Here is a 282,849-nt window from a genome sequence, read left to right as displayed (position 1 = left end):
GGGACACGGGCAGGCCTCTACCGGGTGGGGATACCGGCTGCGTGAGAAGGGTCAGGGGGACACGGGCAGGCCTATACCGGGTGGGGATACCGGCTGTGTGAGGAGGGTCAGGGGGACACGGGCAGGCCTATACCGGGTGGGGATACCGGCTGTGAGAGGAGGGTCAGGGGGACAAGGGCAGGCCTCTACCGGGTGGGGATACCGGCTGCGTGAGGAGGGTCAGGGGGACACGGGCAGGCCTATACCGGGTGGGGATACCGGCTGCGTGAGGAGGGTCAGGGGGACACGGGCAGGCCTATACCGGACGGGGATACCGGCTGTGAGAGGAGGGTCAGGGGGACAAGGGCAGGCCTCTACCGGGTGGGGATACCGGCTGCGTGAGGAGGGTCAGGGGGACACGGGCAGGCCTATACCGGGTGGGGATACCGGCTGTGTGAGGAGGGTCAGGGGGACACGGGCAGGCCTATACCGGGTGGGGATACCGGCTGCGTGAGGAGGGTCAGGGGGACACAGGGGCAGGCCTATATCGGACGGGGATACCGGCTGCGTGAGGAGGGTCAGGGGGACACGGGCAGGCCTATACCGGGTGGGGATACCGGCTGTGTGAGGAGGGTCAGGGGGACACAGGGGCAGGCCTATATCGGGTGGGGATACTGGCTGCGTGAGGAGGGTCAGGGGAACACGGGCAGGCCTATATCGGGAGGGGGGGATACCGGCTGTGTGAGGAGGGTCAGGGGGACACGGACAGGCCTATATCGGGGAGGGGGGGGGATACTGGCTGTGTGAGGAGGGTCAGGGGGACACGGGCAGGCCTATATCGGTGGGGGGGGGGGGATACTGGCTGTGTGAGGAAGGTCAGGGGGACACAGGGGCAGGCCTATACCAGACGGGGATACCGGCTGTGTGAGGAGGGTCAGGGGGACACAGGGGCAGGCCTATACCGGACAGGGATACCGGCTGTGAGAGGAGGGTCAGGGGGACACGGGCAGGCCTATATCGGGGGGGGGGATACTGGCTATGTGAGGAGGGTCAGGGGGACACGGGCAGGCCTATATCGGGGGGGGGGGGGATACTGGCTGTGTGAGGAGGGTCAGGGGGACACAGGGGCAGGCCTATACCAGACGGGGATACCGGCTGTGTGAGGAGGGTCAGGGGGACACAGGGGCAGGCCTATACCAGACGGGGATACTGGCTGTGTGAGGAGGGTCAGGGGGACACGGGCAGGCCTATATCGGGGGGGGGGGGATACTGGCTGTGTGAGGAGGGTCAGGGGGACACAGGGGCAGGCCTATACCGGACGGGGATACCGGCTGTGAGAGGAGGGTCAGGGGGACACGGGCAGGCCTATATCGGGGGGGGGGATACTGGCTGTGTGAGGAGGGTCAGGGGGACACAGGGGCAGGCCTATACCGGACGGGGATATCGGCTGTGAGAGGAGGGTCAGGGGGACACGGGCAGGCCTATATCGGGGGGGGGGATACTGGCTGTGTGAGGAGGGTCAGGGGGACACAGGGGCAGGCCTATACCGGACGGGGATACCGGCTGTGTGAAGAGGATCAGGGGGACACGGGCAGGCCTATATCGGCGGGGGGGGGGGGGATACTGGCTGTGTGAGGAGGGTCAGGGGGATACAGGGGCAGGCCTATACCGGACGGGGATACCGGCTGTGTGAGGAGGGTCAGGGGGACACAGGGGCAGGCCTATACCGGACGGGGATACCGGCTGTAAGAGGAGGGTCAGGGGGACACGGGCAGGCCTATATCGGGGGGGGGGGGTGGGGATACCGGCTGTGAGAGGAGGGTCAGGGGGACACGGGCAGGCCTATACCGGGTGGGGATACCGGCTGTGTGAGGAGGGTCAGGGGGACACGGGCAGGCCTATATCGGGGGGGGGGGGGGGGATACCGGCTGTGTGAGGAGGGTCAGGGGGACACGGGCAGGCCTATACCGGGTGGGGATACCGGCTGCGTGAGAAGAGTCAGGGGGACACCGGCAGGCCTATACCGGACGGGGATACCGGCTGCGTGAGGAGGGTCAGGGGGACACGGGCAGGCCTATACCGGACGGGGATACCGGCTGCGTGAGGAGGGTCAGGGGGACACGGGCAGGCCTATACCGGGTGGGGATACCGGCTGCGTGAGGAGGGTCAGGGGGACACAGGGGCAGGCCTATACCGGGTGGGGATACCGGCTGCGTGAGGAGGGTCAGGGGGACACAGGGGCAGGCCTATACCGGGTGGGGATACCGGCTGTGTGAGGAGGGTTAGGGGGACACAGGGGCAGGCCTATACCGGGTGGGGATACCGGCTGCATGAGGAGGGTCAGGGGGACACGGGCAGGCCTATACCAGGTGGGGATACCGGTTGTGAGAGGAGGGTCAGGGGGACACGGGCAGGCCTATACCGGGTGGGGATACCGGCTGTGTGAGGAGGGTCAGGGGGACACAGGGGCAGGCCTATACCAGGTGGGGATACCGGCTGCATGAGGAGGGTCAGGGGGACACGGGCAGGCCTATACCAGGTGGGGATACCGGTTGTGAGAGGAGGGTCAGGGGGACACGGGCAGGCCTATACCGGGTGGGGATACCGGCTGTGTGAGGAGGGTCAGGGGGACACAGGGGCAGGCCTATATCGGACGGGGATACCGGCTGCGTGAGGAGGGTCAGGGGGACACGGGCAGGCCTATATCGGGTGGGGATACCGGCTGTGAGAGGAGGGTCAGGGGGACACGGGCAGGCCTCTACCGGGTGGGGATACCGGCTGCGTGAGAAGAGTCAGGGGGACACGGGCAGGCCTATACCGGGTGGGGATACCGGCTGCGTGAGGAGGGTCAGGGGGAAACAGGGGCAGGCCTATACCGGGTGGGGATACCGGCTGCGTGAGGAGGGTCAGGGGGAAACAGGGGCAGGCCTATACCGGGTGGGGATACCGGCTGCGTGAGGAGGGTCAGGGAGACACAGGGGCAGGCCTATACCGGGTGGGGATACCGGCTGTGTGAGGAGGGTCAGGGGGACACGGGCAGGCCTCTACCGGGTGGGGATACCGGCTGCGTGAGGAGGGTCAGGGGGACACGGGCAGGCCTATACCGGGTGGGGATACCGGCTGCGTGAGAAGGGTCAGGGGGACACGGGCAGGCCTATACCGGGTGGGGATACCGGCTGTGTGAGGAGGGTCAGGGGGACACGGGCAGGCCTATACCGGGTGGGGATACCGGCTGTGAGAGGAGGGTCAGGGGGACAAGGGCAGGCCTCTACCGGGTGGGGATACCGGCTGCGTGAGGAGGGTCAGGGGGACACGGGCAGGCCTATACCGGGTGGGGATACCGGCTGCGTGAGGAGGGTCAGGGGGACACGGGCAGGCCTATACCGGACGGGGATACCGGCTGTGAGAGGAGGGTCAGGGGGACAAGGGCAGGCCTCTACCGGGTGGGGATACCGGCTGCGTGAGGAGGGTCAGGGGGACACGGGCAGACCTATACCGGGTGGGGATACCGGCTGCGTGAGGAGGGTCAGGGGGACACGGGCAGGCCTATACCGGGTGGGGATACCGGCTGTGTGAGGAGGGTCAGGGGGACACGAGCAGGCCTATACCGGGTGGGGATACCGGCTGCGTGAGGAGGGTCAGGGGGACACAGGGGCAGGCCTATATCGGACGGGGATACCGGCTGCGTGAGGAGGGTCAGGGGGACACGGGCAGGCCTATACCGGGTGGGGATACCGGCTGTGTGAGGAGGGTCAGGGGGACACAGGGGCAGGCCTATATCGGGTGGGGATACTGGCTGCGTGAGGAGGGTCAGGGGAACACGGGCAGGCCTATATCGGGAGGGGGGGATACCGGCTGTGTGAGGAGGGTCAGGGGGACACGGACAGGCCTATATCGGGGAGGGGGGGGGATACTGGCTGTGTGAGGAGGGTCAGGGGGACACGGGCAGGCCTATATCGGGGGGGGGGGGATACTGGCTGTGTGAGGAAGGTCAGGGGGACACAGGGGCAGGCCGATACCAGACGGGGATACCGGCTGTGTGAGGAGGGTCAGGGGGACACAGGGGCAGGCCTATACCGGACAGGGATACCGGCTGTGAGAGGAGGGTCAGGGGGACACGGGCAGGCCTATATCGGGGGGGGGGGATACTGGCTATGTGAGGAGGGTCAGGGGGACACGGGCAGGCCTATATCGGGGGGGGGGATACTGGCTGTGTGAGGAGGGTCAGGGGGACACAGGGGCAGGCCTATACCAGACGGGGATACCGGCTGTGTGAGGAGGGTCAGGGGGACACAGGGGCAGGCCTATACCGGACGGGGATACCGGCTGTGAGAGGAGGGTCAGGGGGACACAGGGGCAGGCCTATACCAGACGGGGATACTGGCTGTGTGAGGAGGGTCAGGGGGACACAGGGGCAGGCCTATACCGGACGGGGATACCGGCTGTGAGAGGAGGGTCAGGGGGACACGGGCAGGCCTATATCGGGGGGGGGGATACTGGCTGTGTGAGGAGGGTCAGGGGGACACAGGGGCAGGCCTATACCGGACGGGGATATCGGCTGTGAGAGGAGGGTCAGGGGGACACGGGCAGGCCTATATCGGGGGGGGGGATACTGGCTGTGTGAGGAGGGTCAGGGGGACACAGGGGCAGGCCTATACCGGACGGGGATACCGGCTGTGTGAAGAGGATCAGGGGGACACGGGCAGGCCTATATCGGGGGGGGGGGGGGATACTGGCTGTGTGAGGAGGGTCAGGGGGATACAGGGGCAGGCCTATACCGGACGGGGATACCGGCTGTGTGAGGAGGGTCAGGGGGACACAGGGGCAGGCCTATACCGGACGGGGATACCGGCTGTAAGAGGAGGGTCAGGGGGACACGGGCAGGCCTATATCGGGGGGGGGGTGGGGATACCGGCTGTGAGAGGAGGGTCAGGGGGACACGGGCAGGCCTATACCGGGTGGGGATACCGGCTGTGTGAGGAGGGTCAGGGGGACACGGGCAGGCCTATACCGGGTGGGGATACCGGCTGCGTGAGGAGGGTCAGGGGGACACGGGCAGGCCTATACCGGGTGGGGATACCGGCTGCGTGAGGAGGGTCAGGGGGACACAGGGGCAGGCCTATACCGGGTGGGGATACCGGCTGTGTGAGGAGGGTTAGGGGGACACAGGGGCAGGCCTATACCGGATGGGGATACCGGCTGCGTGAGGAGGGTCAGGGGGACACGGGCAGGCCTATACCGGGTGGGGATACCGGCTGTGTGAGGAGGGTCAGGGGGACACAGGGGCAGGCCTATACCGGATGGGGATACCGGCTGCGTGAGGAGGGTCAGGGGGACACGGGCAGGCCTATACCGGGTGGGGATACCGGCTGTGTGAGGAGGGTCAGGGGGACACAGGGGCAGGCCTATACCAGGTGGGGATACCGGCTGTGTGAGGAGGGTCAGGGGGACACAGGGGCAGGCCTATACCAGGTGGGGATACCGGCTGCATGAGGAGGGTCAGGGGGACACGGGCAGGCCTATACCAGGTGGGGATACCGGTTGTGAGAGGAGGGTCAGGGGGACACGGGCAGGCCTATACCGGGTGGGGATACCGGCTGTGTGAGGAGGGTCAGGGGGACACAGGGGCAGGCCTATATCGGACGGGGATACCGGCTGCGTGAGGAGGGTCAGGGGGACACGGGCAGGCCTATATCGGGTGGGGATACCGGCTGTGAGAGGAGGGTCAGGGGGACACGGGCAGGCCTCTACCGGGTGGGGATACCGGCTGCGTGAGAAGAGTCAGGGGGACACGGGCAGGCCTATACCGGGTGGGGATACCGGCTGCGTCAGGAGGGTCAGGGGGAAACAGGGGCAGGCCTATACCGGGTGGGGATACCGGCTGCGTGAGGAGGGTCAGGGGGAAACAGGGGCAGGCCTATACCGGGTGGGGATACCGGCTGCGTGAGGAGGGTCAGGGAGACACAGGGGCAGGCCTATACCGGGTGGGGATACCGGCTGTGTGAGGAGGCTCAGGGGGACACGGGCAGGCCTCTACCGGGTGGGGATACCGGCTGCGTGAGGAGGGTCAGGGGGACACGGGCAGGCCTATACCGGGTGGGGATACCGGCTGCGTGAGAAGGGTCAGGGGGACACGGGCAGGCCTATACCGGGTGGGGATACCGGCTGTGTGAGGAGGGTCAGGGGGACACAGGGGCAGGCCTATACCGGGTGGGGATACCGGCTGCGTGAGGAGGGTCAGGGAGACACAGGGGCAGGCCTATATCGGGTGGGGATACCGGCTGTGAGAGGAGGGTCAGGGGGACAAGGGCAGGCCTCTACCGGGTGGGGATACCGGCTGCGTGAGGAGGGTCAGGGGGACACGGGCAGGCCTATACCGGGTGGGGATACCGGCTGCGTGAGGAGGGTCAGGGGGACACGGGCAGGCCTATACCGGGTGGGGATACCGGCTGTGAGAGGAGGGTCAGGGGGACAAGGGCAGGCCTCTACCGGGTGGGGATACCGGCTGCGTGAGGAGGGTCAGGGGGACACGGGCAGGCCTATACCGGGTGGGGATACCGGCTGCGTGAGGAGGGTCAGGGGGACACGGGCAGGCCTATACAGGACGGGGATACCGGCTGTGAGAGGAGGGTCAGGGGGACAAGGGCAGGCCTCTACCGGGTGGGGATACCGGCTGCGTGAGGAGGGTCAGGGGGACACGGGCAGACCTATACCGGGTGGGGATACCGGCTGCGTGAGGAGGGTCAGGGGGACACGGGCAGGCCTATACCGGGTGGGGATACCGGCTGTGTGAGGAGGGTCAGGGGGACACGGGCAGGCCTATACCGGGTGGGGATACCGGCTGCGTGAGGAGGGTCAGGGGGACACAGGGGCAGGCCTATATCGGACGGGGATACCGGCTGCGTGAGGAGGGTCAGGGGGACACGGGCAGGCCTATACCGGGTGGGGATACCGGCTGTGTGAGGAGGGTCAGGGGGACACAGGGGCAGGCCTATACCGGGTGGGGATACCGGCTGTGTGAGGAGGGTCAGGGGGACACAGGGGCAGGCCTATACCGGGTGGGGATACCGGCTGTGTGAGGAGGGTCAGGGGGACACAGGGGCAGGCCTATACCGGACGGGGATATCGGCTGTGTGAGGAGGGTCAGGGGGACACGGGCAGGCCTATACCGGATGGGGATACCGGCTGCGTGAGGAGGGTCAGGGGGACACAGGGGCAGGCCTCTACCGGGTGGGGATACCGGCTGCGTGAGGAGGGTCAGGGGGACAGAGGGGCAGGCCTATACCGGGTGGGGATACCGGCTGTGTGAGGAGGGTCAGGGGGACACGGGCAGGCCTATACCGGGTGGGGATACCGGCTGTGTGAGGAGGCTCAGGGGGACACGGGCAGGCCTATACCGGATGGGGATACCGGCTGCGTGAGGAGGGTCAGGGGGACAAAGGGGCAGGCCTATACCGGGTGGGGATACCAGCTGCGTGAGGAGGGACAGAGGGACAGGCCTATATCGGGTGGGGATACCGGCTGTGAGAGGAGGGTCAGGGGGACACAGGGGCAGGCCTATATCGGGTGGGGATACCGGCTGTGAGAGGAGGGTCAGGGGGACACGGGCAGGCCTCTACCGGGTGGGGATACCGGCTGCGTGAGGAGGGTCAGGGGGACACGGGCAGGCCTATACAGGACGGGGATACCGGCTGTGAGAGGAGGGTCAGGGGGACACGGGCAGGCCTCTACCGGGTGGGGATACCGGCTGCGTGAGGAGGGTCAGGGGGACACGGGCAGGCCTATACCGGGTGGGGATACCGGCTGTGTGAGGAGGGTCAGGGGGACACGGGCAGGCCTATACCGGGTGGGGATACCGGCTGCGTGAGGAGGGTCAGGGGGACACAGGGGCAGGCCTATACCGGACGGGGATACCGGCTGTATGAGGAGGGTCAGGGGGACACGGGCAGGCCTATACCGGATGGGGATACCGGCTGTGAGAGGAGGGTCAGGGGGACACAGGGGCAGGCCTATACCGGATGGGGATACCGGCTGTGAGAAGAGGGTCAGAGGGAAACAGGGGCAGGCCTATACCAGACGGGGATACCAGCTGCGTGAGGAGGGTCAGGGGGACACAGGGGCAGGCCTATACCGGGTGGGGATACCGGCTGCGTGAGGAGGGTCAGGGGGACACGGGCAGGCCTATACCGGGTGGGGATACCGGCTGCGTGAGGAGGGTCAGGGGGAAACAGGGGCAGGCCTATACCGGACGGGGATACCGGCTGCGTGAGGAGGGTCAGGGGGACACAGGGGCAGGCCTATACCGAACGGGGATACCGGCTGCGTGAGGAGGGTCAGGGGGACACAGGGGCAGGCCTATACCGAACGGGGATACCGGCTGCGTGAGGAGGGTCAGGGGGACACAGGGGCAGGCCTCTACCGGGTGGGGATACCGGCTGCGTGAGTAGGGTCAGGGGGACACGGGCAGGCCTATACCGGACGGGGATACCGGCTGCGTGAGGAGGGTCAGGGGGACAGAGGGGCAGGCCTATACCGGGTGGGGATACCGGCTGTGAGAGGAGGGTTAGAGGGACAGAGGGACAGGCCTATACCGGACGGGGATACCGGCTGCGTGAGGAGGGTCAGAGGGAAACAGGGGCAGGCCTATACCGGGTGGGGATACCGGCTGCGTGAGGAGGGTCAGGGGGACACAGGGGCAGGCCTATATCGGACGGGGATACCGGCTGCGTGAGGAGGGTCAGGGGGACACGGGCAGGCCTATACCGGGTGGGGATACCGGCTGCGTGAGGAGGGTCAGGGGGACACGGGCAGGCCTATACCGGGTGGGGATACTGGCTGTGTGAGGAGGGTCAGGGGGACACAGGGGCAGGCCTATACCGGACGGGGATACCGGCTGTGAGAGGAGGGTCAGGAGGACACAGGGGCAGGCCTCTACCGGACGGGGATACTGGCTGTGTGAGGAGGGTCAGAGGGAAACAGGGGCAGGCCTATACCGGGTGGGGATACCGGCTGTGTGAGGAGGGTCAGGGGGACACGGGCAGGCCTATATCGGGTGGGGATACCGGCTGCGTGAGGAGGGTCGGGGGACACAAGGGCAGGCCTATACCGGATGGGGATACCGGCTGTGTGAGGAGGGTCAGGGGGACACGGGCAGGCCTATACCGGACGGGGATACCGGCTGCGTGAGGAGGCTCAGGGAGACACAGGTGCAGGCCTATATCGGACGGGGATACCGGCTGTGTGAGGAGGGTCAGGGGGACATGGGCAGGCCTATATCGGGGGGGGGGGGGGGGGGGGGAGAGATACTGGCTGTGTGAGGAGGGTCAGGGGGACACAGGGGCAGGCCTATATCGGGTGGGGATACTGGCTGCGTGAGGAGGGTCAGGGGAACACGGGCAGGCCTATATCGGGAGGGGGGGATACCGGCTGTGTGAGGAGGGTCAGGGGGACACGGACAGGCCTATATCGGGGAGGGGGGGGGATACTGGCTGTGTGAGGAGGGTCAGGGGGACACGGGCAGGCCTATATCGGGGGGGGGGGGGGATACTGGCTGTGTGAGGAGGGTCAGGGGGACACAGGGGCAGGCCTATACCAGACGGGGATACCGGCTGTGTGAGGAGGGTCAGGGGGACACAGGGGCAGGCCTATACCGGGTGGGGATACCGGCTGTGTGAGGAGGGTCAGGGGGACACGGGCAGGCCTATATCGGGGGGGGGGATACTGGCTGTGTGAGGAGGGTCAGGGGGACACAGGGGCAGGCCTATACCGGACGGGGATACCGGCTGTGAGAGGAGTGTCAGGGGGACACAGGGGCAGGCCTATACCGGGGGGGGATACCGGCTGTGTGAGGAGGGTCAGGGGGACACAGGGGCAGGCCTATACCGGACGGGGATACCGGCTGTGTGAGGAGGATCAGGGGGACACGGGCAGGCCTATATCGGCGGGGGGGGATACTGGCTGTGTGAGGAGGGTCAGGGGGACACAGGGGCAGGCCTATACCGGACGGGGATATCGGCTGTGAGAGGAGGGTCAGGGGGACACGGGCAGGCCTATATCGGGGGGGGGGATACTGGCTGTGTGAGGAGGGTCAGGGGGACACAGGGGCAGGCCTATACCGGACGGGGATACCGGCTGTGTGAGGAGGATCAGGGGGACACGGGCAGGCCTATATCGGGGGGGGGGGGGGATACTGGCTGTGTGAGGAGGGTCAGGGGGATACAGGGGCAGGCCTATACCGGACGGGGATACCGGCTGTGTGAGGAGGTCAGGGGGACACAGGGGCAGGCCTATACCGGACGGGGATACCGGCTGTAAGAGGAGGGTCAGGGGGACACGGGCAGGCCTATATCGGGGGGGGGGGTGGGGATACCGGCTGTGAGAGGAGGGTCAGGGGGACACGGGCAGGCCTATACCGGGTGGGGATACCGGCTGTGTGAGGAGGGTCAGGGGGACACGGGCAGGCCTATACCGGACGGGGATACCGGCTGCGTGAGGAGGGTCAGGGGGACACAGGGGCAGGCCTATACCGGACGGGGATACCGGCTGCGTGAGGAGGGTCAGGGGGACACGGGCAGGCCTATACCGGGTGGGGATACCGGCTGCGTGAGGAGGGTCAGGGGGACACAGGGGCAGGCCTATACCGAATGGGGATACCGGCTGCGTGAGGAGGGTCAGGGGGACACGGGCAGGCCTATACCGGGTGGGGATACCGGCTGTGAGAGGAGGGTCAGGGGGACACGGGCAGGCCTATACCGGGTGGGGATACCGGCTGTGTGAGGAGGGTCAGGGGGACACAGGGGCAGGCCTATACCAGGTGGGGATACCGGCTGTGTGAGGAGGGTCAGGGGGACACAGGGGCAGGCCTATACCAGGTGGGGATACCGGCTGCATGAGGAGGGTCAGGGGGACACGGGCAGGCCTATACCAGGTGGGGATACCGGTTGTGAGAGGAGGGTCAGGGGGACACGGGCAGGCCTATACCGGGTGGGGATACCGGCTGTGTGAGGAGGGTCAGGGGGACACAGGGGCAGGCCTATACTGGACGGGGATACCGGCTGTGTGAGGAGGGTCAGGGGGACACAGGGGCAGGCCTATACCAGGTGGGGATACCGGTTGTGAGAGGAGGGTCAGGGGGACACGGGCAGGCCTATACCGGATGGGGATACCGGCTGCGTGAGGAGGGTCAGGGGGACACAGGGGCAGGCCTATACCGGACGGGGATACCGGCTGTGTGAGGAGGGTCAGGGGGACACAGGGGCAGGCCTATACCGGGTGGGGATACCGGCTGTGTGAGGAGGGTTAGGGGGACACAGGGGCAGGCCTATATCGGACGGGGATACCGTCTGCGTGAGGAGGGTCAGGGGGACACAGGCAGGCCTATACCAGGTGGGGATACCGGCTGCGTGAGGAGGGTCAGGGGGACACGGGCAGGCCTATACCGGACGGGGATACCGGCTGTGTGAGGAGGGTCAGGGGGACACGGGCAGGCCTATACCGGGTGGGGATACCGGCTGCGTGAGGAGGGTCAGGGGGACACGGGCAGGCCTATACCGGGTGGGGATACCGGCTGCGTGAGGAGGGTCAGGGAGACACAGGGGCAGGCCTATATCGGACGGGGATACCGGCTGCGTGAGGAGGGTTAGGGGGACACAGGGGCAGGCCTATATCGGACGGGGATACCGTCTGCGTGAGGAGGGTCAGGGGGACACGGGCAGGCCTATACCGGACGGGGATACCGGCTGTGTGAGGAGGGTCAGGGGGACACGGGCAGGCCTATACCGGACGGGGATACCGGCTGTGTGAGGAGGGTTAGGGGGACACAAGGGCAGGCCTATACCGGACGGGGATACCGGCTGTGTGAGGAGGGTCAGGGGGACACGGGCAGGCCTATATCGGGGGAGGGGAGGATACCGGCTTGAGAGGAGGGTCAGGGGGACACGGGCAGGCCTATATCGGGGGGGGGGGATACTGGCTGTGTGAGGAGGGTCCGGGGGACACAGGGGCAGGCCTATACCGGACGGGGATACCGGCTGTGTGAGGAGGGTCAGGGGGACACAGGGGCAGGCCTATACCGGACGGGGATACCGGCTGTGAGAGGAGGGTCAGGGGGACACGGGCAGGCCTATATCGGGGGAGGGGGGATACTGGCTGTGTGAGGAGGGTCCAGGGGACACAGGGGCAGGCCTATACCGGGGGGGGGGGGATACCGGCTGTGAGAGGAGGGTCAGGGGGACACGGGCAGGCCTATATCGGGGGGGGGGGATCCTGGCTGTGTGAGGAGGGTCAGGGGGATACAGGGGCAGGCCTATACCGGAGGGGGTACCGGCTGTGAGAGGAGGGTCAGGGGGACACAGGGGCAGGCCTATATCGGGTGGGGATACCAGCTGTGTGAGGAGGGTCAGGGGGACACGGGAAGGCCTATATCGGGGTGGGGAGAATACCTGCATTGCTGAAGACCCAGGTGGAGATGTTGGCACCTGAGCTCATGATGTACTCCACATCCAGACTGGCCTCTAGCCCCGCCTTTCCCGACCCTTGGTGCCCGACCACCTGGTCCACCTGGGAGCGGTGCCCAAAGCTCCTTGCGAAGAGCTGCATGAACTCAGCCAGGTCCGCAGGGTGAAAATACTGCTCTAGGAACTGTGGGGACAAGAAGCGAGGCTGTAATGTTCTGCACTCTGCCTGGACTCCCAGACCTGGATACAGGCCAGAAGCGAGCACAAGCTCTGCAGGGATCCCACAGGCTGTCCCTAAGCCTGCTTCACACAGGCCAGGCACTCTTATGCGACGTGTGTAACCCTGGGTACATGGGAACAGACCAGACACTGTTACGGGGCGGATATAACCACAGACTGAGGTGGAGATGGATGTTGGAGAGGGACACGTTGAGAGTTGCTGGGTTAGGTTCAAAGGGATAGAAAACAAGGGTGATGTCTACTACAGGCCACCTACCCAGGTGGAAGAGGTGGATGAGGCTTTTTTTAAACAACAAACAATCATCCAAAGCCCAAGATTGGGTGGGGATGGAGGAAGTCAGCTATCCAGACATATGTTGGGAAACTAACACAGCAGGGCACAGGCTATCCAACAAGTTCTTGGACTGCATTGGAGACCACTTTTTAATTCACAAGGTTTAGAAAGGTACTTGGGGGGAACCTGTTCTAGATTTGATTTTAACAAATAGGAAGGAGCAGGTTGAGAATTTGAAACTGGAAGGCGGCTTGGGTGAAAGTGATCATGAAATCACAGAGTTCATGATTCTAAGGAATGGTAGAAGGGAGAACAGCAAAATAGAGACAGTGGATTTCAGGAAGGCAGATTTTGGTAAGCTCAGAGAGCTGGTAGGGAAGGTCCCATGGGAAGCAAGACTCAGGGTGTGTCTAGACTACTGAGTTTTGTCGACAAAAGTGGACTTTTGTCGACAAAACTAAACCTGCGTCTACACTACCGCTGAGTTCTGTCGACATAACGTTGACAGAACTCAGCAGTTTTGTCGACGCTGGTAAACCTCATTTTACGAGGCATAACGCCTTCTGTCGACAGAGTTCTGTCGACAGAAGGTGTTATTGCCTGTAGGGTTGCGTCTAGACTACAGGGTTTTGTCAACAAAGCAGCTTGCTTTGTCGACAGAACTGAATGTGTCTAGACGCTCTATGTCGACAGAAGTTTTGTCGACAGTATCTGTCGACAAAACTTCCGTCGACAAAACCCTGTAGTCTAGACGTACCCTCAGAGAAAAAACAACTGAAGAGAGTTGGCAGTTTTTCAAAGGGACATTCTTAAGGGCCCAAAAGCAAGCTATTCTGCTGCATAGGAAAGATAGAAATTATGGCAATAGGCCGCCTTGGCTTAACCAGGAGATCTTGCATGATCTAAACATCACAAAGGAGTAATATAAAATGAGGAAACTAGGATAAATTACAAAGGATGAATATAAGCAAACAACACAGGAATGCAGGGTCAACATTAGGAAGGCAAAGGCACAAAATGATCTTAATCTAGCTAGAGACATACAGGGTAACAAGAAGACATTCTATAAATATATTACAAGCAAAAGGAAGACCAAGGACAGGGTAGGCCCATTTCTCCGTGAAAAGAGAGAAACAATAACAGGAAACTTGGAAATGGCAGAGTTGCTCAATGACTTCTTTCTTTCGGTCTTCACCAAGAAGTCTGAAGAAGGAATGCCTATCACAGAGAATGCTAGTGGGAAGGGGGTAGGTTTAGAAGATAAAATTAAAAAAGTACAAGTTAAAAATTACTTAGAAAAGTTAGATGTCGGCAAGTCACCAGGGCCTGATGAAATGCATCCTAGAATACTCAAGGAGCTGACAGAGGAGGGATCTGAACCTTTAGCTATCATTTTTGGAAAATCATGGAAGTTGGGAGAGATTCCAGAAGACTGGAAAAGGGCAAACAGAGTGCCTATTTGTACAAAGGGAAATAAGAACAACACAGGAATCTACAGACCAGTCAGTTTAACTTCTGTGCCAGGAAAGATAATGGAGCAGGTAATTAAGAAATTCATCTGCAAACACCTGGAAGATAATAAGGTGATAGGGAACAGCCAGCATGGGTTTGTAAAGAACAAATCATGTCAGACCAATCTGATAGCTTTCTTTGATAGGACAACGAGTCTTGTGGATAAGGGAGAAGCGGTGGATGTGGGATACCTAGACTTTAATAAGCAGTGCTCGACAAATAGTGTAATATACTCGCCCATGGTGAGTAGATTACACCCTGGAAGAGCCGGCGCAGAGCAATCTGCGCATGAGCAGAGCACAGAACCGCGCGGCTGGCGAGTGGGTCTTGCCGCCGTTCGGCGAGCCCTGTTAATAAGGCATTTGATATGGTCTCATAAGATCTTCTTATCAACATACTGGGCACATACAACTTAGATGGGGCTACTATAAGGTGGATGCATAACTGGCTGGATAACCCTTCTCAGAGAGTAGTTATCAACAGTTCACAATCCTGCTGGAAGGGCATAACAAGTGGGGTTCTGCAGGGGTCTGTTCTAGGACCAGTTCTATTCAATATCTCCATCAACAATTTAGATATTGGCATAGTGAGTACACTTATTAAGTCTGCAGATGATACCAAGCTGGGAGGGGTTGCGACTAATCTGGAGGATAGGGTCATAATTCAAAATGATCTGGACAAACTGGAGAAATGGTCTGAGGTAAATAGAATGAAGTTTAAAAAAGATAAATGCAAAGTGCTCCACTTAGGAAGGAACAATCCGTTTCCCACACACAGAATTGGAAGCGACTGTCTAGGAAGGAGTCCTGCAGAAAGGGATCTAGGGGTTATAGTGGACCACAAGCTGAATATGAGTCAGCAGTGTGACGCTGTTGCAAAAGAAGCAAACATGGTTCTGGGATGCATTAATAGGTATGTTGTAAGCAAGTTGTCACGTTACTGGAATTTGAGGGAAGCAGCCAGATCATGGCTGCACCCATAGATGGGGGTGCTGGCCCCAACAATGGTATAAAAGGGGGCCATGTGGGGTACTGAATGGGAGCTTATTGTTTGCTGATCCTGTGTACGCTATTTATGTGAGTGTATAATGTCTGTGTGTGTAGGTAAGAATCTGTAATCTGTGTGAAAGCTGAATATTTCTCTGAATGTGGTTGAGCATTGCTACGGACAGGCTGATTAGCGAGGCCCTGTGGGACAATGGCACTCGATGAGCCAAGGACACACCTAAAGCATGAGGGCGGACACCTAAGAGCTGCCAGCAGAGAGAGGCTGAGGGCCAGGTGACCGGCTTCAGCCAAGAGGAGGCCAGGAAGGGGGTCTAAAGAGGCCATGTGGTCGATGCCATTTTGTTCTCAGCTCAGCACTTCATCCCAGAGGCAGCACTGCAGGGATCGAAGAGCCCGGAAGACCTGTGAACCCATCCTGATCCTAGGATGTGCAACAAGAACTTTTAAACCAGCAGCTGTAACATCTCTGCTAGAGCCTGCATCGAGAACTGGGATATTCGATGCATGTAACGTACTATTCCTTTAACAACCTCACTCTCATGCTTTTCTTTCTTGTGATAATAAATCTTTAGTTGTTAGATGCTAAAGGATTGGCCCAGCGTGATTTGTGGGTAAGGTCCAAAGGGTAAATTGACCAGGGATCTGTGGCTGGTTTCTTGGAACCAGACAGAACATGTTCGGGGTAGGTGGGATTGGGTGCTAGGACCCCCCACCTGTGTATGAGGCCCGGGGCCATCTGAGGCACGGATATTGCTGGGGTGTCGGAGAAGTTTCCGCTCGGGAGGCTTCAGGCAGGCTGCTGGAGCACTCTGTGAGACTGGTTTGTGGCCTGTTTGGAGAGGTCACCAGTCTGGGGGCTGTAAGGAGACCCGGAGTTGAGCAATTCGCCCTGAGCGGACGCCCTCAGCTGTGCCCAGACATGGCCCGGTCTGCCACACAAGTCACGAGAAGTCATTCTTCTGCTCTACTCTGCGCTGGTTAGGCCTCAATTGGAGTATTGTGTCCAGTTCTGGGCACCGCATTTCAAGACAGATGTGGAGAAATTGGAGAGGGTCCAGAGAAGAGCAATGAGAATGATGAACGGTCTAGAGAACATGAGCTAGGGGGGAAGGCTGAAAAAATTGGGCTTGTTTAGTTTGGAAAAGAGAAGACCGGGAGGGGACATGATAGCGGTTTTCAAGTATTTAAAAGGGTGTCACAGGGAGAACGGGGGAAATTTGTTCTCCTTGGCCTCTGGGGACAGGACAAGAAGCAATGGGCTTAAATTGCAGCAAGGAAGGTTTAGGTTGGACATTAGGAAAAACTTCCTGCCTGTCAGGGCGGTGAAACACTGGAATAAATTGCCTAGGGAGGTTGTGGAATCCCCATCTGTGGAAATATTGAAGAGCAGGTCAGACAGACATCTATCAGGGATGATCTACACAGTGTGTGGACCTGCCATGCAGACAGGGAGCTGGACTTGATGAACTTTCGAGGTGCCTTCCAGTCCTAGTATTCAATGATGGTCTATGATTCTATACCTGAGCACAGGCCGGGTGCTGTTACGGGGGCTGTTACCACAGGTACCGGGGCACAGGCAGGGCGCTGTTACAGGGGTGTAACCACAGGTACCGGGGCAAGGCAGGGCGCTGTTACAGGGGTGTAACCACAGGTACTGGGGCACAGACCAGGTGCTGTTACAGGGGTGTAACCACGGATACCGGGGCACAGGCCGGGTGCTGTTACGGGGGGTGTTACCGCGGGTACCGAGGCACAGGCCTGGCGCTGTTACAGGGGTGTAACCACAGGTACCGGGGCACAGGCCTGGCGCTGTTACGGGGGGTGTTACCACGGGTACCGGGGCACAGACCAGGTGCTGTTACAGGGGTGTAACCATGGGTAATTGGGCACAGGCCAGGTGCTGTTACGGGGGGTGCTACCGCAGGTACAGAGGCACAGGCCGGGTGCTGTTACGGGGGGTGTTACCTCGGGTACAGAGGCACAGGCCGGGTGCTGTTACAGGGGGGTGTTACGCAGCTACCTGGGCACAGGCCTGGCGCTGTTACGGGGGGGTGTTACGCAGCTACCTGGGCTGCTACGGGGGGGTGTTACCGCGGGTACCGAGGCACAGGCCGGGTGCTGTTACGGGGGGTGTTACCGCGGGTACCGGGGCACAGACCAGGTGCTGTTACAGGGGTGTAACCACAGGTACTGGGGCACAGGCCGGGTGCTGTTACGGGGGGGTGTTACGCAGCTACCTGGGCACAGGCCTGGCGCTGTTACGGGGGGTGTTACCGCGGGTACAGAGGCACAGGCCTGGCGCTGTTACGGGGGGTGTTACCGCGGGTACAGAGGCACGGGCCGGGTGCTGTTACGGGGGGTGTTACCAGGGGTACAGAGGCACAGGCCTGGCGCTGTTACGGGGGGTGTTACCGCGGGTACAGAGGCACAGGCCGGGTGCTGTTACGGGGGGTGTTACCAGGGGTACAGAGGCACAGGCCAGGTGCTGTTACGGGGGGTGTTACCGCGGGTACAGAGGCACAGGCCGGGTGCTGTTACGGGGGGTGTTACCAGGGGTACAGAGGCACACGACTGGTGCTGTTACGGGGGGTGTTACCAGGGGTACAGAGGCACAGGCCTGGCGCTGTTACGGGGGGTGTTACCGCGGGTACAGAGGCACAGACCAGGTGCTGTTAAGGGGGGTGTTACGCAGCTACCTGGGCACAGGCCGGGTGCTGTTACGGGGGGTGTTACCAGGGGTACAGAGGCACAGGCCGGGTGCTGTTACGGGGGGTGTTACCGCGGGTACCGAGGCACAGGCCGGGTGCTGTTATAGGGGGTGTTACCGCGGGTACAGAGGCACAGGCCTGGCGCTGTTACGAGGGGTGTTACCGCGGGTACCTGGGCACAGGCCGGGTGCTGGTACGGGGGGTGTTACCAGGGGTACCTAGGCACAGGCCTGGCGCTGTTATGGGGGGTGTTACCGCAGGTACAGAGGCACAGGCCTGGCGCTGTTACGGGGGGGTGTTACCGCGGGTACAGAGGCACAGGCCTGGCGCTGTCACGGGGGGGTGTTACCGCGGGTACAGAGGCACAGGCCAGGTGCTGTTACGGGGGGTGTTACGCAGCTATCTGGGCACAGGCCAGGTGCTGTTACGGGGGGTTTTACCGCGGATACAGAGGCACAGGCTGGGTGCTGTTACGGGGGGTGTTACGCAGCTACCTGGGCACAGGCCAGGTGCTGTTACGGGGGGTGTTACCGCAGGTACAGAGGCACAGGCCGGGTGCTGTTACGGGGGGTGTTACCGCGGGTACAGAGGCACACGCCTGGTGCTGTTACGGGGGGCGTTACCAGGGGTACAGAGGCACAGGCCTGGCGCTGTTACGGGGGGTGTTACCGCGGGTACAGAGGCACAGGCCAGGTGCTGTTACGGGGGGTGTTACGCAGCTACCTGGGCACAGGCCGGGTGCTGTTACGGGGGGTGTTACCAGGGGTACAGAGGCACAGGCCGGGTGCTGTTACAGGGGGTGTTACCGCGGGTACAGAGGCACAGGCCTGGAGCTGTTACGGGGGGTGTTACCGCGGGTACCTGGGCACAGGCCGGGTGCTGGTACGGGGGGTGTTACCAGGGGTACCTGGGCACAGGCCTGGCGCAGTTATGGGGGGTGTTACCGCAGGTACAGAGGCACAGGCCTGGCGCTGTTACGGGGGGTGTTACCAGGGGTACCTGGGAACAGGCCGGGTGCTGTTACGGGGGGGTGTTACCGCGGGTACAGAGGCACAGGCCAGGTGCTGTTACGGGGGGTGTTACGCAGCTACCTGGGCACAGGCCGGGTGCTGTTACGGGGGGTGTTACCGCGGATACAGAGGCACAGGCTGGGTGCTGTTACGGGGGGTGTTACGCAGCTACCTGGGCACAGGCCTGGCGCTGTTACGGGGGGTGTTACCGCAGGTACAGAGGCACAGGCTGGGTGCTGTTACGGGGGGGTGTTACGCAGCTACCTGGGCACAGGCCGGGTGCTGTTATGGGGGGTGTTACCGCGGGTACAGAGGCACAGGCCGGGTGCTGTTACGGGGGGTGTTACTGCGGGTACAGAGGCACAGGCTGGGTGCTGTTACGGGGGGTGTTACCGCGGGTACAGAGGCACAGGCCGGGTGCTGTTACTGGGGGTGTTACCGCGGGTACAGAGGCACAGGCAGGGTGCTGTTACGGGGGGGTGTTACGCAGCTACCTGGGCACAGGCCTGGCGCTGTTACGGGGGGTGTTACCGCGGGTACAGAGGCACAGGCCGGGTGCTCTTACGGGGGGGTGTTACCGCGGGTACAGAGGCACAGGCCGGGTGCTGTTACTGGGGGTGTTACCGCGGGTACAGAGGCACAGGCCGGGTGCTGTTACGGGGGGGTGTTACGCAGCTACCTGGGCACAGGCCGGGTGCTTTTACGGGGGGTGTTACGCAGCTACCTGGGCACAGGCCTGGCGCTGTTACGGGGGGTGTTACCGCGGGTACAGAGGCACAGGCCTGGCGCTCTTACGGGGGGTGTTACCGCGGGTACAGAGGCACAGGCCTGGCACTCTTACGGGGGGTGTTACCGCGGGTACAGAGGCACAGGCCGGGTGCTGTTACGGGGGGTGTTACGCAGCTACCTGGGCACAGGCCGGGTGCTGTTACGGAGGGTGTTACCGCGGTTACAGAGGCACAGGCCGGGTGCTGTTATGGAGGGTGTTACCGCGGGTACAGAGGCACAGGCCGGGTGCTGTTACGGGGGGTGTTACCACGGGTACAGAGGCACAGGCCAGGTGCTGTTATGGAGGAGGGGGGGGTGTTACGCAGCTACCTGGGCACAGGCCGGGTGCTGTTACGGGGGGTGTTACCGCGGGTACAGAGGCACAGGCCAGGTGCTGTTACGGGGGGTGTTACCGCGGGTAAAGAGGCACAGGCCTGGCGCTCTTACGGGGGGTGTTACCGCGGGTACAGAGGCACAGGCCAGGTGCTGTTACGGGGGGTGTTACGCAGCTACCTGGGCACAGGCCGGGTGCTGTTACGGGGGGTGTTACCGCGGGTACAGAGGCACAGGCCGGGTGCTGTTACGGGGGGTGTTACCGCGGGTACAGAGGCACAGGCCTGGCGCTGTTACGGGGGGTGTTACCGCGGGTACAGAGGCACAGGCCGGGTGCTGTTACGGGGAGGGGGGGTTTTACGCAGCTACCTGGGCACAGGCCGGGTGCTGTTACGGGGGGTGTTACCGCGGGTACAGAGGCACAGGCCGGGTGCTGTTACGGGGGGTGTTACCGCGGGTACAGAGGCACAGGCCTGGCGCTCTTACGGGGGGTGTTACGCAGCTACCTGGGCACAGGCCTGGTGCTGTTACGGGGGGTGTTACCGCGGGTACAGAGGCACAGGCCGGGTGCTCTTACGGGGGGTGTTACCGCGGGTACAGAGGTACAGGCCTGGCGCTCTTACGGGGGGTGTTACCGCGGGTACAGAGGCACAGGCCTGGCGCTCTTACGGGGGGTGTTACCACGGGTACAGAGGCACAGGCCGGGTGCTGTTACGGGGGGTGTTACCGCGGGTACAGAGGCACAGGCCGGGTGCTCTTACGGGGGGTGTTACCGCGGGTACAGAGGCACAGGCCTGGCGCTGTTACGGGGGGTGTTACCGCGGGTACAGAGGCACAGGCCGGGTGCTGTTATGGGGGGTGTTACCGTGGGTACAGAGGCACAGGCCTGGCGCTCTTACGGGGGGTGTTACGCAGCTACCTGGGCACAGGCCGGGTGCTCTTACGGGGGGTGTTACCACGGGTACAGAGGCACAGGCCTGGCGCTCTTACGGGGGGTGTTACGCAGCTACCTGGGCACAGGCCTGGCTGTTATTGGGCGATGCTCCAACGTCCCGCTCCGTCAGGTTGTATCTCTGGCGAATGACAGAAGGCGTGACGCCGAGATGGAACGCTGCCCTCCCGTGCTGGTGCCGTGCTGCCATGTCCTGCTTCCCCAAGGGGGTGTTCACCACCATACTCTGCGCAGGGAACCGATGCAGCCCCCCCACTGGTGCCAAGGAGAAAGCAAAGGGTGCAGGGTTAGCGCCTATCGCTGGCGGGGGGAGGGTTCTAGCTCCTCCTCCTTTGTGGTCTCCATAGGAGCAGCGAAAGCTCGTGCAGCATGGGCCAGGCACTGCAGGACGGGCAATGCCTCTGTGCTGCAGACACAAGGCGCTTGGTTACGAGAGGCCACAAGCACATCTCCTCGCCGCCCCTGCATTGCTCCTGGGGAGCGTCCTGCTCCACATGCTCCCGTGTGTTCGCGTATGTGCTGAGCGGCTGCTGCTCCTCAACCCACCGCCCTCCCGGCTGCATGGAAGCGGCAGGTAACACCACCCCATCCCTTGCAGGGGCTAGGCCCCCGGCCAGTTCCCACCACATGGCCGGAGCAGAGACCCTGGGACCGGCTGGGGACAGCGGGGCCCACGCTTGGCAGCATGAGGGCCAAGGCTTCTCCCAGGCCCTGCCTGGGCACGAAGAGGGTGCAGCGGCTGAAACCGGCAGGAGCTAGCTGGGAGCAGTGGGGGACATGCAGCCCTCCCCCCCGGCCCAGGGCAGCTCATACCAAAGTCGATATGCTCGGCCAGCTCCTCGGGGAGGCTGTAGGGGACCGGGGAGCGCACAGCACTACGCTGGCCGCTCACATAGCGATGGAACTGGGCTCCTGGCAGGAGGCGCTCAGCCATGCTGCAAGAGAAAATCAACGCACCTCATCAGCCTGGACCAGAGGGGGAGCAGCTCCCTTCTCATCCCTGGGAACTCAGGCCTAGCATGGCCTCGCTCACTCCCTGGACACAAACTGGCCCCCTGAATGGCCAGGTCCTCTTAATTCTCTAGCCTGGGGCCTGTCATGCTGCTCTGCTATCAGGACAGCCCCCTCCCCCTCTGGCCCGCCAGCACTTGCACTCACTTCCCCCAGCCCCAGCCTTGTCTCCTGGAAATGTGCATCTGTCCCGCTCCGCACAAGCTCCTGGAAGGCCTGTCATTTCCCAGAATGAGCTATGCACAGCCCTGCTACTCCACAGGGAGCATCCCACACACTCCCTCAAGCACAAGGGGAGCAGAACAAGAGGTGCATTCACCACAGAAAGGTAGGCCCCGAGTTCTTGTGCAGAAAAGTCAGGACTTTACAAAACGAAAACAAAGGAGCAAAGTGCAAGGAAACTACGAACTTCACAGGCAAAGTGAACTCAAAGCAAAGGTTCTGTCTCAGCACAGCCTGGGCCTCCTCCCCTTAGCAGCTGATGTCATGAGCAGAGATGGAGGACTAGAGACGGGCATTGGAGGCCACCATCTCGCAGCCCTGGTTCACACACCAAAGTTACAAAGATCCGGAGGGGGAACCGGGTTAGTCTGTAACTGAAAGAACTTAAAAAACAGCAAACAGCCTAACAAAAATGTAGATGGTATCATGAGTTTTTGTGGGCACAACCCACTTCTCCAGATAAATGGAGCTAAGGGGTCCAAGGTACAAATAGCAGAGAAAGGGGATGGGGAGGGATAGAGAAGGGAAAAAATGGAGACAAAATATTGTTAATTAGTGTCTATGCTACATGAGACTAACCGAGTGGGCTCTAAGTACCCGGTGAAGCTTGATTGGTGCCTGGCATCCAACCCCGAGGATTCGCCCTGAGCAGATGCCCTCAGCTGTGCCCAGACTCGGCCCGGTCTGTCACACCGGGCCAGGCTCCACAGGATAGCCCTGGAGTTCTTCTGGCCAGGAATGCACTGGGTCTCTGCAGGGGTCTTGTGTCTTCCCCTGGAGGGCCTGGTCTGCCTGCGCAGCCAGGTCTGGACCTTCTGCCTCCAGGCCCTGCAGAGACTCCTCTATGGTGCAGGTAGTCTGGCATGGAGCACTTTGGTGCTCACCTTCCTCCACCCCCTCCGACACGACCAGCAGCTCTTATTCATCCACCCGAGGGGTCTTCCGTAAGACCTCTCAGAGTTGCCGGAATTCTACCAGGAACTCCTCCAGGCCTGGAAGCTGTTCTCAGCGACCAGGTCTGTTGTGACCACCGAGGGAGGAGATCTCCTCACGGAGCCCCTGCTCCACAATCCAGCCTTGTGCGTGCAGGTGGCGGAGTCTCCCTCGGTGCGCCGGCAGCTGATCCTGGCAGAGACCTCCAAGGTCAGAGACATCTTGGACTACGATGGGGGGACTGGGTGGATCCCTGAGCGCTCGCTCAGCGCATGGGGCTCTCCACTCCCTGAACCTCTCTGCGCCTACTCCAGGAGGTGAAGGTGGCTTTGTCTCAGCCCGCTCTCGACTTCCTGCAGCAATCCCTGCGAGGGGGGACGCCCCACCCCGCCCCCACTGAAAGCCCTCAGGCCCTTTCTCTTGGGCCCCTGTTCCATGGGCTCCCTCGCCCCGGCTTCCCCCGCCCTGGACCAGCAGCCAGCTGCAGGATCTGCAGCTAGTCTGTTTCCAAACCATGCCCAGAAACCACCTGTACACACTTGTGCTCCACACATTACACTTCCTCACCCTCGTGTCCCTCCCCAACACCAAGTGGTGGGACTCCTTAAGACCTGTTGAGGGTGGGGGACCCCGAAGGGCCAGCATGTATTCCACCCTAATCCCATGGCCCATCAGGGACATCAGTTGGTGGCTCCTTCACGGAGCCGTGAGCACAGGCGTGTACCTGGCGCAGTTCACCCCCTCCCTGACGCCTGCCCCTTCTGCGGCGGAAGGGAAAACCTGGCAGACGAATATCCGGAATGCGCCAGGGAGCCTGGCGTCAGCTTTCATGCGGCGTTTCAAAGCAGTGCCGTGTGTAGCCCAGGATCAGCTGGGAATCCCGTTGACCCCGGGCTCTGAGCAGCGCTGCCACATTGAAACGCTGCAGGGAGCCTGGCGTCAGGTTTCATGCGGCGTTTCAAAGCAGTGCCATGTGGAGCCCGGGATCAGCTGGGAATCCCAGGCTCCACTCAGCACTTTCACCTTTGAAGTGTAACAAACACCTTAGGTCATTAATAAAGATATTGAACAAAACTGGTCCTAGAACCGAACCTTGGGGCACGCTGCTAGAAACCGACCGCCATCCTGACATCGAGCCGTTGATCACTACCCGCTGGGCCCGGCCTTCTAGCCAGCTTTCTATCCATCTTACCGTCCATTTATCCAATCCACAATCCCTTAACTTGCTGGGAAGAATATTGTGGGAGACCATATCAAAAGCCTTGCTGAAGTCCAGGTATATCACATTCACTGACTTTCCCACGTCCACAGAGCCAGTTACCTCAGCATAGAAGTTGATCAGATTGGTCAGGTAATTGGTCAGGAAACATGCTGCTTTCTAAACCTTCCCCCTCTTACTGACTCTTTTCTCTCTCCCAGCCAGATGCTGTAGCATCTTTTGCCCTTTGTAAAAGGATCTTGCAAGGGAAAGTTCTCTGCTTTTCTCGCTCTCAGCCACCCTCCCTGCACTCTCTACACTGGCATCGCTAAGAAAAAGGTCTCTAGATCTCTTGCTGGCTTTTTCTGTATTTTCCCTCAGCCATTTAAGTTGCTCACTAACAAAAGAAGAGTCTGTCTCCATCTTGCTGTTTTTCTGCCGTGCACTGTCTTTCCTCCTGACTTATATTTCCCTGTTTTATTTAATTAGCCTTTTGCTTTTTTAAATTTTTCAATTTTTAAATTCTTTGCTTTTTTCAAACTTTTTCTTTAAACTCCTTTCCCCTTACTCAGACTAACCAATTTTTCTTTTCTTCCATAACCTTGCTCCTTACTCAACCTAACCAATTTATTTTGAATTTTTTTACTTTTCATTCTTTTTAACTCTTAAAGGCTGTGTCTAGACTGGCAAATTTTTCCGCAAAATCATCTGCTTTTGCGGAAAAACTTGCCAGCTGTCTACACTGGCCGCTTGAATTTCCGGAAAAGCACTGACGATCTCATGTAAGATCGTCAGTGCTGTCCGGAAATACTATGCTGCTCCTGTTCGGGCAAAAGTCTTTTTCCGAGAGACTTTTGCGCAAAAGGGCCAGTGTAGACAGCACAGTACTGTTTTCCGCAAAAAAGCCCCGATCACGAAAATGGCGATCGGGGCTTTTTTGCAGAAAACTGCGTCTAGATTGGCCACGGACGCTTTTCCGCAAAAAGTGCTTTTGCGGAAAAGCATCCTGCCAATCTAGACGTGCTTTTCCGAAAATGCTTTTAACTGAGGGGAGGGGGACAGGGCAGGAGAAGAAAGGGGAAGGCACCAAGGACAGGGTGGAGGAGAGACACGTGCCAGGGGGCCAAGTGGAGACAATGAGGAAAAGGGCAGGAGGAGTGAGGGGAGATGTCAGTGGGGGTGGGAGGGTGGAGGGGACAGGATGATGCTGGGAGAGGAGAGGGGAGGGGTATTGGGGGCAAGAGAAGGGGAGGGGGAGGGAGGAGGGCTGGGAAAAGGGTTGAAAGGAAAGGCGGGGATGGAGCAAGTCAAGTGTGAAGGCACGGAAGGGCCTGAGGGGAACTGGGGCAGAGGGTGGTAAGGGGGTGGGCATCAGAAAAAAGAGGGTAAGGGGGGCAGGGGCAGTGAGGGAAGGGGGAGGCACCAGGAAGAGGGAAGGGGAAGGGGCAGGTGCCAGGGGATTCTGGGGGTGAAGCAGAAGGGCAGACACATGGAGGGGAGGGACCAGAAACAGAGGACGCAGGGCAGGTGTGTAGTGGGTGGTGTTAGGAGAGGGGATGAGGAGGGTAGCTCACATGATCAGAGTGGGGCTACTGGAGGAGTGGGCACAGGGAGGAGAGAAGGGCTGGTGGAGGGAGGCAGGTCTCAGGAGGGCTGAGGGCAGTGAGAAGGGCAGGAGACAGGACAGCAGAGGAGGGTGAGGGGTTGGGGGCAGCAGGCACCAGGGGAGCTGATGGAGCAAGGGGAGGAGACAGGGCAGCAGAGGGAAAAGGTAGAGGGTTATACGATATTTATTAATAACGTGGGTGCCACAGTGACACATCCAAACAAGCCACATGAACTCAGTACTGGTGCACAACACAAAATTCATTCTACTCATGGGAGGAAACTCTTAGAAGGAACACTTCCCCCAGCCCTTCCCCACCCAAGTTAATGTGACACAAATTGGGTTAATGCAATTGCAGGATAGTTGCTTGAGCGGGGTTTGGTGGGGACCAAACTCATCCCTATTGGCAGGAGGATGGTGGGAAAAGTTCTTAGAGGGGGTCACATGACACCTTTTATTTCTTATCATGTGTTCATCTTGACCACGAGTGTTACCTCCAGAGGCATGGCTAGTGGGGGTCGGGGTGTGGCTAGTGGGGGTCGGGGTGTGGCTAGTGGGGGTCAGGTGGTGTGGCAATGTGTCCCTAATTTTGGTTAAGAAAATATGGTCACCATAACATTACCAGAAATGGGAACAGGGGCCAGATGTAAACCCTAAAAAGGGCATGAAAATTAGTCAAAAACTACATAGTGATGAATGCTATTGAGGTATTTACCACATACGCTTCATGATTTTATAGGTCTCTATCATATGATACGGTCTTGCATGATATTCTTAACAATAAACTAGGCAGATACAACTTAGATGGGGCTACCATAAGATGGGTGCATAACTGGCTAGATAACCATTCTCAGACAGTAGTTATCAACGGTTCACAATCCTGCGGGAAAGCCATAACAAGCGGGGTTCTAAAAGGGTCTGTTTTGGGTCCGGTTCTGTTCAATATCTTCATCAACGATTTAGATATTGGCATAGACAGTACGCTTATTAAGTTTGCAGATGATACAAGGTTGAGAGGGGTTGCAACTGCTCTGGAGGATACAATCATAATTCAAACTGACCTGGACAAACTGGAGAAATGATCTGAGGTAAACAGGATGAAGTTTATTAAAGACAAATGCAAAGTGCTCCACTTAGGAAAGAACAATCCATTTTACATACACAGAATGGGAAGCGACTGTCTGTCTAGGAAGGAGTCCGGCAGAAAGGGATCTAGAGATCATAGTAGACCACAAGCTAAGTATGTGTCAACAGTGTGACGCTATTCCAAAAAAAGCAACCATGATTCTGGGATGCATTAACAGGTGTGTTGTGAGACACAATAAATCATTCTTCTACTCTGCACTGGTTAGGCCTCAGTTGGGCTGTGACTAGACTACGTCCCTCTTTCAAAAGAGGGATGTAAATTAGACAGATCAAAATTGCAAATGAAGCCGGGATTTGAATTTCCAGTGCTTCATTTGCACAATGGCGGACGCCTGTTCTTTCAAAAATGGGTATTTCGAAAGTGAAACCGCCATCTAGATGCAGTTCTTTCGAAAAAAAAAAAAACCTTTTTTGAAAGATCCTGTAAATCTCCTTTTTTTTAAAAAACGTGCAGCCGCCATTATGCAAATGAAGCGTGGGAAATTCAAATCCTGGCTTCATTTTCAATTTCAATCTGTCTAATTTACATCCCTCTTTTAATAGAGGGGTGTAGTTTAGACATGTCCTTGGAGTATTGTGTCCAGTTCTGGGCACCATATTTCAAGAAGGATGTGGAGAAATTGGAGAAGCTCCAGAGAAGAACAACAAGAATGATTAAAAGTCTAGATAACATGAGCTAGGAGGGAAGACTGAAATAATTGGGCTTGTTTAGTTTGGAAAGGAAAAGACTGAGGGGGGACATGATAGCCGTTTTCAGGTATCTAAAAGGGTGTCACAAGGAGGAGGAAGAAAACTTGTTCATCTTGGCCTCTGGGGATAGAACAGGAAGCAATGGGCTTAAACTGCAGCAAGGAATGTTTAGGTTGGCCACTAGGAAAAAGTTCCTAACTGTCATAGTGGGTAAACACTGGAATAAATTGCCTAGGGAGGTTGTGGAATCCCCATCTCTGGAGATATTGAAGAGCAGGTTAGATAAATGTCTATCAGGGATGGTCTAGGCAGTATTTGGTCCTGCCATGAGGGCAGGGGACTGGACTCGATGACCTCTCGAGGTTTCTTCCAGTCCTAGTAGTCTATGATTCTCCATTGGCATGTGCCTTTGCACAAGAGATGTGCTTTTGCGCAAGAGCATCCATGCCAGTGTAGACATTCTCTAGCACAAGAAAGTGCTGATGGCCATTTTAGCCATCAGGCTTTCTTGCGCAAGAAATTCATGTTGCCTGTCTACACTGGCCTCTTGCGCAAGAACAGTTGCGCAAAAGGGCTTATTCCTGAGCGGGAGCATCATAGTTCTTGCACAAGAAGCCCTGATTTCACACATTAGAACGTCAGTGTTCTTGTGCAAGAACTCCCCGCCAGTGTAGACAGGCAGCACGTTTTTGCGCAAAAGCAGCTGCTTTGGCGCAAGATTGCGCCAATGTAGACAAAGCCTTACTGTTGTCTCTTCCATTCCTTGCCATCTGTAACTCATTCCTTGCCTTGGCTTTCCTGATTTTTGTTCCCATGTAACCTTTCAAGGTGACATGAGCCCCCTCCCTTCTATTTTCTGTGTGTATCCTTTTTAGTTTTTGATAGCTAAAAAGCTTCTTGTGCAGCCACATGGACCTCCTGTTGCTCTTCTAATCTTTCCTCTGTGTTGGAATATCTTGACATTAAGCCCTAGTATTACTTCTTTTAAGAATTGCCAGCCTCCTTGGCTCCTTTTCTTACTAACTGGTCTTACTATTGGACTTTGCCGACTCTTTCCTTGAGTCGGCTGAAATCCACCTTTTGAAATCTAGGCTCCTAGTTTTGCTGTTCTCATGTGCAATTCTATAGGATCTTGATTTCTATCAGATCACTTCTGCCCAAGTTCCTCATCTTCACAACTAGAAATCCTATGGCACCTTAGGGACTAATAAATGTATTAGGTCATGAGCTTTTTAGGGGAAAATCCACTTCATCAGATAAGTTGGAGTGGGTATTACAGAATTTGGGGTATATATAACAGTGAAAGAAGTTACCTGACAATTGTAGGATCAGTGTTAATGAGCAGGGCTTGCTGAGCCGCGGCGAGCCCTGCTCGCCAGCCACGCTGGCCGGTGTTCTGCGCATGTGAAGATCGTTCTGTGCATGCGCAGATCACCCGAACCCAGCTCTTCCGGGATGTAATCTACTCGCCACGGGCAAGTAGATTACATAGATTGTCAAGCCCTGTTAATGAAGATAATTAAGTTAGGCTGGATGTGTATCATTCATTTAATATTTACATTTCCAAAGCATATTCTAAGGCAGGGAAATTGCCTTTGTTGTGTGTTAACCAGTTAAGATCTTTATTCGAGACTAAGATGATAGTATCGAACTTGTAAATGAACTCCAATAAGCAGATAGAAAACTGAATTGTACCCACGAAGGCTCATGATACCATCTATGTGTTTTGTTAGTCTTTAAGGCACTGCTAAACTATTTGTTGCTTTTTAAGTTTTTCCTTAAGAAATTTCATTCTTGCAATTAGGCTCTGCATCATCTTCTTGCCCTGCTTACATGTTTTCTTTTTTTTTTTTTCCCCACAGGAAACAAATGTCTTCAAAATATTCCCAGATAGCGTCTCTCTTGTGGCCAGAAGCCACAGCTATTTTTCTAAGGCAAAAGCGAGGGGGAATACAGAAAGCTGTGTGTATGCTGAATAATGTCTTCCTTTTTTATTTCTAGTCCACTCCAGTGTTGCTGTCTATGCTGCCTCTGCCCTTTCCTGTATATTGTCTCTCTGTCTTGAGATAATGTCTTAACGAACTCCTCTGTCGTGCTTGCCCCAGGACCAACATCATATAAGCACAGAACAGAAACAATCCGATCCAGCCTGTGTCCATCTTTGCACATGTCACTTTAGTCTGCTGAGAAACAGAAATGGAAAGCCCAGAACATTCAGGAAGCAAGAGCTGGGTGTTGGGCTGGATGTCAGCCAGTCATTAATGTCATGGGACTGTAAGCGTAGCTGTAGCATGTCTGTGATGAGATTCAATTGTGACATTTTTAAATAAGAAATTTAGTATTTTATTGATGATTTTTTAAAAAATAAAAAAAATCCAATTGTTTTAAATCTTTGATTTTTATCCACCCTGTTCCATATACATGTTAAGAACTTGAAGGCTCTGGGTGTCCCTAAACTTCTGACTGTCAGAAAAGGAGACTGGACAACAGAGAATGGATCACTTGATAAGCTTCCCTGTTCTGTTGATTCTTCAGAAGTGTCTGGTATTTTTGGCTGCTGTCGCAGGACAGGATGCTCAGCTAGGCAGACCATGATCTGATTTGGACACGTTCAAAATATCATGTAGAATCACAGAATCCTAGGGGCTGCAGAGACATCAGGAGTCATCAAGTCCAGCCCCCTGCCCAAAGGAGAACCAACCTCAACTAAATCACCCCAGCCAGGGCTTTGTCAAGCCAGGTCTTAAAAACTTCTAGGGATGGAGATTCCATCCCCCCACAAACTCCCCCCTCCCCAGGGAACCCATCTCCATGCTTACCCACTATCCTAGGGAAAGAGTTTTTCCTAATATCCTACCTAGACCTCCCCCACACTGCCCCTTGAGACCATTGCTCCTCGTTCTGTCATCTGTCACCACTGAAGTAAAGGCTGCTTTCAAATCCCCCCTCACTCTTCGCGTCTGCAGACTAAACAAGCCCAACTGCCTCAGCCTCTCCTCTTAGGTCATATGCTCCAGCCCCCTCATCATTTTGGTTGCCCTCCGCTGGACCCTCTCCAATGCGCCCACATCCTTTCTGTAGTGGGGGGGCCAAGAACTGGACACAGTACTCCAGATGTGGCCTCATCAGAGCCAAATAAAGGGGAATAAGGACATCTCTGGATCTGCTGGCAATGCCCCTCCTAATGCAACCTAATATGCCATTAGCCTTCTTGGCTACAAGGGCACACTGTTGACTCATATCTAGCTTCTCATCCAATGTAACCCCCAGGTCCTTTTCTGCAGAGCTGCTGCTTAGCCAGTCGGTCCCCAGCATGTAACAGTGCTTTCCTACCATAATTTCTGTTACAATGCAATCCAACACCCCAACTATTACACTGCCCTACAGAGTATCCTACTCCAAATGCACATGAGCCCAAGGCACAAAGTTCTAGATTTTCCCTATGCCAGGCAATAATATATAATTGTGGCCCCAGTGCCCCTGCACCTCAGACATTCTTTGCAGTTCACCTTGGCAACGGAAGCTGTAGGTTCTGCTAACACTGCATTGCCATTGACAAATATATCAGACAACTCGGGAACTAAACCAGAAGAGACATGAACATGCCAGAATTATTTTACTGCTGTATCACTTACTTTTCTGTTACTGAGCATCCAGTTTTTCAAGCAATGATCATTTGTCTAATGCAGGCTGCAAACTGCCCAACCAACAGCAGACAGAAAGGGAACTATTAGATGCCATGACTGGCAGCCTGAGGATGGCTGGAGTAACGTGCACAAAGTCCAGGGGTAGCAAACTGTGCCGATATGGGAAAAATTGTGGATTATGTATCAGGAGCGAATAGTAGAAGCCATAGGATGACTGGAAAGTACTAACACACACTGGAAAGAGAAGCCAAGTCACTAACAAAAGCACTATACAACTGTGCTGTTAAGAACTACCTGACAAAGTATAGGACATGATTTGGAACAATAAACCACACCACAGTTACAGATACACAGACATCAGACCAGTTAAATCTACTCAGACAACCCTTACACTATGTACTTTGATGAAACAACATTGCAGATTGCACCGACCTATGAAATCCCAACCCCCGGTGACACGCAACGGACCAAACAACATGTTCACCCGCAGTATTTTAGGGCTGTGAGTGATCATGAGGCAGACCCATAGGATACAGCAGTGGTGGCCTGTGAGATTCAGGAGATCAGACTGGAAGATTTGGTGGTCTCTTCTGGTCTTAATGTCTGTGACACTCAAGACCTATTGGCACTTTCTGGTCAACATTAAGGATGTAAAGGACTAGTCTATTCAATAAACAAATGCTTATTGGATAGTCAGCAGAATTGTCGACTAGTTGCTCCCCATCCCACCAAGTTAGCAAGGGAGAAGAATAGGGGGGTACTTAAAAGCGGCAGCGCTGCTTGGATCCCGGGCTCAGTGTGGCACTGCTGCTTTGAAATGCCAGACCTCAGGCTCCATGCAGCATTTCAAAGCAGCAGCGCCGTGTGGAGCCCAGGATCAGCTGGGGACTGACCCTGGCTTCACGAGGTATGCCAGCTTTGAAACGTACAAGTGGGGGCTCTTGCGCATTTCAAAACATAAGCGCACGCGTGAAGCCTGGGGTCAGCGGGACTTCCCGCCGGCCCTGGGCTCCACGCTGCATTCCCACTTTGAAAAGCACAAAGAACTCCCGCTGGGGCTCTTGTACATTTCAAAGGCAGAACGCAGAAGTGCTTATCGACTAGTCAATGGAAATTCCTTCGACTACTCAACTAGCAAATTAACCGTTACTGAACATCCCTAGTTAACACAGGAATGAGGAAGCAATTCCCCGATCAGCCACAGAGATAGCCCGAAGCCATGCAGCCCCAAGCAGTAGGGCAGGCGCCAGCCAGAACACATGGGACCGTCTCCAGGGCTTATTCCTGCTGCGACTCAGACCACAGAGGCCTGGCTTCTCCATATATCCAGGCAGTGCCAGCAGAGCTTCTGTGGCCAGCCCAGCCCTGCCCCCACCCAGGGACTTACCAAGCTGGCATCACGCACTCTAGGAAGTCCATGGTGCTAATGGTCTTGCAGCCCTTGATGCCATAGGCCACCAGCCACTTGTGCACAGTGCTGAGCGTGAGGCGAGATGGCTGGACAAGCATGCGTAGCTCCTCCAATGACAGGTACTTGCCTGCAGCACAGGAAAAAGACAGCAGCGGTGCCAGGATGAGTTGGGCGAAGCAGGGCAGCTCTGCTGGTAGAGTCCAGCTCTCCCCATCACACAGAGAAACAGGTCCACATTTAAGCCCTTGGGCTCCCAGCAGCAGCTGGAACACAGCATGTTTCACCCCCATGTTGTCAGGCCCTGTTCTTCTCAGTATCTGAACCCAGAAACAACAGCCCAGGCTGGGCAGAGACACACGGCCCAGGGTAGGGGAAGCAGGGGGCAGCTGCATGAGCAGCCCTGCGGCCCTCTGGAAGAACCCCTCAGGCCCCACTCTCTCGATGGGAGTTACCATACTGAGGTGAATCGAGGTCCGAGACTCTCCCCACCAGCTTCGCCAGCTGCTCCACGTTCTGCTGCCTGAGGGCAAAGATCAACACGAGCTCATCCGAGGGGGCGACCCGTCCCACATGGCTCCATCCCTTAGGGATCCTGAGGGGAAAGAAGATGCTGTGGTGACCTGGCAGGATCCAAACAGCATGAGCACAGATAGCGCCAGGCAGAAACAAACCAGCTCAAGGGGCACCCTATTTACGTTTGCATATGTGTTGTGGGGGACCCCCAAAACTGTTCCTGCTTAGGACCCGGGTGGGTTAGCACTGTGGGGGTGGGGGGATTTGCAGTTACACTGCGAGACCCATGACCCCCACATTCCTTATTCCCCCGCCCGGGAAACTTCTCCCCCCCACTCCCTGAGCCAAGGACCACCCCTCCGCCAACTGGCTATTCTAGGTGAAAAGGGACGGAGTGGGCGGCAGGAGGGGACAAAGAATGTCAGTGGGGTTGGGAAGGCCTTCGGGCGTTCAGTCCCTGCTCACCGGGCAGCACTTACTGGAGACTGTGATCCTCCTCTGGGGCCCATCCCTGCGCTTGGCACCACCAGGCCACAAGACTCACAGAAAACGCCAGCAGGAACCTGCCTCTGCCAGGACAGTGGACGGCATCAGGGCTTGAGGAGGGAAACCCCCAAGACTCTGCAGCTCCTCCCCCACCCCCACACCTGCAAGGGAGACACGCTCACAGACCCCGCAGCCCTTCCCCCCACGCCAAGGGGACCCCCTCCTCTCTGAGACGCCTCACTTCCCCCTCCTCACAGCCCTTCCCCCCCCCCCGCCAAGGAGACCCCTCCTCTCTCAGACGCCTCACTTCCCCCTCCTCACAGCCCTTCCCCCCCCCGCCAAGGGGACCCCCTCCCCTCTGAGACGCCTCACTTCCCCCTCCTCACAGCCCTTCCCCCCCCCGCCAAGGAGACCCCTCCCCTCTGAGACGCCTCACTTCCCCCTCCTCACAGCCCTTCCCCCCCCCCGCCAAGGAGACCCCTCCTCTCTCAGACGCCTCACTTCCCCCTCCTCACAGCCCTTCCCCCCCCCGCCAAGGAGACCCCTCCTCTCTCAGACGCCTCACTTCCCCCTCCTCACAGCCCTTCCCCCCCCCGCCAAGGAGACCCCTCCTCTCTCAGACGCCTCACTTCCCCCTCCTCACAGCCCTTCCCCCCCCGCCAAGGAGACCCCTCCTCTCTGAGACGCCTCACTTCCCCTCCTCACAGCCCTTCCCCCCCCCGCCAAGGAGACCCCTCCCCTCTGAGACGCCTCACTTCCCCTCCTCACAGCCCTTCCCCCCCCCGCCAAGGAGACCCCTCCTCTCTGAGACGCCTCACTTCCCCCTCCTCACAGCCCTTCCCCCCCCCCCGCCAAGGAGACCCCTCCCCTCTGAGACGCCTCACTTCCCCCTCCTCACAGCCCTTCCCCCCCCCGCCAAGGAGACCCCTCCCCTCTGAGACGCCTCCCTTCCCCCTCCCCACAGCCCTTCCCCCCCCCGCCAAGGAGACCCCTCCCCTCTGAGACGCCTCACTTCCCCCTCCTCACAGCCCTTCCCCCCCCCGCCAAGGGGACCCCCTCCCCTCTGAGACGCCTCACTTCCCCCTCCTCACAGCCCTTCCCCCCCCGCCAAGGAGACCCCTCCTCTCTCAGATGCCTCACTTCCCCCTCCTCACAGCCCTTCCCCCTCCCGCCAAGGAGACCCCTCCTCTCTCAGACGCCTCACTTCCCCCTCCTCACAGCCCTTCCCCCCCCCGCCAAGGAGACCCCTCCTCTCTGAGACGCCTCACTTCCCCCTCCTCACAGCCCTTCCCCCCCCCGCCAAGGAGACCCCTCCTCTCTCAGACGCCTCACTTCCCCTCCTCACAGCCCTTTCTCTCCCGCCAAGGAGACCCCTCCCCTCTGAGACGCCTCACTTCCCCCTCCTCACAGCCCTTTCCCCCCCCCGCCAAGGAGACCCCTCCCCTCTGAGACGCCTCACTTCCCCCTCCTCACAGCCCTTCCCCCCCCCCCGCCAAGGAGACCCCTCCTCTCTCAGACGCCTCACTTCCCCCTCCTCACAGCCCTTCCCCCCCCCGCCAAGGAGACCCCTCCTCTCTCAGACGCCTCACTTCCCCCTCCTCACAGCCCTTCCCCCCCCCGCCAAGGAGACCCCTCCTCTCTCAGACGCCTCACTTCCCCCTCCTCACAGCCCTTCCCCCCCCCCGCCAAGGAGACCCCTCCCCTCTGAGACGCCTCACTTCCCCTCCTCACAGCCCTTCCCCCTCCCGCCAAGGATACCCCTCCTCTCTCAGACGCCTCACTTCCCCCTCCTCACAGCCCTTCCCCCCCCGCCAAGGAGACCCCTCCTCTCTGAGACGCCTCACTTCCCCTCCTCACAGCCCTTCCCCCCCCCCGCCAAGGAGACCCCTCCTCTCTGAGACGCCTCACTTCCCCTCCTCACAGCCCTTCCCCCCCCCGCCAAGGAGACCCCTCCTCTCTCAGACGCCTCACTTCCCCTCCTCACAGCCCTTCCCCCCCCCGCCAAGGATACCCCTCCTCTCTCAGACGCCTCACTTCCCCTCCTCACAGCCCTTCCCCCCCCCCGCCAAGGAGACCCCTCCTCTCTCAGACGCCTCACTTCCCCCTCCTCACAGCCCTTCCCCCCCCCGCCAAGGAGACCCCTCCTCTCTGAGACGCCTCACTTCCCCCTCCTTCCTCACAGCCCTTCCCCCCCCCGCCAAGGAGACCCCTCCTCTCTGAGACGCCTCACTTCCCCCTCCTCACAGCCCTTACCCCCCCGCCAAGGAGACCCCTCCTCTCTGAGACGCCTCACTTCCCCTCCTCACAGCCCTTCCCCCCCCCACCAAGGAGACCCCTCCCCTCTGAGACGCCTCACTTCCCCCTCCTCACAGCCCTTCCCCCCCCCCGCCAAGGAGACCCCTCCTCTCTCAGACGCCTCACTTCCCCCTCCTCACAGCCCTTCCCCCCCCCGCCAAGGAGACCCCTCCCCTCTGAGACGCCTCACTTCCCCCTCCTCACAGCCCTTCCCCCCCCCCGCCAAGGAGACCCCTCCCCTCTGAGACGCCTCACTTCCCCTCCTCACAGCCCTTCCCCCCCCCCGCCAAGGAGACCCCTCCCCTCTGAGACGCCTCACTTCCCCCTCCTCACAGCCCTTCCCCCCCCCGCCAAGGAGACCCCTCCTCTCTCAGACGCCTCACTTCCCCTCCTCAAAGCCCTTCCCCCCCCCGCCAAGGAGACCCCTCCCCTCTGAGACGCCTCACTTCCCCCTCCTCACAGCCCTTCCCCCCCCCCCGCCAAGGAGACCCCTCCCCTCTGAGACGCCTCACTTCCCCCTCCTCACAGCCCTTCCCCCCCCGCCAAGGAGACCCCTCCCCTCTGAGACGCCTCACTTCCCCTCCTCACAGCCCTTCCCCCCCCCCGCCAAGGAGACCCCTCCTCTCTCAGACGCCTCACTTCCCCTCCTCACAGCCCTTCCCCCCCCCCGCCAAGGAGACCCCTCCCCTCTGAGACGCCTCACTTCCCCTCCTCACAGCCCTTCCCCCCCCCGCCAAGGAGACCCCTCCTCTCTCAGACGCCTCACTTCCCCCTCCTCACAGCCCTTCCCCCCCCCGCCAAGGAGACCCCTCCTCTCTCAGACGCCTCACTTCCCCCTCCTCACAGCCCTTCCCCCCCCCGCCAAGGAGACCCCTCCCCTCTGAGACGCCTCACTTCCCCCTCCTCACAGCCCTTCCCCCCCCCCGCCAAGGAGACCCCTCCTCTCTGAGACGCCTCACTTCCCCTCCTCACAGCCCTTCCCCCCCCCGCCAAGGAGACCCCTCCCCTCTGAGACGCCTCACTTCCCCCTCCTCACAGCCCTTCCCCCCCCCGCCAAGGAGACCCCTCCTCTCTCAGACGCCTCACTTCCCCCTCCTCACAGCCCTTCCACCCCCCGCCAAGGAGACCCCTCCCCTCTGAGACGCCTCACTTCCCCCTCCTCACAGCCCTTCCCCCCCCCCGCCAAGGAGACCCCTCCCCTCTGAGACGCCTCACTTCCCCTCCTCACAGCCCTTCCCCCCCCGCCAAGGAGACCCCTCCCCTCTGAGACGCCTCACTTCCCCCTCCTCACAGCCCTTCCCCCCCCCGCCAAGGAGACCCCTCCTCTCTCAGACGCCTCACTTCCCCTCCTCACAGCCCTTCCCCCCCCCGCCAAGGAGACCCCTCCCCTCTGAGACGCCTCACTTCCCCCTCCTCACAGCCCTTCCCCCCCCCCGCCAAGGAGACCCCTCCCCTCTGAGACGCCTCACTTCCCCCTCCTCACAGCCCTTCCCCCCCCCGCCAAGGAGACCCCTCCCCTCTGAGACGCCTCACTTCCCCTCCTCACAGCCCTTCCCCCCCCCGCCAAGGAGACCCCTCCTCTCTCAGACGCCTCACTTCCCCTCCTCACAGCCCTTCCCCCCCCCCGCCAAGGAGACCCCTCCTCTCTGAGACGCCTCCCTTCCCCCTCCTCACAGCCCTTCCCCCTCCCGCCAAGGATACCCCTCCTCTCTCAGACGCCTCACTTCCCCCTCCTCACAGCCCTTCCCCCCCCCCGCCAAGGAGACCCCTCCCCTCTGAGACGCCTCACTTCCCCCTCCTCACAGCCCTTCCCCCCCCCCCGCCAAGGAGACCCCTCCCCTCTGAGACGCCTCACTTCCCCTCCTCACAGCCCTTCCCCCCCCCCGCCAAGGAGACCCCTCCTCTCTGAGACGCCTCACTTCCCCCTCCTCACAGCCCTTCCCCCCCCCCGCCAAGGAGACCCCTCCCCTCTGAGACGCCTCACTTCCCCTCCTCACAGCCCTTCCCCCCCCCGCCAAGGAGACCCCTCCCCTCTGAGACGCCTCACTTCCCCCTCCTCACAGCCCTTCCCCCCCCCGCCAAGGAGACCCCTCCTCTCTGAGACGCCTCACTTCCCCCTCCTCACAGCCCTTCCCCCCCCCCGCCAAGGAGACCCCTCCTCTCTCAGACGCCTCACTTCCCCTCCTCACAGCCCTTCCCCCCCCCGCCAAGGAGACCCCTCCCCTCTGAGACGCCTCACTTCCCCTCCTCACAGCCCTTCCCCCCCCCCCGCCAAGGAGACCGCTCCCCTCTGAGACGCCTCACTTCCCCCTCCTCACAGCCCTTCCCCCCCCCCGCCAAGGAGACCCCTCCTCTCTGAGACGCCTCACTTCCCCCTCCTCACAGCCCTTCCCCCCCCCGCCAAGGAGACCCCTCCTCTCTGAGACGCCTCACTTCCCCCTCCTCACAGCCCTTCCCACCCCCGCCAAGGAGACCCCTCCTCTCTCAGACGCCTCACTTCCCCCTCCTCACAGCCCTTCCCCCCCCGCCAAGGAGACCCCTCCTCTCTCAGACGCCTCACTTCCCCCTCCTCACAGCCCTTCCCCCCCCGCCAAGGAGACCCCTCCTCTCTCAGACGCCTCACTTCCCCTCCTCACAGCCCTTCCCCCCCCCGCCAAGGAGACCCCTCCTCTCTCAGACGCCTCACTTCCCCTCCTCACAGCCCTTCCCCCCCCCGCCAAGGAGACCCCTCCTCTCTCAGACGCCTCACTTCCCCCTCCTCACAGCCCTTCCCCCCCCCGCCAAGGAGACCCCTCCCCTCTGAGACGCCTCACTTCCCCTCCTCACAGCCCTTCCCCCCCCCGCCAAGGAGACCCCTCCCCTCTGAGACGCCTCACTTCCCCCTCCTCACAGCCCTTCCCCCCCCCGCCAAGGAGACCCCTCCTCTCTGAGACGCCTCACTTCCCCCTCCTCACAGCCCTTCCCCCCCCCCGCCAAGGACACCCCTCCCCTCTGAGACGCCTCACTTCCCCCTCCTCACAGCCCTTCCCCCCCCCCGCCAAGGAGACCCCTCCCCTCTGAGACGCCTCACTTCCCCCTCCTCACAGCCCTTCCCCCCCCCGCCAAGGAGACCCCTCCTCTCTGAGACGCCTCACTTCCCCTCCTCACAGCCCTTCCCCCCCCCCGCCAAGGAGACCCCTCCTCTCTGAGACGCCTCACTTCCCCCTCCTCACAGCCCTTCCCCCCCCCCCGCCAAGGAGACCCCCTCCTCTCTCAGACGCCTCACTTCCCCTCCTCACAGCCCTTCCCCCCCCCCGCCAAGGAGACCCCTCCCCTCTGAGACGCCTCACTTCCCCCTCCTCACAGCCCTTCCCCCCCCCGCCAAGGAGACCCCTCCTCTCTGAGACGCCTCACTTCCCCCTCCTCACAGCCCTTCCCCCCCCCCGCCAAGGAGACCCCTCCTCTCTGAGACGCCTCACTTCCCCTCCTCACAGCCCTTCCCCCCCCCCGCCAAGGAGACCCCTCCCCTCTGAGACGCCTCACTTCCCCCTCCTCACAGCCCTTCCCCCCCCCGCCAAGGAGACCCCTCCCCTCTGAGACGCCTCACTTCCCCTCCTCACAGCCCTTCCCCCCCCCCGCCAAGGAGACCCCTCCTCTCTCAGACGCCTCACTTCCCCTCCTCACAGCCCTTCCCCCCCCCGCCAAGGAGACCCCTCCTCTCTGAGACGCCTCACTTCCCCCTCCTCACAGCCCTTCCCCCCCCCCCGCCAAGGAGACCCCTCCTCTCTCAGACGCCTCACTTCCCCCTCCTCACAGCCCTTCCCCCTCCCGCCAAGGAGACCCCTCCTCTCTGAGACGCCTCACTTCCCCTCCTCACAGCCCTTCCCCCCCCCCCGCCAAGGAGACCCCTCCCCTCTGAGACGCCTCACTTCCCCCTCCTCACAGCCCTTCCCCCCCCGCCAAGGAGACCCCTCCTCTCTGAGACGCCTCACTTCCCCCTCCTCACAGCCCTTCCCCCCCCGCCAAGGAGACCCCTCCTCTCTGAGACGCCTCACTTCCCCCTCCTCACAGCCCTTCCCCCTACCGCCAAGGAGACCCCTCCCCTCTGAGACGCCTCACTTCCCCTCCTCACAGCCCTTCCCCCCCCCCGCCAAGGAGACCCCTCCTCTCTCAGACGCCTCACTTCCCCCTCCTCACAGCCCTTCCCCCCCCGCCAAGGAGACCCCTCCTCTCTCGAGACGCCTCACTTCCCCTCCTCACAGCCCTTCCCCCCCCCCGCCAAGGAGACCCCTCCTCTCTCAGACGCCTCACTTCCCCCTCCTCACACCCTTCCCCCCCCCGCCAAGGAGACCCCTCCCTCTGAGACGCCTCACTTCCCCTCCTCACAGCCCTTCCCCCCCCCCGCCAAGGAGACCCCTCCTCTCTCAGACGCCTCACTTCCCCCTCCTCACAGCCCTTCCCCCCCCCCGCCAAGGAGACCCCTCCTCTCTGAGACGCCTCACTTCCCCCTCCTCACAGCCCTTCCCCCCCCCGCCAAGGAGACCCCTCCTCTCTGAGACGCCTCACTTCCCCCTCCTCACAGCCCTTCCCCCCCCCCCGCCAAGGAGACCCCTCCTCTCTGAGACGCCTCACTTCCCCTCCTCACAGCCCTTCCCCCCCCCCGCCAAGGAGACCCCTCCTCTCTCAGACGCCTCACTTCCCCCTCCTCACAGCCCTTCCCCCCCCCCGCCAAGGAGACCCCTCCTCTCTGAGACGCCTCACTTCCCCTCCTCACAGCCCTTCCCCCCCCCGCCAAGGAGACCCCTCCTCTCTCAGACGCCTCACTTCCCCCTCCTCACAGCCCTTCCCCCTCCCGCCAAGGAGACCCCTCCTCTCTCAGACGCCTCACTTCCCCTCCTCACAGCCCTTCCCCCCCCCCGCCAAGGAGACCCCTCCTCTCTCAGACGCCTCACTTCCCCTCCTCACAGCCCTTCCCCCCCCCGCCAAGGAGACCCCTCCTCTCTCGAGACGCCTCACTTCCCCCTCCTCACAGCCCTTCCCCCCCCCGCCAAGGAGACCCCTCCTCTCTGAGACGCCTCACTTCCCCCTCCTCACAGCCCTTCCCCCCCCCGCCAAGGAGACCCCTCCTCTCTCAGACGCCTCACTTCCCCCTCCTCACAGCCCTTCCCCCTCCCGCCAAGGAGACCCCTCCTCTCTCAGACGCCTCACTTCCCCTCCTCACAGCCCTTCCCCCTCCCCGCCAAGGCCCCTCCCGCCAAGGAGACCCCTCCTCTCTGAGACGCCTCACTTCCCCCTCCTCACAGCCCTTCTCCCCCCCCGCCAAGGAGACCCCTCCCCTCTGAGACGCCTCACTTCCCCCTCCTCACAGCCCTTCCCCCCCCCGCCAAGGAGACCCCTCCCCTCTGAGACGCCTCACTTCCCCCTCCTCACAGCCCTTCCCCCCCCCGCCAAGGAGACCCCTCCCCTCTGAGACGCCTCACTTCCCCCTCCTCACAGCCCTTCTCCCCCCCCGCCAAGGAGACCCCTCCCCTCTGAGACGCCTCACTTCCCCCTCCTCACAGCCCTTCCCCCTCCCCGCCAAGGAGACCCCTCCGCCTCTGAGACGCCTCACTTCCCCCTCCTCACAGCCCTTCCCCCCCCCGCCAAGGAGACCCCTCCTCTCTCAGACGCCTCACTTCCCCTCCCCCCACAGACTCCGCTCCCAGAGGGAGACCCCTCCCCCACCAGACCCCCCGCTACCGCGCCGTGGCTTCCATCCCGGACTCGGAGTCAACGTGCCCAGTGGGTCACATGACCCGAGAACGCCCAGCGAGGAACCAGGCGCTGGAGTCACATGACAGGAGGCCGCTCGTTCGGCCCCGCCCCTGCCCGGTGGGGGTCGCTGTCGAGTTTGCAGGGGCGGAGCGCAGCGGGCAGGGGGCGGGGTCACGGTCCGGTGAGGGCAGTTCGCCCCTCCCCCCTCCTTCGCCCCTCCCCTCCGCCCGCATCCCCTCCCCCGCCAGCTCCACCCTTCCCCCACCCGCATCCCCTCCCCCACCTCTGCCCCCCCCAACGTCCCACCCATATCCCCTGTCCCCACCTCCACCCATCCCCCGCCAGCTCCACCCTTCCCCCACCCGCATCCCCTCCCCCCACCTCTGCCCCCCCCAACGTCCCACCCATATCCCCCGTCCCCACCTCCACCCATCCCCCGCCAGCTCCATCCTTCCCCCACCCGCATCCCCTCCCCCACCTCTGCCCCCCCCAACGTCCCACCCATATCCCCTGTCCCCACCTCCACCCATCCCCTGCCAGCTCCACCCTTCCCCCACCCGCATCCCCTCCCCCACCTCTGCCCCCCCAACGTCCCACCCATATCCCGTCCCCACCTCCACCCATCCCCTGCCAGCTCCATCCTTCCCCCACCCGCATCCCCTCCCCCCACCTCTGCCCCCCCCAACGTCCCACCCATATCCCGTCCCCACCTCCACCCATCCCCCGCCAGCTCCATCCTTCCCCACCCGCATCCCTCCCCCACCTCTGCCCCCCCAACGTCCCACCCATATCCCGTCCCCAACTCCACCCATCCCCCCGCCAGCTCCATCCTTCCCCCACCCGCATCCCCTCCCCCACCTCTGCCCCCCCCAAGGTCCCACCCATATCCCGTCCCCACCTCCACCCATCCCCTGCCAGCTCCATCCTTCCCCCACCCGCATCCCCTCCCCCACCTCTGCCCCCCCCAACGTCCCACCCATATCCCCTGTCCCCACCTCCACCCATCCCCTGCCAGCTCCATCCTTCCCCCACCCGCATCCCCTCCCCCACCTCTGCCCCCCCAATGTCCCACCCATATCCCGTCCCCACCTCCACCCCATCCCCTGCCAGCTCCATCCTTCCCCACCCGCATCCCCTCCCCCACCTCTGCCCCCCCCAACGTCCCACCCATATCCCGTCCCCACCTCCACCCATCCCCCGCCAGCTCCATCCTTCCCCCACCCGCATCCCCTCCCCCACCTCTGCCCCCCCCCAACGTCCCACGCATATCCCCTGTCCCCACCTCCACCCATCCCCCGCCAGCTCCACCCTTCCCCCACCCGCATCCCTCCCCCACCTCTGCCGCCCCCAACGTCCCACCCATATCCCGTCCCCACCTCCACCCATCCCCCGCCAGCTCCACCCTTCCCCCACCCGCATCCCCTCCCCCACCTCTGCCCCCCCCCAACGTCCCACCCATATCCCGTCCCCACCTCCACCCATCCCCCGCCAGCTCCACCCTTCCCCCACCCGCATCCCCTCCCCCACCTCTGCCCCCCCCAACGTCCACCCGTATCCCGTCCCCACCTCCACCCATCCCCCGCCAGCTCCACCCTTCCCCCACCCGCATCCCCTCCCCCACCTCTGCCCCCCCCAACGTCCCACCCATATCCCGTCCCCACCTCCACCCATCCCCCGCCAGCTCCACCCTTCCCCCACCCGCATCCCCTCCCCCACCTCTGCCCCCCCCCAACGTCCCACCCATATCCCCTGTCCCCACCTCCACCCATCCCCCGCCAGCTCCAACCCTTCCCCCACCCGCATCCCCCCTCCCCCACCTCTGCCCCCTCAACGTCCCACCCATATCCCGTCCCCACCTCCACCCATCCCCCGCCAGCTCCACCCTTCCCCCACCCGCATCCCCTCCCCCACCTCTGCCCCCCCAACGTCCCACCCATATCCCGTCCCCACCTCCACCCATCCCCCGCCAGCTCCACCCTTCCCCCACCCACATCCCCTCCCCCCACCTCTGCCCCTCCCCCAACGTCCCACCCATATCCCCTGTCCCCACCTCCACCCATCCCCCACCAGCTCCACCCTTCCCCCACCCGCATCCCCTCCCCCACCTCTGCCCCCCCAACGTCCCACCCATATCCCCTGTCCCCACCTCCACCCATCCCCCGCCAGCTCCATCCTTCCCCCACCCGCATCCCCTCCCCCCACCTCTGCCCCCCCAACGTCCCACCCATATCCCCCATCCCCAACCTCCACCCATCCCCCGCCAGCTCCATCCTTCCCCCACCCGCATCCCCTCCCCCACCTCTGCCCCTCCCCCAACGTCCCACCCATATCCCTGTCCCCACCTCCACCCATCCCCCGCCAGCTCCACCCTTCCCCCACCCGCATCCCTCCCCCACCTCTGCCCCTTCCCCAACGTCCCACCCATATCCCCTGTCCCCACCTCCACCCATCCCCCGCCAGCTCCACCCTTCCCCCACCCGCATCCCCTCCCCCACCTCTGCTCCCCCCAACGTCCCACCCATATCCCGTCCCCACCTCCACCCATCCCCCGCCAGCTCCACCCTTCCCCCACCCGCATCCTCTCAACCACCTCTGCCCCTCCCCCAACGTCCCACCCATATCCCCTGTCCCCACCTCCACCCATCCCCCGCCAGCTCCACCCTTCCCCCACCCGCATCCTCTCATCCACCTCTGCCCCTCCCCCAACGTCCCACCCATATCCCCTGTCCCCACCTCCACCCATCCCCGCCAGCTCCATCCTTCCCCCACCCGCATCCCCTTCCCCACCTCTGCCCCCTCCCCAACGTCCACCCATATCCCCTGTCCCCACCTCCACCCATCCCCGCCAGCTCCACCCTTCCCCCACCCGCATCCTCTCAACCACCTCTGCCCCTCCCCCAACATCCCACCCATATCCCCTGTCCCCACCTCCACCCATCCCCCGCCAGCTCCATCCTTCCCCCACCCGCATCCCCTCCCCCACCTCTGCCCCTCCCCCAACGTCCCACCCATATCCCGTCCCCACCTCCACCCATCCCCCGCCAGCTCCATCCTTCCCCACCCGCATCCCCTCCCCCACCTCTGCCCCTCCCCCAACGTCCCACCCGTATTCCCGTCCCCACCTCCACCCATCCCCCGCCAGCTCCCATCCTTCCCCCACCCGCATCCCTCCCCCACCTCTGCCCCTCCCCCAACGTCCCACCCATATCCCCTGTCCCCACATCCACCCATCCCCCGCCAGCTCCACCCTTCCCCACCCGCATACCTCTCAACCACCTCTGCCCCTCCCCCAACGTCCCACCCATATCCCCTGTCCCCACCTCCACCCATCCCCCGCCAGCTCCATCCTTCCCCCACCCGCATCCCCTCCCCCACCTCTGCCCCTCCCCCCCAACGTCCCACCCATATCCCCTGTCCCCACCTCCACCCATCCCCCGCCAGCTCCATCCTTCCCCACCCGCATCCCCTCCCCCAACTCTGCCCCTCCCCCAACGTCCCACCCATATCCCCTGTCCCCACCTCCACCCATCCCCCACCAACTCCATCCTTCCCCCACCCGCATCCCCTTCCCCACCTCTGCCCCTCCCCCAACGTCCCACCCATATCCCGTCCCCACCTCCACTCATCCCCTGCCAGCTCCACCCTTCCCCCACCCGCATCCTCTCCCCCACCTCTGCCCCTCCCCCCAACGTCCCACCCATATCCCCTGTCCCCACCTCCACCCATCCCCCACCAACTCCATCCTTCCCCCACCCGCATCCCCTTCCCCACCTCTGCCCCTCCCCCAACGTCCCACCCTTATCCCCTGTCCCCACCTCCACCCATCCCCCGCCAGCTCCACCCTTCCCCCACCCGCATCCTCTCAACCACCTCTGCCCCTCCCCCAACGTCCCACCCATATCCCCTGTCCCCACCTCCACCCCATCCCCCGCCAGCTCCATCCTTCCCCCACCCGCATCCCCTCCCCCACCTCTGCCCCCTCCCCCAACGTCCCACCCATATCCCCTGTCCCCACCTCCACCCATCCCCCGCCAGCTCCACCCTTCCCCCACCCGCATCCTCTCCCCCACCTCTGCCCCTCCCCCAATGTCCCACCCATATCCCCTGTCCCCACCTCCACCCATCCCCCACCAACTCCATCCTTCCCCCACCCGCATCCCCTTCCCCACCTCTGCCCCTCCCCCAACGTCCCACCCATATCCCGTCCCCACCTCCACTCATCCCCTGCCAGCTCCACCCTTCCCCCACCCACATCCTCTCCCCACCTCTGCCCCTCTCCCAACATCCCACCCATATCCCCTGTCCCCACCTCCACCCATCCCCCACCAGCTCCACCCCTCTCCCACCCCGCCCCACCCGCATCCTCTCCCCCCACCTCTGCCCCTCCCCCACCTTCCCACTCGCATCTCCTGCCCCCCCCACCTCCGCCCATACCCCCACCCGCATCCCCTGTCCCCCACCTCTGCCCCTCTTCCTCCCTCCTACCCGTATCCTCTGCCCCTCCTCCACAATACCACGCACAGCCTGTCTAGTGCTTCCTGTAGGGCCAGGAGGAGGGAGAGGTTGCTGGTGGGAGCAATAGGCTCTGATCAGAAGTGCCTGACCCATCATGGGTGGCAAGATAGATGCTTGTGTAACTTAGTGTGAGTCCCTGTCCCATGCAGTGGCACTTGGAGATAAGAACAAGGGAGCACTACAGCCTAAGCTGAGAGCAGGGCCAGATGGAGGCATGGGCAAGCTGGGCAGCTGCCCAGGGTGCCAACCGATGGGGGGTGCCTGATGGCAGCTGTAAGGGGCACACGGCGTCCCTTACAGCTGCCATCAGGCGCCGCGCGCCCGGCTCCCGCAGCACCGACCGGCAGTGCCCTTCCCCCTACGGCCGCGGGGCACTGCATGGCCCGGCGCCCGTGCCAGCAGCGCTCACCAGGCCGGGCTGGGCAGCGCATGCACCTTGCACCCTGGAGGCAGGCCCTGGCTGTGCACCAGCGGCTGTGGCCAGCCCGCGCATGCGCCATACACCCTGGGGGCAGGCCTGCACATACTGGCGGGGGGCGAGCACGCACCCCACAGGTGGGCCAGCGCATGCGCCGTGCGCCTGGGGGTGGCGCCATGTGCCCTGGCCCAGGGCGCCAAAAGGGCTCAGGCCGGCCCTGCTTGAGAGACAGATAGCTTTATACTTCACGGGGCAGAGGCTCCTACACTAAGCCCCACAGTGTGGATGGGGACAGTGCCTTGCTCTGTGGCTAAGCTGGGTGTGGACGTGCCAGGCCCAGCGGGGGGGGACAGGTCGGTGCCTTGACCAGCGTCTAGGCTGGGTGTGGACGTGCCAGGCCCAGCGGGGGGGGACGGGTCAGTGCCTTGACCAGCGTCTAGGCTGGGTGTGGACATGCCAGGCCTGGCAGGTGGGGACGGGTCAGTGCTGGCTCAGCGGCTAGGCTGGGTGTGGACGTGCCAAGCCTGGCAGGTGGGGACGGGTCGGTGCTAGCACAAGGGCTAGGCTGGGTGTGGACGTGCCAAGCCTGGCAGGTGGGGACGGGTCGGTGCTAGCACAGGGGCTAGGCTGGGTGTGGACGTGCCAAGCCTGGCAGGTGGGGACGGGTCGGTGCTAGCACAGGGGCTAGGCTGGGTGTGGACGTGCCAGGCCTGGCGGGGGGGGGAAGGGTCGGTGCTGGCTCAGCGGCTAGGCTGGGTGTGGACGTGCCAGGCCTGGCGGGGGGGGAAGGGTCGGTGCTGGCTCAGCGGCTAGGCTGGGTGTGGACATGCCAGGCCTGGCGGGGGGGATGGGTCGGTGCTGGCTCAGCGGCTAGGCTGGGTGTGGACGTGCCAGGCCCGGCGTGGGGGGGATGGGTACGTGCTGGCTCAGCGGCTAGGCTGGGTGTGGACGTGCCAGGCCCGGCGTGGGGGGGATGGGTCGGTGCTGGCTCAGCGGCTAGGCTGGGTGTGGATGTGCCAGGCCGGCGGGAGGGGGGGGGGATGGGTCGGGGCTGGCTCAGCAGCTAGGCTGGGTGTGGACATGCCAGGCCTGGCAGGTGGGGACGGGTCAGTGCTGGCTCAACGGCTAGGCTGGGTGTGGACGTGCCAGGCCTGGCGGGGGGGGACGGGTCAGTGCTGGCTCAGCGGCTAGGCTGGGTGTGGACGTGCCAAGCCTGGCAGGTGGGGACGGGTCGGTGCTAGCACAGGGGCTACGCTGGGTGTGGACGTGCCAGGCCTGGCGGGGGGGGGAAGGGTCGGTGCTTGGCTCAGCGGCTAGGCTGGGTGTGGACGTGCCAGGCCTGGCGGGGGGGGGGGACGGGTCGGTGCTAGCACAGGGGCTAGGCTGGGTGTGGACGTGCCAGGCCCGGTGGGCTGCGGGTAGAGCCCAGGGAAAAGCAGGGAGGCTGTGTCAGGGCAGTAGGGTGGGGTGTGGTGACCAGGGGTGGGGCCTATTCTTCTGGCCCCCTGCCCCCTGGAGAATAGCCTGGCTGGGCCCCACTGTGGATGCCTGTGGGATGAGGTGGCTGGGGGGAGCAGCACCCAGATAAATATTTACAGAAGTGTTCTAGCAGCAACCCAAACAGCCCGCTCCCAGAGCCGCTGTGGCCTGTGCTGCTCTCCCATGGGGGGAACTGTCCAGCCAGGGCTGTGGGGGAGGGAGAGTCTGGGGAATTCAGGGCCTAAGGCTGGGGGCCTGTGACCCTCAGGTCCTGGCAGGGAGACACGCGGGGCAGAGTGGGGGCTGTGCCCCTCAGGTCCTAGCAGGGAGACGCTAGGGGGGGCGGGGAGCTCTGACCCTCAGGTCCTGGCAGAGACGCTCGGGGCAAGGTGGGGGCTGTGACCCTCACGTCCTGGCAGGGAGACACTTGGGGAGGGCGGGGGTCTGTGACCCTCAGGTCCTGGCAGGGAGACGCTTGAGGCAAGGTGGGGGCTGAGACCCTCAGGTCCTGGCAGGGAAACGCTCAGAGCAGAGTGGAGGCTGTACCCCTGAAGTCCTGGCAGGGAAACACTTGGTGGATGGGGGGCTGTGCCCCTCAGGTCCTGGCAGGGAGACGCTCAGGGCAGAGTGGGGGCTGTGCCCCTCAGGTCCTGGCAGGGAGACGCTTGGGGCAAGGTGGGGGCTGTGCCCCTCAGGTCCTGGCAGGGAGACGCTAGGGGCAGAGTGGGGGCTGTGCCCCTCAGGTCCTGGCAGGGAGACACTTGGGGGATGGGAGGCTGTGACCCTCAGGTCCTGGCAGGGAGACACTTGGGGCAGAGTGGGGGCTGTGCCCCTCAGGTCCTGGCAGGGAGACGCTTGGGGCAAGGTGGAAGCTATGACCCTCATGTCCTGGCAGGGAGACACTTGGAGGATGGGAGGCTGTGCCCCTCAAGTCCTGGCAGGGAGACATTTGGGGCAAGGTGGGGGCTCTGCCCCTCAGGTCCTGGCAGGGAGACGCACGAGGCAGAGTCGGGGGCTGTGTCCCTCAGGTCCTGGCAGGGAGATGCTTGAGGCAAGGTGGGGGCTGAGACCCTCAAGTCCTGGCAGGGAGACACTTGGTGGATGGGGGGCTCTGCCCCTCAGGTCCTGGCAGGGAGACGCACGGGGCAGAGTGGGGGGCTGTGTCCCTCAGGTCCTGGCAGGGAGATGCTTGGGGCAAGGTGGGGGGCTGTGCCCCTCAGGTCCTGGCAGGGAGACGCTCGGGGCAGAGTGGGGGCTGTGACCCTCAGGTCCTGGCAGGGAGACACTTGGAGGACGGGAGGCTGGGCCCCTCAAGTCCTCGCAGGGAGACACTTGGGGCAAGGTGGAAGCTGTGACCCTCAGGTCCTGGCAGGGAGACGCTCAGGGCAGAGTGGGGGCTGTGCCCCTCAGGTCCTGGCAGGGAGACGCTCGGGGCAGAGTGGGGGCTGTGACCCTCAGGTCCTGGCAGGGAGACACTTGGAGGACGGGAGGCTGGGCCCCTCAAGTCCTGGCAGGGAGACATTTGGGGCAAGGTGGGGGATGTGCCCCTTAGGTCCTGGCAGGGAGACGCTTGACACATGGTGGGGGCTGTGATCCTCAGGTCCTGGCAGGGAGACACTTGGAGGATGGGGGGCTGTTCCCCTCAGGTCCTGGCAGGGAGATGCTCGGGGCAGAGTGGGGGGCTGTGTCCCTCAGGTCCTGGCAGGGAGATGCTTGGGGCAAGGTGGGGGCTGTGCCCCTCAGGTCCTGGCAGGGAGACGCTCGGGGCAGAGTGGGGGCTGTGCCCCTCAGGTCCTGGCAGGGAGACACTTGGAGGACGGGAGGCTGTGACCCTCAGGTCCTGGCAGGGAGACGCTCAGAGGAGAGTGGAGGCTGTGCCCCTCAGGTCCTGGCAGGGAGACGCTTGGGGCAAGGTGGGGGCTGTGCCCCTCAGGTCCTGGCAGGGAGACGCTCGGGGCAGAGTGGGGGCTGTGACCGTCAGGTCCTGGCAGGGAGACACTTGGAGGGTGGGGGGCTGTGCCCCTCAGGTCCTGGCAGGGAGACACTTGGAGGACGGGAGGCTGGGCCCCTCAAGTCCTCGCAGGGAGACATTTGGGGCAAGGTGGGGGCTGTGCCCCTCAGGTCCTGGCAGGGAGACGCTTGAGGCAAGTTGGGGGCTGAAACCCTCAAGTCCTGGCAGGGAGACACTTGGAGGATTGGGGGCTGTGCCGCTCAGGTCCTGGCAGGGAGACGCTAGGGGCAGAGTGGGGGCTGTGACCGTCAGGTCCTGGCAGGGAGACACTTGGAGGATGGGGGGCTGTGCCCCTCAGCTCCTGGCAGGGAGACACTTGGAGGACGGGAGGCTGGGCCCCTCAAGTCCTCGCAGGGAGACATTTGGGGCAAGGTGGGGGCTGTGCCCCTCAGATCCTGGCAGGGAGACGCTCGGGGCAGAGTGGGGGGCTGTGTCCCTCAGGTCCTGGCAGGGAGATGCTTGGGGCAAGGTGGGGGCTGTGCCCCTCAGGTCCTGGCAGGGAGATGCTCGGGGCAGAGTGGGGGCTGTGACCCTCAGGTTCTGGCAGGGAGACACTTGGAGGACGGGAGGCTGGGCCCCTCAGGTCCTGGCAGGGAGACGCTTGAGGCAATGTGGGGGCTGAGACCCTCAAGTCCTGGCAGGGAGACACTTGCAGGATGGGGGGCTGTGCCCCTCAGGTCCTGGCAGGGAGACACTTGGGGCAGAGTGGGGGCTGTGTCCCTCAGGTCCTGGCAGGGAGACGCTCGGGGCAGAGTGGGGGGCTGTGTCCCTCAGGTCCTGGCAGGGAGATACTTGGGTCAAGGTGGGGGCTATGCCCCTCAGGTCCTGGCAGGGAGACGCTCGGGGCAGAGTGGGGGGCTGTGTCCCTCAGGTCTTGGCAGGGAGACACTTGGAAGACGGGAGGCTGTGCCCCTCAGGTCCTGGCAGGGAGACACCTGGAGGACGGGAGGCTGTGCCCCTCAGGTCCTGGCAGGGAGACGCTAAGGGCAGAGGGGGGCTATGACCCACAGGTCCTGGCAGGGAGACACTTGGAGGACGGGAGGCTGTGCCCCTCAAGTCCTGGCAGGGAGACATTTGGGGCAAGGTGGGGGCTGTGCCCCTTAGGTCCTGGCAGGGAGACACTTGGAAGACGGGAGGCTGTGCCCCTCAGGTCCTGGCAGGGAGACGCTCAGGGCAGAGGGGGGCTATGACCCACAGGTCCTGGCAGGGAGACACTTGGGGCAAGGTGGGGGCTGTGCCCCTTAGGTCCTGGCAGGGAGACGCTTGAGGCAAGGTGGGGACTGAGACCCTCAAGTCCTGGCAGGGAGACGCTTGAGGCAAGTTGGGGGCTGAGACCCTCAAGTCCTGGCAGGGAGACACTTGGAGGATGGGGGGCTGTGCCCCTCAGGTCCTGGCAGGGATACACTCGGGGCAGAGTGGGGGGCTGTGCCCCTCAGGTCCTGGCAGAGAGATGCTTGAGGCAAGTTGGGGGCTGAGACCCTCAAGTCCTGGCAGAGAGACACTTGCAGGATGGGGGGCTGTGCCCCTCAGGTCCTGGCAGGGAGACACTTGGGGCAGAGTGGGGGCTGTGTCCCTCAGGTCCTGGCAGGGAGATGCTTGGGGCAAGGTGGGGGCTGTGACCCTCAGACGCTCAGGGCAGAGTGGGGGCTGTGACCCTCTGGTCATGGCAGGGAGACACTTGGGGCAGAGTGGGGACTGTGTCCCTCAGGTCCTGGCAGGGAGACGCTTGAGACAAGGTGGGGGCTGAGACCCTCAAGTCCTGGCAGGGAGAAACTTGGTGGATGGGGGGCTGTGCCCCTCAGGTCCTGGCAGGGAGACGCTCGGGGCAGAGTGGGGGCTGTGTCCCTCAGGTCCTGGCAGGGAAATGTTTGGCGCAAGGTGGGGGCTGTGCCCCTCAGGTCCTGGCAGGGAGACGCTCGGGGCAGAGTGGGGGCTGTGCCCCTCAGGTCCTGGCAGGGAGACACTTGGAGGACGGGAGGCTGTGACACTCAGGTCCCGGCAGGGAGACATTTGGGGCAAGGTGGGGGCTGTGCCCCTCAAGTCCTGGCAGGGAGACGCTCGGGGCAGAGTGGGGGCTGTGCCCCTCAGGTCCTGGCAGGGAGACACTTGGAGGACGGGAGGCTGTGACCCTCAGGTCCTGGCAGGGAGACGCTCAGGGCAGAGTGGGGACTGTGCCCCTCAGGTCCTGGCAGGGAGACGCTCGGGGCAGAGTGGGGGCTGTGCCCCTCAGGTCCTGGCAGGGAGACATTTGGGGCAAGGTGGGGGCTGTGCCCCTCAGGTCCTGGCAGGGAGACGCTCGGGGCAGAGTGGGGGCTGTGCCCCTCAGGTCCTGGCAGGGAGGCACTTGGAGGACGGGAGGCTGTGACCCTCAGGTCCTGGCAGGGAGACTCTTGGGGCAGAGTGGGGGCTGTGTCCCTCAGGTCCTGGCAGGGAGACTCTTGGGGCAAGGTGGAAGCTGTGACCCTCAGGTCCTGGCAGGGAGACATTTGGGGCAAGGTGGGGGCTGTGCCCTCAGGTGGTGGCAGGGAGACGCTTGAGGCAAGGTGGGGGCTGAGACCCTCAAGTCCTGGCAGAGAGACACTTGGAGGATTGGGGGCTGTGCCGCTCAGGTCCTGGCAGGGAGACGCTCGGGGCAGAGTGGGGGCTGTGACCGTCAGGTCCTGGCAGGGAGACACTTGGAGGACGGGAGGCTGGGCCCCTCAAGTCCTCGCAGGGAGACATTTGGGGCAAGGTGGGGGCTGTGCCCTCAGGTCCTGGCAGGGAGACACTTGCAGGATGGGGGGCTGTGCCCCTCAGGTCCTGGCAGGGAGATGTTTGGGGCAAGGTGGGGGCTGTGCCCCTCAGGTCCTGGCAGGGAGACGCTCGGGGCAGAGTGGGGGGCTGTGTCCCTCAGGTCCTGGCAGGGAGATGCTTGGGGCAAGGTGCGGGCTGTGCCCCTCAGGTCCTGACAGGGAGACGCTCGGGGCAGAGTGGGGGCTGTGCCCCTCAGGTCCTGGCAGGGAGACACTTGAGGGAAGGTGGGGGCTGAGACCCTGAAGTCCTGGCAGGGAGACACTTGGAGGACGGGAGGCTGTGACCGTCAGGTCCTGGCAGGGAGACACTTGGAGGATGGGGGGCTGTGCCCCTCAGCTCCTGGCAGGGAGACACTTGGAGGACGGGAGGCTGGGCCCCTCAAGTCCTCGCAGGGAGACATTTGGGGCAAGGTGGGGGCTGTGCCCTCAGGTCCTGGCAGGGAGACACTTGCAGGATGGGGGGCTGTGCCCCTCAGGTCCTGGCAGGGAGATGTTTGGGGCAAGGTGGGGGCTGTGCCCCTCAGGTCCTGGCAGGGAGACGCTCGGGGCAGAGTGGGGGGCTGTGTCCCTCAGGTCCTGGCAGGGAGATGCTTGGGGCAAGGTGGGGGCTGTGCCCCTCAGGTCGTGGCACGGAGACGCTTGAGGCAAGGTGGGGGCTGTGTCCCTCAGGTCATGGCAGGGAGACGCTTGAGGGAAGGTGGGGGCTGAGACCCTCAAGTCCTGGCAGGGAGACACTTGGAGGGACGGGAGGCTGTGACCCTCAGGTCCTGGCAGGGAGACGCTCAGAGCAGAGTGGAGGCTGTGCCCCTCAGGTCCTGGCAGGGAGACACTTGGAGGACGGAAGGCTGCGCCCCTCAGGTCCTGGCAGGGAGACGCTTGGGGCAAGGTGGGGGCTGTGCCCCTCAGTTCCTGGCAGGGAGACGCTCGGGGCAGAGTGGGGGCTGTGACCCTCAGGTCCTGGCAGGGAGACATTTGGGGCAACGTGGGGGCTGTGCCCCTCAGGTCGTGGCAGGGAGACGCTTGAGGCAAGGTGGGGGCTGTGTCCCTCAGGTCCTGGCAGGGAGACGCTTGAGGGAAGGTGGGGGCTGAGACCCTCAAGTCCTGGCAGGGAGACACTTGGAGGATTGGGGGCTGTGCCGCTCTGGTCCTGGCAGGGAGACGCTCGGGGCAGAGTGGGGGCTGTGACCGTCAGGTCCTGGCAGGGAGACACTTGGAGGGTGGGGGGCTGTGCCCCTCAGGTCCTGGCAGGGAGACACTTGGAGGACGGGAGGCTGGGCCCCTCAGGTCCTGGCAGGGAGACATTTGGGGCAAGGTGGGGGCTGTGCCCTCAGGTCGTGGCAGGGAGATGCTTGAGGCAAGGTGGGGGCTGAGACCCTCAAGTCCTGGCATGGAGACACTTGGAGCATGGGGGGCTGTGCCCCTCAGGTCCTGGCAGGGAGACGCTCGGGGCAGAGTGGTGGGCTGTGCCCCTCAGGTCCTGGCAGGGAGACGCTCGGGGCAGAGTGGGGGGCTGTGTCCCTCATGTCCTGGCAGGGAGATGCTCGGGGCAGAGTGGTGGCTGTGACCCTCAGGTGCTGGCAGGGAGACACTTGGAGGACGGGAGGCTGGGCCCCTCAGGTCCTGGCAGGGAGACGCTTGAGGCAAGGTGGGGGCTGAGACCCTCAAGTCCTGGCAGGGGGACACTTGGAGGATTGGGGGCTGTGCCCCTCAGGTACTGGCAGGGAGACGCTCGGGGCAGAGTGGGGGCTGTGACGGTCAGGTCCTGGCAGGGAGACACTTGGAGGATGGGGGGGCTGTGCCCCTCAGGTCCTGGCAGGGAGACACTTGGAGGATGGGGGGCTGGGCCCCTCAGGTCCTGGCAGGGAGACGCTTGAGGCAATGTGGGGGCTGAGACCCTCAAGTCCTGGCAGGGAGACACTTGCAGGATGGGGGGCTGTGCCCCTCAGGTCCTGGCAGGGAGACACTTGGGGCAGAGTGGGGGCTGTGTCCCTCAGGTCCTGGCAGGGAGACGCTCGGGGCAGAGTGGGGGGCTGTGTCCCTCAGGTCCTGGCAGGGAGATACTTGGGTCAAGGTGGGGGCTATGCCCCTCAGGTCCTGGCAGGGAGACGCTCGGGGCAGAGTGGGGGGGTGTGTCCCTCAGGTCCTGGCAGGGAGATGCTCGGGGCAGAGTGGGGGGCTGTGTCCCTCAGGTCTTGGCAGGGAGACACTTGGAAGACGGGAGGCTGTGCCCCTCAGGTCCTGGCAGGGAGACGCTAAGGGCAGAGGGGGGCTATGACCCACAGGTCCTGGCAGGGAGACACTTGGAGGACGGGAGGCTGTGCCCCTCAAGTCCTGGCAGGGAGACATTTGGGGCAAGGTGGGGGCTGTGCCCCTTAGGTCCTGGCAGGGAGACACTTGGAAGACGGGAGGCTGTGCCCCTCAGGTCCTGGCAGGGAGACGCTCAGGGCAGAGGGGGGCTATGACCCACAGGTCCTGGCAGGGAGACACTTGGGGCAAGGTGGGGGCTGTGCCCCTTAGGTCCTGGCAGGGAGACGCTTGAGGCAAGGTGGGGACTGAGACCCTCAAGTCCTGGCAGGGAGACGCTTGAGGCAAGTTGGGGGCTGAGACCCTCAAGTCCTGGCAGGGAGACACTTGGAGGATGGGGGGCTGTGCCCCTCAGGTCCTGGCAGGGATACGCTCGGGGCAGAGTGGGGGGCTGTGCCCCTCAGGTCCTGGCAGAGAGACGCTTGAGGCAAGTTGGGGGCTGAGACCCTCAAGTCCTGGCAGAGAGACACTTGCAGGATGGGGGGCTGTGCCCCTCAGGTCCTGGCAGGGAGACACTTGGGGCAGAGTGGGGGCTGTGTCCCTCAGGTCCTGGCAGGGAGATGCTTGGGGCAAGGTGGGGGCTGTGACCCTCAGACGCTCAGGGCAGAGTGGGGGCTGTGACCCTCTGGTCATGGCAGGGAGACACTTGGGGCAGAGTGGGGACTGTGTCCCTCAGGTCCTGGCAGGGAGACGCTTGAGACAAGGTGGGGGCTGAGACCCTCAAGTCCTGGCAGGGAGAAACTTGGTGGATGGGGGGCTGTGCCCCTCAGGTCCTGGCAGGGAGACGCTCGGGGCAGAGTGGGGGCTGTGTCCCTCAGGTCCTGGCAGGGAAATGTTTGGCGCAAGGTGGGGGCTGTGCCCCTCAGGTCCTGGCAGGGAGACGCTCGGGGCAGAGTGGGGGCTGTGCCCCTCAGGTGCTGGCAGGGAGACACTTGGAGGACGGGAGGCTGTGACACTCAGGTCCCGGCAGGGAGACATTTGGGGCAAGGTGGGGGCTGTGCCCCTCAAGTCCTGGCAGGGAGACGCTCGGGGCAGAGTGGGGGCTGTGCCCCTCAGGTCCTGGCAGGGAGACACTTGGAGGACGGGAGGCTGTGACCCTCAGGTCCTGGCAGGGAGACGCTCAGGGCAGAGTGGAGACTGTGCCCCTCAGGTCCTGGCAGGGAGACGCTCGGGGCAGAGTGGGGGCTGTGCCCCTCAGGTCCTGGCAGGGAGACATTTGGGGCAAGGTGGGGGCTGTGCCCCTCAGGTCCTGGCAGGGAGACGCTCGGGGCAGAGTGGGGGCTGTGCCCCTCAGGTCCTGGCAGGGAGGCACTTGGAGGACGGGAGGCTGTGACCCTCAGGTCCTGGCAGGGAGACTCTTGGGGCAGAGTGGGGGCTGTGTCCCTCAGGTCCTGGCAGGGAGACTCTTGGGGCAAGGTGGAAGCTGTGACCCTCAGGTCCTGGCAGGGAGACATTTGGGGCAAGGTGGGGGCTGTGCCCTCAGGTGGTGGCAGGGAGACGCTTGAGGCAAGGTGGGGGCTGAGACCCTCAAGTCCTGGCAGGGAGACACTTGGAGGATTGGGGGCTGTGCCGCTCAGGTCCTGGCAGGGAGACGCTCGGGGCAGAGTGGGGGCTGTGACCGTCAGGTCCTGGCAGGGAGACACTTGGAGGGTCGGGGGCTGTGCCCCTCAGGTCCTGGCAGGGAGACACTTGGAGGACGGGAGGCTGGGCCCCTCAAGTCCTCGCAGGGAGACATTTGGGGCAAGGTGGGGGCTGTGCCCTCAGGTCCTGGCAGGGAGACACTTGCAGGATGGGGGGCTGTGCCCCTCAGGTCCTGGCAGGGAGATGTTTGGGGCAAGGTGGGGGCTGTGCCCCTAAGGTCCTTGCAGGGAGACGCTCGGGGCAGAGTGGGGGGCTGTGTCCCTCAGGTCCTGGCAGGGAGATGCTTGGGGCAAGGTGGGGGCTGTGCCCCTCAGGTCCTGACAGGGAGACGCTCGGGGCAGAGTGGAGGCTGTGCCCCTCAGGTCCTGGCAGGGAGACACTTGAGGGAAGGTGGGGGCTGAGACCCTCAGGTCCTGGCAGGGAGACACTTGCAGGATGGGGGGCTGTGCCCCTCAGGTCCTGGCAGGGAGATGTTTGGGGCAAGGTGGGGGCTGTGCCCCTCAGGTCCTGGCAGGGAGACGCTCGGGGCAGAGTGGGGGGCTGTGTCCCTCAGGTCCTGGCAGGGAGATGCTTGGGGCAAGGTGGGGGCTGTGCCCCTCAGTTCCTGGCAGGGAGACGCTCGGGGCAGAGTGGGGGCTGTGACCCTCAGGTCCTGGCAGGGAGACATTTGGGGCAACGTGGGGGCTGTGCCCCTCAGGTCGTGGCAGGGAGACGCTTGAGGCAAGGTGGGGGCTGTGTCCCTCAGGTCCTGGCAGGGAGACGCTTGAGGGAAGGTGGGGGCTGAGACCCTCAAGTCCTGGCAGGGAGACACTTGGAGGATTGGGGGCTGTGCCGCTCAGGTCCTGGCAGGGAGACGCTCGGGGCAGAGTGGGGGCTGTGACCGTCAGGTCCTGGCAGGGAGACACTTGGAGGGTGGGGGGCTGTGCCCCTCAGGTCCTGGCAGGGAGACACTTGGAGGACGGGAGGCTGGGCCCCTCAGGTCCTGGCAGGGAGACATTTGGGGCAAGGTGGGGGCTGTGCCCTCAGGTCGTGGCAGGGAGATGCTTGAGGCAAGGTGGGGGCTGAGACCCTCAAGTCCTGGCATGGAGACACTTGGAGGATGGGGGGCTGTGCCCCTCAGGTCCTGGCAGGGAGACGCTCGGGGCAGAGTGGTGGGCTGTGCCCCTCAGGTCCTGGCAGGGAGACGCTCGGGGCAGAGTGGGGGGCTGTGTCCCTCATGTCCTGGCAGGGAGATGCTCGGGGCAGAGTGGTGGCTGTGACCCTCAGGTGCTGGCAGGGAGACACTTGGAGGACGGGAGGCTGGGCCCCTCAGGTCCTGGCAGGGAGACGCTTGAGGCAAGGTGGGGGCTGAGACCCTCAAGTCCTGGCAGGGAGACTCTTGGAGGATGGGTGGGCTGTGTCCCTCAGGTTCTGGCAGGGAGACGGTCGGGGCAGAGTGGGGGGCTGAGACCCTCAAGTCCTGGCAGGGAGACACTTGCAGGATGGGGGGCTGTGACCCTCAGGTCTTGGCAGGGAGACATTTGGGGCAACGTGGGGGCTGTGCCCCTCAGGTCGTGGCAGGGAGACGCTTGAGGGAAGGTGGGGGCTGAGACCCTCAAGTCCTGGCAGGGAGACACTTGGAGGATGGGGGGGCTGTGCCCCTCAGGTCCTGGCAGGGAGACGCTCGGGGCAGAGTGGGGGCTGTGCCCCTCAGGTCCTGGCAGGGAGACGCTTGAGGCAAGTTGGGGGCTGAGACCCTCAAGTCCTGGCAGAGAGACACTTGCAGGATGGGGGGCTGTGCCCCTCAGGTCCTGGCAGGGAGACACTTGGGGCAGAGTGGGGGCTGTGTCCCTCAGGTCCTGGCAGGCAGACGCTCGGGGCAGAGTGGGGGCTGTGCCCCTCAGGTCCTGGCAGGGAGACACTTGGAGGACGGGAGGCTGTGACCCTCAGGTCCTGGCAGGGAGACACTTGGGGCAGAGTGGGGGCTGTGTCCCTCAGGTCCTGGCAGGGAGACACTTGGAGCAGAGTGGGGGCTGTGTCCCTCAGGTCCTGGCAGGGAGACGCTTGCGGCAAGGTGGGGGCTGAGACCCTCAAGTCCTGGCAGGGAGACACTTGGTGGATGGGGGGCTGTGCCCCTCAGGTCCTGGCAGGGAGACGCTCGGGGCAGAGTGGGGGCTGTGTCCCTCAGGTCCTGGCAGGGAGACGTTTGGCGCAAGGTGGGGGCTGTGCCCCTCAGGTCCTGGCAGGGAGACGCTCGGGGCAGAGTGGGGGCTGTGCCCCTCAGGTCCTGGCAGGGAGACACTTGGAGGACGGGAGGCTGTGACCCTCAGGTCCTGACAGGGAGACGCTCAGAGCAGAGTGGAGGCTGTGCCCCTCAGGTCCTGGCAGGGAGACACTTGGAGGATGGAAGGCTGCGCCCCTCAGGTCCTGGCAGGGAGACGCTTGGGGCAAGGTGGGGGCTGTGCCCCTCAGTTCCTGGCAGGGAGACGCTCGGGGCAGAGTGGGGGCTGTGACCCTCAGGTCCTGGCAGGGAGACATTTGGGGCAACGTGGGGGCTGTGCCCGTCAGGTCGTGGCAGGGAGATGCTTGGGGCAAGGTGGGGGCTGTGTCCCTCAGGTCCTGGCAGGGAGACGCTTGAGGGAAGGTGGGGGCTGAGACCCTCAAGTCCTGGCAGGGAGACACTTGGAGGATTGGGGGCTGTGACCGTCAGGTCCTGGCAGGGAGACACTTGGAGGGTGGGGGGCTGTGCCCCTCAGGTCCTGGCAGGGAGACACTTGGAGGACGGGAGGCTGGGCCCCTCAAGTCCTCGCAGGGAGACATTTGGGGCAAGGTGGGGGCTGTGCCCCTCAGGTCCTGGCAGGGAGACGCTCGGGGCAGAGTGGGGGGCTGTGTCCCTCATGTCCTGGCAGGGAGATGCTTGGGGCAAGGTGGGGGCTGTGCCCTCAGGTCCTGGCAGGGAGACGCTCGGGGCAGAGTGGGGGGCTGTGTCCCTCAGGTCCTGGCAGGGAGATGTTTGGGGCAAGGTGGGGGCTGTGCCCCTCAGGTCCTGGCAGGGAGACGCTCGGGGCAGAGTGGGGGGCTGTGTCCCTCAGGTCCTGGCAGGGAGATGCTTGGGGCAAGGTGGGGGCTGTGCCCCTCAGGTCCTGGCAGGGAGACGCTCGGGGCAGAGTGGGGGCTGAGACCCTCAAGTCCTGGCAGGGAGACACTTGCAGGATGGGGGGCTGTGCCCCTCAGGTCCTGGCAGGGAGACACTTGGGGCAGAGTGGGGGCTGTGTCCCTCAGGTCCTGGCAGGGAGACGCTCGGGGCAGAGTGGGGGGCAGTGTCCCTCAGGTCCTGGCAGGGAGATACTTGGGTCAAGGTGGGGGCTATGCCCCTCAGGTCCTGGCAGGGCGACGCTCGGGGCAGAGTGTGGGGGTGTGTCCCTCAGGTCCTGGCAGGGAGATGCTCGGGGCAGAGTGGGGGGCTGTGTCCCTCAGGTCCTGGCAGGGAGACACCTGGAGGATGGGAGGCTGTGCCCCTCAGGTCCTGGCAGGGAGACGCTCAGGGCAGAGGGGGGCTGTGACCCACAGGTCCTGGCAGGGAGACACTTGGAGGATGGGGGGCTGTGCCCCTCAGGTCCTGGCAGGGACACGCTCGGGGCAGAGTGGGGGGCTGTGCCCCTCAGGTCCTGGCAGGGAGACGCTTGAGGCAAGTTGGGGGCTGAGACCCTCAAGTCCTGGCAGAGAGACACTTGCAGGATGGGGGGCTCTGCCCCTCAGGTCCTGGCAGGGAGACACTTGGAGGACGGGAGGCTGTGACCCTCAGGTCCTGGCAGGGAGACACTTGGAGGATGGGAGGCTGGGCCCCTCAAGTCCTGGCAGGGAGACATTTGGGGCAAGGTGGGGGCTGTGTCCCTCAGGTCCTGGCAGGGAGATGCTTGGGGCAAGGTGGGGGCTGTGACCCTCAGGACCTGGCAGGCAGACGCTCGGGGCAGAGTGGGGGCTGTGACACTCAGGTCCTGGCAGGGAGACACTTGGGGCAGAGTGGGGGCTGTGTCCCTCAGGTCCTGGCAGGGAGACGCTTTAGGCAAGGTGGGGGCTGAGACCCTCAAGTCCTGGCAGGGAGACACTTGGTGGATGGGGGGCTGTGCCCCTCAGGTCCTGGCAGGGAGGCACTTGGAGGACGGGAGGCTGTGACCCACAGGTCCTGGCAGGGAGACACTTGGGGCAGAGTGGGGGCTGTATCCCTCAGGTCCTCGCAGAGAGACACTTGGGGAAGGTGGAAGCTGTGACCTTCAGGTCCTGGCGGGGAGACGCTCGGGGCAGAGTGGGGGCTGTGACCCTCAGGTCCTGGCAGGGAGACACTTGGAGGACGGGAGGCTGGGCCCCTCAGGTCCTGGCAGGGAGACATTTGGGGCAAGGTGGGGGCTGTGCCCTCAGGTCGTGGCATGGAGACACTTGGAGGATGGGGGGCTGTGCCCCTCAGGTCCTGGCAGGGAGACGCTAGGGGCAGAGTGGGGGGCTTTGCCCCTCAGCTCCTGGCAGGGAGACGCTCGGGGCAGAGTGGGGGGCTGTGTCCCTCATGTCCTGGCAGGGAGATGCTCGGGGCAGAGTGGGGGCTGTGACCCTCAGGTGCTGGCAGGGAGACACTTGGAGGACGGGAGGCTGGGCCCCTCAGGTCCTGGCAGGGAGACGCTTGAGGCAAGGTGGGGGATGAGACCCTCAAGCCCTGGCAGGGAGACTCTTGGAGGATGGGTGGGCTGTGCCCCTCAGGTTCTGGCAGGGAGACGCTCGGGGCAGAGTGGGGGGCTGAGACCCTCAAGTCCTGGCAGGGAGACACTTGCAGGATGGGGGGCTGTGCCCCTCAGGTCCTGGCAGGGAGACACTTGGGGCAGAGTGGGGGCTGTGTCCCTCAGGTCCTGGCAGGGAGACGCTCGGGGCAGAGTGGGGGCTGTGACCCTCAGGTCTTGGCAGGGAGACATTTGGGGCAACGTCGGGGCTGTGCCCCTCAGGTTCTGGCAGGGAGACGCTCGGGGCAGAGTGGGGGGCTGTGTCCCTCAGGTCCTGGCAGGGAGATGCTTGGGGCAAGGTGGGGGCTGTGACCCTCAGGTCCTGGCAGGGAGACACTTGGAGGATAGGAGGCTGGGCCCCTCAGGTCCTGGCAGGGAGACGCTTGAGGCAAGGTGGGGGCTGAGACCCTCAAGTCCTGGCAGGGAGACACTTGGGGGAGGCGGGGGTCTGTGACCCTCAGGTCCTGGCAGGGAGACGCTGGGGGCAGAGTGGGGGCTGTGCCCCTCAGGTCCTGGCAGGGAGACGCTTGGGGCAAGGTGGGGGCTGTGCCCCTCAGGTCCTGGCAGGGAGACGCTCGGGGCAGAGTTGGGGATGTGCCCCTCAGGTCCTGGCAGGGAGACGCTCAGAGCTGAGTGCGGGGGCTGTGTCCCTCAGGTCCTGGCAGGGAGACGCTCGGGGCAGAGTGGGGGGCTGTGTCCCTCAGGTCCTGGCAGGGAGACACTTGGAGGACGGGAGGCTGTGCCCCTCAGATCCTGGCAGGGAGACACTTGGAGGACGGGAGGCTGTGACCCTCAGGTCCTGGCAGGGAGACGCTCAGAGCAGAGTGGAGGCTGTGCCCCTCAGGTCCTGGCAGGGAGACGCTGGGGGCAGAGTGGGGGCTGTGCCCCTCAGGTCCTGGCAGGGAGACGCTTGGGGCAAGGTGAGGGCTGTGCCCCTCAGGTCCTGGCAGGGAGATGCTCGGGGCAGAGTGGGGGTTGTGCCCCTCAGGTCCTGGCAGGGAGACGCTCTGGGCAGAGTGGGGGGGCTGTGTCCCTCAGGTCCTGGCAGGGAGACACTTGGAGGACGGGAGGCTGTGCCCCTCAGGTCCTGGCAGGGAGACACTTGGAGGACGGGAGGCTGTGACCCTCAGGTCCTGGCAGGGAGACACTTGGAGGATGGGAGGCTGGGCCCCTCAAGTCCTGGCAGGGAGACATTTGGGGCAAGGTGGGGGCTGTGCCCCTCAGGTCCTGGCAGGGAGACGCTCGGGGCAGAGTGGGGGCTGTGCCCCTCAGGTCCTGGCAGGGAGACACTTGGAGGACGGGAGGCTGTGACCCTCAGGTCCTGGCAGGGAGACGCTCAGAGCAGAGTGGAGGCTGTGCCCCTCAGGTCCTGGCAGGGAGACACTTGGAGGACGGGAGGCTGTGCCCCTCAGGTCCTGGCAGGGAGACGCTTGGGGCAAGGTGGGGGCTGTGCCCCTCAGGTCCTGGCAGGGAGACGCTCGGGGTAGAGTGGGGGCTGTGCCCCTCAGGTCCTGGCAGGGAGACACTTGGAGGACAGGAGGCTGTGACCCTCAGGTCCTGGCAGGGAGACACTTGGGGCAGAGTGGGGTCTGTGCCCCTCAGGTCCTGGCAGGGAGACGCTTGGGTCAAGGTGGAAGCTGTGACCCTCAGGTCCTGGCAAGGAGACGCTCAGGGCAGAGTGGGGGCTGTGCCCCTCAGGTCCTGGCAGGGAGACATTTGGGGCAATGTGGGGGCTGTGCCCTCAGGTCGTGGCAGGGAGACGCTTGAGGCAAGGTGGGGTTGAGACCCTCAAGTCCTGGCATGGAGACACTTGGAGGATGGGGGGCTGTGCTCCTCAGGTCCTGGCAGGGGGAGGCTCGGGGCAGGGTGGGGGGCTGTGTCCCTCAGGTCCTGGCAGGGAGATGCTTGGGGCAAGGTGGGGGCAGTGCCCCTCAGGTCCTGGCAGGGAGACACTCGGGGCAGAGTGGGGGCTGTGTCCCTCAGGTCCTGGCAGGGAGACGCTCGGGGCAGAGTGGGGGGCGGTGTCCCTCATGTCCTGGCAGGGAGATGCTTGGGGCAAGGTGGGGACTATGCCCCTCAGGTCCTGGCAGGGAGACGCTCGGGGCAGAGTGGGGGGCTGAGACCCTCAAGTCCTGGCAGGGAGACACTTGCAGGATGGGGGGCTGTGCCCCTCAGGTCCTGGCAGGGAGATACTTGGGTCAGAGTGGGGGCTGTGTCCCTCAGGTCCTGGCATGGAGACGCTTGAGGCAAGTTGGGGGCTGAGACCCTCAAGTCCTGGCAGGGAGACACTTGCAGGATGGGGGGATGTGCCCCTCAGGTCCTGGCAGGGAGATGCTTGGGGCAAGGTGGGGGCTGTGCCCCTCTGGTCCTGGCAGGGAGACACTTGGGGCAGAGTGCAGGCTGTGTCCCTCAGGTCCTGGCAGGGAGATTCTTGGGGCAAGGTGGGGGCTGTGACCCTCAGGTCCTGGCAGGCAGACGCTCGGGGCAGAGTGGGGGCTGTGCCCCTCAGGACCTGGCAGGGAGACAATTGGGGCAGAGTGGGGGCTGTGTCCCTCAGGTCCTGGCAGGGAGACGCTTGGGGCAAGGTGGGGGCTGTGTCCCTCAGGTCCTGGCAGGGAGACGCTTGGGGCAGAGTGGGGGCTGTGCCCCTCAGGTCCTGGCAGGGAGACGCTCGGGGCAGAGTGGGGGCTGTGTCCCTCAGGTCCTGGCAGGGAGACGCTCGGGGCAGAGTGGGGGGCGGTGTCCCTCATGTCCTGGCAGGGAGATGCTTGGGACAAGGTGGGGGCTATGCCCCTCAGGTCCTGGCAGGGAGACGCTCGGGGCAGAGTGGGGGGCTGAGACCCTCAAGTCCTGGCAGGGAGACACTTGCAGGATGGGGGGCTGTGCCCCTCAGGTCCTGGCAGGGAGATACTTGGGGCAGAGTGGGGGCTGTGTCCCTCAGGTCCTGGCAGAGAGACGCTTGAGGCAAGTTGGGGGCTGAGACCCTCAAGTCCTGGCAGGGAGACACTTGCAGGATGGGGGGCTGTGCCCCTCAGGTCCTGGCAGGGAGATGCTTGGGGCAAGGTGGGGGCTGTGACCCTCAGGTCCTGGCAGGCGGACGCTCAGGGCAGAGTGGGGGCTGTGCCCCTAAGGTCCTGGCAGGGAGACACTTGGGGCAGAGTGGGGGCTGTGTCCCTCAGGTCCTGGCAGGGAGATGCTTGGGGCAAGGTGGGGGCTGTGCCCCTCAGGTCCTGGCAGGGAGACACTTGGGGCAGAGTGCAGGCTGTGTCCCTCAGGTCCTGGCAGGGAGATTCTTGGGGCAAGGTGGGGGCTGTGACCCTCAGGTCCTGGCTGGCAGACGCTCGGGGCAGAGTGGGGGCTGTGCCCCTCAGGTCCTGGCAGGGAGACAATTGGGGCAGAGTGGGGGCTGTGTCCCTCAGGTCCTGGCAGGGAGATGCTTGGGGCAAGGTGGGGGCTGTGTCCCTCAGGTCCTGGCAGGGAGGCGCTTGGTGCAGAGTGGGGGCTGTGCCCCTCAGGTCCTGGCAGGGAGACGCTCGGGGCAGAGTGGGGGCTGTGTCCCTCAGGTCCTGGCAGAGAGACACTTGGAGGACTGGAGGCTGTGTCCCTCATGTCCTGGCAGGGAGATGCTCGGGGCAAGGTGGGGGCTGTGCCCCTCAGGTCCTGGCAGGAAGACGCTTGGGGCAGAGTGGGGGCTGTGCCCCTCAGGTCCTGGCAGGGAGACACTTGGAGGATGGGAGGCTGTGACCCTCAGGTCCTGGCAGGGAGACACTTGGGGCAGAGTGGGGGCTGTGCCCCTAAGGTCCTGGCAGGGAGACGCTTGGGCCAAGGTGGAAGCTGTGACCCTCAGGTCCTGGCAGGGAGACGCTCAGGGCAGAGTGGGGGCTGTGCCCCTCAGGTCCTGGCAGGGAGACATTTGGGGCAAGGTGGGGGCTGTGACCTCAGGTCGTGGCAGGGAGACGCTTGAGGCAAGGTGGGGGCTGAGACCCTCAAGTCCTGGCATGCAGACACTTGGAGGATGGGGGGCTGTGCTCCTCAGGTCCTGGCAGGGAGACGCTCGGGGCAGGGTGGGGGGCTGTGTCCCTCAGGTCCTGGCAGGGAGATGCTTGGGGCAAGGTGGGGGCAATGCCCCTCAGGTCCTGGCAGGGAGACGCTCGGGGCAGAGTGGGGGCTGTGTCCCTCAGGTCCTGGCAGGGAGACGCTCGGGGCAGATTGGGGGGCGGTGTCCCTCATGTCCTGGCAGGGAGATGCTTGGGGCAAGGTGGGGGCTATGCCCCTCAGGTCCTGGCAGGGAGACGCTCGGGGCAGAGTGGGGGCTGAGACCCTCAAGTCCTGGCAGGGAGACACTTGCAGGATGGGGGGCTGTGCCCCTCAGGTCCTGGCAGGGAGATACTTGGGGCAGAGTGGGGGCTGTGCCCCTCAGGTCCTGGCAGGGAGACGCCTGGGGCAAGGTGGGGGCTGTCTCCCTCAGCTCCTGGCAGGGAGACGCTCGGGGCAGAGTGGGGGCTGTGCCCCTCAGGTCCTGGCAGGGAGGCACTTGGAGGACGGGAGGCTGTGACCCACAGGTCCTGGCAGGGAGACACTTGGGGCAGAGTGGGGGCTGTGTCCCTCAGGTCCTCGCAGTGAGACACTTGGGGAAGGTGGAAGCTGTGACCTTCAGGTCCTGGCGGGGAGACGCTCGGGGCAGAGTGGGGGCTGTGACCCTCAGGTCCTGGCAGGGAGACACTTGGAGGACGGGAGGCTGGGCCCCTCAGGTCCTGGCAGGGAGACATTTGGGGCAAGGTGGGGGCTGTGCCCTCAGGTCGTGGCATGGAGACACTTGGAGGATGGGGGGCTGTGCCCCTCAGGTCCTGGCAGGGAGACGCTCGGGGCAGAGTGGGGGGCTTTGCCCCTCAGGTCCTGGCAGGGAGACGCTCGGGGCAGAGTGGGGGGCTGTGTCCCTCATGTCCTGGCAGGGAGATGCTCGGGGCAGAGTGGGGGCTGTGACCCTCAGGTGCTGGCAGGGAGACACTTGGAGGACGGGAGGCTGGGCCCCTCAGGTCCTGGCAGGGAGACGCTTGAGGCAAGGTGGGGGATGAGACCCTCAAGCCCTGGCAGGGAGACTCTTGGAGGATGGGTGGGCTGTGCCCCTCACGTTCTGGCAGGGAGACGCTCGGGGCAGAGTGGGGGGCTGAGACCCTCAAGTCCTGGCAGGGAGACACTTGCAGGATGGGGGGCTGTGCCCCTCAGGTCCTGGCAGGGAGAAGCTCGGGGCAGAGTGGGGGCTGTGTCCCTCAGGTCCTGGCAGGGAGACACTTGGAGGACGGGAGGCTGTGACCCTCAGGTCCTGGCAGGGAGACTCTCAGAGCAGAGTGGAGGCTGTTCCCCTCAGGTCCTGGCAGGGAGACACTTGGAGGACGGGAGGCTGTGACACTCAGGTCCTGGCAGGGAGACACTTGGGGCAGTGTGGGGGCTGTGCCCCTCAGGTCCTGGCAGGGAGACGCTCGGGGCAGAGTGGGGGCTGTGCCCCTCAGGTCCTGGCAGGGAGGCACTTGGAGGACGGGAGGCTGTGACCCACAGGTCCTGGCAGGGAGACATTTGGGGCAAGGTGGGGGCTGTGCCCTCAGGTCGTGGCAGGGAGATGCTTGAGGCAAGGTGGGGGTGAGACCCTCAAGTCCTGGCATGGAGACACTTGGAGGATGGGGGGCTGTTCCTCTCAGGTCCTGGCAGGGAGACGCTCGGGGCAGAGTGGGGGGCTGTGCCCCTCAGGTCCTGGCAGGGAGACGCTCGGGGCAGAGTGGGGGGCTGTGTCCCTCATGTCCTGGCAGGGAGACGCTCGGGGTAGAGTGGGGGCTGTGACCCTCAGGTCCTGGCAGGGAGACACTTGGAGGACGGGAGGCTGGGCCCCTCAGGTCCTGGCAGGGAGACGCTTGTGGCAAGGTGGGGGCTGAGACCCTCAAGTCCTGGCAGGGAGACTCTTGGAGGATGGGTGGGCTGTGCCCCTCAGGTTCTGGCAGGGAGACGCTCGGGGCAGAGGGGGGGCTGAGACCCTCAAGTCCTGGCAGGGAGACACTTGCAGGATGGGGGGCTGTGCCCCTCAGGTCCTGGCAGGGAGACACTTGGGGCAGAGTGGGGGCTGTGTCCCTCAGGTCCTGGCAGGGAGACGCTCGGGGCAGAGTGGGGGCTGTGACCCTCAGGTCTTGGCAGGGAGACATTTGGGGCAACGTGGGGGCTGTGCCCCTCAGGTCGTGGCAGGGAGACGCTTGGGGGAAGGTGGGGGCTGTGCCCCTCAGGTCCTGGCAGGGAGATGCTCGGGGCAGAGTGGGGGCTGTGATGGTCACGTCCTGGCAGGGAGACACTTGGAGGATGGGGGGGCTGTGCCCCTCAGGTCCTGGCAGGGAGACACTTGGAGGACGGGAGGCTGGGCCCCTCAAGTCCTGGCAGGGAGACATTTGGGGCAAGGTGGGGGCTGTGCCCCTCAGGTCCTGGCAGGGAGACGCTCGGGGCAGAGTGGGGGGCTGTGTCCCTCAGGTCCTGGCAGGGAGATGCTTGGGGCAAGGTGGGGGCTGTGACCCTCAGGTCCTGGCAGGGAGACACTTGGAGGATAGGAGGCTGGGCCCCTCAGGTCCTGGCAGGGAGACGCTTGAGGCAAGGTGGGGGCTGAGACCCTCAAGTCCTGGCAGGGAGACACTTGGGGGAGGCGGGGGTCTGTGACCCTCAGGTCCTGGCAGGGAGACGCTGGGGGCAGAGTGGGGGCTGTGCCCCTCAGGTCCTGGCAGGGAGTCGCTTGGGGCAAGGTGGGGGCTGTGCCCCTCAGGTCCTGGCAGGGAGACGCTCGGGGCAGAGTTGGGGATGTGCCCCTCAGGTCCTGGCAGGGAGACGCTCAGAGCTGAGTGGGGGGCTGTGTCCCTCAGGTCCTGGCAGGGAGACGCTCGGGGCAGAGTTGGGGATGTGCCCCTCAGGTCCTGGCAGGGAGACGCTCAGAGCTGAGTGGGGGGCTGTGTCCCTCAGGTCTTGGCAGGGAGACGCTCGGGGCAGAGTGGGGGGCTGTGTCCCTCAGGTCCTGGCAGGGAGACACTTGGAGGACGGGAGGCTGTGCCCCTCAGGTCCTGGCAGGGAGACACTTGGAGGACGGGAGGCTGTGACCCTCAGGTCCTGGCAGGGAGACGCTCAGAGCAGGGTGGAGGCTGTGCCCCTCAGGTCCTGGCAGGGAGACGCTGGGGGCAGAGTGGGGGCTGTGCCCCTCAGGTCCTGGCAGGGAGACGCTTGGGGCAAGGTGAGGGCTGTGCCCCTCAGGTCCTGGCAGGGAGATGCTCGGGGCAGAGTGGGGGTTGTGCCCCTCAGGTCCTGGCAGGGAGACGCTCTGGGCAGAGTGGGGGGGCTGTGTCCCTCAGGTCCTGGCAGGGAGACACTTGGAGGACGGGAGGCTGTGCCCCTCAGGTCCTGGCAGGGAGACACTTGGAGGACGGGAGGCTGTGCCCCTCAGGTCCTGGCAGGGAGACATTTGGGGCAAGGTGGGGGCTGTGCCCCTCAGGTCCTGGCAGGGAGACGCTCGGGGCAGAGTGGGGGCTGTGCCCCTCAGGTCTTGGCAGGGAGACACTTGGAGGACGGGAGGCTGTGACCCTCAGGTCCTGGCAGGGAGACACTTGGGGCAGAGTGGGGGCTGTGCCCCTCAGGTCCTGGCAGGGAGACGCTTGGGTCAAGGTGGAAGCTGTGACCCTCAGGTCCTGGCAGGGAGACGCTCAGGGCAGAGTGGGGGCTGTGCCCCTCAGGTCCTGGCAGGGAGACATTTGGGGCAAGGTGGGGGCTGTGCCCTCAGGTCGTGGCAGGGAGATGCTTGAGGCAAGGTGGGGGCTGAGACCCTCAAGTCCTGGCATGGAGACACTTGGAGGATGGGGGGCTGTGCTCCTCAGGTCCTGGCAGGGGGACGCTCGGGGCAGGGTGGGGGGCTGTGTCCCTCAGGTCCTGGCAGGGAGATGCTTGGGTCAAGGTGGGGGCAGTGCCCCTCAGGTCCTGGCAGGGAGATGCTTGGGGCAAGGTGGGGGCTATGCCCCTCAGGTCCTGGCAGTGAGACGCTCGGGGCAGAGTGGGGGGCTGAGACCCTCAAGTCCTGGCAGGGAGACACTTGCAGGATGGGGGGCTGTGCCCCTCAGGTCCTGGCAGGGAGATACTTGGGTCAGAGTGGGGGCTGTGTCCCTCAGGTCCTGGCAGGGAGATGCTTGAGGCAAGTTGGGGGCTGAGACCCTCAAGTCCTGGCAGGGAGACACTTGCAGGATAGGGGGCTGTGCCCCTCAGGTCCTGGCAGGGAGATGCTTGGGGCAAGGTGGGGGCTGTGCCCCTCTGGTCCTGGCAGGGAGACACTTGGGGCAGAGTGCAGGCTGTGTCCCTCAGGTCCTGGCAGGGAGATTCTTGGGGCAAGGTGGGGGCTGTGACCCTCAGGTCCTGGCAGGGAGACGCTCGGGGCAGAGTGGGGGCTGTGCCCCTCAGGTCCTGGCAGGGAGACAATTGGGGCAGAGTGGGGGCTGTGTCCCTCAGGTCCTGGCAGGGAGACGCTTGGGGCAAGGTGGGGGCTGTGTCCCTCAGGTCCTGGCAGGGAGACGCTTGGGGCAGAGTGGGGGCTGTGCCCCTCAGGTCCTGGCAGGGAGACGCTCGGGGCAGAGTGGGGGCTGTGTCCCTCAGGTCCTGGCAGGGAGACACTTGGAGGACTGGAGGCTGTGTCCCTCAGGTCCCGGCAGGGAGATGCTCGGGGCAAGGTGGGGGCTGTGCCCCTCAGGTCCTAGCAGGGAGACGCTTGGGGCAGAGTGGGGGCTGTGCCCCTCAGGTCCTGGCAGGGAGACACTTGGAGGATGGGAGGCTGTGACCCTCAGGTCCTGGCAGGGAGACACTTGGGGCAGAGTGGGGGCTGTGCCCCTAAGGTCCTGGCAGGGAGACGCTTGGGCCAAGGTGGAAGCTGTGACCCTCAGGTCCTGGCAGGGAGACGCTCAGGGTAGAGTGGGGGCTGTGCCCCTCAGGTCCTGGCAGGGAGACATTTGGGGCAAGGTGGGGGCTGTGACCTCAGGTCGTGGCAGGGAGACGCTTGAGGCAAGGTGGGGGCTGAGACCCTCAAGTCCTGGCATGGAGACACTTGGAGGATGGGGGGCTGTGCTCCTCGGGTCCTGGCAGGGAGACGCTCGGGGCAGGGTGGGGGGCTGTGTCCCTCAGGTCGTGGCAGGGAGATGCTTGGGGCAAGGTGGGGGCAATGCCGCTCAGGTCCTGGCAGGGAGACGCTCGGGGCAGAGTGGGGGCTGTGTCCCTCAGGTCCTGGCAGGGAGACGCTCGGGGCAGAGTGGGGGGCGGTGTCCCTCATGTCCTGGCAGGGAGATGCTTGGGGCAAGGTGGGGGCTATGCCCCTCAGGTCCTGGCAGGGAGACGCTCGGGGCAGAGTGGGGGGCTGAGACCCTCAAGTCCTGGCAGGGAGACACTTGCAGGATGGGGGGCTGTGCCCCTCAGGTCCTGGCAGGGAGATACTTGGGGCAGAGTGGGGGCTGTGTCCCTCAGGTCCTGGCAGGGAGACGCTTGAGGCAAGTTGGGGGCTGAGACCCTCAAGTCCTGGCAGGGAGACACTTGCAGGATGGGGGGCTGTGCCCCTCAGGTCCTGGCAGGGAGATGCTTGGGGCAAGGTGGGGGCTGTGACCCTCAGGTCCTGGCAGGCGGACGCTCAGGGCAGAGTGGGGGCTGTGCCCCTCAGGTCCTGGCAGGGAGACACTTGGGGCAGAGTGGTGGCTGTGTCCCTCAGGTCCTGGCAGGGAGATGCTTGGGGCAAGGTGGGGGCTGTGCCCCTCAGGTCCTGGCAGGGAGACACTTGGGGCTGAGTGCAGGCTGTGTCCCTCAGGTCCTGGCAGGGAGATTCTTGGGGCAAGGTGGGGGCTGTGACCCTCAGGTCCTGGCAGGCAGACGCTCGGGGCAGAGTGGGGGCTGTGCCCCTCAGGTCCTGGCAGGGAGACAATTGGGGCAGAGTGGGGGCTGTGTCCCTCAGGTCCTGGCAGGGAGATGCTTGGGGCAAGGTGGGGGCAGTGTCCCTCAGGTCCTGGCAGGGAGACGCTTGGTGCAGAGTGGGGGCTGTGCCCCTCAGGTCCTGGCAGGGAGACGCTCGGGGCAGAGTGGGGGACTGTGTCCCTCAGGTCCTGGCAGGGAGACGCTCGGGGCAGAGTGGGGGCTGTGTCCCTCAGGTCCTGGCAGGGAGACACTTGGAGGACTGGAGGCTGTGTCCCTCAGGTCCTGGCAGGGAGATGCTCGGGGCAAGGTGGGGGCTGTGCCCCTCAGGTCCTGGCACGGAGACGCTCGGGGCCGAGTGGGGGCTGTGCCCCTCAGGTCCTGGCAGGGAGACAGTTGGGTCAGAGTGGGGGCTGTGCCTCTCAGGTGCTGGCAGGGAGACGCTCGGGGCAGAGTGGGGGGCTGTGCCTCTCAGGTCCTGGCAGGGAGACGCTCTGGGCAGAGTGGGGGGCTGTGCCTCTCAGGTCCTGGCAGGGAGACGCTCTGGGCAGAGTGGGGGGCTGTGCCCCTCAGGTCCTGGCAGGGAGACGCTCGGGGCAGAATGGGGGCTGTGCCCCTCAAGTCGTGGCAGGGAGACGCTAGGGGTAGAGTGGGGGGCTGCGACCCTCAGGTCCTGGCAGGGAGACGCTCGGGGCAGAGTGGGGGCTGTGACCCTCAGGTCCTGGCAGGGAGACGCTTGGGTCAAGGTGGGGGCTGTGCCTCTCAGGTCCTGGCAGGGAGACGCTTGGGGCAGAGTGGGGGGCTGTGCCCCTCAGGTCCTGGCAGGGAGACGCTTGGGTCAAGGTGGGGGCTGTGCCTCTCAGGTCCTGGCAGGGAGACGCTTGGGGCAGAGTGGGGGCTGTGCCCCTCAGGTCCTGGCAGGGAGACGCTCGGGGTAGAGTTGGGGCTGTGCCCCTCAGGTCGTGGCAGGGAGACGCTCGGGGCAGAGTGGGGGCTGTGCCCCTCAGGTCCTGGCAGGGAGACGCTCGGGGCAGAGTGGGGGCTGTGCCTCTCAGGTCCAGGCAGGGAGACAATTGGGGGCTGGGGGGTTGTGACCGGAAAGCGTTGCTGCTGAGGGGGAGAGGGACCAGGCCAGGCCTGCTAGGCAGATGTTCTCCCACCCTCTGCGGTGCCCGCTTGGGTGCAGCTCCTCTGAAAGTAGCTTTGCAGCTGCTGTTCAGAGGCCAGCTTGCCAAGGGGCCAGGCTCCTGTGGTCCCAGTAATGGGGTCCAGTTGTGTGCACTGGCCTCGGGCAAAGAGTTTTGACCAGGTGCCCAGCTAAGTTCCACTGTCTCAGTGACAGGTACCTGTGACCCATCCAGGGGCTGCGAAGGGCGTGGGCCAGGCGTCGGATATGCTTCCGGGGTGGATGGAAGCTCCTTGCTGTTCTCGTCTATGGCCCTGGAGCAGGAGAGCGACAGCCAGGTGGGCCCCTGGGCAAGGTGTGTGGGGTGGGCCCTGCACCGCACTCCTGCAAGGGGCAGGGCCAGGGGCCGCCACCTTTCAGCGCTGCCTGGACTGCGAGGCCCCCCGCTCTCAGCGCAGCACCCGACAGCAATTGAAAGGGCCTGGGCTCCAGCCACCGCTGAAGAAACAGCCCCAGGCGCCAGGGCCTCTGCCCCCTGCCTGGCGGCAGGCCTGTGCTGCAGGGGGAGCCGCTCTGACACGGGGGCATTTCCTAAGGCAGCAGCGTCTGCGTGAGCTTCCTGGCCTCCAGGCAGGAGCCTTCGCGAGGGACACACCCGGCCGGCCCAGGTGCACAGCAGGGGGACCTGCTTTGCCCAAAAGCAGCCATGGGACCCCACCCCCCAGCCTATAAAGTGCCAGGATGACCCCTCCTCTGCCCCAGGCCCTGCCTCTCCCTATCTCTTCTCCACTCTAGCTCCGCCTCTTCCCCTAGCCAATGCAGCCAGGGGCTCAGGAGAAGTGGAGCAATGAGGCCCCAGTGCAGTCTGCTCCCCTGGCCACATTGCTTCCCACTGGTGAGTGGGGATGTTCCTGTCCCTCCCCGAGTGAGCTGGGGCCATGTGCCCTGCTGCAGGGGGATTGGATCCTGGCTGAGGGCACCAGCTTCCCCTCCCCCACAAGCTTGTGGCTGGTCCTGCTCACTAAATCTGAGTCAAGCTAAATCTGAGTCAGCAGCATGACACTGTTGCAAAGAAAGCAAACCTGATTCTGGGCGGCAGTCACAGGCGTGTGGTGAGCAAGACACGGGAAGTCCTTCTTCCGCTCTACTCTGCGTTGGTTAGGCCTCAGTTGGAGTACTGTGTCCAGTTCTGGGTACCACATTTCAAGAAAGATGTGGAGAAATTGGAGAAGGTCCAGAGAAGAGCGAGAAAAATGATGAACGGTCTAGAGAACGTGAGCTAGGAGGGCAGGCTGAAAGAATTGGGTTTGTTTAGTTTGGAAAGGAGAAGACTGAGGGGGTACATGAGCGCAGTTTTCAAGTATCTAAAGGGTGTCACAGGGAGGAGGGAGATAAATTGTTCTCCTTGGCCTCAGAGGATAGGACAAGAAGCAATGGGCTTAAACTGCAGCAAGGGAGGTTTAGGTTGGACTTTAGGAAACACTTCCTACCACTCAGGGTGGTTAAACACTGGAATAAATTGCCTAGGGGGGTTGTGGAATCTCCATCACTGGGCATATTTAGAGCAGGTTGGACAGACACCCACCAGGGATGCTCTAGACAGAGTCACACTCAGAAACTCATTAACTGGCCGCCACTCTGCCCTGCTCCCAGTGGGATCACCATGACCCAACCCAGCAGCTTGCCCTGGCTCCAGGGCATGGACCCATCCCCATCCGTTCACAGATTCCACTCCTATACTGATATGGAGCTGGCTTTGGCAGGACCTTCGTCTCACAAATGGCTCCATGAACTGCACTGCAGCCTCCCCTGTCACCATCAAGTTGCTCAAATGAGCATGGGGCAGAGCTGGACTTGCGCCCTAGACACTTGGCCTTGTTTCCCTGCTGCAACTGGTGGGGAGAAGGTGGACACTGTGCTAGGGCACTGGCAGGCCAGCCTCCAATGGCATTGCTGCTTAGGCCACAAGAGGTGCTGGCATGGGGAAGCCCACCCCATGAAGCCTGCTGGTACTGACCCAAGAGGTTGGCCAGTGGCAAGGTGGCCAGATTTGTGAGCCAGCTCCTTAGGCTGAGTGGAGCTGGGTCTTGGTTGCTAATGCCCAGTAAAGAGCAGGGGTGCCTACAGGCAGATTCTTTTAAAGGCCCAGAAAACCCTGCTGCAAATTCCACTCCCAGCATGTTCCCAGCGGGCAGGGCAGGGCAGAGAGGGTATGTCTACACTACCCCCCCAGGTTAGTGAACAGGTGAGTGCTAACAGGGAGTTTTGAGAGGGAGTTCTCCAGGTGAAGGAGAAGCAGATACAGGACTCTTGAGGGAAGTGGGTGTTGTGTTTGGGGCTGTGTGCTGAGCTTGTGTTTGTGAGTGAGGCTTGGTGTGTGTGCTTTTTTGTATTTGGTTTATTTATTTATTTATTTTCCCCTGTGTTTGAGAGTGAGGCTTTTTTTTTTTCCTTTTTCTTTTCTTTTTTCCCCCACCTCCCCTCTGCCCTCCCCCTCCCCTTGATGGAGTTTGTGCTGTGATTGGCTGTGATTGGCAGGTGGAAACTGTTGGCTTCTAATTAAAGTTTGAATTCTAGAAGCCTCTGCTGATTTGCGGAGCCTTGGTAGGGGGAGGGGCTTTATAAGGCAGTGGGCAAGCGACCAAGGAGCTTGTGAACAGGTGATTGCTAACAGGGAGTTTTGAGAGGGAGTTTGGAAGGGGAGAGGGAAGGGCGGGAGGTTCTCTTGCCTTTCTTTTTAAATCCCTTTTCCAGGACAGCAGTGATGGTTGGTGATGGGTCTGCTGTTGTTACCTGCACAGCGTGTGCCATGTTTGTCTTCCTCCCGGAAGAAAGAACGGATTTCATCTGCACCAAGTGCAAGCTGGTCAACATTTTGGAAGAAAAAATTAGAGGACTGGAAGCCCAAGTGTCGACCCTACGCTCAATCAGAGAGGATGAAGACTTCCTCGATAGAAGGCAGCGTTTAATCCTGCAAGCACGGCAGGCGGAAGAACCAGAGAGGGCAGTACGTGACCAAGAAGAGAACTGGCAGCATGTAACTTCTAGAAGGGGAAAAAGGCCAGCACAGGAATCCCCCGATGCTATAGAGGTAAGCAATCGCTTTCAAGCTCTCTCCACAGGCTCTGCAGTGCTGAAAGCTCTGGAAGGGACCTCACAAGGAAGAAACCAGAAGGGAACACCATCTACTGGAAGGTATGGGATGCGTAGTCCTACGGATGGGGGTTCCACGGCCATCACGCCCAAAAGGAAACGACGGGTGGTGGTGGTTGGGGACTCCCTCCTAAGAGGGACTGAGCCATCCCTCTGCTGTCCAGACCTGGAATCTCGAGAGGTGTGCTGCTTACCGGGAGCTCGCATTCAGGATGTCACTGAGAGGCTTACCAAGCTGATCAAACCTTCGGATCGCTACCCCTTCCTGCTTCTCCACGTAGGAACTAATGATACGGCCAAGAATGATCTTGAGTGTGTTACTGCGGATTATGTAGCACTAGGAAGAAGGATCCAAGAATTTGGAGCGCAAGTGGTATTCTCCTCTATCCTCCCTGTTGAAGGGAAAGGACTGGGCAGGGATCGTCGAATTGAGGACGTAAATGCGTGGTTGCGCAGATGGTGTCGCAGAGAGGGCTTTGGTTTCTTCGACCATGGGACTCTGTTCCGGGCGCAAGGATTGTTAGGAAGAGATGGGATCCACCTAACGAAGAGAGGAAGGAGCATCTTCGCGGGCAGGCTTGCAAACCTAGTGAGGAGGGATTTAAACTAGGTTCGTCAGGGGACGGTGACCAAAACCCTGAGGGGAGTGGGAAAGTCGGATACCGGGAAGAAATGCAGAGAAGAAGGGGCAAGAAAGGAGGACCCATGTTTCGAATGGAGAAGATAGGACAATCAACTGGTTACCTGAAGTGTTTGTACACTAATGCGACAAGCCTGGGCAACAAAAAGGAAGAACTGGAGGCCCTGGCCCAGTCCAAGAAATATGATTTAATTGGGATTACAGAGACTTGGTGGGATGACTCGCATGACTGGAGCGCTGTCATGGAAGGGTATAGACTGTTCAGGAAGAACAGGCAGGGGAGAAAAGGAGGAGGAGTTGCACTATATGTAAGAGAGCACTACGATTGCTCTGAACTCCAGTATAAAGAGGGAGGAAAAACCTGTTGAGAGTCTATGGGTTAAGTTTAAAGGAGCAAATAACAGCATTGATGTTGTGGTTGGTGTTTGCTACAGGCCACCGAATAAGGTGGATGAGGTAGATGAGGCTTTCTTCGGACAACTGAGCGAAGCTTCCATATTGCAGGCCCTGGTTCTCGTGGGGGACTTTAATCACCCTGACATCTGCTGGTAAACCTATACGGCAGTACACAGGCAATCCAGGAAGTTTTTGGAGAATGTTGGGGATAACTTCTTGACACAAGTGCTGAAGGATCCGACCAGGGGCCTGCGCAGCTTGACCTTCTGCTCACAAATAGGGAGGAACTAACAGGGGAAGTGGAGGTGGGTGACAACCTGGGAAGCAGTGATCATGAGATGGTAGATTTCAGGATCCTGACCAAAGGAAGAAAAGAGAGTAGTAAAATACAGACCTTGGACTTCAAAAAAGCAGATTTTGACTCCCTCCGAGATCTGATGGGCAGAATCCCCTGGGAAGTTAACATGAAGGGGAAAGAAGTCCAGGACAGCTGGCAGTATTTTAAAGAAGCCTTATTGAAGGCACAGAAAGAAACCATCCCGACGCGTAGCAAGAGAGGCAAACATGGTAGGAGACCGGACTGGCTTACAGGGGAAATCCTTGGTGAACTTAAGCACAAAAAGGAAGCTTACAAAGAGTGGAAACTTGGACAAATGACCAGGGAGGAGTTTAAAGGTATAGCTCGAGAATGCCGGGGGGGTTATCAGGAAGGCGAAAGCGTAAATGGAATTGCGACTGGCTAAGGATGTGAAGGAACAAGAAAGGTTTCTACAGGCATGTTAACAAGAAGGTGATCAGAGAGGGTGTGCGGCCCCTAATGGATGAAGGAGGTAACCTAGTGACAGATGATGTGGGGAAAGATGAAGTACTCAATGCTTTCTTTGCCTCTGTATTCACGGACAAGGTCGGCTCCTGGACTTCTGCGCCAAGTGACGCAAGATGGGATGAAGATGGACAGCCCATGGTGGGTAAAGAACAGGTTAGGAACAATGTACATAAATCCATGGGTCCGGACTTAGTGCGTCCGAGGGTACTGAGGGAGTTGGCAAATGTCATTGTGGAGCCTTTGGTTATTATCTTTGAAAAGTCGTGGAGATCGGGAGAAATCCCGGATGACTGGAAAAAAGCAAATGTAGTGCCCATCTTCAAAAAAGGGAAGAAGGATGATCCAGGGAACTATAGGCCGGTCAGTCTTACCTCGGTTCCTGGAAAAATCATGGAAGGGATCCTTAAGGAATCCATATTGAGGCACTTGGATGAGAGGAAAGTGATTAGGAATAGTCAGCATGGATTCACAAAGGGCAAGTCATGCCTGACCAATCTGATTAGCTTCGATGATGAGGTAACTGGCTCGGTGGACATGGGGAAGTCAGTGGATGTTATATACCTTGATTTTAGCAAGGCTTTTGATACGGTCTCCCACAATATTCTTCCCAGCAAGTTAAGGGATTGTGGATTGGATAAATGGACGGTAAGATGGATAGAAAGATGGCTAGAAGGCCGGGCCCAGCGGGTAGTGATCAACGGCTTGATGTCAGGATGGCGGTTGGTTTCTAGCGGAGTGCCTCAAGGTTTGGTTCTAGGACCGGTTTTGTTCAATATCTTTATTAATGATCTGGATGAGGGGATGGATTGCACCCTCAGCAAGTTTGCGGATGACACTAAGCTGGGGGGAGAGGTAGATACCCTTGAGGGCAGAGATAGGGTACAGAATGACTTAGACAAATTGGAGGATTGGGCAACAAGAAAACTGATGAGGTTCAACAAGGACAAGTGTAGAGTCCTGCACTTGGGACGGAAGAATCCCAAGCATAGTTACAAGCTGGGGACCAACTGGGCAGGTAGTAGTTCTGCAGAAAAGGACCTGGGGGTTACAGTAGATGAGAAGCTAGATATGAGTCAAGAGTGTGCCCTTGTAGCCAAGAAGGCTAATGGCATATTAGGTTGCATTAAGAGGAGCATTGCCAGCAGATCCAGAGATGTCATCATTCCCCTTTATTCGGCTTTGGTGAGGGTGCATCTGGAGTATTGTGTCCAGTTCTGGGGCCCCCACTACAAAAAGGATGTGGACGCATTGGAGACGGTCCAGTGGAAGGCAACCAAAATGATTAGGGGGCTGGAGCATATGACTTATGAGGAGAGGCTGAGGGACTTGGGTCTGTTTAGTCTGCAGAAGCGAAGAGTGAGGGGGGATTTGATAGCAGCCTTCAACTTCCTGAAGGGAGGTTCCAAAGAGGATGGAGAGAGGCTGTTCTCAGTAGTGACAGATGGCAGAACAAGGAGCAATGGTCTCAAGTTGTGGTGGGAGAGGTCCAGGTTGGATACTAGGAAAAACTATTTCACTAGGAGGGTGGTGAAGCACTGGAATGGGTTCCCTAGGGAAGTAGTGGAGTCTCCATCCCTAGAGGTGTTTAAGTCTCGGCTTGACAAAGCCCTGGCCGGGTTGATTTAATTGGAATTCGTCTTGCCTAGAGCAGGGGGCTGGACTTGATGACCTTCTGAGGTCTCTTCCAGTTCTATGATTCTATGAACTAGGGGGGGGTAATGTAGTCATACAGAGTTGCAAATGAAGCCCGGGATTTGAATTTCCCGGGCTTCATTTGCATAAAGCCGGCCGGCGCCATTTTTAAATGCCGGCTAGTTCGGACCCCGTGCCGCGTGGCTACACGCGGCACGGACTAGCTAGTTTGGATTAGGCTTCCTAATCCGAACTAGGTAGTCTGTGCCGCGTGTATCCACGCGGCCCGAACTAGCCGGCATTTAAAAATGGCGCCGGCCGGCTTTATGCAAATGAAGTCCGGGAAATTCAAATCCCGGGCTTCATTTGCAACTCTGTATGACTACATTACCCCCCCTAGTTCGAACTAGGGGGGTAGTGTAGACATACCGAGAGAGAGAGAGAGAGAGAGTGTGTGTGTGTGTGTGTCCAGTCCCAGCCATGCCCAGCAGGGGGCAATGCATACAGATTTGGTCATTGTATCTCAAAAAAGGTATATTGGCATTGGAAAAGGTTCAGAAAAAGGCAAGAAAAATTATGAGGGGTTTGGAACAGGTCCCATAGCAAGAGAGGTTAAAGCGACTGGGACTTTTCAGCGTAGAAAAGACACTAAGGGGGGATATGATTGAAGTCTATAGTATCATCACTGATGTGGAAAAAGTGAATAAGGAAAAGTTATTTACTTATTCCCACAATATAAGAACTAGGGGTCACCAGATGAAATTAATAAGCAGCAGGTTTAAAACAAACAAAAGGAAGTTTTTCTTCACTCAGCGCACAGTCAACCTGTGGAACTCCTTGCCAGAGGATGTGGTGAAGACTAGGACTTAACAGGGTTCAAAAAAGAGCTGGATAGATTCATGGAGGGTGGGTCCATCAATGTCTACTAGCCAGGATGGGTAGAATGGTGTTCCTGGCCTGTTTCTCTGGATCACGTGATGATTCCCTGTTGTGTCCCCTCCCTCAGGGCACCTGGCACTGGGCTGGATGGACCTTTGGTCTGACCCAGCCTGGCTGTTCGTATGTAGGGAAAGGGGGAGGAGAATGGCTGTGTGTAGGGGGGGTGCTCCTGGCTACTCCAGTCCCCACTTCACAACTGAAACTAGAGTTGCCCCTTCCCCACCCACCTTTGGCTGGCAGATTGTGGGGGTTTAGCTTGGCCCCCTCAGCAGCATGCAACAGCCTCTCTAATTTTCCCCAGCATGTGCAGTGTGATTTTTATATTCAAATATATGGAGGCGACATCTGTTGGGGGGTGGGGTTGAGGGGTGAAGAGTGTGGTGGGGGGGCTCAGGGCTGGGGCAGTGCTGAGGTGCAGGGGGGATCTGGCTGGAAGGTGCATGCGCTGGGGTGGGGCCAGGAATGGGGGCTTGCAGTGCGGGAGGTGGCTCAGGGCTTGGGCTGCAGGGGGTGAGGGCTCTGGGGTGGAGCCGAGAATGAGAGCTTTGGGGTACAGGCGGCCCTGGGGAAAGAAGACTCCCCCAGCCCTTTCTCCCCACAGGAGCACCTGGGCTGGGGAAGAGCATCGCTCCCCACTGCAGCCCTGAGAGCCTGCGCAGCCCTTGCCTGGATAGAATCCTAGGACCCCAGGGCGGGCAGAGCCCTCAGGAGCCGAATGCAGCCCCCTGCCCAAGGCAGGACCAGCCCAACCAGGCAGCACAGCCACATTTGCTGCCTTTCAGCCCAGGGTCGGTCCCAGCTGCCAGGCAGCAACTCCCTCTAGCCCTTCCCTGGGCATCAAGGGCCAGGTAGCGCCCTCTGGCTTCTCATGGCCCCATTTCCCACAGGGCCTTCGGGACCTCCCCCGGTTAGAGCCTGGCTGGCCCCAGTAGTTCTGCCAACAGCATGGAGGGCAGCACGCCCCTGTACAAACACATGGTTTATTAAGGCATTTCTTTGAGACGTTGGCACTTGGGTCCGGGCCTTACTGGGGCAGCCCGGGGTCCTGGTCCGGCGAGCGAGCCCAATACATGCAGTTCAGCACGGACATGATACAAAAGATACAAAGTAGAAAACAGACCCCCCAGTACAAAGTGTAAAAATAAATAATTGGAGACGCAGCTCCTGTGCGGACACAAGCGCAGCCCGCTACTGTGCTCAGTGGCGCACGTGTCCAGTCGCCCCCCCCCACTATGCAGTGCACCTGCGTGACTACCCCCCCCATGCTGCACTCAGCGATACGTGTGTGACTGTTCCTCACCCACATTCTGCAATCAGAAATGCACCTGGCTTGTCACTTGCAGCCTGGGAGCCACGTTGCATGTACGTAGCCATCCCCCCATCAGCGCTGCATGTACGTACCCCTCCCCCATCAGCGCTGCATGTACATGTGCCCCTCCCCCATCAGCGCTGCATGTACGTACCCATCCCCCCATCAGCGCTGCATGTACGTGTGCCCCTCCCCCATCAGCGCTGCATGTACGTGTGCCCCTCCCCCCATCAGCGCTGCATGTACGTACCCATCCCCCCATCAGCGCTGCATGTACGTGTGCCCCTCCCCCATCAGCGCTGCATGTACGTGTGCCCCTCCCCCATCAGCGCTGCATGTACGTACCCCTCCCCCCATCAGCGCTGCATGTACGTACCCCTCCCCCCATCAGCGCTGCATGTACGTGTGCCCCTCCCCCATCAGCGCTGCATGTACGTGTGCCCCTCCCCCATCAGCGCTGCATGTACGTACCCATCCCCCCTGCATGTACGTGTGCCCCTCCCCCATCAGCGCTGCATGTACGTACCCATCCCCCCTGCATGTACGTGTGCCCCTCCCCCATCAGCGCTGCATGTACGTACCCATCCCCCCTGCATGTACGTGTGCCCCTCCCCCATCAGCGCTGCATGTACGTACCCATCCCCCCATCAGCGCTGCATGTACGTGTGCCCCTCCCCCATCAGCGCTGCATGTACGTACCCATCCCCCCATCAGCGCTGCATGTACGTACCCCTCCCCCATCAGCGCTGCATGTGGGTCCCCCTCGTACTGGTTCAATGCTGCACCTATCCGTCCCTCTCACACGTATTGGGGCTAGCAGGAGGGACCCCAGTGATCAGTGCTGAGCTGGATCCCTTGGGCAGGAGCCCCCTTTCTGTCACCTGCGTTAGGGTCAGACCCTGGGGGCAAGGGCCTGCTAGTTCTGGCCTAGGTTGAGAATTCAGGGCGAGGGGGGCTACAGCCCTGCCCTACCAGGGCCAGGGGGGTTGCTTGGCAGGGGCTGTGGAGCACAGCACCTTAGCAAACACCCTCTACTGCACCTTCTGCTCCCTCTTCCCCAGGACCTCAGCCCCTCTCTCATGTCACTGCACCCCCCCAAGTCACCGCGCCCCCTTTCTACCATCCCCACGGTTCCCACCCCTAGGGCACTGCCACTTTTTCCTCCCATGTCACCACACCCCTTCCCCCAGCTCACACCCCTCCGTGGTTCCCACTCCAAGCTCCCGCCTCACCACCACCACCATCCCTCACCAACCTTGAGCAGGAATGTCCCATCTGCATCAACCAGCACTGGGTTAGCAGAACAGGGGGGCAGGCTGAGATGGGGGCAGCGCCACCAACGGCTCAGGCTGAAGGGGACTGGCCTGAGCTGATGGAGGGGCAGGAGTGGGCGGACAGAGCCAAGGTGCCGGAGGGGTGGGTGTCAGGGCTGATGGAGGGGCAGGGGTCAGGACTAAGGTGCCGGAGGGGAGGGTGTCAGGGCTGATGGAGGGGCAGGGGTCAGGACTAAGGTGCCGGAGGGGTGGGTGTCAGGGCTGATGGAGGGGCAGGGGTCAGGACTAAGGTGCCGGAGGGGTGGGTGTCAGGACTGATGGAGGGGCAGGGACAGGACTAAGCTGCCGGAGGGGTGGGTGTCAGGGCTGATGGAGGGGCTGGGACAGGACTAAGGTGCCGGAGGGGAGGGTGTCAGGGCTGATGGAGGGGCAGGGACAGGACTAAGGTGCCAGAGGGGAGGGTGTCAGGGCTGATGGAGGGGCAGGGACAGGACTAAGGTGCCAGAGGGGTGGGTGTCAGGACTGATGGAGGGGCAGGGGTCAGGACTAAGGTGCCGGAGGGGTGGGTGTCAGGGCTGATGGAGGGGCAGGGACAGGACTAAGGTGCCGGAGGGGTGGGTGTCAGGACTGATGGAGGGGCAGGGGCCGGGCCAAGGTGCCGGAGGGGAGGGTGTCAGGGCTGATGGAGGGGCTGGGACAGGACTAAGGTGCCGGAGGGGTGGGTGTCAGGACTGATGGAGGGGCAGGGACAGGACTAAGGTGCCGGAGGGGAGGGTGTCAGGGCTGATGGAGGGGCAGGGACAGGACTAAGAGGCCGGAGGGGAGGGTGTCAGGACTGATGGAGGGGCAGGGGCCGGGCCAAGGTGCCGAGGGGAGGGTGTCAGGGCTGATGGAGGGGCAGGGGCCGGGCCAAGGTGCCGAGGGGAGGGTGTCAGGGCTGATGGAGGGGCAGGGGCCGGGCCAAGGTGCCGGAGGGGAGGGTGTCTGGGCTGATGGAGGGGCAGGGGCCGGGCCAAGGTGCCGGAGGGGAGGGTGTCAGGGCTGATGGAGGGGCAGGGGCCGGGCCAAGGTGCCGAGGGGAGGGTGTCAGGGCTGATGGAGGGGCAGGGGCCGGGCCAAGGTGCCGGAGGGGAGGGTGTCTGGGCTGATGGAGGGGCAGGGGCCGGGCCAAGGTGCCGAGGGGAGGGTGTCAGGGCTGATGGAGGGGCAGGGGCCGGGCCAAGGTGCTGGAGGGGAGGGTGTCAGGGCTGATGGAGGGGCAGGGGCCGGGCCAAGGTGCCGAGGGGAGGGTGTCAGGGCTGATGGAGGGGCAGGGGCCGGGCCAAGGTGCCGGAGGGGAGGGTGTCAGGGCTGATGGAGGGGCAGGGGCCGGGCCAAGGTGCCGGAGGGGAGGGTGTCAGGGCTGATGGAGGGGCAGGGGCCGGGCCAAGGTGCCGGAGGGGAGGGTGTCAGGGCTGATGGAGGGGCAGGGACAGGACTAAGAGGCCGGAGGGGAGGGTGTCAGGGCTGATGGAGGGGCTGGAACAGGACTAAGAGGCCGGAGGGGAGGGTGTCAGGGCTGATGGAGGGGCTGGAACAGGACTAAGAGGCCGGAGGGGAGGGTGTCAGGGCTGATGGAGGGGCAGGGGCCGGGCCAAGGTGCCGGAGGGGAGGGTGTCAGGGCTGATGGAGGGGCAGGGGCCGGGCCAAGGTGCCGAGGGGAGGGTGTCAGGGCTGATGGAGGGGCAGGGGCCGGGCCAAGGTGCCGAGGGGAGGGTGTCAGGGCTGATGGAGGGGCAGGGGCCGGGCCAAGGTGATGGCGGCTCAGGGCATAGGGTGCACAACATTCCAGCATGAAACTTTCACAAAGCACAAAGTTCTTTCCACACAGCCTGGGGAAGGGGCACTCTAGCCATGCATGCCGCTGGGGGCAGGCAGCCGTTGTCCCGGTCCAGTCTGTGCAGCACCATGGTCCATGTACGCACAAGTGTGGCCCGGTGCTGGTGCCAGGGCTGAGCGTGACAGTGTGACATGGGGCACCGAGATGGGGACCAGCCCTCGTGCGAGCATCTGACTGTGCCATGTTCACAGCACCGCACTGAGGGCAGGGGAGCAGCAGCTACTGTAGGCTGGGGCAGGGCCCAGGTGTCCAACTCTTCACAGGGGGCATGGCCCCCCCCCCAGAGAAGGGCTGGGCCCAGGGACTCCAGCCAGTGGCAGAGTGTCTAGACTACATGTCTCCGTCCGGGCTGCGGGGGGGGGGGATCCTGGTGACACAGGCGCTGTGGCTGCTGGGGGGGGAATCATGGTGACACAGGCGCTGTGGCTGCTGGCGGGGGAAATCATGGTGACACAGGCGCTGTGGCAGCGGGGGGGGGACCTGGTGACACAGGTGCTGTGGCTTTGGGATCATGGTGACACAGGCGCTGTGGCTGCTGGGGGGGGATCATGGTGACAGGCGCTGTGGCTGCGGGGGGGATCCTAGTGACACAGGCGCTGTGGCCGTGGGGGGGGGCGGGAATCATGGTGACACAGGTGCTGTGGCTGCGGGGGGGGGGGATCATGGTGACACACATGCGCTGTGGCTGCGGGGGGGATCATGGTGACACAGGTGCTGTGGCTGCGGGGGGGAGAGAATGGTGACACAGGCGCTGTGGCTGCGGGGGGGTCATGGTGACACAGGCGCTGTGGCTGCGTGGGGGGGAGAATGGTGACACAGGCGCTGTGGCTGCGGGGGGAGAATGGTGACACAGGCGCTGTGGCTGCGGGGGTGGGGAGAATGGTGACACAGGCGCTGTGGCTGCGGGGGTGGGGAGAATGGTGACACAGGCGCTGTGGCTGCGGGGGGGATCATGGTGACACAGGTGCTGTGGCTGCGGGGGGGATCATGGTGACACAGGCGTTGTGGCTGCGTGGGGGGGAGAATGGTGACACAGGCGCTGTGGCTGCGGGGGGGAGAATGGTGACACAGGCGCTGTGGCTGCGGGGGGGGAGAATGGTGACACAGGCGCTGTGGCTGCGGGGGGGGAGAATGGTGACACAGGCGCTGTGGCAGCGGGGGGGGACCTGGTGACACAGGTGCTGTAGCTGTGGGATCATGGTGACACAGGCGCTGTGGCTGCGCGGGGGGGATCATGGTGACAGGCGCTGTGGCTACGGGGGGGATCCTAGTGACACAGGCGCTGTGGCCGTGGGGGGGCGGGGATCATGGTGACACAGGTGCTGTGGCTGCGGGGGGGGGATCATGGTGACACAGGCGCTGTGGCTGCGGGGGGGATCCTAGTGACACAGGCGCTGTGGCCGTGGGGGGGCGGGGATCATGGTGACAGGCGCTGTGGCTGCGGGGGGGATCCTAGTGACACAGGCGCTGTGGCCGTGGGGGGGCGGGGATCATGGTGACAGGTGCTGTGGCTGCGGGGGGGGATCATGGTGACACAGGCGCTGTGGCTGTGGGGGGGAGAGAATAGTGACACAGGCGCTGTGGCTGCGGGGGGGGGGAGAATGGTGACACAGGCGCCGTGGCTCCGGGGGGGGGGGGGGAGAATGGTGACACAGGCGCCGTGGCTGCGGGGGGGGGGGGAGAATGGTGACACAGGCGCCGTGGCTGCGGGGGGGGGGAGAATGGTGACACAGGCGCTGTGGCTGCGGGGGGGAGAGAATGGTGACACAGGCGCTGTGGCTGCGGGGGGGGGAGAATGGTGACACAGGCGCTGTGGCTCCGGGGGGGGGGGGAGAATGGTGACACAGGCGTGTGGCGGCAGGCCGGGGAGGTATGTGCTTTTTCAAGCTATCTGGCTGCAGCCAGAGAAAGTGCAGTGGGGGCGTTCTCCATCTGCCCTGTGCCTGCTCAGTCATGGGCGGGGCTGAGGCGTGTACATGCCCCGTCAGCAGCACAAAACGGCATCAACGAACTGGGCAGTTCCTGGCCTGTGGGACATGGGGGCTGGCTCTGCCCTGGTGCCAGACGGGCCTGCAGGGAACGTGGCTCCTCCCTGGTCTGGACGGGGCTGCAGGGAACAGGGTCCCTCCCTCCTTCCCCCCGGCCAGCCTGGTGGGAACAGGGCCTGCTGCCCACTGGGGCCGGAGAGGCTTGTGGGACAGGACACTGCATCCTGCCTTGGCCAGGCCTGTGGGTACATATCCCATCCCCCACCCCTCTACAGCTGGGGCCGTGTCCCGGGGCTGACGGGCCTGAGGGGAGCAGGTCCCCCCGTGTCCCGGGGCTGACAGGCCTGCGGGGAGCAGGTCCCCCCGTGTCATGACAGGCCTGCGGGAAGCAGGTCCCCCCGTGTCCCGGGGCTGACAGGCCTGCGGGGAGCAGGTCCCCCCGTGTCATGACAGGCCTGCGGGGAGCAGGTCCCCCCGTGTCCCGGGGCTGACGGGCCTGAGGGGAGCAGGTCCCCCCGTGTCCCGGGGCTGACGGGCCTGCGGGGAGCAGGTCCCCCCGTGTCATGACAGGCCTGCGGGGAGCAGGTCCCCCCGTGTCCCGGGGCTGACGGGCCTGAGGGGAGCAGGTCCCCCCGTGTCCCGGGGCTGACGGGCCTGCGGGGAGCAGGTCCCCCCGTGTCATGACAGGCCTGCGGGAAGCAGGTCCCCCCGTGTCCCGGGGCTGACAGGCCTGCGGGGAGCAGGTCCCCCCGTGTCATGACAGGCCTGCGGGGAACTAGTCCTGCCCCTATTCTGGGCCAGTCAGCCAGTGGGAATTCTAGACCTGGGCAGGGAACAGGATCTACTCTATAGATGAGCCTACAAGGTAGAGCTGATGAGCAGAGGGAGCAAGCTCTGTCCCTGGGCACGTCTGGGGTGCTGGGCCAGGCTCCCTCCAGCACCGGGGTGACAAGGCTCCACTCCGCCACCCTCCATGCAGCAAACACCCATGAGCATACAGGCCGACCCAGCGGAGGGGCCGGCGTGTGTCCCAGAACACCAGCCCGGGGGGGTCATGGGGCCCTGCCACCACAAGCAGCCCAGCCCGTGGGGCGCTGAAATGAGCAGTGCATCCGGCGGCCCACATGGAGGGACCAGAACCAGCAACCTGCTGGGATTTGAGGACCAAGCAGCCTGGGGGGGCCAGTCCCGCCCTTCCAGCCCACTCTGCAGAGACAGGCAGGAGAGGCAGCGAGTCCACGGGCACCTGGGGCTAAATCCTCAGCTCGGCTTCCTCAGGGAGCTCCAGCGAGTGCTCAGCGCTGATGACGGAGGCCGAGGGCCCCTGGGAGACGCCAAAGGGCGACACCACAGGGGAGCGGGCAGCCAGCGGGGACAGGGAGGGCGAGAAGCTGGGCGACATGGCCGAGGAGGAGATGGACCCCTCGTGGCTGATGGGGGAGCGGCGCAGGGAGGACAGTGGTGGGAAGGTCCTGCCCACTGCTGGCTTGGGGGGCACCGACTTGGCCCCGGGATGGGCCACCGAGGTGATGAGGGGCGGAGGGTCAATGCGGGGCTTGGGCTCCGCCTTGCTCTTGGCTTGGAAGGGCTTGCGCAGGGAGCTCTCGTCCTTGAGCCGGGCGATCTCGGTGAACACGCTGGCCAGGGGCTGGAACTGGGGGCACCAGTTCAGCAGGTAATCCCAGTTGTAGCTGCCGCGGAGCTCTTCCTCGCTGGCCACCACGGCCGTGAGGGAGCCCTCCACAGAGGGCTTGCCGTCCTCGGGGAAGGCGTAGTCCGTGGGGCGGGAGGAAACGCTCAGGCCACAGCCCACGCCCAGGAAGGTGCTGCCGCCCCCATCCTGGCGGTACAGCTGGGGCGGCTGGCCAGGCAGCAGCAGGCCGGAGCCCTTCTTGCTCTTGAACCACTGGGCGCTCTCCAAGGCGCTGGGCTCACAGGACACGTCAGAGAGCTGGTCGGCGTCCTGCTGGATCCCCGAGTCGGGGCCACGGGCTGAGATGTGCTCCTGCATGGAGGAGGTGATGCTGGCCACACGTGGGTATTCGTTAATCATCCGGATCTCATCATCCTCGGCCGCCTCGGCTGAGCCGCGCCCGCTGGAGTGGGAGGGGTCCAGGGAGCCACCCCGCGGGTAGGGCCCGGCCGACTCTCTGCCATAGCCGGGCAGGGCCTGGTGGTAGATGTGGTCACTGCCGGGCAGCACCGGCTCCTCGTGGCCTAGCTTCTGCAAGGAGCCGCTCTGGACGTGGCTGAGCTGTGCATCCTGCTCTGGCTTCTTGGGTCCCTGCTGGTGCCGGGAGCGGATGAGCACCAGGACGATGGCCACAGCCGCCAGCACCACCACCACCCCCAGGGAGGCCGCCACGGCTACCACCAGCAGCAGGTTGAGGTCTGGCGCCAGGCCGAAGGAGGTGTGGGTGACGTCTATGGCGACCTGAGCAGAGGCCGAGCGGGAGGAAGGCAGGGGGCTGCGGGCCTGCACCTCCAGACTCATCTCGCGCGGCTCCCGCTTGGCCCGCCCTGCAGGCTGCAGCTGGCTGTCCATGCGCAGGTAGATGATGCCCGTGGTCTGGTTGACCCCGAAGTACGGTGAGGGCTTAGCCAAGGAGTAGAGCACCACGCCGTCCACGCCCTCGTCCTCATCAGTGGCCAGCACCCGGCCAATGCTCTGGCCCTTGTGGGCACCCTCAGGCACCTCAAAGCTGAAGTCTGGGCTCAGGAAGACCGGACTGTACTCATCCTCACCGGTGACCAGCACCTGCGCTGTGACCGTGGCCGAGGCGTTGCCAGCATCTGTGGCCTGCACCAGCAGCCGGAAGGCCTTGGTGCGCTCGTAGTCAAAGGCGAGGCGGGCACGCAGCTCCCCGGAGGTGCGGTTGATGAAGAAGACATCCCTGCCCTCGGGGGCTCCCAGCTCCCCCGCTGCCTGCTCCAGCATGGTGTAATGTAGCTCTCCAAAGGCCCCGGTGTCGGCGTCGATGGCGCGCAGGGTGGTGATCAGGGTGCCCGGGGGCAGGTTCTCTCGCACGCTGGCACTCAGCGTCTTGACCGGGAAGTAGGGCATGTTGTCGTTGATGTCCTTCACTTCAATGGCGATGGGCACCAGGGCAAAGTGCCCGCCGGGGCCATCGGATGCCTGTACCACCAGGCTGTGGAGGGCCTGGACCTCTCGGTCCAGGGGCTGTGCCAGGCGCAAAGCGCCTGTGGCCTCGTGCAACTGGAAGAGCTGGCGGGGGTCGCCGGAACTGATGCTGTAGTGCACTTGGCCATAGGGGCCCGAATCGGCGTCGTGGGCCACTACCCGCAGCAGCTCGGTGCCGGGGAGGGTGCTTTCGCTCACAGCCGTGTGGTACTCAGCCCGGGCGAAGACCGGTGGGTTGTCATTGACATCCAGCACGGTGACAAGCACGGGCACGGTGGCACTGCGCTGCGGCACCCCCCGGTCTGAGGCTGCGACTGTCAAGTTGTAGTTTGAGATGGATTCAAAGTCCAGGGCCTCCACCAGCACCAGGGCTCCCTGTGTGTGCAAGTGCCCCCGAGACCAGCCCACGTGGCTCTCCAACTGGAAGGCGTTGCCACTGTTGCCACTGACGATGGTGTAGTCAAAGCCGGCGTTCTCCCGGGACAGGTCAGCATCACCTGCCTCTAGAGTCAGCACAGTGGTGCCTGGGCGCAGGTCCTCGGGTACACAGGCATTGTAGTGTGCCTGCTGGAAGGCAGGGCTGTGGTCATTCATGTCCAGCACCTGGATTTGCACCGTGGCCCAGGCCGAGAGGCTGGGAGAACCGTGGTCACGCACCTCCACCACCAGGTCCAGCGTGGGCTGGTCTGCATTCAGCTCCAGCTGGCGGGAGGTGAACAGTGTTCCTGTGTGGGCACAGAGTCAGTCAGGGGCTGGAGCACGGAGTCTGCCATGCTCCAGTGGCTGGGTAGCAGGGTTGGGAGAGGGGAAAGATGGGCTGGAAGCCGCCTCCACCCACTGGGAGGGTATGTCTACGCTACCCCCCTAGTTCGAACTAGGGGGGGTAATGTAGTCATACGGAGTTGCAAATGAAGCCCGGGATTTGAATTTCCCGGGCTTCATTTGCATAAAGCTGGTCGGCGCCATTTTTAAATGCCAGCTAGGTCGGACCCCGTGCCGCGCGGCTACACGCAGCATGGACTAGCTAGTTCGGATTAGGCTTCCTATCCAAACTAGCTGTACGCCTCGTGGAATGAGGACTTATTAACCCAATGCAAAAAAGAGCCAGACCCACCCACTCCCATTGGGGATGGGGGTCACAGCCACTGTCCCCTGCAAGCTGGGCGCATGTGGCACTGTGGAGATGCCCACGCTGGCCACTGGCTGGCCGGGTGCCCACAACGCCGTGTCCCCTGCAAGCTGGGCGCATGTGGCACTGTGGAGATGCCCACGCTGGCCACTGGCTGGCCGGGTGCCCACAACGCCGTGTCCCCTGCAAGCTGGGCGCGTGTGGCACTGTGGAGATGCCCACGCTGGCCACTGGCTGGCCGGGTGCCCACAACGCCGTGTCCCCTGCAAGCTGGGCGCATGTGGCACTGTGGAGATGCCCACGCTGGCCACTGGCTGGCCGGGTGCCCACAACGCCGTGTCCCCTGCAAGCTGGGCGCGTGTGGCACTGTGGAGATGCCCACGCTGGCCACTGGCTGGCCGGGTGCCCACAACGCCGTGTCCCCTGCAAGCTGGGCACGTGTGGCACTGTGGAGATGCCCATGCTGGCCACTGGCTGGCCGGGTGCCCACAACGCCGTGTCCCCTGCAAGCTGGGCGCGTGTGGCACTGCAGAGATGCCCACGCTGGCCACTGGCTGGCCAGGTACCCACAGCTCCATTTGTGTTTCTGCTGCTGCTGCACATGCCCGCACCTCGCACATGGGTGGGAAAGACTAGAGGGAACCCTGGGGGGAAGCCACACAGCTTCTGGCCGTGGGACGCTGAAGGGGTGTCTCTGGCTCTAGGAAGCCAGTTAACGTCTCCCCATTACTGTACTGGCAAGTGGAGCCTCTTCCCCCAGGGCCAAGGCACAGCAGCACCTGCCCACCTACCATTGCTGGGGTCGATGGAGACGTGGGAACTGGGCTCAGCCAGGCGGTAGGTGAGCTCCCCGTTGCTGCCGGAGTCCCTGTCTGTGGCACTGACGGTGAGGATGGTGCTGCCTGCTGGCATGTGCTCCAACAGCGCCACCTGAAGCAAAGCAAAGCCCAGAGCCATCAGACCCGGAGCCCTGGGGCTTGGCTCTGGCTCTGGCAGAGGCTCCCTCTCGGGAAGGGGTGTTAAGGAACGCCTACACAGCAGGCAGTGATTTCAGACCAGCGTCGAAATCCTGCCCAGCTACCAGGACTTGGCTCCGACTCCTGTAGCCCTCGTGGTACGAGGAGGAAGGGGAGTCGAGGCAGAGCGCTCTAGCTTGAAATAAGCGCTGTGCAGATGCTCCCTATTTCAAAATCAGCTGCGCAATGGAGGCAGCTCAATTTGCGTTGCTTATTTCAAGTAGACACACCCTTGCAGGCAGCTCAATTTGCGTTGCTTATTTCGCTTATTTCAAGTAGACACACCCTTGCAGGCAGGGCATATCTGCCCTGGAAGCATCAGGCTCTGGACAAAGGCAGGTACTCCAGGCTGGGCAACCCCTCTGGTATGGTGCAGCAGCAGGGAAGAGCAGGCTACCTGGGAACACGTGGGCATGAGCTGGCCGGAGTGCAGGGAACAGCAGGTTTCTAACCCCAAGAAGCCTCCCAAGCCGAGTAAAAACCAGAGGGCTGGGGCACCTTAAAGACTAACCCGCTTATCAGGGCATAAGCTTTCGTGGGCTGCAGCTCACTTGGTCAGATGCATGAAGTGGAAGCTTCAGCTGGCAGGGGCGAGCGCAGCGCCAGGCCTGCTGCATCAGTGTTGCTGAGCTAATTGTGAAAGGGCCAGCATGGCCCACTGCTAACAGGCCAGAATACTGAACGGAGGAAATGACTCTGGGATAAGCTGCTCGTTCTCAGTCCCTGTTCAGACCCATTCTGATGATCTCATGTTTGCATGTGTGTCCTGGCGTTGGGGGTCCCCGCCCCTGCACCCCCATCCGCAGCCAGACGGGACTCTCAGGCAGCAGATAGAGCAGAAGGCTTATTGGTTCAGAGGGACACAGTGTAGCACAGGAGCGATGTGAGCACAGGGACCCAGAGCAGGCAGCCTTATTCCTCTTGGGGAGAAGGGGTCCTGGATCCTTTGCCCCCCTTTTCCTGCTCTAAGCTCTTCCTTGCCTCCTAGCCCAGCCCAGACTGACTCTTCTCTCAGGCCCTCCCCCCCAGCCTGGAGTCAGCCCCACCTGTCCTTTGTCCCCCTTCCAGGGCAGTTGTTATCTCCTGTGTCTGGCCCTCAGGGGTCTGGGCCCAACACACATCTGCAGTGAGTCATGCCCAGCCTCTCCCCCTCATGCAGAGAGTGCTGCAGTGTGTGTGTGTGTGGGGGGGGGGAACTGAGGTACACGCACACACAGCACAATACAGCAAAGAGTGAATGTAACAACACCCCCCTACATCACACTATGAATTCCAGTGCCGCAGTTTCATGCTGCAGTCGGGTTTTGAAGTTGTTTTGCTCAAGCCTGACACGTTTCAAGTCTGCTACTGTGCCCCCGGGGAGGTTAACGTGCACGCCTGTTGGGTTTTGCATGTTCCCATGCTTGCTGGCTGATTTGTGCCCACCTTTTCTTTTACAGAGACAGTGTGAACAGAGACTGGCGATGGCTAGCTCATTACAAAAATCTGACAGAGTGGCTCTTTGCCCACGAAAGCCTATGTTCCAATAAATCTCTTAGGGTATGTCTACACTACAAAGTTGATTCAAACTACCAGCCGTTAGTTCAACTTAACTTTAATAGCGTCTATACATGCAAACCGCTAGTTCAAATTTAAATCGAACTAGCGGAGCGCTTAATTCGAACTAGGTAAACCTCCTTCTGTGAGGACTAACGCCTAGTTCGATTTAAGTAGTTCGAATTAAGGGCTGTGTAGCCACTTAATTCGAACTAGTGGGAGGCTAGTCCTTCCCAGGTTCCCCCTGGTGGCCATTCTGGGCACCACCAAGGAAATTCTTCTGCCCCCTCCCGGCCCCGGAGCCCTTAAAGGGGCACGGTCTGGCTACGGTGCCTGTGCCTGGTGCAAGCCTGCCAGCGCCCAGCCAGCAGACCCTGCACCTGGCACGGCACGAGCCAGCCACCCGCTGCCACCCAGCCCTCCGCCTCTTCCCGGGACCAGGCTGGCGGCTCCCGGGAGCCTGCCCAGGTCCACAAGAGGCGGGCGCCCACCTGTTCTAGTGCGGAGATCGTGGACCTCATCCAGGTTTGGGGGGAGGCCTCCAACATCCACGACCTCTGTACTAGGCACAGGAAAGTGGCCGTCTAGGGCAGGATAGCTGCCAGCCTGGCCACCAAAGGCCAATGCAAACCCAGGAGCAGGTTTGCGGGAAAATCAAGGTGGTCCACTGAGATCCCCGACCCTGAGCCCTGAGCTTAGAACATAAGAACATAAGAACGGCCGTACTGGGTCAGACCAAAGGTCTATCTAGCCCAGTAGCCTGTCTGCTGACAGAGGCCAACACCAGCTACCCCAGAGGGGATGGACCAAAGACAGTGACCAAGCCATTTGTCTCGTGCCATCCATCTCCAGCCTTCTACAAACAGAGGCCAGGGACACCGTTCCTACCCCCTGGCTAATACCACTCCATGGACCCAACCTCCATGACTTTATCTAATTTCTCTTTAAACTCTGTTATAGTTCTAACCTTTATAGTTCTAAGCTATAGTTCTAACCTTCACAGCCTCCTGTGGCAAGGAGTTCCACAGGTTGACTATTTGCTTTGTGAAGAAGAACTTTGTTATTAGTTTGAAGCCTGCTACCCATTCATTTCATTTGGTGTGCTCTAGTCCTTATATTATGGGAACTAATGAAGAATTTTTCTTTATGCACCCTCTCCACACCACTCATGATTTTATAGACCTCTAGCATATCCCCCCTCAGTCTCCTCTTTTCTAAGCTGAAAAGTCCCAGTCTCTTTAGCCTCTCTTCATATGGGACCTGTTCCAAACCCCTGATCATTGTAGTTGCCCTTTTCTGAACCCTTTCCAAGGCCAAAATATCTTTTTTGAGGTGAGGAGACCACATCTGTACACTGTACTGAAGATATGGCATACCATAGTTTTATACTTCCCCTCCTCCTTCTTCCCCTTGCTTCCCCCTTCCAGCTCCCTCCTCCCAGGTTTCCACCGCCCCTCTCCCACCCTTATAGACTCATAGACTCGAGGGCTGTGTCTACATTGGCCCCTATTCCGTAATAGGGATGCAAATGTAGCACTTTGGAATAGGCAAATCCGCGGGGTTTTAAATATCCCCCGCGGCATTTGCATTAACATGGCTGCCGCTTTTTTCCAGCTTGTAGATAAGCCGGAGAAAAGCGCCAGTCTGGACGCAATCCTCCGGAAAATAAGCTCTTTTCCGGAGGATCTCTTATTCCTACTTGAAAGTATTAAACTTGAAAGTAGGAATAAGAGATCCTCCGGAAAAGAGCTTATTTTCCGGAGGATCGCGTCCAGACTGGCGCTTTTCTCCGGCTTATCTACAAGCTGGAAAAAAGCGGCAGCCATGTTAATGCAAATGCCGCGGGGGATATTTAAATCCCCCGCGGATTTGCCTATTCCAAAGTGCTACATTTGCATCCCTATTACGGAATAGGGGCCAATGTAGACACAGCTATAGACTTTAAGGTCAGAAGGGACCATTATGATCATCTAGTCTGACCCCCTGCACAGCGCAGGCCACAAAATCTCACCCACCCCTCCTAGAATAATCCTCTCACCTATATCTCAGATATTGAAGCCTTCAAATACTTTGAAGACCCCAAGATGCAGAGAATCCTCCAGCTGTGATCTGTGCCCCATGCTACAGAGGAAGGCGAAAAACCTCCAGGGCCTCTGCCAATCTACCCTGGAGGAAAATTCTTTCCCGACCCCAAATATGGCGATCAGCTAAACCCTGAGCATGTGGGCAAGACTCATCAGCCAGACACCCAGAAATTCTCTATAGTAACTCCTATCATCCCTCCATTGACCTATTTCCCACTGATAATGAAAGGTCAATTAGTTACTAAGATCATGTTATCTCATCAAACCATCCCCTTCATAAACCCATCTAGTTTAATCTTGAAACCAGATAGATCTTTTGCCCCCCACTACTTCCCTTGGAAGGCCGTTCCAGAACCTCACTCCTCTAATGGTTAGAAACCTTCATCTAATCTCAAGTCTAAACTTCCTACTAGCCAGCTTATATCCATTTGTTCTTGTGTCCACATTGGTACTAAGCTTAAATAATTCCTCTCCCTCCCTGGTATTTATCCCTCTAATATATTTAAAAAGTGCAATCATGTCCCCCCTCAGCCTTCTTTTGGTTAAAGTAAACAAGCCAAGCTCCTTGAGTCTCCTTTCATAAGACAGGTTTTCCATTCCTCGGATCATCCTAGTGGCCCTTCTTTGTACCTGTTCCAGTCTGAATTCATCCTTCTTAAACATGGGAGACCAGAACTGGACACAGTATTTCAAATGGGGTCTCACCAATGCCTTGTATAATGGCACTAACACCTCCTTATCCCTACTGGAAATACCTCGCCTAATACATCCCAAGACCGTATTAGCCTTTTTCACGGCCATGTCACAATGGCGGCTCATAGTCATTTTATAATCAACCAGGACTCCGAGGTCCTTCTCCTCCTCCGTTACTTCCAACTGATGTGTCCCCAGCTTATAACTAAAATTCTTGTTATTAATCCCTAAATGCATAACCTTACACTTCTCAGTATTAAATTTCATCCTATTGCTATCACTCCAATTTACAAGATCATCCAGATCTTCCTGTATGATATCCCGATCCTTTTCTGAATTGGCAATAGCTCCCAACTTTGTGTCACCCTAACCCTCTCTCTTCCCTTCTTCCACCTTTTTTTCCCAGTCTCCCCAGAGGTTAATCCCCCCCCCTAAGTTTTGTTAAATAAAGAGAGTTTCTATTTTTGAACACGTGTCCTTTATTTTTACATCAGGAAACGGGGCCAGGGAGGGGTAAGTGGAAGGAAGTGAGGGAAGAATGGCGTACGAGCCCCCGATGGGGAGGACTGGGGTGACTCTGCGGGCTCCTCAGGGTGGAAGCTCTCCTGCAGCCCCCCGACTGACCCCCCCAGATGGCAGCCTGCGGCAAGTGCAGCCGGGCTGATGGCCGAGTGCTGTGATGTGCCGAGTGCGGGCACTCAGGGCACTCCAAGCCAGGACTGCTTTGCTGTCCCTCATCGAGGTAGACAAGCGAGCGGGGAACCCCTGAGAACTGTCTGTCCGGGGTGGGGGTCGGGTCCCTTTAAGCACAGCCCTCGGCTAGCCTGAGGCAGCAGCTCCACGCTCTAAGTCCTAATCTGATGCCCTGCCGGCACTGCTTCCGGCCATCCTTAACCCCGGTTCAGGGTCCACTTAATGTGGACGTGCTAGTTCAAATTAGCAAAATGCTAGTTCGAATTAGTTTTTAGGTCTAGATGCACTAATTCGAATTAGTTTTTAGGTCTAGATGCGCTAATTCGAATTAGTTTTTAGGTCTAGATGCACTAGTTCGAATTAGCTTAGTTCGAATTAACTAAATCGAATTAAGTTAGTTCGAATTAGCGCTGTCGTGTAGACGTACCCTCAGTCTGCACGGTGCACCAGACTTCTCGCTGGTTCTGCAGATTCAGGCTAACATGGCCACCCCTCTGGTACAAAAATCCTAGAATCCCAGGGCTGGAAGGGACGTCAGGAGTCACCGAGTTCAGCCCCCTGCCCAAGGCAGGACCAGCCCAACTCAATCATCCCAGCCAGGGCTTGTCCAGCCCTTAAACACCTCTAGGGATGGAGATTCCACCCCTGCCCCAGGGAACCCAGCCCAGGGCTTCCCACCCGCCTAGGGAAATAGGTTGTCCCAATAGTCAAGCTAGACCCCCACCCCTCCACTGCCACTTGAGCCCATTGCCCCTCGTTCTGCCACCTGCCCCCACTGAGACCAGCCCCTCGCCAGCCTCTTTGGAACCCCCTGCAGGGAGCCTTCCCCATTAGGTGTTTGTTAGTCTTTCAGGTGTTGGTTTTGCTAACGCAGACTCCCAGGCCCGCCCCTCTGAGACCCGTAAGCAATGCAGCCAGAGCTCCCAATTAGCTCAGCAGCAGCTGTGGGTCAGTTTGCGAGCAGGATTACCGAACAGGTCGGCCTGGGCTAGCCAAGGACTGGAGTCAATAACTCAGTCCACTCCAGGAGGGCCTGTACCTCTCCGGTTCTGCAGGCCTTTACTTGTCTTCTGGCTCTTTTGTAACCCTCTCCCCATTGCTCAGCGTCCTCACAAGCACCAGGACGGGCCTCTGAGTTCCAGTGCACCTCGGGGGCAGAGACGTCTGTGTTTGCAGCAAAGGACACATGAACCCTTCATGCCCCAGCAGCACCCTGCTCCTCCACTTTGACCCCAGGATACATGCCCCCGCTGGTCAATAGTGCCTGCAGGCCTGGACCCTACGAGCAATGCACCACCCTGTCACAGATGGGCCGACCGGGCAGATGTGGGGAGCAGAGAAACATCAGTAGCTGCAGCAGGACAGAAACCCCCCAAAGAGAAGAAGTTCCTGCCAATGGAGCAGGGGAATCTCTCTACCCTGGCCTAGGTGCCACTATAGAGGAGCCAGGGCCCCATGTTCCAGGGACCCAGTGCAACTGCAGTATCACATCACTCAAATGTCAGTATAGCTGTGGGGTGAGAATTACTGGGCAGTGCTGGGGCAGGCTGTGGGGCGGGAGTCCCTGGGACAGGGCGCTGGGGCAGTGTCAGGGCAGTGCTGGGGCAGGCTGTGGGGCGGGAGTCCCTGGGACAGGGCGCTGGGGCAGTGCTGAGGCAGGCTGTGGGGCGGGAGTCCCTGGGACAGGGCGCTGGGGCAGTGTCGGGGCAGTGCTGGGGCAGGCTGTGGGGCGGGAGTCCCTGGGACAGGGCGCTGGGGCAGTGTCGGGGCAGTGCTGGGGCAGGCTGTGGGGCGGGAGTCCCTGGGACAGGGCGCTGGGGCAGTGTCGGGGCAGTGCTGGGGCAGGCTGTGGGGCGGGAGTCCCTGGGACAGGGCGCTGGGGCAGTGCTGGGGCAGGCTGTGGGGCGGGAGTCCCTGGGACAGGGCGCTGGGGCAGTGTCGGGGCAGTGCTGGGGCAGGCTGTGAGGCGGGAGTCCCTGGGACAGGGCGCTGGGGCAGTGTCGGGGCAGTGTTGGGGCAGGCTGTGGGGCGGGTGTCCCTGGGACAGGGCGCTGGAGCAGTCTCTAGACAGTGCGGGTACAGGCTCTGGGTCAGGTGTCCCGGAGACAAGGCGCTGGGGAAGTCTCTGGGCAGTGTGGGGCAGGCTGTGGGGTGGGTGTCCCTGGGGCAGGCTGTGGGGGTGGGTGTCCCGGGGGCAGGCTGTGGGGCGGGTGTCCCGGGGCCAGGCTGAGGGGCAGGTGTCCCGAGGGCAGGCTGTGGGGGCAGGTGTCACTGGGGCAGGCTGTGGGGCAGGTGTCCCGGGGGCAGGCTGTGGGGGCGGGTGTCCCAGGGGCAGGCTGTGGGGGCGGGTGTCCCAAGGGAAGGCTGTGGGGGCAGGTGTCACTGGGGCAGGCTGTGGGGCAGGTGTCCCGGGGGCAGGCTGTGGGGCGGGTGTCCCGGGGCCAGGTTATGGGGTGGGTGTCCCTGGGGCAGGCTGTGGGGCGGGTGTCCCGGGGCCAGGTTATGGGGTGGGTGTCCCTGGGGCAGGCTGTGGGGCGGGTGTCCCGGGGGCAGGCTGTGGGGTGGGTGTCCCCGGACCAAGCTGTGGGGGCGGGTGTCCCGGGGCCAGGCTGTGGGGCGGGTGTCCTGGGGCCAGGCTGTGGGGCAGGTGTCCCTGGGGCAGGCTGTGGGGCGGATGTCCCTGGGGCAGGCTGTGGGGCGGGTGTCCCTGGGGCAGGCTGTGGGGCGGGTGTCCCGGGGCCAGGCTGTGGGGCGGGTGTCCCTGGGCCAGGCTGTGGGGCGGGTGTCCCGGGGCCAGGCTGTGGGGTGGGTGTCCCTGGGGCAGGCTGTGGGGCGGGTGGGCCAGGCTGTGGGCCAGGCTGTGGGGGTGGATGTCCCTGGGGCAGGCTGTGGGGCGGGTGTCCCTGGGGCAGGCTGTGGGGCGGGTGTCCCTGGGCCAGGCTGTGGGGCGGGTGTCCCTGGGGCAGGCTGTGGGGCGGGTGTCCCTGGGGCAGGCTGTGGGGCGGGTGTCCCTGGGGCAGGCTGTGGGGTGGGTGTCCCTGGGCCAGGCTGTGGGGCGGGTGTCCCTGGGGCAGGCTGTGGGGCAGGTGTCCCGGGGGCAGGCTGTGGGGCGGGTGTCCCAGGGGCAGGCTGTGGGGCGGGTGTCCCGGGGGCAGGCTGTGGGGCAGGTGTCCCTGGGCCAGGCTGTGGGGCGGGTGTCCCTGGGGCAGGCTGTGGGGCGGGTGTCCCTGGGGCAGGCTGTGGGGCAGGTGTCCCGGGGCCAGGCTGTGGGGCGGGTGTCCCTGGGGCAGGCTGTGGGGCGGGTGTCCCGGGGGCAGGCTGTGGGGCGGGTGTCCCAGGGGCAGGCTGTGGGGGTGGATGTCCCTGGGGCAGGCTGTGGGGCGGGTGTCCCTGGGGCAGGCTGTGGGGTGGGTGTCCCTGGGCCAGGCTGTGGGGCGGGTGTCCCTGGGGCAGGCTGTGGGGCGGGTGTCCCGGGGGCAGGCTGTGGGGTGGGTGTCCCGGGGCCAGGCTGTGGGGCGGGTGTCCCTGGGCCAGGCTGTGGGGCGGGTGTCCCGGGGGCAGGCGTAGTGGCCCCGTGCCCGACACAGTACCTGGTAGAGCCCCTGGCTGAAGGTGGGTACGTTGTCGTTGACGTCCTCTACGATGACGGTGAGGTTGGCCTCGGTCTCGTGCCGGGAGTCGGAGGAGCGGATGGTGAGCACGTAGCGGTCGTGCTGCTCGTGGTCCAGGGGCTCCGTCAGCGCGATGCGGCCCCCATAGCGCAGGATGCTGAAAGGTCCTGTTGCCGCCCCATCCGGCCCCAGCATGTAGGAGAGAGCTGGGCCAGAGTCCACGTCGTTCCCTGTCACCTGGGTGATCTCGGTGCCCAGCAGGGTGTCTGTGGGGGGGGGGGTTGCTGTCAGCAGCCCAGAGGCTCAAAGGCTGGGACCTGCCCCCCGCCCCACGACGGGAGGGGGACCCAGCTCAGCATTTCCCATATGGGGTGCAAGGCTACCTGGCGCCTACAGGGAAAGGCAGAGGAAGCTCCATCCGGAGACTCCAGGGCTGAGATGGGCTCAGGAGCAGCAGGTGGGGGCTGCAGGCGGAAGGCAGGGGCTCCCGTTCGGGGAGCTGGGGAGGGGGGCGGTTGGTGAGTGAGGCAGGCAGTGATGGAAGGGCAGCCAGGGCTGCTGCGGGGCGAGGTGGGGGGAGACAAGGGGCTCAAATTCTGGGGTGCCGGGGTGCAGCGGAGGGTGCTGGGGGCTGGCTGGCGCCTCGTTGCAGTGGAGTGGGTGAGCTCCCTAGGGCCACCTGACAGGTGAGCACGACTCTGAGACGGGGCCTTCAGCCACCTGTGACCAGCCAGCTACAGCCCTGGTCCAGGCCAGAGGCTCTGCCGAGGCGCCCAGGGTGCCCCCACCCCAGGCTGTGCAAGAGGCCACCCTACCATGGCCAGAGCCTGGCAGGAGGGGTGTTCTTGGCTGCGGTGCCGTGGTTCAGCTCCTAGGCTAGAGACCTTCACTACAGCAGCGCCCCATGGCCGTGGGAGATCGGGCACCATGGTCAGGCATGGAACAAGCAGTTGAGGACTCATGTAAATTAGGTTTTGCATACTAATTGGTATGCAGATCCCAGGGTTGCACAGTTAGCAGGGTGTGAACCGTGCTCACCTTCGTGCCACCCCCCACCGTGCACTCCACTTACTCTCAGGCACCCGCACCTCCCAGGGCAGGGGGATGGTGGGGCTGTTATCGTTAATGTCCATCACCACTACAGTCAGAGTGGCCGAGCCAATGAGAGGCGGGTTCCCTCTGTCCATCGCTGTCACCACCAGGCTACAGGGCAGAGACAAAGCCACAGGATCAGTGTCACTTGGGATCCTGTGCCCTCGCATGCAGCGCGGAAGAACTGGAAGTGCTAATAAACAAACACAGCTATGCCATCGCTGGTATCAGAGACCTGGTGGGATAATACACACGACTGGAATGTTGCTATAGAAGGGTGCAGCTTGCTCAGGAAGGACAGGCAGGGAAAATGGGGAGGAGGTGTTGCCTGATATATTAACAATGGACACACTTGGCCTGAGGTGGAGATGAACGTAGGAGACAGACGTGTTGAGAGTCTCTGGGTTCGGTTAAAAGGGGTAAAAAACAAGGGTGATGTCATGCTAGGGGTCTACTACAGGCCACTTACCCAGGTGGAAGAGGTGGATGGGGCTTTTTTTAAACAACTAACAAAATCATCCAACACACAGGATTTGGTGGTGACGGGGGACTTCAACTATCCAGGCATATCATAGAATCCTAGAACACTAGGACTGGAAGGGACCTCGAGAGTCATCGAGTCCAGACCCCTGCCCTCATGGCAGGACCCAACACTGTCTAGACCATCCCTGATAGACATTTATCTAACCTGCTCTTAAATATCCCCAGAGATGGAGATTCCACAACCTCCCTGGGCAATTTATTCCAGTGTTTCACCACCTGGACAGGCAGGAAGTTTTTCCTAATGTCCAACCTAAACCTCCCGTGCTGCAGTTTAAGCCCATTGCTTCTTGTCCTGTCCTCTGAGGCCAAGGAGAGGTGTTGCAAAGCTGCTCTCAGCATTCCCGCAGGCCCTTTGTGTTAGCTTGACTGATGTCTGGGTTCAGGTGTAATACACTAGGCCTTGTGTCTGCCCATTGCAGTTTGTGAAGGCCCACTGAATACTAGCACAGCAGCACTCAACTCCTTGGGCGGGCTTTGCCATTGACCAACCTGGGTACAGGTCCGTGCCCCTTCTTAGCTGGGGCCAGGACATGTTGGTATATAAGGATATGTTGTGAACAGGTGAGTGCTAACAGGGAGTTTAGGGTACATCTACACTGCATCCCTAGTTCGGACTAGGGATGCAAATGGAGACGACCAAAGTAGTTAATGAAGCAGGGATTTAAATATCCCGCACTTCATTAACATGATCTCGCTGGCGTGCTAGTTCGAATCACAGCTGATTCGAACCAGGAGGTGCGTGCCGGGATGCGTTAGTTCGGACTAAAGCCCTTAGTTCGAACTAATGTTACTCCTTAAAAAGGGCTTTAGTCCGAACTAACGCGTCCCGGCGCGCACTTCCTGGTTCGAATCAGCTGTGATTCGAACTAGCGCGTCTGCGAGATCATGTTAATGATCCTTTGAGAGGGAATTCTCCAGGTAAAGAAGAAGCAGATAAAGGACTCTTGAGGAAAGTGGCTGTCTGCAGTGTGTGTTGTGTTTGGGGCTTTCTTGCTGTGTGCTGAGCTTGTGTTTGTGAGTGAGGTTTTTTTTTTTTCTCCCTTCTCCTTGCCCCTCCCCTTCACGGAGTGTGTGCTGTCACTGGCAGGTGAAAATTGTTGGCTTCTAATTAAAGTTTGAATTCTAGAAGCCTCTGCTGATTGGCCGAGCCTTGGTAGGGGGAGGGACTTTCAGGCAGTCCAGGGCTTTATAAAGCAGTGAGCAAGAGACCAAGGAGCTTGACAACAGGTGAGTGCTAACAGGGAGTTTAGAGAGGGAGTTTGGAAGGGGAGAGGGAAGGGCGCGAGGTTCTCTTGCCTTTCTTTTAAATCCTTTTTCCAGGACAGCAGGTATGGATGGTGATAGGTCTGCTGTTGTTACCTGCACAGTGTGTGCCATGTTTGTCATCCTCCCGGAACAAAGAATGGATTTCATCTGCACCAAGTGCAAGCTGGTTGCCATTTTGGAAGAAAAAATTAGAGGACTGGAAGCCCAAGAGTCGACCCTACGCTCAATCAGAGAGGATGAAGACTTCCTCGATAGAAGGCAGCGTTTAATCCTGCAAGCACGGCAGGAGGAAGTGCCAGAGAGGGCAGTACAGGACCAGGAAGAGAAGTGGCAGCATGTAACTTCTAGAAGGGGAAAAAGGCCAGCATGGGAATTCCACAATGCTATAGAGGTAAGTAATCACTTTCAGGCTCTCTCCACAGGCTCTGCAGTGGTGAATGTTTTGGAAGGGACCTCACAAGGAAGAAACCGGAAGGAAACACTACCGGAGGGAACGCATTGGATGCGTAGTCCTAGAGATGGGGGTTCCGTGACCACCACCCCCCAAAAGAAGACGACAGGTGGTGGTGGTCGGGGACTCCCCCCTAAGAGGGACTGAGCCATCCATCTGCTGTCTGGACCTGGAATCTCGAGAGGTATGCTGCTTACTGGGAGCTTGAATTCAGGATGTGACTGAGAGGCTTACCAAGCTGATCAAACCTTCGGATCGCTACCCCTTCCTGCTTCTCCATGTGGGAACTAATGATACGGCCAAGAATGCCCTTGAGCAGGTTACTGCGGATTATGTAGCCCTGGGAAGAAGGATCCAAGAATTCGGAGTGCAAGTGGTGTTCTTGTCCATCCTCCCTGCTGAAGGGAAAAGACCGGACAGGAATCATTGAATTGAGGACGTAAATGCGTGGTTGCGCAGATGGTGTCGCAGAGAGGGCTCTGGTTTCTTCGACCATGGGACTCTGTTCCAGGCACAAGGATTGTTAGGAAGAGATGGGATCCACCTAACGAAGAGAGGAAGGAGCATCTTCGCGGGCAGGCTTGCAAACCTAATGAGGAGGGATTTAAACTAAGTTTGTTGGGGGACGGTGACCAAAACCCTGAGGGGAGTGGGAAAGTCGGATACCGGGAAGAAATGCAGAGAGGAAGGGGCAAGAAAGGATGACCCCTGATTTGAATGGAGAAGATAGGGCAATCAACTGGTTATCTGAGGTGTTTGTACATGAATGCGAGAAGCCTGGGCAACAAACAGGAAGAACTGGAGGCCCTGGCCCAGTCCAAGAAATATGATTTAATTGGATAACAGAGACTTGGTGGGATGACTCGCATGACTGGAGCGCTGTCATGGAAGGGTATAGACTGTTCAGGAACAAAAGGCAGGGGAGAAAAGGAGGAGGAGTTGCACTATATGTAAGAGCTCTATGATTGCTTAGAACTCCAGTATATAGAGGGAGAAAAACCCGCTGAGAGTCTATGGGTTAAGTTTAGAGGTGCAAACAACAGCAGTGATGTTGTGGTTGGTGTTTACTACAGGCCACCAAATCAGGTGGATGAGGTAGATGAGGCTTTCTTCAAACAACTGAGAGAAGCTTCCAGATCACAGGCCCTGGTTCTCATGGGGGACTTTAATCACCCTGGCATCTCTTGAGAGACCAATACGGCAGTACACAGGCAATCCAGGAGGTTTTTGGAGAATGTTGGGGATAACTTCTTGCTACAAGTCCTGAAGGATCCGACCAGGGGCCATGAGCAACTTGACCTGCTGCTCACAAACAGGGAGGAACTAACAGGGGAAGTAGAGGTGGGTGACAACCTGGGAAGCAGTGATCATGAGATGGTAGATTTCAGGATCCTGACCAAAAGAAGAAAAGAGAGAAGTAAAATACACACCTTGGTCTTCAGAAAAGCAGACTTTGACTCCCTCAGGGTACGTCTACACTACAGCGCTAATTTGAACTAAGCTAATTCGAACTAATGCGTCTAGAACTAAAAACTAGTTCGAATTAGCATTTTGCTAATTCGAACTAGCATGTCCACATTAAGTGGACCCTGAACCAGGCTTAAGGATGGCCGGAAGCAGTGCCAGCAGGGCATCAGATGAGGACTTAGAGCGTGGAGCTGCTGTCTCAGGCTAGCCGAGGGCTGTGCTTAGAGGGACCCGACCACCACCCCGGACAGACAGTTCTCAGGGGTGCCCCGCTTGCAAAGCAGTCCTGGCTTGGAGTGCCCTGAGTACCCACACTGGGCACATCACACCACTCGGCCATCAGACCGGCTGCACTTGCCGCAGGCTGCCATCTGGGGGGAGGGGGCAATTGGGGGGCTGCAGAAGAGCTTCCACACCCAGAAGCCCGCAGAGCCAGCCCAGTCCTCCCCATCGGGGGCTCGTACCCCATTCCTCCCTCACCTCCTTCCACTTACCCTTCCCTAGCCCCTTTTCTTGATGTACAAAATAAAGGACAATTGTGTTAAAAAATGGAATCTGTCTTTATTGAACAAAACTGGGGGAGACTGGGAAAAGGAGGTGGGAGAGGGGAAGAGAGAGGCTGGGAGAGGGGAGGGCAACTAAAATGATCAGGGGTTGGGAACAGGTCCCATATGAAGAGAGGCTAAAGAGACTGGGACTTTTCAGCTTAGAAAAGAGGAGACGGAGGGGGGACAGGATAGAGGTCTCTAAAAGCAGGAGTTGGGTGGAGAGGGTACATACAGAAAAGTTCTTCATTAGTTCCCATAAAGAAGGACTAGAGGACACCAAAGGAAAGGAATGGGTAGCAGGCTTCAAACTAGTAACAGAAAGTTCTTCTTCACAAAGCAAAGAGTCAACCTGTGGAACTCCTTGCTGCAGGAGGCTGTGAAGGCTAGAACTAGAACAGAGTTTAAAGGGACGTGAGATCAAGTCATGGAGGTTGGGTCCATGGAGTGCTATTAGCCAGGGGGTAGGAGTGGTGTCCCTGCCCAAGGTTTGTGGAAGGCTGGAGAGGGATGGCACGAGACAAATGGCTTGGTCACTGTCTTCAGTCCATCCCCTCCAGGGTCCCTAGGGTTGGCCGCTGTCGGCAGACAGGCTACTGGGCTAGATGGACCTTTGGTCTGACCCAGTACGGCCATTGTAAGCTCAGGGCTCAGGGTTGGGGGTCTCAGTGGACCACCTTGATTTTCATGCACACCTGCTCCTGGGTGGCCAGGCTGGCAGCTCTCCTGCCCTAGATGGCCACTTTCCTGCGCCTAGTGCGTAGATCGTGGACGAGGTCCACCATGTCCGCACTAGCTCAGGCGGGTGCCCGCCTCTTGCGGTCCCGGGCAAGCTCCCGGGAGCCGCCAGGCTGGTCCCGGGAAGAGGGGGAGGGCTGGGGGGCATCGGGTGGGTGGCTCGATCCGTGCCAGGTGCAGGGTCTGCTGGCTGGGTGCTGGCAGGCTTGCACCTGGCACGGGCACTGTAGCCAGCCCGTGCCCCTTTAAGGGGTCTGGGGCCGGGAGGGTGGCAGTAGAGTTTCCCTGGTGTTGGCCAGAGTGGCCACCAGGGAAACCTGGGGAGGGCTAGCCTCCCACTAGTTCGAATGAAGGGTCTACACAGCCCTTAATTCGAACTAGCAAGTTCGAACTAGGCTTAATCCTCGTGGAATGAGGATTACCTAGTTCGAACTAAGCGCTCCGTTAGTTCGAATTAAGTTCGAACTAACGGAGCGCTAGTGTAGCGCCTATGAAAGTTAGTTCAAACTAACGTCTGTTAGTTCGAACTAACTTTGTAGTGTAGACATACCCTCAGAGATCTGATGGGCAGAATCCCCTGGGATGCTAACATGAAGGGGAAAGGAGTCCAGGACAGCTGGCAGGATTTTAAAGAAGCCTTACTGAAGGCACAGAAAGAAACCATCCCGATGCACAGCAAGAGAGGCAAACATGGTAGAAGACCAGATTACCTTACAGGGGAAATCCGTGGTGAACTTAAGCACAAAAAGGAAGCTTACAAAAAGTGGAAACTTGGACAAATGACCAGGGAGGGGTTTAAATGTATAGCTCGAGAATGCGAGCTATACAAAGTTATCACAAAGGCGAAAGCGCAATTGGAATTGCGACTGGCAAAGGATGTGAAGGATAACAAGAAAGGTTTCTACAGGCATGTTAACAAGAAGGTGATCAGAGAGGGTGTGCGGCCCCTAATGGATGAGGGAGGTAACCTAGTGACAGATGATGTGGGGAAAGCTGAAGTACTCAATGCTTTCTTTGCCTCTGTATTCATGGACAAGGTAGGCTCCTGGACTAATGCGCTAAGTGACACAAGATGGGATGAAGATGGACAGCCCGTGGTGGGTAAAGAACAGGTTAGGAACTATTTAGAAAAGCTAAACATACACAAATCCATGGATCCGAGGGTACTGAGGCAGTTGGCAAATGTCATTGAGGAGCCTTTGGCCATTATCTTTGAAAAGTCGTGGAGATTGGGAGAAATCCCGGATGACTGGAAAAAGGCAAATGTAGTGTCCCTCTTTAAACAAGGGAAGAAGGACGATCCAGGGAACTATAGGCCGGTCAGTCTTACCTCGGTTCCTGGAAAAATCATGGAAGGGATCCTTAAGGAATCCATTTTGAGGCACTTGGAAGAGAGGAAAGTGATCAGGAATAGTCAGCATGGATTCACAAAGGGCAAGTTGTGCCTGACCAATCTGATTAGCTTCTATGATGAGGTAACTGGCTCGGTGGACGTGGGAAAGTCAGTGGATGTGATATACCCTGACTTTAGCAAGGCTTTTGATACGGTCTCCCACAATATTCTTCCCAGCAAGTTAAGGGATTGTGGATTGGATAAATGGACGGTAAGATGGATAGAAAGATGGCTAGAAGGCCGGGCCCAGAGGGTAGTGATCAACGGCTCGATGTCAGGATGGCGGTTGGTTTCTAGCGGAGTGCCCCAAGGTTCGGTTCTAGGACTGTTTTTGTTCAATATCTTTATTAATGATCTGGATGAGGGGATGGATTGCACCCTCAGCAAGTTTGCAGATGACACTAAGCTAGGGGGAGAGGTAGATACGGTTAAGGGCAGAGATAGGGTCCAGAATGACTTAGACAAATTGGAGGATTGGGCCACAAGAAATCTGACAAGGTTCAACAAGGACAAGTGTAGAGTCCTGCACTTGGGACGGAAGAATCCCAAGCATTGTTACAGGCTGGGGACCAACCAGCTAAGTACTAGTTCTGCAGAAAAGGACCTGGGGGTTACAGTGGATGAGTAGCTGGATATGAGTCAACAGTGTGCCCTTGTAGCCAAGAAGGCTAATGGCATACTAGGGTGTATTAAGAGGAGCATTGCCAGAAGATCCAGAGATGTCATTATGCCCCTTTATTCAGCTCTGGTGAGGCCACATCTGGAGTATTGTGTCCAGTTCTGGGCCCCCCACTACAAAAAGGATGTGGACGCTTTGGAGAGGGTCCAGTGAAGGGCAGACAAAATGATTAGGCGGCTGAAGCATACGACCTGTGAGGAGAGGCTGAGGGAGTTGGGTCTGTTTAGTCTGCAGAAGCGAAGAGTGAGGGGGGATTTGATAGCAGCCCTCAACTTCCTGAAGGGAGGTTCTAAAGAGGATGGAGAGAGGCTGTTCTCAGTGGTGACAGAACAAGGAGCAATGGTCTCAAGTTGTGGTGGGAGACGTCCAGGTTGGATATTAGGAAAAACTATTTCACTAGGGCTGTGTCTAGACTGCATCCCTTTTTTGTAAAAGGGATGCAAATTAGACCTATCGCAATAGCAAATGAAGCGGAGATTTAAATCTCCCCCGCGTCATTAGCATAAAAATGGCTGCTGCTTTTTTCCGGCTTGGAGCTTTGCCACAAAAAGGCGCCAGTCTAGACGCGGATCTTTTGGAAAATAAAGCCTTTTCCGAAAGATTCCTTATCGCTCTTAAAATAAGGGCTGCAAGTGTAGGCATTCGGAATTGCAAATTAAGCCCAGGATTTAAATATCCCACGCTTGATTTGCATCTTCCCGGATGGGCGTCATTTTTGAAATTTACAAGCCCAAAGTAACTGTCCGCGTCTACACGTGGCAGTGAAACGGGCGTTCGAAATAAAGCCCTAGTTCGAACTTCCTGTTAAACCTCATTGCAGGAGGAATAACAGGTAGTTCGAACTTGCAGGAGGTATAAGGAATCTGTTGAAAAAGGCATAACGTGGTGGCCATTTTTATGCAAATTAGGCATGGGATATTTAAATCCCTTCCTCATTTGCAATATCGACCTGCCTAATCTGCATCCCTACGGGTTATAGTGGACTAGAAGCTGAATATGAGTCAGCAGTGTGATGCTGTTGCAAAAAAAGCAACCATGATTCTGGGATGCATTAACAGGTGTGTTGTGAGCAAGACACCAAGAAGTCATTCTTCCGCTCCACTCTGCACTGGTTAGGCCTCAGTTGGAGTATTGTGTCCAGTTCTGGGCACCGCATTTCAAGAAAGATGTGGAGAAATTGGAGAGGGTCCAGAGAAGAGCAACAAGAATGATGAAAGGTCTAGAGAACATGACCTATGAGGAAAGGCTGAAAGAATCGGGTTTGTTTAGTTTAGAAAAGAGAAGATTGAGGGAGGACATGATAACAGTTTTCAGATATCTAAAAGGGTGTCACGTAGAGGAGGAAGAAAACTTGTTCATCTTGGCCTCTGAGGATAGAACCAGAAGCAAGGGGCTTAAATCGCAGCAAGGGAGGTTTAGGTTGGACATTAGGAAAAAGTTCCTAACTGCCAGGATGGTCAAACACTGGAATAAATTGCTCAGGGAGGTTGTGGAATCCCCATCTGTGGAGATATTTAAGAGCAGGTTAGATAAATGTCTATCAGGGATGGTCTAGACAGTGCTGGGTCCTGCCATGAGGGCAGGGGACTGGACTCGATGACCTCTCGAGGTTTCTTCCAGTCCTAGTGTTCTATGATTCTACTTATCATTTTTTAAAGGGGTACTTTAACTTTAACACTGCCCTTGATGACCATGTGGATTCCGCTTCCAAGTCGGCTGAGTACTCTGAGGCTGACCAGGGTGGAGCTAAGGTGGATGCAGCCAGTTACCTTGCTGCTGGGGTGTGCCGGGCCATCGTCTCCGGCTCGCCGTGGTGACGAGGAGGGGGAGGCGGAGGAGGCATGGCTGGGCCCGGGCCTGATATGCCCTGAGTGGGGCCAGCGGTTACGGAGCTCGGTGCTGCGCTCAGTGCCGCTTGAGGGCCCTGCCCTAGTGCTGGCTTTGGTGCCAAGTTACGGGCCAGGGTCAAGGCTGCCACAGGTGCCGGGACTACAGACAGTGCCATACTTGGTGCCGGGAATGCGTGCAGAGTGGAGTTTCCTCGGCTCCTGTGCCAGGGCGCTGGGTGCCCAGATCTCCGATCGGCGCCAGACGTGGTCCAGATCTTTGTCCGGGGCCGATGCTGAAGTAGGAGAGGAGGACAATTCAATCAAGTCCCTGGCTGCCTTGAAAGCCTCCAGGGTAGGAGGCTCTGGGAATTCCCTCATTGGACTGGGATCCTGGTGTGGGTGAAGTCGTTTACCTGACCGAGATGGTCTGGGCTTGGCGCCCGATGGAGGGCATGCCCTGTGGGGTGACCTGCCCCTGCTAGACCTCCCCTTCCTCTGAGGCACCAGAGATTGCGACCAGTGCCGAGGTCTGTGCGGTGCCGGCGAGCGGCGCAAATGGCCTGATGCCTCCTGCAGCCGGGTCTGACACTGGTGCTGGTTGTAAAGCCACTTCCATCAGTTTAATCTTGAGGCACAACTCTTTCTCCCGCTTGTGTGCAGCTTGAACGCCTGACATGTGGAAGCAGGGAAAGAGGATAAGGGACTTGTGTGTAGTCATCTTAGGTTGGTCAGTAGGAGAGCAAGAGCCAAGCTCACTTTTAGGCGAGATTTCTAAAGAGATGCTTCTCTGCTTCGCTCTAAAGATAAGAATGGAATGCTGACTTCGGTGACAGCCTTGACAGTAAGACAGCTCCGAAGGGAACGGAGAGGAATTCTAACCGATGTGTATGTAATAGACAGTATGCATATCACCCTTTTATTGTTCGTATTCGAAGATCTGCCTAGACTGTAGTCCCCCGATGTGTATGTAATAGACAGTGTGCATATCACCCTTTTATTGTTCGTATTTGAAGATCTGCCTAGACTGTAGTCCTCCGATGTGTATGTAATAGACAGTGTGCATATCACCCTTTTATTGTTCGTATTCCAAGATCTGCCTAGACTGTAGTCCTCCGATGTGTATGTAATAGACAGTATGCATATCACCCTTTTATTGTTCGTATTCGAAGATCTGCCTAGACTGTAGTCCTCCGATGTGTATGTAATAGACAGTGTGCATATCACCCTTTTATTGTTCGTATTCGAAGATCTGCCTAGACTGTAGTCCTCCGATGTGTATGTAATAGACAGTATGCATATCACCCTTTTATTGTTCGTATTCGAAGATCTGCCTAGACTGTAGTCCCCCGATGTGTATGTAATAGACAGTGTGCATATCACCCTTTTATTGTTCGTATTCGAAGATCTGCCTAGACTGTAGTCCTCCGATGTGTATGTAATAGACAGTATGCATATCACCCTTTTATTGTTCGTATTTGAAGATCTGCCTAGACTGTAGTCCTCCGATGTGTATGTAATAGACAGTGTGCATATCACCCTTTTATTGTTTGTATTCCAAGATCTGCCTAGACTGTAGTCCTCCGATGTGTATGTAATAGACAGTGTGCATATCACCCTTTTATTGTTTGTATTCCAAGATCTGCCTAGACTGTAGTCCCCCGATGTGTATGTAATAGACAGTGTGCATATCACCCTTTTATTGTTTGTATTCCAAGATCTGCCTAGACTGTAGTCCCCCGATGTGTATGTAATAGACAGTGTGCATATCACCCTTTTATTGTTCGTATTTGAAGATCTGCCTAGACTGTAGTCCTCCGATGTGTATGTAATAGACAGTGTGCATATCACCCTTTTATTGTTTGTATTCGAAGATCTGCCTAGACTGTAGTCCTCCGATGTGTATGTAATAGACAGTATGCATATCACCCTTTTATTGTTCGTATTCGAAGATCTGCCTAGACTGTAGTCCCTTCCCCTGCAATTGCTCGCAGTAAAGCTGCCTCTGGGCTTGTTGCTTACAAACACAGAGTGAGGACATTGTTTTCTTCCACACAGATTTTGCAGGCCTCCAACAATCATCCAAGCACTTCGGGCAGACAGAGTGTGGGTAACCGCAGGGCACAGGCCTCTGGCACTTCTTACAAAGCTTGAAGCCTTGAGGCCTGGCCATGCCCCACGGCACATGCCGGGCGCGTGGCGCAAGAACCCTGATGGGTCCTTAGCACCGGGTAATACCACTTCACAACTGCTTAAAAACCGGTAAGAACGTAATTGAAACTAGAACAAAAACCTGTAACGTCGAGTGATGCTAAAGGGCACATGCTGAGCAAGAGCAGGAGCACATTCCAACCACTGACATGGGCGGTAAGAAGGACTCAAGGGGGTGGAGAGCCAGCAGGGGTATATATTGGCCAGTATACCGGGGCCACTCCAGGGATGCTGGCCAGACGGGTACTGCTAAGAGAACAATTTCTGATGATGCATGCGCGCACACACCTACATGGACTGGACATGAGCAATCACTCCAGGAAGAACTGGGCTTGTTAAGTTTGGAAAGAAAAAGCCAGAGGAGGGACATGAGAGCAGTTTTCAAATATCTAAAAGGGTGTCACAAGGAGAAGGGGGAATTGTTCTCCTTGGCCTCTGGAGATAGAACCAGAAGCAATGGGCTTAAACTGCAGCAAGGGAGGTTTAGGTTGCACATTAGAAAACATTTCCTAACAGTCAGGATGGTCAAACACTGGAATAAGTTGCCTAGGGAGGTTGTGCAATCTCCATCCCTGAAGATATTGAAGAGCAGGTTAGACAGACGTCTAGCAGGGAGGGTCTAAACGGTGCCTGGTCCAGCTGTGAGGCCAGGGGACTGGACTGGACTGGACTGGATCTCTCGATCTCCCTTCCAGTCTAGTGTGCGATGATTCTAAGGGTGGTACATGGTGCCCCAGAAGTGTGGGGTGTTCAGTTTTCAGCATGTTAAGGCAGGTGGGGTCCTTGCATGGTGCCCAGGGGGGCTGTGGGGAAGGTTCATTGGGCCCAGCTGGCAGTCAGGGGGGGCCTTGCATGGTGCCCAGGGGGGCTGTGGGGAAGGTTCATTGGGCCCAGCTGGCAGTCAGGGGGGGCCTTGCATGGTGCCCAGGGGGGCTGTGGGGAAGGTGCATTGGGCCCAGCTGGCAGGCAGGTAGGGTCCTTGCATGGTGCCCAGGGGGGTAGTGGGGAAGGTGCATTGGGCCCAGCTGGCAGTCAGGGGGGTCCTTGCATGGTGCCCAGGGGGGCTGTGGGGAAGGTGCATTGGGCCCAGCTGGCAGGCAGGTGGGGTCCTTGCATGGTGCCCAGGAGGGTTGTGGGGAAGGTGCATTGGGCCCAGCTGGCAGTCAGGGGGGTCCTTGCATGGTGCCCAGGGGGGCTGTGGGGAAGGTGCATTGGGCCCACCTGGCAGGCAGGGGGGGTCCTTGCATGGTGCCCAGGGGGGCTGTGGGGAAGGTGCATTGGGCCCAGCTGGCAGTCAGGGGGGTCCTTGCATGGTGCCCAGGGGGGCTGTGGGGAAGGTGCATTGGGCCCAGCTGGCAGGCAGGTGGGGTCCTTGCATGGTGCCCAGGGGGGCTGTGGGGAAGGTTCATTGGGCCCAGCTGGCAGTCAGGGGGGGCCTTGCATGGTGCCCAGGGGGGTTGTGGGGAAGGTGCATTGGGCCCAGCTGGCAGGCAGGTGGGGTCCTTGCATGGTGCCCAAAGGGGCTGTGGGGAAGGTGCATAGGGCCCACCTGGCAGGCAGGTAAGGTCCTTGCATGGTGCCCAGGGGGGCTGTGGGAAAGGTGCATTGGGTCCAGCTGGCAGGCAGGGGGGGTCCTTGCATGGTGCCAGGGGGGCTGTGGGGAAGGTGCATAGGGCCCACCTGGCAGGCAGGTAAGGTCCTTGCATGGTGCCCAGGGGGGCTGTGGGAAAGGTGCATTGGGTCCAGCTGGCAGGCAGGGGGGGGTCCTTGCATGGTGCCCAGGGGGGCTGTGGGAAAGGTGCATTGGGTCCATCTGGCAGGCAGGGGGGGGTCCTTGCATGGTGCCCAAAGGGGCTGTGGGGAAGGTTCATTGGGCCCAGCTGGCAGGCAGGTGGGGTCCTTGCATGGTGCCCAGGGGGGCTGTGGGGAAGGTGCATTGGGCCCAGCTGGCAGGCAGGTGGGGTCCTTGCATGGTGCCCAGGGGGACTGTGGGGAAGGTGCATTGGGCCCAGCTGGCAGTCAGGGGGGGCCTTGCATGGTGCCCAGGGGGGCTGTGGGGAAGGTGCATTGGGCCCAGCTGGCAGGCAGGTGGGGTCCTTGCATGGTGCCCAGGGGGACTGTGGGGAAGGTGCATTGGGCCCAGCTGGCAGTCAGGGGGGTCCTTGCATGGTGCCCAGGGGGGCTGTGGGGAAGGTGCATTGGGTCCAGCTGGCAGGCAGGTGGGGTCCTTGCATGGTGCCCAGGGGGGCTGTGGGGAAGGTGCATTGGGCCCAGCTGGCAGGCAGGTGGGGTCCTTGCATGGTGCCCAGGGGGGCTGTGGAGAAGGTGCATTGGGCCCAGCTGGCAGGCAGGTGGGGTCCTTGCATGGTGCCCAGGGGGACTGTGGGGAAGGTGCATTGGGCCCAGCTGGCAGTCAGGGGGGTCCTTGCATGGTGCCCAGGGGGGCTGTGGGGAAGGTGCATTGGGCCCAGCTGGCAGGCAGGGGGGTCCTTGCATGGTGCCCAGGGGGGTTGTGGGGAAGGTGCATTGGGTCCAGCTGGCAGGCAGGGGGGGGTCCTTGCATGGTGCCCAGGGGGGTAGTGGGGAAGGTGCATTGGGCCCAGTTGGCAGGCAGGGGGGGTCCTTGCATGGTGCCCAGGGGGGCTGTGGGGAAGGTTCATTGGGCCCAGCTGGCAGTCAGGGGGGTCCTTGCATGGTGCCCAGGGGGACTGTGGGGAAGGTGCATTGGGCCCAGCTGGCAGGCAGGGGGGGTCCTTGCATGGTGCCCAGGGGGGCTGTGGGGAAGGTGCATTGGGCCCAGCTGGCAGGCAGGGGGGGTCCTTGCATGGTGCCCAGGGGGGCTGTGGGGAAGGTGCATTGGATCCAGCTGGCAGTCAGGGGGGCCTTGCATGGTGCCCAGGGGGGCTGTGGGGAAGGTGCATTGGGTCCAGCTGGCAGGCAGGTGGGGTCCTTGCATGGTGCCCAGGGGGGCTGTGGGGAAGGTGCATTGGGCCCAGCTGGCAGGCAGGGGGGGTCCTTGCATGGTGCCCAGGGGGGCTGTGGGGAAGGTTCATTGGGCCCAGCTGGCAGTCAGGGGGGTCCTTGCATGGTGCCCAGGGGGACTGTGGGGAAGGTGCATTGGGCCCAGCTGGCAGGCAGGGGGGGGTCCTTGCATGGTGCCCAGGGGGGCTGTGGGGAAGGTGCATTGGGCCCAGCTGGCAGGCAGGGGGGGTCCTTGCATGGTGCCCAGGGGGGCTGTGGGGAAGGTTCATTGGGCCCAGCTGGCAGGCAGGGGGGGCCTTGCATGGTGCCCAGGGGGGCTGTGGGGAAGGTGCATTGGGCCCAGCTGGCAGGCGGTGGGGTCCTTGCATGGTGCCCAGGGGGGTTGTGGGGAAGGTGCATTGGGCCCAGCTGGCAGTCAGGGGGGTCCTTGCATGGTGCCCAGGGGGGCTGTGGGGAAGGTGCATTGGGTCCAGCTGGCAGGCAGGTGGGGTCCTTGCATGGTGCCCAGGGGGGCTGTGGGGAAGGTGCATTGGGCCCAGCTGGCAGGCAGGTGGGGTCCTTGCATGGTGCCCAGGGGGACTGTGGGGAAGGTGCATTGGGCCCAGCTGGCAGGCAGGGGGGTCCTTGCATGGTGCCCAGGGGGGCTGTGGGGAAGGTTCATTGGGCCCAGCTGGCAGGCAGGGGGGGCCTTGCATGGTGCCCAGGGGGGCTGTGGGAAAGGTGCATTGGGTCCAGCTGGCAGGCAGGTGGGGTCCTTGCATGGTGCCCAGGGGGACTGTGGGGAAGGTGAATTGGGCCCAGTTGGCAGGCAGGGGGGGGGGTCCTTGCATGGTGCCCAGGGGGGCTGTGGGGAAGGTTCATTGGGCCCAGCTGGCAGGCAGGGGGGGTCCTTGCATGGTGCCCAGGGGGGCTGTGGGGAAGGTGCATTGGGCCCAGCTGGCAGGCAGGGGGGGTCCTTGCATGGTGCCCAGGGGGGCTGTGGGGAAGGTTCATTGGGCCCAGCTGGCAGTCAGGGGGGTCCTTGCATGGTGCCCAGGGGGGTTGTGGGGAAGGTGCATTGGGCCCAGCTGGCAGGCAGGTGGGGTCCTTGCATGGTGCCCAGGGGGGTAGTGGGGAAGGTGCATTGGGCCCAGTTGGCAGGCAGGGGGGGTCCTTGCATGGTGCCCAGGGGGGCTGTGGGGAAGGTTCATTGGGCCCAGCTGGCAGTCAGGGGGGTCCTTGCATGGTGCCCAGGGGGGCTGTGGGGAAGGTTCATTGGGCCCAGCTGGCAGTCAGGGGGGTCCTTGCATGGTGCCCAGGGGGGCTGTGGGGAAGGTTCATTGGGCCCAGCTGGCAGTCAGGGGGGCCTTGCATGGTGCCCAGGGGGGCTGTGGGGAAGATGCATTGGGCCCAGCTGGCAGGCAGGTGGGGTCCTTGCATGGTGCCCAGGGGGACTGTGGGGAAGGTGCATTGGGCCCAGCTGGCAGTCAGGGGGGTCCTTGCATGGTGCCCAGGGGGGTTGTGGGGAAGGTGCATTGGGCCCAGCTGGCAGTCAGGGGGGTCCTTGCATGGTGCCCAGGGGGGCTGTGGGGAAGGTGCATTGGGCCCAGCTGGCAGGCAGGTGGGGTCCTTGCATGGTGCCCAGGGGGGTTGTGGGAAAGGTGCATTGGGCCCAGCTGGCAGGCAGGGGGGGGTCCTTGCATGGTGCCCAGGGGGGCTGTGGGGAAGGTGCATTGGGTCCAGCTGGCAGGCAGGGGGGGTCCTTGCATGGTGCCCGGGGGGCTGTGGGGAAGGTGCATTGGGCCCAGCTGGCAGGCAGGGGGGTCCTTGCATGGTGCCCAGCGGGTTGTGGGAAGGGTGTATGTAGTATACAGAGTGTATGATGTGGGGGGGCTTTGTGCTCAGTGTTTGTGGGCTGCATGGCAGGCCTGATGGTCTGCATGTGGACTGTGGGAAGGCTGGTTTTGCGGGGCGCGAAGGTTGTGGCACAGTGGAGCAGTAAATACAGGGGAGATGGTGCCCAGAGAGCTTGGGATGGGGGGGCCTGGTGCTCAGAGGACGCAGGCTTGGCAGGTGACTGGCACCTCAAAATTCATTCCATCCCCCGTATGTGAGAGTTGCCGAGCTTATGGCCAGAATGGCCCGTCAGCTCTTGTCTGAACTGCTGCAAAGCATGCTAGAGATTCCCAGCCAGTCCAGGTGCTGACTCTGGGGGTGCTCTGGGGCTGGAACAACCCACGAGTGCCAAGCTCCCCCACTGCCCGTGCCTCTTCCGCCCTGGCGGTGCCACGCTTACCACCTCCTCCCCTCCCGCCCAGCGTGTCCTGAGCACTGCAAACAGGCGATTCGCGAGTTCAAGCTCCGTGAGGACAGGAAGGAGCCGGGTGGAGGTTTGGGAGACAGTGGAGTGGGGCCCCACTGTCTGTATGGAGCCTCGTGATGGGCTACATTTGTCTCATGTAGCCAATGTGTATCTGAAGACAGCAAGCGCTTGGTCCCCTAATTGCATCCCCGGAACACCTCGCTCCTTCTCCCACTTTGCCAGCTGTAACTCACCGGGTCTGCGACCAGATCTCTCTGTCCAGAATGGCTGCAGTAGTGATGGTTCCCATCTGGGCATCAATGTGGTACAGCCCATTCATGGGCAGCGACTGGTTGATTGCGTAAGTCACCTGACCATTTGCACCCTGATCCGGATCATCGGCCAGAACCTGCAAAACAACACGTGGGATTCAGTGTGCCAGCTCGGAGCCATGGGCCACTGCAGCCACGATGTCCTGCGCCTGGTGTGGCCCTGCAGCCCTGTTCCTCAGTGCACTTACGATGCTGTAATGAGGACGTGGTCGAGCGTTTGATACGTGTCGAGAGAGGCCATTGGAGAGGTTATGATGTGCTGAGTGTGTGTACATGTGTCTGACTGTGCACGCACGTGTCATTTCTGTATCTGCAGTGAGGAGTATCAACTATGTATCCACACTCCAAAGTGTTTCCACCTGGGACAAAGTGCTGGGGCAGGCAGGTGGCAGGGGGTTGGGGTCAGGGACATGGTCCTGCTGGGCACTAGGGTGACTGGCAGGGTGCTGGGACAAGGAACAGGGTGCTGCTGGGTGCTAGAGTGGATGGCAGCATGTTGGGGCCAGGGACAGGGTGGTGCTAGGTGCTAGGTTGGATGGCAGGGCTGCCAAGGAGCGGGATAGAGATGGGGTGCAGGATCTGGGAGGGAGGTGGGGGGCAGAAGCAGGCTGGATGTAGGGTGTCTGGCCAGGGGAGGGAGCAGGAGCAGATTGGGGGTAGGATGTCTGGCTTTGAGGGAGGGGTGCAAGGAAGGGACTTGGGTAGGAGCTGGACCTCCCTGATCTGGCACCCTCTGGACCTGACTGGTCCCAGATGAGGAATTTTTGGACCAGGGGAGGTCATTTCAGGGCTCCTGGTTTCCCCCCCCCTTCCCCCATCCCCACTAGGCTTCTTTGCACCTCTATCCCCTGCAACCGAGCTGCCCACCCCCGCTGGTTCCCTGTACCTCTCCCAAAACCATGCCCCACAATCCAAGGGAGTGCAGCACCAGTTCCCTGCAGCCCCTCCCAGCCCAGCTGAGCTGCCCATCTGTTCTGTATGCCCTCCCCCATCCACCTCAGCCCAGCTGAGCCCTGCACTGGTTCCCTGCATGCCACCCCCACAGCACAGCTGAGCCCCCTTTCCCTGCACCTCCTCCAAGTCCCGCAAAACTGCTGAGCCAAGCGCTGATTCCCTGTCCCTTCCTCCCCTTGAGTCTAGCCCCGGTTCCAGGCACCTCCCTCCTCCTGCAGCCAAACTGAGCTCTGAGCTCCACACACACACACCCCATAGCCCAGCCCAACCCAGCTCCCCAGACCTCCCCACTCTGCAACCCAGCTGAGCTCAATTTCCCTGCACCTTCCCCCAAACCATGCAGACATGCTGAGCCAGTGCTGATTCCCTGCCCCTGCCTCCCTCTCGCCCTCCCCTTGGCTGTGTCTACACTGGCACGATCTTGCACCAAAGCGGCCACTCTTGCTCAAAGACTTGCTTCCTGTCTACACTGGCCATGTGTTCTTGACAAGTACACTGACGTTCTCATGTGTGAAATCAGGGCTTCTTGAGCAAGAACTATGATGCTCCCGCTCAGGAAGAAGCCCTTTTGCGCAACTGTTCTTGCACAAGAGGCCAGTGTGGACAGGCAACATGAATTTCTTGCGCAAGAAAGCCCTATGGCTAAAATGGCCATCAGCACTTTCTTGGGCAAGAGAGCGTCCACACTGCCATAGATGCTCTTGTGCAAAAGCACAGCTCGCACATGGCAGTGTGGACATGTTCTTGCACAAGAACTCTTGCACAAGATGTTCTTGCGCAAGAAACCGCCAGTGTAGACATAGCCTAAGAGTTTCCTCGCATGAGCAAAATGAATTTTGTGTTGTGCACCAGTACTGAGTTCATGTGGCTTGTTTGGATGTGCCACTGTGGCACCCAAGTTATTAATAAATATTTTTAAACCTTTAAACCTTCCCCACAGGTTCCTGGGCGGGGCAGGAGCAGGGCCTCGGAGAAGGGGCGGGGCAGGGGCCGGGCCTCAGAGAAGGGGTGGGGCAATGGCAGGGCCTCAGAGAAGGGGCGGGGCAGGAGCAGGGCCTCAGAGAAGGGGCGGGGCAGGGGCAGGACCTCAGAGAAGAGGCGGGGCAGGAGCAGGGCCTCAGAGAAGGGGTGGGGCAGGGGCAGGGCCTCGGAGAAGGGGTGGGGCAGGGGCAGAGCCTCAGAGAAGGGGTGGGGCAGGGTGAGGTCTCGGAGAAGGGGCGGGGCAAGGGCAGGGCCTCAGAGAAGGGGTGGGGCAGGAGCAGGGCCTCAGAGAAGGGGCGGGGCAGGGTGAGGTCTCGGAGAAGGGGCGGGGCAAGGGCAGGGCCTCAGAGAAGGGGTGGGGTAGGGTGAGGTCTCGGAGAAGGGGCGGGGCAAGGGCAGTGCCTCAGAGAAGGGGCGGGGTAGGGTGAGGTCTCGGAGAAGGGGTGGGGCAGGGGCAGGGCCTCAGAGAAGGGGTGGGGCAGGGTGAGGTCTCGGAGAAGGGGCGGGGCAAGGGCAGGGCCTCAGAGAAGGGGCGGGGCAGGAGCAGGGCCTCAGAGAAGGGGCGGGGCAGGGTGAGGTCTCGGAGAAGGGGCGGGGCATGGGCAGGGCCTCAGAGAAGGGGTGGAGCAGGAGCAGGGCCTCAGAGAAGGGGTGGGGCAGGAGCAGGGCCTCAGAGAAGGGGCGGGGCAAGGGCAGGGCCTCAGAGAAGTGGTGGAGCAGGAGCAGGGCCTCAGAGAAGGGGCGGGGCAGGGCGAGGTCTTGGAGAAGGGGCGGGGCAAGGGCAGGGCCTCAGAGAAGGGGTGGGGCAGGAGCAGGGCCTCAGAGAAGGGGCGGGGCAGGGTGAGGTCTCGGAGAAGGGGCGGGGCAAGGGCAGGGCCTCAGAGAAGGGGTGGGGCAGGGTGAGGTCTCGGAGAAGGGGCGGGGCAGGAGCAGGGCCTCAGAGAAGGGGTGGGGCAGGGTGAGGTCTCGGAGAAGGGGTGGGGCAGGGTGAGGTCTCGGAAAAGGGGCGGGGCAGGGTGAGGTCTCGGAGAAGGGGTGGGGCAGGGTGAGGTCTCGGAGAAGGGGCGGGGCAAGGGCAGGGCCTCAGAGAAGGGGCGGGGCAGGAGCAGGGCCTCAGAGAAGGGGTGGGGCAGGGTGAGGTCTCGGAGAAGGGCTGGGGCAAGGGCAGGGCCTCAGAGAAGGGGCGGGGCAGGAGCAGGGCCTCAGAGAAGGGGTGGGGCAGGGTGAGGTCTCGGAGAAGGGGCGGGGCAAGGGCAGGGCCTCAGAGAAGGGGCGGGGCAGGAGCAGGGCCTCAGAGAAGGGGCGGGGTAAGGTGAGGTCTCGGAGAAGGGGCGGGGCAAGGGCAGGGCCTCAGAGAATGGGTGGGGCAGGAGCAGGGCCTCAGAGAAGGGGCGGGGCAGGGCCTCAGAGAAGGGGCGGGGCAGGGCCTCAGAGAAGGGGCGGGGCAGGGTGAGGTCTTGGAGAAGGGGCGGGGCAAGGGCAGGGCCTCAGAGAAGGGGCGGGGCAAGGGCAGGGCCTCAGAGAAGGGGTGGGGCAGGAGCAGGGCCTCAGAGAAGGGGCGGGGCAGGGTGAGGTCTCGGAGAAGGGGCGGGGCAGGGGCAGGGCCTCAGAGAAGGGGTGGGGCAGGAGCAGGGCCTCAGAGAAGGGGTGGCCAAGGGACTCTGTATGCCGCCTGCCCCCAGTGTTGTCTCTTCTGCCCCCATTGGCTGGGAAGTGTGGTCAATGGAAGCTGTGAGGCCAGCGCTTGGGGATGGGACAAATGCAGACCCACCTCACCAGTGGTTCTGGGAGCTGCTGGAGGTAAGCCATGCCTAGAGCCTGCAGCCCTGAGTCCTCCCAGGACCTCAACTCCCTGCCCCGGCCCTGTTCTACCTCAATCCCACCCAGAGCATTCTCCTGCACCCCAAAACCCTCCCCCCAGCTCCATGCCAGAACCTGCACCTCCAGCAGCACACCCCAGCCCTCTGCCCCAGCCCTGATACCCCTTCTACTCCAAATCCCTCTGTCCCAGCCCAGAGCACTCTCCTGCACCCCAAACCCCTCATCCAAGGGTTTTGGGGTGCAGGAGAATGGTGCCCTTGGCCTCTGTTTGTCACAGGCTGGAGAGGGATGGCAGGAGACAAATCGCTTGATCATTGTCTTCAGTCCACCCTCTCTGGGGCACCTGGTGCTGGCCACTGTCGGCAGACAGGATACTGGGCTAGATGGACCTTTGGTCTGACCCAGTGCGGCTGTTCTTATGTTCTTATCTCTGTTCCCACTAGGTAATCTGCTTGGCTGTGCTTGCTATCCCTTATAATCACCTAAAATCTATCTTTTAAGAACATAAGAACGGCCAGACTGGATCAGACCAAAGGTCCATCTAGCCTAGTGTCCTGTCTGCCCACAGTGGCCAAGGCCAGACGCCCCAGAGGGAGGGATCACAACAGGTAATCCTCAAGTGGTCCCTCCCGTCACCCACCTCCAGAGAAACAGAGGCAAGGGACACCATCCCTACCCATCCTGCCTAATAGCCATTGATGGACCCAACCTCCATAAATCTATCTTTTTTTTTTACAACCCTGTTAAAGTTCTAGCCTTCACCACATCCTCTGGCAAGGAGTTCCACAGGTTGACTGTGTGCTGAGTGAAGAAAAACTTCATTTTGTAGTTAATAAACTCACTTGTGCTTTGTCTAAGATCACCGTGTGAGTCAGAACATAGAGCAGCAGCTGTTGGATGTTTTGCTCCACACTGAGGGAGGGGGTGAATTTCATGCCCATTTCCTGTTCAATGCAAGATGGTATAATTTGGGGTTTACACCCCAGAGGTGTGTGCCTAAGGAGCTGGGAAGTTCCCTAGCCAGGGCTGGTCACAGTGTCAGCATGTACTGCAGCTGGGTGTGTCCCTACCTGCATCTGTGCAGGTACAGTGCAGACTGACTCCTGGGAGAGGGCTTGGCAGACTGGCTGCAGCAGTACAGTGTACAGGGAGCCCAGGCTGGTGAGTCGGAGAGCTCAGGGGTACCCCAGTTCCAGGTGGCACCCTAGGGGGAACCTGTCACATCTGGGCTGTAGTAAGATGAGGGTCTGAAACATAAGCCCGCGTCTCACAGGCCAAGTATGAGGCCTGAGTCCTAGAGAGCAATGGTCAAGACTTTGCTCATATAAAGCAAAGTTAAGCTGTGAACAAGCGCCAGGTCCTGCTCACAGAAACTGGCAAGAACAGGGCTGATATTACAGAAAAACTCAGATCTAAGAGGCACAGGCCCATTCCCGAGGGGTTGTAACAAAACACCTTGTTAAGAAACATCTTGGTACCAACACACCCCACAAATAACAGACATATGGACCTAGGTTCAGGACCAGGTCTAAATCAACAGCGTGATGGATAGTAATGGAAACCCCCTTCTGCAAGGTAAGGGGCTGTAACTAGGCAACAGAGGTGGCAAGCTGATACATCAGGAGTGATGTGTAACTTGTTTGTGCCTGTGTATAAAAGTGCACCCCAAAGGGTGATCAACTGACCGTGGAGGGGTGCTGGAAATCTAGGGCGCTTAGATGGGCGTTGGTCCATTGCCACGGAATACATAAGGGCTGCGTCTAGACTGGCATGATTTTCCGCAAATGCGTTTAACGGAAACGTTTTTCTGTTAAAAGCATTTGTGGAAAAGCGCGTCTAGATTGGAACGGACGCTTTACTCCAAAAGCACTTTTTGCGGAAAAGCGTCCGTGCCGATCTAGACGCGGTTTTGTGCAAGAAAGGCCCGATCGCCATTTTCGCCATCGGGGCTTTTTTGCGCAAAACGGTTCTCAGTTGTCTACACTGGCCCTCTTGCGCAAAAGCATTTGCCCAAGAGGGCTTTTTCCCGAACGGGAGAGTCATTGTATTTGCGGAAGAACACTGACAATCTTACATGAGATCGTCAGTGCTCTTGCGCAAATTCAAAGCAGCCAGTGTAGACAGCTGGCAAGTTTTTCCGCAAAAGCAACCGCTTTTGCAGAAAATCATGCCAGTCTAGACACATCCAAGGTGTAGTGACACAGCAGTGAGTCTGTTTGCTGACAACTATTATTGTATATCGTTTGACAATAAACCTACTCGGGTGCTTTTGACCCTTATCTGATCTGTGGTCTCTGGGGGCTCTCTCAGGAGTCTGTTGTGTTGACTGATTGAGCATGGTTAACGCACTAGATGGGAGCACAGGCATGCAGGCAGGCAGCCAAACGCTGATCATGAAGGGAGCAGAGGACCTGTCAGGAACACATCAGGACGAACCCCAATTCTGACTGACACAGGCTATTCCAGGCCTGATCCCACACTTCCGGCTCAGTCCCACAGGCCACTCCTGCCCCATTCTCACATTCCAAGCCATTCCAGCCCTCCGTTATACTCCTCAGGTCCCAGCATGGATTCCCCCTCCCCAATCAGACCAATGAGCCCATCCAAATGTGATCCACCTTCCCAGGCAATGAGTCCATCCAGCCCTGTTCCCCCTGCCTTCCTGACCTGCTCAGATCCATAGGGCCATCCAGCCATGCCCTCCCCTTCCCACCCTCTGGTGCCCAGAGCTCACGTGTGAGGTTCCCATCTCCCAGTGCGGGGCTCCCCTCCCCAGAGGTACCTGTATGACAGGGGCGTCGTAGCTCTGTGACTCCCAGATAAAGGCCACATAGTTCTGCAGCTGGAAGCGTGGCAAGTTGTCGTTCACATCCTGCAGGTTGAGGTTCACAACCATGAAGCTGAAGGAGGCATCGGTCTCTGCTTGAACCACGAGGCGCAGCCGAGGGTTTGACTCGAAGTCCAGGCTTTTGGAGTCATGTACTGAGATGGCACCTGGGAGAGGACGGATGCCCCAGGGTCACCAGACTGAGACTGAAATGGTGTGCAGGCAGATGTATGGGCACACGCACACACACCTATCCATCTCCATGCACCCACATAGCTATGCAGCCATGTGACCCCTGCATGGACGTGCTGGTCACTTCACAGTCGTTACTGCCTTTCTCCTCACACCCCTGTGGGGCAGGGCAGAGCTGCTAGCCCCTACACAGGCAGGAATGGAGACCCAGGCACTGGAGCACTGGCCTAGGGTCACAGAAGGACTTTGGGGCAAACCCAGGATTCGCTGTCATCTTCAGCCTAGATGTCAGGGTCAAAGACAGCACAATCCAGCCAACACCCTGCAGAGATGGCCACTGCTTGTCAGGCAGCAAGACAGACCCAGGGTCCTGATTCGTCGGTGAAGACCTCGGGCTGCACCTTCAGTCCAAAGTCGACTAAAGGACATTGGCACCCCACCCACAGGAGGAGGACCTGGTGAATTGTTACCATTCCACGCTAGACTCAACCAACCTCCCACCCTGCTGCCTTGGCTTGCTTCACCCAGAGCCAGATGAAGACAGAGCGGCAAACATTTATCTGCCGGAGCAGAAAACAAAGACTGATGCAGTCAGATGGACACATAACAAATGTCTCCAAGTCTATGGCCAAGAGTTCGCTCATATGAGCACCAACAAAATGGACAAATCCCATCCAAAGGGCTGCCCAGGATGGTAAACTGCTACAGCAATTCCGGCTGCCCACAACCAGTACGTGAATAATGAGAACATCAGAGCGGCCAGGCTGGGTCAGACCAAAGGCCCATCCAGCCCAGTACCTGTCTGCCCACAGTGGCCAGCGCCAGGTGCCCCAGAGGGAGGGAACAGAGCAGGGAATCATCCAGTGACCCCTCCCCTGGTTTACCCCTTTCCCAGCCCCTGCCAAACAGAGGCCAGGGACACCCTTCCTTCCAGTCCTGTCTAACAGCCATAGATGGACTAACTCCCATGAATTTATCCAGCTCTTTTCTGAACCCTGTTAAAGTCCTTGTCTTCACAACGTCCTCTGGCAAGAAGTTCCCCAGGTTGACGGTGTGTTGCGTGAAGAAAAACGTCCTACTCTTTGTTTTAAATCAGCTAGGGTATGTCTACACTACAGCGCTAATTCGAACTAACTTAGTTTGAATTAGTTAATTCGAACTAAGCTAATTCGAATTAGCGCAGCTAGACTTAAAAACTAGTTCGAATTAGCTACAGGCAGTCCCCGACTTACGTGGATCCGACTTACGTCGGATCCCTAGATACGAACGGGGTGAGGCAACTCCCGCACATGCGCAGCAGCATTCCCGGGGCTCGCTCACCTGGGTCCTAGGATCCTCCTCCTCCTCGGGCCGGCTCCGACTGGGGTCCCGCAGAGCTGCCGGGCAGAGGAAAAGTGCCTCCCCACGCCCGCTGCCCCCCCCCACCCTCCTGCCAGCAACAGGCTGCCCCCTCCCCTGAGCAATAGGCTGCCGAACAGACAAAAGCAGCCTCTCTGCCCCTCCTCCCCTCTATACATGCCGGGCTCCCGGAGCGCAGCAGCGTCCCCGGGGCTCGCTCACCTGGGTCCTAGAATCCACCTCCTCCTCCTCTTCGGCCGGCTCCAACTGGCCTCTGCCTGCAGCAGCTGGCCACAGGGACAGGGATCCCGCAGAGCTGCCGGGCAGAGGAAAAGTGCCTCCCCACGCCCGCTGCCCCCCACCCCCGCGGCCTCGCATCCTGCACGCCTCCCCCCTCCCCCCCCTGCCAGCAACAGGCTGCCCCCTCCCCTGAGCAACAGGCTGCGGAACAGCAGACAAAAGCAGCCTCTCCGCCCCTCCTCCCCCTATACATGCTGGGCTCCCTGGGCAAACAAAGACTCCACCAAAACAAACAAAGTGCTGGCCTCATTGTGTTAAAAAAAAGGACCCTCCTCCTAGAACCCTGGGTGGTGTGTGGAAATAAAGCTATTAGCTCCAAGCATGGTGCAGAGCTGTTTGGTATTTGATGAGTTACTCCTTTAGTCCTGAGTTTGTCACAGGGACAGAAATAGATGTGAAATCTTCTGAACAGGGGAACAGACAGCAAAACAAACATTAGAGGGGAGTTAACCTTTCCCTATGCTATCCAAAACTAAAAAAAATGTTTGGCTAGAGTTTCCCCTACAATATGTACCAGTTCCGACTTACATACAAATTCAACTTAAGAACAAACCTACAGTCCCTATCTTGTACGTAACCCGGGGACTGCCTGTAATTCGAACTAGCATGTCCACACAGAGTGGACCCTGAACAGAGGTTAAGGCTGGCTGGAAGCAGTGCCGGCAGGGCATCAGATTAGGACTTAGAGCGTGGAGCTGCTGTCTCAGGCTAGCCGAGGGCTGTGCTTAAAGGGACCCGACCCCCACCCCGGACAGACAGTTCTCAGAGTTCCCCGCTTGCAAAGCAGTCCTGGCTTGGAGTGCCCTGAGTGCCCACACGCGGAACATCACAGCAGTCGGCCATCAGCCCGGCTGCACTTGCCGCAGGCTGCCATCCGGGGAGGGGGGTCAATCGGGGGGCTGCAGGAGAACTTCCACCCGGAGAAGCCTGCAGAGCCAGCCCAGTCCTCCCCATCGGGGGCGCGTACCCCATTCCTCCCTCACCTCCTTCCACTTACCCTTCCCTAACCCCCCTTCGTGATGTACAAAATAAAGAAAACGTGTGTTCAATAATAGAATCTCTCTTTATTGAACAAAACTGGGGGAGACTGGGAAAAAGAGGTGGGAGAGAGGAAGAGAGAGGCTGGGAGAGGGGAGGGCAACTAAAATGATGAGGGGTTTGGAACAGGTCCCATATGAAGAGAGGCTAAAGAGACTGGGACTTTTCAGCTTAGAGAAGAGGAGACGGAGGGGGGATATGATAGAGGTCTATAAAAGCAAGAGTGTTGAGAAGTCAGCCGAGTGTTCTTATGTTATGAGTGCCACAGTAGGAGGAGAAGGGGGGCGGGGCGGTGATGTGCGGCGTGACAGCAGCTCCAGGCCCTGCCCTTTGGCCGTGAACGTCTCCGCCCTGCCCCCCTTTGCCTCCCGCCGGGGCGCTCGGCTGACTTCTGCGTTGCTCAGCCGGGCCAGTGCGTGGGAGCAAGCGGCGCAAGCGACCGTTTGGGCTCCGCGCTCCTCATGCAGCACAGGGAGTGCGGACCCCAAACAGCCATTTGGGCTCCGCGGTTCCCCGAGTGAGAGACAGGAGGGGGAGGAGAAGTGAAAGAGAGGGGGGAGGCAGTAGGAGGAGAGAGAGAGCGACGGAGCGAGAGACCGGAGGCTCAGGAGAGGAGAGACCTGAGAGCCCCATCTTATGACGGGCTAATTGGCTCGTTTATACATAAGAAGGGCCACACTGGGTCAGACCAAAGGTCCAGCCAGCCGTGTCCTGTCTGCTGACTGTGGTGAGCAGCCTGGATCATGATGCAGCCTTGACAACTTCCAGGCAGAGGGGACGAGATCTTGCTCCACACTGGCTATGTAAACGACAGCAGTGACTTTGTCTGATATCAGGCCCACTGGCATGGGTGGCAAAAGGGGCAACTTGCATGGGCCTAGCGATTCAAAAAGGCCCAGGGCTGCTACATCAGCCATGGGAGCTGGATCCCCAGACCCTTTAAATCACCACTGGAGCCCCAGGCCGTGGCTGGTGGGGCGAGGCTAGCCCTGGCTCAAAGGCCCCTCCATTGCTCCCCCACCTTGCCCACCCACCTGATACCCCTTGCATAGGGAGAGAATGGATACGCAGGAGGATGGCCTTAAAGAGAGGTGGACAACTCTCAGCTCTAGCACATGGATGGCAGGAACTCGGCAGGGTGAGCAGTGGGGCTGCTCAGCTGGGCACCCCCCCGGACGGGAAGTGTCTGTCATGATGGTGGCACTGGGCGTGGAAGCACTGAAGGGGATGCTCACTCTCACCTTTTTGGGGTTCAGCCCCAAGGCATAGGTGAAGATTCAGGTGGAGCTTGATATGGCCCTTGCAAGTCGACTGAGCACAGCCAGCCCTAGAGGCATTGTGGACGAGTATGGAGAATGGTGTCAGCTGAATGTGTGTGTCCCTATGGTCTAACGGCCAATGGCATTTGGGATGTAGGAAATCCATGCATCATACGGCTCGTTATCCGAAATCCGTCTGCGGGGGAGGAAAGCTAGTGTGGAAACAGAGCGCCAATAAAGTGCATGCATCTGACGAAGTGGGTCTTTGCCCACGAAAGCTTATGCTCCTACACTTCAGTTAGTCTATAAGGTGCCACAGGACTCCTCGTCGCCAATGAAGTTAGTCGTCTTTGTGGGCGATAAAACCGACTTTTCTCTGTTTATGCAAACGCCTCGTGCAGGGACCCTACCAGGAGACAGTCGTCCACATAAGAGAAAACTGTGCAGCCCCGATGTCTCCTCTGGGCTGCCACCCCCGAGAAAACTTCTCTGAGTCCTGGTGCCCTCACTAGTCCAAAGGGAGAGTCAGAATTGGGGATGTTCCTGGCCCACCATAAACTGAGGGTGGGGCTGAATGTCTGCAAGGGAACTAGGAGCCATGAGCCAGGCTTGCTCCTGAAGGACAGGGATTGCTGATGCCGATGGAACCCTCCTGCGCTGCTGGAGGCCCAGCCACAGGCCCCCCACCTCTTTTCTGGCAGTAGGACATACGGGGAGTCTGCGCAGAGCTGGGTGCGTTCCTATTGCAGCCTGGGTCCTGCCAGGTTTTTCAGTAGTCCCTGCTGGCTTGCCAGAGCTGTGCACAAGGGTGCACCCGCTTACAATCACCTTTGCCCTAGTGAACACTGCTCTGCACCCAGCACAACTGCAGAGTGCACATGGACACTAGTGCACAGCAAGTCAGTGCAGGGTGGTTCACACCCCAGTGTATCACGATTCACACAGGCATGCCCACCGCTGCTGCTTTGCATTCTCTATGCAGAAGGATGATAAGGTCTTGGCTGCACTGTTCACATGAGCCCACCCTCCCAGTGCTGCAGGTTGCTCTGTGGGACTGACCCGTATTTAGCCTGCCACCAGTGTCTGCGTCATCTGCCGCTTCTCTGAGAGGTTCCGTTGTACAGTCTTCCAAATGGAAGAACGAGGAAGCCACTGAATAGCACTGGGCTGAGCAGTGATCCCTGCGGAAGCCCAGGAGAAGCACCCACTGGATGCGCAGTACCTGTTTGCAGCTGCTTCTGAGGTTGGCTAGCCAGTTTGACTCTGAGTCCTACACAACGAGCAAGACAGACACCCGCCCCTCCTGGCGCAGGAGTTTCTGCTGCAGTGAGCTAGGCAGCTGCACAGGCAGCAGGCCAACACAGAGACAGGGCAGAGGGCACAAGTAAGCCTTGCAGATCCCCATACGGCCGCAGGACATAAGAATGGCCAGACTAGGTCAGCCGAAAAGTCCATCCACCACCCGACTCCCCAACTGCTCCCTGTACCTGAGCTTGGCTGGATGAGGAAAGCATTCTTCTCGTTGCCACTCACAATGCTGTAAGTGATGTGCCCCGAGGAGCCCCCGGTGTGCAGGGCCTGGATGCTCACCACGGTGGTGCCTGTAGGAGGGAGCGAGAGTGAGGCAGCGTGACAACCCAGAGAGGAAGGAATGGAGACAAGGAACATGGGGTGTGCACCATGAACGCAACTGGCAGCTCCTGGGGGGCACTGGCAAACCCTAGACAGCCCTCAGGACTGCCACGTGGAGTCAGATCTGTAGGCAGGGGTGCTGGGGAGCCCAGGTGTCCGGGCTCTATACCTGCCAGGGAGCACAGCAGAGGACAGTGGGTAAGTGGAGTCAGTGACCAGTCTGTATGGCTGTGCCTGCCCTGGGGTCCCGGTGACCCCTCCTTTGCTCCACACAGACACCCTTGGCACCGCCTCCTTGGAACCCACCCCTTGCCCTCCTAACATTCCCCAGTTCCTAGTTACCCCAGTGTCCTGTACCCCTCCCCCCGGATCCGAGGTACCTCAGCACCCTGTGACCTTGTACTCAGTCCCCCGGATTCCAGTTACCCCAGGGCCTTCTGACCCTGTACCTGGAGCCGAGTTACCCCTGTGCCCCTGTATCCCTCCCCCCGGATCCCAGGTACCTCAGTGCCCTGTGACCCTGTACCCCTCCCCCTGGATCCCAGTTACACCAGTGCCCTGTGACCCTGTACCCCTTCCGCTGGTTCCCAGTTACCCCAGCGCCCTGTGACCCTGTACTCAGTCCCCCGGTTCCCAGTTACCCCAGTGCCCTGTGACTCTGCACCCCACCCCATGGGTCCCAATAACCCCAGTGTCCTGTGACCCTGTACTCAGTCCCCCGGTTCCCAGTTACCCCAGTGCCCTGTGACCCTGTACTCAGCCTCATGGATCCCAGTGACCCCAGTGCCCTGTGACCCTGTACCCCACAGCCTGGTTCCCAGTGACCCCAGTGCCCTGTGACCCTGTACCCCACAGCCTGGTTCCCAGTTACCCCAGTGCCCTGTGACCCTGTACCCCACAGTCTGGTTCCCAGTGACCCCAGTGCCCTGTGACCCTGTACCCCACAGCCTGGTTCCCAGTTACCCCAGTGCCCTGTGACCCTGTACCCCACAGTCTGGTTCCCAGTGACCCCAGTGCCCTGTGACCCTGTACCCCACAGTCTGGTTCCCAGTTACCCCAGTGCCCTGTGACCCTGTACCCCACAGCCTGGTTCCCAGTTACCCCAGTGCCCTGTGACCCTGTACCCCACAGCCTGGTTCCCAGTTACCCCAGTGCCCTGTGACTCTGCACCCCACCCCATGGGTCCCAATAACCCCAGTGTCCTATGACCCTGTACCCAGCCCCTTGCTCCCAGTGTCCTGTGTCAGTGTCCCTAGAAGTCCACTGTTGCCCACTGCCCCAGTGCCCTTTGCCCCACTTTGTGAACCTTGCTGTGCCCTTTTGCCCCATGTGCTCCTAACGTCCCAACGTTCCTCTCTACTTTCCTTCCCAGGATTGGTGCTCTGTGCCTCTTTAGGGTGCCAGGAAGCTGCCCCCAAAGGGTTGACTGAGTCGGGGTCGGTCCTGCTTTGGGCAGGGGGCTGGACTCGGTGACTCCTGAAATCTCTGCCAGCCCTGGGGTTCCGTGATTCTAGGGTCTCACTCTTCTGCTCGGGTTAGCCATGCAGCCTCGTTAGGGTGCCGCGCTGCAGTGTGCAGCAAGCCCCACTCTACCGACTCCACTCCGCAGGGCCTGGGTGCCTCCCCAAGCACTCGCACTGATCTCACGAGAGAGGAGAAACCGTCTCTTCTTTGAGGGCTTGTTCATGTCCATTCCAAACAGGCGACGCGCCAGCCCGAGGGGAGGGGGGGGGGTTAAAAGACAGGCCACAAAGGGTCGGAATAAACTGACTTGTTTTCGGAGTGGAGAGAGGTAACGAGTGGGGTCCCCCAAGGGTTGGTACTGGGACCAATCCGAGTCAACACATTCATAACTGATCTGCAGAAAGGGGTAAACCAGGGGTGGGCAATAATTTTTGACCAGGGCCTCAGGCGGAAGGGGCGGGGCCAGGATACTTCCCCACCCACAGACCCTGACTGGTCTAGTGGTGGGGGAGCGTGCAAAGTCTTTGTCCCCCCGGACAGAACCGACAGCTGTTCTGAACAGCTAGTGGTTCCCTCTAGGTGCCCGTGCCCCTGGTGGTGGGAGGAGACGTTGCGTACTCCCCCCTGCGGTTGTTACCCACCAGCTCTGTGATTCTTGGGAAACCAGAACATGGTCACCTGTCAGCCTTGTGCTCTTGGGGAGTCAGGGAGTGACATTCATGGAAAACCATCCCCCTCCCTCAGGCCTCTGCTAGAATCAAAGACAAAGCAAAGAAAAGGCCGGGGAAGACGCACCTAAACTGCTTCAGACAAGGGTGATACAATTAAGGAAACACCCCAGCCTCATTTGCATTAAAGATGGAACAGAGGGACATCTCATTAGCATACAGAATGGAGAGCAGCTCTTCCAAGGCAGGAACCGCACTGAACTATGGGACACCGAAAGCAGAGAAGCACTGCCTGATGGGAAATCCCTGCTCCAGATGCTAATGAACCTAAGCCTGCTCACACCCAAATTAGTCATTATCAGACCAATTCTAGTAACGATCCTATTGACATCTAAAATACTGAAACTGCCAAGTTGCATTGTGAGCTCATTCAAGGAACATCACCCATAACCAGGGGTGATCAGTCTCTATTGTCTCTCCTCTTTCTCTTTGAACTATCCCTATAAAAACTCCTATCCTTGTCCCAAGAAAACTGTTCTGATACCTGGACTTAAACTGCATCAGTTCCATTGAGACTTCTTCATCTCCTGTCTGATCGTGCTGGGGGCTCTGTCCTGCTTTTCTCCTGCCCTCTGGACCCCCGGCTACCATCATCATCTGGGAACCCCGATCAGTGCAAGCTCCGTGGAGTGGTGAGGTCTCTCTCTCTCTCTCTTTCTCTCCCTCTCAACTATCTCTCTAAGGCTGTGTCCAGACTCCATGCCTCCGTCGACGGAGGCATGTAGATTAGCCAGCTCGGAAGAGGGAAATGAAGCCGCGATTAAAATAATCGCGGCTTCATTTAAATTTAAATGGCTGCCCCGATCTGCCGATCAGCTGTTTGTCGGCAGATCGGGAGAGTCTGGACGCGATGCCCCGACAAAGAAGCCTTTCTTCATCGACACAGGTAAGCCTCGTGAAACCAGGTTTACCTGTGTCGATGAAGAAAGGCTTCTTTGTCGGGGCATCGCGTCCAGACTCTCCCGATCTGCCGACAAACAGCTGATCGGCAGATCGGGGCAGCCATTTAAATTTAAATGAAGCCGCGATTATTTTAATCGCGGCTTCATTTCCCTCTTCCGAGCTGGCTAATCTACATGCCTCCGTCGACGGAGGCATGGAGTCTGGACACAGCCTAAGCATAGCCTCCTGACCCTGCCCTGTGTAAACTGTTATATGGTTACCTAACATTTGTAATCAGCTTCAATTTAGATTTAATATTGTAATTGTTAGATTTAATATTGTAACTTTTTGATATCTATTCACTACTCAGAAATAAATCACTTTCATTGTTAAGCTGGTTGCTTCTCTCTCTTTCTTTCTCTTTTGCTCACTCTTCCTTAAGGGGTGTTGTTTTGGCTTCCCCATTCGCTCTGCAACAACGCTTCTTGTACCCAAGCAAAAGATCCCTGTAGTGCCCAAAATCCTGTGGGGTTTGCTCATCGTGTGGTTTACCAGTGAATGACTGTGGTGTGAAAGTGGGGATAGGGGGTGCTGAACCTGGGGGCTTATGAGGATGGCAGCTTAAAGTGCTGTTTAATCCAGCCCACGGAGTCCAAAGGCACATGAGGGTGCAGTGTGGCATTGCTGTGAAACCCAGCCAGCTGAGTCCAGGGACATAGGAGGGGGTCAGCTTGTGAGTGCTGAGTACCCAGTCCTCTCAGAGGTGCTCTGATTAGTGGGTGTGAGTGTCTGTGTGTGTTGCTAAGGTGGGAAGAACCCCATCCTGAGGAACCTAGTTCCTGCAGGAGAGCTCCAGTGGGAGGGGGAATTGGCAGCAGGGAGAATTCAGCTCCATATGAGAGCCCAAGTAAGCACCAACAGCACACTGATAGAACTGTTAACCTTCCCCCAGTCCCATAAGGGTAACCCTGATAAATGAGCATACCCCAGAGTATTGGGCAAATTTGGTAACACGGTCTCCTAGGAACTGGGGAGGGAGGGGCGCACCAAGTCTCTCACTCCCTGCCCCTGCCCTGCGGCATTTAGAGTCAACCACCGGCTGAGCAGCAGAGTGGGAGGAGACTTAACACGCTCCCCCACCCTCAAGCCCTGATTCACAGTCATGGTGCCCAGGCATGCGGAAAGAGCAGAATGAGTGGGATTCCACAGAAATCAGTTTTGGGACCAGTTCTGTTCAATATCTTCATCAACGATTTAGATGATCGGTACGCTTATAAAGTTTGTGGATGATACCAAGCTGGGAGGGGTTGCAAATGCTTTGGAGGGTAGGGTCAGAATTCAAAGACTGGAGAATTGGTCTGAGGAAAAAAGGAGAAATGCAAAGTCCTCCACTTAGGAAGGAAAGATCCATTTCACACACAGGGTGTGTCTAGACTGCAGGCTTTTTTCGAAAAAACTTTACCTGAGTCTAGACTGCTGCCACGTTCTTTCAAAAGTAAATCGAAAGAATGCGGCAGTTTTTTTTACCACGGTAAACCTCGTTTTACAAGGAATAAAGGCTCTATGTAATGCAAACAGTACTTTTTCAAAAGTACTGGTTGTAGTCTAGATGCTCTTTTTCGAAAGAGGCTTGCAGTCTAGATATAGCCACACAGAGTGGGAAGCGACCACCTAGGAAGGAGCCCTGCAGAAAGGAATCTAGGGGTCAGAGTGGAACACAAGCTAAATGTGAGTCAAACATGAGACACTGTTGCAAAAAAAGGAAACATTATACTGGAATGTATTAACAGGAGTGTTGTAAGCAAGACACAAGAAGTCATTCTTCCGCTTTACTCTGCGCTGATTAAGCCTCATTTGAACTACTGTGTCTAGTTCTGGGAGCCAGATTTCAAGAAAGATTTGGAGAAGGTCCAGAGAAGAGCAACAGAAATGGTGAAAGGTCTAGAGAACATGAGCTCTGAGGGAAGATGGGAAGAACTGGGTTTCTTTAATCTGGAAAAGAGAAGACCGAGGGAAATGACAAGAGCTTTTAGCAGTGCTTTTTTTGTGTAAATACTCAAAAGTTGTTGAGCAAAAAAAAAAAAAGTATTTTTTTGGTATTAAAAATTAATGAGAATAAATCCCTTTGTCCATATATTCCTGAGGAACCTCCTCCACTGACTCTAGCTCCAAGAGCAACCATACCTCCTGGGAAAGGAGAAGGGTTCCTGAAGAGGAACAGAGAATGGGAGTGGGAGGATGAGAGGGCACAAAATTGGATGCCCTACCCCTTACTGGGTGCAATATCCAACAGGGGTGATGTTGTGGTTGGTGTCCTCGTTCCACGAGGAGTAACGGTAGTTCGAATTAGAGAGCCTAATTTGAACTACCTACTCCGTGCCGCGTGTAGCCGCGGGCACGGAGTCCGCACTAACGGGGATTTAAAAATGGCGGCGCCTGGCAAGATGCAAATGAAGCCCGGGATATTTAAATCCCGGGCTTCATTTGCAACTTCGCATGCCTACATTAGCCACCCTAGTTCGAACTAGGGTGGCAGTGTAGACATTCCTCTATAGACCACTGGATCAGGTGGATGAGGTAGACAAGGGTTTCTACAGACAACTAAGAGAAGCTTCCAGATCACAGGCCCTGGTTCTCATGGGGGACTTTAATCACCCTGACATCTGTTGGGAGATCAATACAGCAGCACACAGACAATCCAGGAAGTTTTTGGAGAATGCTGGGGATAACTTCTTGGTACAAGTGCTGAAGGAACTGACCAGGGGACATGCGCAGCTTGACCTGCTGCTCACAAACAGGGAGGAACTAGTAGAGGATGTAGATGTGGGTGGCAACCTGGGCAGCAGTGATCATGAGATGGTAGATTTCAGGATCCTGAACAAAGGAAGAAAGGGGAGCAGCAAAATACACACCCTGGACTTCATAAAAGCAGACTTTGACACCCCCCCACAGAGAACTGATGGGCTGGATTCCCTGGGATGCTAACATGAAGGGGAAAGGAGTCCAGGAGAGCTGGCAGCATGTTAAAGAAGCCTTATTAAAAGCACAGGAAGAAACCGGTCAGCTCCCAGACAAATGCACTAAGCAACGCAGTATGGGAAGGAGGTTAGCAGCCCTTGGAGGAGAAAGAACAGGTTAAGAACTTTTTAGAAAAGCTAGACAAATCCATGGGTCCGGATTTAATGTATCTGAGGGTACTGAGGGAGTTGGCAGATGTCATGGAGGAGCCTTTGGCCATTATCTTTGAAAACTCATGGAGATCGGGAGAGATCCCGGATGATTGGAAAAAGGCAAATGTAGTGCCCATCTTCAAGAAAGGGAAGGAGGATGATCCAGGGGACTACAGACCAGTCAGCCTTACCTCAGACCCTGGAAAATTCATAGAGGGGATCCTCGGGGAATCCATTTTAAAGCATTTGGAAAAGGGGAATGTGATCAGGAATAGTCAACATGGATTCACCAAGGGCAACATGGATCAGCTGTTTGTCGGCACAGCGCGGCAGTCTAGACAGGGATCTGCCAACCCCAGAACCCTTCGTTGGCAGATCCTTTATCATCCTGAGGGATTTGGGTTTATTTAGTCTGCAGAAGCGAAGAGTGAGGGGGGATTTGAGCTTCCTGAAGGGAGGTTCCAAAGAGGATGGAGAGAGGCTGGTTTCAGTAGTGACGGATGGCAGAACAAGGAGCAATGGGTTAGCCAGGGAGGGAGTGGAATCTGGAGGTTTTTAAGTCTCGGCTTGACAAAGCCCTGGCTGGGATGATTGAGTTGGGGCTGGTCCTGCTTTGGGCAGGGGGCTGGACGTGATGACTCCTGAGTTCTCTAGGGTTCTATGATTCTGTGATTCTCTATTGTGAGGAATACCCTTTGTTCCAAAGTGATGCCCGGAAGAAAGGGGATAGTCTGGAAGAAAAGGTAAGGCAATGTGGATCCAGATGGTGACCTGGTATGTCGTCCTTGACCACACCTTCACAATACCTGCTTAGGGCCTGAAGGTGGTTTGATGGGTGTGGCCTCTTTCTGCCACTCCTGTTCCTCCTCCAGGAGTTGTCTTGTCAGTGCTGTGGGAAGAACAGCTGAGGTGGTTAAGGCCTGAATCACCACTGTTGTGTTACTAGAGTGTGCAGGCCTAAGGATTTGGAAGTGGCTCTAGTCTCTGGTATTCTCTGAAAACAGCGTCGTCCCCTCAAAGGGAAGGCCCTCTGCGGTTTGCTATACTTCAGGTGGCAGGCCAGAGACCTGGAGCCAGGATGCAAGTTTTAGTAAGTGGCAAAGCAACAAGGGAGGGACTGGAAGAGGCCTCCTCAATCATTTCTTCAGCCTTGATGGTCAAGCCCTGGGCAGCCCTCCACAGCAATTGCTGCAAGACGGCATTGTCCTCAAGTGCAGGGCCCACTGAGGGACTTGCTAAGGCTTCGTCAGGAGATGCTGAGGAGGAAGGCATGAAGGCTGGGACGCGTTCTCTACCATCTGCCCCAGTGGCTCCCTGCTGGTCTCAAGGATTTCAGACCTGGTCTGGTGCTGACAATGCATCTGTGGGTGCCGAGGGTGCAGGTGCAGGGACTGACGCTGAGACAGGCATCTGGTATCTCATCAGTGCCAGCGCTGGCAACTGAGGAGGTGGAGGCAAAGCCAGTGATGGTGCCGAATTGATTTGGGCTATCATTGCAGGAACCATGGTACATTAGTGCTGATGGGGTCCTCGACTCCAAAACCGCCGCCAGTACTGGACTGCGGACAGTGCAGTCTCTGAAGGCGCTGGAGTGCAGAAGGGAGGCCACCGAGATATGGCGCACAGTCGCCAGTGGGGCAAATGTGGCTGACTCTACTGAGGACGGTGCTGAGTGACGTCCTTGGAATGCTTCCTGGGCTTGGTTGGACACTCAGGGGTCCGAAGGGCCACAGTGGCACATTCTGCCACAGACGGGACACAACAACTGGGGCTACTAACGGTGCCCTCTCGATCTAGATTGCTGACTCAGGCTCCTCTTCAGCCTGTGCGAGTTGGACTCTGAAGTCTCTGATGCGGAAGATCAAGGAGGTGCTCGTGTTCTAGGCACCATTCCCAGCCTCTGACAAACAGAGGCAAGGAACACTATTCCTGCCCATCGTGGCTAATAGCCATTGATGGACTTAACCTCCATGAATCTATCTAGCTTTTTTTTGAACCCTGTTAAAGTTTGGTATTCACAACATTCTCTAGCAAGGAGTTCCACAAGTTAACTGCTTCGTGTGACAAAAAACTTCCTTTTGTTTGTTTTAAACCTGCTACCAATTAATTTCATTTGGTGACCCCTAGTTCTTGTGTTGTGGGAACAAGTAACTTTTCCTTATGCACTTTCTCCATACCAGTCATAATTTTACAGACCTATATTATATCCTCCCTTAGTGTCCTCTTTTCTAAGCTGGAAAGTCCCAGTTTTATTAATCTCTCCACATATGGCAGTTGTTCCACACCTCTCATAATTTTTGTTGCCCTTTTCTGAAACTTTTCCAATTCCAATATATCTTGAAATGAGGCTACTATATCAGCAGGCAGTATTCAAGATGTGGGCATACTATGGATTTATGGAGAGGCAATAAGATATTCTCTGTCTTATTCACTATCCTTTCCTTAATGGATCCTAACATTCTGTTTGCTTTTTTGCCTGCAGCTGCACGTTGAATGGACGTTTGCAGAGAACTATCTGCAGAGACTTCAAGATCTCGCTCTTCAGAGGCAACAGTTAATTCATCTGCCACTTTGTTGCCCAGTCACCTAGCTTTGTGAGACACTTTCACAGGGGTAGGAAATCTTTTTTTGAATTGAGGGCCGCTGATCCACAGAAATGTCAGCTGGGAGCTGCACATAAGTGAGAAGCCCCTGACTGAGGAGAAAGTCACTCTCCACATTCCCCTTGTGCCCAGCCTACTAGATTTTGGGTGCTCTAGCCTGGCGAGTGGGAGCCGGGGGCTGGAGCGCCAGCGCGGGCTTCCCAATGCAGAGCCTTGGGGGCCAGATCCAGGCAAGCTGGGGGCTGCATTCAGCCCCTGGGCCTGAGGTTCCCCACCCTGCTTTAGAAGGTCTTCACTGTCTTAAGAGTCTTGAGCAGTTTGGAATCGCCTTCACATTTTGCCACCTCAGGGTCTGTCTACACTACAAAGTGAATTCGAACAACAGCCGTTAGTTCGAACTAACTTTCATAGGGTCTGTCTACACTACCGCCCTAGTTCGAACTAGGGTGGTTACTGTAGGCAACCGAAGTTGCAAATGAAGCTCAGGATTTAAATATCCCGGGTTTCATTTGCATCTTGCCGGGCGCCGCCATTTTTAAAGCCCCGGTAGTTAGGACTCCGTGCCCGCGGCTACACGCGGCATGAACTAGGTAGTTTGGATTAGGCTTCCTATTCCGAACTACCGTTACTCCTCATGGAACGAGGTGTACCGGTAGTTCGGAATAGGAAGCCTAATCTAGAACTACCTACTCCGTGCCGTGTGTAGCCACGGGCACGGAGTCTGAACTACCAGGGCTTTAAAAATGGCGGCGCCCGGCAAGATGCAAATGAAGCCCGGGATATTTAAATCCCAGGCTTCATTTGCAACTTCGGTTGCCTACAGTAACCACCCTAGTTCGAACTAGGGTGGTAGTGTAGACATACCCATAGGCACTACACACTCAAACCACCAGTTCGAACTTAATACGAACTAGCGGAGCGCTTAATTCGAACTAGGTAAACCTCATTCTATGAGGAGTAACGCCTAGTTCCAATTAAGTAGTTTGAATTAAGGTCTGTGTAGCCACTTAATTCGAAATAGTGAGAGGCTAGCCCTCCCCAGGTTGCCCTGGTGGCCACTCTGGGCCAAGCCAGGGAAACTCGTCTGCCCCTCTCCTGGCCTCAGAGCCCTTAAAGGGCCACGGTCTGGCTACGGTGCCCGTGCCAGGTGCAAGCCGGCCAGCACCCAGTCAGCAGACCCTGCACCTGGCATGGCACAAGCCAGCCACCCGCTGCCACCCAGCCCTCCGCCTCTTCCCGGGACCAGGCTGGCCGCTCCCAGGAGCCTGCCCGGGGCCGCAAGAGGCGGGCGCCCGCCTGGTCTAGTGTGGAGATCATGAACCTCATTCAGGTTTGGAGGGAGGCCTCCAACGTCCACAATCTCCGCACTAGGCACAGGAAAGTGGCCGTCTAGGGCAGGATAGCTGCCAGCCTGGCCACCAAAGGCCACATGCGAACCCAGGAACAGGTTTGCATGAAAATCAAGTTGGTCCAATGAGACCCCCGACCCTGAGCTTAGAACATAAGAACATAAGAACGGCCGTACTGGGTCAGACCAAAGGTCTATCTAGCCCAGTAGCCTGTCTGCCGACAGAGGCCAACACCAGCTACCCCAGAGGGGATGGACCAAAGACAGTGACCAAGCCATTTGTCTCGTGCCATCCATCTCCAGCCTTCTACAAACAGAGGCCAGGGACACCGTTCCTACCCCCTGGCTAATACCACTCCATGGACCCAACCTCCATGACTTTATCTAATTTCTCTTTAAACTCTGTTCTAGTTCTAGCCTTCACAGCCTCCTGCAGCAAGGAGTTCCACAGGATGACTATTTGCTTTGTGAAGAAGAACTTTTTTTTATTAGTTTGAAGCCTGCTACCCATTTATTTCATCTGGTGTCCTCTAGTCCTTCTATTATGGGAACTAATGAAGAACTTTTCTTTATGCACCCTCTCCACACCACTCATGCTTTTATAGACCTCTATCATATCCCCCCTCTGTCTCCTCTTTTCTAAGCTGAAATGTCCCAGTCTCTTTAGTTTCTCTTCATATGCGACCTGTTCCAAACCCCTAATCATTTTAGTTGCCCTTTTCTGATCCCTTTCCATGGCCAAAATATCTTTTTTGAGGTGAGGAGACCACATCTGTACACAGTACTGAAGATATGGCATACCATAGTTTTATACTTCCCCTCCTCCTTCTTCCCCAGGTTTCCCCCTTCCCTCTCCCACCCTCTCTCTTCCTCTCTTCCACCTCCTTTTCCCAGTCTCCCCAGAGGTTAACCCCCCCCCCAGTTTTGTTCAATAAAGAGAGTTTCTATTTTTGAACACACGTGTCCATTATTTTTTACATCAGGAAGGGGGGCTAGGGAGGGGTAAGTGGAAGGAGGTGAGGGAGGAATGGGGCACGAGCCCCTGATGGGGAGGACTGGGGTGGCTCTGCGGGCTCCTCAGGCTTGAAGCTCTCTTGCAGAGCCTCCTGGATCCTGACAGCCCCTCGATTGACTCCCCCTGGATGGTAGCCTGCGGCAAGTGCAGTCGGGCTGATGGCCGAGTACTGTGATGTGCTGAGTGTGGGCATTCAGGGCACTCCAAGACAGGACTGCTTTGCTGTCCCTCATCGAGGAAGACAAGCAAGCGGGGAACCCTGAGAACTGTCTGTCTGGGGTGGGAGTCGGGTCCCTTTAAGCACAGCCCTCGGCTAGCCTGAGGCAACTAAAATGATCAGGGGTTGGGAACAGGTCCCATATAAAGAGAGGCTAAAGAGACTGGGACTTTTCAGCTTAGAAAAGAGGAGACGGAGGGGGAACAGGATAGAGGTCTCTAAAAGCAGGAGTTGGGTGGAGAGGGTGCATACAGAAAAGTTCTTCATTAGTTCCCATAAAGAAGGACTAGAGAACACCAAAGGAAAGGAATGGGTAGCAGGCTTCAAACTAGTAAGAGAAAGTTCTTCTTCACAAAGCAAAGAGTCAGCCTGTGGAACTCCTTGCTGCAGGAGGCTGTGAAGGCTAGAACTAGAACAGAGTTTAAAGGGAAGTGAGATAACGTCATGGAGGTTGGGTCCATGGAGTGCTATTAGCCAGGGGATAGGAGTGGTGTCCCTGGCCAATGTTTGTGGAAGGCTGGAGAGGGATGGCACGAGACAAATCGCTTGGTCACTGTCTTCGGTCCATCCCCTCCAGGGTCTCTAGGGTTGGCCGCTGTCGACAGACAGGCTACTGGGCTAGATGGACCTTTGGTCTGACCCAGGACGGCCATTGTAAGCTCAGGGCTCAGGGTCGGGGGTCTCAGTGGACCCCCTTGATTCTCTTGCACACCTGCTCCTGGGTGGCCAGGCTGGCAGCTCTCCTGCCCTAGCCGGCCACTTTCCTGTGCCTAGTGCGGAGATCATGGACGAGGCCCACGATGTCTGCACTAGCTCAGGCGCGTGCCCGCCTCTCGCGGTCCCGGGCAAGCTCCCGGGAGCCGCCAGCCTGGTCCCGGGAAGAGGGGGAGGGCTGGGGGCATCGGGTGGGTGGCTCGATCCGTGCCAGGTGCAGGGTCTGCTGGCTGGGTGCTGGCAGGCTTGCACCTGGCACGGGCACCGTAGCCAGCCTGTGCCTCTTTAAGGGGTCCGGGGCCGGGAGGGGGGCAGACGAGTTTCCCTGGTGTTGGCCAGAGTGGCCACCAGGGAAACCTGGGGAGGGCTAGCCTCCCACTAGTTCGAATTAAGGGTCTACACAGCCCTTAATTCGAACTAGCTAGTTTGAACTAGGCTTAATCCTCGTGGAATGGTGTAGCGCTTATGAAAGTTAGTTCGAACTAACGTCCTTTAGTTCGAACTAACTTTGTAGTGTAGACATACCCCAACTCAGGAGAGACCCTTCCCTCTTCTCCCATGACAACTTATTTGGCATATGTGCCCGGGGGGGCCTCTTAGTAGTTCCCACCTCCAGCTCCCGGCCATTCCCTCTGGCCCCCGGTACCCCCCTCCTGTCCCCAGCTCCCGGCCATTCCCTCTGACCCCCGGTACCCCCTTCCTGTCCCCAGCTCCCGGCCATTCCCTCTGACCCTCGGTACCCTCTTCCTGTCCCCAGCTCCCGGCCATTCCCTCTGACCCTCGGTACCCCCTTCCTGTCCCCAGCTCCCGGCCATTCCCTCTGACCCTCGGTACCCCCTTCCTGTCCCCAGCTCCCGGCCATTCCCTCTGACCCTCGGTACCCCCTTCCTGTCCCCAGCTCCCGGCCATTCCCTCTGACCCTCGGTACCCCCTTCCTGTCCCCAGCTCCCGGCCATTCCCTCTGACCCTCGGTACCCCCTTCCTGTCCCCAGCTCCCAGCCATTCCCTCTGACCCCCGGTACCCCCTTCCTGTCCCCAGCTCCCAGCCATTCCCTCTGACCCCCGGTACCCCCTTCCTGTCCCCAGCTCCCGGCCATTCCCTCTGACCCCCGGTACCCCCTTCCTGTCCCCAGCTCCCGGCCATTCCCTCTGACCCTCGGTACCCCCTTCCTGTCCCCAGCTCCCGGCCATTCCCTCTGACCCTCGGTACCCCCTTCCTGTCCCCAGCTCCCAGCCATTCCCTCTGACCCCCGGTACCCCCTTCCTGTCCCCAGCTCCCAGCCATTCCCTCTGACCCCCGGTACCCCCTTCCTGTCCCCAGCTCCCGGCCATTCCCTCTGACCCCCGGTACCCCCTTCCTGTCCCCAGCTCCCGGCCATTCCCTCTGACCCCCGGTACCCCCTTCCTGTCCCCAGCTCCCGGCCATTCCCTCTGACCCCCGGTACCCCCTTCCTGTCCCCAGCTCCCGGCCATTCCCTCTGACCCTCGGTACCCCCTTCCTGTCCCCAGCTCCCGGCCATTCCCTCTGACCCTCGGTACCCTCTTCCTGTCCCCAGCTCCCGGCCATTCCCTCTGACCCTCGGTACCCCCTTCCTGTCCCCAGCTCCCGGCCATTCCCTCTGACCCTCGGTACCCCCTTCCTGTCCCCAGCTCCCGGCCATTCCCTCTGACCCCCGGTACCCCCTTCCTGTCCCCAGCTCCCGGCCATTCCCTCTGACCCTCGGTACCCCCTTCCTGTCCCCAGCTCCCGGCCATTCCCTCTGACCCTCGGTACCCCCTTCCTGTCCCCAGCTCCCAGCCATTCCCTCTGACCCCCGGTACCCCCTTCCTGTCCCCAGCTCCTGGCCATTCCCTCTGACCCCCGGTACCCCCTTCCTGTCCCCAGCTCCCGGCCATTCCCTCTGACCCCCGGTATCCCTTTCCTGTCCCCAGCTCCCGGCCATTCCCTGCTCCGACCCCCGGTACCCCCTTCCTGTCCCCAGCTCCCGGCCATTCCCTGCTCCGACCCCTGGTACCCCCTTCCTGTCCCCAGCTCCCGGCCATTCCCTCTGACCCCCGGTATCCCCTTCCTGTCCCCAGCTCCCAGCCATTCCCTCTGACCCCCGGTACCCCCTTCCTGTCCCCAGCTCCTGGCCATTCCCTCTGACCCCCGGTACCCCCTTCCTGTCCCCAGCTCCCGGCCATTCCCTCTGACCCCCGGTATCCCTTTCCTGTCCCCAGCTCCCGGCCATTCCCTGCTCCGACCCCCGGTACCCCCTTCCTGTCCCCAGCTCCCGGCCATTCCCTGCTCCGACCCCTGGTACCCCCTTCCTGTCCCCAGCTCCCGGCCATTCCCTCTGACCCCCGGTACCCCCTTCCTGTCCCCAGCTCCCGGCCATTCCCTCTGACCCCCGGTATCCCCTTCCTGTCCCCAGCTCCCGGCCATTTCCTGCTCCGACCCCGCACTATGTACCCTGTGGCCAGTACCTGGGGCAGCATTCTCAGGCAGGGCCACGTCCTTGGTGCTGCGGGGGAAATGCACGCCCCGGTATCTCTCTTCCTGCAGGTGGATCACCACCACGCCAGTGGAGGAGAGGGCTGGCTGGCCCAGGTCGCTGGCCAGGATGAAGAGGGTGCGCTGGCGCTGGCTCAGAGAGCTGAGAGGCTGCAGCAGCTGGATGTCGCCAGTGTAGGAATTGATGGCGAAGCTGGGGTTGGGTGTGGCAAACCGGTACAGAATGGAGGCGTTGGCACCTGCATCTTTGTCCTCAGCCTGCATCATGGCCACCAGCTGCTTAGGCGGCGTGTGGCGGGAGAGGTTGACAGCGAGCAGGCTGTGCAGGAAGGCAGGCGCATGGTCATTGACGTCCTGCACAGTGACTGTGACACGCACAACTGCACTCTTGGGCTCCCAGGGGGCTGAGTCCACGGCTTTGGCCAGAAAGCTGTACCTGGCTCGGCGCTCACGGTCCAGGGCCTGGGCGCTGGTGATGCGCCCACTCTGCGGTTCCACCTGGAACATGCCCAGCGACTCGTTGCCCAGGTAGTAGGAGACCTGCCCATTGGTGCCCTCGTCTGGGTCCAGTGCCCCCAGCTGCAGCACCAGTGCCCCGACAGCGAGGTCCTCAGGCACCTCCACAGCGTAGGCTGCCTGTGCGAAGCGCGGGGCGTTGTCATTCAGGTCCAGCACTCGAACGCTCAGAGACATGGTGGCGCTACGCGGGGGTGTGCCGTGATCTCGCGCCTCCACAATCAGCTGGTAAGAGGCCACCAGCTCCCGGTCCAGGCTGCGCGAGGTGGAGAGCACGCCGGAGGCAGGGTCCAGGCTGAAATCCTGGGCAGGGTCTCCCTCTGGGGGAAGAGAGAGGATGAGAGAGCCTCCCTGATATGGCGTGGGGGGATGGGTGCATGGGACCCTCGTGACAGGGCTCAGAGAGGGTGTAGGCGCGAGGCCCCTTCCTGAGTCTGACTTTTGGGAGGGGGCAGGAACGATGGGCCCACCCTGGGATGGCGCCCGGTCGTTCTGCAGACGGGCCCCTGCATGCGGGGTGCTGTGGTGCAGACAGGATAGGGTGTCTCCCCCTGAGCTGCACAGCACATGGCCCATACTTGGCACCACCTCACCGGCAAACCCCCCCAGTGCAGAGCAGAGGCGCACAACTTCATCCCTTCTCAGCAACCCTTGACCCAACTCCCCAGTAGAATCAGGAGCGTGCCATGCAGGGCCTGGGGCTGGCGTGAGCAGCCGGCATTCGCGGACCTGGAGGCAGCTCTACCATACCAGGCCCCCGGAGAGCTGTGCGGCCTGGCATAGGTTGTACCCTGTGGCCTGAGCACACCCGGCAGCCGGGAGATTGCTGCTCATCGAAGGAGCCACGTGTGGGAGCTGGGATCGGAAGGGGGAGCACCGGCACAGCACAAGCCATGTGCCCATGGCCCTCACCCAGCACATGGTACTCCAGACGCCCGTTCTCGCCCGCATCTGGGTCTGTGGCCCGCAGGGTGTAGAGTGCCACAAGGCTCTGGTTCTCAGGCACCTCCAAGGAGCAGGACTTGCTCTCGAAGTGCGGGGCATGGTCGTTTTCATCTCCCACCAAGATCCGCACCATCACTTTGGCCAGGTTGGGGGGCCGGCCACCATCCCGGGCATAGACTGTGGGGGAGATGGCAGTCCTAGAGACCCTACCTGACACGCAAGGGTACCCTCCCCTTGCCTGCAAGGAGCAGCTCACTCATGGCCCATTCCCTCCTCCAGCACTCACCCCCCCGCTCTCCTGTCTTCCTCCCTTCATGTCTCACCCCCCAACACTCTTATCCCAGACCTGAAACCCCCCACTCCCTTTGTCTGCCCTGCACCATGGGCCTCCTTCCCCTAACTACTAGTGATGTCCATGCCAGCAGGGACCCCAGCGGCAACCCCCCACCTTTCCGCATAGGCCCTGCTTCTCTCCTTCCCCTGCCCAACCCCCAGGTCTGGCCATACCTGTTAGCATGTGCTGTTCCCGCCTCTCCCGGTCCAGGGAGTGCGCAGTAGTGATGAGGCCCGTCTGTGGGTGGATGGAGAAGGGCCCCCCAGAGAGGCCTCCATACGACACATGACCATTGGCTCCTGAAGAGAGAAACCTCTGAGTGGAAGGCGCAATGGCCCCAGGACCAGGGCCCCTCTCTACTTCCCCTGCAGCCACAAAAGGAATCGGCGTGGGCTGCCGGGTGGGGAAGGGCCCAGAGACAGGAGGCGGGGGCAGAAATGGAGATGTCAGAAGGCCGAGGGAAGGCGACCGCTGTGGCCCAGCTAAGGGGGAGGAGAAATGCTGCCTGGCGACTGTCCCTGAGGCCAGGGCCACGCTGAGAGCCCCATTCTCAGCTTCCCCTCAGTGCTCAGAGCCTGCCTCTCTCCTCTGCTCATCCCTGGGGCTCCCGGGATGCTGCCTTGGCAGATGGGAGAAGGGGAAGGCCTGTGGTGACCACGTCCACGCCTGCCCTTCCAGGCCAACACCTCTGGAGAAGCATTGACCGTGCCAGACTCCTGCCCCTGTGGTCACCAGTTCCAGCCCCAAGACTCACCCAGGTCACGGTCTGTGGCCAGCAGCTGCAGCACAGGGCTGCCCGCTGGCAGGTTCTCCATGACACGGGCCTCATACTCAGCCCGCTCAAAGGTGGGCGCCTCGTCGTTGACGTCCAGCACCAGCACAGACAGCAGCTGAGTGGACGAGTGACGTGGGAAGCCATGGTCCATGGCCACGACCGTCAGGTTGTGCTGGGCAACCTCCTCCCTGTTCAGAGCCCGCACAATGGAGAGGGCACCTAGGGAGACACCAGGACACACTGAGCCTGTACACAGGAGTAGCAGGCACCTGGCTGGCATGAGCCACAGTCTTGCAGGCAGGTCCCACAGCTCCACAACCCCACAGCTTGGGCTGTGGTGCCACACCCAGCTGTGCCCCCAGCATTGGCCTGTTTCTCTGACTCCTGCAGTGGCCAGGCACCTCCTTCCTCTGGCGGCCAGCGGGGAATCCATCCCTCGCTGCCGGCTGAGTCTGCCACCTGCTGTCACCACTGCCGTCTCCTCTGACTGCCCCAGGTCTCCAGAGTGCGCCTGACACACCGCTGTCTCACCTCCCCCACGTCCGTCAGCTCTTCCCCTTCGCCCCCTGTGTGTCCCGTGTCCCCTCCCTTCCCCATGTCCCTCAGCTCTTCCCCTTTGCCCCGTGTCCCGTGTCCCCTCCCTTCCCATGTCCATCAGCTCTTCCCCTTCGCCACGTGTATCCCGTGTCCCCTCCCTTCCCCACGTCCGTCAGCTCTTCCCCTTCGCCCCCTGTGTGTCCCGTGTCCCCTCCCTTCCCCACGTCCCTCAGCTCTTCCCCTTCGCCCCGTGTCCCGTGTCCCCTCCCTTCCCATGTCCATCAGCTCTTCCCCTTCGCCACGTGTATCCCGTGTCCCTTCCCTTCCCCACGTCCATCAGCTCTTCCCCTTCGCCCCGTGTCCCTTCCCTTCCCCACGTCCGTCAGCTCTTCCCCTTCGCCCCCTGTGTCCTGTGTCCCCTCCCTTCCCCACGTCCCTCAGCTCTTCCCCTTCACCCCGTGTCCCGTGTCCCTTCCCTTCCCCACGTCCCTGAGCTCTTCCCCTTCGCCCCCCGTGTATCCCATGTCCCCTCCCTTCCCCACGTCCGTCAGCTCTTCCCCTTCGCCCCCTGTGTCCCGTGTCCCCTCCCTTTCCCACGTCCGTCAGCTCTTCCCCTTCGCCCCGTGTGTCCTGTGTCCCTTCCCTTCCCCACGTCCCTCAACTCTTCCCCTTCGCCCCCTGTGTGTCCCGTGTCCCTTCCCTTCCCCACGTCCGTCAGCTCTTCCCCTTCGCCCCCTGTGTGTCCCGTGTCCCTTCCCTTCCCCACGTCCCTCAGCTCTTCCCCTTTGCCCCCTGTGGGTCCCGTGTCCCTTCCCTTCCCCACGTCCCTCAGCTCTTCCCCTTCGCCCCGTGTGTGTCCCGTGTCCCTTCCCTTCCCCACGTCCGTCAGCTCTTCCCCTTCGCCCCGTGTGTACCGTGTCCCCTCCCTTTCCCACGTCCCTCAGCTCTTCCCCTTCGCCCCGTGTGTGTCCCGTGTCCCCTCCCTTCCCCACGTCCGTCAGCTCTTGCCCTTCGCCCCCTGTGTGTCCCGTGTCCCTTCCCTTCCCCACGTCCGTCAGCTCTTCCCGTTCGCCCCGTGTGTCCTGTGTCCCTTCCCTTCTCCACGTCCGTCAGCTCTTCCCCTTCGCCCCGTGTGTTTCCTGTGTCCCTTCCCTTCCCCTCATGCCTGTCATCTTCCCTTGGGAAAGGACACGGGAGACAAAATGGGCCATCTCCCAGGCTCCCCCGCAGCTCCCTGCCATGTTACAAGTCCCTCTTACCTGTGCTGGGGTTGAGGTGGAACCGGCCCTCAGCATTGCCTGCCTGCAGTGTGTAGCTCACCCGCCCATTTTCACCCAGGTCCCCATCCTGTACAACCACGTGTAGCACCACAAATCCAGTGGGCTGGTCTTCCATGACACTGACAGTGTCTGGCGAGAGGAAGACAGGTGCGTTGTCGTTCTCGTCTGTTACGAAAACGCGGGCAGTGACAGCAGCAGAGTGGCGCTGGCTGATGTTGGGAGCCTGGTCTGTGGCCTCCACCACCAGCAGAAAGGAAGGGACTGTCTCACGGTCTAGCCCCTCATGGAGGCTCAGCTGTCCAGAGTGGGCATCCAGCTGGAAGTGGGAGCCGGGGGGCTCCTGGCGAAGCAGTCTGTAGCACACCTGGCTGTTGGGCCCAGCGCCATCACCATCTGGGGCTTGGAAGGTGAAGATGGAGGTGCCGGCCGGTGTGTTCTCAGGCACGACGATCGTGATGGGGTCCTCGGGGAAGGCGGGCGCCTGGTCATTGCAGTCCTGCACATGGATTTGTACCAGCACCAGCCGGCTGGCCGGATAGCCGTTCTGCATGTCCTCGGCACTGACCTGCAGCGTGTGCTGCGCCCCCCTCTCGTAGTCCAGCTCCCGCGCTGCATAGATCTCCCCCGTCGTGCTATCCACCACAAAGGTGCCATCCCCCCCGCCCCCTATCAGCGTGTAGGTCAGCTGCCCCTGCCCGGAGGCCTCTGGAGGCGCCACAGAACCAATCACTGAGCCAGGCTTGACCCCTTCCACTGGGTGCAGCGTAAGCACCACGGTGTCTGGCTGAGGCAGCGCCCGGGAGGACGGCAGAACCTGCAGTGGGAGAGGAAAGCTGAAGTCAGACTTGTGGGGCTGGAGGGGATGAGCTGAGAGAAGGAGCTGTGGGGCAGTGGGCTGGAGGGGCTGCCTACAAGAAGAGAGATGGTGACTGCAGCGGAGGTTCTGGCGGAGGCTGCTTACCAGAACATGGGCGGTGGTTGGGGGGCAGAGGTTGTGAAGGGAGGCTGTATACCAGAGCATGGATGGTGGCCGTGGGGCAGAGGCTGGGTGGGGCCGCAGGGCAGAGACTGTAGAGGGCTGTGTCCCAGAATGTGGATGGTGGCCGTGGGGCAGAGTAGGTGGAGCTGTGGGGCAGAGACTGTAGAGGGCTGTGTCCCAGAACATGGATGGTGGCCATGGGGCAGAGTAGGTGGAGCTGTGGGGAAGAGACTGTAGAGGGCTGTGTCCCAGAACGTGGATGGTGGCCGTGGGGCAGAGTAGGTGGAGCTGTGGGGCAGAGACTGTATAGGGCTGTGTCCCAGAACATGCATGGTGGCTGTGGGGCAGAGGCTGTGTGGGGCCGTGGGGCAGAGACTGTAGAGGGCTGTGTCCCAGAACGTCGATGGTGGCCACGGGGCAGAGACAGTGTGGGGCCGTGGGGCAGAGACTGTAGAGGGCTGTGTCCCAGAACGTGGATGGTGGCCGTGGGGCAAAGACTGTAGAGGGCTGTGTCCCAGAACGTGGATGGTGGCCCTGGGGGAGAGACACTATAGAGCTGTGTCCCAGAACGTGGATGGTGGCCATGGGGAGAGACTCTATAGAGCTGTGTCCCAGAACGTGGATGGTGGCCATGGGGAGAGACTCTATAGGGCTGTGTCCCAGAACGTGGATGGTGGCCATGGGAAGAGACTCTATAGAGCTGTGTCCCAGAACGTGGATGGTGGCCCTGGGGGAGAGACTCTATAGAGTTGTGTCCCAGAACGTGGATGGTGGCCATGGGGAGAGACTCTATAGAGCTGTGTCCCAGAACGTGGATGGTGGCCATGGGGAGAGACTCTATAGAGCTGTGTCCCAGAACGTGGATGGTGGCCATGGGGAGAGACTCTATAGGGCTGTGTCCCAGAACGCGGACTGGGGCTGTGGTGATCGCCCGTTATGACCATAAGGCCGGTTTAATGGGTTGTGCACCAGAATGACAATACCGTTGCTGGCTGGGGTACTGCATGCCGGGACAAAGATGATGGCCCTGGGTTTGGATTTGGGGAGGGTCTATGCAGCAGCAGGGATGATGGCTCTGGGACATGGGCACTGCGTAATCATAGAATCATAGAATAATAGGACTGGAAGGGACCTCGAGAGGTCATCGAGTCCAGCCCCCCGCCCTCAAGGCAGGATCAAGCTCCGTCTACACCATCCCTGACAGATGTCTATCTAACCTGTTCTTAAATATCTCCAGAGAGGGAGATTCCACCACCTCCCTTGGCAATTTATTCCAATATTTGACCACCCTGACAGTTAGGAATTTTTTCCTAATGTCCAATCTAAACCTCCCCTGCTGCACTTTAAGCCCATTACTCCTTGTCCTGTCCTCAGAAACCAAGAGGAACAAATTTTCTCCTTCCTCCTTGTGACACCCTTTTAGATATTTGAAAACCGCTATCATGTCCCCCCTTAATCTTCTTTTTTCCAAACTAAACAAGCCCAGTTCATGAAGCCTGGCTTCATAGGTCATGTTCTCTAGACCTTTAATCATTCTTGTCGCTCTTCTCTGTACCCTTTCCAATTTCTCCACATCTTTCTTGAAATGTGGCGCCCAGAACTGGACACAGTACTCCAGCTGAGGCCTAACTAGTGCAGAGTAGAGCGGCAGAATGACTTCACGAGTTTTGCTTACAACACACCTGTTGATACAACCTAGAATCATATTTGCTTTTTTTGCAACAGCATCACACTGTTGACTCGTATTCAACTTGTGGTCCACTATGACCCCTAGATCCCTTTCCGCCATGCTCCTTCCCAGACAGTCGCTTCCCATCTTGTATGTATGGAACTGATTGTTCCTTCCTAAGTGGAGCACTTTGCATTTCTCTTTATTAAACCTCATCCTGTTTACCTCTGACCATTTCTCTAACTTGCTAAGGTCATTTTGAATTATGTCCCTATCCTTCAAAGAAGTCGCAACCCCACCCAGTTTGGTATCATCTGCAAACTTAATAAGCGTACTCTCTATCCCAATATCTACATCATTGATGAAGATATTGAACAGTACGGGTCCCAAAACAGACCCTTGCGGAACTCCACTTGTTATCCCTTTCCAGCAGGATTTAGAACCGTTAACAACAACTCTCTGACTACGGTTATCCAGCCAATTATGCACCCACCTTATCGTGGCCCTATCTAAGTTATATTTGCCTAGTTTATCAATAAGAATATCATGCGAGACCGTATCAACTGCCTTACTAAAGTCTAGGTATATGACATCCACCACTTCTCCCTTATCCACAAGGCTCGTTATCTTATCAAAGAAAGCTATCAGATTAGTTTGGCATGACTTGTTCTTCACAAACCCATGCTGGCTATTCCCTATCACTTTATTACTTTCCAAGTGTTTGCATACGATTTCCTTAATTACCTGCTCCATTATCTTCCCTGGGACAGACGTTAAACTGACCGGTCTATAATTTCCTGGGTTGTTCTTATTCCCCTTTTTATAGATGGGCACAATATTTGCCCTTTTCCAGTCTTCTGGAATCTCCCCTGTCTGCCATGATTTTTCAAAGATCATAGCTAAAGGCTCAGATACCTCCTCTATCAGCTCCTTGAGTATCCTGGGATGCATTTCATCAGGACCTGGTGACTTGCTGACATCTAACTTTCCTAAGTGATTTTTAACTTGTTCTTTGTGTATCCTATCTTCTAAACTTACCCTCTCTCTGCTTGTATTCACTACGTTAGGCACACCTCCAGACTTCTCGGTGAAGACCGAAACAAAGAAGTCATTGAGCATCTCCGCCATTTCCAAGTTCCCTGTTACTGCTTCTCCCTCCTCACTAAGCAGTGGGCCTACCCTGTCCTTGGTCTTCCTCTTGCTTTTAATGTATTTATAAAAGGTCTTCTTGTTTCCCTTTATGCCTGTAGCTAGTTTGATCTCATTTTGTGCCTTTGCCTTTCTAATCTTGCCCCTGCATTCCCGTGTTGCTTGCCTATAATGGACTATGGAGCATGGCAGGGATGTCACTTGCGGTCTGGGGCAGATCTAAGAGCGTTGTTAATGGCCCCCTACCCCCGAGCAGAGGGCCCAGCCAGACAACAGGCAGACCTGGCAGCTGGAGACCCTGTCTGGCAGGAGACTGAACTGGAAAGCAAAGAAGAGAAACGGTCGGAGGGATTCAGCAGCTCTCTCCTGGGTGCACAGAGAGAGAGTGAAGAGCCCAGAAGGGAATGCTGCTGGCTTAGTGGGCTCACGGCACTGGCGTACGCCCAACTCATGCCTGGTGCAAGCCGTAGGACAAGCCCATGCTGTAGGCTAGGGGTATGTCTACACTACCACCCTAGTTCGAACTAGGGTGGTAATGTAGGCAACCGGAGTAGCAACTGAAGCCCGGGATTTGAATTTCCCGGGCTTCATTTGCATATTGCCGGGCGCCGCCATTTTTAAATGTCCGCTAGTGCGGACTCTGTGCCATGCGGCTACACGCGGCACGGACTAGGTAGTTCGGATTAGGCTTCCTATTCCGAACTACCGTTACTCCTCGTTCCACTAACGAGCTAGTGTAGACATACCCTAACAGACTAACTTGGCTATCCCCTGTAGTTTCTAGCAGATTAGTAAGGCAGCATTGCCAGCAGATTTAGGGAAGTAATTATTCCCCTTTATTGGGCACTGGTGAGGCCACATCTGGAGGATTGCATCCAATTCTGGGTCCCTCATTACAAAAAGGATGTGGACGAAGTGCAGTGGAGGGCAACAGAAATGACGAGGAGCCTTGAGCACATGACCTATGAGGAGAGGCTGAGGGATTTGGGCTTGTTTAGTCTGCAGAAGAAAAGAGTGAGGAAGGATTTGACAGCAGCCTTCAACTACATGAAAGGGGGCTCCAAAGGAGATGGAGAGAGGCTATTCTCAGTGGCGACAAATGACAGAACAAGGAGCAATGGTCTCAAGTGGTAGGGGGATCTAGGTTGGATATTAGGAAAAACTATTTCCCTAGGAGGATGGGAAGCACTGGGATGTGTTCCCTAGGGAGATGGTGGAATCTCCACCCCTAGAGGTATTTAAGTCTCGACTTGACAAAGCCCTGGCTGGGATGATTTAGTTGGGATTGGTCCTACTTTGGGCAGGGAGTTGGACTCGATGACTCCTGAGGTTTCCTATCTTTTAACATAGAAGATTATGCCTTCTCTGCTACAAGCCTTCACTACGATATTGTAACTGGCATATGTAATATGTTTCCTTTAAAAATTTTACTCTCAACCCTCCCTCCCTCCCTCCCTCCCTCCCTCCCTCCCTCTCTTTCTTTCTTTCTTTCTTTCTTTCTTTCTTTCTTTCTTTCTTTCTTTCTTTCTTTCTTTCTTTCTTTCTTTCTTTCTTTCTTTCGCCTTTAGATTTTAGATGTCAAAGGACTGGCACATCATGCTTGTTTGGGTAAAATCTGAGGTATAAATTGCCCTGGAAATATGGTTAGCCCTTTGGAATAGGGAGAACCTATTCAGATTTGGTGAGATTGGTTTTCATAACCTCTCCCCTGTGTAAGGGGGGCTGGAGGGCACAGGGAACACTGGAGTGTGTGAGGGGAGGTGGGGGATGGGTTATAACCTCTCCCTTGTGTGAGGTGGGGGCTGGGTGGGGCAGAGGGAGCACTGGGGTGTCTGAGGGGAGGTGGGGGATGGGTTATAACCTCTCCCTTGTGTGAGGTGGGGGCTGGGTGGGGCAGAGGGAGCACTGGGGTGTCTGAGGGGAGGTGGGGGATGGGTTATAACCTCTCCCTTGTGTGAGGTGGGGGCTGGGTGGGGCAGAGGGAGCACTGGGGTGTCTGAGGGGAGGTGGGGGATGGGTTATAACCTCTCCCCTGTGTAAGGTGAGGGCTGGGTGGGGCAGAGGGAGCACTGGGGTGTCTGAGGGGAGGTGGGGGATGGGTTATAAGGATGTTAAAGACTAGTCGACTAGTAATGTTGACTAGTCAATCCCTCCCGTTCCCCATTGCTGCCTCTATGATCCAATAGCTGTCCCCGCTGGGGACTCTTGTGCATTTCAAAGCAGGCATCCGCATGCAGCCTGGAGTCAGCGGGACTTCCCACTGGCAGGGGCTCTTGTACTTTTCAGAGGAGGAGTGCGGAAGTGCCTATCAGCTAGCACTAGTCAATGGAAATTCTACCAACTAGTCGCAAAGTCAATTAAGTGCTTTTTAACACCCTTTGTCATAGCCTCTCACCTGTGTAAGGTGGGCGCTGATTGGTGGCACAGGAAAACTGGAGTATCTAAAGAATTGCTTGGGTGAGTTTTTGCTAGCCAGAGTAGCAAACAGAAGTGCTCTTTGTGACTGGTTCAGTGCCTTATAGAAGAGGACCCCTAGTGTTGGGGCTGTAAGTAGATCTGTTTCTAAGCCATTTGCCCTGATTTGACCTCTCAGCAGTGCTTCCAGAAACTGTTATATTACAGGGGAATAGCTGGGGAGTCCAGGAACCCAGATGTGGATGATAGCTCTAGAGGGGACTTGGGGGGGGGCAGGAACCCAGATGTGGATTATAGCCCTGGGGGTGGGTTTGGGGGACTCATGTACCTGAATGCGGACAACAGCTGCCATGCTGCGGGGCACCATTCCCCGGTCGCTGGCTGTCACGGTGAAGATGTATTCAGCCCGGTCCGCTCGGCGTAGTACAGTGGCCGTACGCAGTTCCCCCGTGGCCATGTGCAGTGTGAAGCGTTCGGCCCAAGCCCCTGCGGAGAGAAGGGGAGATAACATAAGAACATAAGAACGGCCGTACTGGATCAGACCAAAGGTCCATCTAGCCCAGTATCCTGTCTGCCAACAGTGGCGAGCACCAGGTGCCCCAGAGAGGGTGGACCGAAGACAATGATCAAGCGATTTGTCTCCTGCCATCCCTCTCCAGCCTCTGACAAACAGAGGCCAAGGACACCATTTTATCCCCTGGCTAATAGCCTTTTATGGACCTAACCTCCATGAATTTATCCAGCTTCTCTTTAAACTCTATTATAGTCCTAGCCTTCACAGCCTCCTCTGGCAAGGAGTTCCACAGGTTGACTACACGCTGTGTGAAGAAGAACTTTCTTTTATTAGTTTTAAACCTGCTCCCCATTAATTTCATTTGGTGTCCTCTAGTTCTTCTATTATGGGAACTAATAAATAACTTTTCTTTATCAGCCCTCTCCACACCACTCATGATTTTATAGACCTCTATCATATCCCCCCTCAGTCTCCTCTTTTCTAAACTGAAAAGTCCCAGTCGCTTTAACCTCTCCTCATATGGGACCCGTTCCAAACCCCTAATCATTTTAGTTGCCCTTTTCTGAACCCTTTCCAAGGCCAAAATATCTTTTTTGAGGTGAGGAGACCACATCTGTACACAGTATTCAAGATGTGGGCGTACCATAGTTTTATACAGGGGCAGTAAGATATTCTGGGTCTTATTTTCTATCCCTTTCCTAGTAATTCCTAGCATCCTATTTGCCTTTTTGACCGCCGCTGCACACTGTGTGGAAGTTTTCAGAGAACTGTCCACGATAACTCCAAGATCTCTTTCCTGATTTGTTGTAGCCAAATTAGCCCCCATCATACTGTACGTATAGTTGGGGTTATTTTTCCCGATGTGTATTACTTTACACTTATCCACATTAAATTTCATTTGCCATTTTGTTGCCCAATCACTCAGTTTGGTGAGATCTTCTTGGAGTCCCTCACGGTCTGCTTCTGTCTTGACTATCCTAAACAGTTTGGTATCATCTGCAAACTTTACTACCTCACTGCTTACCCCTTTCTCCAGATCATTTATGAATAAGTTGAAAAGGATTGGTCCCAGGACTGACCCTTGGGGTACACCACTAGTTACCCCTCTCCAATCTGAAAATTTACCATTTATTCCTACCCTTTGTTTCCTGTCTTTTAACCAGTTCTCAATCCAAAAAAGGACCTTCCCTCTTATCCCATGGCCATGTAATTTACACAAGAGCCTTTGGTGAGGGACCTTGTCAAAGGCTTTCTGAAAATCCAAGTATACTGTATCTACTGGATCCCCCTTGTCCTCATGTCTGTTAACCCCTTCAAAGAACTCTAACAGATTAGTAAAACAGGATTTCCCTTTACAGAAACCATGTTGACTTTTGTCCAACAAATTATGTTCTTCTACATGCTTCACAATTTTATTCTTTACTATTGTTTCGACTAATTTGCCCGGTACTGAAGTTAGACTTACCGGTCTGTAATTACCAGGATCGCCTCTAGAGCCCTTTTTAAATATTGGTGTCACGTTGGCTACCTTCCAGTCATTAGGTACGGAAGCCGATTTAAAGGATAGGTTACAAACCACAGATAATAGCTCAGCAATTTCCCATTTAAGTTCTTTTAGAACCCTTGGATGAATGCCGTCCGGTCCCGGAGATTTGTTAACATTAAGTTTTTCTATTTGTTCCAAAACCACCTCTAATGACACTTCAATCCGGAGATATTGTTGCATGGACAACAGCTACTGGGTCAGAGCGGGTTAGAGATGGTGGGGGTCAGCCTGCGGAATGCTGGGACTGCGTGTGTGTTTGGAGGGTGGTCAGGACCATAGTCCAGGGGACTTGCTAGAGGTGAGGGTGCCATACCGCTTCCCCTACCCCCTTTACCTGTTAGTGAGTAGAAGATGGTCCCATTCTCACCCTCGTCTGGGTCCTTGGCCTGCAGGGATGCGATCAGCAGACCTGAAGGTTTCTCTTCCAGGACCTGTCATACAGAGAGGGGAGATGGAGACACCACAACAGCCAGCACCCAGACCAAGCAACACAGAACACATAATCCTCCCAGCTCAGTCTCCTCCCCAGCAGATCCCACGGCTCCTATTTCACAGCGGAGCCCTGCAGATCCCATCCCCCAAGACACAGAAGCCACATCTCCCATTACACCACACAGCTCCAAGACACAGACACCACGTCTCCCATCCCACCACACACCCCGCAGATCCCCCAAGACACAGACGCAACATCTCCCATTCCATCACGGAGCCCCGCAGATCCCCCAAGACATGGACTCCGTGTCTCCCTAACCACCGTGGAGCTCCACGGATCCCCCAGACATGGACACTACGTCTCCCGTTACACCACAGAGCCCCAAGACACAGACACCACGTCTCCCATCACACCACACACCCCACAGATCCCCCAAGACACGGACACCATGTCACTCATTACAGTACGGATGCCACATCTCCCATTTCATCGCGGAGCCCCGCAGATCCCCCAAGATACAGATGCCACGTCCCCATTCCACCACAGAGCCCCACAGATCCCCCAGGACATGGACGCCACGTCTGCCATTCCACCATGGAGCCCCGCAGATCCCCCAAGACACGGACGCCACGTCTCCCATTCCACCATGGAGCCCCGCAGATCCCTCAAGACACAGACGCCACGTCTCCCATTCCACCGTGGAGCCCCGCAGATACCCCAAGGGTATGTTTACACTACAAAGTTAGTTCGAACTAACGGACGTTAGTTCAAACTAACTTTCATAGGCACTACACTAGTGCTCCGCTAGTTCGAATTTAATTCGAACTAGCGGAGCGCTTAGTTCGAACTAGGAAAACCTCATTTTACGAGGATTAAGCCTAGTTCGAACTAGCTAGTTCGAATTAAGGGGTGTGTAGACCCTTAATTCGAACTAGTGGGAGGCTAGCCCTCCCCAGGTTTCCCTGGTGGCCACTCTGGCCAACACCAGGGAAACTCTATTGCCCCCCTCCCGGCCCCGGACCCCTTAAAGGGGCACGGGCTGGCTACGATGCCTGTGCCAGGTGCAAGCCTGCCAGCACCCAGCCAGCAGACCCTGCACCTGGCATGGCTCGAGCCAGCCACCTGATGCCCCCCCAGCCCTCCGCCTCTTCCCGGGACCAGGCTGGCGGCTCCCGGGAGCTTGCCCAGGACTGCAAGAGGCGGGCGCCCGCCTGGTCCAGAGCAGACATCGTGGACCTCGTCCATGATCTCCGCACTAGGCACAGGAAAGCGGCCATCTAGGGCAGGAGAGCTGCCAGCCTGGCCACCCAGGAGCAGGTTTGCATGAAAATCAAGTTGGTCCAATGAGACCCCCGACCCTGGGCCCTGAGCTTAAAATGGCCATACTGGGTCAGACCAAAGGTCCATCTAGCCCAGTAGCCTGTCTGCCGACAGCGGCCAACCCTAGGGACCCTGGAGGGGATGGACCAAAGACAGTGACCAAGCCATTTGTCTTATGCCATCCCTCTCCAGACTTCCGCAAACTTCAGGCAGGGACACCATTCCTTCCCCCTGGCTAATAGCACTCCATGGACCCAACCTCCATGAATTGATCTCACTTCTCTTTAAACTCTGTTCTAGTTCTAGCCTTCACAGCCTCCTGCAGCAAGGAGTTCCACAGGTTGACTATTTGCTTTGTGAAGAAGAACTTTCTGTTATTAGTTTGAAGCCTGCTACCCATTCCTTTCCTTTGGTGTCCTCTAGTCCTTCTATTATGGGAACTAATGAAGAACTTTTCTGTATGCACCCTCTCCACACCACTCCTGCTTTTAGAGACCTCTATCATATCCCCCCTCCATCTCCTCTTTTCTAAGCTGAAAAGTCCCAGTCTCTTTAGCCGCTCTTCATATGGGACCTGTTCCAAACCCCTCATCATTGTAGTTGCCCTCCCCTCTCCCACCCTCTCTCTTCCCCTCTCCCACCTCCTTTTCCCAGTCTCTCCCCGTTTTGTTCAATAAAGAGAGATTCTATTTTTGAACACAATTGTCCTTTATTTTGTACATCAGGAAGGGGGGTTAGGGAGGGGTAAGTGGAAGGAGGTGAGGGAGGAATGGGGTACAAACCCCCGATGGGGAGGACTGGGCTGGCTCTGTGGGCTTCTGGGGGTGGAACCTCTCCTGCAGCCCCCCAATTGTCCCCTCTCCTCAGATGGCAGCCTGCGGCAAGTGCAGCCGGGCTGATGGCCGAGTGCTGTGATATGCCCACTGTGGGTACTCCGGGCACTCCAAGCCAGGACTGCTTTGGAAGTGGGGCACCCCTGAGAACTGTCTGTCCGGGGTGGGGGTCGGGTCCCTTTAAGCACAGCCCTCGGCTAGCCTGAGACAGCAGCTCCACGCTCTAAGTCCTCATCTGATGCCCTGCCGGCACTGCTTCCAGCCAGCCTTAACCTCTGTTCAGGGTCCACTCTGTGTGGACATGCTAGTTCGAATTAGCAAAACGCTAATTCGAACTAGTTTTTAGTCTGGATGCATTAGTTCGAATTAGCTTAGTTTGAATTAACTAATTTGAACTAAGTTCGTATTAGCGCTGTAGTGTAGACATACCCTTTTTCTTATCTTCTCTCACTCCCTTGCTTCAAAATCACCATGATAAAGCTCACTGCAGTAATTGTTGCTTAGGAAGACAGTTAGTTCTCAGATTCGTGCTGTAGGGTGAGGATTTCAGGAGTCTGTGGAGGTCTGTGCCAGAGGATTATGGGATCTGAATGCTGGAGGATCTCTGGGGAGGGGTGTTGGAATGAGCAGTACAGGATCCCTGCTGAAGGGGTGTCTTGGCAGTAGTGCTAGAGCGATTTGTATGGTGGGAGTTTTGAGAAACGTTGAACCAAATCATAAACACCCTGTAAATGATGGAAATAATTTTAAACCAGGATATGCTGCCTCATCCCTAGTTCCAACATTCATGGAGTTGGGATCTGAGTGTTGGGGCATCTGCAGGGTGTGTGGTGTAATGGGAGACGTGGCATCTGTGTTTTGGGGGATCTGTGGGGCTCCGCGGTGGAATGGGAGACGTGGCGTCTGTGTCTTAGGGGATCTGTGGGGCTCCGCGGTGGAATGGGAAACGTGGCATCTGTGTCTTGGGGGATCTGCGGGGTATGTGGTGGGATGGGAGACGTGGTATCTGTGTCTTGGGGCTGTGTGATATAATGGGAGATGTGGCGTCTGTGTCTTAGGGGATCTGCGGGGTGGGTGCTGTAATGGGAGACATGGCGTCCATCTCTTGGGGTGTCTGTGGGGCTCCGCGGTGGAATGGGAGACGTGGCATCTGTGTCTTGGGGGGGGGGGTCTGTGGGGCTCCACGGTGGAATGGGAGACGTGGCGTCCATGTCTTGGGAGATCTGCGGGGCTCCACGGTGGAATGGGAGATGTGGCATCCGTGTTTTAGGGAATCTGAGGGGTTTGTGGTGGGATGGAAATGTTGTGTCTGTGTCTTGGAGCTGTGTGGTGTAATGGAAGATGTGGCATCCGTGTCTTGGGGGATCTGAAGCGTGTGTGGTGGGATGGGAGACGTGGCATATGTGTCTTGGGGCTGTGTGGTGTAATGGGAGATATGGCGTCTGTGTCTTGGGGTATGTCTACACTACAACGTTAATTCGAACTAACTTAGTTCGAATTAGTTAATTCAAACCAAGCTAATTCGAACTAACGGATCCAGACTAAAAAACTAGTTGGAATTAGCGTTTTGCTAATTCGAACTAGCATGTCCACATTAAGTGGACCCTGAACCAGGCTTAAGGATGGCCGGAAGCAGTGCCGGCAGGGCATCAGATGAGGACTTAGAGCGTGGAGCTGCTGTCTCAGGCTAGCCGAGGGCTGTGCTTAAAGGGTCCCGACCCCCACCCCAGACAGACAATTCTCAGGGGTGCCCCGCTTCCAAAGCAGTCCTGGCTTGGATTGCCCGGAGTACCCACACTGGGCACATCACACCACTCGGCCATCAGCCCGGCTGCACTTGCCACAGGCTGCCATCTGGGGGGAGGGGGCAATTGGGGGGCTTCAGGAGAGCTTCCACTCCCAGAAGCCCGCAGAGCCAGCCCAGTCCTCCCCATCGTGGACGCATACCCCATTCCTCCCTCACCTCCTTCCTCTTACCCTTCCCTAGCCCCTCTTCTTGATGTACAAAATAAAGGACAATTGTGTTCAAAAATTGAATCTGTCTTTATTGAACAAAACTGGGGGAGACTGGGAAAAGGAGGTGGGAGAGGGGAAGAGAGAGGGTGGGAGAGGGGAGGGCAACTAAAATGATCGGGGTTGGGAACAGGTCCCATATGAAGAGAGGCTAAAGAGACTGGGACTTTTCAGCTTAGAAAAGAGGAGACGGAGGGGGGACAGGATAGAGGTCTCTAAAAGCAGGAGTGGGGTGGAGAGGGTGCACACAGAAAAGTTCTTCATTAGTTCCCATAAAGAAGGACTAGAGGACACCAAAGGAAAGGAATGGGTAGCAGGCTTCAAACTAGTAACAGAAAGTTGTTCTTCACAAAGCAAAGAGTCAACCTTTTGACAAAGCAAAGAGTAAGTTCGAACTAGGCTTAGTCCTCGTACAATGAGGTTTACCTAGTTCGAACTAAGCGCTCCGCTAGTTCGAATTAAGTTTGAACTAGCGGAGCGCTAATGTAGCGCCTATCAAAGTTAATTCGAACTAACATCCGGTAGTTCGAATTAAATTTGTAGTGTAGACATACCCAAATAGAGCAAAGAAGAACAACGTTTTTTATCAAACTCAGAGAACTGGTAGGTCCAGTTCCACAGGAACAAAATCTAAGGGCTAAAGAGATTCAGGACAGATGGCAGTTTCTAAAGGAGCTACAGTAAAACTCCAGTTGTCCAGCATCCAATGGTCCGGCACTCCTGCTAGTCCGGCACCACCTGGAAGCCGGAAGTGCTCCAGGCAGCCGGACAATTGGAGCTGCTCTTCCCTGGGCTTCCCTGAGTCAGCTGCTGGTCAGTTTCAGCAGTGGCTGACTTGGTGACGCCTGGGCCAGAGCAGCTGGGGTACTGCCGGGTTGGTTCCGCAGCGCCATCCCCACCCCATCCCCACCACCCCGCCCCAGACCCCTCATAGCCCCCCCCCTTCCGATAGTCTGGCATATTTGATAATCCGGCACCCCCTGGGTCCTAAAGGTGCCGGATTATTAGAAGTTTACTGTAATATTAAAAGATATAACTGAAAACTATCCTGATGCAAAAGAAAGATAGAAAGAATAGCCAGAGGACAGACTGGCTCTATCAGGAGCTCTTTAATTCCCTGAAAGTCCAAAGGGAACCCTAAAACAAGAGGAAACATGGATTTACTGCAAAGAGTGCAAAAGCATGGCACAAGCATGTAGCGACAACATCATAACATCTAAGACACAAAATGGATGAGAGCTAACGAAAGACATGAATGGCAGTAAGAGTGTCTTTAACGTATCAGGAGCAAGAGTAAGACAAAAGGAAGTGTTGCTCCTTTGTTCAAGGAAGTAGGAAAGGAAATAATTGATGACAGCAAGAAAGCTAAGTGGCTAATGCCTATTTTGCCTCAGTCTTCACTGAAGATGCTAACTGTGACCAGATACTCAATACAATTAGCATTAACAAAGGGGAAGGGACACAAGTCAAAAGACGGAAAAAGTAAGTTAGAGTATATTTAAATAAATTAGAATTATTCAAGTCATCGTGGCCCGATCAAACTCATCTTAGAGTACTTAAGGCACTAGCTCCCTCCTGTACCAGGAGTCTTCTCCCTCCACCAACTGCCCCCAACTCTTTTCCCCTACCTAATCTGCATAAGGCTCTCTCTTCCCCACACCGAGAGCTCAGCCCCATAATCTGCATTGGGAACACTGGCCCCCCAGTATGTTCTGAGGGCTCTGGACCCTGAAAACTTGCAGTGGAGGTGCCTCCTGCTCATCTCACCTGGACCAGGAGCTCCCGCCCGCTCTGCACATGAAGGAAAGCCGGCACATTATCATTCTCATCCAGCACGGTGACATAGACGGTGCCCGTGACGCTGCGAGGTGGCGTCCCTCCATCCTGCACGATCACCAGCAGCTGGTAGCTTGACTGCTGCTCCCGGTCCAGGCTACGCTTGGCAGTGAGCTCACCTGCCACAGAGAAGCCAGGGCACAGCTCAGCCCCCAGAGAGCCAACTCCCAAGGGGACAGGAGAACTGCCCCCTAGAGGAAATGGGGAGCCCCATTTTGTGCGGTGGGATAGAGCCCAAGGGAATAAACTCTAGGTAGAGGTGGCCCTGGATGGGGGTGAGATAGAATCATAGAAGATTAAGGTTGGAAGAGACCTCAAGAGGTCACCTGCATGAACCGCCTGCTCAAAGCAGGGCCAACTCCAGCTAAATTATCCCAGACAGGGCTTTGTCAAACTGGTCTTTAAAAACCTCTAACGATGGAAATCCCACCCCCTCCCAAGGTAACCCAGAGTCCTCGGGAATGGGCTGTGGGGGGCAGCTGCCCAAAGGAGCAGGTCGGGGCAAGGAAGATGGCCCTTCGATGGTGAGGACAGGATAAGCAGCCAGGGGAAGGGAGTCATCTGGGGTTGGGACATGCTTAGGTCTGCTCTCTGACACTTCACAAGGGTCTCCTACCACATCCCACTTAGCCATGGCCCCTTGTGCTAGCTACCAAGGGCCCTGATGTGAGGAGATGCCAGGATCAGGCAGAGGAATGGGGGCAGGACTGCTGAGCTAACACTGGTGACAAGAGAGCCAAGCCAGCTCTATCAGGCCCTCCTCTGGGGTGTGTGACCCCTACCCTCTGGGAGACAAGGTCACACCGGCCCTCCTCTGGGGAGTGTGACCCCTAACCTCGTGGAACAAGGTCACACCGACCCTCCTCTGGGGAGTGTGACCCCCTGTCCTCTGTGAAACGAGGTCACACCGACCCCCCTCTGGGGAGTGTGACCCCTACCCACTGGGAGACAAGGTCATACCGACCCTCCTCTGGGGAGTGTGACCCCTCACCTCGTGGAACAAGGTCACACCGACCCTCCTCTGGGGAGTGTGACCCCTACCCTCTGGGAGACAAGGTCACACCGACCCCCCTCTGGGGAGTGTGACCCCTAACCTCGTGGAACGAGGTCACACCGACCCTCCTCTGGGGAGTGTGACCCCCTGTCCTCCGTGAAACGAGGTCACACCGACCCCCCTCTGGGGAGTGTGACCCCTCACCTGGTGGAACGAGGTCACACCGACCCTCCTCTGGGGAGTGTGACCCCCTGTCCTCCGTGAAACGAGGTCACACCGACCCTCCTCTGGGGAGTGTGACCCCTCACCTCGTGAAACGAGGTCACACCGACCCTCCTCTGGGGAGTGTGACCCCCTGTCCTCCGTGGAACGAGGTCACACCGACCCTGCTCTGGGGTGTGTGACCCCCTGTCCTCCGTGAAACGAGGTCACACCGACCCTCCTCTGGGGAGTGTGACCCCTCACCTCGTGGAACGAGGTCACACCGACCCTCCTCTGGGGTGTGTGACCCCCTGTCCTCCGTGAAACGAGGTCACACCGACCCCCCTCTGGGGAGTGTGACCCCTACCCACTGGGAGACAAGGTCATACCGACCCTCCTCTGGGGAGTGTGACCCCTCACCTCGTGGAACGAGGTCACACCAACCCTGCTCTGGGGTGTGTGACCCCTACCCTCTGGGAGACAAGGTCACACCGGCCCTCCTCTGGGGAGTGTGACCCCTAACCTCGTGGAACAAGGTCACACCGACCCTCCTCTGGGGAGTGTGACCCCCTGTCCTCCGTGAAACGAGGTCACACCGACCCCCCTCTGGGGAGTGTGACCCCTACCCACTGGGAGACAAGGTCATACCGACCCTCCTCTGGGGAGTGTGACCCCTCACCTCGTGGAACGAGGTCACACCGACCCTGCTCTGGGGTGTGTGACCCCTACCCTCTGGGAGACAAGGTCACACCGACCCCCCTCTGGGGAGTGTGACCCCTCACCTCGTGGAACGAGGTCACACCGACCCTCCTCTGGGGAGTGTGACCCCCTGTCCTCCGTGAAACGAGGTCACACCGACCCTCCTCTGGGGAGTGTGACCCCTCACCTCGTGGAACGAGGTCACACCGACCCTCCTCTGGGGAGTGTGACCCCCTGTCCTCCGTGGAACGAGGTCACACCGACCCTGCTCTGGGGTGTGTGACCCCCTGTCCTCCGTGAAACGAGGTCACACCGACCCTCCTCTGGGAGGTGTGACCCCTCACCTCGTGGAACGAGGTCACACCGACCCTGCTCTGGGGTGTGTGACCCCCTGTCCTCCGTGAAACGAGGTCACACCGACCCTCCTCTGGAGAGTGTGACCCCCTGTCCTCCGTGAAACGAGGTCACACCGACCCTCCTCTGGGGAGTGTGACCCCTCACCTCGTGGAACGAGGTCACACCGACCCTCCTCTGGGGAGTGTGACCCCCTGTCCTCCGTGAAACGAGGTCACACCGACCCTCCTCTGGGGAGTGTGACCCCTCACCTCGTGGAACGAGGTCACACCGACCCTCCTCTGGGGAGTGTGACCCCTAACCTCGTGGAACGAGGTCACACCGACCCTCCTCTGGGGAGTGTGACCCCTACCCTCTGGGAGACAAAGGCACACCGACCCTCCTCTGGGGAGTGTGACCCCTCACCTCGTGGAACGAGGTCACACCGACCCTCCTCTGGGGACTGTGACCCCTCACCTCGTGGAACGAGGTCACACCGACCCTGCTCTGGGGTGTGTGACCCCTCACCTCGTGGAACGAGGTCACACCGACCCTGCTCTGGGGTGTGTGACCCCTCACCTCGTGGAACGAGGTCACACCGACCCTCCTCTGGGGAGTGTGACCCCTCACCTCATGGAACGAGGTCACACCGACCCTGCTCTGGGGTGTGTGACCCCTAACCTCCGTGGAACGAGGTCACACCGACCCTCCTCCAGGGAGTGTGACCCCTCACCTCGTGGAACGAGGTCACACCGACCCTCCTCTGGGGAGTGTGACCCCTCACCTGGTGGAACGAGGTCACACCGACCCTGCTCTGGGGTGTGTGACCCCTAACCTCCGTGGAACGAGGTCACACCGACCCTCCTCCAGGGAGTGTGACCCCTCACCTCGTGGAACGAGGTCACACCGACCCTCCTTTGGGGAGTGTGACCCCTCACCTCGTGGAACGAGGTCACACCGACCCTCCTCTGGGGAGTGTGACCCCTGCCCTCCGTGAGACAAGGTCACACCGACCCTCCTCTGGGATGTGTGACCCCTAACCTCGTGGAACGAGGTCACACCGACCCTCCTCTGGGGTGTGTAACCCCTAACCTCCGTGGAACGAGGTCACACCGACCCTCCTCTGGGGAGTGTGACCCCTAACCTCCGTGGAACGAGGTCACACCGACCCTCCTCTGGGGAGTGTGACCCCTAACCTCCGAGGAACGAGGTCACACCGACCCTCCTCTGGGGAGTGTGACCCCTAACCTCCGTGAAATGAGGTCACACCGACCCTCCTCTGGGGAGTGTGACCCCTAAACTCCGTGGAACGAGGTCACACCGACCCTCCTCTGGGGAGTGTGACCCCTAACCTCCGTGAAATGAGGTCACACCGACCCTCCTCTGCGGAGTGTGACCCCTACCCTCTGGGAGACAAGGTCACACCGACCCTCCTCTGGGGTGTGTGACCCCTAACCTCCATGGAACGAGGTCACACCGACCCTCCTCTGGGGAGTGTGACCCCTAACCTCCGTGGAACGAGGTCACACCGACCCTCCTCGGGGGAGTGTGACCCCTAACCTCCGTGGAACAAAGTCACACCGACCCTCCTCTGTGGAGTGTGACCCCTAACCTCCGTGGAACGAGGTCACACCGACCCTGCTCTGGGGTGTGTGACCCCCTGTCCTCCGTGAAACGAGGTCACACCGACCCTCCTCTGGGGAGTGTGACCCCTCACCTCGTGGAACGAGGTCACACCGACCCTCCTCTGGGGAGTGTGACCCCTGCCCTCCGTGAGACAAGGTCACACCGACCCTCCTCTGGGATGTGTGACCCCTAACCTCGTGGAACGAGGTCACACCGACCCTCCTCTGGGGTGTGTGACCCCTAACCTCCGTGGAACGAGGTCACACCAACCCTCCTCTGGGGTGTGTGACCCCTAACCTCCGTGGAACGAGGTCACACCGACCCTCCTCTGGGGAGTGTGACCCCTAACCTCCGTGGAACGAGGTCACACCGACCCTCCTCTGGGGAGTGTGACCCCTAACCTCCGAGGAACGAGGTCACACCGACCCTCCTCTGGGTGTGTGACCCCTACCCTCTGGGAGACAAGGTCATACCGACCCTCCTCTGGGGAGTGTGACCCCTCACCTCGTGGAACGAGGTCACACCGACCCTGCTCTGGGGTGTGTGACCCCTACCCTCTGGGAGACAAGGTCACACCGACCCCCCTCTGGGGAGTGTGACCCCTCACCTCGTGGAACGAGGTCACACCGACCCTCCTCTGGGGAGTGTGACCCCCTGTCCTCCGTGAAACGAGGTCACACCGACCCTCCTCTGGGGAGTGTGACCCCTCACCTCGTGGAACGAGGTCACACCGACCCTCCTCTGGGGAGTGTGACCCCCTGTCCTCCGTGGAACGAGGTCACACCGACCCTGCTCTGGGGTGTGTGACCCCCTGTCCTCCGTGAAACGAGGTCACACCGACCCTCCTCTGGGGAGTGTGACCCCTCACCTCGTGGAACGAGGTCACAGCGACCCTGCTCTTGGGTGTGTGACCCCCTGTCCTCCGTGAAACGAGGTCACACCGACCCTCCTCTGGAGAGTGTGACCCCCTGTCCTCCGTGAAACGAGGTCACACCGACCCTCCTCTGGGGAGTGTGACCCCTCACCTCGTGGAACGAGGTCACACCGACCCTCCTCTGGGGAGTGTGAGCCCCTGTCCTCCGTGAAACGAGGTCACACCGACCCTCCTCTGGGGAGTGTGACCCCTCACCTCGTGGAACGAGGTCACACCGACCCTCCTCTGGGGAGTGTGACCCCTAACCTCGTGGAACGAGGTCACACCGACCCTCCTCTGGGGAGTGTGACCCCTACCCTCTGGGAGACAAGGTCACACCGACCCTCCTCTGGGGAGTGTGACCCCTCACCTCGTGGAACGAGGTCACACCGACCCTCCTCTGGGGACTGTGACCCCTCACCTCGTGGAACGAGGTCACACCGACCCTGCTCTGGGGTGTGTGACCCCTCACCTCGTGGAACGAGGTCACACCGACCCTGCTCTGGGGTGTGTGACCCCTCACCTCGTGGAACGAGGTCACACCGACCCTCCTCTGGGGAGTGTGACCCCTCACCTCGTGGAACGAGGTCACACCGACCCTGCTCTGGGGTGTGTGACCCCTAACCTCCGTGGAACGAGGTCACACCGACCCTCCTCCGGGGAGTGTGACCCCTCACCTCGTGGAACGAGGTCACACCGACCCTCCTCTGGGGAGTGTGACCCCTCACCTGGTGGAACGAGGTCACACCGACCCTGCTCTGGGGTGTGTGACCCCTAACCTCCGTGGAACGAGGTCACACCGACCCTCCTCCAGGGAGTGTGACCCCTCACCTCGTGGAACGAGGTCACACCGACCCTCCTCTGGGGAGTGTGACCCCTCACCTCGTGGAACGAGGTCACACCGACCCTCCTCTGGGGAGTGTGACCCCTGCCCTCCGTGAGACAAGGTCACACCGACCCTCCTCTGGGATGTGTGACCCCTAACCTCGTGGAACGAGGTTACACCGACCCTCCTCTGGGGTGTGTGACCCCTAACCTCCGTGGAACGAGGTCACACCGACCCTCCTCTGGGGTGTGTGACCCCTAACCTCCGTGGAACGAGGTCACACCGACCCTCCTCTGGGGAGTGTGACCCCTAACCTCCGTGGAACGAGGTCACACCGACCCTCCTCTGGGGAGTGTGACCCCTAACCTCCGAGGAACGAGGTCACACCGACCCTCCTCTGGGGAGTGTGACCCCTAACCTCCGTGAAATGAGGTCACACCGACCCTCCTCTGGGGAGTGTGACCCCTAACCTCCGTGGAACGAGGTCACACCGACCCTCCTCTGGGGAGTGTGACCCCTAACCTCCGTGAAATGAGGTCACACCGACCCTCCTCTGCGGAGTGTGACCCCTACCCTCTGGGAGACAAGGTCACACCGACCCTCCTCTGGGGTGTGTGACCCCTAACCTCCATGGAACGAGGTCACACCGACCCTCCTCTGGGGAGTGTGACCCCTAACCTCCATGGAACGAGGTCACACCGACCCTCCTCTGGGGAGTGTGACCCCTAACCTCCGTGGAACGAGGTCACACCGACCCTCCTCGGGGGAGTGTGACCCCTAACCTCCGTGGAACAAAGTCACACCGACCCTCCTCTGTGGAGTGTGACCCCTAACCTCCGTGGAACGAGGTCACACCGACCCTGCTCTGGGGTGTGTGACCCCCTGTCCTCCGTGAAACGAGGTCACACCGACCCTCCTCTGGGGAGTGTGACCCCTCACCTCGTGGAACGAGGTCACACCGACCCTCCTCTGGGGAGTGTGACCCCTAACCTCGTGGAACGAGGTCACACCGACCCTCCTCCAGGGAGTGTGACCCCTAACCTTCGTGGAACGAGGTCACACCGACCCTTCTCTGGGGTGTGTGACCCCTAACCTCCGTGAAACGAGGTCACACCGACCCTCCTCTGGGTGTGTGACCCCTACCCTCTGGGAGACAAGGTCACACCGACCCCCCTCTGGGGGGTGTGACCCCTCACCTCGTGGAACGAGGTCACACCGACCCTCCTCTGGGTGTGTGACCCCTACCCACTGGGAGACAAGGTCACACCGACCCTCCTCTGGGGCGTGTGACCCCTAACCTCGTGGATCGAGGTCACACTGACCTTCCTCTGGGGAGTGTGACCCCTAACCTCCGTGGAACGAGGTCACACCGACCCTCCTCGGGGGAGTGTGACCCCTAACCTCCGTGGAACGAAGTCACACCGACCCTCCTCTGGGGAGTGTGACCCCTAACCTCCGTGGAACGAGGTCACACCGACCCTCCTCTGGGGTGTGGGACCCCTGCCCTCCGTGAGACAAGGTCACACCGACCCTCCTCTGGGGTGTGTGACCCCCTAACCTCCATGGAACGAGGTCACACCGACCCTCCTCTGGGGAGTGTGACCCCTAACCTCCGTGGAACGAGGTCACACCGACCCTTCTCTGGGGTGTGTGACCCCTCACCTCGTGGAACGAGGTCACACCGACCCTCCTCTGGAGAGTGTGACCCCTAACCTCCGTGGAACGAGGTCACACCGACCCTCCTCTGGGGTGTGTGACCCCTCACCTCGTGGAACAAGGTCACACCGACCCTCCTCTGGGATGTGGGACCCCTAACCTCCGTGGAACGAGGTCACACCGACCCTCCTCTGGGGAGTGTGACCCCTAACCTCCGTGGAACGAGGTCACACTGACCCTCCTCTGGGGTGTGTGACCCCTAACCTCCGTGAGACAAGGTCACACCGACGCTCCTCTGGGGTGTGTGACCCCTCACCTCGTGGAACAAGGTCACACCGACCCTCCTCTGGGGAGTGTGACCCCTAACCTCCGTGGAACGAGGTCACACCGACCCTCCTCTGGGGTGTGGGACCCCTGCCCTCCGTGGAACGAGGTCACACCGACCCTCCTCTGGGGTGTGTGACCCCTGCCCTCCGTGAGACAAGGTCACACCGACCCTCCTCTGGGATGTGTGACCCCTAACCTCGTGGAACGAGGTCACACCGACCCTCCTCTGGGGTGTGTGACCCCTAACCTCCGTGGAACGAGGTCACACCGACCCTCCTCTGGGGTGTGTGACCCCTAACCTCCGTGGAACGAGGTCACACCGACCCTCCTCTGGGGTGTGTGACCCCTAACCTCCGTGGAACGAGGTCACACCGACCCTCCTCTGGGGAGTGTGACCCCTAACCTCCGTGGAACGAGGTCACACCGACCCTCCTCTGGGGAGTGTGACCCCTAACCTCCGTGAAATGAGGTCACACCGACCCTCCTCTGGGGAGTGTGACCCCTAACCTCGTGGAACGAGGTCACACCGACCCTCCTCTGGGGTGTGTGACCCCTAACCTCCGTGGAACGAGGTCACACCGACCCTCCTCTGGGGTGTGTTACCCCTAACCTCCGTGGAACGAGGTCACACCGACCCTCCTCTGGGGTGTGTGACCCCTAACCTCCGTGGAACGAGGTCACACTGACCCTCCTCTGGGGTGTGTGACCCCTAACCTCCGTGAGACAGGGTCACACCGACGCTCCTCTGGGGTGTGTGACCCCTCACCTCGTGGAACAAGGTCACACCGACCCTCCTCTGGGGAGTGTGACCCCTAACCTCCGTGGAACGAGGTCACACCGACCCTCCTCTGGGGTGTGGGACCCCTGCCCTCCGTGGAACGAGGTCACACCGACCCTCCTCTGGGGTGTGTGACCCCTGCCCTCCGTGAGACAAGGTCACACCGACCCTCCTCTGGGATGTGTGACCCCTAACCTCGTGGAACGAGGTCACACCGACCCTCCTCTGGGGTGTGTGACCCCTAACCTCCGTGGAACGAGGTCACACCGACCCTCCTCTGGGGTGTGTGACCCCTAACCTCCGTGGAACGAGGTCACACCGACCCTCCTCTGGGGTGTGTGACCCCTAACCTCCGTGGAACGAGGTCACACCGACCCTCCTCTGGGGTGTGTGACCCCTAACCTCCGTGGAACGAGGTCACACCGACCCTCCTCTGGGGAGTGTGACCCCTAACCTCCGTGGAACGAGGTCACACCGACCCTCCTCTGGGGAGTGTGACCCCTAACCTCCGTGAAATGAGGTCACACCGACCCTCCTCTGGGGAGTGTGACCCCTAACCTCCGTGGAACGAGGTCACACCGACCCTCCTCTGGGGAGTGTGACCCCTAACCTCCGTGAAATGAGGTCACACCGACCCTCCTCTGGGGAGTGTGACCCCTAACCTCCGTGAAATGAGGTCACACCGACCCTCCTCTGCGGAGTGTGACCCCTAACCTCCGTGGAACGAGGTCACACCGACCCTCCTCTGGGGAGTGTGACCCCTAACCTCGTGGAACGAGGTCACACCGACCCTCCTCTGGGGAGTGTGACCCCTAACCTCCGTGAAACGAGGTCACACCGACCCTCCTCTGGGGAGTGTGACCCCTAACCTCCGTGAAATGAGGTCACACCGACCCTCCTCTGGGGAGTGTGACCCCTAACCTCCGTGGAACGAGGTCACACCGACCCTCCTCTGGGGAGTGTGACCCCTAACCTCCGTGAAATGAGGTCACACCGACCCTCCTCTGCGGAGTGTGACCCCTAACCTCCGTGGAACGAGGTCACACCGACCCTCCTCTGGGGAGTGTGACCCCTAACCTCGTGGAACGAGGTCACACCGACCCTCCTCTGGGGAGTGTGACCCCTAACCTCGTGGAACGAGGTCACACCGACCCTCCTCTGGGGAGTGTGACCCCTAACCTCGTGGAACGAGGTCACACCGACCCTCCTCTGGGGAGTGTGACCCCTAACCTCCGTGAAATGAGGTCACACCGACCCTCTTCTGGGGTGTGTGACCCCTAACCTCCGTGAGACAAGGTCACACCGACCGTCCTCTGGGGTGTGTGACCGCTAACCTCGTGGAACGAGGTCACACCGACCCTCCTCTGGGGAGTGACACCCCTAACCTCCGTGAGATGAGGTCACACTGACCCTCCTCTGGGGAGTGTTACCCCAAACCTCCGTGAGACAAGGTCACACCGACCCTCCTCTGGGGTGTGTGACCCCTAACCTCGTGGAACGAGGTGTAACGGTAGTTCGGAATAGGAAGCCTAATTTGAACTACCTACTCCGTGCCACGTGTAGCCGCGGGCACGGAGTCCACAATAACGGGGATTTAAAAATGGCGGCGCTCGGCAAGATGTAAATGAAGCCCGGGAAATTTAAATCCCGGGCTTCATTTGCAACTCCGGTTGCCTACATTAACCAGCATAGTTCGAACTAGGGTGGTAGTGTAGACGTACCCTCTGTCTGTTCAAGCTTCCTTAAATCTCAGCAGCTCTGGGCTGGCTTCTCCGTGCTGCTGTCCTGAGATGTGGGCTCTGCCTGCCCCTGCCCAGCTCAGTCACAGCCGTCACTCAGGGTGTGTTTAGACTACACGGCTCCATCGACGGAGCCACCTAGATGAGTTTACTAGACATAGCAAAATGAAGCGGCGATTTAAATAATCGCCGCTTTATTTACATCAAAATGGCCGCCGCGCTGTGCCGATCAGCTGTTCGTCAGCATGGCGCGGTAGTCCAGATGGGGATCAAACGACCCCAGATCCCTTTGTCGTTAGATCCTGTAGCCTCCTTTCGCGAGCCATGCAGTCTAGACACACCCTCAGTGACGGGCCTGGCTTTCCCCAAAGGGCTGCTGGCCTCCCTCAGGCCATGGGAGCTCTGGGGCGGGATGGGAGAGCAGGGTACCCCCAGACAAAGCACTCTGCCTGGGGACAGTTCTAGGAGCTGTCTGACTGGGGAGCCACTAACTAGCCAGCATGTGCTGTCGGCACCCCGTGGTGCCATGCTGGGGCCAGCGCTGCTCTACCCACAGTCACCCCTAGGAACGTCACGGGCCTTCCATGTCCCCTTGGGTCTCAGTGGCTCTTCCTCCCCTGCCAGCTGCACCCGTTTGGGGTCTCTCACCAGACTGCATGTGGATGAGGAAGTTGGGATCATGCTGGAGGAGGCGGTAGGTGAGACGGCTGTTCTGCCCCATGTCCCGGTCACTGGCGGTCACCTTGCCCACCCTGCTGCCCGGGGGCTGGTTCTCTGCAATGGTGAAGAAGTAGCGCTCCTCACTGAGCCGGGGACTGTTGTCATTCTCATCAGTGATGCTGACCCGCACCGTGCTGGTGCCCGTCTTCCTGGCTTCACTGCTGGTGCCGCCTGCCCCTGCAGACGCCAGCACTGTCAGCATGTACAGGTCCCGCGTCTCCCGGTCCAGCGCACTCTTGACGTAGAGCCAGCCGCTTTCGGGCACAATGCCAAAGCTGGCAGCGTCGCCATCAGCACGCAGGTGGTAAGTGAGGGGCGTGGTGCCGGCGTCCCGCCCCAGGGCCCGCACCTGCAGGACGCGAGTGGAGACAGGCGTGCCCTCCCGCACCTCCACACGGTAGGTGAGTGTGTCGAAGATGGGCCCATGGTCATGCTCTGCCTGCACGTGCACCAGCAGGGTGAAGGTGGCACTGAGTTGGGGCACACCGCTGTCCCGTGCCACCACGGCTAGCCCATAGGCAGCACTGGCCTCGTACTGCAGGGCCCCCACCAGCCGCACTGTGCCTGAGGAGCGCTCCACGCTGAAGATGCCGTCCCCACCCGACACCAGCTCAAAGTGCACCTGCCCATTGGCACCACTATCCCGATCCTCCGCCTGCAGCGTGTAGACAGTAGCCCCCACCTCTGTGGCCTCTGGCAGCAGGATGGAGTCCGAAGGGGCCAGGAAGGCTGGCGCATTGTCATTCACATCTGACACGGCAATCTTCACCTGCGCATTGCTGTAGGCAGGCGGTGAGCCACTCCGGGCCTGCACGTCCAGAACCAGAACCGCCTGGACTTCATGGTCCAGAGGGAGGCTGATGCGGAGCTGTCCCAAGCTGGAGTCCATGCAGAAATAGCCGTGGGGATCTCCCGAGGAGATGGAATAAAAGATGTCATCAGAGTGACCTGGGGAAAGAGAATAGAGAGCATGGACAGTGAAAGCAGCACTCCACTACCCTGCCTCGCCTACCCCAGTGGGAGGTGCCATGGGGCAGGCAGGGCACTGGCAGTGGGGGTAGCTCATGGCAAGGGGCACCATGAAGGCAGGCAGGGGGCGCCACAGGGTCAGGCAGGGCACTGGCTATGGCAGGGGCTCCCAGCAGGGGCATGTAGGAGCAGATATGACACTAGCTGGGAGGAGGGTGGGAGGGAAGAGTACCGAACAGGGGCTGCTGTGGGGGGGGGGGGGCGGGGAGGCAGGCTGCTAGCTGTGGGGGAACGCCAGCAGGGGGCCAGGCAGGCTGCTAGCTGTGGGGGAACGCCAGCAGGGGGCAGGCAGGCTGCTAGCTGTGGGGGAACGCCAGCAGGGGGCCAGGCAGGCTGCTAGCTGTGGGGGAACGCCAGCAGGGGGGCAGGCAGGCTGCTAGCTGTGGGGGAACGCCAGCAGGGGGCCAGGCAGGCTGCTAGCTGTGGGGGAACGCCAGCAGGGGGCAGGCAGGCTGCTAGCTGTGGGGGAACGCCAGCAGGGGGGCAGGCAGGCTGCTAGCTGTGGGGGAATGCCAGCAGGGGGCAGGCAGGCTGCTAGCTGTGGAGGGGGAGCACCCAACAGGATGCACCGTGGGGGCAGGCACGGCACTGGCTGTGGGGGAACTCCCAGCAGGGTCACTGTGGCAAATCAGGCAGGAGGACAGGCCCCCTGAAGTGGCAACATGGCCCAGTGTGTTCTGAGGGCTGCGGTAGGTCCATACCCGGGGGGTTGTGGGCCCGGACGGCCCCCACGCTCACTCCCTGCTGAGCGTCCTCAGGCACAGTGAAGAAGTACTGAGCCTGCTCGAAGACAGGGGGTGAGACTGTGCCAGCCACGATGCTGATGTTCACTTGGGCATTGGGTTGAGTTGAGAGGCCCCCCCCATCTCGTGCCGAGATCACCAGCTGCACCAGCGTGTTGGCTTTGCCACTCAGGGACCATGAGAGGGAAACGACACCTGGGAGAGAAAGAGACTCATAGGGGAAGCTCTGCAGGGTTGAAAACTGTTCCCCTCCCCTGCAGGAAATGCACCACTTCCACCCTGCTCTAGGGGCGCAGCAACAAACCACGGGCCTGGGAACAACTCCGGAGACTGGCACTTGCAAAGTTACTCCCATGGTTCTTCTCTGGACCTTCCCCAAGTTAGCAACATCCTCCTTGATGTGTGGGGTGCACCGCTGGGCACAGGATGTCAGCAGCAGTTGCATCAGTCCCAACTAGAGATGTAAATAACCTCTCGACTCCTCCTCAAGAGTCCTGTTCACGTGTCCCAGGGTCGCGCTAGCACCGGCCTTCGGCACTGGGAGCCTGCATTTCGCGGATCGTTTTCTCCAATCCCCAAATACTGTTCAGACTCTTTGCTCCCTAGAAGAGCATGTTCTCCAGGAACAAAAGTCATTTACATTTTGCCATATTACATTGCACAGTGTTTGCTTGCACCCGCTTTACTGAGCAGTCTGGAGCACACTGTGCAAGTGACCCGCCCCTTTTGTTATTTACTCCTCCTCGGTGCTTGTGTCTGCAGAGGGGGATGGCACTGGGCCAGAGGGAGCAAAGTCAGGGCCTTGGGAATGAGCTCTGGGGAGGGAGTGGGCCTGGGGGCAAAGGGGTCAGGGCCCAGAGGAACAGGCCATGGAGAGGGAATAAACCTTGGGCCTGGAGGAAAAGAGGTCAGGGCCCTGGGGAACAGCCCTTGGGAAGGGAGAAGACCTAGGGGAATGGGCCATGGGGAGGGGCAGGAGGTTGAGGTATAGCAGTGGATGTAGGCTGAGGGAGGAGTTCAGGGCTGGGGCCTGGGGTTGGAGTATGGCGCTGCTGCAGCTAGGGAGAGGCCCCTTCCCCCAGCCCTAGCCCCAGAGCTGCTGCAGCTGGGGAGAGAGATGGGGAGGAGGAGTCCTCTCTGCATGCTACAGCCCCAGGGCACTCTACCTCAAACCCCCCATCCCTGGATCCACCCCAGAGCCCTGACCACCCTGCACCCTAAGCCTAGCCCTCTGCCCCAGCCCTGCGCCCCTTCCCACACGCCAAACCCCATCCCTGGCTCCACCCCAGAGCCCTCCACCTCTGCCCCAGCCCTGCGCCCCTTCCCACACGCCAAACCCCCATCCCTGGCTCAAGCCCAGAGCCCTCCACCTCTGCCCCAGCCCTGCGCCCCTTCCCACATGCCAAACCCCATCCCTGGCTCCACCCCAGAGCCCTCCACCTCTGCCCCAGCCCTGCGCCCCTTCCCACACGCCAAACCCCCATCCCTGGCTCAAGCCCAGAGCCCTCCACCTCTGCCCCAGCCCTGCGCCCCTTCCCACACGCCAAACCCCATCCCTGGCTCCACCCCAGAGCCCTCCACCTCTGCCCCAGCCCTGCGCCCCTTCCCACACGCCAAACCCCATCCCTGGCTCCACCCCAGAGCCCTCCAACTCTGCCCCAGCCCTGCGCCCCTTCCCATACGCCAAACCCCATCCCTGGCTCCACCCCAAAGCCCTCCACCTCTGCCCCAGCCCCTTCCCACACGCCAAACCCCCATCCCTGGCTCAACCCCAGAGCCCTCCACCTCTGCCCCAGCCCTGCGCCCCTTCCCACACGCCAAACCCCCATCCCTGGCTCCACCCCAAAGCCCTCCACCTCTGCCCCAGCCCCTTCCCACACGCCAAACCCCCATCCCTGGCTCCACCCCAGAGCCCTTCACCTCTGCCCCAGCCCTGCGCCCCTTCCCACACGCCAAACCCCATCCCTGGCTCCATCCCAGAGCCCTCCACCTCTGCCCCAGCCCTGCGCCCCTTCCCACACGCCAAACCCCATCCCTGGCTCCATCCCAGAGCCCTCCACCTCTGCCCCAGCCCTGCGCCCCTTCCCACACGCCAAACCCCCATCCCTGGCTCCACCCCAGAGCCCTGACCACCCTGCACCCTAAGCCTAGCCCTCTGCCCCAGCCCTGCGCCCCTTCCCACACGCCAAACCCCATCCCTGGCTCCACCCCAGAGCCCTCCACCTCTGCCCCAGCCCTGCGCCCCTTCCCACACGCCAAACCCCATCCCTGGCTCCATCCCAGAGCCCTCCACCTCTGCCCCAGCCCTGCGCCCCTTCCCACACGCCAAACCCCATCCCTGGCTCCATCCCAGAGCCCTCCACCTCTGCCCCAGCCCTGCGCCCCTTCCCACACGCCAAACCCCCATCCCTGGCTCCACCCTAGAGCCCTTCACCTCTGCCCCAGCCCTGCGCCCCTTCCCACATGCCAAACCCCCATCCCTGGCTCCATCCCAGAGCCCTCCACCTCTGCCCCAGCCCTGCGCCCCTTCCCACACGCCAAACCCCATCCCTGGCTCCATCCCAGAGCCCTTCACCTCTGCCCCAGCCCTGCGCCCCTTCCCACACGCCAAACCCCCATCCCTGGCTCCATCCCAGAGCCCTTCACCTCTGCCCCAGCCCTGCGCCCCTTCCCACACGCCAAACCCCCATCCCTGGCTCCACCCCAGAGCCCTCCACCTCTGCCCCAGCCCTGCGCCCCTTCCCACACGCCAAACCCCATCCCTGGCTCCATCCCAGAGCCCTTCACCTCTGCCCCAGCCCTGCGCCCCTTCCCACACGCCAAACCCCCATCCCTGGCTCCATCCCAGAGCCCTCCACCTCTGCCCCAGCCCTGCGCCCCTTCCCACATGCCAAACCCCCATCCCTGGCTCCACCCCAGAGCCCTGACCACCCTGCACCCTAAGCCTAGCCCTCTGCCCCAGCCCTACGCCCCTTCCCACACGCCAAACCCCATCCCTGGCTCCACCCCAGAGCCCTCCACCTCTGCCCCAGCCCCTTCCCACACGCCAAACCCCCATCCCTGGCTCCACCCCAGAGCCCTCCACCTCTGCCCCAGCCCTGCGCCCCTTCCCACATGCCAAACCCCCATCCCTGGCTCCACCCCAGAGCCCTCCACCTCTGCCCCAGCCCTGCGCCCCTTCCCACATGCCAAACCCCATCCCTGGCTCCACCCCAGAGCCCTCCACCTCTGCCCCAGCCCTGCGCCCCTTCCCACACGCCAAACCCCATCCCTGGCTCCATCCCAGAGCCCTTCACCTCTGCCCCAGCCCTGCGCCCCTTCCCACACGCCAAACCCCCATCCCTGGCTCCATCCCAGAGCCCTCCACCTCTGCCCCAGCCCTGCGCCCCTTCCCACACGCCAAACCCCATCCCTGGCTCCACCCCAGAGCCCTCCACCTCTGCCCCAGCCCTGCGCCCCTTCCCACACGCCAAACCCCCATCCCTGGCTCCACCCCAGAGCCCTCCACCTCTGCCCCAGCCCTGCGCCCCTTCCCACACGCCAAACCCCCATCCCTGGCTCCACCCCAGAGCCCTCCACCTCTGCCCCAGCCCTGCACCCCTTCCCACACGCCAAACCCCATCCCTGGCTCCACCCCGGAGCCCTTCACCTCTGCCCCAGCCCTGCGCCCCTTCCCACATGCCAAACCTCCCAGCCACCCCCACACCACACCACACCACCTCCAAATTGGTGCAAATACAATTAATTCTGCACATGGATGTAAACAATTAGAGGAAACACTGATCCCGGCTTCTGGGGAAAAGGGTTAGAGTCTAGGGAACAGGCCATGAGGAGTGGGCCCTGGACCTGGGGACGAGGGGGTAAGGGCCATTAGGAATGGGCCATGGGGAGAAATGTGTTCGTGAGGAGGGGGTGATTGGAGCCCTGGGATCAGGCCCTAGAGAAATGGGCCATTGGAAATGGGCCCTGGGCCTGTGGAGGGGGGGGGGGGGGTCAGTGCCCCGAGGAACAGGCCATGGGGAGGGAGAGAGAGAAGAATAAAATCATGGACTACTAGATCTGAAAGGGACCTTGAGAGTCATGGAGTCCATTTCCCTGCCCCCACGGCAGGGCCAAGCACTGTCTAGATCAGTGGTCCCCAACCTTTTGAGGTTGTCGGGCGCCAGGGGGCGTGGCCGTTCGCCCGCCGGGCGCCAGGGGGCAGGGACACTTGCGCGCCCGGGGGCGGCCCCCCCCATAGCCGCTTGCCCGGGGGCGGCCCCCGCCCAATAGCCACGCGCCCGGGGCCAGTGCCCCTCCCCGCAAGCACCGCGTGCCCGGGGCCGACGCTCCCCGCAAGCGCTGCGCCATGTGCCTGGGGCCAGGCCAGCCCCGAGCACCTGGCGGGCGCAATGGCGCCCGCGGGCACCGTGTTGGGGACCACGGGTCTAGATCATCCCTGCCAGGTGTCTGTCCAGCCTGCTCTTCAATATCTCCAGTGATGGAGATTCCACAACCTCCCAGGCAATTTATCCCCCCCGGACAGGCAGGACGTTTTCCCTCATGTCCAACCTCAACTGCCCTGGCTGCAGTTTAAGCCCCTTGCTCCTTGTCCTGTCCTCAGAGACCAAGGGGAACAATTCTCCCCCCTCCTCCCTCTGTCCCCTTCCCTCTCAGTCTTCTCCTTTCCCAACTAAACAAGCCCAGTTCCTTCAGTCTCCCTCACAGCTCAGGTTCTCTAGGCCTTTCAGCATTTCTATTGCTCTTCTCTGCACCCTCTCCAATTTCTCCACATCTGTCTTGAAATGCGGTGCCCAGAACTGGACACAAGCCTCCACTGAGGCCGAACCAGCGCAGAGGAGAGCGGAAGAAGGACTCCTCGTCCTTGCTCCCAATACCCCTGAGATCTCTGGGCCTGGCAGGAAGTGCTCAGAGGCCCAGAGGAGGGAGCGGCCCTTGGGACCTCTGGGCCTGAGGAGAAGAGGTCAGGGTATGTCTACACCACAAAGTTAATTCGAACTAATAGACGTTAGTTCGAATTAACTTTGATAGGCGCTCCACATACAAACCGCTAGTACGAACTTAATTCGAACGAGGTAAACCTCATTCTACGAGGACTTACGCCTAGTTCGAATTAAGCAGTTTGAAATAAGGGCTGTGTAGCCCCTTAATTCGAACTAGTGGGAGGCTAGCCCTCCCCAGCTCTCCCTGGTGGCCACTCTGGGCACCACCAGGGAAACTCGTCTGCCCTCCTCCCGGCCCCGGAGCCCTTAAAGGGGCACGGGCTGGCTATGGTGCCCGTGCCAGATGCAAGCCTGCCAGCACCCAGCCGGCAGACCCTGCACCTGGCATGGAATGAACCAGCCACCCGCTGCCACCCAGGAGCCTGCCCGGGGCCGCAAGAGGTGGGCACCCGCCTGGTCTAGTGCAGACATCGTGGACCTCATCCACGATCTCCGCACTAGGCACAGGAAAGTGGCCGTCTAGGGCAGGATAGCTGCCAGCCTGGCCATCCAGGAGCAGGTTTGCATGAAAATCAAGGTGGTCCAGTGAGACCCCCGACCCTGAGCCCTGAGCTTAGAATGGCCGTACTGGGTCAGACCAAAGGTCCATCTAGCCCAGTAGCCTGTCTGCCAACAGCGGCCAACACCAGCTACCCCGGAGGGGATGGACCGAAGACAATGACCAAGCCATTTGTCTCGTGCCATCCATCTCCAGCCTTCCAAAACAGAGGCCAGGGACACCATTTCTATCCCCTGTCTAATACCACTCCATGGGCCCAACCTCCATGAATTTATCTAACTTCTTTTTAAACTCTGTTAGGGTATGTCTACACTACAGCGCTAATTCGAATTAGTACAGCTAGACTTAAAAACTAGTTTGAATTAGCGTTTTGCTAATTCGAACTAGCATGTCCACACAGAGTGGACCCTGAACAGAGGTTAAGGATGGCCGGAAGCAGTGCCGGCAGGGCATCAGATGAGGACTTAGAGCGTGGAGCTGCTGTCTCAGGCTAGCCGAGGGCTGTGCTTAAAGGGACCCGACCCCCACCCCGGACAGACAGTTCTCAGGGTTCCCCGCTTGCAAAGCAGTTCTGGCTTGGAGTGCCCTGAGTGCCCACACGCGGAACATCACAGCACTCGGCCATCACCCCGGCTGCACTTGCCGCAGGCTTCCATCCAGGGGGATGGGGGCAATCCGGGGGCTGCAGGAGAACTTCCACCCCGAGAAGCCCACAGAGCCAGCCCAGTCCTCCCCATCGGGAGCGCGTACCCCATTCCTCCCTCACCTCCTTCCACTTACCCTTCCCTAGTCCCCCTTCCTGATGTACAAAATAAAGAAAACGTGTGTTCAATAATAGAATCTCTCTTTATTGAACAAAACTGGGGGAGACTGGGAAAAAGAGGTGGGAGAGAGGAAGAGAGAGGCTGGGAGAGGGGAGGGCAACTAAAATGATCAGGGGTTTGGAACAGGTCCCATATGAAGAGAGGCTAAAGAGACTGGGACTTTTCAGTTTAGAGAAGAGGAGACGGAGGGGGGATATGATAGAGGTCTATAAAAGCAAGAGTGGTGTGGAGAGGGTGCATAAAGAAAAGTTCTCCATTAGTTCCCATAATAGAAGGACTAGAGGACACCAAAGGAAAGGAATGGGTAGCAGGCTTCAAACTAGTAACATAAAGTTCTTCTTCACAAAGCAAAGAGTCAACCTGTGGAACTCCTTGCTGCAGGAGGCTGTGAAGGCTAGAACTAGAACAGAGTTTAAAGAGAAGTGAGATCAAGTCATGGAGGTTGGGTCCATGGAGTGGTATTAGCCAGGGGGTAGAAATGGTGTCCCTGCCCAAAGTTTGTGGAAGGCTGGAGATGGACGGCACGATGTCTGCACTAGACCAGGCGGGTGCCCACCTCTTGCGGTCCTGGCCAGGCTCCAGAGAGCCGCCAGCCTGGTCCCGGGAAGAGGCGGAGGGCTGGGGGGCATCGGGTGGCTGGCTCATGGCGTGCCAGGTGCAGGGTCTGCTGGCTGGGTGCTGGCAGGCTTGCACCTGGCACAGGCACTGTAGCCAGCCCGTGCCCCTTTAAGGGCTCCGGGGCCGGGAGGGGGGCAGACGAGTTTCCCTGGTAGTGCCCAGAGTGGCCACCAGGGAAAGCTGGAGAGGGCTAGCCTCCCACTAGTTCGAATTAAGGGGCTACACAGCCCTTAATTCGAACTAGTCAGTTCGAACTAGGCTTAGTCCTCGTGCAATGAGGTTTACCTAGTTCAAACTAAGCGCTCCGCTAGTTCGAATTAAGTTCGAACTAGCGGAGCACTAGTGTAGCGCCTATGAAAGTTAATTTGAACTAACGTCCGTTAGTTCAAATTAACTTTGTAGTGTAGACATACCCTTAGGCTGTGTCTACACTAGGCCACTTATTCCGGAAAATCAGCCGCTTTTCCGGAATAAGCTGCGAGCTGTCTACACTGGCCCTTGAATTTCCGGAAAAGCAACGACGCTCTACTGTACAAAATCAGACGCTATTCCAGAAAAACCATTCTGCTCCCGCTCGGGCATAAGTCCTTATTCCGGAACATTGTTCCGGAAAAGGGCCAGTGTAGACAGCCCAGTAGTCTTTTCCAGAAAAAAGCCCCGATCGCGAAAATGGCGATCGGGGCTCTTTTCCGGAAAAGTGCGTCTACATTGGCCACAGACTCTCTTCCGGAAAAAGGCTTTTCCGGAAAAGCAGCCTGCCAATGTAGACGCTCCTTTTCCGGAAAAACAGAAAACAGAATAGTATTCCGTTTTAAGCAGTTCCGGAAATTCATGCCAGTTTAGACACAGCCCTAGGGTATGTCTACACTATCACGCTAGTTCGAACTAGGGTGGTTAATGTAGGCAACCCGAGTTACAAATGAAGCCCGGGATTTGAATTCCCGGGCTTCATTTACATATTGCCGGGCGCCGCCATTTTAAATGTCCACTAGTGCGGACTCCTCGGGAGTAACGGTAGTTCAGAATAGGAAGCCTAGTGCGAACTACCTAGTCTGTGCCGCGTGTAGCCGCATGGCACGGAGTCTGCACTAGCGGACATTTAAAAATGGCGGTGCCCGGCAATATGCAAATGAAGCCCGGGAATTCAAATCCCGGGCTTCATTTGTAACTCCAGTTGCCTACATTACCACACTAGTTCGAACTAGGGTGGTAGTGTAGACATACCCTTATAGTTCTAGCCTTCACAGCCTCCTGCAGCAAGGAGTTCCACAGGTTTACTATTTGCTTTGTGAAGAAGAACTTTCTGTTATTAGTTTGAAGACTGCTACCCATTAATTTCACTTGGTGTCCTCTAGTCCTTCTATTATGGGAACTAATGAAGAACCTCTCCACACCACTCGTGCTTTTATAGACCTCTATCATATCCCCCCTTAGTCTCCTCTTTTCTAAGCTGAGAAGTCCAAGTCTCTTTAGCCTCTCTTCATATGGGACCTGTTCCAAACCTCTGATCATTTTAGTTGCCCTCCCCTCTCCTACCCTCTCTCTTCCCCTCTCCCACCTCCTTTTCCCAGTCTCCCCGAGTTTTGTTCAATAAAGAGAGTTTCTATTTTTGAGCACACGTGTCCTTTATTTTGTACATCAGGAAGGGGGGCTAGGGAGGGATAAGTGGAAGGAGGTGAGGGAGGAATGGGGCACGAGCCCCCGATGGGGAGGACTGGGGTGGCTCTGCAGGCTCCTCAGGGTGGAAGCTCTCCTGCAGCCCCCCGCTTGACCCCCTCCCCGGATGGCAGCCTGCGGCAAGTGCAGCCGGGCTGATTGCCGAGTGCTGTGATGTGCCGAGTATGGGCACTCAGGGCACTCCAAGACAGGACTGCTTTGCTGTCCCTCATCGAGTTAGACAAGCGAGTGGGGAACCCCTGAGAATTGTCTGTCCGGGGTGGGGGTCGGGTCCCTTTAAGCACAGCCCTCGGCTAGCCTGAGACAGCAGCTCCACGCTCTAAGTCCTAATCTGATGCCCTGCTGGCACTGCTTCCGGCCATCCTTAACCCCGGTTCAGGGTCCACTCAATGTGGACATGCTAGTTCGAATTAGCAAAACGCTAATTCAAACTAGTTTTTAGGTCTAGATGCACTAGTTCGAATTAGCTTAGTTCGAATTAACTGATTCGAATTAAGTTAGTTCGAATTAGTGCTGTAATGTAGACATACCCTCAGAGCCCAGGAAATGGATCCCGAGGAGAGAGTGGGTTCTGGGAAGGATAGGGTCAGGGCCTGGGGGAACGGGATTTCTGGGCCTGTGGACAGTAGGGTCTGGGAAGCTCTTGGCTTGCAAAGAATGGAGCCGCGACCCAGGGGAAGGAGGGATCTGGGCATGGAAGGAAGGAGTCAGGGCCTGGGGGAGAAGGAGTCATGGGGAGGGAATGGGCCCAGGAGAACAGCAAGGGCCTCTGTCAGCAGCAGGCTGAACATCAGCTAGGGGAAGCTCCCTTCCCCCCACCCTGCCCCAGGCTGGCCAGGGCACCAGAAGCTCTTACCCGTGTCCTTGTGCAGAGAGAAGAGAGGGGGCGAGTTCCCTGAGACAATGTGGTAGGTCACCTTCCCGTGTGGGCCCTCGTCCTTGTCGTGGGCCGTGACGCGCAGCACGGCTGTGCCTGGCATGCTCTGGGTGCTGATGCTGGCCGCGTACTCCAGCGGGTAGAACACCGGCCTGTTATCGTTCACATCCTCCAGGAAAACCTTCACGTATACCATGGAGTTCAGGCCGCCCTGGAGGGGGACAGGACAAGGCATAACTCTGCACAGGGCTGGGCTGCTGGTCAGATTCCCTCTACGCTCAGCAGTAGCACAGCCCCATGGCTGCTTAATGAGCCCCACCCAACCCAGGGCTCAGGCATGGAGCAGCCTGGCTGGGGCAGGGGCATTTCTCCCTCTGACAGCAGCAGCTCCAGGCTGAGGACAGAGCAACGAGGTGGGGACACGTCCCCTCCCTACCGGCTGGGAGAGACACGCTGCTCTGTCCTCAGCCGGGAGCTCCTGCTGTCAGAGGGAGAAGTGCCCTTCCCCCACCAGGCAGCTCCATGCACGGAGCCCTGAGCCCCTGGCTGGGCAGGACTCATTAATCAGCTGCGGGGCCGTGCTGCCGCGCAGCTTAGAGGGAACTCTGCGGCTGGGGAGATGGGCTGACGTGGATAACCCCCTGCACAGCACCAGGCTCCTAGGATGACTCTGTCCCATGCCCCCTTGCTCACTCCTTGTTGGCTCATCTCCCCATCTCCCATTGCTCCGCTCCCCCCACCCCCACCCCCAGCCCATCCGCCCCATTGCTCAGCTCCTCCCGCCTGGCCCATCTGCCCCATTGCTCAGCATCCCCTCAGGGCCCTTCTGCCTCTGCCCCATTACTCAGCCTCCTCCAAGGGCCATTTTGTTTCTCAGCCTCTTTTCCCATGGAACCATCCTCCCCCCCCCAGCACTCAGCCCCCTCCCCCTGGAGCCCAGCTTCCTTCCATCAGTGCTCACCCCATCAACAGCAATGACGGTGAAGTCATAGGCAGTGGCTCCCTCATCACGGTCCAAGCCCTGCACTGTGCACAGCTGCCCAGTGTGCTCATCGATGGTGAACTGTGTAGGCACAACACTGCCGATGCCGGAGCCGATGGAGTAGGAGAGGGAGCCAAAGGGGCCACTGTCTGCATCTGTGGCTGTGATCTAGTGGAAAGACGCTGTGTCAGACAGAGTAGCAATGGGGCTGGAACTCAGCAGCCAGGCCCAGCTCCCCTGGCCCATCACAAGGGCAGCTCACAGGACAGGGTGGGCAAATACCAGGACACTGCTTCCTGCTGCTCCCATTGACTGGGAATGGCGATCTGCAGCCAGTAGGAGCTGCAATCGCCTGCACCTGCAGAGGTGCAGGTAAATATAGCTGCACCTAACCCTGGCGAACTGCTTCCGTTCCACTGCCCACTACTGTCACAGAATCATAGACTCTTAAAATGATACGACTGGAAGGAACTGCCCTCACAGCAGGACCAAGCAGTCTGGACCATCCTGCTCTGCCAGGTGTCTGTCCAACCTGCTCTTCAATATCTCCAGTGAGGGGGATTCCACAGTCCCTCTAGGCAATTTATTCCAGTGTTTCACCACCCTGACAAGCAGGAAGTTTTTCCTAATGTCCAACCTAAACCTCCCTTGCTGCAGTTTAAGCCCATTGCTTCTTGGCCTGTCACCAGAGGCCAAGGAGAACAATTTTTCTCCCTCCTCCCTCTGACACCCTTATAGACACCTGAAAACCGCTCTCATGTCCCCTCTCAGTCTTCTCTTTTCCAGAGTAAGCAAAGCCAATTCTTTCGGGCTTCAGTCATAGATCTTGAATCATATTTGTTGCTCCGAACTTTTTCAAATTTTTCCGCATCTTTCCTGAAATGTAATGCTCAGAACTGGACACAATACTCCATGTGAGGCCTAATCAATGCAAAGCAGAATAACTTTGTGTCTTGCTCACAAACACGCCTGTTGAGACATTCTGGGATGATCTTTGCTTTTTCACAGGAGTCACACTGTTGACTCACATTTAGCTTGTGCTCCACTCTGACCCCTCGACCCCTTTCTGCAGGGCTCCTTCCTAGGCAGTCTCCCCCCATTCTGAACGTGTGCATGAGCCCTTCTGCATGTAAGAGTCAGAATGGCCAGGACACAGGAAGTCTGGATCCAATTTCCTGCACTGCTGAAGCCTCAAGACACGTGATCACAGGAAAACAGCAGCTTCTCTGGGCTGTAGTTCCCACCTATACAGTAGGGAACTGCACAGAGGCTGGGGTGAGAAAAGACTTGACTCCTCAGTGAGTGATCGGAGTAGCTCGCTTTCATAAGAGCGGCCAGGCTGGGTCAGCCCAAAGGTCCTGTCTGCCCACAGTGGCCAGTGCCAGGTGCCCAGAGGGAATGAACAGAGCAGGGAATCAAGGCTCTCCTTCCTTCCCTCTCAAACTCCCGTCTGCAGTCCCCTGATTGCTAGCTCCCCCTGGTCACTTTGCTTCTGGCTTTTTAGGCCTTCTCTCCTAGATCAGTCCTGCCCCCTTATTAGCCACAAAGGGAGCAGATGATCACAAGGCATTCTCTCCTTCAGCTGGTGCTCACCCTACAGCTAGGGAGTGCTGCAGGAGTGGGGTGGGGTCTCAGAAATGGGCATCTGCTGCACAATTGAGGCTGCTGGCAGTGTTACTTCCCATCTTCTCAATTTAGATGACCTCTCTATTTCTGGTATTAGGACTTGGCCTTGGGCAGAGCGGCTGAGCTCCACAAATTTACCCCACTGTCCTCACTAGTGTTGCCGGGTGTCCGGTTTTCGCTCGGACAGTCCGGGAATTGCATCTTCTGTCCGATAAAAAAACCCAGAAAATACCGGACATGCAAAATGTCCAGTATTTTCTGTTTCTCGGACGGAAGGCCGGCGGGGACATTTTTCCCCAGCCTCCCCTGCCGCATGGCCAGATACTTCCGGTTCCTCTCCTGCATGTGGGAGAGGCCGCACAGGAGATCTGGCGGGAGGGAGAAGCTCCATGTGCTGGAGCCCTGCAGCATTTCAGCCAGGCGGCAGGGAAAGAGGCTGCAGCTCCTTCCCAGGCTCAGGCAGCTGCAGAGGCTGCCAGCGAAACTCCTTTTGTCCGAGCAGGTGTGTGGGAGGGAAGGAGAGGAGAGGGGAGGGGATCCATTCCCAGAGTGGGAGGGAAGGGAAGCCCGAGCCCCTTCCCTGCATAGGGCACCTTTCGAAAGGAAGGGGAAGGCACAGCTTCTCCTCTTCCCCACCCCCACTTTCCTGGAATAGGCTGGCTAGCCTGTGGCAGACTGGAGCTCTACCAGTTCAGGAGGCATGCAGGACTGGTGGCTGACTCTGAGTGCAGCGCTTCCTTGCAGGGTGGTGGCAGGGAGCGAGAGACTTCACGTGCTCCCCCTCCCAAGGCCCTGATTGACCTGGGGGCAACAGGGGTAGTACGTGAAGTCTCCTCCCACTGCTGGACACAGGGAACTGCCAGCTGTTCAGAACAGCTGTCAGTTCTGTTGGGGGGGGAGCGGCGGCAAAGACTTTGTACAGTCCCCCAGCCCCAGACCAATCAGGGTCTGTGGGTGGGGAAGCATGGAAGTGTCCTGTCCCCAACCCCTTCAGGGTAGCCTGGGGCTGCTTCAAAGCTTTCTGAAGTGGCCCCTGGTCAAAAATGATTGCCCACGTCTATGCTAGACACTCACTAACCCCGTCCCATTTCCCTCCTGCTAGACTCAGAATTGGTCTCTAAGTCGGGGCGGGCAATAAGGTTTTACTGGGGGCCACTTCAGACATTTTTGAAGTGGGCCCGGGCTGCACCGGATGGGGCGGGGCCTCAGACGGAAGGAGCAGAGCCAGGCTACTTTCCTGCTTCCCCACCCATAGACCATGATTGATCTGGTGGGGGGGAGCATGTGAAGTCTTTGCCCCCCCCCCAGGCTTCCCCTAGGTGCCCATGCCCCTGGCAGTGGGAGGAGACTGCCACTCCCACTTCTGCCCCCAGGCCAATCAGGGCTTCGGAGCAGAGGAGCGCATGAAGGTAGGTAATAAAGTGATAGGGAATAGAATATTACACTTGGAAGGTAATAAAGTGATAGGGAATAGCCAGCATGGGTTTGTGAAGAACAAGTCATGCCAAACTAATCTGATAGCTTTCTTTGATAAGATAACGAGCCTTGTGGATAAGGGAGAAGTGGTGGATGTCATATACCTAGACTTTAGTAAGGCATTTGATACGGTCTCGCATGATATTCTTATTGATAAACTAGGCAAATATAACTTAGATAGGGCCACGATAAGGTGGGTGCATAATTGGCTGGATAACCGTAGTCAGAGAGTTGTTGTTAACGGTTCTAAATCCTGCTGGAAAGGGATAACAAGTGGAGTTCCGCAAGGGTCTGTTTTGGGACCCGTACTGTTCAATATCTTCATCAATGATGTAGATATTGGGATAGAGAGTACGCTTATTAAGTTTGCAGATGATACCAAACTGGGTGGGGTTGCGACTTCTTTGAAGGATAGGGACATAATTCAAAATGACCTTAGCAAGTTAGAGAAATGGTCAGAGGTAAACAGGATGAGGTTTAATAAAGAGAAATGCAAAGTGCTCCACTTAGGAAGGAACAATCAGTTCCATACATACAAGATGGGAAGCGACTGTCTGGGAAGGAGCATGGCGGAAAGGGATCTAGGGGTCATAGTGGACCACAAGTTGAATACGAGTCAACAGTGTGATGCTGTTGCAAAAAAAGCAAATATGATTCTAGGTTGTATCAACAGGTGTGTTGTAAGCAAAACTCGTGAAGTCATTCTGCCGCTCTACTCTGCACTAGTTAGGCCTCAGCTGGAGTACTGTGTCCAGTTCTCGGCGCCACATTTCAAGAAAGATGTGGAGAAATTGGAAAGGGTACAGAGAAGAGCGACAAGAATGATTAAAGGTTTAGAGAACATGACCTATGAAGCCAGGCTTCATGAACTGGGCTTGTTTAGTTTGGAAAAAAGAAGATTAAGTGGGGACATGATAGCGGTTTTCAAATATCTAAAAAGGTGTCACAAGGAGGAAGGCGAAAATTTGTTCCTCTTGGTTTCTGAGGACAGGACAAGGAGTAATGGGCTTAAAGTGCAGCAGGGGAGGTTTAGATTGGACATTAGGAAAAAATTCCTAACTGTCAGGGTGGTCAAATATTGGAATAAATTGCCAAGGGAGGTGGTGGAATCTCCCTCTCTGGAGATATTTAAGAACAGGTTAGATAGACATCTGTCAGGGATGGTGTAGACGGAGCTTGATCCTGCCTTGAGGGCGGGGGGCTGGACTCGATGACCTCTCGAGGTCCCTTCCAGTCCTATTATTCTATAAAAAAAAACTAGTAAATATTAGGAAAAATAAGCAAGTTCACACATGAATCAAGAAAGCTATACGATGTTATTCTGATACCCACATTGTAGCATATTTCTGAAACTTGGCAAATGCTAGAAGTTTGCAACAGGCAATTTAACACATTTCATCAGAGATGCTTGTGGAGAATATTTCATGTCCAGTGATAAGATAAAAAGCTAACGCTGATGTATTGTTAAGGACCGGACAAAACACTTTAGAGGCAATGATTCAGGAAAGAGGACTTCACTGGTATGGGAATATTGTAACAGATGTAAAAAAGAAGAAAAACAAGGCATTTGTAGCGAAGCTCTTGACTGTATACCATTTGGTGGAAGACAGGAAAGAACATAAAAACTGTGACAGTTAGGGCCCAGGCACTCCAACTGGAGAACAGAAAGTTAAAAAAATCCCAAATTAAGCCACTAAACCAACTGATTGCATACTATGTCATTTCACTGTAAGAGTAAAATAAGTAGAATCTTTTATGAAAGCTTACAATGCACTGAATTAAAAAGTGATTATGACATATGCATACTGGTTATAGTTATGAATGTGTGTGTAGGAAACTCCATACTGCAACTGCAGCATCACCTCATGACTGGGAAATGGTGCTATAAAATCATAACTAGTGTGGAAAAAGTGAATAAGGAAAAGTTATTTACTTGTTCCCATAATATAAGAATTAGGGGTCACCAAATGAAATTAATAGGCAACGGGTTTAAAACGAACAAAAGGAAGTTTTTCTTCATGAAGTGCACAGTCAACCTGTGGAACTCCTTGCGAGAGGATGTTGTGAAGATCAGGACTTTAACAGGGTTCAAAAAAGATCTAGGTAAATTCATGGAAGTTAGGTCCATCAATGGCTATTAGCCAGGATGGGTAGGAATGGTGTCCCTAGCCACCGTTTGTCTGGAAATGTGTAACAGGGGAAGGATCACATGATGATTACCTGTTGTTTTCATTCCCTCTAGGGCAGTAGTCTCCAACCTTTTACACCTAAGATCATTTTTTAAATGTCAGGACAAGCCAAGATCTACCCCATTCTTTCCCCCAAACCCCGCCCCTTCCTTGAGGCCCCGCCCTCTCTGGTACCCTTCTCTCTATCACTTGCTATCTCCAGCCCTTAGATACTCTCAGGGTATGGCTACACTGTCACTTTTTTTCGATCCTTCTGTTAGAAGAGATTTTTCTGATATTTGGCCCATCTAGACTGGGCCAAATGTCAGAAAACCCCCTTCTTTTGGAAGCCCCCACATTCCTTGTGGAAGAGGGGCTGCCACAAGAGCGTGTTTACCGGAAAAACTCCTGCAGTCTAGCCGTACCCTCCCTGGGTGGAGACAGGAGGCGCGGGTTCTGGGGTGAGAATGAGGGATTTAGGTTTGGGAAGGGGGGAGAGGTGCAAGCTCTGGGAGGGCATTTGGATGCAGGAGGCGGTGGAGAAGAGGATGCTGGCTCAGGGAGGGGGCTCCAGACTGGGGAGTGTTGGGGTCAGGTGGAGGGTTGGGGTGCTGGGCAAGCCACAGGCTTGTGGATGTGAGGCTGCAGGAGTTCAGGTTGGGGGGTGTGAGAGAGGCGCAGGGCAGGGAGGTTGGGAGTATGATGGGCTCAGGACACAGATTTGCAGTGTGTGGATGGTGCAAGAGTGTTGTGGCAGAAGGCTGAGGATGTGGGGGTGCAGAAGTTTTGGATGTGAGAGGCTTGGGACTGAGGGTTCCAGTGTATGATAGGCTCAGATTTGGAATCGGGGTAGGGGGGTACAGGAGTGTTATGATGCTGCGGCCAGATGAGGACTTGGCCCCAGTTGGGGGCTTGTTGGCCAGGCATCATTTTTAAATAAAATATTATGTCAAACACAAAATGTTTCAGCGTTGTATTTATTTATGGGAGGGGCGGGGAACCTGTTTTGAGTCAGGGGTCACTGACCCACAGAAAAGTCAGTCAGGCCCACACAAGTGAGATACAAAAACACAGCCCCTCCAAACCCCACTAATGTGGCCCCAGCTGTGCTGGTGGGGGCAAGGGACAGGGTGCCAATGGGTGCTGGGGCAGGTTGCTGGGGCAGGGAACAGGCCACTTTTCCGGAATCAGCCGCTTTTCCGGAATAAGTGGCCCAGTGTAGACACAGCCGAGGTGTTTGGGTAACATACCTGTCAGGAGGGATATGACTGAGTCCTTGAAAGACTGGCAGAAAGTGTCTCATACTGATGGAGGATTAAGAAAGACAATGCGAATCCCAAGGACTGAACACTGACATCTAACAGACAACTCTGGCAGGGAGAATATGGTAATTGAGCAGGTGTCCTGCAGGAAGAGAACAGGCCAAGAGACAAAAGGCTAAGATAAGAGCTGGCCTTTTAAGATACACAGCACTCCTCTGAGACTGACAAAGACAGGGAAGAGAAAAGAGTCAAAATGGATTGTATAGCAGCTTGGTTGCCTGGAACCGTGAGGTTGCACCGTCTGAAATATGTCTTCACCCTGGCTTCTCCATAATAACCTGAGGACTTGTAGTGTAAGGATAAAGCCTTTGTCTGCAATCAAATTAAAGGAGCAGCAGCCATTAGCTCTAAAGCAGGGAGTCACATGCTCATATTCTGTCTAAATTACATTAAAATAGTTTCATACTTGCCTGTGAAGGAGACTCTGTCCTAATGGCACCTACTATCACCAGGTAAAGAAATAACCCTCAAGATGATTAAAGAAAACTTAGCTTGACAGCATTCTGTCTGGTAAGAAACTATTTATCAATAGTTGGCGTTGCAAAATCCTCATTCCTTTGCTGTGCTATTATGGTCAGAGAATCATAGAAGATGAGGGTTGGAAGAGACCTCAGGAGGTCATCTAGTCCAACCTCCTGCTCACCCCAGGACCAACCTCAACTAAAAAACAAAAGTGTCCAGCTCTTTATAGAAATGGTAGGACTTCAGTGAAGCACCAGAGTGTTGGTTCATTTCATAGGCCTTATGACAGGCTTGTCAGTCCTTTAATCTTCACTCTGCACTGCAGCGTGTCCTGCTCACACCCTTTTCCCCTGCTTATAATCCCCACTTTCCTATTGTTTGTCTGTATGATCTCCAGTTTAATTTTTTCGGTCAGCTGTATAATTGTGCTAGGTGTAAATCAATGAAGGTGGTGAGGTATGATTGGTTAGATAATTCTGTTGCTGTAAGTTATGATTGGTTAGTAACATTTTAATAAAATAACTGGCTCCAGTAAAGCCAAGCAGGGCTCAAGTTTCACTCTATAAACTGGGATCTAAAAGGAAGTTCTCTGGGAACCAACTCGGGGACATAGAGCCAAGATCAGAGCTGCCAGACCTCAGCCCTGTGCCAATGGCACTGCAGAAACTGGAGTCCTCTAGTGGACCTGATCCTGACTGGCCCTCATTGGACTTACTGGGAGTGGTGAGCACAATATGCTTAGTGTGTGCATTCTGGTTTTTGGTGACTGTTAATAAATAGCAATTAAGCAGGATATTACCTTGCAAGGCTCTTTTCTCTGGCAAAATACCCTGCATATCCACAGAGTAAGAAGGTTATGCCTGAGGCCGCAGAAGGGTGAAGTTAGGAGCTATATTGAGAAGGTTATGCTTGAGCCCTAGAAACCGGTAAGGGTGGTGCCTTTAGAGCCTGTAAATGGCAGAGAATTGTACGCGGATAAATTCGGTGGAGAATGCTTGGGCAGCCTAAGGTCATTCGAACCAAACTGATCTAGTCTAACACAGTAATAGCAACAGAATACCAGTGGCATTTTGTCAATAAGGGTCACCATCTACTTGGCACAATGTTCTCCCTGAAGCAACAGGAGGGAAAGGAAACCAAGCAAAAGGACCAGGAAGGGAGGGGTTAGCTGAGGAGCCCACCTTTCTTATTAAATGTCTAGCAGAACAAGGCCCATGCCCACGGGGACAACATTCTTTCCAGGGGAGGAATGTCCTTGATTCAATGAGTAAGGGATTTGAAGCATTCTGTATGTGAATGAAACCAATGCCAAAGAAAAAGCAGCAGCAGCATGGGCATCATGGAAAACTCTCACAAATCTCTCCAACCTGATAATGCAACTGGAAGATTATAAATTCAATGTGGCTATAGTTAAGGACAATTTGGCTCAGTATAAAGCACCTGAATATGAGCAACTGAAACTGAAATCAGAGAACCTGAATGGGGAGGTATCTACATTGCAAATGAAGCTGGGGGGTGCTCAGGCAGCTGCCAGCATGGGTACAGACAAGAAGTGACCATACAGTCTACATGTATGATGACAGGGGAACCAAAGAAGTCCACAGTTACTACAGAAGGCTGCCCAATTAGAGGGGCAAAAGGAATTGACTGATGGGGCTTCTGTAACCCTCACAATGGGCCCCAAACCATCAGCACCACCCCCAATAGGATGCTTGCCTCCCTGGACTCCACCTAAGGTAGTGGCCCAACTACATTATAACAAATGAGGGTGTCCCATAGGAGAGGCAATAATGTGGAGATTAGGGGAACAAAGATGCCCCACTATGCTAATTGACACTATAGCATCAGTAAGTATGTTGGAGAGCGCTGGCTTCCCAGGGATGCTGTGGAAACAGAAAATTCAATACAATCAGTATCCTAGACAGGGGAAATAGTCTGTCACTGTCTCACAAGACCAATCCTGACCCCCACAGGTGATCGGTAGTCATGAGTAAAATATAGGGTTGCCAGGTGTCCGGTATTGAACTGGACAGACCGGTATTTGCACCTTCAGTCCAGTAAAAAAAATTCAGAAAATACCGGACATCTAAAATGTGGTGCAGCTCGCACTGGCGGGGGCAGAGGGAGTGGCCTGGGAAGTAAAGGAGCCACGACTGCATTTCAGCCCTGGTCCTTTTTTTTTTCTCAACAACTTTTTCTGCGGCCTCCCCTCCCCCACAAAAGAATGTTTTCCTGGGGGATTTTTTGGGGGGGCGGGTGTTGGTATTTTTTGTGAAACCATCTGGCAACCCTAGTAAAATATTGTGTTCGGGAACAGAATCAAACTGGGAATGAGAGTAGGGAGGATGGAATATTGGGAATGGCTAACTTTAATGAGGGAAGACCAATATTGGATTTAGCCAATGGGTTCCCTATGGTGAAGAGCCAGCAGAGATGTGTGGCTGTCAAGGATCCAGAAGAAGGGCAAGCAGAAAGGGACCTGTGGGTGAAAAAATGTCCTGGGGTATGGACTAAAAATAAAGTGGAATTTGGAGTGTGGAAAAATTGATGCTGAGGTTTTAATTCTAGGTCCTGACCCTCCTTCACAGCATCAACACAAGTATTAGTACACAGAGGGAGGACTAAAATCTACCATTGAAAGTTTGCTAGAACAGGATGTTATTGTGCAAGTGGCTAGTACTAATAATGCCCCAATTTGGCCTGTACTGAAAGGGGATGGGAAAACCTGGCAAATGACAGTGGATTTTAGAACATTCAATGCAGTAACCCCTGCCACTGCTCCAGTCATGGCTAAGTACCAAGCAGTAGTTGCTGCAGGAGCACAGTGGTTCTCAGTAAGCGATTTAGCAGATGCCTTCTTCACCATTATTACCCTGCCTGAGTCTAGGTACAAGTCTGGGTTACAACAATTCTGTTTCACAAGAGTCCCCCAGGGTTTTCATAACTCCCCTGCAAATTTGTCACTCACATGTGGTTAAGATGTGGGGAAAAACTTGACATCTGAAGACCAAAAGAGAATAATGACATATTGGTGCATGGGGACAATGAGGAGGAGGTTGGTCAGGTAACTGAGAATGTGTTATAGATTCAAGGTAAGCAGAGCCAAGGCCCAGTTAGTACTACAAGAGGTAAAGTATTTAGGGGTCTGTCACATTACTGGATTTTGAGGGGAGCAGCAAGATCACTGCTGCGCCCATGGGCGGGGGGGGGAGGGTGTTTGCCCCAAAAGGTGGTACAAAGAGGGCCATGTGACGTGTCAAACAAAAGCTTACTTTCTACCGATTCTGTATATGCTCTTCATATATCTGTATAATGTCTGTGTGAAATTATGAATATGTATTCTGTACGGGTACTGGAAGTTTCTCTGTATGTGGTTGAGCAATAGGTGAAAAAAGCTCAGTTTATGGACATGCTAATTAGCAAGCCAGCAGGGACAATAGGTCTCCTAAGTACCAGAGACCCACCTGGGAAGGAATCTAGGTGCGTGGCCAGAGACCATGTGACTCTCTTCAGCTTGGGAGAAGCCAGGGAGGGATATAAATATGCTATGTGGCTGACTCCATGTTGGTGCTCAGCTCTTCATCCCAGATGCAACACTGCAGGGATCAACAAGCCGGAAAGACCTGTGGACCCATCCTGATCCTAGGATGTGCAACAAGGACTTTTAAGCCAGCAGCTGTAACATCTCTGCTAGAGCCTGCATTGAGAACTGGGAGATTCGATGCATGTAATGTACGATCCTTTAACAACCTTACTCTCAGGCTTTTCTTTCTTGTAGTAATAAACCTTTAGATGTTAGATGCTAAAGGATTGGCTCAGTGTGATTTGTGGGTAAGGTCCAGAGGGGAAATTGACCTGGGACCTGTGGCTGGTTTCCTGGGACCGGACAGAACCTGCTTGGGGAAGGTGAGATTGGGTTTTAAAACCCCTCACCTGTGGGCAAGCCCGGGGCTGTTCGGGGCACGGAGAGAGCTGGAGTATCAGAGGGGTTTTACAACAGGGTTAAAAAGGTTTCCTCTTCGGTGTGGGGCCCCAGGCCAGGCCAGGCCTCGGCACTCCTAGATGAAGGCAGGCCTCTGCTTCCCCCAGCAGCATGGCCTCCTCTCCTACTCGCCCCACCCCTTGGCTTCTGGGGAGTTAAAGAGGAAGGACAAGACTTGGCCTACCTGCACTCAGAGCAGGGCTCTTCCCCTTCGGGGTCAGTGAACGGTCATCCCTGCTCACTACAGGCCTGCATGGCAAAAGCATTCTACTGGTTCCCATAGAAAACACAGACTGGTCCAATAGCTAGTGGGGAAAGGAGAAAGCAACTAGAAAACAAGCTGTTCTATATTTGGTACTGACAAATGGGGAGGAAGTGGCAGAGAAAGTGGAAGAGAGTTTAGGTGAAAGTGATCCTAGTTCAGGAGAGCTGGCCGATTTTAGAGTGACATTATTAAGGGCACAAGACTAAACTAGCCTAACCCTTCGGGAAGTTAAGCAGTATGATAAGAGACCATCCTGACTTAACTAAGAGATCTCCAACGATCTGAAACTCAAGAGTCATACAAAAAAAATAGAAACTAGGTCAAATTCCAAAGGATAAATATAAAAACCCAACACACGCATGTAGAGACAAAATTAGAAAGACGAAGGCACAAAATGAGAATAAAGTAGTGCTCTAAAGGGTAACAAGAGAGCATTTTACAAATACACAAGAAGCAAAAGGAAGACCTAGGACACTAATTTGTGGGCACCTAGAAAATAAGGTGATGAATTTTTCAGGAACAAATCATGTCAAGCACCTGTAATACTTTACTTTGTCAGGACTGCAAGCCTGGGCGGGGGGAGGGGAGGGGATATAGCTCAACTTTAGTAAAGCGTACTACAACTTTTAATACTGTCTCATGTGACCTTCTCATATGCAAATTAGGGAAATGTAGCCTGGACTAACATACAATAAGATAGAGACCCCAATGGTTTGATAACTACTGTCCAAGTACTGGTTTCCATGATTCTCAGTCAAGCTAGAAGGTCATGTTGAGTGAGGCCTCACAAGGGTATTTCCTGGGTCTGATTCTATTTAGCAGCTTCATGCATGTTTGGATGATGGCACAGACAGTACCCTCAGCGGCAGATTAGCTGGGCACTGGGTGGGCAGAGCAGGTGAAACTTTGGCAGCCCAACTCAATCCCTGTCAGCAGCCATGGGACAAGGGAAGCCCCTGCGCAGTGGCTCCCAACCCTGGGGACAGCAGGAGAAGCCCCCAAGCCCAACCCCATTCTTTGACAGAGGTGCTGGGGAGGCAGGGCAGGAGAAGTGCTGGGTGGGGCTGGAGAAGGCCCAGTGCCTTGATCCTGGTCCCCCATTGAAGCACAGGGAATGGCAAGGGAAGACCCAGCATCTGGATCCTGCTGTGGCCCTAGAACTGGAGAAGCTCTCACTCTCTGATGCAGTCCTGGGGCCATGGTGTGAGGACAGCTTCTCTGGTCTTGGGGGAAAAAAGGAGGAAAAAAAGGTTGCCAGGTTGCAGAGGGGAGGCTTAATGGGGGGACCTTGGGTAGAATAAGGGACGAGGCAGAAAGGGGCGGGACGGTGCATGGGTCTGCAAGTGGAAGGGGCGGAATGGGGCAGGAATGCAGGCTGAAGGGGTGGTAAGGGGCTACCCACTTGCTCTGGGCCAAGACCCCAGGAAACCTTAATCTGCTGCTGTCTCTCATAAAGCTTGCAGATGATTTGGAACGGAATGTTGCAAACACTTTGGAGGACATGATTAGAAGTGAAAATGATCTTAACAAATCAGAGAAATGGTCTGGCATAAAATTCAATCTGGATCAACACAAAGTACAAGACTGAGGAAGGAACAATCAATTGCACAAATACAAAATGGGAAATGACAGTATAAGAAGGAATCCTGCAGAAAAGGATCTGGTGATTATAGTGGATTGCAAACCATTGTGGGTCAACCATATTATAATGCTCAGGGCTCGACAAATAGGCTAATCTACTCGCCCGTGGCAAGTAGATTATAGCCCGGTGCGGCTGTGCAGCACAGTCAGCGCATGCGCAGCGTGTGCTTCCATGCGACTGGCAAGCAGGGCTCGCCGCTGCTTGGCGAGCCCTGATAATGCTATTGCAAAAACTCACACACAAAAACAAAAAAATCAAAATTGTTTCAGGGTGTTAACCAGAGTGTTGTAAGCAAGACATGAGAAATAATTCTTCAACTGTATTCATCACTGAGACAGAGTCACCTGAATACTATGTCCAGTTCTGGGCATCACAGAAAAATGGTGGACAAATTGGAGATAATTGAGAAGAAAGTAACTAAAATGATGTAAGGGCTAGAAAACATGACATACAAGGAAAGACTGAAAAAATAGTTTTGTTTCATAGGCCAAGAAGCAATGGGCTTAAATTGCAGCAAGGGAGGTTTAGGTTGGCCATTAGGAAAATCTTCCTACCTGTCAGAGTAGTTAAGCACTGGAACAAATTACAGAGTGAGGTTATGGAATCTCCACCACTGGAAGTTTTTAAGAACAGGTTAGACAAATACCCATTAGTCTGGTCTAGCTAATACTTAGCCCTCCCTCAGTTCAGGGGATTGCTAGGTGATCTGTAGAGATCCCTTCCAGTCTTGCCATTCTATGATTTCCCTCTCCCGGAAGAACACTTCCAAATCCTCCATCCATGAGCCCACCAGGAGTTCTTTTCTGTCCTTGTTCCAGGGCCATATTCTCCAAGCCATCCACCTGTGAGCCACCAGTCTCTTGACTCTTCTACCCAAATGCAGTCCAACAACTCAGCCCTTTTCTGACTCCCAAGTTAAGGCTGCAGCCACCCAGGAACAGAGACGGATTTTCGGGGAGAGAGCTGTACATACTACCTCACTTGTGTCCCAGGCTGTTTACTGCTGTCTCCCTGGTCCCCTTTGTCCCAGGGCCCCCGAGCCTCACGCCCCGTCCCTATGCTACTCTCTCCCACTCAAGGACTGACAGACTCTACCCTGCAGTTCCCACCCCACTCTTGTGAATTGCAGCCCCCCCTTGTAACCCAGCTCCCTAGGACTGGTGCCACAATATCCCACTAGTGAGAGAGAAATAGAACTGGAACTTTGTCCATCCCATACAGATCAGGCCCCACTGCATGGGTGTAATTGGGCCAGACCCAATGCTCTGGCTGAAATAAGCTCATCGGTGGGGATCCATGGGACAAAGTTATTAAAAAAGGACCTGGGAGTTGCTCCATTTTTTCTTCAATCCACTTCATCATCACCGGAGCCTCTTGGCTATGAACTGAGCCTGAAAGAACTGATGGCTCAATCTTAACAGAGGATGTATTCCAGAGATATGATCTAAGACAGCAGTTCATTCCATCTCTGCTACAAGCCTGCACTTTGCAAATGGTGTAGGTAAGTTGATTCCTATAACAATTTAAACTCTCAACCTTTTCTTTCTTTCTATTACCAGATTCTAAAGCATTGTCTAAGAACGTGCTTTTTGGGTAAGATCTGAGGTATAAATTGACCTGGGAAAGTGGCTGATCCTTCGGGATCTGTAGAACCTGCTTGGATTTGGTGAGATTGGTCTTCATAACCATAAGGAGCGGTGCTGGTTGTGGCACAGCTGGAGTGTCTGAGGGGATTGCTTGTGTGGTTTCTGGTTAGCCAGTGTGACAAACAGAGCTGCTCTTTGTGACTGGTTTGGTGCCTGATAGTGAAGGACCCCCAGTCTTGGGCTGTAGTATCCCTGTCTGTAATCAATTCACCATGAACTGACCCTCTCAGCAGTGCCGCAGAAGCCTCCCACATTACAGGGCTGCTTGGGTCTCCACCATCCAGTGGCTCCATTTCTGCCCTTCAAAGAGGACAAAGAGAGCTTCCTGCAGATGCAGCACTTGCATATGCTGGGCCTCTCCCTAAAGGTGCAGGTGAGGGCAGCTCTGGCAGAGCAGAGCCTAAATCAGAGGTGAGCAATAATTTTTGGTGGGGGGCCACTCCAAGATTTTGGAAAGTTGTTTCCAGACAAATGTTGCTGAGAGACTGGTTGTTTTTCGCCAATAGGTGCTGAGGATTGGGCTGGGGACAAGTACATCACATGAAGCCACCCCTCCCGGCAAAGCAGAGAGCCACACGGACTGTGCTTTAAACCGTGGCAGCTGTGCGCCTGAGGGTCCTGTCAAGGCGGACCGTGGGCCAGATCCAGTGGCTTGGCGAGCCAGATCCAGCCCTGAGGCTGTATTTTTCCCAGCCCTGATTTAAAGGATAAGTTACAAACCACAGTCTGTAGTTCTGTAATTTCACATGTGAGTTCTTTCAGGACTCTTGTGTGAATGCCATCTGGCCCCGGTGACTTGTTACTGTTTAGTTTATCAATTTATTCCAAAACTTCCTCTAATGGCACCTGAATCTGGGACAGTTCCTCAGATTTGCCACTTAAAAATAATAGCTCGGGTTTGGGAATCTCCCTCACTTCCTCAGCCAGGAAGACTGATGCAAGGAATTCATTTAGTTTCTCTTCAGTGTCCTTGAGTGCGCCTTTAGCATCTTGCTCGTCTAGTGGCCCCACTGGTTGTTTAACAGACTTCCTGCTTCTGATGTACTTAAACATTTTTTTGCTTTTACTTTTTGAGTTTTTGACTTGCTGTACTTCAAATTTCTTTTTGGCCTTCCTAATTATATTTTTACACTTCATTTGCCAGAGTTCATGTTCCTCCATGCACAGCTCTCCCTGCAAAGTCAGTGCAAAGCAGGATCCAGCCTGGTGGCCCTGGGGCCAGGCTGGGGGAATGTGAGGCATTTGGGAGGGGCTCCAGCAGCAGAGCCCCCTAATCCCCATTAATCCTGAACATGGAGAGAGCCCTGGGATTAGCTGGGCAAGCCTCAGATTCCTGCATTCCAACAGGCAGGGCCTTGGATCAGCATGACAGCTCACACAGCACTCTCCCCACCCCTTCCCAGCTGCCCCTGCCCCTATCATGAAGCAGATGCCCTGTCATAGGTGAGTCTCAGCAGGCCAGGGTACCCACGCCTGTACAAAGTGTTCTCCTGCCCCCAGTGTACGCACTATAAAATCAAATGTGTCTGAGAGTGTCCTCACACTCCAGAATCAATAGACACCCCCCCCCAGCACCACCTGGGTCTGCTCCCTCTATCTTTCCTCTCCATCGCTCTGGGTCTGCTCCCCTCTCTGCCTCTGATACCATGATGAGTCTGTTCCCCCCACCCTCTCCATGCCCACTGGCATCCCACTGGCTCTGTCCCCCCTCCCCATTCCTGGCACAGCAGCAGGTCTGCTCTCCTCTCTCCCTAATGCTGATCTAGGTCTGCTCTTCTCTTCCGTTCTCTGGCACTGCACCAGTATTATTCCCCTTCCTCCAATATAGGAAAGGCAACAGAAGAGAAGCTAGATAGTTTCACGGAGGTTAGGTCCATAAAAGGCTATTAGCCAGGGGATAGAAATGGTGTCCCTGGCCTCTGTTTGTCAGAGGCTGGAGAAGGCTGGCAGGAGACAAATCGTTTGATCATTGTCTTCGGTTCACCCCTCCAGGGCACCTGGTGCTGGCCACTGTCGGCAGACAGGATACTGGGCTAGATGGACCTTTGGTCTGACCCAGTGCGGCTGTTCTTATGTTCTTATGTTCTAGAGATAGGCACTGGGAATGATCAGAGGCTACAGATATTCCTACCCAGGGAACAAGTGCCTATGCCAGGACAGTTAGTGCCAGAGGGGATTGGATGGAGGGAGACAAAATACTGGCTAGAATAGTATCTAATTGGCGCATGTCCTCTGTGATTCCCATTTGCTACCCAGGAATGAGGCATGGGGGTGGGGTCACTGACACTGATAGGGAGCAAATTTATACAAGTGAAAGGAAATTTCCAACCTCGTTGCATAACTGGCAGTGGAACTCACTGACACCAGGTCCCCTGGGCCAGAAGGGTCCTGGCATCTCTATTAGGGATGTTAGCCTGGGCTTACTGGTAAATCCAAATGACTACATGCAACCCCCCATTGTTGCCTCTGCATCAGAGGCAGTGGGGGAGAGGCATGAGCTGGTGCTTGCAAGCCGGTTCCCCGTGCGTGCTGGGTCCTGTGGAGCCACTTGCCCCGTTCCTGCTGCGGGCTCCCAACGAACACCAGATTCCATGGGACCGTCTCACCGCCCCCACCCCAACAATCACTTGCTTCTGCCTCTGATGCAGGGGCAGATGGGAACCAGTACAGGCGGGAAGACAGTCTTCAAGCAGGCTCCCCACATGTGGAGCTGCCTGTCCCTCCTATGCAGCAGGAGGGAGCCGATATATGTGGAGAGCTGGCTTTTAAGCTGGTTCCGCAGAGCTGCCTGCCCCCCACGCACTGCTGCCTCTTTATCAGGGGCGGGAGCAAGCAGGTGAGATGCCAGAGCAGCCTCTATCTGTGTTGGGCCCGGGCTTGCTGTGAACAGAGGCTGCTCCATGGGATGCTGGAGCAGCCTCTGACTACGGTGACTCCAGGCCCCCAATGGCAGGGGCTGCTGCTGCCCCATGCTGCTGCGTCTGTATGAGAGGCAGCAGCGCAGGGTGGCAGGTGGGAGCCAATTTTTAAACTGACTCCCCTCATGGACTGGCTCTGCCCCCCTGTGCTGCTGCCTCTCATACAGAGGCAGTAGTGCAGGGTGGGAAGGAGCTCCCTGGGAGTGGGGCCAGGAACCAGGATTGCACCAGCTGCTGGCTCCACCCTGGGGAGTATTTTAGTAATCGTGCAGCTGGTAATTTGATTTGCAGCTACACAAGTATTAGAATAAACGTTATCTAACATCCCCAGTCTCTGTGGCTAACACACTGTGGAGCTACAGGATCAGCCGTAGCAGGTGGCAGTGCCTACTTATGTACTACACCAGTGGTGGGCAAAAGGATCTCCTCTCCGCAGACTGGATCTGGCCTGCCGAGATAGTTGATCCAGACTACAGAGGCCCTGCCTCTCTCCCCCGTCCCCAGGCCAATCAGGGCTTAAAGGTGGGGGGAAGAGCGCGAAGTCTCCTCCCGCCCTGTCCTCATCCTGCAAGGGGTATGCAGTGCTTAGAAACGCTGCACCCCTCGCAGGGCAGGAGATTTCGCGCACTCCCCTCGCCTGCAGGCCAATGGAGGTTTGGGGGTGGGGGGAGCGAATGAAGTCTCCTCCCACTCTGCAAGGGGCTCAGCCCTTAAAGTCAACCACCAGGTGCTGCTCGGCTGGTGGCTGACTCTGAGTGCAGCGCTTCCTTGCAGGATGGTGGCAGGGAGCGAGAGACTTCACGTGCTCCCCCTCCCAAGGCCCTGATTGACCTGGGGGCAACAGGGGTAGTACGTGAAGTCTCCTCCCACTGCTGGGCACAGGGAACTGCCAGCTGTTCAGAACAGCTGTCAGTTCTGTTGGGGGAGGAGCGGCGGCAAAGACTTTGTACAGTCCCCCAGCCCCAGACCAATCAGGGTCTGTGGGTGGGGAAGCATGGAAGTGTCCTGTCCCCAACCCCTTCAGGGTAGCCTGGGGCTGCTTCAAAGCTTTCTGAAGTGGCCCCTGGTCAAAAATGATTGCCCACGTCTATGCTAGACACTCACTAACCCCGTCCCATTTCCCTCCTGCTAGACTCAGAATTGGTCTCTAAGTCGGGGCGGGCAATAAGGTTTTACTGGGGGCCACTTCAGACATTTTTGAAGTGGGCCCGGGCTGCACCGGATGGGGCGGGGCCTCAGACGGAAGGAGCAGAGCCAGGCTACTTTCCTGCTTCCCCACCCATAGACCATAATTGATCTGGTGGGGGGGAGCATGTGAAGTCTTTGCCCCCCCCCAGGCTTCCCCTAGGTGCCCATGCCCCTGGCAGTGGGAGGAGACTGCCACTCCCACTTCTGCCCCCAGGCCAATCAGGGCTTCGGAGCAGAGGAGCGCATGAAGGTAGGTAATAAAGTGATAGGGAATAGAATATTACACTTGGAAGGTAATAAAGTGATAGGGAATAGCCAGCATGGGTTTGTGAAGAACAAGTCATGCCAAACTAATCTGATAGCTTTCTTTGATAAGATAACGAGCCTTGTGGATAAGGGAGAAGCGGTGGATGTCATATACCTAGACTTTAGTAAGGCATTTGATACGGTCTCGCATGATATTCTTATTGATAAACTAGGCAAATATAACTTAGATAGGGCCACGATAAGGTGGGTGCATAATTGGCTGGATAACCGTAGTCAGAGAGTTGTTGTTAATGGTTCTAAATCCTGCTGGAAAGGGATAACAAGTGGAGTTCCGCAAGGGTCTGTTTTGGGACCCGTACTGTTCAATATCTTCATCAATGATGTAGATATTGGGATAGAGAGTACGCTTATTAAGTTTGCAGATGATACCAAACTGGGTGGGGTTGCGACTTCTTTGAAGGATAGGGACATAATTCAAAATGACCTTAGCAAGTTAGAGAAATGGTCAGAGGTAAACAGGATGAGGTTTAATAAAGAGAAATGCAAAGTGCTCCACTTAGGAAGGAACAATCAGTTCCATACATACAAGATGGGAAGCGACTGTCTGGGAAGGAGCATGGCGGAAAGGGATCTAGGGGTCATAGTGGACCACAAGTTGAATACGAGTCAACAGTGTGATGCTGTTGCAAAAAAAGCAAATATGATTCTAGGTTGTATCAACAGGTGTGTTGTAAGCAAAACTCGTGAAGTCATTCTGCCGCTCTACTCTGCACTAGTTAGGCCTCAGCTGGAGTACTGTGTCCTGTTCTGGGCGCCACATTTCAAGAAAGATGTGGAGAAATTGGAAAGGGTACAGAGAAGAGCGACAAGAATGATTAAAGGTCTAGAGAACATGACCTATGAAGCCAGGCTTCATGAACTGGGCTTGTTTAGTTTGGAAAAAAGAAGATTAAGGGGGGACATGATAGCGGTTTTCAAATATCGAAAAGGGTGTCACAAGGAGGAAGGAGAAAATTTGTTCCTCTTGGTTTCTGAGGACAGGACAAGGAGTAATGGGCTTAAAGTGCAGCAGGGGAGGTTTAGATTGGACATTAGGAAAAAATTCCTAACTGTCAGGGTGGTCAAATATTGGAATAAATTGCCAAGGGAGGTGGTGGAATCTCCCTCTCTGGAGATATTTAAGAACAGGTTGGATAGACATCTGTCAGGGATGGTGTAGACGGAGCTTGGTCCTGCCTTGAGGGCGGGGGGCTGGACTCGATGACCTCTCGAGGTCCCTTCCAGTCCTATTATTCTATGATTCTATGAAGTCTCCTCCTCCCCTGCCAGCTTCTAAGTGCCATGTGCTCCTTGCAGGATAGGGGCAGAGCGGAGGAAACTTTGTGTGCGTCTCCCCACCCTCAGGCCCTGATTGGCCGGGGGGTGGGGGAGAGGCAGGACGTCCGTCTTGTGGGCCCACCCGCTTGGTGCGTTGGATCCAGCTTGCGGAGGCCCGTTTGCCCACCCCTGCTCTAAATCCTGCAGCCACAGGACAGAGCCCACCTCTAGAGGGGTTGGGGCAAGAGGATCATCCGGGGTGACTACTGAAAGCATGGACACCCAGGCTATGTCTACACGGCAGCATTATTTGGGAATAACTAACGTTATTCCGAAATAACACAGTCCACTTCTACACTACAAGCATAATGTCAAAATAATATTGAGCTGGAGGACTTCTTACTCTGACTCCTGTAACCGTTTTTACGAGGAGTAAGGGAAGTCGGAGGAAGAGTGCTTTAACTTGGACTTCCTGCTGTGTAGATAGCACCAAAAACTGAAATAAGCTCTTTCGACTTATGCAGCGCAACTGACATAGCTCAAGTTGTGTAGCTTATTTTGGCTTTTGCTCTGCTGTGTAGACGTGCGCCCATGGCATTAACTGCTCACTGGTCTTGCATTTTCAGAGTGCTGCCAACTCTCATTTTTTCCACAAACCCTGTGAGATTTGAGTTAGTCTGCGCTTTTCTTGCTCTCAGAACCAGAGGGAAGCATGGGGAGGGCTGGGCAGGGCCAATCATTTCTGTAGGCCCTTCTACAGGAGTGGAACGAGGCACAAGCTGAGTACAGGGCTTTGACAGACACTGCTAGCCAAAGACACTCAGCCCCTGCACATGTCCACCCATCTTGGGAACCACACTAACCACCTCGAAGTACCACAGCTACTGCAGGGTAAAACACTGTCCCTTCCAACCAGGAGACTGAGAAGAATTCTTAAAATATAAGTTCAGATTCTGTAACATCTGGATTCCCCACACAGGCCACAAACGTGTATAATTTGGGTCAGGCAGAACCCACTCAGCAGCCCTGCTGTCTGTGTTGAATGTCAGCTACCATTACATCACGGGGTCTCTAAAACCGATGACTGTGAACAGCTTTTATGTACCTGCCAGAATTGCTTCACTGGATATTAGGAGAGTAGTCACAAGCACCATGGAGTGCTTACAACACCTTGGCAATGCCAGACATCCACAACACAGCAGCAGTTAGGTGCCTGAAATTGCAGAGAAGCTTCCTCACTGCAACAGCATCAGTGCAGATGTGGCACAGAGTCTGAAAATCAGGCTGTCAAGTGGCACACTGACCTTACTGAACACCTTCCGGCAACACAGAGACTGACTGGACAAGTCCATATGCTGAACTGGACACACATTACTTGAAATGCCATGGAAATCTTCTAGTAATGACTATAACTCAGAAGCTAGAAATTGCAGAAGTTTGATAAGGGTAGCAAAAGGACTCAGGCTCTGGCAAGCAGAGTTACGGACAATAAGAAGGAGGGTTTTTTTAAATATATTAGAAACAAAAAGAATCCTAATAATGGTATTGGTCCATTATTAGATGGAAATGGCAGAATTATCAATAATAATTCAATACATTTTTCTGTTCTCTATTTGGAAAAAACAGATGAAATAACCATATCAAATGATAAAACTTGTCAGCGAGTTGGTATAGTTCAGTAAAGTCCCACAAGGAATGGTTCCTGGCCCCATACTAGTTAACATTTTTATCAATGATCTGGAAGAAATCATAAAACCATCACAGATAAAGTTTGCAGACGATACCAAAATTGGGGGAGGGGTAAGTAATGAAGAGGTCACTGACAGAAAGTGATTTATTGCTTGGTAATTTGGGTAACTTGGCAAACAAGGGTTCATTGTCATAAGGCTAAATGTCAGTGTACACATCGAGGAACAAAGAATTCAGGCCTCACTTTCAGAGTGGGGTCTCTAGTCTGGGAAGCAGAGTCTGTGAAAGAGTTGGGGAGTGGGGATAATGAGATAATTAGCAGACCATGAGCTCCCACTGTGATTCTGTGGCCAAAAGAGTCAATACCATCCTGCGATGCATAAACAGGAAATCTTGAAGAGGAACAGAGAGGTTATTTTACTCTGTAAGGGTATGTCTACACTAGCCCCCTAGTTCGAACTAGGGAGGCTAATGTAGGCATTCGAACTTGCAAATGAAGCCTGGGATTTAAATATCCCGCGCTTGATTTGCATCTTCCCGGCCGGTCGCCATTTTTGAAATTTACAAGTCTGAACTAACTGTCCACATCTACACGCAGCAGGGACCCGGTATTTTGAATTAAAGCCCCTAAATGAAACTACCTGTTAAACCTCCTTGCAGGAGGAATATTGGTCTAATGAGATCCAATAGTTATTTGAAGCTAGACAAATTCAGATAGGAAACAGATTGGATGTTTTTTCTATGAGACAGGCTTTAAAAATTATTTTGGGGAAATCTACAGCCTGTGTTCTACAGACTAGATGATCACAATGGTCTCTTCTGGCCTTGGAATCTGTGAATCCGAGTAACTGATGAAAATGTTAAATGGCATAGGGCCAAGAGATCCCTGTGGGACCCTACTAGTAACACACATGATCCAGTGCTGACTCACCGTTTATAACAACATGGTGTGACCTGTCAGTTCAGCAGACTGTAATCCACAGGCTGTAGGCAGTAAGGTGCGGGCTAAGCAGGAGCACTCTCTCTTGGCAGATAACACTAGCATCAGTACCCCCATGCAGTGCTGGTGGGCACTACGATACAAAGAACAGAAGGGGGCGGGGGGTGCTCAGTACAGTGTCCTCCCTGCACTCAGTGCTGGCTTCAGAGTCCCAGTGCAGAGCTAGAAGTAAGGTCCAGGAATGAAAGATGAATATTTAATTAAAGAGTGTCATATGAGGAAATCTTCAGGAATATATGCAACCAAAATTGGCAACTCTAGCTGGGGGGGTGCTGCACTGCGGGGGGGGGGGGGCGGTCTCCCCTCTCAGTAAGTGCAGGTTCTTATGCCACAGTGCAGTGCTTTCATCTTTTGCACAAGACTTAACTGCTCTTCAGCTCCCAAGACACGATGTGAATCCAGGTATCTGGCCAAATCCAAACTGAGAGACTTCAAGTCCCCCGGCAGTGTCCTTGATATAAGATTCTCGCAGACCCCTAGCTCTATGTCAGCCTCAGGCTGAGGAGCAGACCTGTCCATTGCTGCCCTGGCTGTGCAGCAGGAAGTGCAGCCAGGGGCCAGGCAGGGGGAGATGTGGCTCAGGTTTTACATCCTGTCAGGATTAGAAACAAAGAAAACCTGTACTAAATCCAGGGAAAGCGCCCAGAGCTGAGTAGGGGCAGGGACATGGAGGGAGAGGGTGCAGGGCACCATGGGGTCCCTATCCCCCCAAACAGCTGAGCAGAGACAGGGAGTGGAAGGGTGCAGGTTACCATGGGGTCCCTATCCCCTCAAACAGCTGAGCAGAGACAGGGAGTGGAAGGGTGCAGGGCACCATGGGGTCCCTATCCCCCCAAACAGCTGAGCAGAGACAGGGAGTGGAAGGGTGCAGGGTACCATGGGGTCCCTATCCCCTCAAACAGCTGAGCAGAGACAGGGAGTGGAAGGGTGCAGGGTACCATGGGGTCCCTATCCCCTCAAACAGCTGAGCAGAGACAGGGAGTGGAAGGGTGCAGGGTACCATGGGGTCCCTATCCCCTCAAACAGCTGAGCAGAGACAGGGAGTGGAAGGGTGCAGGGTACCATGGGGTCCCTATCCCCTCAAACAGCTGAGCAGAGACAGGGAGGGAGAGGGTGTAGGGCACCATGGGGTCCCTATCCCCCCAAACAGCTGAGCAGAGACAGGGAGTGGAAGGGTGCAGGGTACCATGGGGTCCCTATCCCCTCAAACAGCTGAGCAGAGACAGGGAGTGGAAGGGTGCAGGGCACCATGGGGTCCCTATCCCCTCAAACAGCTGAGCAGAGACAGGGAGTGGAAGGGTGCAGGGCACCATGGGGTCCCTATCCCCCCAAACAGCTGAGCAGAGACAGGGAGTGGAAGGGTGCAGGGTACCATGGGGTCCCTATCCCCTCAAACAGCTGAGCAGAGACAGGGAGTGGAAGGGTGCAGGGCACCATGGGGTCCCTATCCCCTCAAACAGCTGAGCAGAGACAGGGAGTGGAAGGGTGCAGGGCACCATGGGGTCCCTATCCCCTCAAACAGCTGAGCAGGGACAGGGAGGGAGAGGGTGTAGGGCACCATGGGGTCCCTATCCCCCCAAACAGCTGAGCAGAGACAGGGAGTGGAAGGGTGCAGGGTACCATGGGGTCCCTATCTCCCCAAACAGCTGAGCAGAGACAGGGAGTGGAAGGGTGCAGGGCACCATGGGGTCCCTATCCCCTCAAACAGCTGAGCAGAGACAGGGAGTGGAAGGGTGCAGGGTACCATGGGGTCCCTATCCCCCCAAACAGCTGAGCAGAGACAGGGAGTGGAAGGGTGCAGGGTACCATGGGGTCCCTATCCCCTCAAACAGCTGAGCAGAGACAGGGAGTGGAAGGGTGCAGGGTACCATGGGGTCCCTATCCCCCCAAACAGCTGAGCAGAGACAGGGAGTGGAAGGGTGCAGGGTACCATGGGGTCCCTATCCCCTCAAACAGCTGAGCAGAGACAGGGAGTGGAAGGGTGCAGGGTACCATGGGGTCCCTATCCCCTCAAACAGCTAAGCAGAGACAGGGAGTGGAAGGGTGCAGGGCACCATGGGGTCCCTATCCCCCCAAACAGCTGAGCAGAGACAGGGAGTGGAAGGGTGCAGGGTACCATGGGGTCCCTATCCCCTCAAACAGCTGAGCAGAGACAGGGAGTGGAAGGGTGCAGGTTACCATGGGGTCCCTATCCCCTCAAACAGCTGAGCAGAGACAGGGAGTGGAAGGGTGCAGGGTACCATGGGGTCCCTATCCCCTCAAACAGCTGAGCAGAGACAGGGAGTGGAAGGGTGCAGGGTACCATGGGGTCCCTATCCCCTCAAACAGCTGAGCAGAGACAGGGAGTGGAAGGGTGCAGGTTACCATGGGGTCCCTATCCCCTCAAACAGCTGAGCAGAGACAGGGAGTGGAAGGGTGCAGGGTACCATGGGGTCCCTATCCCCTCAAACAGCTGAGCAGAGACAGGGAGTGGAAGGGTGCAGGGTACCATGGGGTCCCTATCCCCCCAAACAGCTGAGCAGAGACAGGGAGTGGAAGGGTGCAGGGTACCATGGGGTCCCTATCCCCTCAAACAGCTGAGCAGAGACAGGGAGTGGAAGGGTGCAGGGTACCATGGGGTCCCTATCCCCCCAAACAGCTGAGCAGAGACAGGGAGTGGAAGGGTGCAGGTTACCATGGGGTCCCTATCCCCCCAAACAGCTGAGCAGAGACAGGGAGTGGAAGGGTGCAGGGTACCATGGGGTCCCTATCCCCCCAAACAGCTGAGCAGAGACAGGGAGTGGAAGGGTGCAGGGTACCATAGGATCCCTATCCCCTCAAACAGCTGAGCAGAGACAGGGAGTGGAAGGGTGCAGGTTACCATGGGGTCCCTATCCCCTCAAACAGCTGAGCAGAGACAGGGAGTGGAAGGGTGCAGGGTACCATGGGGTCCCTATCCCCCCAAACAGCTGAGCAGAGACAGGGAGTGGAAGGGTGCAGGGTACCATGGGGTCCCTATCCCCTCAAACAGCTGAGCAGAGACAGGGAGTGGAAGGGTGCAGGGTACCATGGGGTCCCTATCCCCTCAAACAGCTGAGTAGAGACAGGGAGTGGAAGGGTGCAGGGTACCATGGGGTCCCTATCCCCTCAAACAGCTGAGCAGAGACAGGGAGTGGAAGGGTGCAGGGTACCATGGGGTCCCTATCCCCTCAAACAGCTGAGCAGAGACAGGGAGTGGAAGGGTGCAGGGTACCATGGGGTCCCTATCCCCTCAAACAGCTGAGCAGAGACAGGGAGTGGAAGGGTGCAGGTTACCATGGGGTCCCTATCACCTCAAACAGCTGAGCAGAGACAGGGAGTGGAAGGGTGCAGGGTACCATGGGGTCCCTATCCCCCCAAACAGCTGAGCAGAGACAGGGAGTGGAAGGGTGCAGGGTACCATGGGGTCCCTATCCCCTCAAACAGCTGAGCAGAGACAGGGAGTGGAAGGGTGCAGGGTACCATGGGGTCCCTATCCCCTCAAACAGCTGAGCAGAGACAGGGAGTGGAAGGGTGCAGGGTACCATAGGATCCCTATCCCCTCAAACAGCTGAGCAGAGACAGGGAGTGGAAGGGTGCAGGGTACCATGGGGTCCCTATCCCCTCAAACAGCTGAGCAGAGACATGGAGTGGAAGGGTGCAGGTTACCATGGGGTCCCTATCCCCCCAAACAGCTAAGCAGAGACAGGGAGTGGAAGGGTGCAGGGTACCATGGGGTCCCTATCCCCCCAAACAGCTGAGCAGAGACAGGGAGTGGAAGGGTGCAGGGTACCATGGGGTCCCTATCCCCCCAAACAGCTGAGCAGAGACAGGGAGTGGAAGGGTGCAGGGTACCATGGGGTCCCTATCCCCTCAAACAGCTGAGCAGAGACAGGGAGTGGAAGGGTGCAGGGTACCATGGGGTCCCTATCCCCCCAAACAGCTGAGCAGAGACAGGGAGTGGAAGGGTGCAGGGTACCATGGGGTCCCTATCCCCCCAAACAGCTGAGCAGAGACAGGGAGTGGAAGGGTGCAGGGTACCATGGGGTCCCTATCCCCTCAAACAGCTGAGCAGAGACAGGGAGTGGAAGGGTGCAGGGTACCATGGGGTCCCTATCCCCTCAAACAGCTGAGCAGAGACAGGGAGTGGAAGGGTGCAGGGCACCATGGGGTCCCTATCCCCCCAAACAGCTGAGCAGAGACAGGGAGTGGAAGGGTGCAGGGTACCATGGGGTCCCTATCCCCCCAAACAGCTGAGCAGGGGCAGGGAGGAAGAGGGTGCAGGGTACCATGGGGTCCCTATCCCCTCAAACAGCTGAGCAGAGACAGGGAGTGGAAGGGTGCAGGGTACCATGGGGTCCCTATCCCCCCAAACAGCTGAGCAGGGGCAGGGAGGAAGAGGGTGCAGGGCACCATGGGGTCCCTATCCCCTCAAACAGCTGAGCAGAGACAGGAAGTGGAAGGGTGCAGGGTACCATGGGGTCCCTATCCCCCCAAACAGCTGAGCAGGGGCAGGGAGGAAGAGGGTGCAGGGCACCATAGGGTCTCTACCCCCCAAACAGCTGAGCAGGGACAGGGAGTGAAAGGGTGCAGGGCACCATCAGGTCCCTATTGCCCCAAACAGCTGATCAGAGACAGGGAGTGAAAGGGTGCAGGGCACCATGGGGTCCCTATCACCCCCACCCACAAACTACTGAGCAGGGACAGAGAAGGAGAGGGTGCAGAGCACCATGGGGTCCCTATTCCCCATACTGCTGCTCAGGGACAGGGAGAGGATCCATAAGGATTGGAGGATGCCCGTTCTCCACCCCCAGGACTAAAAAAGTGGGGAAGCAGGCCCTGTATGGGAGGGTCCCTTTCTCAGTGTGCCAGAGAAACCTGTACTTAATCCAGGGAAAGCACCCGGTGTGGGAGCCTACTTGTTTCCTGAAACCCGTTTGGAGAGCACAAGAGCCCCGAACTGTCAGCACCACGCCAAGCTCCTCAAGTCCATGTTGGTGCCACCCTAGCCCCCAAAACAAGCGCTAGAACTGATGCCGCCCTCCCCGTCACCCCAGTGGATATGTCAGAAGGGGGCGTGTCACCCTCTCAGCCTGGGCTCTCTTTCTAGGCTGTCCTTCCTGTCACCAGCAGGCCCAGCCTGCAGGCAGGGAGCCCAGCTGGAACCCTGCCCCAGATGAGTCTCTGCTGTGCACATGTTTCTCTGTGGCTTGGCAAACATCTGGCTCTGGGCTCCCGCCCCTCCGAGTGACGGCTCTTGGTGGGAGAAGCGAGGAGGCTGGCGCCAGTGTGGTCAGCGATCCCACGCACAGCTCCTTCTGCCTGAGTGCATGCCAGGCACTCTGCCCTCCCCAGCCCTGGCACAGCTGCTGACCAGCTAAAAGCAGCCTGGGAGTGGCCACTTCTATTTCAGGAGCAGACTGTTTCTAGCTCTTGGCTATGTCCCAAACTCTAGTGTGCTTGAGCCTTGGGGGAGGGAGAAGGGTTAGGGATCAGCCCCCAGAGCATCCTGCACATGCAGCTGGTGTGAGGGGTTAGGTCCCAAGGCAGCACAGAACATGGCCATCTGCACAGCCACCAGTACTGCTGCTACACAGACTCACAGATCTCATTCCCCACAGCTCCAGGCAGCAGCAGGGCACACACACAGACTTCACACTGCCAAACCCTAGGTCTCAGGCCCCAGCCCCAGCTAATGCGGAGCAAGCAGGCAGATAGAATAGTGGGCAGTTCAGGACCTCCAGGGACCGGATCCAGGCAGACACAGTGCAGGGATGCAGGGCCAGCAGTGCAGTACCCTGGCAGTAGAGCTGATCCAGTGCCAAGTGAGTTGTAAAGTGCCTGAAAGGCCAGGAAAGTGATGGGAAGTGCCGTGCGAAGGGACAGCCTCTGGCACTGCAAGCTCCAGGGCGTACGGAAAGCTCAGCACTTTCCCAGAAATAAGAAAGGAGGGATCCTGCCCCAGGAGCTGCATACAGACAATGGGGAGGGGTGGATGAGTGTCCAGTCCTGTGGGACCCCTGGCAGAGAAGAGGGGGACGATCCACAAACAAGGAGGACAGAAAGGTAAAGAGAACCAGGAAGAGGTGGTGCAAGAAGCAAGAGAAGATGGCATAGAGACCTAGAGAGGAAAAGGCCACTAGAGAGCTCTGGTGAAATGAAGGGGGAGGGTTAGAGTTGACAGTGTCCACACATTCCCTGTGTACAAGGAAAGGGATTCAGGTCAGGGAGGGGAATATATGAGGAGGGGCAGAACACAGGAGGGGGCATGAGAGGGGATAGAGGAGGAAAGGATGGAAGCATGCCATGTTAAGGTCTATAAAATCATGACCGGGGTGGAAAAAGTAAATAAGGAAAAGTTATGTACTTGTTCTCATATCATAAGAACTAGGAGTCACCAAATGAAATTAGTAGGTAGCAGGGATAAAACAAACAAAATAAAGGTTTTCCTTCATGCAATGCATAGTCAACCTGTGGAACTCCTTGCCAGAAGATGTTGTGAAGACCAGGACTTTAACAAGGTTCAAAAAAGAGCTAGATAAATTCATGGAGGAGAGGTCCATCAATGGCTATTAGCTAGGATGGGTAGGAATGGTGTCCCTAGCCTCTGTTTGTCAGAGACTGGAAATGGGTAACAAGACAGGGATCACTTTATGATACCTTGTTCTGTTCACTCCCAGTGGCATTGGCTGCTGTCGGCAGACAGGATCCTGGGCTAGATGGACCTTTGGTCTGACCCAGTATGGCCGTTCTTATGTTCTTATGTGAGGGGGCTAAGGACTGGAGTGAGGAAGAAAGGGTATGTGGGGTCTCATTGCTGGGGGGCAGCATGAGAGAGGAGTGGTGGGAGCGCATGGGGGCAGGGGACTGGGCTAGGCTGGGGGAAGGAAGTATATCAGGTAGAACAGGAGAGCAGTGGGGTCGAGTTAGGGAGGGGAATGTTTGAGAGGCAAGAGCATGTCAGGGTGTGGAGGGGGAAGTGTGTGATGGGGTGGGGGCTGGACGAAGGAAGGGATCCTACGGACGTGTGGAAGGCAATGGAAGTTGGGATGGAGGAGTGCATGTGGGGGGCTGAATGAGAGAGACAGGAGAAGAACATGTAAGGGGGCCAGGGAGGGTAATTTATGAGGGGAGCGAGTGTGAGGGATGATGGGGAGGGGAGTGCCCAAGGGGATGGGGAACTTGTCAAAAGGGGCTGGGATGGAAGAGGGAGGGAGGAAGGGGAATATATGAGGGGTGGTGAGTGTCTGAGGAAGAGGGGACTATCTGAGCAGGACTGGGGGTGGAGCAGGGAGCATGTGAGGAGGAGGGAAATGTATGATCAGGGCAGGAGGGGAGGAAGTATAAGAGAACCAGGGATGGGGCAGAGGTGGTATGGGAAGGGGAGGGGAGAGGAGCATGCGAGGAGGCCAGGGACTGGAGTAGGGGGAGGAAGCATAGTATGGGGAGGGGAGAGGAGCATATGAGGGGGCTGGGGCCTCTCCGCTGCAGTGGAAAAGCTGCTGCAGCTCCAGGGGAAATGCTACTTGAATTAATCATGGTGCTGGCTGCCGTGCCAAGCCCAGGAGGAGGTTGCTGGCAAAGGGAGGAAATAACTTTCACAGGAATTTGGAACAAACGTGGCTCTTCTGGCTGTAATAGCAATACTCACCTCCCTCACAGCTCCCTTCCCCCATGTACCACTACAGCCCCTTCCCCTCCTTCCATGAAACCTCTTGGCCCCCATACATACTCCACCTATTCCCCCTTTCCTCAGCACATCTCCCTCCCCCACCTGCCTCTGCTCTCCCACTTCTACATTTTCCCATCCATTCCCAGGAACTGCCCCACTTGGTTCCTCGAGGGAGTCGGGCACAAAGCTCTGAAAACAGGGTCACTTCCAAACCCCTTCTCCCATGGACAATTTTGTGCACCATAATTGTCTCCCATCTGCTTCCATCACTCTCTGCAATGGAACAGTGTGTGCACCATTATTATCTCCCTCCCACCCCCCCCCACACACTTCAGGGAACAGTCTGTGCACTATTATTACTAGATGCAATCCCCACAAAACTCATGTCCTCACTGGCCTTCCTAGCACTTTCATGTGTCGTCTCTGGTCCACCCCACACATCTGGTTATAACCTGTACCTGATCTTGGACCTATATCAAGATAAAGGACATTAGACCTGCTGCAGTCTTGTACTGGCAATTGCCTCATTAAGGCAGTGGCCAGAGATCTTCCCACAACAAAAATGACCAACGATCTGCATTCAACCCCAGAGCCATGGATTCCAACCAGTGTTCCCTTTAGCTTATGCCCATGTGCGGAATGGCTTTTGTGATGTGCACTATGGAGGTGATTTATTAAAAGTCATTCTGCACATGGACAATATGTGGCAGAGGTGGGCCAAGAGGTTGAGGTGAGGGCTCGAGGCTGGGCCAGATAGTTGGCACATGGAAGGGGGTGAGGGTTGCAGCTGGAGTGGCGCTGGGGATGAAGAGTTTGGAGTGCAGAAGGGCACTCCAGGCTTGGTGGTGGGGCCAAGGGATTCGGAATACAGGAGGGGGTGCGGGTTGAGACGGGGTTTGGGGTTCAGGAGTTGGTGAGGGCTCTGGGCTAGACCTAGGGATGAGGAGTTTGGGATGCAGGAGGTGGCTCACAGTGGGACAAGGCTCAGGGTGGGGCTCAGGCTTACCTGGGCAGCTCCTGGACAGTAGCTTTAAGGCAGGCTGACTGGTGCCTCCTTGTCCCAGGGCACTGCACTGCACCCCAGAAGTGACCAGCATATCTGGCTCCTAGGAGTGGGGGCATCAGGTGCCACAGTTGCTCTTGCCTGCAGAGCAGAGGCAATGCGTGGAGCCCCCAGCCTAGAAGGCAGAGCTGTTGCACTGGTCTCTTCGCCAGCCTCATGCCCAGCCATGGCAGCTCCATGCTGGGGATGTGGGAGGGGTGCCTCTCTCCCAGACATGGGAGCTTCAGGGTTTGGGGAGAGGCATCTCTCCCCGCTGCAGCCCTCAGCCCCTGCATGGGGCTTAATGGGATGCTGCATAATCACAAGACCACAGCATGCACTCATAACACAAGGAGACAAGCACCTGGTGAATCGTTACTATTTTACCCTGGCCTTGCTGACAAGCTGGTCTGCAAACAGCTCCATACTCCTTATTGATCACACTGATCTCCTTGGCTATCTGACACCCTGCACTGGATGAAGAAAAAGGTGCAGCAACAGGCAGAAAACAAAGGCTATCAGCCAACAAAGGATCAAACATAACAGATTCCTCAAAGCCTATGCTGATGCTGTACTGCAGGCCAAGAGAACCTATCAGCCTCCGTTCAAACTGCCAAATGCAGCCCCAGGAGCAATCTAGGGGTGGTAAATTGCTTCATCCATACTTGGTGCTTAGAATCTGCATCAGAGCTGAACATCAAGTGTTGCAAGGAATTACCACACACTTTCAGGAATCCTTCTCAAAATGCTTGGATTTGCATCAACTGCACCCACCAGCTATCACCCCTCTCCCCGTTGCAGAATTCAGCACTACCAACTACGTTCCACGAGGCGTACAGATAGTTCGGAATAGCTTGCTAGTCCGAACTATCTAGCCCGTGCCGCGTGTAGCCGCGCGGCACGGGGTTCGAACAAGCCGGCATTTAAAAATGGCGCCGGCCGGCTTATGCAAATAAAGCCCGGGAAATTCAAATCCCGGGCTTCATTTGCACGTTTGGTATGCATACATTACCCCGCTAGTTCGCACTAGCGGGGTAGTGTAGACATACCCTAAGTGACTAGTCAACTAGCCAATAAGCATACGCTCATCGGATAGCTGACTGGTGACTCCTCCTTTCTCCCCACTTACTGCCTCTATTGAGGGCGAAGGGGGCAGCAGGCAACTCAAGAGCAGGGCTCTTGCTACATTTCAAAAGCAGAAGCACCACAGGGAGCACAGGGTCAGCAGGGGACTCATGCATTCCCCCACTGGCCCTGTGCTCCCCGTGGTGCTTCTGCCTTTAAAATGTAGCAAGAGCCCTCAGGACTCTTGCTACATTTCAAAGGTGGAGGCACACTAATCGACTAGTTGAATAGTCGATGCAAATTCCATCGACTATGCAATTAGTTGATTAATCTAAATTTAACATCCCTGCTACCAACCATAAAATTTACTATCTCACCTGAGGTGAGACTTCCAAGGGAATGCACTAAAATGGCTTGAGTCCTCCCTGGAGAGATGCATCCAGAGGTGTAACGGGAGACTGCACCTCGATGGCTAAAAATCTCACCTGCAGGGCTCCACAAGGATCAACTGATATTTTATCTTTTGTCCTTTTCAACATCATCTACATGCAGCCACTAAGTGGTTGGACAACATGGACTCAAGCACCAGCAATATGCAGAGGACACAGATTTACCTTTCCTTTGCCACACACCACTGCCAGCAATGTGATCCAGAGCTTTGGTGAGATCAGCTCATGAATCAAAGATGCCTGACTGACACTGAATCCAAGCATGACAAAGGTGATACAGGTGGGGCAAGGGAGTTATCTTAAGACATTTGAAGCCAGGGTGCAGTCTCCTTTGATTGAGGCTCGCGAAGCATACTCCATGGCCCGCAAAGCCGCCCCTGTGCCCCTACAAAGGGCCCCCAACTACCTGGGCTCACCTGGTGTAGGGGAGCCATCCAGCGAGGCGAAGCAAGATGGCACTGGCCGACGGGAGCCTGATGTGGCCAAAAAGCCAAAGCCAACCCAGAGTTTTCATTTAAAGGGGCCGCATCTTATTTTGACTCTTTGCCTGTAACGGGTTGGCCACCCCTGGTCTAGGACTATCTTGGATTCCTCACTGAGCTCTTACACCACAACGGCCATGAGTAATGCTTTCTACCATCTCTGGCTGGACAGGAGACTCCAGCCCATCCTGGCAGCTGAAGACATGGCCTCAGGGATTCATGCCTGCCGCACCTCTCGGCTGTACTACAGTAATGTGATATATAGTGCAGAATGTCTCTGTGACAACACAGGCGATGGTAATAGACATTGCATCTGTCCCCCACTCTTCACACTGGTTTCTCTTATCAAGTTCAAGGTCTTGGTTCTTCTCTTCAAAGTACTCCATACCTAAAAGACCATGAGAGCGCTGGGATGAAGATAATGGTTGACAGCTTTGCTCTTCTGGCACAATGGAACTCTCAACAATCAGAGTGAAGCTCATCTGTGCAAGAGACAGAAACTACTCCAGCGGCAAGGTGAGCCTGTGGAATGAATTTGCCCAGAAACTAAGAACCTTCACAGATCTCACCACTTTCCCTTCCAAGTGCAAAGCATGTATTTGACCGTACCTTCCCTAATACAAACACATAGCAACAGCTATATTTATTTTTGAAAATAGTTTAAAAAAACAGACCTATAGAAGACACTTCACTGCACACACTTCTCCAGCTAGTGAGAGGATGAGAGATCAAATACCACGTTGACAGATGTGTAGTCATGTTGCATAATACAGAGGTTCCCAACCTTTTTTATACCAGGGACTAGCAAACCCATCCACAAACTTTTGGTGGACCGGCAACATGCAAACAATGAATATGCAAATAAAATGTTTCGGGTTCACCAAAATATGTACCCCAGCCCCAGCCCCTCATACACTCCAACCCTGACTCCTGCGCTCCCCCTCCCCATATTATGTTATTCAGCCCCGGCCGCCAGAGCAGCCACCTGCTGGGCAGAGCAAATCCTGGCCACCCCATGGCATGCAGCTGTGGCAGGTCTCTCCCCCCTACCCCACTGAAGCAAGCCCCAGCCCCCCCGCCATGGGGCTGGCCCCGGCTCCCCCCACCACGCAGCAGGTCCTGACTGCTGGAGCAGGCCCCAACCACTGGAGCAGAAATAGCCCCCCCCCTCCCCACCACGTGGCTGCGGCAGGTCCCGTCCTCCCCCCCCCCCCGCCTGGCGGCCACAGCAGGTCCCAGCCCCCACACCGGAGCAAGCATTAGCCACCCACCATGCGGCCTCAGCCATACCCCCAGAGATGCAGCCGCTCTCCATGCACCACGGCCAACCAGGCCATGTAGTGGCTGCTGGAGCTGGTACCATGGTGAGGCTGTCCCAGTTGGGACAGCTTCACCGCAGCCCCAGCTCCAGTGGCAGCAAACCCGGCTGCCAGCCAACCCACTCACCCTGCTGCTGCATGGTGAAGTGGGCTGGAAGGGGGGGAACCCCAGCGGGCAGGGCTAATCAAAAGCTGGAGGCATGGTCTGGCAGGCAGGGGTTTGCGGCCCCCCCTTGGGAACCGGTGGCTTAATGCGCTACTGGAAGGCATTAAAACACTGTCATGAGCACAGACTAGAATGGAATAGAATCCACCCCATCATGTCAGCGACACAGTCCATGCATCCCCATTGCTCTCCACTGGAACAGTCAGTGCACCACTATTATACCCTGTCCCCCCAACTGCTCTCTTCAGTGGGACCATCCTTGTATTACAGTATCTAAGGAGCTCTGGGTCTGGCTGTGCGCTTCGAGGGCAAGCATGTTCATTGTGACACCACCATCTTATTGTGCAGCATGGGAGTGGGTCTCCTTAGAACCCCACTAGAGTCATGAATGATGCCCGTTGCCTTCCCTTGCCACTGCTCAATGTCTTCAGCCAAGAAGGAACTGCAGTGGGTGAAAGTGGCTGTGCAAACTGTCTGCATAAGTCCCTGAGTTTTTCAGATTCCGCTCCCCACGGTGAGTCTTAGGGACATTCCCTCAGGGTCTGTGGCTCAAAAGCCCTTATTGTAATTCAGATATTGGCCAAAATCCCTTGGTCTGGCTTCGTCTCTCCAGGGCTCGGGTACTGAATATCATTGTTTTGATGCGACGAGGAGTCCTGTGGCACCTTATAGACTAACTGAAGTGTAGGAGCATAAGCTTTCGTGGGCAAAGACCCACTTCTTCAGATGCATGTCTGTCTTTGCATCTGACGAAGTGGGTCTTTGCCCACGAAAGCTTATGCTCCTACACTTCAGTTAGTCTATAAGGTGCCACAGGACTCCTCGTCGCTTTTGCAGATTCAGACTAATACGGCTACCCCTCTGATACTTGATTGTTTTGATGAAATCACAAGTTTGGTGAATAAAGCTACACTATTGGCAGAACAGACTTAGACTTCTGCAAGGCATTTCACTCAGTACCATGTGATCTCTTGATCCAAATATTAATTCAGTTCATTGCCAGTTTTTAATCTATTAGTCAAACAGATCACAAAGCAGAATCTATTTTGTTCAGATTTCAGCCCAATTCTATTCAGTATCTTTTATCCACGATTTGGTTACAAAAAATATCGCTGCTGCTAGATACCTTAGCACTGAGCAAATTCCACTCATTTGAACAAAATATGTTTTAATACAGCCAAATTCAAGGTCACTGTTATAGGTGGGAAAATGTATTTTTGGAAAGCGGCGAGATTAAAAATGATTCAAGGGTCATAGTGGAAGCAAGCTGGACACAAGCTCCTAGCAAGACATTGTACTTAAGAAGGCTATCCTTGGGCACATGAGCAGGGGACTATCCAACAGAAGTAGAGAAGTGATGAGACCGATGATGAGACTGGAATGGTTTGAGGTCTGTAACCCCTGACGTATAGCAAAAAAATTAGGAAATTCAATCTATTTAGTTGATGCAACAGAAGGTACAGATCAGCTGGTGTGCTGAAACCAATCATGTTGGCCAAAAATGCCTCATTGTTTCCTTTTCTCCCCTGCCAGTTTGTAGCCGCAAGTTGTCTTTTGTCCTATACTTAGAAAGACAGCTCTTTGGGGCAGAAGCCATATTTTGGCTCTGTGTTTTCACTGGGCTCACTGGCACTACAGCAATTTAAAAAAATGAATAATAATAATAATACAACACAATCATGGTCTAGAAGTATCTATATGGCAAGGAGATTTCTGAGAGCACATGGCTATATCTCATAGACAAAGGCACAATGAGATCCAACAGCTGGGAGCTGTAACTAGATAAATTCAGACTGGAAATAAGATGCAGATTTTTAACAGTGCAGGGAACAAACCACTGCAACAACTTACCCAGGGATGGGGTGGATTGTCTGTTATTCACAGTCTGCAAACGGAGACAGAGTGTCTTTCTGGAAGACCCACTTTAGCTCAGCCAGACAATCTGGGCAGCACACAGGAGTTACTCAGAGGGATTTTCTGGCCTGGGCTCAGCAGGTAGCCAGACGGCATGGTAAGACACTAAAAGCTATGGATCTGTGCCCCCTGGGCTCTGCTCAGTTCCTCAGGCCTGGCTCCCCCTTTCTGGAGCTCAGTGTCGAGCCTCATTGCCTGGCCAGGCTCCTTTCCCATCTTCTCACGTTTCCCGGCTCAGAGGAAGCAGCAGCAGATGTGTGAGCTGTTTGCTTTGTGCTGGGGCCACATGGGAGTTACCTGCACTCAGGCCCAGACACGCAGTTTCCAAACGAAACATGTGGACTGAGCCAAAGGCCCGAAATGCAGCCAAACCCTCAGCCACTTTGGCCTGCTTGGACAGCTCCCTCCTCCTGCATGACCCAGAGTGAAAAGAGCCTCCAGCTGCACCCCTGCTACACAGGGACAGGAGACCGCTGCCCAGGGCCTGCTCCAGCCCCTAACAGTAACAGCTGCCCTTTGTCCAGGGCAGGTGCAAAGTCCGTGGAAGTGCAACTAGAGACAAGAGGCGCCTTCCCAGGCCTCGCACCAGCAACTCAGGTTCCACCCCCTCCCCACTCTAAGGCAGGGACTCTCCTCTTCCCCTCCCCCTTGTCCCCCTGCTGTTCCCAACAGGCACACACCTCTTCCCCTCCCTCCTCCTGCAATTGCATTTCCAGAACCAGAAAGGCTTCCCCCCGACCCCCCCACAAGGACTGAACTAAACAGAGCAGTGTGAAGGGGCCTCACTTCAGGGGTTGGGCAGTGGGCGGAAGGGGGGTGATGGCTGTAGGCCACCCCCCCCCCCAGCTCATACAACTAACGCATCAAAGAGCCAGCCCCACTGATCAACTTCCCACACTGCCTCTGAGCCGCCTCTCACCCTACTGCGCTTCCTCTGCCCCCCCACAGAGCCCCCCATCTTCCCCGAGCTCACCTTTCCCCCACTGCCTCAGACCCCCCCATCCTCCCTCAGCTCACCTTCCCCCCACTGCTCAGACCCCCCCATCCTACCCTCAGCTTACCTTCCCCCCACTGCTCAGACCCCCCCATCCTCCCCTCAGCTCACCTTCCCCCCACTGCTCAGACCCCCCATCCTCTCCTCAGCTCACCTTCCCCCCACTTATCAGACCCCCCCATCCTCCCCTCAGCTCACCTTCCCCCCACTGCTCAGAACCCCCCATCCTCCCTCAGCTCACCTTTCCCCCACTGCCTCAGACCCCCCATCCTCCCTCAGCTCACCTTCCCCCCACTGCTCAGACCCCCCCATCCTACCCTCAGCTCACCTTCCCTCCTACTGCCTCAGACCCCCCCATCCTCCCCTCAGCTCACCTTCCCCCCACTTCTCAGACCCCCCCATCCTCCCCTCAGCTCACCTTCCCCCCACTTCTCAGACCCCCCCATCCTCCCCTCAGCTCACCTTCCTCCCACTACCTCAGACCCCTCCCATCCTCCCCTCAGCTCACCTTCCCCCCACTGCCTAAGAGCCCCCATCCTCCCCTCAGCTCACCTTCCCCCCACTGCCTCAGAGCCCCCATCTTCCCCTCAGCTCACCTTCCCCCCACTGCCTCAGACCCCCCATCTTCCCCTCAGCTCACCTTCCCCCCACTGCTCAGACCCCCCCATCCTCCCCTCAGATCACCTTCCCCCCACTGACTCAGAGCCCCCATCCTCCCCTCAGCTCATCTTCCCCCCTACTGCCTCAGACCCCCCATCCTCCCCTCAGCTCACCTTCCCCCCACTGCTCAGACCCCCCATCCTCTCCTCAGCTCACCTTCCCCCTACTGCCTCAGACCCCCCCATCCTCTCCTCAGCTCACCTTCCCCCCACTGCCTCAGACCCCCCCATCCTCTCCTCAGCTCACCTTCCCCCTACTGCCTCAGACCCCCCCATCCTCTCCCCAGCTCACCTTCCCCCCACTGCCTCAGACCCCCCATACTCTCCTCAGCTCACCTTCCCCCCACTGCCTCAGACCCCCCCATCCTCCCCTCAGCTCACCTTCCCCCCATTGCTCAGACCCCCCCATCCTCCCCTCAGCTCACCTTCCCCCCATTGCTCAGACCCCCCCATCCTCCCCTCAGCTCACCTTCCCCCCATTGCTCAGACCCCCCCAGCCTCCCCTCAGCTCACCTTCCTCCCACTGCTCAGAGCCCCCATCCTCCCCTCAGCTCACCTTCCCCCCATCACCTCATCTCATCCCCGCCACACTGCTTCCCCCTCAGTAACCCAGCGCCATTCGTTCCTCACTGCCTCACCTTCCCCCCCATCACCTCAGAGACATCCTTTGACTCTGCCATTTTGCTCTCCATGGATTTGGCACCTCATGAAGCAAATCCCTTTCCCTTTCCTGTGTCTGTTCCTGAACCCCGAGCTGCCTGCCTCTCAGCCCACTGATTGGGCACCTCAGCTCCGATCTCAGCCACCCTGCGGCCTGACCTCTGCTCTCTCTCCCAGCTGGCTATGGGCAGGGAAGCAGCAGCTTCGCAGCCTCAGCACAGGCCAAGTTTGGCCGCATCCCAGGGCTTTGTGCTGGATTTGCCAGCCCAGCGCACTGACACTCACTCCTAAGCTATTATTAGGGAGGAACTACTGCTCAGTGAAGGTACATCTACATTAGCTCGTTAGTTCGAGCTAGGTAGGGTAATGAGGGCAAGTGGAGTTACAAATGAAGCCCGGGATTTAAATATCCCGGGCTTCACTTGCATGTTCCCGGGCGCCGCCATTTTTAAATCCCCCTTAGTCCGAACTCCATGCCCGCGGCTACACGCGGCACGGAGTAGGTAGTTCGAATGAAAGATCCCAAATCGAACTACCGTTACTAATGAGGAGTAACCCTAACCCCTCCCTCATTTCACCTATATTTCCCTAGCCTTGATCACTTTTCCTGACTCACCTCTGCACCCTGGCCTCTTCCCACGCCTGGCCACCCCTACCCTCTACCCCAGACCCTCCCACTGCCTGGCCACCCTTGCCTTGTAGCCAGTACCCTGTCCACCCCCGCCACCCTCCACCCCAGAGCTCTCCTCCTGCCCGGCAACCTAGATCCCGTCCTCTTCTGACCAACCCCCACCCTGCACCCTAGACTCCTCCTCCCTGGTCACCCGCTGCCTTGTACCAAGATCCCTTTCCCTGCCTGGCCACAGCCCTCCCTCCATCCCAGGCTTCTCTCCTGCCTGTCAACCCTCTGCTCTCCATCTCAGACCCTGCCTGGCTACCTCTAGCTCCTCGCCTCCACCAGGCTATTCTTACCACAAGCATCTCCTCCTTCCTGGCCACCTTTAGCCCAACCATCCCCTCCCTGCACCCTAAGGTGTCCCCTGCCTGTCCAGCTGTCCCCCACCTGTAGGAAGCAGGTCCCAGTGGGCGTGTTCTCCTTCAGGGACACGTTGTAGAAGTTGCTCCTGAACACAGGCTCATTATCATTGACGTCCTGCAGGGCCACGTACACCACAGTTGTGGAAGAGAGGACAGGAATCCCTCTGTCCATGACCAGTACTGTCAGCTGAGGTTCAGGATCCTTCTCATAATCCAGGGGGGCAGCAGTGGTGATGATGCCTGTGGCTGGGTCAATGGTGAACCAGTTAGAGTGGGTGTTCTGGCTGTGTAGAATGCTGTACCGTACCTCCCCATTGGGACCCTGGTCCTTGTCACGGGCTGTCACCTGCAGGACAAAGCTACCTGGATAAACCACCTCAGGGATGCTCTGCTTGTATTCCTGCTGATCAAATAGTGGTGGATTGTCATTGACATCCATCACCTGCAGCACAAAGGCTGACTCTGCCCGCAGCGGAGGGGTCCCTGAGTCAGTGGCTGTCACCCGCAAGTTATAGGAGTCTCTCTCCTCCCGGTCCAGCAACTGGTCCACGCAGATCAAGTAGATGATATTGTCCTTGGTGGTGAGGGCAAATTTGCCATCTCCCCCCTCCAGAGAGACATTGACGTTGGAGTACTCACCATAGTCAGGGTCCGAGACAGAGATGCGTGCCACATACTGGCCAGGCTGGGCTCCCTCAGAGATCTGTGGTGAGCCATCCTCACTAAGGAAGATGATGGTCATGGTGGGCTGGTTATCATTGTAGTCGCGCACGTGGATGGTGACAAAGGCTGTGGTGACCTCTGGGTGTACAGCCTTGTCCCGTGCCTGCACCACCAACTCGTGCACCCTCCTCATCTCGTAGTCCAGCCCCTTGTTGAGCTTGATGACCCCCGTTCTTGCGTCTATGGTGAAGTACTGGTCAGGGTCACTCTGCCGCCGGTTGATCTCATACACCACAGCCCCGTTATCACCTTCGTCTGCATCGGAGGCGAAGACCTGCAGGATGCTGCTGCCTGGCTTCAGGTTCTCAGAGATGAGGGTGTGGTACCGGCTCTGATTGAAGGCAGGTGCATTGTCGTTGATGTCCTGGATGGCCACATCCAACGTCATCTGAGAGCTCCTGGGAGGGGAGCCACCATCATAGGCCTCCAGCAGTAGTGAGTATGATGAGCAGTTCTCCCGGTCCAGGACATTGTTTACCACCAGGTCCAAGTAGAGGACCCCATTGGGACCCCTGCGTGTCTCCAGACGGAAGGCCTGGCCCACATTCTCGCCTTTGAGCATGTAACCCTGCGTATTCAGCAAGCCACTGTCAGCATCAAAAGCTGGGTCCAAGGGGAACCTGCTGCTGATGGGGGTGTGTTCTGGGATTTGAAAGGTGCGGTGGCGCTTGGGGAACATTGGCACATGGTCATTGATGTCATTCACCTGGACAGTCACCTCCACAGTGACACCATCAGGGGTGACGGCAATGAAGCTGTAATGGTCTCGACTCTCCCGGTCCAGCACGCGGGCGGTTTTGATGATGCCTGTGTTCTCATCTATCTCCAGGTCCGTGGTGACACCACTACCCTCCTGCGCAGAGATGAAGTACATGTAGGCAGTGGTGCTGGGGGGCAGGCCAGCACTAATGTCCCCAATGATAGTGCCAGCTGGCTGCTCCTCATCTATCTGTAAATCCAGGGTGCCCAGCACAGTAGAGCCATGAGCTGGCCTCAAGCCTTCAAGTAGCAGAAGCTGAAGGAGCAGCTGGGCTGATCTCTTGAGGCACCCCATTGCCAACAACACCCTGAAGCTCTGGGCGCCGTCTCCTTTGCAGTGTGTGCTCCTTAATCCTGCAAGGAATGCAGATCAGAGGAGACTGGTCAAGAGGGCAGCAGCAAGCAAAGGGCAGGAAAAGCTTAAGGGAAGAGGAGCCCTGCCAGGAACTGCCTCCCCCCAAGCCTCCTTCTTCTGGTTCCCTTCCACCATGCAGGGAGCCTAGGAGACCAAGAGGTTGCTGGGTAAAACTAGACCCAGAAACCAGGACAACACAGAGGAGAAGGAGCCTTTGCAGGGGCCTGAGAAGCTAGTGCGCGTTCTGCTCCAGGCAGGCTGTGGACCTACCCAAAAGCTCAGGTTTCTATGTATATCAGCAATTCTCAGACTGTGGGTTCGGACCCCATTGTAATCGAGTTGCCAGGGCTGACTTAGACTTGCTGGTGCTCAGGGCTGAAGGCGAGCCTGTGGCAGGGCTCAGGCTTTGGCTTTGACCTCCTTCCCCAGTCCAGGGCAGTGGGAATCAGGTAGCAGGTTTAAAACAAACAAAAGGAAGTTTTTCTTCACTCAGCGCATAGTCAACCTGTGGAACTCCTTGCCAGAGGATGTGGTGAAGGCTAGGACTTAACAGGGTTCAAAAAAGAGCTAGATAGATTCACTGAGGTCAGGTCCCTCGATGGCTATTAGCCAGGATGTAGGAATGGTGTCCCTAGCCTCTGTTTCTCTGGATATTCCTCTTTATTTGGCATTGGTGGGGTCACATCTGGAGTATTACATCCAGTTCTGGCCCCCCCTCACTATAGAAAGGATGTGGACACGTTGGAGAGGGTCCAGCCGAGGGCAACCAAAATGATTAGGGGGCTAGACCACATGACCTATGAGTAGAGGCTGAGAGATTTGGACTTATTTAGTCTGCAGAAGAGAAGAGTAAGGGGAAGTTTTTAGAGAATGTTGGGGATAACTTCCTGGTACAAGTGCTGAAGGAACTGATCAGGGGCCATGTGCAGCTTGAGCTGATGCTCACAAACAGGGAGGAACTAGTAGGGGAAGTAGAGGTGGGTGACAACCTGGGAAGCAGTGATCATGAGATGGTAGATTTCAGGATCCTGACCAAAAGAAGAAAGGAGAGTAGCAAAATACACACCTTGGACTTCAGAAGAGCAGACTTTGACTCCCTCAGAGAACTGATGGGCAGGATTCCCTGGGATGCTTACATGAAGGGGAAAGGAGTCCAGGAGAGCTGGCAGTATTTTAAAGAAGCCTTATTAAAGGCACAGGAAGAAACTATCCTGATGCGCAGTAAGAAAAGCAAATATGGTAGGCGACCAGATTGGCGTACTGTGGACATCCTTGGTGAGTTTATACACAAAAAGGAAGCTTACAAGAAGTGGAAACTTGGACAGATGACTGGGGAGGAGTATAAATATATTGCTCGAGAATGCAGAGGAGTTATCAGGAAGGCAAAAGCGCAATTGGACTTGCAGCTAACAAGGGATGTGAAGGGAAACAAGAAAGGTTTCTACAGGCATGTTAGCAATAAGAGGGTGATCAGAGAGGGTGAGGGGCCCTTACTGGATGAGGGAGGTAACCTAGTGACAGATGATGTGGGAAAAGCGGAAGTACTCAATGCTTTCTTTGCCTCTGTCATCACTGACAAGGTCAGCTCCCAGACAAATACACTAGGCAACGCAGTATGGGAAGGAGGTGGACAGCCCTTGGTGGGGAAAGAACAAGTTAGGAACTATTTAGAAAAGCTAAACATACACAAATCCATGGGTCTGGATTTAATGCGAGGGTACTGAGGGAGTTGGCAAATGTCATTGCGGAGCCTTTGGCCATTATCTTTGAAAACTCGTGGAGATCAGGAGAGATCCTGGATGATTGGAAAAAGGCAAATGTAGTGCCCATCTTTAAACAAGGGAAGAAGGACAACCCAGGGAACTACAGACCAGTCAGCCTTACCTCAGTCCCTGGAAAAATAATGGAGGGGATCCTCAAGGAATCCATTTTGAAGCACTTGGAAGAGGGGGAAGTGATCAGGAATAGTACGAAAGGCAAGTCATGCCTGACCAATTTGATTAGCTTCTATGATGAGATAACCGGCTCTGTGAATATGGGAAAGTCAGTGGATGTTATATACCTTGACTTTAGCAAAGCTTTTGATATGGTCTCCCACAATATTCTTGCCGGCCAGTTAAGGGAATATGGATTGGATAAGTGGACTGTAAGATGGATAGAAAGCTGGCTAGACTGTTGGGCCCAACTAGTAGTGATCAACGGCTCGATGTCAGATTGGAGGTCAATTTCTAGCAGAGTACCCCAAGGATTGGTTCTTGGACCAGTTCTGTTCAACATCTTTATTAATGACCTGGCTGAGGGGATGGATTGCACCCTCAGCAAGTTTGCAGATGACACTAAGCTAGGGGGAGCGGTAGATACGGTGGAGGGCAGGGATAGAGTCCAGAGTGACCTGGACAGGTTAGAGGATTGGGCCAAAAGAAATCTGATGAAGTTCAACAAGGACAAGTGTAAAGTCCTGCCCTTGGGACGGAAGAATCCCAAGCATTGTTACAGGCTGGGGACTGAATGGCTAAGTAGCAGTTTTGCAGAAAAGGACCTGGGGATTACAGTGGATGAGAAGCTAGATATGAGTCAACAGTGTGCCCTTGTAGCCAAGAAGGCTAATGGCATATTAGGTTGCATTAGGAGGAGCATTGTCAGCAGATCCAGAGAAGTGATTATTCCCCTTTATTTGGCTCTGGTGAGGCCACATCTGGAGTACTGTGTCCAGTTCTTGCCCCCCCCCCACTACAGAAAGGATGTGGACACATTGGAGAGGGTCCAGCGGAGGGCGACCAAAATGATTAGGGGGCTGGAGCGCATGACCTATGAGGAGAGGCTGAGGGATTTGGGTTTGTTTAGTCTGGAGAAGAGTGAGGGGGGATTTGAGAGCAGCCTTCAACTTCCTGAAGGGAGGTTCCAAAGAGGATGGAGAGAGGCTGTTCTCAGTAGTGACAGATGGCAGAACAAGAAGCAATGGTCTCAAGATACAGTGGAGGAGGTCCAGGTTGGATATTAGAAAAAGCTATTTCACTAGGAGGGTGGTGAAATACTGGAATGGGTTTCCTAGGGAGGTGGTGGAATCTCCATCCCTAGAGGTGTTTAAGTCTCAGCTTGACAAAGCCCTGGCTGGGTTGATTTAGTTGGGATTGGTCCTGCTTTGAGCAGGGGGCAGGATTTGATGACCTCCTGAGGTGTCTTCCAGATCTAGGATTCTATGAAATGGGTGACGGGGTGGGATCATGTAAGGATTATCTGGTGTGTTCCCTCCCTCTGGAGTGTCTGGTATTGGCCACTGTTGGCAGACAGGACACTGTGCTAGAAGGACCTTTTCTCTCACCCAGTATGGCTGCTCTTATGTTCGTATGACTCAGGCTTCCATCCCCACTTCTGGAGTTGCCAGAAGAGGGTGGCAATGCAATGGCTCCTGAGAGCCCCTGCTACATATGCACTGTGGCTGGTTCCCTTTCCAGGAGCTATCCCTCATGGCCCCACACTTTCTGACTGCAAGAGTGCAAGCTGCTCCGGAGCAGGGTCCCGAAGATGAGTGCTGGCCAGGGCTCCTGAGTTCTAGTCCCAGTGCTAACCCTGACTGTAGGCAGGCTTTTCCCTTGTCTGTGTCTCCATGTCCTCTGTGAAGGGGTGTCTAAACTGCACTTTTATTTCGAAATAACAATGTAAGAGTCTACACAGCCACTCCATTATTTTGAAATAATTTCAAAATAACGGACGGCTTATTCTGAAATCTGTAAACCTCATTCTACGAGGAATAACTCCTATTCCAAAATAGCTATTTCGAAATAAGGTGCCACTCTACAGGGCCATTCTAAGTTATTCCTCCGCAAGGCGTCTTGGAGATCTATATCGAGAGAGCACGTCTACATTAGGGAAGCCTGCCTCGGACTAATTTCCCTGCAGTATAGACGTGCTATTTCGAAATTAGCTCTTTTGGAATAACTATTCAGAATAGTTTATTTCGAAATAAGCGTGCAGTGTAGACGTACCCTAAATGAACATAGCTAGAGCTGCCCTGTGAGGCTGGAGGAGAGGTTCCAGAACTGCAGCTTGCCATGGCACTAAGCAATGTCATCATTACTGGAGCAGAAGTGGCCCCTCATTCAGGCAGGGCACAGAAAACTGGTCCTGAGTGGCAAGAGCACAGTGAGAATGTGGCAGCTGGCTCCAAGCCCCCTGGCTTTTCCTGCATTTTCTGCCTGTCCCATGCACCCTTTGCAGCCTGCACTCCTCCTTTGTCTCCTTCTCCATGCTTCTTGGCTTCTGGCTCCTTTGCTCCAGACCCTTCACTCCCTCTCCTGTATCTTCAGCTCGCCGCAGTGGTAGGGGAGGGATGGGCAGGGGCGGGTGGATGTTGTGCTGCTGCAGCTACAAGGCTCACACTTCCCAGGAGGAAGCAAAGTGACTGAGCTATCAGGAAGCTCATCAAGGCGCATCAGCCCCAGTGCTGCTCTTAGTCCCTGGTAAAGCAGGGCTTAGTGGTCGGTAGGGATGGCGGCAGCATGAGCTCATACTTGGCCTCTCTTGAAAGCATTTGCTAGCGGTCCCATAACCACATTCAGGAGCTGCTCATGTCAGACATGGGGCGGCAGGAACTTCCCTGCTCTCAGGGGTGGTGATGGCTGCTGGCTTCCAGCAAGTGATAAAGCACCCCACTAAAGAGTGAGACTGGACCAGCTGAAGCACCCCATTGCAGTAGTAAGCCTTTCCAGGGACCCAGGACTCCTGAGTTCTGTTTCCAGCTCCAGATGTTGAAGCTGGCCTTGTACAAATATCGGCCCTGCAAACCACACCAATTGCTGGCATGGAGTGTGATCATAGGAAAACATTTCCTATATTTTTAGTTTCTTTCAATGCAGATTAACACCTGGAGCCAGAGCGGCAGCTGGTCCCCAGCACCCCGTGGGTCTCCATGGACCACTGTTTTAGAGTCCCAAAAGGATAACAGAAGTCAGTGGGAATTACTCATAGCCTGGCACTGGCTGCAAGTTAGACATTTGCCACTGCGTTGCTGGACAGCCCTGAACACTCCCTTCACTGCCCCCGCTAGAGTAGTGATGATGGCACTTACCTAGAGTGGGGGTGGTTCAGTGGCCTCAGTGTGTGAATGGGCAACAAACAGTTCCTGGCAGCTGAGACAGGCTACACCCTTGACTTGCACTGAGTCTCAAGTGACGTGGCTTGCTGGGCCCATGCTGAGTCAGGCTCCGGCCCCTAGGGTTTAGGCCCAGGGCAGAGGCTAGGGTAGATGGGGAGCAGGGGGGCTGTCGCATGGAAGAGAAAGGCGAGAGAAGGAGCTGGAGGGTGACAGAGAAACAAAGGTTCAATGCTACAGTGGCATAAACATAAGTGGGTAAACTAAAGGCCATATTTCCCAAAGGAGACCTGGATAAACTCCAGTTACCCACATGCACCCTGAACGACCCTGCCAACAGAAGAGCAAGTCCCATTAGCATTAGGAGAAAAGCAAAGCGAGGCAGGTGCTGGATGAATTTGGAAGGTGATGGTGGAAAGAAGGAAGCCGAGGGGTTTCAAGGACAGCAGGGGGTGTGTGGAGCATGTGCAAACTCATAACTCCTGTCTCCCATTTGCCTGGTAGGGCTGGAAACCGGGAGCTTCAGGCCAGTAACCCTCTTCCTCCTTCTCCCTGGCCCCCATGCCTGGCTGCTGCGTCTGTCTCCCTGCTTCTCCTGACTGGGCGTTGGGAGCAAGCTGTTCAAGGCACTGGGAGTGCTGCATCCTGAGGAGCCTCAGAGGCTCAGGCCGGTGGGGAAGGCTGCGGTGACCTCAGTGGATGCAGAGTCACCAAATCCGAGCAGCTGCTTCCAATTAGCGGATAGTTCAGTGCAAGGGGTTGGGGCGGCTGGTCCAAGCCCTGCCTGTGTAATGTGAGCCAGGCTGCCTCACTCGCTCGCTCACTCCCCTCCCCTCCTGGGGCACTGAGCTCCCTATAAAAATCAATGGCAGACTCAGCCACCCTGCAGAAAGCCATTAGCCCAGCACTGCCCCCTCCCCACAGGCCAGGACTCCAGATTCCAGAGCTGGGAGGGATGCAGCGGGAGAGACAGTTTGTGCTCTGGACTGATGTGCACTGGGTTCCCCTCAGCAATGCACCTCCAGCTTTACTCATGTCCCAGGGCCTCCAATACCTACCTGGCACAGGGCTGACATAGCAGAAATACTGAGGAAGCCAAGTGTGGGGAAGGAGAATGGGGTTATTAACAAGCAGGGGAAAGAAACAGCATGAAAACCAAGAGCACATCCAACTGGCCATCCAGAAACAGAATTTCCTGTCGCCTGGCATATCTAGGGCAGGATTCCCTCTAAGCAGGGCCGGACTGAGGCATGGGCTAGCCAGGCAGCTGCCCAGGGTGCCAACCGATGGGGGGCACCTGATGGCAGCTGTAAGGGGTGCGCGGCATCCCTTATAGCTGCCATCAGGCGCTGTGCGCCCAGCTCCCACAACGCCAACCCCGTGGAGCTGGCAAGCAGTGCCCTTCACCCCACGGCCACAGGGCCCTGCACGGCCCGGCGTGCATGCCAGCAGCGGTGGCCAGGCCAGGCTGGGAAGCGCATGAGCTGTGTGCCCCGGGGGCGAGCACCAGGCTGCGCGCCAGCAGCCGTGGCCGGCCCGCGCATGCACTGTGCGCTCCGGGCCTGGGGCACCAAAAGAGCTCGGGCCGGCCCTGCCTCTAAGCCAGGGGTGGGCAATAATTTTAGATGGGGAGACACTTCAAACATTTTTTAAGTGGCCCCGGGCTGCCCTGAAGAGGCAGAGCCTCAGGTGGAAGGGGCGGGGCTAGGACACTTCTGTGCTTCCTCACCCACAAGCCCTGATTGGTCTGGAGGTGAGGGAAGCACATAAAGCCTTGCCCCGCCCCCCGAGAACTGCCAGAAGTCCCTCTAGGGTGAGGCGCCCAAGCACCTGGCAGCAGCGCTGGTTAGTCTTCATCTGAAATACTTTGTGTGCAGTTCCCATGTTTCAGAACAATGAATTCAAACTGGAGCAGGTGCAGAGAAGGCTACTATTGGGATGATCCAAAGAACGGGCAAAATCTCTCTTTTGGGGGGACTGAAAGAGCTTGAACAAGGAATCTGGTGGCTATCCCGGCATAAGCCAAAGAGCTGAACCAAGAGAAGGCTGAGGCAAGATGTGATTCCTCTCTATGATTATAGGGCAGGGATAAATACATGGGAGGGAGAGGGGTTAAGTGCCAGTGTGAATACAGAAACAAATGGACATAACCAGGCCAAAGGTTTTGAAACATCAGAGTGAAGTTCTCAAGCAGCCTTCTAAGGGAAGCAGTGGAGGCAAAAACACCCATTTGGCTTCAAGACTGAGCTGGTAAATGTATAGAGCAGATGGTAGATGGGACTGCCTACAATGGCCCATCAACATTCACCAGGGGTCAACAAACATGTGGACAAGGGGGATCCAGTAGATATAGTATACTTAGATTTCCAGAAAGCCTTTGACAAGGTCCCTCACCAAAGGCTCTTATGTAAATGAAGTTGTCATGGGTTAAGAGGGAAGATCCTTTACATAACATAAGAACATAAGAACGGCCGTACTGGGTCAGACCAAAGGTCCATCTTGCCCAGTATCCTGTCTGCTGACAGTGGCCAGCACCAGGTGCCCCAGAGAGGGTGAACCGAAGACAGTGATCAAGTGATTTGTCTCCTGCCATCCCTCTCCAGCCTCTGACAAACAGAGGCCGGGGACACCATTTTATCCCCTGGCTAATAGCCTTTTATGGACCAAACCTCCATGAAATTATCTAGCTTCTCTTTAAACTCTATTATAGTCCTAGCCTTCACAGCCTCCTGTGGCAAGGAGTTCCACAGGTTGGCTGTGTGAAGAAGAACTTTCTTTTATTAGTTTTAAACCTGCTCCCCATTAATTTCATTTGGTGTCCTCTAGTTCTTCTATTTAGGGAACTAATAAATAACTTTTCTTTTTCGGCCCTCTCCACACCACTCATGATTTTATATACCTCTATCATATCCCCCCTCAGTCTCCTCTTTTCTAAACTGAAAAATCCCAGTCGCTTTAACCTCTCCTCATATGGGACCCGTTCCAAACCCCTAATCATTTTAGTTGCCCTTTTCTGAACCTTTTCCAAGGCCAAAATATCTTTTTTGAGGTGAGGAGACCACATCTGTACACAGTATTCAAGATGTGGGCGGACCATAGTTTTATACAGGGGCAGTAGGATATTCTGGGTCTTATTTTCTATCCCTTTCCTAATAATTCCTAGCATCCTATTTGCCTTTTTGACCGCCGCTGCACACTGCGTGGAAGTTCTCAGAGAACTGTCCACAATAACTCCAAGATCTCTTTCCTGATTTGTCGTAGCCAAATTAGCCCCCATCATACTGTACGTACAGTTGGGGTTATTTTTCCCGATGTGTATTACTTTACACTTATCCACATTAAATTTCGTTTGCCATTTTGTTGCCCAATCACTCAGTTTGGTGAGATCTTCTTGGAGTCCCTCACAGTCTGCTTCTGTCTTGACTATCCTAAACAGTTTGGTATCATCTGCAAACTTTACTACCTCACTGCTTACCCCTTTCTCCAGATCATTTATGAATAAGTTGAAAAGGATTGGTCCCAGGACTGACCTTTGGGGTACACCACTAGTTACCACTCTCCATTCTGAAAATTTACCATTTATTCCTACCCTTTGTTTCCTGTCTTTTAACCAGTTCTCAATCCAAGAAAGGACCTTCCCTCTTATCCCATGGCCATGTAATTTACACAAGAGCCTTTGGTGAGGGACCTTGTCAAAGGCTTTCTGAAAATCCAAGTATACTTATCTACTGGATCCCCCTTGTCCGCATGTTTGTTAACCCCTTCAAAGAACTCTAACAGATTAGTAAGACAGGATTTCCCTTTACAGAAACCATGTTGACTTTTGTCCAACAAATTATGTTCTTCTACATGCTTCACAATTTTATTCTTTACTATTGTTTCGACTAATTTGCCCGGTACTGAAGTTAGACTTACTGGTCTGTAATTGCCAGGATCGCCTCTAGAGCCCTTTTTAAATATTGGTGTCACGTTGGCTACCTTCCAGTCATTAGGTATGGAAGCCGATTTAAAGGATAGGTTACAAGGACTGAGAACTGGTTAAAAGACAGGAAACAAAGGGTAAGAATAAATGCTAAGTTTTCCAAGTGGAGAGAGGTAACTAGTGGGGTCCCCCAAGGGTCTGTCCTGGGACCCATTCTATTCAACTTATTTATAAATGATCTAGAGAAAGGGGTAAACAGTGAGGTGGCAAAATTTGTAGACTATACTAAACTGCTCCAAATAGTTAAAACCAAAGCAGACTGTGAAGAACTTCAAAAAGATCTCACAAACCAAAGTGATTGGGCAACAAAATGGCAAATGAAATTGGATAAATGTAAAGTAATGCACATTGGAAAAAATAACCCCAACTATACATACAATATGGTGGGGGCTAATATAGCTACAACTAATTAGGAAAGAGATCTTGGAGTCATTGTGGATAGTTCTCTGAAGACGTCCATGCAGTGTGCAGCAGCAGTCAAAAAAGCAAACAGGATGTTAGGAATCATTAAAAAAAAGGGATAGAGAATAAGACGGAGAATATCTTATTGCCCTTATATAAATCCATGGTATGTCCACATGTTGAATACTGTGTACAGCTGTGGTCACCTCATATCAAAAAAGATACAGTGGCATTAGAAAAGGTTCAAGGAAGGGCAACTAAAATGATGAGGGGTTTGGAACAGTTCCCTTATGAGGAGAGATTAAAGAGACTGGGACTTTTCAGCTTGGAAAAGAGGCGACTTAGGGGGGATCTGATAGAGGTCTATAAAATGAGTGGTGTGGAGAAAGTGACTAAGGAAAAGTTATTTACTTGTTCCCATAATATAAGAACTAGGGGCCACCAAATGAAATTAATGGGTAGCAGGTTTAAAACAAATAAAAGGAAGTTCTTCTTCACACAGTGCACAGTCAACCTGTGGAACTCCTTGACTGAGGAGGTTGTGAAGGCTAGGACTATAACAGGGTTTAAAAGAGAAGTAGATACATTCATAGAGGTTAAGTCCATTAATGGCTATTAGCCAGGATGGGTAAGGAATGGTGTCCCTCGCCTCTGTTTGTCAGAGGGTGGAGATGGATGGCAGGAGAGAGGTCGCTTGATCATTACCTGTTTGGTTCACTCCCTCTGGGGCACCTGGCATTCGCCACTGTCGGCAGACAGGGTACTGGGATGGATGGACCTTTGGTCTGACCGAGTCTGGCCGTTCTTATGTGCAGCCTGGAACTGCAAATGCCTTGAACAAAGGCTGGCTCTGCAGCAGCCAGATAAACAACCACCAGCCTTCTCAGAATAAACTGGACCATAGCCTTGTCATGCACACAACACACTCCCAGCTAGCAGATGTATATACACAACCCCCCTCTCAAAAACACACACACAGTGTCACTCACATGTTCAATATATCGCCAGCTGGCTCAGATGCACACACAACCCTCTCTCTGTCTCACATATACAGACAAGGTGTCTCTCACTTGCACGATACACTCCCACAATACATGCCCAGTTGGTGCACACTTTTACCGTGTGTCTTTCTCTTGTCTCTCAGAGACACACATGCAATACCTCTCCCGGCTGGAGCACACACTCTCTCTCTTCACAAACACACACACTATGGCTCTCACACAGTAGCTTAGATGCACACAACCATCTCTCTCATACACATACACAGTGTCCCTCACTCCCACAAGACACCCCCAGTTGGTGCACAAACACTCTCACAGTGTGTGGCTTACTGTCTCACACATACCCACAGTGTGTCTCTTGCCCAAACAGTGTATTCAGTGGGAGGGCATACACACAGAGCACTCACAGCTGGCATGCACAACCGTGTCTGGCACACCCAGCTGGCAGGCTGCAAACACACAATACCCTCACAGCTGTTTCTGCACAAACACACTCACAGTCTCACGCACACCCTCTGTGCACACGCAGCCTGCACCTCAGTGGCCTGACACGTTTCCGGAGCGTGACCAAAGCCGCTGCCACGCCACACACAGCATCTGCACCCCCGCCCCACCCATGCACCCCCTTCCAGGCTCCACACCCCATTGTCTCGAGCAACCGGCAGAACAACAAAGCGCTCGCTCGGCTTCCCATGCAGGAATTTGCCGGAGGGGCCGTGTAAACGGGGGCAGGTCGGGAATCCACTTCTTACCCCCGCCCCTCCCTGGACAGGCGCGCCTCTGGGCTCCGGAGCGGGTACCTGGGCCATGGTGTGAGGGATGCAGAGCAGAGGCCGGGATGGGAATGGGGGCGGGGCTGCGGGGACGCGGCAGCAATGCGGGAGCCAGCTCCAGTGTCACCGCAAGAGGAGCACAAAGCGGCCGTCCCCGCTGCGTCTGGGCACAAGCCTGTGCAGAGGCGTCTAAGTGGGGGAGGAAAGCTGGGGAGAGGGCGGAGACCTGGGGGGAGCGGGGGGGGGAAGGAAGCGGGGACTGAGGGGCGGGGAGCCGGAGGGCGGGTGTGCGGGGAGTCGGAGGATGCGGGGTCTGAAGGTGGGTATGGGGGGGGGAGGGTGCAGGATCGGGGAGCCGGGGGAAGGACGAGAGGGGGTGAGGGGTCGAGAAGCGGAGGGGAAGACGGGGGGTTGCGGGAAGACTGGGGGGGAAGGAACGAGAGGGAGTGTGGGGTCGAGGAACGGGCGGACGGGGGGTTGAGGAGGGACGAGGAACCGGAGGGAAGAGAGGGGGGTTGCGGGGAGCCGGGGGGAGGGCGAGAGGGGGTGCATGGTCGAGGAGCGGGGGGGGACGGAAAAGGGGGTGCGGGGTCGAAGAACGGAGGGTTGGGGGCAGGAACCGGCGGGAGGGGCAAGAGGGGAGTTGCGGGGGGCAGGGACGAACGGGGGAGCAGGGGAACGAGAGAGGGGTTGCGGGGGCCGGCGGTGGGGGCCGGCCCCAGCGCTCAGCACTTACACCGGTCCGGCTCCGCGCTCAGTCACAGCCCCGGGCAGCGCCCCTGGGGAGCCGGGCGCCGACTCCCCATCGCTGCTGCGCCCGCTGCCCCAGGTCGCTGCCTCCGTCTCCGAGCTCCGCAGGCTGCTCGGGAGCCGGGGCCGCAGGGTCCACACAGGGCTGAGCGCAGGCTCCTGCTGCAACCCGATCCGGCTGCCCCCTTCCCCTCCCCCGCTCCCTCCTTTCTTTCCATCCCCCGCCCCAGGCTGCGCGGCTCCTCGCGCCACCGGGAGCCAGTCCAGGGAAACATTGAGCCGCGCACAGCTGGGCTGGGGGCTGCCTGCGCGGGGCGGGGCGGAGGGGAGGGGGGCCAGGGAGCGGAGAAGAACTAGTGAAGGAAGAGAGTGGGATGAGGAGCAGAGAAGAGCTGGAGAAGGGGGGGGAGTGTGATGGGGGCAGGGATGGGAGGGAGAACCCTGAAGAAATAGTGAAGGGAGGGGAAGGGGAACAGAGAATCAGTGAGGGGTGGGGTTTGGGCAGAGAGGGGGACCGGTGACTGAACATGGCTAGTGAGGGGGAAGGGATGACAGGGGAGCAGAGATTAGGGGTAGGGATGGGGGGGGGAGAGAAGAGGGAGTGAGGGGCGGGATAAGGACAAATGTGCGTTGTGAGCTGGCTGTGCAGAGCTCTCCTTCTCTTCCCTATAGAATGCCCTTTTTCTGAGCACAGCCCTTGAAATGCCTGGGCCAATCTCAGACCTCCCCACCTCTTCTGCTGTGTCCTTTCCCCATCCTTACAGCTGCAAAGGCCCCTGAAAGGGGAGAGATGGGGAATTACTAGGGTGACCATATTTCCTATGCTGAATACAGGACATCTGGTAAAATTACTCATATTCAAGCCCACTCAATGGCAACCAATCAGAACTGTTCAGTACAAAAGTTCAAATTAACATAAACTTGAAGTCCCCACTAAGAAGAAGTATTGCTGAGCTGGATTCTTCTCATTTGCTAACTTATCTTGAGAGTGCCCACCAGGGAGGGGTACCACACACACACACCTGTACCCCTCTTTCACATGGGGGTATAACCAACCCATTCACACTCCCTGTCTGGCACACTCTGCCCTCCATGCTTGGCTGGCCCCTCAGACAGACCTTCCTCACCTAGGACCTGGCACCACATCTTCCCAAAGCAACAGGAGTGGAAATGTGGGGGGCACATCCTCCCCCTCCCAATCTCTGCCAGGGCTCACACCAGTGTGGTCAGCAGCAGCCTTTTGGCGCTCGCAGGAGGCAAATTGCTTCCAGTTGCTGTGTAGGAAGGGAGAGGGGGAAGGGATGACCTAGCCCACGTCTTTTCATATCTCCCCCCCCCCCCCCACTTCATGGCTGCAAGCAGCTTGTTCTTTCCTGCTCACGCAGTGTCAAAAGGCAGCCGACACCTCCAGGTTGCTGCTGGCCACTGACATAACCCAGCTGCCTCCTGTTGCCCTACTGCTCCAGTATGGGGAGGACGGTGTTGTGCCCTAAGGCTACCTTGTGCACCAGGGTCTATGGAAACTGCCCAGAGAGGTGGCTCAGCAGGGGAAGGTGTCATGGGGACAGAGCAGCCTCATGTTCCCTGAGGGCAGGACCCAGGGGGTGAAGAAGGTGCTAAGTCCCTGTCCCTGGGGCCATTGTGGAGCCTGCAGGTTCAGGGTGTGAAGAGGCTGGAAATCACATGTCCCCACCACCATGCCAGAGCTTAACTGAGGGGCGGAGAGCCTATGGGGCTTTGGAGCAGGCACATATCAGCACCTCCCGGCAGTGCACCAAACCAGAGGCTTTTGGGCTTTCCTGGGGTGCCTGCCCAGCCCGAGAGCAGCTGCTGGTGCCCTGGGAGCTCTGACTAGGGGCTGGTTCTCCACCCAGTGCCAGGAGGGGGACCAGTCTGCCAGCAGGGATATGGAAGCACAGTGAGGTGAAGGGGCAAAGCAAGGAAAGCACAGTGAGGGGGAGCATACAAAGGTTGGACACCAGAGGCCGCTGCCTGGTACCTTCCCACCGTTGCCAGCCACCCACCGCGGCTTGCAACGCATGGCCAATGCTGACCAGAAACAAGATGGGGGCAGGGAACACGGGGAGGGCTGTGCTGATAAAACAGCAGGGGAGCATGCAGTATTCTCACCCCACCAGGTGCCTTGTAGTCGCACCCCCATCAGTGGCCACTGATCCCCTCTGCTCACTGCTGGTGGGGAGACAACTGGTGAGCAGGAATCTAGCCAGCAGCAAGATCTGCCAGTACCGATGTGGGGGACAGAGGTGCTGCATGGGGGTCCACAAAGGGTTGTGTGCCCCACAAACACTTTGGGAGGGGCAAGGGGCCAGCAGCTGGCAGGCAGATCTTATGGATGGTTTGCCCAATGGCCCTCAGCCTGTGATTTGGGGGGTCTTGTGTGACTAGCAGGATGTCTGGCATGGCAGCAAGGATCGGGCTCCCCACACTCACAGCAGTGGGAAGCAGAATGACCTAGGCCTAGAGACTGGACCACGCTGCTCTGCTCTCTGGCTACCAGCTTTGTTGCTCATGGGCAGGTAGAGAAGCTTGGGAGAAAGAGTGGAACCCCCCCCCCCCACTCACTGTTGGTAGGAAGCAGAGCGACAGTTTGTGTGAATGCAATGGTCTGACTTTTGCTGCTGGTGCCAGGACCCCTGCTGATCCCTTGGGCCATATGACTCAGGGGAGGGGGGCTGGGGAAAAGGTGGGTCTGGGATGCGGGGCTGGGATGGGAAGAAGTGGGGCCCTGCCCTGGGGAGGAGTCACAGGGGGATCACCTGACTGGTATCCCCCTTCTGTCCCTCCCCAATCACCACTGACAGGAGAGATAAAAAATAGGGGCCAATTTGCAAGTCTCTAAGAAGAGTTGGGACACTTCCAGGAGATCTTAAATAAGGAACAGTCCCTTTGAAAAGTAGTTGCCTAGGAATTAACTGCTGCATAGAGCCCAGCATGGGAATAACTGGGAGCCATTGATTCCTGCCCCTGAAGTGCTGCTGCTGGCACAATGGGCTAAGCAGTAGAGACAGGCTATGTGGGCCACTGCAGTTTGCCTGGCCAGTGGGCCTGGCTGGGCCAGGTGCCCCTCTCTTAGATTGCATCTACAGTCTTGGGAGAGAGTCACAGCTAGGGACCCCCTTGACTTTCCCAGCGCTGGCCCTGACTGAGCTACTCAACCTTTGAGCATCATTCTTCCTTAGGAACCTTTGAGCTAGTTAACAACACAGTGAAAAGAAGGGGCCTGCATTTTGCGTTTGAACTTTCAGCAAGGCCTAGAGAAAGTTCTTCCCAAGCAGATCCTGAAGAAACAAATGGATCTTGGCAAGGCACCAGGGATGGGATGGGATGGGGCTGCACTATTCTAACCCTAAACCTAGCAAGGCACTGGGGTTAGGGTTAGCGAGTGAGGGGTGGAATAAGGAAAAATGTGCGTTGTGAGCTGGCTGTGCAGAGCTCTCTTTCTCTTCCCTATAAAATGCCCTTTTTCTGAGCACTGCCCTTGGGCTCTGAGTCTCCTGCAACCTAGAAATGCCTGGGCCAATCTCAGACCTCCCCACCTCTCCTGCTGTGTCCTTTCCCCATCCTTACAGCAGCAAAGGACACTGAAAGGGGATAGGGAAGGGAGGGATGGGGAATTACTAGGGTGACCATATTTCCTATGCTGAATACAGGACATCTGGCAAAATTACTCATATCCTTTTGCCCCCTCTTGTCCTACCCCCAGGCACAGTACTGTACAGGGGGGTTGCATGATCCAGTGGAAGGGCCTGGCCTGTCACTGTTTCCTGACAGATGGAATTAGGATTTGAACTGGCTCCAGCTCAGCCTCACTTCTGAGTCTCGAATCAGTCTGTGGAACTCCTTGCCAGAGGATGTTGTGAAGGACAAGACTATAATAAGATTCAAAGAATGAGCCAGATGAATTCATCAAGGATAGGTCCATCAATGGCTATTAGCCAGGAGGGGCAAGGAAGGTGTCCCTAGCCACTGTTTGTCAGAAGCTGGAAATGGGTGTCAGGCAGGGATGGCCCGTGCCTATAGGCAAACTCGGCAGCCACCTAGGGCGCCAAATTCTCATGGATTGAGAACTGGTTAAAAGACAGGAAACAAAGGCTAGGAATAAATGGTAAATTTTCAGAACAGAGAGAGGTAACTAGTGGTGTCCCTCAAGGGCCAGTCCTGGGACCAATCCTATTTAACTTATTCATAAATGATCTGGAGAAAGGGGTAAGCAGAGAGGTGGTGAAGTTTGTGAATGATACTAAACTGTTTAAGACAGTCAAGACAGAAACAGACTGTGAAGAACTTCATAAAGATCTCACCAAACTGAGTGATTGGGCAACAAAATGGCAAATGTATCAGAGGGGTACCCGTGTTAGTCTAAATCTGCAAAAGTGATGAGGAGTCCTGTGGCACTTTACAGACTAACCGAAGTGTTGGAGCATAAGCTTTCGTGGGCAAAGACCCACTTCGTCAGATGCATGTCAAAGTGGGTCTTTGTCAAAGTGGGTCTTTGCCCACGAAAGCTTATGCTCCAACACTTCGGTTAAAATGGCAAATTAAATTTAATGTGGATAAGTGTAAAGTAATGCACATCGGGAAAAATAACCCCAACTATACGTACAGTATGATGGGGGCTAATTTGGCTATGACAGATCAGGAAACAGATCTTGGAGTTATTGTGGATAGTTCTCTGAAAACTTCCACACATTGTGCAGCAGCGGTCAAAAAGGCAAATAGGATGCTAGGAATTATTAAGAAAGGGATAGAAAATAAATCACAGAATATCTTACTGCCCCTGTATAAAACTATGGTACGCCCACATCTTGAATACTGTATACAGATGTGGTCTTCTCACCTCAAAAAAGATATTTTGGCCTTGGAAAGGGTTCAGAAAAGGGCAACTAAAATGATTAGGGGTTTGGAATGGGTCCCATATGAACAGAGATTAAAGCGACTGGGGCTTTTCAGTTTAGAAAAGAGGAGACTTAGGGGGGATATGATAGAGGTATACAAAATCATGAGTGGTGTGGAGAGGGTGAATAAAGAAAAGTTATTTATTAGTTCCCATAATAGAAGAACTAGAGGACACCAAATGAAGTTAATGGGTAGCAGGTTTAAAACTAATAAAAGAAAATGCTTCTTCACACAGCGTGTAGCCAACCTGTGGAACTCCTTGCCAGAGGAGGCTGTGAAGGCTAGGACTATAACAGAGTTTAAAGAGAAGCTAGATAATTTCATGGAGGTTTGGTCCATAAAAGGCTATTAGCCAGGGGATAGAAATGGTGTCCCTGGCCTCTGTTTGTCAGAGGCTGGAGAAGGCTGGCAGGAGACAAATCGTTTGATCATTGTCTTTGGTTCACCCCTCCGGGGCACCTGGTGCTGGCCACTGTCGGCAGACAGGCTACTGGGCTAGATGGACCTTTGGTCTGACCCAGTACGGCCGTTCTTATGTAAGTTAAATGGGGCGCCAAATTCCCTGCCACTTCCTCTTCCCCTTCCCATAACACCTGGCTTTGGCCCCAGAGGAGGAGCGCGGGGAGTTGGCTCCAGGGGAGGCAGGCGGATGGGGGTTTCCCCACGCTACAGGAGGAGATGGGTCGGCCCTGGGAGGCATGTGTGGGGGTTCTCTGGCCTTGGGAGGAGGGGTTGGTCCTGAGGGAGGCGGCATGCAGGGGTTCCCCGTGCCGCGGGAGGAGTGGGTCGGCCCTGGAGGAGGAGGAGTGTGGGGGTTTCCCCGCGTCGTGGTGGTGGGGGTTGCCCCAGGAGAGGCGCGTGCCGGCTTCCCTCGGGGGGGGGGGGATCCTGGGAGGAGGCGGGTGCAGGGGACTCCCTCCCCCCACTGGCACCCTGTTCCCTCTTCCCTGTCCCCAGACACTGAACTCCATTCCCAGGCCCCTCTCCCCAGCCACAGAACCAAAAACCTCAGCCTATATCTGCCCTTGGGGTTGGGGGGGGTGGGCGCCAATTGCATGGTTTGCTTAGGGCGCCAGTTGCTGGCAGCTAGTCTAGGGCCGCTCCTGGTGTCAGGGAATGGTTCACTGGATGATTCCCGGTTCTGTTCATTCCCTCTGGGCTACCTGGCATTGGCCACTCTCAGAAGAGAAGATTCCAGGCTAGATGGACCTTTGGTCTGACCCAGTCTGGCCATTCTGTGCATTTCTGATGGAGACGTCACAAACAGGAAATCCTTTCAGGACGTGCTTGGGCCCTGATTCCCGGATGTTCCCAGCAATCAGCAGCTTCCTGCATTCAGATGGAAGATTAAAATAAGTGAAGAAATCAGGCACCTGCTAGGTCTGTGTGAATCCTGGAGCTTCAGGGGGAGGGGGTAGAATTTCCCTCAATGGGAAGAACTATCTGGGCAGCAGCAGTTATCCTGGTGACACTGCTCTGTACTAGGGTCACACCAGTTAGCAAGGTCCCTTTGAAAAATGACGTCCTGAAAGTGGCACAACCTCTGCAACGTTGCCTGGGGGGTAGGAACTAGTACCTTGGCTTTTTGGAACCCTTCCCGTGGCCTTGTCCCAGAAAAGCTATGTTAGTGCCGTTTGTCACTGGGGGGGCGGTGGAGCCAGCAGGCCCTGCACCATCATCCGGAGCCAGATGTGGCTCTCAGCCAGCAGGGAGAGCAGAAGGGTTATTTGCTCACAGAGACACAGAGTAGAACAGACTTGTCAGCACAGGAGCCAGGAGCATCCTGTACAACCCAGCTTGGACTGGGAGTGGGGAGAGGACTCAGAGCCAATGGTTCTGCCCCCCCAAGCCAGCCAGAGTCACTCACACACCCAGCAGCACATCTCTGCCTGCAGCCTTTGTCCTGTTTCCTGAACAAAAGGTGCCACGTGGTTATGCCAGGCTCAAGTTACAGAAAGCCTTAGCTATTGTATACATGCTAACTGGTGCAGCTTCTCTCAGTTAGAAAGTCATAGAGCATAAGAACGGCCATACTGGGTCAGACTAAAGGCCCATCCAGCCCAGTGTCCTGTCTGCCAACAGTGGCCAATGCCAGATGCCCCAGAGGGAGGGAATTCACAGGATCCCTCCTCTGTCACCCATTTCCAGACAAACAGAGGCTAGGGACACCATTCCTACCATCCTGGCTAATACCCTATGATGGACCTGTTCTCCATGACTTTATCTAGCTCTTTTTTGAACTCTGTTAGAGTCTTTGCCTTCCTAACATCCTCTGGCAAGGAGTTTCACGGGTTCGAGTCACACTTGAAATTCCATCCCCAGCTGGGCACCGTTCCAGTGTCCAGGGAAAGTGAGGCATGCACTCAGACTTACTACAGAACAGTACAGAAGTGTAGAAACCACATCAAACATAACAGTGAACAGAGCAAATACAATCCCCTTGCTGCTAGGACAGGTTCAGATGAGGTTCTACAAAGATTAGGGTGGGTCTGGAGCTGACCCTCTGGCTGTCTCTCCTGTTGGCCCTGATGAATGACCACACAGAGTTCCTGCTGATGGGAGCCCCCTCCATGTTACCTCCTTTGCTTTTTGCCCAGGCCCATTCTGAAGTCCCAAGTCAGAGGCCCATCCTCAGGCTTGTGCAACTGGCTGCTGTTGGGGGAGGGGAAGGAGATGAGGAGAATATGGTTTCTGTTAATTTGTTTACAAGAATGTTTACAATCATGGAAATTCTGTGTGGCTCTGACAGGCCCTTTCGAGACAGCTGGATTGAGCAACAGCATCTGTATATACACTGATGCTGCAAAACCCCAGCAGGGAGGGTCTTAGCCCCTGCCTCCCAGACCTGCTTGCTCCCTTCCACTGTCACCTAGTCCTTCTCCCAGAGCCCACAACAAGATCAATCCCTACAGTCTATTTCCAAGAGTCTGCCTGGTCTAGCCCTAACTGTTCAGAGCACAGGGTCGCCCCACAGTTCCCTGCCTACTATCTCACTCAGCAAATAATGTGACCAGCCCCTGTGTCTCCACAGCCTGGGGGTCCATGAAGTCCTGTTCATTCTGGCTCATCTGTCCCTGCCCAGGTTCCCACCTGCTAAATTTGCCAAGGCCCATCAGCTTAAACAAGCAGCCCACTTGCTATTCCACCCTGATCTCCCATCACAGCTCACTCATCTTACCCATTACAAAGATAGTGTCCCTAATTATCACCTCTAATAGCATTAGCTCACAGACATTTACCTTCCCCATCCCCCTTCTGTTCTGAAATTTTATTTGTCCTTTTCATGTGTGTTCTTTTTTTTTTTAATTGTATCCTTTGGTATATATGGTTGTGACAATTTTCTTCCACTATTTGATCTGAGGAAGTGGGTCTGGCCCATGAAAGCTCATCACCTAATAAACCATCTTGTTAGTCTTTAAAGTGCTACATAGTCCTGTTTTTTGTTTGGTCTTACTGGTGAGACAGGACCACCTAGAGGCCAAGGTGCATTGAGCCAGGCGTTGTACAAACATGACAAGAGGGCAGCTCCTATCCTCAAGAGTGTAAGACAAGAGATAGCAGGTGCAACAAACAGATGGGATCCTCTGGTGATCAGGAGTGTCATCCATTCACAACACGGCAGCTGCCTTGCCATTGCCAAGTATTTTGTAAACACCACAGCATAAGTAGGTTTTAAGGAGAGATTGAAAAGGAGAATAGTGCAGTGGCCCCTGTGTACTGCTTCTGGTGAACCCAGAACCAGTCAGCACCTAGAGCTGCTGTGCACATTTTACAAAGAATGTGGAAAAATTGGCAAGAGTCACAGGTGGCTGCACATAGGGACTGGGCATCTCACGCTAAAAGATCTGCATCAGCTCTGGCAGGAGTCACATGGTGAACTGTTTTGGCCTGTGTTATCCAGATGGTCAGACTAACTCGGAATAGGTCCTTTTGGACTTTAACATCCACTAATCTCTTTATCAGGGAATCCCAGCAGGAAGGACCTGCTGTTATTTGGGGGGTCTCCCAATTAGCCAGTAGAACTGTATCAAGCTGGGAGGTGACTTATGTTGAGAAAAGGGAATCAGAAGGAAACCAACACACACCTTCTAATCTGGGAGCCAAGACAGGACTGAAACCCGTGATTCTATCAGTAATTACAGTGTGTGCATGTAGGGGAACAGAGGGGAATTGCAGATGCAGAAAAAAAATTCAGTGAAGCTTAGTTGCTGAGGGGTGCACTTTTAGTGCTATCATACTAAAGCTGCTGCTCCACATTGTAACAAGGAATGCAGTGGCACCTTAAAGACTAACAATTTTGTTACAGCATAAACATTCATGAGTTGGAACTTACTTCATCGTTTGCACCAGGAAAAAGAAACAGAAAGCAGGGATCCAGAGACAGGAGTGTTACCTCAGAAATAATTAAGAACATAAAACATAAGAACAGCCATACTGGGTCAGACCAAAGATCCATCTAGTCCAGTATCCTATCCGCCGACAGTGGCCAATGCCAGATGCCCGAGAGGGAGGGATCACAACAGGTAATTCTCACATGATCCCTACCCTGTCACCCACCTCCAGAGAAACAGATGCTAGGGATACCATTCCTACCCTTCACCGAATCCTCTGGCAAGCAGTTCCACAGCTTGACTGTGCTGCTGAGTGAAGAAAAACTTCCTTTTCTTTGTTTTAAACCTCCTGCCTATTAATTTCATTTGGTGACCCCTAGGTCTTATATTGTGGGAATAAGTAAATAACTTTTCCTTATTCACTTTTTCCATACCAGTCATGATTTTATAGACCCCTACCATATCCTCCCTTAGAAAAGGGGAGACTAAGCTGAAAAGTCCAAGTCTTTTTCATCTCTCTTCATATGGGACCTATTCCAAAACCCTAATAATTTTTGTTGCCTTTTTCTGAACTTTTTCCAATGCCAATATATTGTTTTTGAGATAAGGCAACCACATCTGTACGCAGTATTCAAGATGTGGGCTTACCATAGTTTTATATAGAGGCAATAAGATTTTTTTTGTCTTAATCTCTATCCCTTTGTTAATGTTTCTTAACATTCTATTTGCTTTTTTGACTGCCACTGCACACTGAGTGGATGTTTTCAGAGAACTATCCACAGTGACTCCAAGATTTCTGTCTTGAGTAGTTGTAGCCAAATTAGTTCCCATCAAATTGTATATATATAGTTGGGATTCTTTTTTACTTTACATTTATCAGCATTAAATTTCTTTTGCCATTTTGTTGCCCAATCACCTAGTTTGATGAGATCTTTTTGAAGCTCTTTACAGTCCGCTTTGGTCTTAATTATCTTGAGCAGTTTGGTATCATCTGTAAGTTTTGCCACCTCACTGTTTACCCCTTTCTCTAGATCATTTATAAAATAAGTTGAATAGGATGAGTCCCAGGACAGACCCTTGGGGGATCCCACTAGTTACCCCTCTCCATTCTGAAAGTTTACCCTTTATTCCTACCCTTTGTTTCCTGTCTTTTAACCAGTTTAATCCATTAAAGGATATTCCCCCTTATCCCATGACAGCTTACTTTACTTAAGAGGCTTTGTTGAGGGATCTTGTCAAATTTTCTGGAAATCTAACTATACTATATCCACTGGATCCCCCTTGTCCACAGGTTTGTGAACCACTTCAAAGAACTTTAGCAAATTAGTGAGGCATGATTTCACTTTACATAAACCATGCTGACTTTCCCCCCAACAAATTATATTCATCCATGTGTCTGACAATTTTATTCTTTACTATAGTTTCAACTAATTTGCCTGGTACTGACGTTAGACTTATCAGTCTGTAATTGCCAGGATCATCACCTCTAGAGCCCTTTTTAAATATTGGCATCATGTTAGCTACCTTCCAGTCATTAGGTATGGAACCTGATTTAAAGGATAGGTTACAAATCACAGTTAATAGTTCTGCAATTTCCCATTTGAGTTCTTTCAGAACTCTTCGGTGAATGCCATCTGGTCCCAGTGACTTGTTACTGTTAAGTTTATCAATTTGTTCCAAAACTTCCTCTAATGACACCTCAATCTGGGACAATTCCTCAGATTTGTCACCTAAAAAGAATGGCTCAGGTTTGGGAATCTCCCCAATATCCTCAGCTGTGAAGACTGAAGCAAAGAATTAATTTAGCTTCTCAGCTATGACTTTATCATCTCAGTGCTCCTTTAGCATCTCGATTGTCCAAGGGCCCCCACTGGTTGTTTAAGCGGGCTTCCTGCTTTTGATGTACTTAAACATTTTACTATTACTTTTTGGCTGCGTCTAGATTGGCATGATTTTCTGGAAATGCTTTTAACGGAAAAGTTTTCCATTAAAAGCATTTTCGGAACAAAGCGTCTAGATTGGCACGGACGCTTTTCCACAAAAGCACTTTTTGCAGAAAAGCGTCCATGCCAATCTAGACGCGCTTTTCCGCAAAAAAGCTCTGATCGCCATTTTCATGATCGGGGCTTTTTTATGGAAAACAAATCTGAGTTGTCTACACTGGCCCTTTTGCGCAAAAGCTTTGCGCAAAAGGGACTTTTGCCTGAACGGGAGCAGAAAAAGAAGTTACTCACCTTGTGCAGTAATGATTGTTCTTTGAGATGTGTGTCCCGTGGGTGCTCCACTGTAGGTGTCGGGCTTGTCCCGGCGCCGCAGATCGGAGATCTTTTCTAGCCGTAGTCTGCCGAACCATGCATGCGCGAAGTACGGCTCGTGGCTTTTCGTGCCGTTTGAGTGTTGGCAGTCCGGCTCCCGCCAGTTCCTCCTGCCTCTTGCTCTGAAAGACACAAGTAGAGAAAAACTCCGAAGAGGGGAGGAGGGCGGGTCGTGGAGCACCCACGGGACACACATCTCGAAGAACAATTGTTACTGCACAAGGTGAGTAACTTCTTTTTCTTCTTCGAGCAGTGGCCCATGGGTGCTCCACTGTAGGTGAATGTACAGCAGTAGCTCACAAAAGGTGGTGGGTTCAGAGCTAGCATGCCGTAGCTGAGGATAACACCGCTGCCGCCACCGCCGAATCAGGTATCAAGAGATTGGGGATGGCATAATGTGTAGCGAAGGTTAGGTTGGAAGACCATGTAGCAGCTCTACAGATATCTATCAAAGGAACTCCCTTGAGGAATGCAGTAGACGTTGCGGCAGCCCGAGTCGAATGGGCTCTCAAAGTTGACGGCAGTGATTTGCTTCGCAGTTTATAACAAGACCTTATGCATTGTACAATAGTGGAGGAGATGCGTTGAGTGGACAATGAGCGACCTTTAGTACGGTCCGCCATTGATATTAGTAGCAAGTCCGCTGCTCGGAAAGGTTTGGTTCTCTCGATATAGAAGGCGAGAGCACATCTGATGTCCAAAGTGTTCAGGCGCGCATGTTCTGGTGAAGTGTGTGGTTTGGGGTGGAATATAGGAAGAATTAAAGGCTTGTTGATGTGAAAACGAGAGATGACTTTGGGGCGAAAACGTGGTTGCGTTCGCAATATCACCGCTTGGTGTGTAAAAACTGTATAGGGAGGAGAGACTGATAGTGCAGCTAGCTCACTCACTCTCCTCGCGGAAGTAACTGCCAACAAGAAAATGACCTTCATGGACAGGTCGTGTAGATTGCATGTTGCTAGCGGTTCGAAGGGTTTGCCCATCAGAGTATTCAGGACCATTTTGAGGTCCCAAGGATCCGATGGTTGGGTATAATGTGGATACAAGTTGGACAGTCCCTTCAAGAACCTTTTCGTTGTCGGATGGGAGAATACGGAACGTCCATTGACGGGTAGGTGAAAGGCTGTTATTGCAGCGACCTGAACTCTAATGGAAGCGCAGGTAAGGCCCGAATTTTTGAGGTGTACAAGGTAGTCCAGGATATACTGTAGAGGTGTAGAGACTGGATTTAGACCCTTTTGGAAACACCATGATGAGAAGCGCGAGCATTTTGAGAGGTAAGTAGTTCGCGTGGATAATTTTCTACTGTTTAGTAAAATGTGCTTGACCAATTGTGAGCATGATACTTCTGATTGTTGGAACCAACTAGGTACCACGCCATGAGTGCGAGATGGTCCACCTGCGGATGGAGCAGGGAGCGATGATTTTGCGAGAGCAGATCGTGTCGAATTGGTAGAGGACACGGAGGACGTATTGACATGCGATGGAGGTATGGATACCACGTTTGCCTGGGCCAGGAGGGGGCTATTAGGATTACTGTGGCTCCCTCCCGAATAATTTTCTCCACTACCCTGGGAATCAAGGGTGTGGGTGGAAATGTGTAAAGTAGGTGACGTCCCCAGTTGTATAGGAAAGCGTCGCCTTTTGAATCTCGTCCGATTCCTGCTCTCGAGCAATACTGAGGACATTTTGCGTTGTGACGAGTGGCAAATAGGTCCACTAACGGAAATCCCCATTGTCGAAATATCGAAGCGAGCACTGTGGGATGTAACTCCCACTCGTGGTTGAGAGAGAAATGCCTGCTGAGGGCATCAGCCGTAACATTGTAGTGGCCCAGGAGATACTCTGCGATTAAAAAGACGTTGTGGCGATTGCACATGTTCCATAGACATACCGCTTCTGCGCACAAGGAGTGGGATCTGGCTCCACCTTGTTTGTTTACATAATAAACCGTTGTCATATTGTCTGTAAGGACTCGTATTACTTGTCCCCGAATGATGGGAAGGAAGTGCTGACATGCTTTGTACACTACCCTGAGCTCCAGGAAGTTGATGTGCATCAGTGATTCGTCTGGTGACCATAGGCCTTGTACCTGTTCGGGGTCGAGGTGTGCGCCCCATCCGATGAGTGACGCATCTGTTGTGAGCTGTGCCGACGGCTGAGGGCAATGAAAGGGTACGCCGGACATTAGATTGTCTGGACCTGACCACCAAGCTAGTGACTTTTTGACATGGGTGGGAACCGTTACTGTCATGTGGACGTCGCGTACATTGGGGGGACAGATGCGTGCCATCCAATGTTGAAGGCATCGAAAACACAACCTTGCGTGTTTGACAACATACGTTGTGGAAGCCATGTGCCCCATAAGCTGTAGGCACCGTAGTATGGGAACCGCTGGGCTGATGAGTAAGATCTGGATCAAATCCTGCATCATCTGGAACCTTTCTATTGGTAATGATGCACGTTCACGCGTAGAGTAAAGACAAGCACCTATGAATTGTATTGATTGGTGCGGTTCCAGTGAGGACTTCAGGATATTGAGAATGAGACCCAGCTCCTCGAAGACTGTGCGCATTGTCTCTGTAGCATCACGTGCTTCCTGCAATGATTGGGCTCTGATTAAGCAATCATCGAGGTATGGAAAAATCATTATGTGTAGACGATGAAGATATGCAGTCACTATGGCCAGGGTCTTGGAGAAAACCGGTCTCTTGTCGGCTCCACGGAACGGCAAGACCTTGTATTGGAAATGGTCTGTACCGATTTGGAAGCATAGGAATCTTCTGTGTGCCAGATGAATCGCAATGTGAAAGTATGCGTCCTGAAGATTGAGGGACGTGAACCAATCCCCGTTCTGAAGTGCTGGGATGATTGTAGCCAAGGTAACCATTTGAAACCATTGTTTTCGCAAGAAACGGTTGAGGTCGCGAAGATCTAGTATCAGTCTCCATCCCCCTGATTTCTTTTCCGTCACACAATATCGGGAATAAAACCCTCTGCCCTTGAACTCGTTCGGAATGGGTTCTATTGCTCCGACAGCAAGTAGACGAGTAACTTCTTGCCTTAGCAAGGGCTTGTGAGATGGGTCCCTGAAAAGGGACGAGGCGGGGGGGGGGGGGGGAGGGAGGGGTAGCGACATGAATGGAATGGTGTAACCGAGGCAAATTGTCTGACGGACCCATTTGTCGGTGGTGATGTAAGCCCATCGATGGAGGTACGGTCTCAGACGGTGGTGAAAAATCGCCTTTGTAGCACTCAGACTGGTGATGGTAGGAATGGTTCTCAATCCCTCGAGTGATGCGTCAAACTTGCTGTCTAGCACCCTGTTGGGAAGTCGTTTTGGGCGGCGGACGTCTCCGCTGCTGACGCTGTCTACCTCTTGTTGGTCTTGTGGCCTATACTGAGGAGATTGTCGTAAGGGGGGCCTCTGTCTTTGGTAGGGGGTATATCGTTTCTTACGGTATGGAGGGGTGTACATGCTCAACGTTTTTAGAGTGGTTCTGGAGTCCTTCCCCGAGTGCAGAAGTTGGTCAGTCTTGTCAGAAAAGAGATTTTGTCTGTCAAAGGGTAGGTCCTCGACCTTCGACAAGAGGTCCTTGGGAGCGGACGACTGCTGCAGCCAGGATGCTCTGCGCATAATGACCGATGTAGCAGTCGTGTGCGCTGCAGTGTCGGCTGTGTCCAGGGCAATATGTAAGGCCGTTCTAGAGGCTGCATAGCCCTCTTGTATTACAGCCTTTAAAATGTCCTGTTTCGCCTCTGGAAGGTGTTGAAGAAGCGGTATAAGCTTGGCGTAGTTGTCAAAATTGTGATTCGCCAACAGTGCGGAATAGTTGGCCATACGCAGAGAAAGTGTTGCCGAGGAGTATACTTTACGTCTGAATAAATCAAGACGCTTACTGTCTCTGTCTGCAGCAGTAGGCTTGTGTTGTGGCATCTTTGCCTTTTGTTGTACTGCATTCACAACCAACAAAATAGGCTGTGGATGAGCAAAGAGGAATTCCATCCCCTTAGCGGGGACGAAATACTTTTTATCCGCCTTCTTATTTGTGGGCGGGGTGGATGCAGGCAGCTGCCAAATATCGTTTGCAATTTCAAGAATGGCCGCGTCCAGTGGCAACGAGATCTTGGGCTGGTGAGATTGTTTGATATTTCGGAGGAAGTGGTGCTGTTTTTGTTGCACGGCCTCCAGCTGCACGTTTTGACTCTCTGCCACTCTTTTAAACAGCTCTTGAATCTGGTGCAGGTCGTCCGATGGTGAGGTATCTCCCTGAAAAACTGCATCGTCTGGTGATGATGAGGATTGATCCGTGGGCGATTGGTCAGGTTCAGGATTCCGAATGGGAAGGGGTTGTTGGGTGTGAGAAGGAGACCCAGAGGGAGTTGGTGGCCTTGAAGAAGCAGAGAGAGCGGAGTGCTTTTGGGCGAGAGAGGCTTGAGGGGACTGGTGATAAGACGACGATCTATGGTGATAGTAGGGCGACGTGGAACGATGGGACCTCTTGGAATAATCAGAACGGGTTGAAAACGTGGGCGATCTTGGCGATCATGACCTTCCTCTGTAACAGGTGCTGTAATTGGGTGAACGACGATCATCATGGTAGAAATGCCCGGATTGTGGAGAAAATTGACCAGTACGAGAATACTCAGAGTACGCCAGGGATGGTGATCGTATTTCAGGAGAAAACTCCGGACTTGGTGAGAGAGAAGATAATCTCCTGGATCTATGAGCAGATGGTGCCAATAACTGTTCCGGTGGAGAGGAAGTTGGAGTGGAGAGCACAGAGTGAGGGATTACCTTCACTGGTATTAAAGGAGTCCGTGCCGAGGTGGTCTGCACCGTCGATTGTGTCGGCACCGACGATTGTCTTGGCTCCGGGGATTGTCTCAAAGGGGAAGGCTGCCTTGGTGCCGGTGGACGTCCTTCTAAGGGAAGCCTGTGATGTGACGATCCTTACGGTGCCGCAGGTTGACTCGGTGCCGGTAAGCGTGTCGATGACGAGGAACGCTCCGGTGCCGGTGAGCGTGTGACTGTTGACTGTTGCTTCCTGGGCGGCGACGATTGATTTGGTGCCGACGGTGTAGGAGAGGAAGGGTGCTCAGGAGTTACCGAGCGGCCCCGTGCTGAGGGTTTTGGCGCTGTTTGTTTTGGCCGTACCGCGTGCGCCCGGGGCGAGAAGCGACTCAAAGCTGGTGATCGCGCTCGAGAATGAGTCGTAGCCGAAGAACGCTCCTGTGCTGAGGAATGGCTTGATTTCGCAGGCAGCTTAGATGTGCGTCTCGGTGCCGGGAAGCGGCTCGGCGCCGGGGAGCGTTCCGCACCGGCAGAGGTCCTCGAAGCCGTGGAGGTCCCTGGAAGCGGTTTGGAGACCAAGGGAATGGCTGAGACTGTGGAGCCTGATATAGAGGGGCTCGGAGCCGACTTACTCCGGCTGTCTTTGGGCACCACCGCAACGCGTGTGGGCGGAGCTGCTGATGTTCCTGGCTTGTCACCAGCATCCGTTCGTGAAGGTGGAAGGGAACGCGCTGGAGAGGGTTTCCTCTTCGCTTTCTTAGTTTGATCTGTGTGCCCCTTTGATTGCTGGGTTTGAGGTTGGAGGGCTTTGTCAAACAAGAGACTCTTCAGGCGCATGTCCATATCCCGTCTTGCTCTGGCTGTTAATTTGGAGCAATGGGGGCATTTTTGGGGTGTGTGGCCTTCCCCAAGGCACCTGATACACAGGGAATGGCCATCAGAAGCAGGCATCGCCTCGCGGCATTCGCCGCACTTCTTGAACCCTGGCATTAGGAAAAACAAACTAACTACTGAAGAAATTTTTTTTTAACGACTAGAACTATTAACTATACAAAGAACTATAACTATAAATTATTTAACTATGTATAAAACAACTATTGGTAATCTCTCTCTGTCTTTGTGAACAGGAGTTCACAAGAGAGACGTTAATCCGTCCGCGGCCGAGGACGGTCAGGAGGAACTGGCAGTAGCCGGACCGCCAATGCTCAAATGGCGCGAAAAGCCACGAGCCGTACTTCGCGCATGCATGGTCCAGCATACTACGGCTAGAAAAGATCTCCGATCTGTGGCGCTGGGACAAGCCTGACACCTACAGTGGAGCACCCACGGGACACTGCTCGAAGAAGAATAGTATTTCCGCAAGAAGCACTGATTTCTTACAGTAGGAAGTCTGTGCTTTTGCGGAAATTCTTGCAGCCAGTGTAGACAGCTGGCAAGTTTTTCCGGAAAAGCAGCTGATTTTCCGGAAAAACTGGCCAGTCTAGACACAGCCTTTGAGTTTTTGGCTAGCTGTTCTGCAAACTCCTTTTTGGCTTTTATTATATTTTTACACTTAATTTGACAAAGTTTATGGTCCTTTCTATTTTCCTCACTAGAATTTGACTTCCACTTTATAAAATATCTTTTTATCTGTCACTGCTTCTTTTCATCATCATTGCCCTTCATGCCCACTAGTGTATAGGGCAGCAACAAAGGTCCTCCACTTCTGTCTGTCTCCGGCCAGCCTCTCAATAGTGTCCCAAGTGTGATTCATGTTCTTCATTTCTACTTCAACGGTCTGGTGCCATGTTGTCTAGGGTCGCCCTCGTTTCCGCTTCCTTCAGGGGTCCAGCGCACAACACACTGTGTGATGGAGCGTCCATCTTTCCTGAGCACGTGCCCAATCCATCTCCAGCGTCTTTTCATAATGATGGTAGCCACGTCATTTTGTTTGCATTGCGCAGACTGTTTCTTTTACCTGGTTATTAAGCCACGGTGGCACTTTTTTGGTTTTCTTACTGTGTTTTTTAATTTGGGGTATACATTTAAGTTGGGCCTCTATTATGGTGTCTTTGAAAAGTTTCCATGCAGCTTGCACAGATTTTACTTGTGTCACTCTACCTTTTAATTTCTGTTTAACGTCCTCATTTTTGTGTAGTTCCTCTTTCTGGAATTAAGGGCCACAGTGTTGGGCTGCTGAGGTGTTTTTCCCACCACAGGGATGTTAAATTTTATTATATTATGGTCACTATTTCCAAACGGTGCAGTTATATTTACCTCTTGAACCAGATCCTGTGCTCCACGCTGGACTAAATCAAGAATAGCCTCTCCCCTTGTGGGTTCCAGAACCAGCTGCTCCAAAAAGCAGACATTTAACATATCAAGAAATTTTATCTTTGCATCCCGTCCTGAGGTGACATGTACCCAGTTAATATGGGGATTGTTGAAATCTCCCACTATTATCAAGTTTTTTTAATTTGATAGCTTCTATAATCTCCCTTAGCATTTCATAGTCACTATCACTGTCCTGATCAGGTGGGCTGTGTCTACACTGGGCCACTTATTCCGGAAAATCAGCCGCTTTTCCGGAATAAGCTGCGAGCTGTCTACACTGGCCCTTGAATTTCCGGAAAAGCAATGATGCTCTACTGTACAAAATCAGCCGCTATTCCCGAAAAACTATTCTGCTCCCGCTCGGGCATAAGTCCTTATTCCGGAACACTGTTCCGGAAAAGGGCCAGTGTAGACAGCCCAGTAGTCTTTTCCGGACAAAAAGCCCTGATCACGAAAATGGCGATCGGGGCTCTTTTCCGGAAAAGCGCGTCTACATTGGCCACAGACGCTTTTCCGGAAAAAGGGCTTTTCCGGAAAAGCAGCCTGCCAATGTAGATGCTCCTTTTCCGGAAAAACTGAAAACGGAATAGTATTCCATTTTAAGCATTTCCAGAAATTCATGCCAGCGTAGACACAGCCGTGGTCGATAATATATCCCTTCTGTTATATTCTTATTATTGGAGCATGGAATTACTATCCATAGTGATTGAATGGCTCATTTAAGATTTTTACTTCATTTGATTCTACATTTTCTTTCATGTATAGTGCCCCTTCCCCACCTGCAAGACCTGTTCTGTCCTTCTGATATATTTTGCACCCTGGTATGACTGTGTCCCATTCAATTAGGGATGTAAACTGTTAACCAGCATTGAGGCTGGCTGGAAAAGCCCCCCACCTGTGGCATAGCAGGCCCAGCCGGACCCACCATGGCGTGCCATGGGCAGGGGCTGCTGCAGCCCAGCCATCCCCCCCGCGGTTCACAGGAGATGGGAGGCTGCTCCAGCAGCACTCCACCCCCTCCCCCCATCTTTGACGCAGTGGGCCAGTTAACATTTTAAATGGAATGTTACATCCCTAAATTTAATCAAAGTGGATGAAGATAAGAAGGTGAAAATAACCCTAAGTGGACAATTATTGTAATGAGAGCCATCCCCAGCCCCAGTCCAGACTCAGCCTGATGGTGTCAGATTTGCATATGAATTCCAGTTCAGCAGTTTCATGTTGCAGCCTGCTTTTGAAGGTTTTGTTGTCGTTGAAATAGATTAACATAGCTCTCTGAAACCTGTCATCCTTCCACATTCTGATACCCCCCGGCTGTGTCTACACTGGCATGAAATTCCGGAACTGCTTAAAACGGAATACTATTCTGTTTTCAGTTTTTCCGGAAAAGGAGCGTCTACATTGGCAGGCTGCTTTTCCGGAAAAGCCCTTTTTCCGGAAAAGCGTCTGTGGCCAATGTAGATGCGCTTTTCCGGAAAAGACTACTGGGCTGTCTACACTGGCCCTTTTCCGGAACAGTGTTCCGGAATAAGGACTTATGCCCGAGCGGGAGCAGAATAGTTTTTCCGGAATAGCGGCTGATTTTGTACATCGTTGCTTTTCCGGAAATTCAAGGGCCAGTGTAGACAGCTTGCAGCTTATTCCAGAAAAGCGGTTGATTTTCCGGAATAAGTGGCCCAGTGTAGACACAGCCCCCACGTTTTTCAGACCATAAGAACGGCCATAAGGGGTCTTTAATGGGTCAAGCACTCACCAACACAGCACCTCCTGCTGGTCTCTCCAGGAATTAGCTTGGAGTACCTACTGATGGCCAGCGTCTTGCTGTTACCTGTCGTCTTCTGTGCTGGTTCAGGCCCATGTCCTTCCCAGCCCACAGTGCCCTGTCCTCGCAGCATTGCAGGGGCATTGCTGCCAGACAGTCTGGGTTCCTCCCCCTCCCCCTTGTCTCAGTGACTGACTACCAGTCATCATACATCCCCTGCCTCAGAGGCAAACTGCAGTCTGGAACAGTCACTCATCATTGGCATGGGGGGTGGGCCTGCTGCCTTCTTCTCCCTTGGCTACCACCCTGCAGCCCTAGTACTCCCAGGTAGGGCTGCCAGATGGTTTCAACAAAAATACCAGACACACTTGACATTACATCACAATCTACATTATCTCTTTAGAAAATACTGGACATTTATATTTTCTAAATTTGTTTCCCGAACAGAAAACTCAAATACTGGACTGTCTGGTTCAAAACCAGACATCTGGCAAACCTACCCTCAGGTCCTTGTATCAGGCCTGCAGCTGGAGATTTGGGTCAAGTCAGAGCTTCCCAGCTCTGCCAGCCGGGGCGGATGAGAGTGCTGCGGGGCCCCGGGCAGCACAATTTTGCGGGGCCTCCCCCCTTTGACATGGCACATGCGCAGGGCCCCTGCAAGCGCGGGGCCCGAGGCAGCCGCCCCGCTCGCCCTGCCCCAAATCCGCCGCTGCTGCCTGCCCTTCCCTGTCTCAGGTACTCTCTGTAGCTTCCCAGGCAGCCAGGTCCCTCACAGCTGGAGCAAGAATGAGCTCCTCTCATCCCTTGCAGCCTTTTATAGGGCCCAGCCTGGCTGATCGCTTCCCACCATGATTGGCTGAGGTTGCACAAGTCTACCCTGGCTTGTCTGAAACCCTCGCCCTGCTGCAGTGGGCAACAGCCCCACTACAGGGTCAGACCAAAGGCCCATCTAGCCCAGCAGCCTGTCTTCTGGCAGTAGCCAGTTCCAGGTGCTTCAGAGGGAAAGAACAGACCAGGGCAATTAGCAAGTCCCAACACATGGCAGACAGAGGCATAGGGACACCCAGGGCATGCGTTCCAGACTATCTGGACTAATATTTTAAATAAAGCCACCCTGAATATTTTAAATAGAAAGGCGGGATAAAAATATTTAAATAAATAAATAAAAAATCAATATCCATTGATGGACCTGTCCTCTAATTTGAGCCCTGATTTCTAGAGTACAAAGTCAAGTGAGATGAGCTCTTAATCAAAAAATACAGTTTGCTGGGTTTCTAATGATCTGTGTGTACACACACGTGCGTACATGCACATGCACACACATACGTGCGTGTACACACTAGTGTGTGTGTGGGTTCCAAATGGGAATGTGTACTTATGCACATACGTGTGTACACATGCACACACTTAAGAGGTGCACATTTTTAGTACCACCTGGGGAAAAAACCCTGATTGGCTGCTTTCCCACAGCTACTCACTTCCTGGGGAAGAGCAACCAAACACCAGTCAGGCCGAGCTCTCCTCCTTCCTTCCGCTCAGGAGCCCTTGCCATTCTCAAAGGATTTGAGGGGAGAGCAGAAAGGCCCCAGCTATTCCACTCCTCCCTCTCTCCCTCCCCCACTATCCTGTTGTGAATTACAGGGCAGCTCCTTTGCTATTTATGCCCTGTTTCACATGCCTCCTTGCAATACCAAGGCTGGAAAGGGGAATGAAGGCCCCCTAGAGCAGTTTCCCCCAAATAGTGCTCTGCAGAACCCCAGGATTCTGCGAAGTGAAAGTAAGGGTTCTGAGAACCTGATCACTCCTCCCGCACCCCGAGCCAGTCTTAGGGGAGGTCGAACCGGGTGGTCACCCGGGGCCACCATTTTCAAGGGGCCACGGTGGTGTTAGGGACGGGCTGGCTTTGTTGGGAGAGGGCGGGGGTTGACCAGTTTTCCCTGGCCATTTTTTTAAAGGGTTCCATGGCCAAATAAAACTGGGAAACACTGCCCCAGAGCAACAGGAAGAACAAAGGGGAGGTTGGAGGGAGAAGCAAGAGCTGATGTGCAGGCAGAAGTAATTGGATGAACCAATTGCTGAGTAGGGCAGATAGGCTGATGTGTCCGCGATAACTAATAACCCCCCAGCCTTCCCCCCCAACTCACACTTTTCAGAACTGTCCTTAACTCCTATCTTTTCTTTGTTCCTGTCCTAGCTGCTTCTTCTAACCTCCTCCTGTGGAGTCTTTGTCCATTCTTCTGCTGCACAGTGGCCTTGCTTGACAAGGACTACATGAGAATGGCCATACTGAGTCAGATCAAAGGTCCATCAAACCCAGTATCTTGTCCTCCGACAGTGGCCAATGCCAGATGCCCCAGAGGCAATGAACAGAAGAGGGAATCACAAAGTGATCCATGCCCCTGTCGCCTAGGGTATGTCTACACTACCCTCCTAGTTCGAACTAGGAGGGTAATGTATGCATACCGCACTTGCTAATGAAGCCCGGGATTTGAATTTCCTGGGCTTCATTAGCATAAGCGGGGAGCCGCCATTTTTAAATCCCTGCTGCTTCGAACCCCGTGTAGCGCGGCTACACGGGGCTCGAACTAGGTAGTTCGGACTAGGGTGCCTATTCCGAACTACCGGTACACCTCGTTTCACGAGGAGTAACGGTAGTTCGGAATAGGACCCTAGTCCGAACTACCTAGTTCGAGCCCCGTGTAGCCGCGCTACACGGGGTTCGAAGCAGCGGGGATTTAAAAATGGCGGCTCCCCGCTTATGCTAATGAAGCCCGGGAAATTCAAATCCCGGGCTTCATTAGCAAGTGCGGTATGCATACATTACCCTCCTAGTTCGAACTAGGAGGGTAGTGTAGACATACCCCCATTTTCAGCTTCTGACTACCAATCAATACATGTGCTGAAGCACCTCATTCCAGCAGGCGCCTCTTAGAAATCTGTTCACTTAGGCCAGTACTTCCTTCCTGGTAGCAAACAGTCTCCTTCTGTTCCCCTGGAAATCAGCTGGGAGGAAGTGAGATGGGGAGGTGGTTTCCGAAATGCTGTGGATTGCGATTACAGACTTTGTCTCTCACTCTGTAGGGGGTGGGGAGAGCAGAGCTACTGCCCCGCGTCAGGCGAACATGTGCCTTTGATCAACACTGCTCACAGAAAGGTGCAACCTGGTGGCTTGTTGCTGTTTTGTAAAGGCGAGCAAACAATTTGGGGCATGTCCCTTTCCAAAGAAGAGGCTGGTTGCGTTGGAGGATCCAGAGCTTTCTAAATAGAGAAGGGTTTCTTTCAGAAGTGAAAAGGTTTGCTCAGGAAGGAAAGGCTCTGAGATCAGCTGACTTGGGATTCACCCACATGTTGTTGACTCCAACAGTCACTGCAGCCTGGGAGCTGGAGCATGGAGACTGTAGAGAGGAGGACAATCCCAGGCATTGCCCATCAGTGCCCAAATTTCTCCTCATTCAATAGCCTTCTCTCAGCTCTGGCTGGGATAGCACTTAGGAACAGGTTTATGAAGCGGGGACACATGTGGCAACTGGTAGGTCCTCCTGGCAGAGAAGAACGAACCTCCCCACCCCCACCCCCCAAGCCCTGGATCATAAGGTTCTGCTAGATTTTAAATCACAGCCAGCCAGGTTCCAGTTATCATGCTTCATGCAGGCTGAGTACCAGATCCTGCCAAATATCCCAAGCAAACCCCTAGCCCTCCCCACACTGCACCAGTTAACACAGTAAATGTACACCACACTGTCACAAACACAGTACTCTAGCTATACTGCAGCAAGAGAGAGAGCCAGACACACACACACTGGGCTGGCCCATTTTAGCTGGACTTATTCCTGGAGGCTTCTATACATGATACAATCTTTAAATAGTGATAGAAATGTAGCCGTGTTAGTCTGGTGTAGCTGAAACAAAATACAAGACTATGTAGCACTTTAAAGACTAACAAGATGGTTTATTAGATAATGAGCTTTCGTGGGCCAGACCCACTTCCTCAGATCGAATAGTGGAAGAAAATAGTCACAACCATATATACCAAAGGATACAATTAAAAAAAAAAAGTGAACACGTATGAAAAGGACAAATCACATTTCAGAACACCACTTGTCATCACCTACAGTCCCCAACTTAAACCTGTCCAACACATTATCAATAAACTACAGCCTATACTGAACAGCTAGAGGATTCTCTGCATCTTGGGGTCTTCAAAGTATTTGAAGGCTTCAATATTTGAGATATAAGTGAGAGGATTATTCGGGGGGGGGGGGGGGGTGAGATTATGGCCTGCACTGTGCAGGGGGTCAGACTAGATGATCATAATGGTCCCTTCTGACCTTGAAGTCTATGAGTCTATGAGGATACTAAACTCCAAGAAGTTCTGGAGACAGACCCATAGTCTCCTATAGACAACCACCTAACCTCAAGATGATTCTTACCAACAACCACAGGACATACCACACTAATACCAACCCTGGTACCTTCCCTTGCAACAAACCCCGCTGCCAGCTTTGTCCACATATTCACTCTGCTGATACCATTACTGGGCCTAACCAAATGAGTTATAAGATCAAGAACACATATTCCTGCGCATCCAGAAATATAATTTATGCTATCGTGCCGAAAGTGTCTGTCTGCTATGTACATTGGACAAACATCTCAGACACTTCGCCAAAGGATCAATGCCCACAAAACAGATATTAGACAGGATCACAAAGAAAAAACAGTTTCTTGCCATTTCAACCAGAAAGGACACTGTCTCAACGACTTAATTTCCTGCATCCTGTTCCAAAAGCCTTTTAAATCTGCACTTGAAAGGGAATCCTCTGAACTGTCATTCATGCTAAAATTCGAAACTCTACGTGTTGGTCTCAACAAAGACAATAACTATCTTACCCATTACAAAGATAGCTTTCCCAATTATCACCTCTAATATCATTAGCTCACAGACATATACCTTCCTTCTCCCCCACCCCCCGCATCCTCCTTCTGTTCTGAAATGTGATTTGTCCTTTTCATATGTGTTCACTTTTTTTTTTATTGTATCATTTGGTATATATGGTTGTGACTATTTTCTTCCACTATTCGATCTGAGGAAGTGGGTCTGGCCCACGAAAGCTCATCATCTAATAAACCATCTTGTTAGTCTTTAAAGTGCTACATAGTTCTGTATAATCTTTAAATAATAACCTTTAAGTCCTGGAGGCTCCAGGACAATCCTGGAGGGTTGGCAACATTGAGGCACAGAGATAATTGGTATGAAATAGCTCCATCCAGTGGCTATTTTCATTTACACATGTTAATATTTATTATCTGTAATGTGATAGCATGTAGGAGTCCCAGTCACAGACCAGGACCCCATTGGGATAAACTTACTGTTACATTTTCATTAATTACAAAAAGGCAAAAAAAAAAAAAGTGTGCTACTGTCCGGTCAATCCTGCTATGATGTCTGCTATAGTGTGGGTAAATATCCAACTCACAGCTCCCCAAAGCCATTAAAGATGCACTTTTAAACCATTCCACTTCTCAGAACCTCCCATGCTGAATCACAGCATGCTCACCACATGCAAAATCAGATACAGTCCCCAATACCTGTGCCACATTTCCTCCTTCCCATAGATTCCTAGGCCTGGCAGAAACTCAAAACTCGGGTCATCTGAAGAAGTGGGCTGTGCCCATGGAAGCTCATGGTGCCATTTACATGTTTTGTTAGTCTATAAAGTGCTACCAGACCATTTGTTGTTTTAAGTTTATCTTGTACAGACTAACTCGGCTACCCCCTGAAGCTTAAAGAACACTATTAGGCTTAAAATTTGGAGGCTGTGGAATCGCCATCACTGGAGATATTTAAGAGCAGGTTAGACAGACACCTGTCAGGGATGATCTAGATCGGGGTCAGCAACCTACGGCACGTGCAACTTATGGTACGCGAGCTGATTTTCAGGAGCACATGGGAGGGAGCTTAACCCCGTCCCTCTTCCCTTGCACAGCAGCTGGAGAGTTCTCCCTCCTCTCTGCAGCAGGTTAGGCTATGATGGGAGGAGGCAGCGCTGGGGCTGAGGCTCCTCAGCCGCATCTTGACTGGCCCAAAGGATGGAGGTGTCACTGTTGCAGTCATGCAGTCTGGGGCCAGCCCAGGACCACGTGGGGCCTAGCATTGGAGCCTCCCTTTGGGGCAGCCTGGGACGGCATAACTGCAGCTATTGCTGCAAGGGAGTCCAAAGCTAGGCAAGCTTCCTCCCTCATGCCCAGGCCCTCATCCACCCCAATCCCCTCACTCCCTCTCCCCACCAAGACCCCACAACTTCAGCTTGCTCTGACACCCTCCTTTGTTCCTGCACCCTCCCTCCTGGCCAGACATCCTACTCCCAGCCTGCTTCTGCACCCTCTCCTTCCACCCAGACCTTGCAACCTCTCCGCCTTCTCACTTGTGTGGTCCCCAACTGATTTTTCTGTAGGTCAGTGACCCTACCCCCCCAAAACAAAAACGTATTCGTCTCTCTGTACGGATCCGAACGCCAGTGACACTTTTTAGAGTGAATAATAGTCCTACTTACAGCAGCTTCATTAATAAATAAATAAAGATTCAGATCTTACCTTTTAGTGCAGGGGCTAGCAACCTTTCAAAAGCAGCGTACCAAGATTTAACTTATTCACGGATCTGTGTGCCAGGGGAAGGAAGGGAGGCAAGGGCAGGTTGGGTACGGTGACCTTATTTTCTGAACTAGCTGCAGCTAGGGAGAACGGTTTAATTTAACTTATGAAACAGATTAAGCATTTTAATTTTCCCATGTTAGTTTAACAAACTTCATTTTAAATAAAGTAAAACATTGTGTCCAACACAAAAGGTTTCCATGTTCTTTATTTATGGCAGGAGTGGAGAACCTTTTTGGGTCAGGGGTCACTGACCAACAGGAAAAATCAGGGGACCACAAAAGTGAGAAGCTTGTGGTCCGCTTCTGCTGTTGACACAGTCCGGGGCAAGCCAAGGCGCCACTGAGGAGCCTCATCCCCTGCGCTCCCTCCTCCCATCACAGTCTAGCCTACCGCAGGAAGGAGATAGTGTTCTCCAGAGGCTGGGTGAGGGAAGAGGGGAGGCGCTATGGTACACATGCCGTAGGTTGCTGACCCCTGCGCTAAGGGGTGGGGCTGGAACTGCCTCGCAGGTTGGAGCAAAGCCTTAGGCAGGCCAGATCTGGCCCACTGAGAGGCTTTTGCCCACTCTTGGATAACTAGCCAATTAGCCCGTCACAAGACGGGATTTTCAGATCTTCTCTCCTGAGCGCGCGCGCTCTCTCGCTCTCTCCTCCTACTGCCTCCCCCCTCTCTCAGCTCTCCTCCGCCTCCTGCCTCTCTCTCCATCTTTCTTTCTTTCTCTTCTCCCACTCCTGCCTCTCACTCTCCCTTTCTCTTCTCCTCCTCCTGCCTCTCTCTCCTCTCCGTCTCTCCCCACCCTCCTTCCCCTTCCCTCCCGCCGTGGCGCTTGGCTGAGTGCTGCCGGCTCAGCCGGACTGCTGCGAGGGAGGGAGGTGGGGCAGTGACGAATATGGCCAGGGGGCAGGGCCATGTATGTCACCGCCCTTCCTTCCCCTCCCACTGCAGGGGAGCCCAAACGGCCCCTTGCGCTGCTGGCTCCCCCAGCGGCCCGGCTGAGGGGCGCACCACTCATCTGAGTGCCACAGTGGGAGGGGAAGGGGGGTGGTGATGTACATGGCCTCACTCCCTGGCTGTGTACGTCACTGCTCCGCCCCCTTCCCCTCCCTCCATGGTGGCTCGGCTGAGTGTTGCAGGCTCAGCCGGGTCGCTGTGGGGGGGGAGGGGCGGTGATGTACACAGCCAGGGGGCGGGGCTGTCTATGTCACTGCCCCTCCCTTTCCTCTCCCATGGCGGCCCAGCTGAGGGGTGCACCTCTCAGCGCCACGGCGGAAGGAGGGGGCAGTGCCGTACATGGCCCTGCCCCCTGGCCGTGTACATCACCGCCCCGCTCCACTTCCTGTCCCACCGGGCCCACCTGAGCAGCGCTCAGCTGGGCCCCGGCGGGGGAGCAAGCGGCAGCAAGCGGCCCTTTAGGGTCCGGCTGCGGCCAGTGGCTGCAACCCCCCCCGCCAGGTCTGCTTCCCACCCCCCTCCTCCCGTCCACGCGTGGGGAGCACGGAGCCCAAATGGCCGTTTGCCGCCCCGGGCCCAGCTGACCGCCGCTCCTGCCAGGCCCACCTGAGCAGCGCTGAGTACCTGAAGGAAGGAAGGTAGGAATAAGAGATCCTCCGGAAAAGGGCTTTATTCCGGAGGATCGTGCCAGTCTAGACGTTTTTTTTCCGGCTTTTCCCCAAGCCGGAAAAAAAGCGGCGGACATGTTTATTTAAATCCGCGGGGGATATTTAAATCCCCCGCGGATTTCCCTATGCTGACTTATCTGATTTGCATCCCTTTTCCGTTTTTAGGGGCCAGTCTAGACGTAGCCTTAGGGTATGTCTACACTGCCACCCTAGTTCGAACTAGGGTGGCTAAGGTAGGCATTCGAAGTTGCAAATGAAGCCCGGGATTTAAATATCCCAGGCTTCATTTGCATCTTCCTGGGCGCCACCATTTTTAAATCCCCATTAGTGCGGACTCCGTACCCGCGGCTAAAAGCGGCTCGGAGTAGGTAGTTCAAATTAGGCTCTCTAATTCGAACTACCAGTACACCTCGTTCCACATGAAATCGTCAGTGTTCTTGCAGAAATTTAAGCGGCCAGTGTAGATAACTGGCAAGTTTTTCCCCACAAAAGCAACTGCTTTTGCGGAAAAACTTGCCAGTCTAGACGCAGCCACAGAGTTTAACCAAACAACCAAAACAAAGAAAAATACCTTGATCTCGACTAAATACACCTTTTCCCTTTATTTACTAATGGTTCCTTCCTGGTTGTTCACTTCCATGCCCAATATTCCTTGTAGGGATGGCAGTTCTGATTACTGCATGTTCCTCCTTCCAGCCCTTAACTTAGAAGACACAAAGAAAGGGCAGGCCAGGTATCTACAGGCAGTCCCCGGGTTACGTACAAGATAGGGACTGTAGGTTTGTTCTTAAGTTGAATCTGTATGTAAGTCGGAACTGGCGTCCAGATTCAGCCGCTGCTGAAACTGATCAGTTTCAACAGCGGCTGAATCTGGATGCCAGTTCTGACTTACATACAGATTGAACTTAAGAACCCCAGGCATCCCCAAGTCAGCTGCTGCTGAAACTGATCAGCAGCTGATTCCAGGAAGCCCGGGGCAGGGGCTTCCTGTAGTCAGCCACTGGTCAGTTTCAGCAGCGGCTGACTTGGGGATGCCTGGGGCAGAGCAGCTGGGGTGCTGCTGGGTTGGTCCAGTAGCGCCGCCGCTTCTCGGCGCTACTGGACCAACCCAGCAGCACCCAAGCTGCTCTGCCCCAGGCGTTCTGATTCAGCCGCTGCTGAAACTGACCAGCAGTGGCTGAATCAGGACTCCTGGGCCAGAGCAGCTGGGGTGCTACCGGGTTGGTCCAGTAGCGCCCAGAGTGGCACTACAGGACCAACCGGCAGCGCCCCAGCTGCTGTACCACAGGCGTCTGGAGCAAAGCCGCGGAGCACGGGGGCAGCGGGACAGCCCAGACGCGCCGTGGCTATCCTGCTGCCCTCGGGCTCCGCGGCTTTGCTCTGCTTTGCTCCCCATCCCCCTGGTCTGCAGACCAGAAGGACGGGGAGCAAAGCGGCGGGACACGCGGGCAGCAGACAGCCCAGACGCGCGTTCGGGCTGTCCGCTGCCCGCGTGCTCCGCCGCTTTGCTTCCTCTCCCTGGTCTGCTGGAGACCAGGGAGAAGGCCCCGTTCGTAACTGCGGATCCGACATAAGTCGGATCCGCGTAACTCGGGGACTGCCTGTATACCCAATTCAAATTTCAGCACTGTATCCCCATTGGTTCTTCTGGCCCCCTGCCAACACCCTTGCTAGCCATCCAAGTTTAAACCCTTAGACACAGGGTGCTGGCTAGCACTCCTCCTATCCATCACAGATGGTGAAAGAGTTTTCATGCTGTTGTTTACTAAGCTGCAGATCTGTGTCCCTTCCTTGCCAAAGAACGGTCATTTGCTAGGTGATTGCTCATCAACTTCGATGACACCTGTCTAGAGACCACAGTTTGTCCCTTTGCCCACAAAAAATGGTTTACCAAGATTTTTCTACTAAACAGGTTTTAGACCTAAATTGAACCTATGTTTATGACCTTACATATAATTTTGTTACTCGCATTACTAATCATCTATAGTTATCAGATTCTAAATACCTCAACACAGCACATTTTCTACAAAGATTATTACAATTGTGTGTATGGTGTGACTACAGGAATCACTCCTCACCTCTCAAATCAAAACATGTCAGTCAGATAACAATTAGGGATGTTAAATATCGGTTAATTGAAGAGTCAATTAACCTCATGAATTCTTATGGGTTAGTCGACTATTCTATAGTCCCTGGGCAGCCCCTGTCTGGAGGAAGGGAGGCAGGGTCTGAGCTCCTGGACTGGCACGAGCCAGAACTGAGCTGGGCTGCCTGCCCGCCTGGTTCCTAATGCACTTTAAATGCAGAGCCATCTCAGTCCTTGGTCATTCGCCTCCGTAACCCCAGCCACTCCCTGCCTACACCCTACCCTGGTACACATCCCATCTCCCAGTCACTCCCTAACCACACCCTAATCCACAGCCCACTCCGGCACCCAACTACTCCCTAATCACACACACCTCACTCCTTGCCCACAGCCCAGCACCTCCATTCCCGGCCCGAAGCCCATCTAACTGCACCTCCCACTCCTTGCCCACAGCCCACCCCTGCACCCAGCTACTCCCTGAATACCCCCCACCCCTCACCCTGCCCACGGCCCACCCCTGCACCCAGGTACTCCCTGAATACCCTCCACCCCTCACCCGGCCCACCCCAGCACTGAGGTACTCTCTGAATACCCCCACCCCTCACCCTGCCCACGGCCCACCCCTGCACCCAGGTACACCCTCAAGACCCCTTACCCCTCACCCACCCCAGGGCCCACCCCTGTACCTAGGTACTTGCTGAATACCCCCACCACTGCACCAAGGTACTCCCTGAATACCCCCACCCCTCACCCTGCCCACGGCCCACCCCTGCACCCAGGTACTCCCTCAAGACCCCTTACCCCTCACCCACCCCAGGGCCCACCCCAATACCCAGGTACTTGCTGAATACCCCCACCACTGCACCAAGGTACTCCCTGAATACCCCCACCCCTCACCCCGTCCACAGCCCACCCCTGCACCCAGGTACTACCTGAATACCCCGACCCCTCATCTGGCCCACTCCTGTACCCAGGTACTCGCTGAATACCCCCACCACTGCACCAAGGTCCTCCCTGAATACCCCGACCCCTCATCTGGCCCACTCCTGTACCCAGGTACTCGCTGAATACCCCCACCACTGCACCAAGGTCCTCCCTGAATACCCGCACCCCTCACCTGGCCCACCCCTGCACCCAGGTACTCCCTGAATACCCCCCACCCCTCACCCTGCCCACGGCCCATCCCCTGCACCCAGGTACTCCCTGAATAACCCTCACCCAGCCCACGGCCCACCCCTGCACCCAGGTACTCCCTGAATACCCTCCACCCCTCACCCAGCCCACGGCCCACCCCTGCACCCAGGTACTCCCTGAATATCCCCCACCCCTCACCCGGCCCACCCCTGCACCCAGGTACTCCCTGAATAACCCTCACCCAGCCCACGGCCCACCCCTGCACCCAGATACTCCCTGAATATCCCCCACCCCTGCACCCAGGTACACGCTGAATACGCCCCACCCCTGCACCCAGGTACACGCTGAATACCCCCCTCCCCTGCACCCAGGTACACGCTGAATACCCCCACCCCTGCACCCAGGTACTCCCTGAATACCCCCCCACCCCTGCACCCAGGTACACGCTGAATACCCCCCACCCCTGCACCCAGGTACACGCTGAATACCCCCCACCCCTGCACCCAGGTACTCCCTGAATATCCCGCCACCCCTGCACCCAGGTACTCCCTGAATACCCCCCACCCCTGCACCCAGGTACTCGCTGAATATCCCCCCACCCCTGCACCCAGGTACTCGCTGAATACCCCCCACCCCTGCACCCAGGTACTCGCTGAATATCCCCCCACCCCTGCACCCAGGTACTCGCTGAATATCCCCCCACCCCTGCACCCAGGTACTCCCTGAATATCCCCCCATCCCTGCACCCAGGTACTCCCTGAATACCCCCCACCCCTGCACCCAGGTACTCGCTGAATCTCCCCCCACCCCTGCACCCAGGTACTCCCTGAATATCCCCCCATCCCTGCACCCAGGTACTCCCTGAATATCCCCCCACCCCTGCACCCAGGTACTCCCTGAATACCCCCCACCCCTGCACCCAGGTACTCGCTGAATATCCCCCCACGCCTGCACCCAGGTACACGCTGAATACCCCCCCATCCCTGAACCCAGGTACTCCCTGAATACCCCCCACCCCTGCACCCAGGTACTCGCTGAATATCCCCCCACCCCTGCACCCAGGTACTCCCTGAATACCCCCCACCCCTGCACCCAGGTACTCCCTGAATACCCCCCACCCCTGCACCCAGGTACTCGCTGAATATCCCCCCACCCCTGCACCCAGGTACTCCCTGAATACCCCCCACCCCTGCACCCAGGTACTCGCTGAATATCCCCCCACCCCTGCACCCAGGTACTCCCTGAATACCCCCCACCCCTGCACCCAGGTACTCGCTGAATACCCCCCACCCCTGCACCCAGGTACTCGCTGAATATCCCCCCACCCCTGCACCCAGGTACTCCCTGAATACCCCCCACCCCTGCACCCAGGTACTCCCTGAATACCCCCCACCCCTGCACCCAGGTACTCGCTGAATATCCCCCCACCCCTGCACCAAGGTACTCCCTGAATACCCCCCACCCCTGCACCCAGGTACTCGCTGAATATCCCCCCACCCCTGCACCCAGGTACTCGCTGAATATCCCCCCACGCCTGCACCCAGGTACACGCTGAATATCCCCCCACCCCTGCACCCAGGTACTCGCTGAATATCCCCCCACCCCTGCACCAAGGTACTCCCTGAATACCCCCCACCCCTGCACCCAGGTACTCGCTGAATACCCCCCACCCCTGCACCCAGGTACTCGCTGAATACCCCCAAGGCAGAGGATCCTGGGGAGGCGCCGGGGGGCGGGACCACCCCTGGGAGGGGCCCGGCCAATCCCCGCCCGCCCGTTAGCCCCGCCCCTTCCCTACCCGCTTCCGGCGTGGGGCGGGGCGCCGGAAGTCGCTCTCTGCGGACGCGGGTGGCTGCACGCGGGCCACGCGCCGCTGTCCGGCCGGAGCTCCCCGCGGCCGCAGCATGGGGCGGAGCCGGAGGGGGCGGGGCGCGGCGCGGGACCGGGCGGTGAGTGGACGGCCGGGGCGGCTCCCGAACACACCGCAGTGACGTCACCTGTCGCGCGTGTCCGGGTCCTGCGCGTCACCCGCACCCCCCCCCCCCCACGCGTGTCCGGATCATGGCCGTCACCCGCAAACCCCTCCCCCGCGCGTGTCCGGGTCCTGCGCGTCACCCGCACCCCCCCCACGCGTGTCCGGATCATGGCCGTCACCCGCACCCCCCCCCCCCGCCTGTGTCCGGATCCTGGCCGTCACCCGCACCCCCCCTCGCGTGGACCCCCCCGCGCGTCCAAATCCTGCGCGACACCCGCACCGCCCGTCGCGCTTGTCCGAATCCTAGCCGTCACCTGCACTCCCACCCCCCCCCGCACGTGTTCGGATCCTGTTTGTCACCCGCACCCCCCCCCCCCCCCCGCTCGTGTCCTGTCCCCGCCTTCCTCCTCTTTGCATGTCTGGATCCTGCCCTTCACATGCTCTCACCCGCACTCCCCCCCCCCCCCCCGCCTGTGTCCGGATCCTGGCCGTCACCCGCACCCCCCCTCGCGTGGACCCCCCCGTGCGTCCAAATCCTGCGCGACACCCGCACCGCCCGTCGCGCTTGTCCGAATCCTAGCCGTCACCTGCACTCCCACCCCCCCCCGCACGTGTTCGGATCCTGTTTGTCACCCGCACCCCCCCCCCCCCCCCCCCGCTCGTGTCCTGTCCCCGCCTTCCTCCTCTTTGCATGTCTGGATCCTGCCCTTCACATGCTCTCACCCGCCCTCCCCCTCCGTGCGTGTCTGGATCCTGCCCTTCACACGCACTCACCAGCCCTCCCCCCGTGCGTGTCCGGATCCTGCCTGTCACATGTACGCCCCCGCGCACACAGCCACTCTCCTCTCCCTCCCTCCATTTGTCTGGATCCTGCCCTTCATATACACACACGGTGCTACGTGCGTCCGGATCCTGTCGCTGTGCCACGCGCCTGCCTGCAGGACCATCCCATCACACACACATGACCACATGCGCTGGTCCGGATCCTGCCTTTCACACACAAATGTCCATGCGCGTGTCCAGGTCCTGCCCTTCACACACAGGTGGCTTCACACAACCCTTAGTCATAAGAACATAAGAACGGCCGTACTGGGTCAGACCAAAGGTCCATCTAGCCCAGTAGCCTGTCTGCCGACAGTGGCCAACACCAGGTGCCCCGGAGGGGGTGGACCAAAGACAATGATCAAGTGATTTGTCTCCTGCCATCCCTCTCCAGCCTCTGACAAACAGAGGCCAGGGACACCATTTCTATCCCCTGGCTAATAACCTTTTATGGACCTAACCTCCATGAAATTAACTAGCTTCTCTTTAAACTCTGTTATAGTGCTAGCCTTCACGGCCTTCTCTGGCAAGGAGTTCCACAGGTTGACTACATGCAGTGTGAAGAAGAACTTTCTTTTATTAGTTTTAAACCTGCTACCCATTAATTTCATTCGGTGTCCTCTAGTTCTTCTATTATGGGAACTAATAAATAACTTTTCTTTATCTGCCCTGTACCGGGGTGCCTGTACCCGTCTGTCCCCGGAGTACTCGGGGGCGTCCCAGGGGTCGGCATGGCACCCCACGGTATCTCGTTGCCCCGCTCGGCTGCAGGGTTTCGACTCTCGGCTACGTGCTCGGGCGCCTTGCTGCTGCCCGAGCGCCAATGTAATTCCCCCGCGGCTGCGGGGGGGGGGAAAGGGGGCCCGGGCCCACCCTCACTCACAGGCCCCAGCCCAGGGCCCTAAGGACGTGGAACTGCTTGGCTCCGGTCCGGCTGACGGGGCTCCTGCCGTAACTCATCAGCCCACCAGCTCGTGCGAGCTCCGCCCTGGGCTGTTTCCTTTCCCGCCCTCGGCGTCCGCCTCCCTCCGGGGTCAGTCACCTTCAGTTTGTCCGACAGCCTGCCGGTCCTGTTATGCCCCCGCCCTTCCGCGCCGGGGGCTGGGCTAGGTAGCCTGGGTGGCGGCCGGGTCTGCGCTCCGGGGAGGTCTGCCGACTCTCCCCCTCTCCCAGCCCTCCCTTCACCTCCCGCTAGCCCCTGCCCTCTCTCCCCTTCTGGGCTGAAGGGGTTACCTTTTTAAACTTCCCGCCGGGCTTCCGCCTCCCCCGTCATTGGCCGGGGGTTCCTAGCTCCGCCCACCTGGCCCTGGGTTGGCTGCCTGCTGCGTCCATCAGGGCGGGGAAACTCCTCCCGCCCTGGCCCCTTCCCGCCTGCCGCGTCGCGGCCGCGCCGGTGGGGCTGCCGGCGTTTCCAGCCCCAGCGCGGCTTGTGTGCACACCGCGCACTCCTGGTACGGCCACCCGCAGGTGCCGAGCAGTGCCTGCTCGGCGGCGCCCAGGGAACGGGGGGGGGGTCGCCCCGTCACAGCCCTCTCCACACCACTCATGATTTTATATACCTCTATCATATCCCCCCTCAGTCTCCTCTTTTCTAAACTGAAAAGTCCCAGTCGCTTTAACCTCTCTTCATATGGGACCCGTTCCAAACCCCTACTCATTTTAGTTGCCCTTTTCTGAACCCTCTCCAAGGCCAAAATATCTTTTTTGAGGGAAGGAGACCACATCTGTACACAGTATTCAAGATGTGGGCGTACCATAGTTTTATACAGGGGCAGTAAGATATTCTGGGTCTTATTTTCTATCCCTTTCTTAATAATTCCTAGCATCCTATTTGCCTTTTTGACCGCCGCTGCACACTGTGTGGAAGTTTTCAGAGAACTATCCACAATAACTCCAAGATCTCTTTCCTGATTTGTCATAGCCAAATTAGCCCCCATCATACTGTACGTATAGTTGGGGTTATTTTTCCCGATGTGCATTACTTTACACTTATTACTTTACCCCTTTTGCGCCTGCCAGTGGGACGAGCCTGTCACACACACACATGGCTGCACACGTTTGTCCCAGTCTAACCCCTGTGCCACACACCTGCCTGAGGAACCAGCTTGTCACGTGCACACATGGCCGTGCACATGTCCAGCTCCTGCCCCGTGCCACGTGCCTGCCTGTGGGATACACACAGACAGGCATATCTGGGTCCTGCCCCTGTGCTACATGCCACACACCTGCCTGCAGGCTCCAGCCCGTCACACACCCACAATGCCATGTGTGTCCGAGTCCGGGTTCTGTCCCTGTGCTATGTGCCTGCCTATGGGACCAGCCCATCACACACACACATATGGCCGCACACGTGTGTGGGTCCTGCCCCTGTGACATGTGCTTTGCTGCAGGACCAGCCCATCGCACACACACATGGCCATGCACACATGTTCGGTTTGTGCCCCTGTGCCACATGCCTTCCTGCTGGATCAGCCCGTTACACACACATATGACTGCATGCAAGTGTCTGGGTCCTGCCCCTGTGCCACGTGCCTTGCTGCGGGACTAGCCAATCACACACATAACCATGAGCTCGTGTTCAGTTCCAGCCCCTGTGCCATTCGCCTTCCTGCGAGCTCCCACCTGTCACATACACACATGCCTCTGTGCCATGCGCCTGCCTGTGAGCCCCAACCCCTGAAACACACATGGCTGTGCGGGCGTGTCTGGGTCTTGCCTCTGTGCCACGTGCTTTGTTGTGGAAACAGCCCATCACACACACACGGCCGTGCATTCGTGTCTGGGTCCTGCCCCTGTGCCACATGCCATGCACCTGCCTGCAGGCTCCAGCCTGTCACATACAGATGGCTGTGTGTGTCCTGTTCCTGTCCTGCGGGCTGTGCGCACGTGTGTCCAGCTCCTGCCTCTGTGCCACATGCCTGCCTATCGGACCAGTCCATCACGCACACATGGCTGCCTGCACGTGTTAGGATCCTGCCCCTGTGCCAGGTGTCTGTTTGCGGGCTACAGCCCATCACACACACACATGGCCACGAGCATGTGTCCGGTGCCTGTGCCATGCACCTGCCCACAAAGACCAGCCTGTTACACTCACACGGCCGTACATGCATATCCTGTCCCTGTGCCGTGTGGCTTCCTGTGGGCTCCAGCCCATCACACACACTTGGCCACACTCACGTGTTCGGTGCCCGTGCCATGCACCTGCCCACAAAGACCAGCCTGTTACACTCACACGGCTGTACATGCATATCCTGTCCCTGTGCCATGTGGCTTCCTGTGGGCTCCAGCCCGTCACACACACACATGGCCACGTGCATGTGTCCGGTGCCTGTGCCATGCACCTGCCCACAAAGACCAGCCTGTTACACTCACACGCCCGTACATGCATATCCTGTCCCTGTGCCATGTGGCTTCCTGTGGGCTCCAGCCCGTCACACACACACATGGCCACGCGCATGTGTCTGGTGCCTCTGCCATGCACCTGCCCACAAAGACATAAGAACATAAGAGCGGCCGTACTGGGTCAGACCAAAGGTCCATCTAGCCCAGTATCCTGTCTACCGACAGTGGCCAGCACCAGGTGCCCCAGAGAGGGTGGACCGAAGACAATGATCAAGCGATTTGTCTCCTGCCATCCCTCTCCAGCCTCTGACAAACAGAGGCCAAGGACACCATTTTATCCCCTGGCTAATAGCCTTTTATGGACCTAACCTCTATGAATTTATCCAGCTTCTCTTTAAAATCTATTATAGTCCTTGCCTTCACAGCCTCCTCTGGCAAGGAGTTCTACAGGTTGACTACACGCTGTGTGAAGAAGAACTTTCTTTTATTAGTTTTAAACCTGCTACCCATTAATTTCATTTGGGGTCCTCTAGTTCTTCTATTATGGGAACTAATAAATAACTTTTCTTTATCAGCCCTCTCCACACCACTCATGATTTTATATACCTCTATCATATCCCCCCTCAGTCGCCTCTTTTCTAAACTGAAAAGTCCCAGTCGCTATAATCTCTCCTCATATGGGACCCGTTCCAAACCCCTAATCATTTTAGTTGCCTGTTTCTGAACCCTTTCCAATGCCAAAATATCTTTTTTGAGGTGAGGAGACCACATTTGTACACAGTATTCAAGATGTGGGCGTACCATAGTTTTATACAGGGGCAGTAAGATATTCTGGGTCTTATTTTCTATGCCTTTCCTAATAATTCCTAGCATCCTATTTGCCTTTTTGACCGCCGCTGCACTCTGTGTGGAAGTTTTCAGAGAACTGTCCACGATAACGCCAAGATCTCTTTCCTGATTTGTCGTAGCCAAATTAGCCCCCATCATACTGTACGTATAGTTGGAGTTATTTTTCCCGATGTGCATTACTTTACACTTATCCACATTAAATTTCATTTGCCATTTTGTTGCCCAATAACTCAGTTTGGTGAGATCTTCTTGGAGTCCCTCACAGTCTGCTTCTGTCTTGACTATCCTAAACAGTTTGGTATCATCTGCAAACTTTACTACCTCACTGCTTACCCCTTTCTCCAGATCATTTATGAATAAGTTGAAAAGGATTGGTCCCAGGACTGACCCTTGGGGTACACCACTAGTTACCCCTCTCCAATCCGAAAATTTACCATTTATTCCTACCCTTTGTTTCCTGTCTTTTAACCAGTTCTCAATCCAAGAAAGGACCTTCCCTCTTATCCCATGGCCATGTAATTTAAACAAGAGCCTTTGGTGAGGGACCTTGTCAAAGGCTTTCTGAAAATCCAAGTATACTATATCTACTGGATCCCCTTTGTCCGCATGTTTGTTAACCCCTTCAAAGAACTCTAACAGATTAGTAAGACAGGATTTCCCTTTACAGAAACCATGTTGACTTTTGTCCAACAAATTATGTTCTTCTACATGCTTCACAATTTTATTCTTTACTATTGTTTCGACTAATTTGCCCGGTACTGAAGTTAGACTTACCGGTCTGTAATTGCCAGGATCGCCTCTAGAGCCCTTTTTAAATATTGGTGTCACGGCTGCCTTCCAGTCATTAGGTACAGAAGCCGATTTAAAGGATAGGTTACAAATCACAGATAATAGCTCAGCAATTTCCCATTTAAGTTCTTTTTGAACCCTTGGATGAATGCCATCCGGTCCCGGAGATTTGTTAACATTAAGTTTTTCTATTTGTTCCAAAACCTCCTCTAATGACACTTCAATCCGGGACATTTCCTCAGATTCATCACCCAAAAAGGACGGTGCAGATTCAGGAATCTCCCCAACGTCCTCAGCCGTGAAGACTGAAGCAAAGAAATCATTTAGTTTCTCCGCAATGGCTTTATCGTCCTTGATTGCTCCTTTTATAGCTCGATCATCTAGGGGACCCACAGGTTTTTTAGCAGGCTTCCTGCTTCTAATGTACTTAAAAAACATTTTGTTATTTCTTTTTGAGTTTTTGGTTAGCTGTTCCTCAAAATCTTTTTTTGCTTTTCTTATTACATGTTTACACTTGATTTGACAGGGTTTATGTTCCTTTCTATTTATCTCACTAGGATTGGACTTCCACTTCTTAAAAGATACCTTTTTGTCCCTCACTGCTTCTTTTACATGGTGGTTAAGCCACGGTGACTCTTTTTTAGGTCTCTTGCTATGTTTTTTAATTTGGGGTATACATTTAAGTTGGGCCTCTATTATGGTGTCTTTAAAAAGTTTCCATGCAGTTTTCAGGGATTTGGCTTTAGTCACTGTGCCTTTTAATTTCTGTTTAACTAACCTCATTTTTGCGTAATTCCCCTTTTTGAAATTAAATGCCAGGGTGCTGGACTGCTGAGGTGTTCTTCCCACCACAGGAATGTTGAATGTTATTATATTATGGTCACTATTCCCAAGC

The 282,849-nt window shown here is 57.1% G+C and overlaps 3 protein-coding genes across 10 annotated transcripts in view; 1 reads left to right on the top strand and 2 right to left on the bottom strand.

Annotated features, from left to right (window-relative positions):
- The window catches only part of TPP1 (tripeptidyl peptidase 1), a 63,420-nt gene extending 21,166 nt beyond the window's left edge, over positions 1–42,254 (bottom strand). Inside the window, exons 1-7 of one of the 2 annotated variants that reach the window (XM_075917303.1) lie at positions 42,115–42,254; positions 34,095–34,184; positions 33,555–33,694; positions 33,079–33,229; positions 22,052–22,173; positions 21,297–21,493; positions 12,420–12,618 (exon numbers count right to left, since the gene is read on the bottom strand). In XM_075917303.1, coding sequence (XP_075773418.1) covers positions 12,420–12,618; positions 21,297–21,493; positions 22,052–22,173; positions 33,079–33,229; positions 33,555–33,694; positions 34,095–34,184; positions 42,115–42,131 — 916 coding nt within the window. In that variant the 5' untranslated portion in view covers positions 42,132–42,254. The remainder of the gene's footprint in view (positions 1–12,419; positions 12,619–21,296; positions 21,494–22,051; positions 22,174–33,078; positions 33,230–33,554; positions 33,695–34,094; positions 34,185–42,114) is intronic. The other variant, XM_075917304.1, reaches the window with a different exon arrangement.
- A 45,520-nt stretch (positions 42,255–87,774) lies between these two features.
- Positions 87,775–242,510, bottom strand: DCHS1 (dachsous cadherin-related 1). 4 transcript variants are annotated; one of them, XM_075917306.1, is made up of 22 exons: positions 242,241–242,510; positions 235,323–235,548; positions 228,443–230,253; positions 187,972–188,160; positions 186,990–187,221; positions 177,471–177,707; positions 175,669–176,688; positions 164,860–165,047; positions 158,828–158,924; positions 156,762–156,919; positions 150,201–151,035; positions 148,384–148,623; positions 147,803–147,928; positions 147,263–147,472; positions 145,807–146,670; positions 131,055–131,168; positions 125,396–125,607; positions 118,780–118,934; positions 102,124–102,254; positions 101,031–101,317; positions 92,210–92,348; positions 87,775–91,014 (listed from the first exon to the last, which is right to left on the bottom strand). In XM_075917306.1, the coding sequence occupies exons 3-22, from the start codon at positions 230,192–230,194 to the stop codon at positions 88,400–88,402; spliced, it is 9,801 nt and encodes a 3,266-aa protein (XP_075773421.1). In that variant the 5' UTR covers positions 230,195–230,253; positions 235,323–235,548; positions 242,241–242,510; the 3' UTR covers positions 87,775–88,399. The 4 variants fall into 4 exon arrangements, with proteins under 4 accessions (XP_075773421.1, XP_075773420.1, XP_075773422.1 ...); XM_075917305.1 differs by lacking the exon at positions 235,323–235,548 and having other exon boundaries at positions 242,241–242,509; XM_075917307.1 differs by lacking the exons at positions 235,323–235,548; positions 242,241–242,510 and adding an exon at positions 241,532–241,668.
- Positions 242,511–275,993: 33,483 nt separating this feature from the next.
- LCMT2 (leucine carboxyl methyltransferase 2) overlaps positions 275,994–282,849 on the top strand; it is a 70,529-nt gene continuing 63,673 nt past the window's right edge. For all 4 annotated transcript variants that reach the window (XM_075917313.1, XM_075917309.1, XM_075917312.1 and 1 more), the window contains exon 1: positions 275,994–276,126. In XM_075917313.1, the coding sequence (XP_075773428.1) occupies positions 276,082–276,126 (45 nt within the window). In that variant the 5' untranslated portion in view covers positions 275,994–276,081. The remainder of the gene's footprint in view (positions 276,127–282,849) is intronic.

This window comes from Pelodiscus sinensis, unplaced genomic scaffold, assembly GCF_049634645.1.
Source record: "Pelodiscus sinensis isolate JC-2024 unplaced genomic scaffold, ASM4963464v1 ctg95, whole genome shotgun sequence".
NCBI lineage: Eukaryota > Metazoa > Chordata > Testudines > Trionychidae > Pelodiscus > Pelodiscus sinensis.
Note: the sequence above shows the minus strand (reverse complement) of the source record. Positions and strands in the feature narration are given on the sequence as shown.

Excerpts from the sequence above, each read along its gene's own strand:
- DCHS1 (XM_075917306.1), bottom strand. The coding sequence starts at position 230,194 with ATGGGGTGCCTCAAGAGATCAGCCCAGCTGCTCCTTCAGCTTCTGCTA. Across the intron at positions 177,708-186,989 it reads CTCTCTGCACAAGGACACGG|GTGTCGTTTCCCTCTCATGG; the intron begins GTAAGAGCTTCT and ends TTTCTCTCCCAG. Across the intron at positions 92,349-101,030 it reads TCAGCCAGGGGCTCTACCAG|GTGGCGCTGTTGGAGCACAT; the intron begins GTACTGTGTCGG and ends GCTTTGCTTCAG.